The 206,672-nt window shown below is 28.4% G+C and overlaps 3 protein-coding genes across 5 annotated transcripts; 1 reads left to right on the top strand and 2 right to left on the bottom strand.

The window, feature by feature from the left end:
• Positions 1 to 11,276: 11,276 nt before the first annotated feature.
• Positions 11,277 to 11,888, bottom strand: LOC107451647 (uncharacterized). Its single transcript, XM_016067844.2, has one exon. It carries the CDS (start codon positions 11,886 to 11,888, stop codon positions 11,277 to 11,279), a length of 612 nt encoding a protein of 203 aa, XP_015923330.2.
• Positions 11,889 to 28,012: 16,124 nt separating this feature from the next.
• On the bottom strand, positions 28,013 to 196,707 carry LOC107451958 (chloride channel protein 2). Of its 3 annotated transcripts, XM_087154576.1 has the most exons (26): positions 147,954 to 148,080; positions 125,416 to 125,547; positions 108,289 to 108,439; positions 106,649 to 106,780; positions 103,809 to 103,937; positions 98,665 to 98,798; positions 92,139 to 92,216; positions 91,928 to 92,006; positions 82,158 to 82,283; positions 78,574 to 78,658; positions 72,979 to 73,080; positions 71,702 to 71,786; positions 70,980 to 71,129; positions 70,253 to 70,322; positions 59,569 to 59,679; positions 51,708 to 51,805; positions 48,528 to 48,643; positions 44,535 to 44,671; positions 43,482 to 43,675; positions 39,919 to 40,042; positions 38,889 to 38,965; positions 35,942 to 35,992; positions 33,948 to 33,983; positions 33,736 to 33,840; positions 33,552 to 33,638; positions 28,013 to 29,649 (listed from the first exon to the last, which is right to left on the bottom strand). In XM_087154576.1, exons 2-26 carry the CDS (start codon positions 125,473 to 125,475, stop codon positions 29,398 to 29,400), a joined length of 2,769 nt encoding a protein of 922 aa, XP_087010702.1. In that variant the 5' UTR covers positions 125,476 to 125,547; positions 147,954 to 148,080; the 3' UTR covers positions 28,013 to 29,397. The 3 variants fall into 3 exon arrangements, with proteins under 3 accessions (XP_087010702.1, XP_015923806.1, XP_087010701.1); XM_016068320.4 differs by lacking the exons at positions 125,416 to 125,547; positions 147,954 to 148,080 and adding an exon at positions 196,386 to 196,707; XM_087154575.1 differs by lacking the exon at positions 125,416 to 125,547 and having other exon boundaries at positions 147,954 to 148,202.
• Positions 156,081 to 157,330, top strand: LOC147801878 (THAP domain-containing protein 2-like). Its single transcript, XM_087154578.1, has 2 exons — positions 156,081 to 156,355; positions 157,117 to 157,330. The coding sequence occupies exons 1-2, from the start codon at positions 156,203 to 156,205 to the stop codon at positions 157,213 to 157,215; spliced, it is 252 nt and encodes an 83-aa protein (XP_087010704.1). The 5' UTR covers positions 156,081 to 156,202; the 3' UTR covers positions 157,216 to 157,330.
• Positions 196,708 to 206,672: the final 9,965 nt, after the last annotated feature.

Here is a 206,672-nt window from a genome sequence, read left to right as displayed (position 1 = left end):
GTCCTCTTTACAAATTCTTTTTTATGTAACATGTTTATTAATGGTTTATGGGATCACATAATTGCTTTGTGAAATTTTCAAGCAAAATGAAAGTAAAAGAATAAAATTAAAAAAATTCAGTTTTAATTTTTTCATTTTTTTAATACTTTTAAATGAGGAAAATCATTTACTTATTCGGATTCAAGGTTTATATTTTAATCAACGCATTAAATAAGCAGTCGGAAAAAAAAGAAAGACAAACAGTAACAAAATATTTGTAATTTATTTTAATTTTTTTGGCAGATTTAATTTATTATTTTTTTTTATCGTTTTCTTAGTAGTAAAAAGATTGTTGATTGATTCAGAGAAACAATTAAACTGTCCGTATTCAAAATCTTAAAATATATATTAATCAACATAATAGATTCTCATTGACTTATTTTATGTACAGTGTATGAAATGGAAAAAGGGAACACCTTGATTAACTTTTGATTTAATCGTATATTCACGTATAAAGAGTCAATACCATATTTTTACGAAAAAGAGCACTAAAGCGCATTTTGTTCAGGATAAACATGCAAGTTTGTCGAAAGTTCAGTTTTAGGTTTTTAATTTTCAAAATGCGGAAACAGCCGCAATCTCGAAGATGATAGTGTCCAAAGTTATGGCAAAAAGAGAGATGGAAAGTTTGGGTCCTTTAATTTTAACTTCATACTTCGATTATTGCGCATTATCTCGAGAACTTCTTGAGTGTATTGAAAAATGTATACATTAAATTACAAAAAAAAAAGAAGAAAAAATTATGCACAAATTTTTAAGCAAAAATAATTTTAAATAATTATTTGTTATTTTTTACTAGTTTATTAAATAATAATAAAATATATTGAATTGCATGTTCCACATATTTTTACATCCTTTTAATTTCAAAACACAAACTTTCAGAGCAATCGATCGATTAGTTTCTGAGTTCAAATTTTAAAAACGTCGGTTTGTTTAAATTTCATTTATCTTTAATTATTCAATCAATTGTATTCAAATTTTGTATTTTACAATTTAAAATTATCTTCCACAAAATAATATAAAAATTTGTATATCTTGCTATTTTATTTTATTTTATCCGTCGTTGAACAGCTGACCTAATTTTCGGGTTTACGACTACTAAAGTTTAACTCCGTAGCCATGTAATTTTGAACCAGAGCCATTTTTAAGGATGGGCTCATTGGTCCCTGGCCCAGGACCCCGAGTTCTGATGGGGCCCCCGAAAAGTCTAAAATCTCATTGCATTAATTGTTTTTTTTTTTCTTTTTTTCTTTTTTTTTTTAAATTCTGGAAAGATTCCAATATGGGAGAATCCTTTCTGTCAAAATACATTCGGGGATAACATTTTTACAAAATGTTATCCCCGAAAATATCCCCACTTTCGTAGCTACCACCCACAGAGTTGTTAAATAGCCTCCTCACTTTACACTGTGAGAATATGTTTTTAGCTTCTTGATATTGCCTAGGGGCTCTTTTCTCCTAACTTCGGAAATATCAGATATCCACAGAAACACCCTTTTGTTTGATTTCTGGTCATAAATTTCTAAGAAGAAAACATTTCTAGGGCTGTAGATAGGGGGGGGGGTCTTGTTAGAATCTGTCTTGAGATTTCCATACTGTCCTTAAATTGGGACTCGTTCAATTCGAATTTTTCTCTCTTACAAAATTTAGAAGATATTTTTTCTAATTTATTATAAAAGCTTTTCTTTCCTTTAATCATCCTAAATGTTTCAACTAGCATAATTGTTTACTTTATTTAATTATTGTAGTTGATTTAATTCTGTTATTTTTCAAATCAATCGTAAGAGAATGAAATAGGAATTTCTATATCAACTTTTTGTAGAATATTAAGAAGACATAAACCTTTCACATGGAGGTAAGCAAATGTTTCTATTAAATCAATTTTGGTAAATCAATCAAAACGTGAAAGATTTGAGCAGTTTTTTATATATACATTGAGATTTTTTTGTTTTGTTTATTTATTTAAATAGCGGGCCACTATTCAATTCCCTCTTTGACTGGCCTGTTTGCCAAAACTCTTGATTTGGTCTGTTCCTGATAAAATTGATATAACAAATGTAATTTAATTTTAATTTTACTTACTGCTAATAGACAGAAACAACATATGATTTTGTTTAATAGAGCATTGAAATCAAATGATCATCAGCTAAAAAAATGCTACAACATGAGAAAAAAATTTTCTAAAACTCCTGTATGATCAAATTTTCCATGTTTCCCCTAAATATGAAATTTGTTTAATTTGTAATATTATAGTTCGTACACGAAATTAATTAATTTAGTTAGCTTACGATTTTATTGTTTATTGATCATTCTATTTTTAACTCCTTTTTGTTGTTATTATGTGTTTAAAATTAATAAGGCTTCTCAATTTTTTCATTAATAAGGCTTTTAAATTTCCTAATCAAAGTCGAAGCAATTTCTTAAAGTTATAAATCGAAACTATATATAAAAATTTGACAGCTTTGTTTTTATTTTAACCATGTGCATTTAATTTAATGAAATAAAAATAAATAAAGAAGTGGAAAAAATGTAAATAAATGACTGAATAAAAAAAAAAACTTCGTTGTCATATCATCTTTTGAATAATTTGAGTATTAATAAGTTATATAAAAATAAGCAAATTTTTAGTTTAAAAGGTAAAAAAAAAAATTTGATTTGTTTAAAAGGTAATTATGTTCCATCATTCGATCATGAGACTATTTAATATCTGTTCCTCAGGATCAGAACTCTTTTTCATTTTACTTTATTGTAAAAATGATATATACTTAATATTTTCATGTGATATGCTGCAGTTTTAAATACCTAAGAGATTATTGAAATTGTCAATTCAAAAATCAATTAATATTTAAACAATTAATACGTAAAAAAATAATTGTCGCAAGCAAATTAATATTAAGAAAGAACGAAACAAAAATGATAACAATATATGCTGAATCACTAGTGAGACAGGTGGGACGAGCGACATCGAAACCAATTTGATTGAATAGTAAAACTAGAAGGTGTTTCTAAAATCCGGAAATCAATCAAGCTTCAATTTTTTTTTTTTTTTTTTTTTGTCACGAAATTTATCAGAGGCTATTCGTTAGATTTCAATATGTGTTATGTTTTTTCATAGATTAAATATTAACAAATATTTGTCTTTTAAAACCTTTCACTCTATAATAATTATTAATTCTATAATAATCTTATAATAATTATTCTATAATTGTAATTCTAAAACTAATTGCTAATTGATATAAAGCGTTAGTGTGTATATATTAAATGTCTTCCATCGGCGGAACCCCCACATTACGATTAAAGTTTATTAAGGTAATTACGAATATTATAACCTAAAAACAGACTATTTTTAAAATATTTAATTCGAGGAATGTAGATTTTTCCTCGTTTTACCATTTTCAATCTTAAATAAGGTTTTATATCCGACAGTTAAGTTTGCAGTCCTTGAGTTATGTCTAATCTAGTTTTGAATAATTTTTGGTGTATATACATAAGCTGAAAATGAATAAGATAAGCCGAATTATGGTTTACTTCTAAATGAACTGATCAATTTGGAAAGCATTTTTCAAGAATGTTAAGTATCCAAATGTCTTAATTTATTGAATTTAAAAAATTTTTTTAAAAAATATCCGCAAGGCAGGTTTGTATATTTGGGGCTGATGATTATGAAATCTAACACAAAACTGTAAGATCGGGGGCTCTATTCCAGCTGATGGCAGTTTTTAATTATTATTTCTTAATACTGAAAAATTTTTTTCGTATTTTTTTAAGTATGCATGTTAGTAACTAGTAATTTAACAATTATTTAAAGAACTGGAAGGCTCCGCTACCTGTTCATTTTGCTCACTAACCCTCGTGGTTGCTTCTGCATTCATTGCAGGTTTAGAGGAAAACCGGTTTATTTCCCTTTTTTTCTACTAAAATTACGATTGAATTACCATTTACATTTTGAAGGTGATTAAATTTAAGTAAATCAATAAAATTGGTACCAATCAATAAAATTAGAAAATTGGTACCTGCCGCAGAGTTATTACTCAATAAAGTTGGACTCAAGGGATAGAGCATTCTCCTCAGAATGAGGTGCACCGAGTTCGAATCCCAGTGATGGCTGAGTGATATGAATTCCACACCCGGCTTTTACCGACCACAGTGCTGACGTGAAATATTCTCAGTGGTAAGCGGATCATTTCTTAGAGTTCCCTTGGTATCAGACTAACCGTAGGAGGATTTCGTGGTTTTCCTCTCCATGTAACTCAAATGCGGGCTATGAAAACGTCCTCCACGAATGCAAAAATTTCTTCCACTACTTGATCCTGGAGTTCTCTTGTCTGCTGGATTAGGTTCAAAATTACAAGGCTACGGAATTAAACATTAGTAGTAGTAAGCTCGAATTTTTGGAATTTTATCTAGTTGTGCATAAATTTTTTATTGCTTGTGTTGCATTGTTTGAGTAGAATATTTAATTGAGAACCCTGTGGAATCTTATGATGGATGTGCAAATATTGTTTATTTATTCAGATATCACTTTTATATTTTTTCTTTGTTAATATTTGAATCATTATAAATTTTTTATCAGAACAAATATGTCTATGTCATATTAATTATTTTTCGTATATTTAAAATTATTGCTTATTTTCAAAATTATCTTAGCCCCCCTGTCGGGGCATTGCTGACCCCCTGTCGGGCTAAGTCTAGCGCCACTCTTGTTTGATTTTGCTACAAAATAGAAAGCCATAGCCTTTTGCTCGTTCACGTACATAAATAATGCAAATGGAGATTATTTAAAGTACTGCACAGGATCACAAATTAAAAGTGCGTGAGCGTGCGAGATTTTACGCGAAAGTGCTAAACCATTCTAATAACGAAATAACGTTTACTTTTGAACCAAATAACAATTTGTGTTTGGCACGGTTTAGCTGTTTCCGTACATGTTCTGTAAATTTTTACATTTAACTGACCAATTATAGAATGTGAAAAGGCAATAGCTTTCTTTTATCACTTTTATAGTAAAAAAATGTGATGCAAAAGAAAAACTAATTATAAATCACTACTAAATGGATATTCAATTATTTCAATAATTCTTTATAAAATTGAACAATGTTTTAAACTTTCTTTTTTTTTTTTTTAAGAATTGGGTGTCAATGTCGACTATGAATTTTTGTTTGCTTCTTCGAAATGAACTATTGTTACAATTAATAATTTTAGTTGAGATTCCTCAAATTTGTCAGGAAATCGCATGAACAATTGGAACTTAAATCGAGGATTTTCCATTTTAAGAAATCCAGAAAATTATTAGAAGAGAAATTTACACAGAATGTATTAATTATAAAATTGATGATGGCTCCTGTTTTTACTTTGCCCAGGGACTTCTTTTTTCTCTTTCATTCGAAATCTTAAAATGAATTATAATTTTTTTCTTCTTTGATGCATACTTCTATGTTCATTTTTGCTTATTTTTAGCTTTCCGAAATTACTTTTTAAGAAATAACTTGTTTTTTGTACATAAATTTTAAAAAAATTTACTAAAATTAATTTTTAATGGAATAAAATATTATATTTTTATTATTTCACGTAAACTAAACGAAAAATTATTTATAGAACTTCTGAAATTAGATTTTTCAGATTGCATTTGAAAACTGATGATAAAAAAAATCCATGCGACGTGCGCTATTTATGTTAATTTATGATAAAAACAACAATCTTAACTCCAAAAGAGTTCTATTGATATTGTCTATCAAAGAAATTTTTTTTAAAAAGGAGCTGTTAAAGATATAGACCATCAAATAAAACAAAAATATTTTGATTCAGTTTATTATTATTATCCGGTATACAGAAAGCCAGACATGATGGAATTAATAGATCAGACACTCAAAATTGTTCAAAGGTTTTATATCATCGAAAAATGGATTTAATGTAAAATTAAGACTTTGATGAAAGTATAGCTTTGTCTATATATAATATAGTTACCATATGACGTATGACATGAATTGATATAGCAAAATCAAAAAAGAATAATAACATTTGGAGCTGATTTAATTCATAAAGTTATTACTTATTATTTTTTAACTTAATTTTTCAGACAAATTTAATAAATATCTGTATTGTTATATTGATTTTAAATCTGCTCTTAGCTTATATTTATCTTGAATCTGGTTAATATATTGTTATAAAAAATGAAATCACTTATTGGTTTCAAATCGAAAATTTTTATCACGTGTTATAGAAATTGGATGAAATTTTAGGGTTTTTATGTATCACATATGCTCTCCTTTTAAAAGGTCACTATTAAAAAATATTCAGCAGTTATATCTTTAACGTCGAGGTAAAAATAAAGTTGCATTACTCCAGTGCGTACAGGGTCCTAAAAATATGGCCATATTTTAAAAAATATTCATTTTTGAATATTATGCCTATTGGAACTTCTGATCAGAATGACATGTAAAAATATATATATTCACGACGTCATGCAATTATATATGACTAAACAATCATGACACGGAACTATTTATTTATTTATTTATTATTACTATATATATATATATATATATTTTTTTTTTTTGAAATTCCAAATCAAATATACTAAAGAAAAACGCCATACAACTTTTTTCCTAAATAAAAAACTCTTTTTAATGGCTTAACAATGAATTTTATTTGTTTCAGATTTTTAAAGAGAAAAATAAAATAAAATGAAAAATGTGGAAAAATAAATACAATTTACACAGTTTTATGTGTAGTGTTTTTCTTATCTTGTTCCAGTTTAATTTATCTGGATTTAAATCGAAATTGTCATGTTTAAAACGGAAAATAAAAATACTCAATTGATAAAGAGAAATATTCACATTTTTAAGAAATGATAAATTACAATAGTGTTGATCGGATTAATTTTTATTCTCTATCAACAGCATTTTACTTTATTTTTATATCCGTCGTTGAACAGCCGACCCAATTTTGGGTTTACGACTGCTAATGTTCAACTCATTGTAATTTTGAAACAATCCAAAAGACAAGGAAACCCCTAGATCAGTACCCCCGGAGCATCCGGGGGTACTGATCTAGGGACAAATCATACCTCCGGGGAGGCATGATTTGTCATGGGAACATGGAGGGCTTTGGGACTCGACAATTTTAACTTGCATCTGTCAGAATTTACAGCCTGCGGGGATCGAACCCAAGAACTTTTGGAGATGGTCCAGTGCCCTACCAACCAGGCTGTCCCGGCCTATCAACAGCATTTATAATATCAGCGTTAAAATTTTCAAAAATTAATACTTTTAATTCAGGTAAATTATTCAGGAAAAAAGCTTTCACCAAGTTAATTGGCACAATGTTAATTAACGCAATTTGACCATCCTATAAAATTATAATTTTTAAAAAAATTACGCTAATTTTTTCCTTCCATTGTTACGGAAACAAATTGCTCCATTCTTAAAAATACGTTTTTCGTTTAATTAGAGTTTTATACAATACAATAAAATATTTACTAATATATAATGCTTTTTTTAAAAAAATAATTATTTTGACATTTTTATTGTTAAAAATGTAAATGGTAGTCAATTTTTTGTATTAAGATAAAAATTATCATTATTTATGCAAATTATTGTTGGTGTATAAAGGTTTTTTTTAATGTTTTATTTCACATAAGAGAGAGAGTAAATGTGTAACGGATTTGGTGATTTAGTTCTGCTCTACGTAATCATATAATATACATAATCATATATAATGGTTATCATATAAGACAAAAATAAAATGGTAAATTTAAAAAATTAGAAAAAGGAAAAAAAAAAAACCTTGCGGAGCTGATATAACGCCTTCTCAATCGTGGAATTTTCTTGTTTTTAGAATTAACAGTTTTCCGGTCATTTTTATTTATTTATTTTAAGTATATTAAACTGCAATCACTTTTGTGCAATGAAAGCAAAAGACTTGAAATTAATTTCAATAACATAAAGACAATGAAGTTCTTAAGAAACCAATATTAAAATGTACCTCCTAAAAGTCGAAAGAATGATCGAAAATACAAAAACAAATTTTGTATTTCAACGTACTTTATTTATTATTTTTTTATTGACTGGGATATTTTTAAAAAAAAGTAAAGGTTGAATTTCATTTTTGAATAAAAACAAAGTTGTTGAAAAGCAAAAAGAATTCAAAATATAATTTTACAATTAAAATAAATAAATTCGTAATATAAACTAATAACAATAAACGGTAAAATAATGACCTAATTTACTACATAAATGAATTTGATATACGAACATAATAAAAACATTTATTTCACGAACAACTATATAAAAAAATTCTAACAGTACATAAATACATAATTATTAAACCATCAAATAATTTAATGAAATGAAAACGTTTGCTTACCTCCTTCGAAATTTATTTTATGTTTTCTTGTTATTCAACGAGAAGCTTCATTAAGAATTGGTATTATTGATGAATGGCACGATTTATGTTTAAAAAAAAAACTGTTGCAAATAACTTATCAAACTGATGTAAAAAAAAAACAACAACAACCAAATAATTTAAAACAATTAAACAAAATATGCTTTAATTTAAAATCGATAACTTAAATGATGTAATTAAATGAACTAAAAGATAAAATTTTAACAGAGAGCGTTTATTAATGTTAGTCTGAGAAAAGTTCATCACAAAATGACCAGAGAAAATGTCAACAAGAGTCTTCCCCAGTTCAGATCCCTTAAAAGCTTAAAACATCTGTTTTCACAGAAAATCTAGATAATTGCTTGTTTGAGACAATTTATAAAGAAATATCCAAATAAGATATGGTTCTGTGGATATCTGACGTCTTAAAAAGAGGACAAAGAAGCAAAGGGCCATAAAAATAAAAATTAACGAAGCAAAAGTACTTTTTCCCATAGTGTAAAGTGAAGTGACTGTTTTTGAGGAGTCAAATAACTGTCTTTGTGGGGAGCTTGGCCACCAGAATTATATGCCAATGTGGGCCGAAAGGAAATTGTTGAAAGTCAAGAGATGCTTTGAAACCACTTTTTATCAGGATGCATTTTATTACTCTTTCCAGAGAAGGGTAAAAGAGATGAAATTATTTTAGATTGCTGAATCTTTGATATATTTTTCATACAATGCGTTTTTTAAGATGTATTTTGTTTTAAAAATTGTTTTTTTTTCCTTCGTTTAATTATATAGAAAGTTATAATAAAAAAGTGTTTGTCTTAAAAAAAACTAAGTTTTCCATTTTGAAAAACAGTTTTTTTTCCCCTAAAATTACAAATTTAACTTAATTTTATTTTCACGAATGTTTAAATTTCAGAAGGGACAAAGCACATTATTTGCCTTTCAATTAAATTTCGGAGGAAAATAAAATTTTTGATTTCGAAATAAGCTTTAAAGTTGAAAAAAATGGTGCTTTTTTTCTGAAGTTACCAATTTAACTTGAGTTCATTTTTACGGATGTCAAAATTTTAAAAGGGGCTAAGCACAATATTCGCCCCCTCAATTAAATTTCAGAAAAAAAGAATTTAAAAAAAAAAACCTTAAAGTTGAAATTTTCTTTCTAAAATTACCAATTTAACTTAATTTTCACGAATGGCTAAATTTCAGAAGGGGTGAAGCACGTTATTCACCCCCTCAACTTAAATTCACAGTAAAATGAAGTTTTTGATTTCGAAAATATTTTTTAAGTAGAAAAAGGAATGGTTCTTTTTTTCTAAAGTCATCAATTTAACTTGACATTATTTTCACGAATGGCTAAATTTCAGAAGGGACGAAACGCATAATTCGCCTTTTTATTAAATCTGAGAGGAAAATGAAATTTTTGATTTAGAAATTAGCTTAAAGTAGAAAAAAATGGTGCTTTTTTTTCTAAAGTTACCAATTTAACTAAACTTTATTCTTACGAATGTCTAAATTTACAGAAGAAAATGTTTTTTTTTCAAACAAAAACTTTAAAGTTGAAAGAAGTTCTTTTTTTCCTAAAATTACCAACTTATTTTATTTTCACTAATGGCTAAATTTCAGAATCAGTGAAGTACATTATTCGCCCCCCTCCCCCTAGTTAAATTCACAGTAAAATAAAGTTTTGATTTCGAAAATAGTTTTTAAGTAGAAAAAGGAATAGTTCTTTTTTTCTCAAGTTATCAATTTAACTTGACATTATTTTCACGAATGGCTAAATTTCAGAAGGGGCGAAGTACATTATTCACCCTTCAATTAAATTTAAGAAGTAAATAAAGTTTTTTAATTAGAAAATCACTTTAAAGTTGAAAAAAAAAGTTTTTTTTGCTCTCAGTTTACAAATTTAAATTGACCTTATTTTTGTGAATGTCTAAATTTCGGAAGGGGCGAAAAGCATTATTCGCCCTTTTATTAAATTTCAGAAGAAAATAAAGTTTTCTTTTTGAAAAATAGCTTAAAAATTGGAGAAAAAAAAGGAAGTATTTTTTTCCCTAAAATTACTAATTTTACTTCTTGCCTTCATAATTATTATGACCTCTTATTTTAATTTCAGAAGAAAATGAAGTTTTCTACTTGGAAAATAGCTTCAAAGTTCAATTAAAAAGTTGTTTTTTTTTATTTTATTTTTTTACTATTTTTTTAATCGGAATTTTGCTTGACTTTATTTTCTCGAATGTTTAAATTTCTGGAGGGGCGAAACATATTGTTTGCCCCCTCACTAAAATTTCAGAGGGGACAACTGCCCCCCCCCCAGCTGGCACGCCACTGCTATTGTCCTAGTGCGTGAAAATCCGATCATTAGATCAAAAGTGTGTTTCATATGGCTTAATTAGGAATTCAAACCAGAAAATTTGACAGCTCACTGCATCACAAAGGAGCAGAAAAATAACAAAGAAACAATTCAACAATTTAGATAAAGTGAACAAAAAGGAACAAACAATAAACATTTGAATCAATAAACATTTCAACAATATAAAATTTTAAACATTAACATGAAAAAGGTAAAGTTAATGACAATTCATGAGAGTTCTTGCGTCCCAATACAATTTAGTGACATTCCCACTTTTCCGGGAGCTCTTATCTAGTCCCTAGCGCAACAAGAGGTGATCAGAGTTTAATACACCTGTGTCACAAATTGGGCATGTTTTGCTGGAAAGAATTTTTATGTTATATAAATGTTCTGATAAGCAATCGTGGCCTGTTTTAAGCCTAAAATGGGTTACTGCTTCTTTACGGGGTTGGTAGCAGAGAAATTTCCAATTGTCTTGAATATTTTCCCTTTTGATTTTATAGTTAAATCATAATTATTTTTTAAGAGTATCAGATCTATCTTGTATCTGAGATCCATCGGTATATACATGTAGCCAGTCGCTTTCCGGGTATTTTTCGCAGATCATTTGCAACGCATTTGCCCTCAGCTCTGCCTCGACAGTGTCTTTTTTCCATAAGTTCCCTACAGTCAAGTTGTTTTCGATGTCTACATATTCAAGTGGGTTGATAATTTTATATGTGCTTTCAGTAGGAATGTTAGCATCGAGATCTTGAAGTGTGTTTTGACATATTTCTACTGGTGAAACTTGAGTTTTGAGAGTTCTGGGTTCCTGATTTAGAATCCACTCTGATCTGTGTGAGGTCAACATTTTGATGTAACTTCCGACTGCCTGCCTTTGAATTTCGATGTTGATGGGAGGGTTGGAAGTATACAGTTGCATTGCTGTGACTGGGGTAGTTTTTACTGCTCCAACAATAACCCTAAAGACTTTATTTTGCGCCTTTTCTAGTTCGTCAATATTACTCTTTGCTGCAGAAATCAAGGCCTCATTACCATATTTGATTATGGGTTTCACATATGTGTTATACGTTGTATTCAGGGTTGCTTGATTGCATCCCCATTTGGCTCCTGCAAGTCTTTTCATCTTCTGCCTTCCATTTTTTCTGCAGTGACTTTCACGTGATCGGTGAAGTTTAAGTTGTTATCTAGTGTTACGCCTAGATATTTTGTACAATCACTCCTATATTTAATGTAGCATTATCTATCTTCAATTCAAAATCTATCTTAATTTTTCGGAGGGAAAAGAAATGATACATAGTTTTGTTCTTATTTATAAGCATATTATTATCAATGCACCAAGTTTGAAGTATTTTCAATGTTTCATTCATGGTGCTCTCGAGGAAATGTTTCCGATCTTGATATTTTCTGAGTTAGTTGCCTCGATCCAAATGACTAGATCATCGGCAAACATGGAGACATTTACCCCGGGAATTTCTTTTAAAATTGTTATGAGATCATTGATATATATGTTGAAGAGAGAGAGCAACTGCTCCTTGAGGTAAGCCAATTTTACTTTGCCGGAATCGAGATTCCGTGTCATTCCATATGGTTCTTACCCATCTTTGGATTAAAAATCTTCTTACCCAGCTCCACATATTTCCTCTTATTCCGATTTTATCAAGCTTGCAAGGTAGCTTTTTTCTCCAGCGCCGTAAGCACCCTGAAAGTCAACAAAGACTGCAGCTTCCTTTAGAGTTGAACCCTGTTTTGATCTTATGAACTAACTTCATCATTGAATTATTTGTAGACATATTGCTTCTGAATCCTGCCTGTTCTTCGTGCATTAATTCTTTAGATTCAAGTAAAAATTTGAGTCTGGAGGATAACATTCTTTCGAATGTTTTGGCTAGAATAGATGTCGATGATATTGGTCTATAAGCTTCAGAATTTTCATTTGGTTCCCCATGTTTTAAAATTGGGATGAGGTTTGCTTTCACCCAGTCGGCTGGTACGCTAATATTTTTGCTCCAAAACGTGTTATAGAGAGTAGGAAAACCTTGGTTAGATCACAAGTTATTCAGTGTTTTTTTATCCCCCGCACTATTCTTTCATAAGGAAATAACAGTTTCTGAAGAGGATATTCTGAATTACCTGATCGAAAGATCTAGGAAAAAGGACATAAGATTAAGGTGAAAAAGGAATTTTTTTAATTGCGTAATAAATTTTTTTAATTTGTTACAATATTTTTTTCATAACATCCGTCGTTAAACAGCCGACCCAATTTTGGGTTTATGATTACTAATGTAATTTTGAACTCAATCCGGAAGACAAGGGAACTCCAGTATCGTGTGTTGGCAGAAATTTGCCTTCGTGGAGGACTTTTTGATGCAACTAACCCGCATTTGCGTTGCATGGAGAGGAAAAACCTCCCACGGTTAGCCTGGTGGTAAGGGGCTCTAACCCATGATCCGTCTACTACTGAAGACAGGGAGCGTAGCTATATCTTTCAACAAAAAATAAGCACCTTTTAAGTACTTTTCAAGCACTTAAAAAATATTTTTAAGCACTATATACATTAACAAAATGCAAAATAATTTTCAAATACTTTACATGATCATGATGAAAAACTAGTTCCTGACAAAGAACTTTTTTTTTGGATTAATTAGTCTTTATAAAATGATCTAAAGATTTTTCGATTCCATATAAGAGGGTGGAAATGAAGCCTTAAATCGAGAAATGCAGCTGAGTTGCATATGAGAGTGCAATAATCTCACCGAACTCAGCTGAGTAGACGCACAAGCGGACTCGCGTGTATTTTATCAAACAGGTAAAATGATTGGCGCTTTCTTACGCTACGGACAGAGAGTACACCGAAATTGATTGTGGTTGAATGAATTGTGCAAACGTTGAATAGAACAAATGAGAATATCATGCGAAAATCGACAAGATAAAGAAAAAAAAAATCTATTTTTTAAAAGGAAAAATTAAGCACTTCCTAAAAACACCCAATGAAAAAAAGCACTTTTAAGAGCTTTTAAAAAACAAAAATCGAAAATAAGCACCTTTAAGTACTTTTTAAAAACGCCACGAACCCTGTGAAGATTATTTACTTCAGCACTGTGGTCGGTGCGAGCCGGGGACGGATTTCGTATCGACCAGCCATTGCTGGGATTCGAGATACGTTCACCTCTTTGGAAGGCGAACGCTTTATCCCCTGATTCACCATGGCTCTTAAAATATCATTTAAAAAATAATTCAGTGCTCAACATTCCTGAAAAATAAAACTAAGATTATCAATTTTAACCCCCCCCCCCCAGAATGATTTTCTGAGTGCGCCACTTGTTAAATATGATTATCCCCAATACTCGGTAAAAATAAACTTCTTTTCGGATTTGTAGCAGCAACTGTTTTACTTGTAGAATTTCATCTTTTTCATTTATAAACAAAATTTTCAATCAAAGATCAATAGACTGAACCTAAAGCAGATGATGACGTCACCCAATTTTTTCTGATTTGACGTAATGTTAAGTGAAATTTACTATTTATTTATTTTGAACGAAAATATTTGGTTTTTACTAGCCTAAAATACAGTTTAAAAATATTGGGCGATTCTCTAGGCGCCACAGTACTAGAGATTTTATGAACTCTGCACCCAGATAATTATTTACAAAAAACTATTCAACCAAAAATATTTGGATTTTTTTTAAAAAAAGGAAAAATATTGCTTACATATATTTATAAAATAGTTTAATTTGATAAAAAATATTTTTAAAATGCTTGAAGTTGAAATTATTGTAACTTATTAAAATTACTTTAATTTCTAAAAATTAAAATATTGATAAGAGTTATCTTGAAGCCTTTTTTGATAAGAATACTTAGAATGATAAAGAAAATAAAAAAAATTTGCTAATGAAATTTCCAAACAAAAATAGCCATTGTATTTTTAATTTCTTAAAAATTTTTTGGAAAAATAAAATACACTTAAATTAGTTCGAATTTTTTCTATTCGAATTTGTTTAAGCTTTAAAATACATTTGTTCAAAGCCCTTTTCCCTCATCATCTTGAATTTTAAGTAAAAATTTGTTTCCTCAATGTTTGTAACAAAAGAATAATACTTTTAAAAAAGGTGTCACTTAATAATAACACTGTCCAGATTTTTTCCACAACATTTGAAGGTTTGAGATAAATAGTTCAATATTGTACATTTCTATATAAACAGTTTTTTTTTACTTTTATAAATGTTTAAGCTGACCAAAAAAAATAGGATCATGCTAAGGAAATTATTCAAAAATAAAGATACATTTCAAAAATCTAAAATCAAACTAAGTTTTAACACCTTTTTGAAAATATTGAATATTATTAATAAAATTTTTTGGAAAAAATTCTTTGAAATTTTAGAAAAATGAATATATATCTCGCATTTTATTGAATGTCATATATTACAGAACATACCTCGCTAAGTAGAATAAATGTTTATCGTTAATTTTTTTGTGAACGTATTTTTAAAGTTCTAAAATAATGATGTTTTACCATATTAATTTTAAATGCCAAAAAAGGTATCTTACTGTAAAAAGAAGGCAAAAAACATATCATAAACTATTTATTGTACAATGAAGGATGGAAGAAAAGATATCTTAGTGGAATGTTTTCTCCAATATATATATAAATAAAAATTGCAGACAAAACTTACAATTTCACGAAGAGGTTATAATGTAATACCTCAGTATTTGAGCCACATGTTCCTTTCATAAATATTTTAAAAACAAAAAATTTTTTTAATTAACATTTTACCACAATTACATCAAACGTGACCAAAAATCATTAATAATAAATACAGTTTATCTATTTTTTTCACATCAAGTAGGAGCTTTTTAAAAACAAAGAAAAACGATTACTATTATGAAAGAAATTACATTCCTAGTTCTTTAGAATTTTGATGTAAAGTATTTAAAACCATTTTCAAACTATATGCATTAAATACATTAAAAATTATACATGCACCAGAAATTTAAGATTTACTCAAAGTTTATATTAATACAACTGAACTTATTGATAATTGTTCAAATTAACATCAGCATTAAAAAAAATGAAATTGCATACAAATATTCCTTTTAAAGTCATGTAATGAGTATTTAAATCATAATTATGATATTACTAACTTTTGAAAACTTATAAGTAATTTTGGCTGGAAAAGGGGCCAATGAAAGGTTTATTTATTTTTAAACGATGAAATAGTTATTGACAACACTTTTAAGGTTTAGGATGTTTAAGAATTTATGTATGTTTAAATAATGTGTATTTTCATTTAGTGTAACAATAAGGTGTGAGGTATTTATTACGTTTTTGCAATTTAAATTGAATGGTGTAAATTGTACTAATGCATAATAAGAAGTAATAATATAGCAAGAATGTTTCATGATATAAAATGTGTTTAGTATAACCTTTTTGCATGATATGTATTTGCTTAGGTATAAGATCTCAGAATGTGAGTATTGGGTTATAATTGAAATTTGCTCGGAGCATCTTTAAAGCGAAATTAAGTTTAAGTATGCAATTTTATGTACGTGTAGCTACGGGTTTCCTACTAAAACCAAGAAAGGAATATTTTATAACTCTATCTTATAAGTTAGGGGTGACGGTTCTCGAAAATGTCAAAATTATAGGTTTAAACGCTTTAATCATGAAGAATTCAGGGTACGAAGAAGAATTAATTAAAGATAGGACAAGTGTGATAAAAGAGAACAGATTAGATCAGGAACAAAAAGAGAGAGAGGAATGAGAACGTGAGTGAAAAAAGTAAAGAGAAAATAGGGAACGTGAGCTACAAATATCAAGAGAAGATAGGGAATGCGAGAAGCATAAGTAAAAATTAAGAGAAGATAGAAAACGTGAGTTATACAAAACGGTATGTGAGCTAGAATGGTAAAAACGCGAGTGGGGACACGATCATGAGTGGGTAAGATGTATTACACTAGTAATAAACATTGTTTGATGAGGAGCGTAAACCCCAGAATTTGATGTCAATTCAAATAATTCGAGAGGATGTTAAAGCACCAACATTTGATTTTGGACTTCCCAAAATGGTATGGGAGATAGGACATTAAGAGAGGTCTGGAAATTAGGCAGGGTTGTAAAAGATGAAAGGGTGTACACTTAATTTTACACGCCAGTTACTATTCATTTAAGGTTGGGACAGAGCGGATACCTCAAAATGAAAGACAACAGTGAAAAGCGTTATCATCATCATATTGTAAGAGGGTAGAAAAGCTTGAACTAGAAGCGCTAGATTCGAATGTATTGCACCTAGTATTAAAGCATACTAGTTAATGCACGAGGGAAAATTCAAAGATGTTTGCTTTGGATCAAGTTATAAGAGTTTTGATGTTATGTATTAATAAGTCTTTGCTTACAAGTAAAGCTAAATAATGTGTAGTATGGTGAAGTCAATTTCTTAGCAAATGGAAATGTGAGCATGTTTTCTTTTTCTTTTTTTGTGTGTGCAGGGATAGACTTGGTATTGATTTTGAGGTTTCACTCTTACAACCAGGAAAGAAGGTTGAATTAGATGAAATCGAGGGGGGCGGGAGTTCTCATGACTGATTCCATGCTATTGCCAAGTGAATGGCCCCTGGCCCGAAAGTCAGTGGGTAAAGAACACAAGAATTGGGAGAGGAACTGTTTCAGAAAGAGATGGATGATTTGTCTCTAGAGACTTGAAAGGGGTGAAGGAGTTGAGGGGAAGAATAGTTGGGGGTTAGCTCCAAGTAATAAACGTTGAAGTTTTATTATTTTTAATTATGTATATTTTGTTAAGAGTATAGTTTTGTGTATTAATCTATATGCAATATTAAAATGATAATTAATAGTAGAGAAATCTTTGGACAGCCTATCAAATCAAACCGCAAAACATTTCACAGCTGAATAGTTGTCAAAAAGGCTAAGTGGCAGTATGAGTGGAAGATTTAAAAAGTGTTTTGTAACCGAAAATTGGTTTTACCATTGCTTCCTGCATTTATCTCTAACGAAACAGGTTTTGTTCCAGCATTATAGTATGAGCCATTTTATGTTCGAAGGTATTGCCAAAAGCAATTGTAAGCAATTTTGTTTGTCACTTAAAACATTAAAGATATATTTGGCATCTATACAAATATAAAATTCACTAGCAATGATATAAATGAGCAATGAAAACAAAACATCAAATATTTTGTAATGCACATTAGCATGATAAATCATTAATCATATTTAAGTTCATTTATAACACATAAAAGTAAAATAACAGTAGATTTGTTCATTAAAAAAATAATAAATAAATAACAAGGAGTTTTTCCTTAAAAAATAATTACAGGAATATTCAATAATAACTACATGAATAAATATATGTTAACAGATAATGTATAAAATAATATTTCTCCAGAAAATATTTCAAAAATAAATTAAATAAAAATTTTTAAAAGGAAAATGCAAAATTCTATTAAGCAATTAGTGGGATAGAATTTATTTTGGTAAAGAAAAAAAATTATATTTCAGTTTAATATCAGGTCACTAACAATGAAAAGCATGATAAACACCTTATCGAGTGAAAAGGTAGAAGCAAGAAAAATATAAATATTGAAAAAACAAAGCAGAAAAGTGTTTATTTATCTATTAATTCTTGTGATGAAATAAATCATTGTGGATTAATAAGCTAAAAGTCCTAATTAACTAGTTTACCCATAAACAAATAGTTTAAAGAAATAATTTTCAAAACTTACAGAATTTTAATAGGGGATTTGAACAAACTTCTACCAAACACCTAAAATCCCACTACTGCTTAAGTTTCAAAATATCATCATAGTAACTTATATAAATTACTACTTAAGGTAAAAAATTTAAATTACTACATGTAGTAAAACAAATAAGTAGACTTTTCAAAATAAAAGTCATTCATTATTTTTGATAAAGAGTTATATTTCTAGAGAAATATTTAAAAGAAAATCAAAAACATTATTAAAAAAAAGAATAAAATTAATCAGCGGGAAACATTATTAAAAAAATTCAAATTAATCAACAGGAAGGACTTAAACTTTATTTTTAGAATATTCAAAACATTTTAAAAATGCCAAGATGAGAGGACTGCAAAATCTCAAATACACTTCATAACAAAGCATACAAATAGACATTTATAGAATAGAATTAAACATTTTATAGCTTTATTCTTTACATTTGTTGCTAAAATAAAATAAAAAACATCAGTTTTATAGAACAAAAATTAAATAAATTTCAAAATAAATAGATGATATCTATGATTTTTGATTTAAGTAATATTCCATCATAAATTATAGTTGATTTTATAAACCAGAAAAATAAATAAAAACACAAATATTTGGCACAATTTCAATATTAATTTATCAACAAAGGCATCAGCACAAGCTTATGGAAATACATATTTACAATTTTTAGGGGTACTTCATTAGATGCCTTGAATGCTTCAGAAATAAGATTTAGTTTGAAATTGCGGAAAAATTTAAATAACGTGTCTGCATTTAACAATGAAACAGGTTTAAATCAAAACTTCCATATTTTGCCTAAAATAAAAGGTAATTATTGATTCAAATAATAATAATAAAGAAAAAAAAAGAAATTATAATAAATAATCTATTTTTGAACAAAACAAAAGATTAGACTAATTCTTTATTTAGTTAATATTACTATTTTATCCAGGAAATAAATTACAATTTTGTTTCATTATTATACATAAAATTTATTAATAAAATTGAAGTTTAGCAAAAATTTAAAAGAATTAATTGCTAAAGGAGATAGAATAAATATCACTTTTTGCTGTTCAGAAAAATTTTAAATTTAATAATGTTTAAATTTAAGTGAGCCATACTAACAAAATTTTCAAAATAATGTCATTTATGTACACAGTAAAATATTATACCCATAACATTTGAGAAAATGATCAGATTTTTATGAAATTAAATGCAATAATTCATTTTTTGAAGAGCTTATCCAAGTAACTTCAGCAAATGATAATTTGTTTTATAACAGATTTGAAATTCTGACCCCCTAAGATATAAGAGCAATCTGAAAGTTCCAATAGGAGGAGACCATCCCCCTTAATTACAATTTTACTTTCTGCATATTCAGCCATATTGCTAAAACTAACTGAACACATAAGAAATTATTTGCCTTCATTTATAAATTTTGTTTTCTTAAAAGTGATTTCATAAGAAAAATAAATTTTAAAAATTATTTACTTTTTTTTAATTTTATTTATTAATAGTCAAAAATAATTTGGATAATAAGGTATTAAAATTTTTCCATTTTCTGAAACTACTAAATTCTAAATGATAAAGTAACATTTGGACAAAATTGGTGGAATAATTTTTGATATATAAATAACAGAAAGCAATCTTATTTATGAAATTTAACTTCAACTATTCAGGAACTATTAAAGTCCAGATTTTATTATTTGCAGCTATATTGTTTTAATTTATGCAAACATTTGAACATCATGTGATTCCCAATTTTTCATTCATAATTAAAAAATAATTTGTATAAGAGTATTTTTGAGTAAACAAAAATATTAATAATTTTATGCATATAAATTTTATATTTGCTTAAAGTCTCAGAGATATGGCAAAATGTGCATAAGCTAAATTAATATTAAAAAGGTCATAAACTTACTTGTGCTCTCCTAACTAAACTAATGAGACCTAAAAACTGGTATGTCTATTGGAAAAGTATGTCTTCAATCCAATCCAATTCCAATTTCATAACTTTAAAATTTTCATGTGCACTTATTAAATACCATATCATAAGTGAATCTTTAAACCTTGCTATATCTTACCCTGATGCATTTAAAATTAATGCATCTCAGTACATATAAATTGGGATCATAAGGTATGTTTATTCAGAGAAAGTACGTTTTTGTGCCTTAATTATTAACTTAAAATATCGCATGCACTAATTAATTAGCATATTTAAGGTCAACCCTTTGAGCCATTAAGATTGAGTCATAGAATGTGAAAATCTGATCATTAGATCAAAAGTTATTCAGGGTGGTCCACTTTTTTTTTGTGCACTGAACATCACATTACAGGAATGAAACTCTTGTACATTTGGTGTTCAAGTTGCATTTTAAATCATATTTATTTCTGAGTTCGATTGTTTAGATTTAATTTTTATAGATTGGCATGGCATGGCAAAGGCAATTGCAGTAACTGCTTTGAATGATTCTCAATATAGCAAGTAAAGGAAGAAATAAAGAAGGGAAAAAAAGACATCCACTTCAACGAAACATTCAATACGATATTATTGGATACAGAAACAATTTTAGAATTGAAAATTTTATTTCTATTTATTTTTGTTTAATGAATTGCCAGTGAGTTGGAGAGCGTTTAACAGAGACCGGATTATGTATTAACAGCTTTTTTACGCCGAAATTGTAATAAAGCAATACTCATGTATGAGCCAGGATTATCCTTAGATCATTACAAAGCATAAAGAGTCACTTTGTCAAAATTTAATTTCGTCTACTGGGTAATTTTGTCAATTCGGGCAGATCATTTCATTTACAAAGTAATTTTGTCAATTTGGGCAGATAATTTTGTTTACAGGGTAATTTTGTCCATTCGGGCAGATCATTTCATCTGCAGGTCGTTTCATCGATAGGATTCAAGAAAAGAATTTTGTTCCTTTTGTCAGAGAAAGGAACAAAATAGGTTGGAAAATATGGCCGGAACATTGGGTCGGTGATAACTAAACAAGTGATTTAATTTACTAATAAATAAAAATAAAAGTTTGCAGAATCTTTAATTTGTTGCAGAACAACAGGTTATTATATTTATTTTACTGTTTAGTTTTTTTAATATAACAGCGATGGGTAGTTAATGCATAGATTGGAACCTGGGTACATTATTTTATTTATTATATTATTACATTATTTTTAGAATTTTCATTTCTTTGTGATCTCTTGGTTTATTTAAACTGTAAATATGAAAACCATACACATTGAAACCAGTGAGTTGAATGTTTTATATGTGTATGTAAATATGAAAACATACACATATAAAACATTCATGAAATCACTATCTTAAATTTTTTTTATGAGAGAATAATGCTTCTTATTTTTTAAATGTGTTATTAAATGTGATTTTTATCAGTAAGAAATTTCTTTGACGTAGTTGATATAGTGGAGAGGCATAATATAAAAACTTATAATAATTTTGGACAAAAGCAATAAAATTTTCATTATTGCGAGTACATGATATGAATATAATTTCAAGATATTAGGGTACTTCATATTCTATCTCTGTAGGACATGCTGAAGTGAGGACAGGGATATAAGTATTGCTATCTGGGAAAGGTTGGCGTTATTTTGATTTTTTCTAAACTGAATCAAATGAAATGAATAAAATTAATATTAGGTTGATAGAACTAACTGTTAAGCAGTAATGAGGGTTTTATGTACACTGTTAGAATTTTTATTCTAAAATTATGGTAAAATAACTGGCAGCAGTTTGTCCATCTAATTGCAATGTTTATGGTAAAGACCATTATGGTTTTGAAACCATTTACAACTAGTATGGTTAAAAAAACCATGAACACTAAACAATACAGCATTGTAACTGTTTACAACTTGCATGGTTTAAAAATTGTAAAAAAGAAATTTAACTGAACTTAGGAGCTAGGCTTCTCGTTAAGTAATGGGTATTGGCTAAGTTGTGATTTATCAAATGAACCATGGAATGTGGTTTCACCTATCGTAAGAAAAAGAAAATTCTAGATTTCTTTGTGTTAATCAGCTTCGTAGTGGTGCCATCTATGCGAGAATGAGAGTGTTGAATTATAATAGTCTAGGTTCCCAGTTCGGGGTGCACAGGACACTGGAAACTCTTCAAGTATATTGAAGAGAATTGAATAAATGTTGTGGTGTCAATACTGGGAGGGACCAGAATCAGTTTCCAGCAGGAAGAAAAATGATTTGTGGATGGAATGTGACATCACTCCATTTGGAATGCTCATTCCAAATTCGGTTGGATTTCAGAGGGTGGGAGGTAAAACCAAATATCGCAAGTTTATCGTAAAATGCAGAAAAGTTGATACCTCTGTAATTCATTCTGTTCTACCACTGTTTTTAAAATACATTCTTTGAATGAAAAGATAAAAGTTTTGAGTTTCTTACAATTAATTTTATTATTTTTTTACTAATATTTTGCTAATTGAAAACAAAAGCACAAAAGGGAGAAAAATTTCCTAACAATGCCATGTTTTTAGTTGAAATTGCACTTATTATCCCTGCTATTAAACTAACTTTTTTCTCCAACCTGAGTTTCCTCAGCTTTTTCCGATATTCCCTGGTGCTATGGGCCCTTCCATTCACATTAAACAAGCAACGGTACAAAGACTAATGAGTGGAGAGTCTTAACACACTGTTGTTGACCGACAACTGTACTGAGAATTCATCTCATGTCACTAACTGTTATTTTGAAAAAACAGTGTAACAATCATCTACAGATCATGGTATACAGCAGCTTTTACAAATTGCTGTTGAATAGCATACTCTACACGCTCTAGTCGGATTTTCTTTTTTGCAAGTGACTATTTTTTCTATGATGTGGTTTATTAGTTGCCTGAAGGGTAAATCATTATAAGGAGCTGCTTTATAAATTCAAAAAGTTTTAGGAGCAATACAGCATTCTTTGGAATCCACAGTTATTCACACTCTAGCTACTGCTAGTAGAAATTTCTTGTAACTTATTTTACTTTCTGGCAGATGAGTACAGTACATTTTACATGCATTGAACAAGGTGCAGTTATTAGAAAAAATGCTAATCTTTCAACCACTTTAAAGTCTTTTGTACAATACTGCTGTCAGCCAAATATTGATCGGCAAGATTTACCCTTTTTATGTGCTTATAGCAATGTAATATACACATAGGTTTAATTGTATTCTAACACATCTTATAGAGAGACACAGCTTGAGGTATGCTGACGAGCAATTGTATTGTATGATCTCCAACAGCGTACTGAGAAAACAACAGTGATGCAAAAAGTCCGCAACGTTTGGTCATGAAAACACAAGTTAACTGGTGAATGGTCAACAATGTGTTAAAAACTTCTTCTCTTAAAAAAATTTTCTACCAAGTAAAACTAAAAAATATTTGCATTTGTTATTGTTAAAATAATGACTTTTCTTAGCAAACAAAATACCATAGTTGCTTTGCGAACTGCTTCAATATAAATGAATTTTTATGCATGCATACAGATGGTACTATTTCAGAAGAATACAGTAAACTTTATAATAGTGATAATTCTCCATGTTGGATATCAGGACATTATTGTATTATTTATAAAAATATTGAAATTAATTAGTATTACCACACCAAAAATTTTAAAACAAAACAGGGTTCCCTATACTAAGTAACAGCACCAAATTAAAAAAATTTTTTTTACACTAAAGTGGAGTAGAAAGTTAAATAAACAGATTATTTCATTAAATGAAATCTAGATAAAAAAATAATAGAACAATAATAATAAATAAACAATAATAAATAATAATTTAGTATGTCTTTGTTATTCTATTATTTACAGAATAAGTAGAATATTTTCTAAAACATTATTATATCAACAATTTATAACATACATAAGTAGGAAAATATAGATAGTATATAGATCTGTTTAATCGTTTCATATTCTAAATATTGCAAAATTAGTGAAGCACATTATCTTTGTATGGATATATTGCTTTTCAACATAAACAAAGTAAAGGAAAATGGAATAAATAGGAAAATAGCATGACAAGTTCATTTGGTCCCATCATCTAAATTTCTAGATCCTCTACTGTTAACATATAAATATCAATACAATTTAAATAAAAGAGATTAATTGAAAATTCATATTTCGGTTTAAAAAAAATCTTTAATTTTTTCGTTTTCTTCAAAAAAGATTTAAAGAATTAAAGATTTTATGCAAAATACTATAAAGTAAACAATATTTTTAAAGATGGTATAAGATTAATAGTAAAATATTTCATAATTACACATATATATTTATATTTTTTGCATTTCATATCATGAAAGACATAATGGAGCAATTTCATAAAAAAATTTCACAAATTCATTTTCATATGCTTTTAAATTGTACAATACATAGTTAATTGAATTGAACACAAAAATCCAGTTAACAGGATTCATTAGATATTCTTAGAAAGTATATAACATATTCTAGTTACAAAGAGATAAACATTATATATATATATATATATATACTATATATATACGTATATATATATATATCTATTTATATATATATATATATATATATATATATATATATATAAAACAAAGCAATGAAATAAAAATAGGATTGAACAGGATAGGAAAACAGCAGCAAGAGAAATAAATTGGTACTATTATAATATAAACCTTACATAAAATGCAATGTATACAGATTCAGTGTTACAAACACTTGCAGGGAAAGTAAATTAGCTTTTATTCATTGTTGTATTCAGTAAACCTGATTTGACAATGAATCAAAGAGAGAAAATCTACATTAGTTTATTTTATAAATACTTATATATAAATACTTATTTTATAAGTACTGTATAAACCTCATATTAAATGCAATGTAAACAAATTCAGTGTTACAAACATTTGCAGGGGGAGCAAATCTGCTTTGATTCATCGTTGTAGTTGATCTGACAATTAATAAAAGAAAGAAAATTTTCACTAGTTTATTTTATGTTGATGTGAGACAGAGAAGCAAATTAGTTATAAACAAATATATGCACTCTCTGGTCCAAAGTATCTGGACATTCCTCAAAGCAACATGGTGTCAGGGTGATTTTTATAGTTTGGCCTCAGTCTCTTTGTTCCTGTGGTTCGAAACATGAACAATGAGATGTATGTGGATGTTTTTGACTTGATCACCCAAGTCTATAGCAATATTTTGAGGAAGGCCCATTTCTCTTTCAGTAAAATAACTTCTTCATTCAAACATTAAGACTTGCTTAGTCATGGTTTTAACAAATTGGGTGTTTAAGGACTGGTATATTTTAAAATTATTCATTTTATTCAATTACTTTTTTTTAAAAAGGTTGGATCATAACTACCACTCTTTGTCAAAACCTTTTCTGGGAATAAGAAATAATTTGAAATAAAGAATTATCCTGCATTTGATATTATAAGAAAATGGGGGAATGATTTTGAAAATAACTTAGCAATTAAAAAAAATTACTCAATGGGAGTTATCCCTAACAAAATCAGTTAAATGAATTTAATATATACCACACAGATTTGAAGTAACAAAGATAATCCTATTTTTTTCCAGAAAGATTCTTATTTATACAATCTTTCGGAAGAGAAACAACTTTTATATAACCCCAGAGTTGCTTAGAATTGAGATCATTTGAAATAGGATTTTTTTTACTATTGTAGGCTGCAACTGTCAATTATAACAGTTTGGTAAGCATATTCTTCTTTGTATTTATTCTTCAAATCAAACACAAAATTCTAAGGCATGAAGCAATGTCTAGCACATTCCATAATTTCATAAAAACGTAACTTTTTAGAAATTTACATATTTTCCATAACATTACTATTATGACAATTGAAGGAAGGAAAAGGCTGGAAAAAATGATTTAGAGAACGATTAAAGTACTACTTGAAATACTAAAAACAGATCTTATAAAAAATGTTTTGAATTCAAAAGCATTGAATTCAATAACAAATTAAATTAGTTATTGAGTAAAAAAATTTTGGAAAACATCATTCAAAATTTTAAAATTCTCATTAACATGGGATTTAAAGTCCACTTGAACCTACTTTTCCAAAATGAAAGATGTCATTATCCTTAGAGAGAAGAAAAGGATAAACCAGTTTAGCACTGTTTTTGGATTTCGAGTAATAATATTAATAATTGAAGAAATTTTGCTGAAAAAGTTTCCGCAAAGAGAGAATGAAATAATTTTTAAAAATATTGCATAATGACCGTTCTGCAAATAAAAAAAATGGTGAATGTTTGCAATAAATTTTGCTGAAATGAAAAGAGAACAAGCCTTACGAAGTTTTCAAGTTGCACACAGAAAACAAAGAGATTGACAGTAGATAATGTGATGGTAGTTTCTCTTAAAGACTGGAACCCAAAACCAATGGTTATAAAATAGCCAAAAAATAACCTCAGTGCAGATTTTTCTGCAGTGAGAACCAAAAAATTGATAACACCATTAAAAAATGAAAACACCTGAAAATGTTTTAAAAAATTTCTCTCCTGCTTTATAGAATTTGACTTCACATCACTTAAAATAGGTCAAACATAACTTTTCAAAATAATTTCTGAAAATGTTAAGATTTATAACTTTTAAGAATTAACAATATAAATCACATTCAAAAATATGAATATGTATAGCTAAAAATCAGATTTCTTAATACAAAAATATGCATTGAAATGAAGGAGGTTAGAATAATTTGTTTATTCCGTAAGTTATGATAATGCTTAAAATAAAAAATACCAATAAATAATTTTGAACATAAATAACATAAAATATTTACTGTAAGATGATTTGAATTGATTAAATATTCAATTCAAATCTATTTAACATAATAGTAGATTTGAGAAAAATCAATAAGTTATAAAAATATTTGCTTACATAACATTGTTCACATGCTGAACAGTTCATAAGCATATAATAAGTTAATGAGAAATTTAAAAGCATATGTAAGGTTACATAAACCAAGCCACTAAAACTGTAGTCATTCTTTCATATTTCAGTTAAATGAAATGAATAATATAAAACAAACTGCAAATGTGAAAAGGAATTGAAAAATAATTAATTTAGGTAGTGGATTGTAAAATTCAAATCATGTTTGAGCTTGATAAAGATGTTAGAATTGAAAATTACATAGAACAATCAAAAGGGGAGATATGTGTATCTAACATGAAATTACCTATGAGTATAAATGATTTTTATAATATTGTTGATATTATTGGCGTATAGATCATTTTTACTAAAAAGATAATGACTAATACAACATGAATAATTTTATTTTCTGTAATTTAATGTTGATAACTAGAGGTATATTTGACTTCCCATACTCCTTCAAGTTACTGAAGTTGCACAATGGAATTCGAATTAAATCTAGATAGTTATCTAAAAGACAATAAGTGCATAAATTAGCATGTTTATCTATGACTAAATATGAGGGTCATTATGATTACTAAGTAGTTTTTTTGGGGGAAGGGGAATTTTAGAAATTTTAGTTCAGTCCCCATCGTTCAAGTTCAACAAATAATAGATCCTATTGAACAAATCTGAATTTCATTGTTGATTTTCTGGACTGTTTCACATTAAAATTTTGCAATAGGCTTGCAATTTTTTTATAGTTTCAAATATTGAAGTTTTGTATCATATTTTAAATTACAGGTAAAAACGTTCCAAACTGCAAGAAAATAGTTACCTGGTTAGATTTTTACTTTTATTCTTAGCTGTAATTTGAATGTTAATCTCAATATTACACTAAAAATTAATAGATTACTCTAAAATTTATAAAACAAAATATTCTGTATATTGCTATTCCATATTCAAAACAAATTATTAATTTCTGCACATATTTTAATTAATTCATTAAATTATTTATTCAAATAACTCAAAAATCAGACCTATACTCATGCAAAAATTGTACACATATGACCCTCCTTAAGGATTGATATGCACCTTGAAATTCTTTGAAAAAATGATTTTTTTCATGCTGTATTTCCTTAAACAATAACATTAAAAAAAATATGATCCTAAAATAGCAATTTAATCACTAAATTGTTTTGAAAAATCGTGTAATTTAGAAATATTAACAAGCTAGACCATCTTCAAAACATTTTTTGTAGTGACCTTGATCTCTCAAAAGCTGTTGTTCCAAATTTCTGTAAAATAGGACTATGATTCCATATTTTATTGTTATTATTACAAAAAACTAGTTAAAAATTGGAAATATTTTTTGATTCAAAAGAGATCAGCATTTTTTACATAATTAATTAATTTGAAAATGGAAAAATTATACGGAGCATTTTCCAGTGTATAACTAAAATTCTTAAATATAATGTTATAGAGAGGAGTGTCATGATTGAGGCTCTATTCAAAAGCAGACTGTCTGATTTCATTTTATAAGAACTTTGTAAAATGATGCAGAAACAATTTTAGAATTTTTAATTTTAAAAACAATTCAAAAAAAGAAAATATTTTGAGTCTTGTAGGTGCATGTTATTCTCTTAACCTTATGCTTACATCTGGTACAAGAAGTAGGCCAGAAAAATAGGTATTTGCATGCTAAGCACTACATTCAAAAGATTAATTATAATTCCATAAATTTAGTAGAAAACAGATCCAGAGAATTAAAGCTAAACTCATATATAAACACCATTTATATCACTTTTTTTAAGTATAAAATTTCTTTATCTTAACATTCACCACAGTAAATTCATTAAAAATTGCACATAAGGCACCTATACAAAATGCACGCACAAAACTTACTTCATATTATTAACATCTTGTTTAGTGCAATGCGTGAAAGACTATTAAACATGATGTAAAGAATCATGTAAAAGAGTTTTTCTGTATTCAAAATGTAAAAAAAAGTATAATATGAACTAGCCCTAAGTGGAAAAATGATTTGACTCAAACTGGTGATGTCTGATTAGTTCTTTGGATGTTTTTAAAGTTAAAAATAAATCTATTTCTCTCCGTTATTTCCTCAGACTCTGAGGGCGTTTCTGCTTCAGAAGGAGCTTCAGATGGGGCTTCAGAAGGAGGCTCTGATGGGCAATCGGCTGCCATGTATGGATTATTCAAAATGCTTGTAGTTTCAAATGTAGTTGGTGGATTTCTGATATAATTACCTGATTGCATATTCTCAATAGCTTTTCTAAGCTAAAGGAAAGAAATGACAAATTAATTTTAAAGAATTATCATTAAGAACTTAAAGAATTGTCAACATTTTATCCCCTTCTCTGTCTGATTCCCCCCCCCCTGAATTTCTGACCAAAAATAAAATTTTTTTATTGCTGATAATTAATATATGTTCTATCCTAAATTTGAAAATGCCAAATATTTTTGTCAGCAAGCAGTTTTTTGCTAGACCTATTGGAGCAAAATATGTGATGCCCCATCCACTGATCTCAAATTTACCCTGCAATGCACCCTAGTTGTAACTTTGAACACTGTGATAACATGCTTATTACCTCCATTGTATTAAGGTGTTTAAGATAAATATTTGCATAAAATAACTATTAAAATTAGGTAAATATTTTAGAAAATAATTTTCTAACTTCAACGTTTAAAAAGCTTTACAATCAGTCTTAGGGCATCAGAGCATAAGAATCACATTTAGCACAAAACTATCTTAACTATTTTGACATGCAACAGTAACACTTGAAAGAGAAATTACAGAAAGAACAAAATGATTTTGATTTCAATTCCAGGTAAGAAATTGTGATGAAAGTGAGACTAGTTGCTCTGTCTCTTAGCAATATTCTGAAATACAAAAATAATTGCAGGATTTAAAGAGACATGTCAGTAGTGCCAAATTCAATTTCAATGATTCAACTTTTCTCCTCATCGCATGGTATGCAATGCCAACCATGCGAGCAATAAAATGCCGAACGTATACGGTGCGATGCCGACAGAGAAGGGGCTAAGTTAAGCAATAACTATTTGTATATTAACTACTTTACTTAAAAACATTGTTTTGTTAATAATTTTAATAAAACAAAACTTAAAAAATTAAAAAAAAAAAGCATCATGTACATAAAGCATAATAAATGTGCAAACAACTTACAGAATGTTCAATATAAAATGATTTACTGAAAATATGGCAAAATTCAATCTGGTTATAAGCCAAAATACTAAATCTGGGTATAAGCCCAAAGTATTTTTTCTTAGTATTCATTTTTTAGTTCATTTTTTTTCTTATTTATAGTGTTTAATGGTAAGTTTTTGGAATGCATTTTATTCTTCCATCATCCAGTGGCCAGGTATAAGATGGCCTTCAGAAAAAATTCCAAAATTAAAGGATTCATAAGAAAACTTGCTGTTCCATAATTTACATTAAAACTAAAATGAAATTATCTTGAAACATCATGTAGTGCCATTTTGTTCAAACATATTTCTGTAACCCACTGACGGTTCTGCACGTAAAAAGTCGCATTTTAACCTGCAGTCTTCTCTGCATGGCAAAACCGGTTTTCCCATGTTAACTGATAGGGAAACTGTGTGTAGGGGTGAAACATTCTCCCAATTTTGCCTATTTCCTTAAGCGCCAGTGGGTTAAAGTTCAAATAAGAGTGACCGGATTAGAGATACTTTTGGGTACAAATTAGATATTTTAGGTGCACAAATTTATAAGTAAGTTAGAAGTGACTTGAGCTTTTAATTGGTATTTCATTTTATTTAATCCATTAAGACAAATATCTCTAATAGTATAAGAAATGTTTCTAGTTTATTTTCAATAAATAATACAAATTATATATAATGCCTACAAGTAAAGTATGCACAATTTTTCTCATATTATTTAATAAAAATAATATTTTAAATTGGATAAAGAAAAAAAAACTAAAGCAATTTTATAGCACAGCATATTATCTTTTAGCACAGCAAAAGGAAAAGGGGGCCGAATGTTGGAAATAGAAACAAATAGATGGCAGTGTTTCCCTCCTTGCTGCGTTACTTCCTGAGGGAAGTTGAGTCACTTCCTGTTGTCTCTCAGCTAGAAGGAAGTGGGTGTTTTTGTATTTAGTTAGTTATGTTTTGCTTTGTATAGAGTACGTTTCTTCTCTTGAAGAGTTATGTTTTAGTTTTGTTGAGAGTAGCTTTCATTCTTTATATTTAAAGTTTTATCTTCTTCAATAAATATAGTTGTACAGTCTTTTGTGAATTGAATTCTTCATTTATAATAGATGTCTGCAATATCTGATACTTAATAAGCTGGCTCCTATTTTCAACAAAAAGTTATCATAAGAGTCGCAGAGATGCTACACTGCGCGTATCAGCATCCTTATAGAACAGACCTTTAAATTACCATTTAGAACATCGGTATAATAAAATAAAATATTTTACATTTCATAAAGTAAAGTTTTAATTTCTAAATTATAATTAAAATAAAATCCGTTAACAGGTCTGCTCACTTACGGCTGTAGACTGACTGTTTAGGCAAGGCTGAACTAGATAATCGTTGATACAGGTTAATTTGGAATAAGCGTGCATAATAAATAACCCTTTAAATGGTCTGAAAATAGTGTGAAGTAGAACAAAATATTTTTAAATACATCAAATAATGCAATATCTAAATTATTGGGGGGGGGGGAGAGAGAGAGAGAGAATGGTCTAAAATTCATTAACAAAGAGTTCATGTGAAAAAAGTTTTCTTTTTCAGCAAAAACGATATAAAATAAAGTTGTTCTTACCAGTTGGCACTGTGGAAAAAAATTAAGTTAAGTACAATAAATAATTCTGAAAATAATGTCAAGTACAACAAAATATTCTTAAATACATCAAATAACGTAATTTCTAATTTATTTGGGGGGTGGAGAGAATAGCCTAAAATGCGTTAACAAAAAGTTAATGTAAAAAAAGTTATCATTTTCAGCAACAAAACGATATAAAATAAAGTTATTCTTACCAGTTGTGGCACTGCACCAAAAAATAGAGCTGTCATGTTTTACATGAGACGAGCAAATAATTAACAGCAAAAAAATATTTATGCGCTCAGCGCGGCGCCGATTAAAACCTTACGTTGGGAGGGTGGGAGTTTGAGAGAAAAAGGTTAGAGAATCTCAAATTTTAGGAAAGTAAATTATTCTTCTATTAGAAAAAAAATAATTCAACCATATTTAATGGAAGAATTAAGGCTGCGACTGATTACATAAATCTGCAAAACAATGTAATAAGAAAAATAAAATGAAAAATTTTTAGCTAAAAATTTATTAAAAAAAAGATTTAAAAGTTTACTACAGTTAACAACTTGAGGAAAAACTAGTTATAATGAAACAACTAATAACAAAATAACTAATAATAAAAAAAATAAAAAAATAACTAAGCGTGCACCAAAAAAATTCTCAAGAATTAAAGAAGCGGAAACTAGTTTCACTTTCACAATCTTTGGGGGTGGAATTTTAGTGGGTAGAATGCCCTCTTGTTCAACGGAAATAACACAATATGACTCAGCTTAGAAAGTGAGAAGAAAATGCTAAAAGAAAGATATACCCCACCTCCTCTAATTGTCATTTCTACTTGGGCTGTTGAGGAGGAATTTAATCAGTTATTTTTAAAGGGGTTGGGGAAGAGAAAAGGGGATACTTCCTTATCTATTCGCTCCAATTACAATTACGCTAGGTGGATTTCTAGATTGCGATCTTTATTTAAGCTGGGGGTGGATGCAAGATGCATACCTTCTAAATTGGTCTCTTTATGCGATGTTTTTTTGAAATTATTATTTCGCTTAGTTATTTTCGGAAGTGTGATAAGAATTGGTGATTGTTCTGCAACAGAACGTGATATGGGTGAATATTTCGTCGACTTCGTTATCAATTTTTTTAAGTCCTTCTCTCAGAAAATTATTTTATCTTAAATAATTTTCTTTCATAAATGTTTTGCTACTAAAAATTATTTCGTCGGAAGCGCCGCATAGAGGAATAATACAACTTTTTTTTTTAGATGACGTTTTTGCCTAAAAATACGTTGATTGCAAAATTAGATCAAAGGATTATACAAAATAGTTAAAATCATAATTAAAAATAAATAAAATTATTATATTTTTTGAGGGAAAACATATATACCTCTTTCAATGCTACCACTCCTACTAATCTACCAATTGCAGTAACATAGGCATGGTTGAGGCCCAACATTGAAAACAAGGAATGTACCTATTATAAAATTAACACATAGAATATAATATTTAATAAATAATTATATAAAGTAATATAATCATTACCAGTTTTATAAAAAGAAAACTAATTTTACTTTAATAAGTGAAGTTCGTTCAACTAATTGAAAGGGTGCTGGATCAATGTGGCATTTACTGAAATCTACAGGTGAGTTTAGTTGATCTTCTTCCCATGCTAATTGCTACAATAAAAATGTAAATAAATTGAATGTAACACAAAAATTTTCTAGATTTAATAACTTAGAAAATTTAAGAACAAAGTAATTGCAGTACAAAAAATTGAACTTACTTCTTCTTGAGACATATCAATTACTCTCTCTTTAGGCTGAAACAAATATTAAATATAAGTAAAATTAATTATAAAAGTCTTAATCACAATCAACCATCCAACCCTATATGCCTATTTAATACAAAAGTAGCTGTAAGATTGCTATATTGTTTAAACAATTAGATTTAGGTTAATCTAGATGCAAACTGCATTCAAAATAATATGCAATTCAAGTTTGTTTTAAAGGATATTAATAGGAAAATTATTTTGTTAAAGTTTTATTAAGCACAGTGAGCAAAAGAAAAGCGAATCACCCTATATAACTTGTGATTTAATAACTGGATTTTCATCTACTACGAGTTTGAGATGACCTCAAATAGCCTAATTAATTAATGCAGACTATATTTCAAATTACAAAATCAGACACAAAAAACATACTTTCTTTAAATAAACATATATTTTTGAAACATTTGTAATTTTGGCCCTTAAATTTACTGGTAACTGCAATCTAGGAAATATGAACCCAATAGTTTGGTCAGAAAAGCGGTCCAAAGTTTGAACCCCTTAATGTTAAATTTACTTTTTGCCTGTTTTGCAACATCTTAAGAATTTTTAAGCAAATCAAAAAAAATTTTAAACACAATTATGAAACCTGTTAATCCAATTATCCAAACCTGTTTATCCATTAATTTTTATATTATTACATTTAATAGTAGTTGCAAAATTTTGAATTATACAGTATACAAGTTTTTACATTATTTTAAAGACTAATTTTATAAGGCAAAATACAAAATCAGTAGAATAGTTCCTGAGAAATTGAATTTTAAAGAAGTATATTTAACCTCTGATTTGCCAGGAATTATTTAACCTCTTTGATTATTAAAACTTTAATTATTCAGTTTATTTTCTCTTTTTTTTGCACACTGTACATAAATAACTTCAGTTTTTATAAGCGAAAATTAGTCGTAATGCTTTAACATGCTAAATATCATAATTAACACCATTTATAGGTTTTATTTGTGAAATATTAGTATTTCATCAGTACTACTAAAATGTATTTGAAGAAGTGAATACAAATGGGAAAATTACTGGAGTAAAGTTTTAATTAGCTAATGCCCGGAAAAAAATTTTGTTCTTAAATAGATGCAAATAAGTAGATTTAAACAAATTTATGCTAGGCAAAAACAATTCTCAAGCTATAGCAAAGAAATAGACTGCGCAATAGTTTTATATAGATTACACAATAGTTTTTGATGAATTACTTTTTAGTCCAGATGGTTTAAGTGAAGAGAAATATTTACCATTAAGAAGCATAATGCAGTCATACGAATTAAAATTTCAACTTTGCATACTCTTTTCCCTTTTTTATAACAAAACTAAAATAGTAAAGAAGATACAAATCATACAATTTTAATAGAACATCAAGAATTTTAGCTTCAAGTTACAAATAATCTGTGGCATTTCCATTTTAAATAAAAATAAAAAATATGTAAAAAAAATCTGGATAGCACTTATTATGATTTGCAAAAAGACGACTTGTATAGAGATTCCAAACCACATAATATACTTAAACAAGTACTGAAATATTTGAAATGTCAATAGGCAACTAAAAATGGATTGCAATTTGGATGTTCAATTTATTTAATCAATGATTTAGCAAAAGTAAATAAAAGTTAAACTAAAATATAATTTCCTAGCTATTTAATAAAAAGAAAGAAAAAGCATAGAAAAGCATACAGGTTTTGATGACAAAGATTATCGAAAAATAGATTGATAAAATAATTTACAAACAATACTATCAAATAAAACATAACTATAAGAAAACACAATATATGTTACTAGTTAGTGCGACATTTACAAAGACAATCCACTATATAATTTTAAAAGCAAAACAGAAAATTTTGAAAGAATTAAAATGTGGTCAGTCATAAAGGTTAAATTAGAAAATTTAAAATGACAGAGCAATAGAAAAATATTTAAAAAAAAAAAACATCTACAATGAAACAATAACATACCAATTGCACTCTTTTAGGAATATTGGGAGTGGGAGGGCCACTATTATCTGACTGAAAGAAAATGTTAAAGACAAATTGTAGAATAGGAAAAGTAAGAACAAATGGAAAACTTAATATGAGGAATGATTATTTAAACTTAGTTTTACAGTAAACTATTTCATATTAAAAAACTTTAAATGAACATATGCAAGTACAGGTAAGAAGTTACAGATTTTCTGAGTTTTGAGGCAAATGCGGATGTAAAAATTGCATAAAATTGTATGCATTTTGAAAAATAAACCCAATGCTTCCTTCTATGATGTGTTAACATACAATATATCTCCATCTGTAAACGTCTCATAATTTGAGTACTATTTCTTCTCGTTATGGTTATGCAAATGTGGTCAATTAAAAGAGTGCACATTGTAAAATATTTGACTCAAGAGTTTCTTTGTGCTGGGTTTAAAATCACAAGGATATTGGTGTGAGCAATTTTACTTAACCATCCAACCTTGCTAGGTTAAACTATCAACAGTGACCACATAAAACAGTCAAAATTGGTTTGTCTAATATCAAAGAAACTTAGATTTATTTGATATAAAATTTTCACTATTTTCAAAAATTAAATTAATATGCACGTTCTCTGTAGTTTACTTGTTAAGATTTAGTTCAGATAGTAAAGAAATAAAGACAAGCGATAATACCAGTAGGCTCTTAGGTGCATGATTATATATCTAATGATATAATTAGCTATGAATCTAGTTGCTATGGAATTCAGCTAGTATACACCGGTGGACATATATTGGTTTTGAAAGTTTCTGAATTTTAGTCTTAACAATTCTTAAAATTTCCCTAATTTTAACCTGGTTCTTAAAAACCTACTAATTATTTGAAAATTAAAACTTAAATTTAAAAATAGATTTTCTTCATATAAGAAAAAACTAGGTAGGGGAGAGGGAGGTAACATTGGGTAGTGGGGTAAAAGAACAGGGTTCCTACTCAATTTCGGAAAAAAAATCCCTCAACTTTTCCATTTATATAACATAAATTTCAATAAAAATCCATTCATATTTTATCTATACCATGCAATTTTTCATGAGAAAACTTTTTTTTCTCTTTGTAATGTCAAATATTAGATTTTGTGAGCAAAAATATACAATAGAATGGAGATGTGGAAAAGTTTCACTAAAAAGATTTTATAAGACAATTGTAATAGATGTTAGAACTATTTAACTCGAATTTCAAAAACTTATTACTGTTACTGATAATTCTGGAAATGGTTACTTTCTAGGTATGATATAGGAATTTTCTGAGGAAATTAAAAGAAATATTTTTAGCCTAGCTAATTATATGTTGCTAAGGATTTAGACTGGTAGAAGCATGGTTCTGTTTTGTTTGCATAACCACTGCTGTTTGGGTAAGACCGGATACAACCATCACCACATAAAGCTGAATTAGGATAACAATGTAAAAAAATAACATTTAAAGAAATGTGCTATGAAAAAAGGGAAATTTGTTTTCAGTAACAAAGAAAAGGAAAAACCCTGAAACACAATGACCTAAAAAAAGAGCCTATAAAAAACTGTTTAATAAAAAACAAATCCTTGATTGATGACCAATAAAGATGATAAAACCATCAGATGCTGCTTGTTTACATTGTACTGGTGTATTTTCTAAATCAAAAAAGGGGAATGGTGGATTCAATGAGGAAAGTGTTTTTGCTGGGTCCACGAAACCTGAAGTAAACTTGAGGAAGATAATTGCATCAAATGTAAATTTTGCATATAATAATTGTAAATTGTCTATATTCATACAATATACTCATAGTTGTAATACTTAGAATACATAGTTGGATTCTGTTATGCATTTTGGACTCTCAGTGAGACAAATGCTTATGAATCTATTGTTAAATAAAATGTTAGACACCAGTAAAAAAACTAAAGTCCACTAAAACCTATAGTAATCTTTCAGGCATTACAAGGGACAAATGATAAACATATATTCCAGAAAAGCATTCCTCAGTAATAATTTTTTAAAAGAAAAAAATAGAGTGCTCATTACATTAATTAACCCACTTCATATTATATACCTTAACCTGCATACCAATCATCATTTTGTGCCTTCAGCCCTTCCCTCTCCTCCTCTTTTCAGTTGCATAGGAATGTACTACGATATTTTCCCTTTTCCTAATATTTTTCCTTTTAATTTAATAAAAATAATCTTCAAAATTTGCGTGATACTTTTCTTTAGAACTATGTTTAATGTAGTTTGCAGTTCCATATAGTTTACCAAATTAAACGATTTTAATCTGTATGAAAATCAAGAGAGAAACTAACATATTCCTTCCTCTATGACTTTCCACATGCTAATGGGGAAAGCATGCGAAGTGTTGCCATAGGTAAAGAGTTCTGCTCTATGCCACCTGCAGCCCATATCGATCGCCAATGGAGAAATTAAAGTTACAAATTTTGATTAAATTCATATTGTTACAAAATGAATTTAGTCAATTAAACTAAAAAAAGGGAAAAAAACATAGATCAAATGGAAAAATCATGTAAAAAATATCCCTACAAGTAATCATTTCATATATGTATTTTTTTTAAGTTGGCCTAGTTGTTGTCTTTCCATTGATCACAAAAGAAATAAGAAAATGCTTACTTTGGTATTTTATATCAGGCATTTTATTTTTTCTCAATTAAAATCTTAAAACTTTTAAATAACTTTAAAATTAATAAACTAACAACCTAAACAAAAAAATTATTAAAAAGTGCATAAATATGTTTAATATATACTTCTATTTATTTGATGAATTGTACTACAACACTGATTGTACTACATTTGGAAATAGCTTGTTTATATCTGGCCAAGTGCAAAAACTCACTTAAGCAACTACAAAAATCTCAACTATAATACAAGCAAACATTTTATTATTAATTCTCAAAGCATTTAAACAAGATTATATGTTTACCTTTTCACTTGGATTGGCATCTTGTAGAGTAAGTGCTTTCCTAAATATGGCTTCGAAAGCAGCACGTAACCTAGAATCTAACATTAAAATATAATAGATAAATCAGATAAAATAGACATATATTTTAAAGGGTACCCGAGGGTACATAAAAATTGAATGCATAAAATATTGTCATTTTATTTTATAAAATGTTAAAATATTGTTACAAATATTAAATAGATATTTTTTTATTCTTCTATAAGTTACTAAAGCAATATGGCTAACATTAATGGAGTATATAATAAATGGAATAATCATTTTCTTAAAGAAGAACAAAAATACTGCTCACAAAAGCATAATTAAACAGTTTTAAAAGCAAAACATATTTAATGTATATTTTCTATACAAAATTTAGAACTTTCTTAACTAAATATAAAAGAATGAAAATTACAACATAGAAAACACAGACCCTTATAAATCTACATGAGAGAATGCAAAATAACCATTCATCACTTGTTATCTTGCATAAACAATGCAATTAATATAACTTTTTTCACATTAAAGACATTAACAATAATATTTTTTTATGCAGTAAAAATGATGAGTACACAAATGAAAGAGATATTTACAACAATATATCGTAGCCATCTCCTAAGTGATGTTATGTAACATTATGAAAAATGTTGAACAAAAAACCATCTTTAGTTTTAATTCATTCCAACTAAAAGTGAAAATAGGTCAAATGTACAGAAATCATTATACTATGAGACCATGTATGCAAAGCTAATAATGGAAGTTAAAAATACTTGAATGATAATAAATTCTAAAAAATTCATTATGAATTTACTCAAGTACATAAATTTATGTACCTATTTCCAATAGTTCTAATTCATTTGTCTGGTTAATTTTATTTGTATTTGACTGATTAGGTTGGAATAATCCTATTTTAATAGCACACAGCAAATATTAAAAAAAAACTACTTCAGATAACATGATTGCTTTTAAATAAATTGAGAATAAACTTATTAGAAATGAAAATAAATGCAATTACCATGAGCTATACTTGAAGTAATAGTAGAATATGGAGAATGCATAGGAGAATGTTTGAGGATTGACTTCTTAGGAGATGTTGGAGTCATAGGAGGAGATGGAGGGGGAGAGCCTCGAGATGAAGACTGCAATTGAAAAATTAATTAAATAAGAATGCATCAAACATAAGAAATTCAGATCACAAACAAACCCTGGATGCAGACTGTAAATGAACTATATCAAAATAAAAATAATGTGATGATAAAACAGCAATACAAGAGGGAGCAATATTTATTAAATAAACTTTTTATTAAATTTCTTATCTTACACTTTCTTGTAAATATACGAAACAATTATTCAGGTTAGTGCCAACATTAAGGGCAAGGAAAATTTGTGCATGGACTAACCTGATAATCTCTACAAGTATTTTAGAGGATGACCACATCGAATTTAATGATATCAATGATAATACTAATTTAATTTGAAACAAATCAAATAAGTTTAATTTCAAGATTGTAAAGCTCAAAAAGTAAATATACTTAACGATTAAAGCACTTAATAATTTTTATGATGCATTTAAATGGTTAGACTTTCGTGTATGTTTAAAAAAATGTCAGAATTTCGTGCATGTTAACCCTTTCGAGCCGACTGTCACATATATGTGCCAGCAAGAAACGCGCTCACTTCCCGGCCGGCACACCCGCGTGTCAGAGAGTTTTCTCGTTCACCCCCGACCGTCACTTATTTGTGCCAGTGTTTCGGAAAGTTTTAAAAAATGAAATTACTTCCAAAAGATGGCATTGTATGTCCATATGGTTTCAGATACATGTAGATTTGACCTTCTACTCAAGATGAAAGTACATTCACATGGTTTTTAGGGGAAGGAGTGGAGGGGGGGAATGTTTTATGAGGGCTCTTTAAATTAGCATGTGATATTTATTTACAGTAAGTAAGGGAGTTTTTTTTTTCTCTCGCTACTTTTGATTTTCGGATTAATTTTTAGTGGATAATTAGATCTTGTAGGCTTGAATTTTTTTCTTTTTACCGTTAGAATGTCGAAGCGTCGAAAATTTTTAACTGAGCTGGAAATAGAGGAAATTATGCAAAATATTTCAGATATTGATTCTGACGACGTTGCTTCGTTTGTGCACGTTCCTGGAAAAATCCTCCAAAACTGAAAATGAGTAATTATGAGTGCAAGGACTGTAACGTAGGACTGTGTATAGATCCCTGTTTTAAAATTTTTCATACGAAAAAAGAACTTTAAGTCATATATTTAGTTTTCAGATTTGTAATGTTAAATGTTTTAAAATAACAAGTACATAATGAAAATAAAATGTGTAAAATATACATTTAAACAAGAAATAACTTAAGTAAATAAAGTATCCATAGAAATATATATAAAGCATATGTCACTTAAATACTCTACAGAACAATATTAAACAACGCGCTGATATTTCGGTAATTTCATGGAATTAGGCTTAACATCAAAAAACCCTCTGGCCCTGGGGAGACAACCGCTAGAGAGACTGCCGGCCTCAGCGGTAAGCGCACTTTGCGTCGCGAAAGGGTTAAAGCTTATTTCAAGATTGTAAAGCTCAAAAAGTAAATATACTTAACAATTAAAGTACTTAATAATTTTTATGATGCTTTTAAATGGTTAGACTTTTGTGTATGTTTAAAAAAAAGTTACCAACAGTATTTTCACAACAGATATCAATATTTTTGTCAAAAAGCAAGACAGCTATTCAGTTTTAAGATGTTTTAAATAACGTGACGTAAAACAAAATAGAAAGAAACATGTAAATTAGGAACATTTATATACAAACAAGTATTTATAAGGAGTAACTCACATTCAGCCCCACTGAAGTAAGAAGAAAATTCGAAAAAAGGAGGGAAAAAATTACAATTATTAAAAAAGAAAGAAAATGTATCACTGAAATAAAGCTACTCCTATTAATAGCCAATACATACGTCATACTAATACATGATTTGAAATAAGCAATACTCTGAGCCATTTACTAATCCTTGGAGGACAGTAACACCATTATCCAAGCATTTAATAATGAGTGTCTTTAACTTGGTCCCAAACAGAAATGTTCAGCCATTGGCATATACAGCTCAACTGGGTTTCACCCTCATGTTTTTGCAGAGAATTGAGATCAGGAGAAAGGGTAGGCTATTCCAAGACTTGCAATTTATTGTCACTAAACCGTGAAGATTTTGCATTGAAATAAAGCTGTTTCAATGCTGGAAAATTCAACTTGGTCAACTAGTCACTTTGTAAATGACAGTAAATGGATTTTAAAAATTTTTTGATAATCAGTAGATTTTAGATGGTTGTTTACTCAGGCCATATGAAGTTTACCATTATAGCCATCATCGTGTCTCCCCTTGTTGTTTATTTAAGATTTCTTCTTTTCCCCCCCTTTATGGTTTTTAAAATCTGAAAAGCAAGCACCAATATAAAAGAATCAAACTTGATTCCGTATTGAAGTAATTCTCAAGAATATAAGAATAGAAAAGAATTTGGACAGCACAGAAAATTGAGATTTTATTGCATGGCATGATATAACAAAAAAAATTGCTTGTGAGAAAACTTTGGCTATAGAGGTAAACTTAACCCAGTTTTTTCTCAAGCCCCCGTGGAGACTTTAGATTGTAACAAAATGCTAGAAATCTATTTATTGCCAAAGTGCCATTTACACAGAAAACTGGTGGCCCAAGTTTGTTTTTCTAGCAGGACAATACCTCCTATTCATGTAGCAACATCTTCAAGGAGATGGCTTTTAAATATGAGGTTGCATGTTACAGAATAGCCTGCCTTTTCTTCTGATCTCTATCTGCAAGAAAGTGTGATAGGGTATCCTTACAAGGGCTGTTTGTGGAAAAAACCAATTTCAGTCTGTGGCAACAATGAAAGCTGTTATTATTGCAACTTGCGATAGTGTCCTCCGGTGATTAGTAAGTGATATGCATTATCCTATACCTCAAAGAGACAACGTGGTGGATATATTGGTTATTATTAGTAGTAGCTTTATTTTAGCAGGACACTTTTGCCTCTTTGCATAAAATTTTTTTCCTGCTGGGCAGAAAATGAGTTGTATATCTGTATTTATATATAGACTTTCTTAATAAGTTCTCATTGTTTTTCTTTGTGTTCAATTAGGAAACAAAGCTAAGGTGGTTGTTTTTCAGTAGAGCACATTTGATGAATTATGTATTTCTCTTAATCCTTTAAATGCTTAATTCCACAAAAGTAGAACAGTTGAAAATAAGAATGTTGCTTTTTGAAAGAATTTAATTATTACTATTTAATTTAAAATAGACATGTTATTAAAAGACCATTTTTAAATAAATTAAATAGCTAATTTTAGCTTTCGTTAAAAAAAATCAGATAAAAAACTACTAATGGGAGGAAATAGTCAGTTAAGTCATCTGTGAGTTTAACTCTTCCAAGAATTTATCATACAAGGGCATAAATTCCATTATTGAATGAATATCAAAAGTTAAAATTTATTGATGAAAAACAATACTATAGTAATTTGAATGGAGAGTTAGTTAATTTTCTTTTATTATAAGTACCCTAGAAAAACTTGCAACTGGAATGACTTCAAATCTTGACATTCTTCTCTGTTGTTCTTGAGCAGCTTTGTAAGTTCCTTCATCAACAGACTGCCGTCTTGCAACTTCTTGCAATCTGCGCTCACGTCCTAAATGACGTTCCAATAAACGCATAAGTTCCATCCTTTGAACAGATCCCAATAAAATCATTGATTCTGAAATCATAAATTAAAAGTAAAAAACTATTAAGAATTTTTTCATGAACTGCAAATATTTTTAGAAAGGTCACATTTGTACAAAATGAAACTGATTCAATCTTAAAAATAAATTCAGGTTTTTAAAAATTGCCTCATTTTACAGAATATATCAATTTTTATATTTTACTCCATTGTAATTTAAAATTAAACACAATGCATACATGATTTATTAAAGAAGTTCAATAGCATAGCAATATACAATCCAATAAATAAAATGCAAATTTCCTTCAAAATTGAGCTTGCTTTCAATATTTTTCTTTAATTTCTGTAAAGAAAAAATAAAATTTAAATGAAATTCAAATAAATTTTTGAAAAATCTCTGTCGAAAAAGACTGAAAAATTTAATTTTAGCACGAAGTAAAATTAATACAAAATTTCAAAGCTCTAGTTTGAAAAGTTGTTCTTTCAGCTGGTCATATTATTTACAGCAACATATAAAAATTTGGTTAAACAGTAGGAAAAAATATAGCCTGTAGTGAAATAGCAATACTTACTGAGCTTAAATATTTTTTTATGATCGTAACATCTCAAAGGAAATATTTTGGAAGCTTGGTGTGTTTCATGAATTTATAATGTAATGTATGACGAGAATTGGAATCCCATATATTCCACCAAATATAAGTAAGATTACATTCTCAAAGTAAAGAAAATAAGCAATGTTAAAAACTAATGGACATTTTTAACATGTTTTTAAACTTACACAATACATTTCAAGAGCCTACATTTTAGAAAAATATGAAGAAATTTGTTTTAAAGGTGTTCTTTAGAAGCATAATAAATTAAAAAAACATTTAAGTGAAGAAAAAAGATCAAATACCTGAAGACTCTACTAAAGGGAATGACTGGAGTCTCTTGTTTCCTTTCAAAATAGCTTTTATTTCTCTATAAGTAGCACCTTGCCAAACATAAATAATTTCACGCACCATGATGTCATCAACGTAAACATTATGTGCCCTACATAGATGAAAAATAAGGATAATAAAGAAATAATAAATTTACACCAGGTTTCATTTGAAATAAACTAAGTACGTCAAATACTAAATGTGTTTTATTTGGTCTAGAAATAATGTCATGAGTAGACACCAATTTTTGTGCATCAGATGGTATAAGAAAGTATTAAGACTCATGAACGATATAAACACACCACTATTGTGGGAACTCCTGTCAATCAACTTTGAGGTGACTTTCAAGGCTGACGCATGAACACTGATTTTTCGCACGACTTTAATTTTTATTGTGAATTGCAGATTTTGTATGTTATTTGGTTTCTCCACCTCAAGTAAAGAGATAGTTCAAAATCCAATATGGCCTTCTGAGCAACGAATCTTGTACCAATAATAAAAATTTTAAAGATGTTAAGATTTCTAAACTAGAAGACTATTTGATGTCAAACGAATGTATTTTATTTACCATTATATCTGTCTGTATATTTAAAGTATAATTTTACAAAGCTATAAAGATCTCATATTTGGTATGATTATGATGTCTCTGACTTGCTCTTTGAGACACAATCTCACAAGTTCCAAATTTATTTATTTCTTCTTTTTTTCATTAAATTAAATTTAACTTGCTTTTATCCAGTATATTCCGTTCAGCAAATTAACAAGTTTTTCTAATTCAGAGTAATATCCATAATCAAAGTCTATTTTAGAGTAATCAAAGAAGACAATTATTGATGATTTTACTGTTCTTTTAGAGGATAGTTTATATCCCTTACACATTTTTATTAAAAAATAGTAAATTTTTTTTTTCGTGGTTCGAATAATACTTAACTCACAATATTGATTAAAAGCAAGTGGTAATGAATTTTCTTCTCAATTAACAACAGAAATGTAAATAAGCCAAACAAGACAAAATAATTTGCTATACAGACAAGAATATTAATGAAAGGAACAATAATATAAGCAAAAAATAAATCTTTTTATTTACTGTGAATTATAAAAATAAAAGAAGCTCACAATAATAATATTCTCAATCACATTGAAATAACTAGCACTTTATTACTAATTTGAAATACAATAACAGTAAAAAATAGTCTAATAGGTAGCATGACTAACTTGAAATAAAGGGATAATGGGTTTCAAATCAGCAAGCGTAGATTTGGTTTTTACTTGCATGTCGACCAATTCCTTTTTTTTAAAAATATGTATAAAGAATTGCTAATCATGCTAAATTAAAAAAAAAAATGGTAGTAAAATAACATTTAAAAGGATAAAAACACTTGCAAGTTTAGACAAGGAAAACAAGTTTAAAAAATGCAAAATTCGGGGGGTGGGGGGACGATGAAAGGAAAATTTATTAATCAAAATAAAAACAACACTTAAAAAGTATTGAACTGAAACGATATTTAAAAAAGGCACTAACATAAAATTAATCCCTGGAACAAGGCAGGATATTATAGGATCAACGGAATGAAAAAAAATTATAATGATAAATTTCATTTTCAATTTCAATAAAAATCAATAAAAGAATTAATTTATTGAGTATGAAATTCATCTTAAAAAGAAATAGACTGAAACACAGCGGAATCAGAAAAACAGAATCAAAATAAAAAAAAGAAAACTGCTATTTGCTGCATAAAATAATCGTCTGCTTTTATTAACAAATAATTATATGCTTAAATTAATAAACAATCTTTCCCCTTTATTTTTTATAAAAAGACTATTTTTAATGAAAACAGATGTGATTCCACATCAAGAAAAACTTGCTAATGATACAGCATTTCTAAAAAATCAGAATTTATTCAAAAAAATATATACAGTGGAGCATCGTTTATACGACGATCACTTATACGACGTTTACATTTATACGACGTTTTAGTGTGGTCCCAAATCATTCCCATTCATTTTAATGTAAAAATATATCGTTTATACGACGCACAGAATCGGTTATACGTCGATTTTTAGATTTTGTTCTTTATTTAATTTTTTATTTTTTCTTGTGTATTTTAAAAAAGGGCGGAATTTGCCAACATGAATGATACAGAAAAGGGTGTCAACAAGAATGCTTGGATGACGACCGTAATTTTTACTAGATGACTGAAAAAACTAGACAATGTTATGAAGAGGAAAAAACAAAAAATTTTGCTATTCATCGACCAATGTCCAGCGGTCGACCAATGTCCATCGATACTAATTATTTTGGAAAATGTAAAAGCTCTCTTTTTTCCTGCAAATTGCACAAGTGCGCTTCAGCCATTAGATTTGGCCGTGATTAGAAATTTAAAATTGCATCATAGAAAGCAGTAACTTTAACTCGCTATTCAAAGCATTGTAGAGAATAATAGCAAGAAAATATAATTGAAGGTAACATACATTCAAATGGCTCACTGCAATTTTTCTCCTTTGGTTATTTGTTTGTTTTGCTTTGTCTTATTTAGAAATTTATGTAAATCAACACGTTAAACATTAAAATTAACTGAAAACAGAGTTAGTTTCAGTTTTAGAAGTAAAAATCGATTATACGACATTATCGTTTATACGACGTTTTTCGGTGGTCCCTTCGGCGTCGTATAAACGATGCTCCACTGTATATTGTTTTGTTAATCAATGTCAAATAGATTAATATAACTGGTGATTAAAAAATGTTTTGTTAGTAATAAATAATGCATTATCTGAAATAATAAAACAATTCATCATAATAAATCAAGGATAACAAAAACTGAGTAACTAAAGTGGATTTAAAATAAATCTCACATGTCAATACTCTTAGCCAGAAGTTCCAAGTTCCTTAACTCAGACATTCATTCATATGCATGTGCAACGCATTTTCCCCACCCCCTCGCAAATCAAAGAGAAAACAATATGAGCATGCCACTCTTTTAAGTTTGATTGGTACAGCTTATCAGAAACACAACTGACACACAGGAGAAAATAAAACATTTGTCCCTTCCCTGCCCCCTCTCGATCTAATTATCTTCAAGGTCAGGGGAAGAATTGAAGTTTCTCTGGGCAAATAAGGAGAATTCCTCCCCTTTCCCTTTACTCAACTTCAAGGACGAGTCAAATTTCCGCCTTTTTCTTACAATCGCTATACTTCAAAATAGCAGGAAAACCAAGGAAAATTCTTCCCGGTTTTCTGGATACCGGATAATATGTTCTCTACTGTAGTTCCCTTATTATGAAATTCTTACAAGCTCGAAAGTTCAAAGTTGGAAATATGCGATTTTAGATTTTAACTAACATTTATGTTATAAACAATTAAGGTTTATAACATATGTTAATTCATATGTTAATCAATTATTCTCAATAATTTTGTTTTTCATCAACAGAAGAATCTATCACTTAACAAATTTATATGCATAATATTTAGATTAATAACAATTAGTAACAATCTTTCATTCCAAATACTGTGTATTAAAGATTAAAATCATTTTAAAAGATGGTCAATCAATTGCAAATAAGAAACTAATGGCACTTCTAAAAATTGTCTGAAAATTCTTTGTCAAAGAAATTCTAGCATTTCGTGAAGTGGCTAATATCATTTGAAACAGAAAAGGTGAAAAGTTTGTAATGAGATTTTAAAACTTAATTTATAATAAGCTTAAACAAGAATTGCAAGAAATTAGTTATTTTATAAAAATTTTCAAGCTTCATTGAGAGCAAAGTTAATACTAAAAGCAGATTCAACAAAAAATGATAAAATTTATTTTTATAGTAAATAACAACAGTATATTTATTTGATTTCAAACTGAGTTGGAAATCAAACTAGTTTGTAATATGACAAAAATTTTAATAATTTTAAAATGCTTTATTTTAATATTCTTTTTCATTTACATTAAGTTTAGTTTAAATTGAAGAATATAACTTACTGAGAAGAAGTTGAAATAATTGAAGGCAAATATGGCAGTTTTTTTATTTGTATTATACTATCATATATTGAAGGCTGAAGTGATTGAGCAATGGCATTAGCAATTAAAACAGCAATCTGAAAAGTAACAAAATCTATCACTATTTGTTACAAAAAAGTTAGTTTCAATTTCAAAATGTAAAAATTTTATTCATAAATTATATTTTGAGCAAAAATAAAAGTTCAGAGAGAATAATAAAACTCATAAAAATATGCTATACATCATTTTCAGTATATGCAATTATTGTAAGAAAACTATCAATTCCCAATATATTAAACACATACTTCTGAATGATAAATATTGAAAAACAGATTAACTTACAATGAAACTATGATTAATTTAAAATCTATTAAGCCATAGGTATGAACTTGTTTGATTTTAAGAGGGTTGCTACTTAAAATAAAAGAATTGATAGTAGCATAAAATTCCCTGTTTTTAGCAGGCTTTCCAGATATAATTTTAAAATAATTCCTGTCTAATATTGCAATACGTACTGGCAATGCAGTGGTCAAAATATACAGCGAACCACAAAAATATTTTTAATTTGAACATAATATTGTATATTTAATTTAAAAAATATATAACACTACATCTATGTAGAAATTTGTCATCGAAAATTTTATTTCTTTGAAATATCTGGAAAAAGAAATTAGGTTTTCACAAAACAAAATTTTAATAGTGTATCAATAGAAATAATGTAGAAATTTATATAATGTAGAAATTTATATCTTCACAAAACAAAAGTATATGTATTCTGAAAATGTTTATTGTTAAAATTTTTTGTCTTTTTTATTGTTACAAATTAATAGAATAAATGTTATAATTAATAGTAATTAAGCCCAATTGAAAGTAAAATGATCAATGAAACAAAAAATAAGCTTGATCATCTTCAAATCTTGCTGGCAGGGAATATAGTAAAAAGTAAATTACACTAAAACAGAAAACTAGTACACTGTGTTAGAAAAAAAAGCGTGATTTATTTTACTCTCCATTATAAAATAAATTATAAATTAGAGATATAAACATAATTGAGAGTGAAAACAAGATGGTAAAATAGTACAGGGAAAAAAGCATAAATTATGTAACTATCTTCTATTATGTTTAAATATAATAACAAAAAATAAAAAAGGATTAAAAGAAGCTCGTAATATCTGTCCATTTATTATAAAAAAATTTCGGAACAGATATCAGGGGACGATCAAGGTGGAAATTGGGGCTATTTAGTCGCCTCTCTACAATGTTCAAATTTTTTTAAAAAAAAAGGCTCTTTGCAAAATTCAAATTTTAAAAACAGCCCATTTACAAAATTTTAATTTGTAAAAACAGCCTCTTCACAAAATTTCACTTTATTAAAATTATTGTACAAAATTATTTCATGGAGGATTCTCGGGAAAACAACCAAAAACTACGTTATTTTAAGACAGCATCATCACAAATTAAAGGACTCAAAACTTAATTTCAGAATATGGATACCAGTATCTATATTGGTTTTATATTCATCAATAACTTAGACACTGAAGTGCCCATGTCTAATTTTTCTAAGTACTTCCACTTTATTTTTAATTGATAAAGAAATACTTTTTTTCTGACTGACGTGAAGGCATCGTAGGAAAAACAGAAGCAAATCAGCAAAGATAACTTAATAAAAGAAATTTAACACAAATAATAATAACTCAATTAAAACTTTACAAAAATTATATAGTTAAAAACTTAAAAAAATAATATGTTTTAAATGATTTTTATTGTAAACCAATTATTTGTTTGCATAATTAATGACAATTTTTAACATTAAATTTTAACTGCAGAAGAAATATGTAGCAGCATTGAGTTTTTTCATAAATCATTAAGTTAAATGTCACTTTTCTGAGAAACTGCTAGATATTTTTTTTAAAAATATTTTTTATTTGAATTCTCTACTCCTCAAAAATACTTTAACAAAAAGTTATATTTTTAAAACCCAAAATTTATGTGTTTTTTTTTAAACAAAATATTGATTTTAAAATTAATTTTAAAAAAACTGACAATTAAAACATACTATGTCAACTTGTGTCCTACAATGAGAAACACAAAAAATTGTATTGAAAATTGCTATTTTTCCAGAAAAATCACCCAAGTTAACAATTTTGCGTATGAGCTAGAAATGAAAATTAATGTCTTATCTATCCACAAATATTTCATTAAAACAAATTAGTTTAATCAGAAAAACAGCTTAAGTGGTTAGCAACTAGTTTTAAAATTTTTTGGTTGTAAAATGAGTAAATAATTGGATAATTTAGATCTACAATGTGCATTTAAAAACTTAAAGAAACATTTAGTCTGGAAAATTAGTAAAAGCTAACGTTTTGATGAATAAAACAATTCAAAAGTCAGAGCTCATTCTAGGCAGGGTAAACAGGGCGCAGCACCCTGTTGCCCTTTTTGTCAAAAGAATTCACCCTGTTGCCCCTCAAGTAAAATAGTGCCCTGATGTAATAGACTCCATACCCTTTTTGCCCTTTCTTTCCTCAACCCTTCTTTATTTCCCTCCCAAACTCTACAATGGATTTCTTAAACTTTTGTTATTTTCAACTCTTTTTATTTAGTTTGTTGTTGATGCCAATACATAGATTAATATGGGAAAGGTAAAATAGCCATCACACCCCCTTGTTGAACTTGTCTTTGAAAGTTTGCAGTTACTTCCACTATCATTAAATCATAATTATTATTAATCATTTTAATTATTAAATCATAACTACAGACACTTAAAAACATACATTTATTATTTTAACAATATATGCATGCATTTTAAATAAACTACTAAGCTAATTAGTTCATTAACTCGGTATACATGTTAATTTATTAATAAAATTTAGTAATTAATATGATTGCTTTCCTTGCGACTTTTTTTAAAGTAAAAAAAAAAATCTTTTACTAATTGACAACGTTTTTTAATAGAATGTGTAAGACCCATCGAAAGAAATTATTGCCTTTTTAGAATAATAATGCCCTTTTTTTAAACTTTTGCACCCTGCCCTTTTTTCTGCCTAGAATGAGCTCTGCAAAAGTGTGTCACTCTACATTTTATGGGTTATTATAATGAAGGTCAATTTTAATAAAAATATAGCAACAAAATATTCTAAAATAGCTTAAAAATTATCTTACTATCACAGGCAAAATATGAGACATTTGGCCAGTCAACTCAAACACAATAACAGACGTTGATACAGTATGAGTGGCACTCCCAGATAAAGCTGCTGCTCCTAAAATATGTGAATTCATAGACAAATTCTTAAAATATATACATTTATAACATACATAATGGACACATAATGAAATAACTCAGTAGGTTAAATTTCAGTAGACATTTTGTTTAATATAGCATGTGGAGGAAAAAATTAGGTGTTCGGGAACCCTAAATCCGTTTTACCAAAATGCATGTATAATCTTAAAATTATCCAAAGTAGAGAAATATCACTCTTTCATTATTCAGAAAGTTAATTGCTTAATAAAAATAAAAAATAATTTTTTATTTGTATCCATTATTTATAAGTGATGTATTTTAAATAAGTTGTGTAAATTTTCATCATGACAACTTGCATCATAAAATTAAACTGTAGCAGACAAAAAAAATATTTTTATCAAATTGCATAAAAATCATTGTTTGTGGAAATAAACTGATCAGCGGTGCAAAAGTATCTCAGATTTGTTAAAAAAAATTGTTCTTCAGTTTTATTTGAGTTAAACTTATTAATGTTTAAATTGACTGCAAGGAAACACTTTGAGTACCATTGCAACTTTAATACCTAAAGCAAATAAAAATATCTGGTAAGTTTCTCTGACTGAAGTTTTCAAAACTTCATTTCCAAGGGAAAGATATAAAAAATTCTTTTTTGAAACAATTTTTGAAGATTTCTTTAAAATTGTATCAGCTATATTATTTTCGTACATATATTTTCTTTTTATGATTACTTCTGTTAATAATCATTCACTAAAATTTTAAAACAAGTTTAAATTTATATTTTATAATTAAATACCTACTCAAATTCTGTGTATACTCATTGTTTTAAAGGTTATCTGGAAATTTCTTTTCTAAAGCAGGCAGTACAGTGTAACGCCCCATATCCGGACGCCCCTTTCCCGGACACTTTTTAACAATCAAAATAAACAAACATCTCTCCATCTTCCCCTTTCCTTAAAAAAAAAAAGGTCTTTTGACACATTTTTTTTCTAGCTTGCACTGAACCTCTGATTTATGCATCAAACCCATAAATCACCAGAAAGGGGAAGTGAAGATCTACCAAGACCATTGAGTGACCATTAGTGACACTCCTCCGTTGGAATGTAGGAAAAAGACGGAGATTTGTTTTCAAAAGACCGCAACTGAGTCCCCTCCCCTCCTTTCTCATGCAGGTGGCTAGTAAAAGAGGCATTTCCTGGAACCTTTTTATTGAAAGAAGAAATACTGTGGAAAAGGGTAAACAGGGCAAGCGTTAAGGTGGAGTAAAAATGGAAAATTTGAATAAGTCTAAAAGGATACATGTCCTTGAGAAACAAAACATTCGTTCTTCCCCATAGGATGTAATATTTAGGATGCGGGGGGAAAAAGGGGGTAACATTCTTTCTTTAGCAGATTCTTTCAGTCATAGAAGAAAAAAAAAAGAGAACCAGATCATGGTGCCCCACCTTTATGCTTGATTGATAGCCAATGATTGGAGGAAAAACGATAATTTGTTACTTCCCCACCCTCAACTTAAATGATCTCCTCTTTACACTTATTTTCTTTCACAAATAAGGAGGAAATGAATTTCTCTCCTCCACCTACCCACCTTATTGAATGGCGGGAATTTCCCTTTCTTGCTTGAATCATTCTAGTTAAAAATGGTGGATCATTATTTTCATGTCAATTTTTTTTCGTTTTCTATATTTTAAGCAATAATATTTTTTTTCTAATATTTCATATTGTATTGATTAGATATTCTAATACTAAAACATTATTCCCCTTAAAAATAATGTTTATTTATTTTTTGCTTCTCAGATTCAGATCGTTTATTAAATCATTTTAAGCTTTGTTTACCTTGGGATTCTATTATACGGAAAAATCTATTATACGGACTTCTGGAAGTCCCACCGATTCCGGATACGCGACTTTACACTGTATATATATACATAATGCAATTTCGTGGAGAAACACTGCCCTGGTATATACACCCTGCCATCAAATATTGGCTAAAAAGGTTTTTTGCTGCACCATACACTGCGCCAAATTTTACTATACTAACGCAGATATTGATTACAGACTTAACACATGTTCTAAATACGCATAAATGTAATTTATAGTTAAATAAAAACCAATAAAAGGATATATAATATGCAAAAAATAGAAACAATCCTACTATATAAAATGGATTTCAATAACTTTTAAGTAAATATCAAGCATTTTCTCATTTTAATTAGAAGTAACCATTAAAATATGAATCAGATAATTAATATAACAAAAATCATAAAATAAGCATTAAAATTGCTAAAAATAAAACGATCTTACTTTTAAATCATCATTAAATGATAAATTAAAAAGAATATTTTTCAAAGAAAAACTCAAGAATAATTTATTTAGATATCACATATCATTATACATACATATCACTGAGCTTAAAAAAGCCTTCAAAATCAGAGCCCTCTGTATCAGAGCAAAATAAGTTTATCAGTTCATTGTTATATATCATATACCCTATCACAACACTTTCAGCATCATTTTGTCACGGGATGATTTTTGCTTTTTTGAAACTATTTATCACAGTTCCTTTTTTAACAGCTTTCCAAGCTTGGGACATCCATGCGGTGACCTCCTCATAACTTGTTCGGCGCATGCGTCTGGATTTAGTGTAGGAGTGGATTCCGAGCTTTGTTCAGTACTCCTACAGCCGCCTCACTTCTTGCTTGAAAACCCCATTGACAGTCAGGTCAAGAGGTTGAAGTATTTTCGTTAGGCTGCCGGGGATGACAGCAAGTTCCATGCATAATTTTTTTTCTCACAAATCTTTAATAGATTTAACTTTATGGGAGCACAATGAGTCGAGGATTAATAATGGTTGGAAAAAAGCACCTTCACACTTTTGATACATCAAATTCAGTCACTGCAGCATTGTATCCTGGTACATCCCCTTTCATTTTCACTACTTACTATATCTTTAGGAAAATCACCTTATGGTATAGTTTTCCACTTGAAGATTAGCAACGGGGTAAGCTTCTCCCTCATTACAGAACATCCTAATTCACAGCTAAAGGATATTTTTCATGACCTGTGGTCACTATGGCCAAGGATTTTCCCCCCGTTTCTTCTACAGTCCTGCTGGGAGGGCAGTCAAAGGAAAGCGAAACCTCATCCATGTTTATTAATTGAACGTGATTCAGTCCACGTTCTTCCATTTTTTAGTGACGAAAGTTTAAAAATAATCCTTTTTTTCTGTCCAATCAGTATGCAATTTTTGCCCTACTGTGGTTTTTGGCGCACAGACAAGTTCTTTCACTTCATAAATCTGAAACACACAACCTTTGAAATCCAGCATACCTATCTGGCTGGCAATCAATTTCGCTTGTATGCGAATTCGGACTGTAGAAAGGGACAACCCTTTGGCCCTCAGCTCTTTAATACAGGCTGCCAGGTTATCCTCCAGCACTGGCCTCTTAACAGTGCCATTACGCCGAGCGCGCTAAGTCCTGGGTTAGTTGAGACAATATTTCCTTTTTCTACTTTCACCTCCAGATGCACTGTTCATCAACATTGAATTTTTGAGTAGCACCCTGATTTCTTCAGCTCTTTTAATTGCTAAGAGCTTACGTATAACTTTTCCTCTTAAAGGGAGGCATTTGAAATTTATAATTTAAAAACAAGTTATATTGAAATTTAAATTTAAAAAAAAAAAAAAAAAAAAAACATAAATATTAACGAAAGAAGAATATTAAGGAAACAAAAATATTAACAAAACAACTCTTCACTGACCTTCAGTTGAAAGTTTGAAATTCTTCTTGAACATTTTAATTGTAAAAATATTCAAGGACATTTTAAGCTCAACAACACCCTTTATTCATCAAACATTCAAGTGTTTTTAACAACCAGCTGAAGAAGAAAAGGGAGTGGAGAGACATCCCATGCTTTCTGACAAAAACCATGACAAATGGAAGAGACATATTTCTCGGAAAAACAGGGGAGGGGGAGCATTTGTTTCACAGGGAACATCATAACTGATACCACCCTGATTTTCTTTATTCATTCCTTTCTGATTTATGCCTCTCCACTCTATACCCATTCCCTTTACACAACAGCTGTTCCTATGGCAGAAGGGGAAGAGACTTTTGTTCTCTTGCAGATAGTGGTCTCCAGAAAGTGATTTCAAGAAAGGATAGGAGAGTGTGGGGAAGGGAAAATTCCAGGTGCATTGACTATTTTTTGGGGTAATATTATGCATGAAAAAATAAAAAAGCTCTAGTAACAAGTGGAAAAAATAATGATGAAATTTTCAGTGGGGCTTCTAAAAAGCAAAATTAAAAAAAAAATTAATACTATACAGGCCGCCCTGTTAGATACATCTTCCTACAATATTTTCAAGTTTTAAATCAATAATGCAGCTGCCTATCTCTGAGAAATTAAGGTAATAATAAATAGATCTTTTAAAACTGTTATCAAATTTAATATTGCTTATTTTTCTCCCATTAAATGTAATATTTCTCAAAAATTGACTTGAGGTAGTTTTGAATAGAAAACAATTAGTGAAAAAATACCCTTGTTGTCTGGGTAACTTTGCCTATTAAGTTTTTGCATCTTTACTTAAAGAGAAAACAAAATATATTTAACACCTTAAATCAACTAAGTATACTCTCCCCTAAATCAGGAATTAATTAGCTCCTATTAGATGGTAGAAAAGTACACAAATTATTTAGAAAAAGAATATTGAAACAGGGCAAAGCAATCTTAGTTTAATCTAGTTGTTAGTATTTGAAGAAAATAAGTATTTATAGAACTGATGTTATTTGAAAAAGCTACAGGTTAAAAAATCTTCCTCTAAACATAGTTATCACAATTTCTAGCAAACACATCGCATCTGAAAAAAACATCACCAAAAATTTCAATTATCATCATATAGAGCACACCACTGTAGAGGCAGCACTCTCGTTTTCTTTCCACTAACATACAATGAAGTATGAAATGTCACAAGATTTACTCAATTATAGGTATAAGACTACATATAAATCCCATAACGATTTGCTTTCCTAATTACATAATTTAAGTTTGATATTAAATAAAAGTTATTCACAGTTAAAAGAAAGATATCTTTAAAAATGCAGAATTATGGGCACCACATCGATTCTTATCAAGTATCACATGTGTGAAAACACACATGAAAAATAATAATCTTTAAAACATAAAATCTATACTTAGAAAAGAGTTATTAGTTATAAATCTTTTTTTTATACAATTACTATAAAAAGAGAGAATAGAGAAGGATTCTTAATTACAGAAGAAACATATATAACTAATCAGAATCATAATTTGAGAATTTGTACACAATAAAAAATAAACTATAATAAAATGAGAATCAAGCACCAACTTTTTATTTATTTTTCAAATATTTCAAATCTTATATTTAATCAAATCCATTAAAATCAGATTCTTCACCTTCAAACAAAACAGACATTGTAGTTCATCATTGAATTTATTTTACACGTCATCTTTGCCAACCGACATCAAGTAAAGAACAATTAGAAGGAATTATCCCCCACATAATGTTAAGATAAAAGAAAAAAAAAGTGTATGAATGGAATTCTGTAGAATTAGTAGGGTAGATAAGTTAAAGAATTTGAAGAAAGCAGAGCAATATGTTGAAAGACATGCAGTCCCCCTTTTCACTCGCTAGGTCACTTTATTCCAGGTGCAACCAGGAAGAATAACTAGTTCATTCACTAGCTACAATAGTAACGGTCAAATGTAACCACAGCCTATAAAATGCAGATTCCTCAGTTACTTGCAACCTTCAGTAACGAAAATGAACGGCTAAAAAGAAAATGAATGACTATGGCAGTCATGAGAGAGGCGAAACTTGCAGAAGATGTTCTGCGACGTCACAAATACTTATGACATCGACAGCATAACTTAAATTTAGTGTCAGAAAATTCCCTCTCCTCTTTCTACAGAGAAAAATTTGAAAATCTGAAGGGAGAAATAAAATGTTTATTTATTTCTCCCATCAATCTTCCGTTTTTTTAATTCTTATTTCTAACATACTGTATACATTGGTTAGATAAAAAGGAGAAATTTTTAAATCAGCAATAAAAAAATAAATAAAAAAGAATTTCAACTAAAAATATCTGCAGAAATTGGATTGAAGCATAGAATAAAAAGATTTTATTTTCTAGTTTTGAGACAATTTGAAAACAAAATATTTATAAAGAATATATAGATGAAGAGAAGAGAGTAAATAATATAGCGTGCTAGTTTATTGTTAAGTTACAAATCGTAATTCATAACCCCATTTGTTGATGTCATACGGTTTTTGTCCATATAAAAAATTTCTAACTCCCCGGATTTTTTATAAAAAAAATATTATGAAATAGACTTGTTATTTCTGAAATTTTTTTTGAAAAATCTGTTTTTGAATAACTCTACTATGATTGCAAAATTATCATTCCTGGCTTGGGGAAATCGCATCGACTGCATTGGCACATAGCCTGCAAATTGCCACAGGCGAACTTTTAAACACAGATTGGTCATGGCCTATCTACTGAAAATTATTGTAGTAAAAATTTAATAAGAATTCAAACACAGTGACAGCCATTAATAAAATTCACTGATTTGTAACAACAGCCGATTTTTAAAATCAAATCTGCAAGAACAGAATCATTGCAATATCAAAACATGTTAAAAACATTCTTTAATAAAATTATTATCACCATTTTATATAATCAAGCTTTTGGAGTCTTTATGTCTTCTTTTGTGTGCGATTATTTAGAATTTTTTTATTTTCAAGATTTGAAAAAAGTGTGGCATGTAGATAAAATATTTCAGTCTGTCACCCACAAACAAAAAGAACAACGCTACAGGTGAGAATTACACTTCTTGGTTAATATTGAAGGGTCATTAAAAGATGAAGAATGAAACAGAAAGGGAAGTGTAAAAGGGTTCCAATGAAAACTGCTAATGAAATCAAGGGTATTGAAGTTATTTCCATCATTATTCAATTTCAATAATAATCAATTACTTGTTAACCCTCATTGTTTAAAAAGAATAAAGCTATCCTAGGAGGATTAACAAAGAATTTAAATGTAATTAAACTAAATTAATTGAATGCCTTATGTATTTAATGAGAAAAACATTAACTGCTCTGTTAGTTATTTAATCAAAAAAAAAGGGGGGGGGGGCAGAATATGCAAACCAGTTCATGGGCATATTATATTAATATTAAAATATGAATAAAGATTAAGTTTACATTTATTTCAAGTTCAATTTGTTAGTTAGTAATATGCCTAAATAGTAAAATTTGAGTATTAAGAATAAATTTGAAAAGTGTTAAAATTTACTTTTGATACTCGATGTAATATTAAAAAATTTTTCTTGAAAGTTTTTTTGTAGCTAAATATACACATTTTTATATTTGATTCGCATCATTAGTCATTTTAATTAATAGAATTGGAAGGACAATTAAAAATTTAGTGTACTTTTTTAGATTTTCAATGATGTTTGAAATGGAAATATAATTGTTCCAAAGTCTTATAATTTTAGAGCAACACGAGAATAGAATCATTAAAATTTATTAGAAATTAATATGACTGCATACAAATATAGCAGCAAAGCTCATTTGTTTATTCTGTCAAATCCAATAAGCTTTCATAGTTAAAAAATTGATTTACCATAATTATCTACAGAAGACGTAATGTGGGATATAATGTCACGGTAAAATATAGTTAGTTTTAATCTATGGCATACATACAATATTATATCAAACATCTGAGAAAAGTATAAGAAACTTACCAACTACAGCATAACCTCCAGGCAAAATTTTAAAAATATTATCTCCCATTCGTATGCCCTCAGGAAACCAAGCAGCCATGCACTCTCCTACTAGTCTTCCAAATGCTGCCCCTGAAAAAATTAGTAATTTGCATAGGCAAATTAATTTCAGAATTTTCTAAAAGAACATTAATTTAAATATTCTGATCCTATCACCAAAATAGTTCATATCAACAAATGTAAATCAAATCTATAACTATAAACGAACTGAAAAGAAAAAACTTTAATATATAAAAACAAAATCTTGAATATGATATTGAGGATTCCAGTAAATTTAAATGATTGTTAAAGATTCTAATTAAATAAAACATAAAATTCAATAATGAAATAAACTATAGATGTTCTATAATATGACAGAAGAAGCCAAGAAATAATTTTTAACAGTGTTGTACTAATTTTTTTTTATGGAAATAAATTACTGAATATAGACTGAGAATTTTTGGAAGTTTAAGTGGGGGAGAGGGTCAGTTTATAATCAGACACAATAATTTTCCAAAATTTTATACAATTGCAAAGGAAACTTATAAAAGAAAGTAGAGAAAATATCTTTTACTGCTTATTTTTCATCCTTAAGGGTGAATGTCAATACCCACTTATCACATGGTTTCAGGAAAATCTGACCAACTTTACTTCAAATTAAGAAATCATTTTAAAATTTTAGAATATCTGGAGGAGGTCGTTTAATGATTTATGTATTAAGCAAAATTGTTTCCATCTTTTAAAAATTTCGATTTTAAAATGTTTGAGAGCAAATGAGTCATAATTGCTCATGAATCTCGAAGATGGAACTGCTAGTCCTATTACGTTACAGCTTTCCAGTTTAGTCACATAAATATGGTTTTCAAAAACGTTTTTGAGGTTTTTAAAAAAATAATTATGCACACATAATTCTAGAATTTATACACACATAATTCTAGAATCTTTTCCGCATCTATTTTGTACTATACTTTTAATGATAGTTCTTGTTTTTAAAAGATGGCCTAATTTTTCCGAGAAGCTACAATAGCTCTAAGAGCAGAAGTTGCCAACTCTAAAGACATTTACTTTCTTTCACTGATCTCTATTTTCCATTATGTAGCATCATTTTTAGTGACAACCTAAAAAGTGGGAGAGCGTTATATAGTTTTTTTATAACTATGTTTATGATTAAAACTTCAATTGTATTACTTTGACAAAAAATTTAAAATTCTTCATTATTTTTAAAGTTAAAATACGTAAGAAAACATTATTTGGAATATAAGCAAAATTAGTTTAATATTAACAGAAAAAGGTTGCTCAAAGTTGGTTAGTTAGTTAAGCATGCTAATAATTTATCTACATTTCAATAATAATAACTTTATATTTTAATAATTTTACATTTTAATAACTTTTTCAAGTTCTTTAATAGTGATGCTTTCTGAATTCCTATGTTTTCTTTAAATATAAAGTGCAGGAAGCACATAAAAAATAGTTGTAATTTAGAATAGTGGAGTGCACTGTTAAAATAAAAATTGTTAATCACTTTCAAATAAATATATAGAACATTTTTCAATGAATGCATTAATTTAATGTATTTAAAATTTGTCTTTAAAATCATTATTGAAAATAATATAAAACTGTTCAAAATAATATTAGATTATTTATGCATTTAAAAAAAACTTGGAAAACAGTTAAAAAACATTAGTTAACTAGTAAAGTTATTTTAACTATTAATTAGTTTAAAAATTTATCTGTATTAATAGAACTGGTTGTTAACAGTTATTTTTAAAATGTAACATATTTAAAATCTTTTATTAGAGTGAGGAAAGAGAACTTTTCTAATTAAATACAAATAAATTTCCTTTTGCTTGCATGTAGTCTGTCACTTATTACAATCATTTTAAAATATTTACGTTTAAACTCTAACTGCACGGTGGTTAGACTAACTGGCAAACAGCAATCGTTCCAACAGATTATGTTAAAAAAATATAAATAAATAAAACTTATTGTTTTTTATTGTTAAACTGATTAACACATTTTTTTTGTTTATTCCGACACACTGTTTCCCCCCCATTCATAAAGATAGGAGGAAAAAATAGCACCAAAAAAAAAAGCAATGGGAAAATGCCCAGGAAAAAATCCCCAGTACTCATTTTCCATACTTTAAATAATTTCAATTAATGCTTGAACAATAGAAACTTTATAAGAAACTAATATTTTAACACATTTTAATAATAATAAATTAAAATAATAATTACTCGTTCTTTTATAGCATTAATACTATAATAGTAGTAATAATTACTATTTCCTTTATAGTATTTTGAAAATGAGTATTTCTGAAAAGAAATTGCTTCTCACCTGACACTTAATACAGTAGGGAACCGATTATCTGGAACGATCGGGAGCCGTTTTTTTTTATTGTTTAACCTAACTGAAAAAAAAAATAATACTTGGAAATAATCTTAAAACGAAAAAACGATGAAGTAATACACTAATGATTATTTCCAAAATGATTGTAAGGTAAACATCTTTCAAAAAAGAAAGAAAAATCTTAAAATCTTATGAAAAAAATGTTTTTTTTGTTGAAAAAATGGCGGGAAAATGTATCGAATTTCGTCCCGGTTTTTTGGTTTTCGATTTTTTGATTTCCAGATAACGAGTTCTGTACTGTATTAATTTACAAAGTCTAGTACATAAAAGAATATTGAAATTAGACTTAAATAATAAAAAAAAAATTTCTCTAAAAAATTATACTTAAAATATTTTGTCATTGAAATAGTTCTTTTTTTTTACTTAGTAGGAAATAAGTTCACATGTTAATTATAAATTAATACATATTAGACCTTAACATCAATTAAAAAAAAAATTTTAAGATTATTCACTTCAGACTGAATTTAAGTTAAAATCAATTCAATTTTGATTATACTTGCTCTTTTTAAAAGCAACAATAGTTTAAATAATGAATTTTATTATTTGTTAACTTTCAAACTTTTGCTTACTTTAAATCAAAAATCTAAAAATACAAATATATAACAAGTAAAGTAATACCACAATCATTAATTGGTCATTAAACTCATATGTAGGACTGGGCTATAAATCGATATATCGCGACATATCGATTTAACGCCTATATCGGCAAACCGATACAGCAACTTTCATTCCAAGCGATGCATCAGAAATCTGATTTAAGTCGTCGAGTGAAGAAGACGATATAACGATATAGCGATACACGCAAGGACTTTCTCTTACGTTCCGATGCCAACTCGCGCTGTGGAAGACGATATTGTTTCGTTATGTTGAGACGGCCTTGACTGATGAGCGGTAGAATCAGAATCACTTTTGAGACTTTATATCGTTATATCACATGTTCGTTTTCGCACCTTCGCGATTTGAAATCGTTTCTTGTAGATTATTTTCAATGGGATTAACTTCGCGATCGCCGTCGTAACCTTGTTCTGAACGCAATCTATTATTGAAAAGAATTTATAAAGAAAAGTTTCTTCATTAATTAGATAAGTTTTTTATTTATTTTCTGACAAAACTTTTTTTTATATTTTTAAATGTGAAAATTATCGGAAATCTAATTTAAGACACCCATGAGGAATTAAATTACAAAGTAAATAAGTTTGTTAGGTTATTTTTTTACTTTCTTTTAACTTATTAAAAACCTTTCGGATAAAACTTCTAATAATTTAATGGGCTTCTATTACTGATTTTAAATTTATAAATCTTGAGTTGTTTTTATTTTTAGAAATAAAGTTAAAACAAAACTTATTTTTTGGACATAAGTCAATAAACTTTATTTGTTCAAAAGAATTTGAAAAGTTTGCGAATTTTATTCATTTCTTTTTTTTTTTTTATCAATTACTACTTCGTTTTATTAGAGAGTAAAATCATAATTTTTTTTTAAATTTTCGTTTTATATTATTAGTTAATTAGCTAAATATATTACCGAACAAACCGCTAAATATATTATATCACAATTCTTTTGTTTTTATCTTTAAGAATTTAATTCAGAAACTTTGCCTTACTTTGTTTTTCGTTCGTTCATTATTTAATTTAATTTAATTATTTATATGAAATAATAATAAAAATAGTGTTTAAGATGCATTTTTTTTCTAAAATTTATTTAGCTCTTTGTTTTAAGCATACAAATAATTTTTTAACGAACTTATTTTTTAAAATTTGTTCCTATGCTGTTAGGTAAATATATTGATAAATTTCACTTTTATTTATTTTTTTATTTTTAAACTAAGAAATCTTTTGTTATTTGCGTGATCATTTTTAGAAAATATAACAAAACTTGTGTTTACTTCTTCATTAAGAATTTGAACATTACGATCGAACTTAATAATTCTATAATTATTTACGCATAATAGTACAAGCAAATATTGATTTGTTAAAAAAAGTTTCTTTTTTTAAAAAAAAAATATTTTTAACACTTTGTTTTAAGTGTATAATGAATTTCTTAACAAACTTTTTTTTAAATTTTCTCTCAATAATTTCAGCTAGATATCTTTATAAAATTCCCTTTTTATTTTTAAACTGAGAAATCTTTCAGAGAACGAAAATTTTAAGAAATTATTACAATTCTTATGTTTACTTTTTAGTTTAAAATTCGAACATTTTTAATTTTAAACTTCGGCTTTTAGTCAATCTAACTTTTATTTTAATTAAAATATATTTTGAAATTTTAAAATCAGCTTTTGTTTAATAACAATATTTTTTTTCATTAAGGGTGATTTAGGGGTTAACTTAAATTAAGACTGCTTATACCTTATAAACGATAAAGAAGTGCAAATATTTCATTCTGTATCTACACACAGTTTTTCAATAAATATTTTAAGTAAGATTTGTACATCTTAGTCAATTTATTTAGTATCTTTCTTTAGCAAAACATATATATTTTCAAATTTATAAATTGATTTAAATCAATATGCGTATGAAGTCTTGATAGAAATCTGACTTTCTGTGCCTTAAAGTAAATGAAATTCAAAAATACTATATCGCGATACATCGCTATATCGCGATGCAAAACTGACGATATATCACGATATATAATTTCTAATATCGCCCAGTCCTACTCATATGTCATTAACCAGTTATAAATTTTTTTTAAATTTTTCACATCAAAACATAATCATTCTTTTTTTTGTTATTACATGATTACTTTTCTGGTGCTTTTTTTCGTCGCTCATGACAATTCAGAACTTCTTTTCACAGATCTTTTTCCATTAATGCCTCCATCAATTATTCCAATTTCTTTTTCATTTAACATTCTTTTACTTTTCTTAGGCATTAATTAAGTTTAACAAATGCAACAAAATAAGTTGAGAATAAAAAATATAAATCAATAAGCCAAAATGGAAACTTAAATCAATTTAAATTTTTTCTGGTAGTAAATACATCTAAATTATCAAATTCAAGTTGGAGGAAAACTTTAATAACATATGTATGTTTAAAAATTCAAACTGAAAAATAACTCTTTGTAAAACAAAGGAAAAGAAATGATAGCTTGACGTTACACATAGGCAGGGAGGACAAGTACAGAGAGATGAATCAAAGGATTCTTGATATTAGATTATGTAAATATTGACATTGTCCCAATCCTTTTTTTATATATAAATGGATAAAGTATAGCTTAGGTTATGGATGGTGTTTTCAATATAAAGGTAAGCAACAACAATCTCTAGCTCTTGATCTGCTCTACTTCCGGTTGAAAGTATACATCTGCCTACTACAGCTTATCCTGAGAGGCGATAATTTCAAACACATAATTTTGTTAATAAAAAGAAATAAATTATATGATTTCAGAACTCAAATTTGCTGTATTTAATGAGATTTTTATAACATTAATTCTGAAGAGTTTGAAGTGAAAAAATTGTTTTCCTTATTTATAGATATTTTGTTAAAAAAGGTGACATGGTTGCCATATTTAGAAAGAACTTGCCTTTTTGGCAGTCCCAAATTGGCCTCTTTTTACTTGTTTATTACTGTTTGTTCTTGTTGCAAACCGAGCACCATAATACATTAGTGTTAGCATATTGTTGCAGCAGCGATATTGAGTTCATTTTACAAATGATTATTTAAGTTTAAATTTCGTAGTTGATATATTGTTGGCAAGGAAAGTAGTCTTTGTTTTAAAATGATTGTTTTTTTCAAATAACGAGTCTTACGTCTTGAAACGACAGACTTTCAAATGACTATTCTCATAATGATTCTTTTTTTAAACACAAGTAATAAATCAGGTGACAAATACACCTATACAAGAAATGCTTCTCAAAAGAGTCTCAAAACATGATCACGTTGTGATCCAAATGGCTTCAAAATAGATCGGAAACAGCAATCCGGAAGTATAGGCAGTAAAGAGTTTGATAAAAATAAAGTAAAAATAAAAATAAAGAATTTGTTCCTCTTTAAAAAGTTCAGATGTTTGCAACCTTTCATTATATAAATTTCAGATCTAAATTATTTTTTGTATAATTTGTATAGTTTTTATCCCATTATAAGATGAATAGTTATCAACAAAGAAATTTCACTTTAAACTGCAAAGAAAACGTGAGAAAATGAAAGCTGAGAAATATGTATCCTTTCTCTGAAAAGAGTTGGTATTAAAATTACAACTACAGTATTAAACAGTTGGTAAAAAATTATTATTTTGCTTTTAAATATTGCTAAGAGGAGATGAACTAAATTTTTGCTTTTCACATTAGTTTTTAAATGAGTTGAAAGTTTTCAATCAGCTTCATGCCCATAACAGATTGTTTCACTTTCTATCTCAATCAATAATCACGTAAAATAATCATATATCCAGTTGTGACAATGCTTAGGCTCACAAACTTATTCTAATTTTTGTGGTTTTTTCAGTGCCTTAGAAGCCTTATTGCCAATAAGAAAAAGTGTTTTGGGTTTTATTATTACCATCATGACTGAATCTATTATCATTGTCTTTAACTTCATAGAACATATTAAATTCCAAAGTCATTAAGAAATTAGTACTTTTATTATAAATATTGCACTGCATTTTTTTTTCTGCGGAGGTGAAGTTTAAGTAATGGATAAAATCTACAAATCATAAATTAAATAGTATTTTTCTTCATTTTTTCAAGTATTAATAATAAAGTATTTAATTAATCTCAGATTTAAACTAGAAAGAAAATGTTTTCAAACAAGAAATTGCGGAAGAAATCTCTTTTTGATGACACACTTACAAATCTACTAAATTTTGAATTCTGTCTAATAAAACTATTTAAAGGATTTAGAAATTTGCAAACACAATAATGAAAGGTTGAGAAAACACTGGTCTAATAAAAAACGTTTTGCTCAAATGAAATCAAAACCAATGAAACATAATCGAGTCCCTTCGGAAAAAAGTAATTTTTCCCAGAGAAAGAGATTCCAAGCAGGAAGTGACACTGCACTATTGAAGGTGGTAGCAGCGGAGAAAATTTTATTGCTTTTCTGATTCCTTTTCCAATCCTCTCAATCCAAAAAAGAGGCCAAATCAACATAGTTCTAAGAGCAGTATATTTAATTAATCGTGTTCTGAAAGTGACTGTATCTGATTCTTAAACAGCAAACAATTAAAACATTACACAAACAGGAAAAGCTAGTTTCAGAATTCAGATAGTTCTGGCAGTAAGGTTCTAATTTATTTTGGCTTTATGCCAGTTAAACAAGTCAAGTAATATTTAAATTCAAATCATTAAATATGGTAAAAAAAATTTCCAACATAATACCTTAAATTTTTTTTCAAGATTATGAAGAATATTTATTTTTTATTAGTGAACCTTAACTTCATCATTAAATAAGCCAACTTCCTTGTGATAAATTTCCATATTAAATAAGTTAGAAATACCATGAGATATTACTATAAAATATTTTGTTCTAGCCAGATATTACTGTAATTTATGGAAGAAACGCCGCGGCGTTTACGATTTTAAAAGTTTTAAAATTTTAATAGCGGCGTTTACGATATTTTAAAAATAAATTTAAAATTTTTCAAAAATAAAATACAAATTTTAATCACAATAGTTGCGAATTATGGCAAAAGATGGCGCCACTATTGCTAACCCACCACCCCTTAAAGAAAGTGGGTTGATCTCGATCTAGTTCCGGTCAAACCGCGTGGTTGATAGCTCTTTCAAATTTTTTCCAAAGAAATTTTTATTGATAAGAGGAAAAAAATCAGTCTTATTTTCTTTTTATTTGGAATTTTTTTTCTCTTGAAGTAAGTAACTATATTTTATCTCTTAAAAATAAAAACATGAAGAGAAATAATAATAAATCTGTTTCAAACAAAACATCTATTCCTAAAGCAGTTTAAATTGAAAAGTAAAAACATCTGCATTTCCAATGAACAAAATAAAGAAATGCAAGTTGGGAGAAACAGATCAATCACTCTTGACAGCTGTGCAAGTGCTTTACTGGTTTGTCCCTACATTTCTCCCTCCTGTTTGACCATAAATTAGCACACCCTTTTGACATTGAAACTTCTTTCTCACTTGGTGTACAAAATTAATACTATCCCTTTTGCTGCTTTTTTTTATTCGATTTATTTATCTTTTTATTAGTTATTAACTGTTACTCTTTTTTTGTTACTTGTTAACTTGTTTTTTTCTTATTGTTATTAGTTGTTTGCTTCTTTTTTATAGTTATTCATTGTTAGTTTCTTAGCATTAATTGTTACTTTTTTTGTAGTTCCTTGTTAGCTTTTTTTATTTTATTTATTTATTTTTTTTTTAAAGAGAGGTGAACGTCTCTTGTTAAAACAAAATGTTATGTAAAAGTAAAAATAAAATGAGAAAGATCTCGTGCCGAAGAAGAAACGATTATTTCTTTTTTGGAGGATTCGGATTATTTCATCTTGAATTATTTCTTCGGATTATTTCTTCTTGATTATATCATATAGATTATCATTTTAAATAATGAAATTTCTAAAGATGGGACAGTTTTAAATTCACCCCATCGTAATATACAATTGAAACTTAGCTAAATTTATTGGTTTTTCTGAAATTAACAGCGTAATTGAATTATTGTAATATATGGGCGCCATATTGGAATTTCCGGAAGAGATCCGAAATGCGACAAATTCCGAAATACGGAATTTTGTCGGTCCGTGAGTGCCGGATTTTGGATCCTATACTTTTTTTACTTTTGCCGCTAAATCGTTATTATGGGTGCGACGTTTACAACATGTGCGGCGTTTACCATGGTTTTTTTCTTTTTAGTCTCATTATTGCGAGTGCGGCGTATCTTCCATAAATTAGCTTTTATTACAAAAATTATGACAAAAAGTAAATTCTTATTAGTTTGATGGGGAAAAAATGAAACTTTGTTGGCTGAAACATGATTAACATAAAAAAAGTATTCTTCCACAGAGTGAATAGTAAAAAACTAAGAATTCTAAATGCTAGGACTGAGTAAAAATAATAAATAATGGAACATACAAGCAAAATTAACAAATAATGGTTAATAAAACACTTAAAAGTTGATTTCTATGCTTCATGAAATATTGAAGATTACTAATTAAAGATCGTAGTCCAGCTAGAAAGTATAAGATTATTGCATATTCATATACTTCTCTTTAAACAGAAAACCTAACACTTTGAAGAGGAAAAAATAACTTTTACATAAAACTAAGCTATATGACATCAATTATATTTCAAATCTAAAAATAACGAAACTGAAATGAACTAAAATTAAAGCTACTAAAAATTATGCAACTGCTAAATTTTTGACAGCACTGGCTATAAAATTTTTCAAAATTTTAATTAGAGCAAAATCGCTTAATCTATCTTGCAACATTAATAAATCTAGCTGAGATTTATCAATTTTTAGTTTAAAAAAAGGTCTTTAACAACTCACATTTGAAATATGATCTTCATTAAAACGATTTTTTATGATTATATCCTACAATTTTATGTATACATTATGTCACTTATGTGTCACACAATTTCAGTAAAAAAAACCTATTGTCTTGTAAATGTAGCCAAAACCATTGCTTTTTGATGGATGTAAACATTCTTACTGCTCTCTGTCTCATGTTGAAGTAAAAAACTGTAGGAAAGCTTTAATTCACATCACAGAAAGTGCTCATGTTATGAGGATTTTCTCTTTTGACAAAATTTGTTCACGTGAATGTTAAAGTCATGTCAAAATTGGTTAATGTAAAATTGCAACAACTCATTTTACCATTAGATACTGCTCTAACACAATTTTTTCTAAGAAAAAGAACTTTTTAGGAGGCTGGACACAGTTTTTCTGAAGAAAAAAATTCACTAATTCTGAAGACAGATTACTGATTTTAAGTTTCTGGTGGGTATCCTAGCTATACTCATCATTGTAGAGTATGCAAAATAATGAAGTAGATACCCTAAATAACTCATCGAATTTTCCCGCACTGGGTCTTAATCTTAATGGTTCAAAGGCCTAACCTCGATATGCTCATTAAATTTAATAGACCAAAGGGCAGTTAAAAGATGGCATGCTTAATTTTTTTACATCAGCTTATCTGTAGGTTTTCAGTTTTGCGTAAATTTTCAAAGAAAAATTATACTCTTGCACTCAGTTTATGCACAGATGGACTTATATTTTTCTGTGAGAGAGGACAAACTTGATAGTGAACATTACTAGAATATACTCAAGATGTTTTTTGCTTAATGACATTACATATAAATAAAATTACCAATTCGAAATATGGGAATAAAAACTCCAGCTGGAACAGGTAATGTGGCACAAATGGTAGTAGTTACAAACTATAAAAAGATTGAAAAAATTAATAAAAAAACAACAGTAAGATGTATAAATTAAAGATGTATAAATTAAAAGGGAACATTTTAGAAATCGAACCTGAATTAATTTGGTCACCTATACTTTAATTACATTGTCAATTCTAATATAATTTTCAAGGCAATCTAGAATATTATTAAGTAGATCTCTTTAATTTACTTGATGCACTTAAATGTAAACAATGAAGAAAGAAGCATCACATTATCATTTATTATTTTTTTGCTCTTTTTTAAAAAAAATATTATGTACTAAGATGAATACCAAAGAAAAATAATATTTTCTTTCTTCAATTTTTAATAACACTATTATGCTTGTTTTAAAAAATGTATAATTTCAAATCATTTATCATTATTTATGAATTTTTCTCCTTCAGAAATATTCCTGAAAGAAACTTTCATAGACTTACTTTAAAATGTATTCATTTATGGAAACATAAATGCTTCATTTTTGATTAATGAATTCTGAAATAAAAAATAAATACTATATCTGTCTTCCACCTAATTACATGTTCAGAACTCAAAAATATTTGTAATATTCGAGAGAATATAAGACAGGAACAACTTATAAAATTGTCCCAATTAAAAGATATTGCAATAGTTAGAAAAATAATAATGCATACATACATTCATCACAATGAAAACAGCAAGATTAACAAAAATATTTGTGTACGGAGTCTTCCAGTGACTGACAACTATAGAATCATCTACTTCTAAATTTGTTCCAGACCAAGTAATATTGCTGAACAACTCATTCATAATTTCATGATTAGTAAGCTAAAATAAACACAAATTTAAAAATCCAATTATTTACAGAAGTTTTTTTTTTTTATTTATAACAGATTTGAGTTAGAGTATACAATTTAATCATGCATTAATGTGCAGACATTTTTTTAAAAATTTATTCCTTGAAATCGAGCACATATCTCTTGTAATACTAGATCCAACAAAGCCAAGCAACAAAAACTTTTTTTAATTAAATAATTTCAATTTTAAACATAATCTTTTCTTATAAAGGGATTTAATCTTATGTGGCCAAGTGAAATGTATTGAAAGTCACACAACTGTGCATTACTCACCAAATTTTTATGATGCCAAAAAGGATAAGAGGATTTCATTAAAAGTTTTAAACGTTTCAACTCTTTAAAAATTAAAAAAAAGAAAAAAAAAACTGTTAGTAGAAACTGAGTCAGAATAGTTAAGTAAATTGCTGTTTAACTAAATGCTACATTTTGTAATTTTAATAAGATATGTCAAACAATTTACTATATACTATTTGGCGGAGAACAATTTGATTTAAGATTATTGATAAAAAGGACAAGATTATGAGTGAATGTATTAAAACATACCTCTGCAGCCATAAACTGGCCCAGTCCCAAAGGAAAGGTAAGACTAGAAATAACTATGGTGATAACAGCAGGATACATAAAACGACTAAAAAAAAGAGAGATTTTAGACAGTTGAACTTCAAAATTCTTATAACTTCTATTAATAAAATGTAGAGTCACAATTGCTCTTATGTGACTCCATATATTGCTATTAAAAATTATTATTGAATATAATGATTTCAGTTGAGTTAAAGCTCACTTTTAAAGGTTCTGGCCAGCCCAAAGACATTAAATATGAGCAATGACTGACAGGATTTACTTAAAACTGAGATAGAGATTTAACATGATAAATAGAGACCAAGATTTAGGAACACACATATATACAATGAATTAGTATATAGAAAATTACTTCTGTTTAAACCCTGTTCTTATACTAAAATAAGGTTAAAAGTAGTTGCCACTAATCACTACAAATTTAGTTTTTTGTAATGAACTACTACTCACTACAATACTTTTTTAAAAAGTAGCACGCTACACTACAAAAAAAGGAGAGAATACAAATTAACTATTTGTAGCTAGCTAGATACGACCACTGTATAGAATGTTACAGCTTTCTCTACCAACATACCGTTTCTTTCATCTTTTTAACACCAATCGTTTCAGAATTATTCATCTTGAAATGATGTATTATTTTTCTGGATAACTTTGATTTGAAGAATGGCGTACACAAGTTCAACTTAAATTTTACTTATCCAAAAAATAAATAAAAAAATAAAACTAATAGCATTGCATAATTTTCATCGATTCCTTTTCACAAATGCAATGTTTAATTCTGCAATCATAAATTTTTCGCAATGAATTATTTTTCTCATTGAATTTATTAATTGAATAGTTTATTATATATCTAATAAACTTTAACTTATTCAAAAAATTTTATCGACTTCAATCCAATGTTTAGGGTAGTTTAATTGTTTGAGAGTCACTTTTGCTTGATTACACTATGATCTGTTTTATTAAGACAATGATATCAACCTTATTGCAAAACACAATCTTGGATAGCTTTAAATCTCCAAATTTTAGTTGAGTGGTAGATCCACAGAATTCCATAATGTTATCAGAAAATATTTTTTTCAGGATCAATATTAAAAGTTATTATAAAACACATTAAAAGCAATTATAAAAGGCACTAGTAGCATTATCAAAAATTCTAAATTATTATCATCACATAATTAATAATCAAAACTCTGAAACTCTAAATGTAATTAAGAAGTAAATTTATACAGAAAATGATTACATACTATCTTTGCAAAAATGAATTCATAGTTTTATGTCTTCGGTTAAAATATACAATTTGACGATGCAGCCAGACAAATAAAGCCCCAGCAAAACCACAAAATGCCCTATAAAGAAAATAAAGAATATTTTTAAAGAAGTATAATCTTTGAATAATTTAAAAAAACAATATAATTAAAACATAATTTTACTTTAATTGAATTTTAAACATATTGATTATAAATATTAATTTATATATGCATTGAAAATTTAGAAAACTGGATAAAAAAGATATTCTAAAATGATTGCTTATAACACCTTATCATTGCAACTTAAAAGCAATTTGGAATGCTACTGTTTTAATAGATTTTCAAAAAAAGAAAATTTTTTTTGAAGTTAGACAGAATTAGCTCTTGAGATACCTATCAACAGTGTTTGTTTTGTTTAATCGATCAAAATTATAATTTAAAAAATCATCCAGATAAAAAAACTCATTAAGCATAAGATTAAAATATATATTTATAAGATTTGCAAAATATAAAGTTAAAAAAATTTTTATATGAAGAATTGTTAATTAATATTTTAATGAGAAATCTTTTGTTTCAGCAAACTGTGACTAATCATTATCAGGTTTGATAAGATCAGAAAAGGAATAAAATTTTCAAAAAATTGTTTATTTCAGGAAAAAGCTGAAAGGTGGCTCTTTAGAAAAGAACACTTATTAAACCAACAAGCTGGAATTTGATTATTTCAACATCTCCTTTGTTCTAGATTTTCATAATGATAGGTCAAGGTTTGCTAAAAACATTTTTTACACTTTGGTATTAATTTAATGTTAATGTGAAAAAATTTTCCTCTTCAATTCATACAAATTCAGAAATCTATGCTAAAACAGGTCATTAGGGTGACCTGGGGTAATTCCTGATCAAACAACGCAAACATCTATTTTATGAAAAAACTATTCGAAACAGAATTTTAATATTTACTGTAAGTTTGAGGCTATATGAGGTGAGTCCAACGCCACCTTCTTTTGTTTGAAAATCTAATTAGAATTCAAAAGATTTTAAATTTTTAGTGATCAAGAATTACCCCTGGTCTTGATCATTTCTGGGGTAATTCCTGATCACTTCTGGGGTAATTACTGATCACCAGTTTTTATTGTAAAGGGGCTGTTTAAAAATAATTATATAATATATGTTTAAAAATAAAAATAATAATATATGCTGTTTAAAAATAATTATATAATAGTAATTAACAAATAAGACATCAAGATCAAACAAATAAACCAAAAAGATATGTTTAAGCAGCTAATAAAATGATTTATTTAAAAGCACGAAAAATGACTAACACTTCAAATTTTCAAAAATCTTTGCATCGTGCCATACATTTTAGGCAATCATCATTCTCATGTTCTTCTGAAATATAAGAGAATTCCCACATGGGTTACTTTTGCTGGATTTTTTTAACTTCATTAAGGGAAAGTGAAAAGTTAAATGAGGTATGTCAACAGCTCAGGCAGCAGCTCTCACACTGAAATTTTCATTTTCAATCATTAAAAAAAATTCACTAATTTTGTTTTCTAGAAGCTTAGTATCCTTTTTAGGCTTATAATTTCTCACCCTATTTATACTAGGCTAATTTATAAACTTAAAAATTATTCTAATGATGTACACACATAAAATTAAGATAGAAGCAAGGTAAGACAAACCAGAAATGGTGCAAATCAGAATACAGTCTTGTACACAGTTAAAAACGAATTTTGTGATGGCTGTTAAAATATATTTTATAGTTGTTCCACTTAAGAAATATGAACTGTTATTTAAGAAAAGACAATTAGGTAATTATAAGCTATTTTATATACTATTTATAAGAAGAAATGACAATGATCAGGAATTACCCCAGTGATCAATAATTACCCCATCTGTAGGGGGCAACATTTGATATAGTTTCCTATAATCATTTATCATGTTTACAGTAGATGTGTAACAATGAAACAAAAGCTTACACTACTTTTATATCATAGAAAAAGAAAGTGACTCAAAATATTTATTGTTAAGAGAAGGAAGGGGATCTTTGCAGAAATGTGCACATTTTGAAACCCATCTTTGAAATGGAAAATACAGAAAGCAGTTTAAAAGATACTTATTTTGTTAGATTAAACAAAAAATTATTATTAAGTAAATGTAGTTATACTTTAGTAAAGTGTACAAGCATTCTTGTCCATGTCTTAAATTTAAAAAATAAAAATTTTTTTAAAATAAAAATTAGGTGATCATTATTTACCCCAGAAACAGAGTCATCGTGAATTACCCCGGGTCACCCTACATAATACTCTGTATAGTGCAGGTCTTCTTCTAGTCAGTCAGACAAATAAGTTGGTTTTTGATCATTATAATTCCTCTAGAGCTACCCCTTCCTGCCCCTTGATGTAAATATTTTTTCCTCATTGTTCATAATTTTGATGTTTAAGATTTTAAAACTACATATACATAGTCATTATGGAATCATACTGTAGGTCTATATACTACATTACCTGCCCTGTGGAATACGCAAAAATTTTGAGATTTTATGACCTAAATGCGTGGAGAGAGGAATTTAATTGGAGGGACTTCAAATTACCTTTGAAAAACATTGATGAAGTAGTTCTCTCTCCAAATTTGTTTATTTTTGAGAAAATACCTTTTAAAATTTGATAAGAATATGGGAACTTTGAAAGAAAACTAGCTCTTAGCTATCAATTAAGTAACCAGTCATATGGAGAGACATTAATAATTCATGTAATTTTGTACAACAAGTGGCTAAAAGTGCATGCTAGAGCAATAATTTATTTAAAACAGAACATAGTTTCAAATAATCTTAGTTAACTTTAAATATCTCATTTCTAAAATTCTCATTATAATACAGTAGAGAACCAATTATCGGCCAAAAAGTGTCGTTAATCAATGTTTTATCAAACCCAAATTACAAGGAAAAAGTGTAACACATTTCAAATTAAGGGGAAAAAAAAGCTTTCCTAAATTTAAAAAAAATAGTAGAAAAATAACATTTAAAAGAATAAAAACATTTGCAAGGATAGAAAAGAAAAACAAGTTTGAAAAATACAAAATTCACACATTTATTTATGAAAACAATTAAAATCACTAATTAACTGACATAAAACAAAACCAATGATTAAAAAATGCAATATATTTCATATCTAATTATACGAGAGTAAAAAAAGGCACTAATATAAATATTAAAACCCCAAACAAGGCAGGATATTATAAGATCAATGGAATTAAAAATAATAAAAAAAACAACTCAATCATAAAATTTATGAATAAAAAGATATGATTAAAAAGATGATTTTTTAAAAAATATTAATAATAATTTTCAATATTTATTATTAATATTTCAAATTATTAATAATAGCTAAAATTATTAATAATTAATATTATTAATTATTTTAATTATTCAAATAACAATTATAATTATATAATGATAAATATAAAAACATTCAAATAATAATTTTAAGTATTATTTTTAATACATTCTTAATAATAATATTTAAATTCATTACTAAGAATTTATTATTAATAATTTAAATTATTAATAATTATTAAAATTATTAGATAATAATTTTTAATAATTTTAAATTTTTAATAGAAATTAATAATAATAATTTTCGGAAAATCTAAATTTTTTTTGAAAATATAAATTTTTTATATACGTAATAGCCTTGAAATGATTTGTTTTTTAAATCCACTCATTTATTTCTGTTTACCCTGTATATAAAAACAATGCATTTACAAATTCCTGTTTGCAAAAACTTCGCATGCTTATTTATTACACAATTTACACGTGTCCTGAATTCCATAAATTAGGCCTGTAACACGTCTAAAAGCAGGTTCAACAGCAATTTTCTCATATTCAAATTATGTTTGAATGTTAATTTCAGCTGCTAAAAAACTTGCTGTTTTACCTCGTGTAACAAAAAGAAAGTCTCACCAACACGCATCTGACTTTGATTAAGGAAAAATTACAGCATGCAGGCATTTGTATTAAAAATATACATATTCAATAATTCCTTCAACCTCTATCTTCAATCAATAAATTCTCTAGGATAATCATAACTAACACAAACTATTCTATTCGGCACGATAGAGTCAGAATGCTTCTAAGCGAAGCGTGCTATATGGAATACTTTATGTATTCATTACGCTTGGCTGCTTGTATGTGATGTTTGAAATCACTTCACATGTTCGATGGAATTTATACTGTTTTTTCTCCCCGCATGATGACACTAGTTGGAAACTTACCAATCCTCAATCTTCATATAACCTATCGATTTATTCCTTATTGCTAAAATCTCGGAAGATTGATAGATTTTGATGTAGAATAGATATAATGAAATTAAAGTAACCTAAGAGCAAACATAATTCATACTTCAAAACTCTTTTGGTTCTATGCCAATGTTTCCAGATGGAACATGACAAAAATAATCAAATTTTTTAAAATAGCTTAGTAAAATTTTTAAATTGAACCGTTTTATCTACATCAGATTTTTCCTCTGACAATTCACTGACTTTTTTGTTTAATTTCGTTTTTCCTGACTAATCCTGGGGCTTATGAATCCGTCATTTTACTTTCAGAGGATATCGTTGTTCATTTCCGAATTTTCATTCTAGATTCTAAATTTAACAAGATCCGACTTTAGAAAAGTTTTTCATACTAATTTATTATTTTATTTCGTTTTTATTTTTTAAAACGTCATATTCTTATAAGGCGTGGCAAAACTTTGTTCCGTTTTTAATTAAAAGTTCCCATTTTTTTTCTTATTTCATCCATTTTTTTAAATAATGAGTTTAAAAAAAACTAACTACTCAATTTTGGATTCTAACGGATGTTTTATAAATCTCTTTGGAATCATTTAATGCTTGCTAGCTCAACGATTATTGTATTTTCCCCCTACTAGCACAGCCAATTATGTTAATAATTTACTAAATTATAATTACAAAATTCGGATTATTTTTTAAAGGATTAAATTCAGCTAAACTATATTCCTGCTTTATTATTTAATAAAAAAATAGCCGTATTTTAATCGTTTTCGAATTTTTATTTTACTTTTTTTTAGTAAAGTATGGGGATATATTTTTCTTTTTATTTCTCTTTCATCTTCCGTTCACTAATATGAGTGTGCAGTGTATTTTCCCCACCCCCTCGTAAATCAAAGAAAAAACGAAATCAGCATGCCACTCCTTTAAATTTGATTGACAGCAAAACAGTTGTTCCTTCCCTGCCCCCTTGTGATCTGAAGATTTTCAAGGTCATGGAAGAAATTAAGTTTCTCTGGACTAACGAGGAGAAAAATTCCCCCTTCCCCACATTTTCCTCTAATCGTTCTAGTTCAAAATAGCAGGAAAATTGAGTAAATTTTCCCCCGGTTTTCTACTGTAACATAACAACATTTACAATTGTTATAATTTGTTTTATTACAAAAATAGTAAATTTTTCAGCAAAAATTTACTAATTCATTAAAACCAGACCAGTTTAATAAGAATAATTTGACACAGTGCTAGTATAAATAGTATTTATATAATATGTAGTATCTACAGGAATTTTAAATTACAAATTATAATTACCCTATAAGAGCAAAGGCTAAAAGTTCTTGAGGGTCAAAGGGGAAATCAACAGAGAAATTTGTCTTGAACAAAGCTGTAATAGTTTCTGTAAAGAAAAATTCCAAAAATGTGGCTTAAATGGCATTTTATGACATGAAATGACACTTAAGAAAGCAACTTTTTCAGAATGTTACACATTTTATAATTGTGTTTAATATTAGAGGCAGAATGAATAGTAGAAAAATTTTTAAAACTATTTTACGAAAATAAAAAACATTTATTTTTTATGTATTTATGACATGTAAAGATTAAAGATATTTTTTTCACATATTAAGCCTTAATTTAAATTGAAAGTGAAACTAACTAAAAATGAATTTTTAACGATATGGATTTTTAACAAAATATTATTCTGAGGAGTTCATTATAATGAATTAATTAGAATGAATTTAATGATTAATTGAAATAGACTGATGATTTAATTTAAACACAGAGATGCCAACTGTTTTGTGTTCTGCAAAAAAAAAAATTATTTCTTGAAAAGTGGAAGAGAATTAAACACTAAAACTTGCTAAGTTTTGGTTAATTTTTTTAAACACATAAAATTTCTCACCACAAGATAACTAGGATACAGTGGCATTTAATATAAACTTTTAAACTATTAAGTAGTGGCGGGCAAAATAATTTAAAATAAAATTTTTTAAATCAAAAACTATAATTAAGGCATAGATTTAGCCATAACTAAAGAAACTTTGCTAAAAAAAAGCAGAGCAAGTTGGCATTTCTGCATATATAATTGAAAATTTTAAGATTCTGGTAGCCTATTGACAGATTAAAGTAAGAAACAAATTTAAGAAACAAACTTAAAAATGATACAACAACCATACAGCCACCAATATCCCAGGGATATCCAATTACATGTTATGTATTTCAATATCCAATGGACAAACAGTATTTTACAGACTTCTTACATCCAAGTCTATGAATATGGATAATTTGAATATCTATGAGACATCATTCACAGATATCTACAGAATACAGTTCTTTTAATATTACTGAAAAATCTAGATATAAATTATTAGTAATGGATATTTTGTATATATCTTGGAAATTTACTATTGAAATGTTTCAGAAATGATTATTTGGATTTTTTATCGAATGCTGCATGAGATGTTTCAAATTACCTATGCCTAATATCTGAGGCATATCTAGTTTTTGGATATCACTAACACAGTTAATTGACATTTATAAAGCTTGAATTATTTACAAATTCAAAATATATAAATTGTTAAATAATTTTTCATCATAAATAAAGAACTATTATTATTTTAAATTTTCCTTGATTATTATCAATCCAATAATATAATCCTAAAATATAACAAGCGTGAATCTATCTTAAAAGAGTAAAAGCACTATCCAGATATATTGTTAGATACTTGATTAAGATTGATCAACAAAGAGAATGCAGAAGAATCTGGAAGGCATTTGAGACATTCAGGTGACAAGATAGTAAGGCATCCATCGATAACACAATTTTATAAATCTATATAGTTAATCATCTGTGTTTAAAGCTTAATCTGTAACATGGTGATATCTTGCATAAAATATTCAAGCGTTTTTCATAAAGTTTTATTTCAGATTAAATTTTTAAAAAAAATTTACTGAATATTAGTTTTTTTTAACATTCATCATAAATTTGTAAGGAAAAGCAGAGTTTGAAATTAAAAAACCATTTCTTATATCAAGTTGCTTATAAACAGTTTCATTTATTATCATTATTTTCATATATGCTAAAATTTTTAAGTTAACATTTAGGTCATTATAAAAACAAACTAATATTCTCAATCCCCCTCCCCCCCCCCGGCAACAACAATATGACAAATGCTATTACAATATGAGCGATAGTTCACAATCTTAAATTTCAGTGGGTATATTTATTATTTGTTAACTATCATTTAAGTTTTTTTTGTAAAAAATGCTACTATTATATATTAAAAAATTTTATTTCTAAAATATCATGATAGATATACGTCTTTTGTTTGTCAAAGATAAAATAATTGTGCTGCCAATTTTTATGTTTTTTTTTCTGGATATAAGATCTGGCAAGTTTTTTTGCCAAGTGGCAGTAATGGGTTAAGTCTCATGGGTAATTCAAAATATGTATGTAAAACCATGTTTGAATAGTTGTTAAAGAGTTAAATATAATGATGCAGGGTTAAAACCTCCTAATAAAATTAAAATAGTGAGAAAAAGGTATGATACGTAAGGTAATGAAATATTTTACCACATTATGTTAACAATATGGGTAATAATATTTAGTTCTAAACATGATTGTAATGTTATTTCTAAATTAAGAAGAAAATTAAAAATTTTGTAAGCTTTAATTTAAATTAAAACTAATGTCTGATTTTTATTAAATTGGCTACTGTTCTGTTAAATTTTTATAGGAGGCTTTGATCCCAGTTAATGTAAAAATAGAATTTCTCTATTACAATTATTTAGACAAAAAAAAGAGTATTTGCAAATTAAAAAATCTATGCATACTTATATTCTGATAAAAAAATTTGTAAGCTTCTAATATAACTCAGTATTTAAGTGAACCTAGTGAACAATGAGGATTTTTTTTGCCCCTTCAGAACAATTCTAAGAAAAGATAATTCCCTTTTACTCCTTATCTCTTCCATTCAATTCTACTCCCATTCTATGTAGATTTTTTATACCCCTGTTAGGAGAGTGATGCCCTTTCTTTTCTTGTACCTTCAACTCTCCCACCACACCCTAAAATTTTCCCCATTCTTACCAGTAAGTGTACATACCATTTAAGGTCACCTTGGGCTGGGAAGAAATGTTGACCACTTGTGCAGAGGATTGCTTCCCCTTCTCTTCCCACCACACTTAACAAACACCTGCACTTTTATTAGCAATCTTCAATTCAGTTACGGTAATTGATTATCTACCTTTTTCCTCCACTCATTGTTCATTTACAGTCTAACATTAATCCTCTACCCTAAACATCAGGATAACTATTATTTAGAAATAAATTCATAAGCAAATGCTTAAAATAAGAACTTTTAAATTGTATCATAGAGAAGGGGGGGGGGCTTTTTTGGTACAGATTGACAATCAATATTTATGTGAAACTACAGGGGGCACTTTCACCAGTTGGGGCATTTTATCCCTATTTTAAGATATACTAGCATTGAAATAAAAAGCTATATTTATTGAGAAACAAAATAAGAATTAAAAATAAATTTGAGAAATAAATGAAATTAAAAGCTAGGAAATATGTAATGTTAATAATGGTATGACAAATGTTTTTAACTTTTACAAAGTTCAGGTAACAATTTTAATAATATATATCAGCCTCTTAAAAATGGATTTTAAGTGCATTAAACTAAGATAATACACACAGGAGTTTATTGTTTAAAAATTTTATTTTTCTACCTCCACAGACTATTTAAAAGAACACTTTCTAAAACACAACTGCTTTGTAATTTTGCCCACTACAACTTATTAATTTAAACTTAAATACTACTATTTAATTCAGACTTAAATACTACTATTTAATTTAGACTTAAATAGTAAATGAATTTCCCATAATAAAATACCTTCATCTTTAAACCATACAGCAAGAAGTCGCCAAACCATAGCACCACAACAAGCAGCAAAGAAGCCTCTCCAATAGTTTCTAACAGCAAAAAATACTGATGTTACTTCAATGCTAAACAACACACCTAAAATGGTTGATTAATAATTATACAACATACGAATTCTTTTTTGTTTTTGAAAAAAAAGTACAAGATGGAATTAATAACATGCACTTTTGAAATAATAAACACATGAGCTACAAGCAAAGTAATTAATTTAAAACCAAACATAATCCATTTGTCATAATATTTATTTCAATAAAGGAATAAATAAACTGTCAATGGTTGTTAAAGCTATTAATAAATATCATTAGATATAAGTCAAAAAAGTATTTTCTATTTAATTATTCAGAAAAGTAACGCATGTGTTTTTGTGCAAATTAACTCATTGGGTTTTATTTTGCATAAATAATCATTTAAGTTATATAATTCTGAAACTTTGTTATTTCATAGAAATATGCTAAAAATCAGTATATTGTATTTAATTGCATGTGATATTGTCCAGCATTCTGTTGTTTGTTAGACAATTATGTTAAAATATAGTGAAATAGCATGGCGATGCAAATTTGTTGGCATATTAAGATATTAATGAATTTGAATATAATCTTCTACTTAATGATCAGAGTTTCTTTATGTACAAAGATGCAAGTTTCATGGTTTAAGATACCCATCTAAGTGCAGACAATTTATTTCAGTTATGAATTGAAGAGCTTAGTGGAAGAACCGGCTAAGTGACATTTTTAAAAAATTGAGATTTCTCGGATAAGTTCTAATTTTAGCTTTATTTAAATAACACGGTGATGCAAACATTCATTCATATTGCCAAATCTATTCATTCCAAAGACATTCAGTGGAAGAATCGGCAAGTGACTTGGCGACAAATAGTCAATAAAAATCTTAGAAAATCTCTTGCTCAGCATCGATATTACAACGGCATAAACGAATCACGACATTGGATTTTAAACTCATGTGAATATGAATTGCTACAATGGGTTTTAAAAACTAGTAAATACAAATCGCGGTTTAAGATTTTTAAATCTCCTAAATAAGAATCGTACAATACTTAAATCACGTGAATAAGAATCGCAACATGCAACTTTTAAATCAGGTAAATACGAAAATCGATGTTTGACAATAAAATCGGGATTTTAAAAACTCGTAAATACAATCGCATATTTAAATCTTGTAAATAAGAATTGCAATGTACGATATTTAAATCACGTGAATGAGAATTGCAATGCGAAATTTTTAAAACAGATCAATACGAAAATCGATGCTTAATATTAAAATCGCGTGAATAAGAATCGAGATATTAGCAGATTCTGGGCTTGGGATTTCTAAAAGACTTGTTTGTATTATTTTTGTTTGGCCATAATAAATAAAAATTCTTAAGATTAACTCAATGAGCAAATAAATATTTTCACCGCAAATGTACAGCTATTTTTTTATTATTTCGTTTGCTTTCGCGCCAGCAAACAGAAGCAGCGAGGTCTGAATTTCAAAAATACAAGATATCTGGCGGGTGGGTAAGAATACGAAAAATCTTATTTTTTGCGCTCGTAAGAGTGGAGAAAATAGCTAAAATATGTAAAAATGGGGAAGGGTTAGCAGCTGCGGCATAGTTTGAATTTTCTGTTTATCTTTGAAAATCGGAAGTAAATATAATTATTTTATCTCCATGACTGCATTTTCAGAAAAAGTGGAATATTTATAGAAAAACCGAAACTTTTACAGAATCTAAGTTTTTGATAAAAAGGCAGAAATTCGAGAGACAAAAGTGAAAAAATGTCATCCCTGCATAATCAACAATTTTCTGTGGTACTTATCTGATTTAGTAGGCTATAAAAATCCCTGTACTCCTAGTAGGTATTGTGATACGTATATTAGTATGTATAGTACATATTTTAAAACAGCACCAATATCAATAATACCTATTATCAAAAGTTTTCTATTTTTTGGATTATTATTTTTAAATTGTAAATAAGAAGGGACTTATTAACAACCTAAAAGATGTGTGATCTCGCTCAGAATATTAAATGTTAAATCCAAAATGTATTTAGCGTACTTATATGTTTGACAAAATTAATGGCTACTTTTTCATAAAAATCGGCATGGCTCAGTCAGGACAAATTAAATCTACATATGAATGAAAGACAAAGATAGATAGCGAAACTTTATTTTGCTCCTTGTTAGCAGGGATTGCTGTGTTGATGCAAATTATACTTTGGTCGAAACAAATCAGAGCTCCACTGACATTGGGCTAACTTCAAGGTTTTCGTGACTCTTACCTCAACTTTGTGCAAATGCCAAATAGTGTCACTTAAAAAAACTCCTCTTAAAGGTGAAAGTGACTTAGTTTTTTAAACCTGTTCTCTTGTCTTCTAGACTCATGGTTAAGAAGTTGAAAATTAAAAAAAAACAGCTGTAATATTATTAATTATAGTGGATTGGTGTTCAGCGGCAGAAATTTGTGAAGTGGTAACCTAAATTATTAAAAAACGAGAATTGTGTAACTAATTATGAAGACATAGATTACCACAATAGAAAAAGAACTGTTTTATACACTTTTTTATAAATTAAAATTTGTCATTTCTGTATGAAACTGCATTATTTTTAATGAAAAATTTAAAATAATTTGTATTTCAACAACTATACCTAGATGTTTTTTGTATTAAAACTAATAAAAATACTTCTATTTAATTTCAGAAATATCTACAGGTGTGACGAAATGAATATTTTGATTACAATCAGCGCTATTTAAAAGAATGTTTTTTTTTAAATTAAAAGTTACCAAATTATCACCAATTAAAACTGTACTCACCGGTGAAACATCTACTTTGCAGAAGTAGAGCCCACACTGTTTCTAAATCGTTTTTGATAGGTTTTTGGACTAACAAGGCTATAGAAAATTTTTTACCAGTTTGTTTCACATTAAGTTTAGTTAAAATTTTATTCTATGAACATAAGAGTAAACAAATGTATATTTATTTTATCTTTTTAAAGCAAAATTATGATCGATAAAAAACATGAAAAATTGTCTATGAAAACAAGCAATTGTGCACGTAAATCATTAAAATATTCCTTTATAAAAGAGTAAGAATCAAATAAATAGACCCTGAAAAATTTTGCGAGTGATGAGTGTAACATGAATATGAAACTAGATATACGATTTTGAAAATGAGAAAATACAAACTCCGATATAGAATTCTTAAATCGCATAAATACAAATCACGATTCTTAATTTTCAGATTGCGTAAATACGAATCATGATGCGTCATTTTTAGCTTGCATAAATAAGAATCATGATGCATAATTTTTAGAACGCGAGAATGTGAATCCCAATGCCTTATTTTTAAATCACGTATAAATATGAAAATCGATATTATAACCGCATGAGCGAATCACGACATAGGTTTTTAATAAGGTGTGAATACAAATCACGATATCAGATTTTTAAATCCCGTAAATAAGATTCGCAATGTACCATACTTAAATCGCGTGAAAAAGAACTGCAAAACGCAACTTTTAAATCACCTAAATACAAAAAGCTATGTTTGATATTGAGAACGTGTGAATAGGAATCGTGATATTAGCAGATTCCAGGCTTGGGATTTCTAAAAGACTTGTCTGAAGCAGCGTCGTTTGAATTACGAAAATACGAGCTATCTGGTGGGCGAGTAAAAATGCAGAAAATCTTATCTTCTGCGTGTAAAAGCGGAGAAAGTTGATAAAATAAGTAAAAATACGGATGGGTTGGTAGCTATGTAGTTTGAATTTTCTGTTTACCTTTGAAAATCGGAAATAAATATAATTATTTTATTTCAATGGCTGATTTTTCTGAAAAAACGGAATATTTATGAAAAAAAATTTGAAATTTTTAGAGAATTAGAGTTTTTGATAGAAAGGCTGAAATTCAAGAGACAAAAGTGAAAAAAGCGGAAAAATCTCATCCCTGCAGGTCGTTTCAGCAACACCACTTCACCGACAGATTATTTCATAGACTGGGTCACTTCATCTACAGGTCATTTCATTGACAAGTCATTTCTCCAATAGGGTTATCTTGTCATCAGGGTTGTTTCGCCAACATGGTAATTTTGTCGACAAGGTAATTTAATTGACAGGTTCATTTTGTGGAGAGAGTCGTAGCGTTGACATGATAATTTTGCAGACAGGGTCGATTTGTAGACAAGATGTCAAGATTTGTAGACATTATCAAAATCATGCGTAATTCAGAAACTATTTTTAGGGTTTGGTATATTACTCGCACTTTTTCATAATTTAGTGTATTTGTTTTTGAATTTTTTAAATCTAGCTTAAAACAAAATTTTTATAGTATGTTGTAGCTGCCAGATAAGAGCTTTTTAAATCAAAAATTGCCTACTCACTTTGCTTCACATCATGTTGCAAAAACAAAACCTTTTCTGTCATTTGGTGTTCTAGTTGTATTTTATACATATTTATTACTATGATTAATTGTTTAATTTTGAAAACCCTTTATTATAAATTAGCATTGCAAAAGGAATCACAATAACTACTCTGAATGATTCTTGATATAGCAAGTGAATGAAGGGAGAAAATAACAGAGAAAAAAAGGACAGTGAATGAATGAGTCAGTGAAATATTGAAATCACTTTGTCAATAGATCATTTCATTGACTAGATTATTTCATCATTAGGCCATTTCACTGACAAAAAAATATTTGTTGAAATGAAGAATATTATACTACTATGTATAATGTTCTACTACAGTAAATAGTTCACATTAACGCAGTTTAAAATTTTGTAAGAAACGTTAAAAACTTTTACTATGATAACAATAATAATTACAAAGAATTTAATAAATAAAAAAACGCAATTCTTTTCGCTAGTTAGCAAGCAAAATTACTTCATATTTATAATGTATCCCACATTTTATATTCCCAAGTTTAAATATCTATTTTTCAAGTACAGTCGATTTTTTTTCATCTGCAAGTAATCACTTATTCTGTTATGATTTACATATTAACAAAATTTTCTTACTTAAAGTTTTAATAATTATATGCTTCATAACCAAGATAATCTTAAAGGGGAAAAAATGAACTTTTAAGGGAAAAACATGAATAAGAAGCCATTATGAGGGTAGGTGAGCAGAGTGAGCAAAGGTTCAAAACTTACTAAATCAAAAAACTTGAAAAAATGCATGATGGTGATAAAAAAATGAAAATCTAACTTGGAAAATGTATTGACAAGTATTAATTAAGAACAATTTTGTAACAACCCACTTTCTCATGTCTTAAACAGCTATTCTACTGAGGAAGGGGTGGGAAGTTCCGAGAAATTCTGTATGTACATTTTTGAAATTGAAATGAAATATTATTTCAAACAAATTTTAGTCTCTTCTTTTATTTCAGTTTATTTATTTAATTATTTATTTATTACCCTTTAGTAATTTATAGTTTATTTTTATCCTATGCGTTCATTAAACACTAATAAATTCCTTTACCTTTAAAATGAAGACATCAATTGCAAATGGTGATAGTTAGTTACTAAATTTTTCAAAATTTATTTTCTTGTTTAAGTCCACTGAACAAATATGGTTTTTAATATATATATATATATATATATATATATATATATATATATATTTTAAAAAAATATCCTCAAGGAACCTCCTATAGATATATATATATTCTTTAATTTCATAGTTTCTGAATTTTTTTTGTGCCTCCTGGTTTGTTTATGCCAGAAAATAGTCAAAATTTCGGTTGGTGATCAATCCTGCTTATTACAGTAGTCAGAAAATTGTATTGTCATCCTATACAGTAACAGTTAAAATTTAGAGCATTTTAACTAGTTGAAAAGTGGTTGAAGATTGGACTGCAAGATTTTCTTTCAATAGTAATAGCTACTTATTTTTACGTTGGAATTATAGATTGGATTTTCTGATAATTAAGAATATGAGTTGAGCATAAATTCTGCACATAAAAAGGAATTAATTCATTATTTATTTAACTATTTTTTGGAAAATTCATAACTTATGGAGAAAAAAGAAAATATTTTTCTATAGAGCTGGCGCAAACACGCTTGCAGCATTATAATGATTACATGCCAGTGTTTCTCAAAATTTTTGGTCCTATGACTAGCAATTTAAGTAATGTAGAAATATACAACCTCCAAGATGGATAATATGTAAATATTATATTTGGGTTCCTACAGTTCCCAGAATATTCTAATAGTGATAACTAAACTAAGTCGAAGTTTGATTATTTAATAAATTTGTGCCCACCATAACATGTCATTTTGTGATAAAAAATATATTTGTTTGAGTCTCTAAACGTTAAAATGGCATTTTATAAAAAGGAAATTCCTGCCCGAGTTAATGCAAATTTAATAACACTAAATGACTATTTTGATATTGACCTTTCCATAGTAGGCCCACACTTATGTGTACACACTCATTAGTAGTAATGAGTGTAACAGTTAATAGATCTTTTCAACTTATCATTGATTAATTGAAAAATGACAATTCAAATGTGACTATCAAAATACGAAATAAGCATATTGGTTCATACTAGTATATCTCCGAATGTTAAGACGATAAATAAAAAGTTTAAAATTGCAGCAATTAAAATAAAAAATTAGAAGTTACTTTTCCAACATAAAATCTTTTTTTCCATTTGCTACTTAATTTAGTGTTTTGTCTTATCATGTGAATGAAGTGAGACTTCGTGCCGGAATTTACAGAGTTTTTGATTAATAAATAACAGAAATATTCGATTTGTCTACTTTAGTCCCATGTTCACACTAAAACTTGTCTCTCTCTAAATTTACTTGCAAGATACCACACGTTTTGCACCAGTTTAGTAATGCGTATAAAATTATTTAAGGCCCATGATTATTCTTATTGCCATGGGAACATCACTGAATTTGCTAAAGTGTAATTAAAAAATTTTATAATTTTTAAAGAAAAAAAAATTTAAAATTGACATTTCTCCAGCCAAATTTTGGTGAAATTATTGTTTGAGTAACAGCTACTTTTTTGATGTTTTGACGACCGTCTTTTTCGCTCATAAGTTATGCAACAATTTAACTATCCTTATTCTCAATTTTCTCTCTCGTCAAGAAACAGAGAACAGAGTGCACGTTTTTAAAAAAATTGTTTTGGCAAAAATGATCACTTGGTATCATTTATAATAAAGTGTTTTTGGATACTTTAACTATGAAACTGGAATAATTAGGCTACAGTACAGGTGAAAATTAATAATTTATTTCTTAAGATAGGTATTTTTTTCCCAATATTATAAGGTTATTATATATTATACTTTTTAAGAATATTCTGAACAGCTTTGTTTCTGAGAGGATAATTAGCTTCAGTAAATTGGTTATCAAATTTATAAAACCAAAAAATTTATCTTTATCAATAAAAAATATTGTACAAAAATATGAGAAACAAAGTAAACTAATTTTTAAATGCTAATTGCTAGCTTCTAAATTAGTAGTACTTTTTATTATTTGTAATAAACTTACACTTTTTTTTATTACCTTTTACATTCCACACACCTTAACAAATTTCAGTCCTTATTATGTAATTTGCTATAAATTACGGGAGTGAAATGAAGAATAAAAAATTTATTACACAATTATAAAATTATCTGTAGTTTGATAAGTCAAAAGTTGATAAAAAAAATTTGATCAAAACTTGTTCAGAATACATTGCATTTTAATATTATAATTTTATTAATTATTCTAAAATGACCTTTTAACTTACAAAATAGGAAACACATAAAATGAATAGAAATCATTCAAAACTAAGAGTTTTTAATAAGTTTGCAAATCACCGGTTTAATTTTTGAATTGTTCTATGTCTGCCACACAGTTTTAAAAAAATACTGTTAAACATATTAATTTATCTATTTTTAAATTTTTTGAAAGGAAGCTAAGTCTTCCTTTTTTTATCCACTACAAGGGCAGTGCTGTAGTGTGTTTTTCTATCAATTATTTTTTTCAATCACTGAAATTTTTTTAATGAATAACAAATAAACCAAAATATGCAACTTGTTATAACTATATTAGAAATTGTAATAATCGGTTACTATTATTTGTATTGGGCTCTTCAGTTAATTTATTTATAGTGAGAGTTTTATTTTATTGAGTAGTTCAGAATACGAATTATCAGAAACTTACTCAATTTTTACTGTTTTGCTGTAATCCAAAAATAATTATTTTCAAATATAAGCTTGATAAATTTTTTTTAAAGAGAGTCATTTATTTCTAAACTGTGTTCAACTCTAAGCAAAATTATTTAACAATGTTGTGTTTGTAAATTTTTAAAACTTAATTTTACTTAGTTAATGTAGATGTCTTTACCTTTGCTTTGTCTGAAATAAACATAATAGTATCTGGTATATGTATATTTTACAAAGACTTTATATTTCGAATCAACAGCAATTTTGAACACACATATAAGCAATATTATTACACTTAGATAGTTCATTTGATATAATTTTATTGAAAATCTATTTTTGATTATATAAAATATGATCTTTTACATTATAATTAAGATGATTACATACTTCAAATAATGCATTTATTATCTTTAAAATAAAGCAATGTTTTGTGAAGGGTGCTAATTTAAGATTTACCATAGACGCTTTCCCTAGATACGCCTCTGATATATAAGTGGAAAAAAAGGGTCAAAAAAATAATAAGGAAGTAGCCGTCATTCAAACAATAGTGTTACTAAGATGTCTTTATTTCAGCATCATTTCTCATAGAAATTTTTAATTTTTAAGGAGTTTACAATTTAGGTGAACCTTTAGAATAGGTCATATAAGCATTTTAGAAACAAAATATATCACATTAGTGCTAATTTCATGTGAAATTTACCAATATACATTATTTGTTTTACACTATTTTAATACAGAGCCTTGTTTGTGAGAAATTTGGAAAAACCTGTAGAAACGCCCTCTTTCAGGACAAGTTTTTGATCTAGGAGCAGATGCTAGACTCCCTGAAGGGGGCAAAGCTTAAAATTGCCACATTGAGACAATACGTAAGCAATTAAAACAAAAATCCTTTGCCAGAAATTTATTACTTATTGAAATCCCTAACTACTGGCATAAAAAGGCAGAGATAGAAATAGTAAATCGATTTATACAAACAATGAAATCTATGTTTCAGGGATATGCTCGAATGGTGTAGTTTTTTATTTTAATTTAATGTTTATTATGAACATTTGACTATGGGAAAACTATCAAGAGGTTTTGTAAAAGAAGTTTGTATATACCTATATCAATACAAATTTTAAAATGAATAATGTTACATTTCCAAATTACATATATGTTTTTACAAACTGATATTTTAAGAAATTGACTATAATAAACATCTGACATATATCACAAGCAAATATGTATGTTTTCCAACTAATTGGTTTATTAAATTTATGTAGCTAATTATAATTGATTCTGATAATGAATCTTTCTTAAAATACATAGGCTATTTTTATGTAGAATTCAATGTCTGGTTGAGCTAACATATAAGAAATATACAAATAGCATAAAAACATGATATAAGAAATGATAATAAATAATGATTCAATCCTTTCTTTATGTTGACAACCAGCCAATCTTGGCCACTAAAGCGAAGTTAATGCATGCAGTCAACTTACACAGGCTTCACAAGACAATTTTTTATTTTGCAATTTATAAAAGTAAAAAGGTTCAATAATTGAAATAATATATAACAAAAAACTACCTCCAATTGGTGCAGCAAAACTGCAAGCAACTCCGACTGCACATGCAGCAGCAAGCATTTCACTTGTCCGAGATTCATTCTAAAAAAAATTAAAATTAAAAAATCATATCTGAATTCATAATAAGGCTTGTTCAAATTCGTAATTAGTATCAAAATAATTAACAAACATCAAAAACATTCGCATTTTTAAAACTAAAACTGAAATACATACTTCGTAAATGCCTTTAAATGATGTAACCAATTTACTAAGTAGTGTAGCGACAATGCTTGCAACATGAACAAAAGGGCCCTACAAAAATTTAAAACTAAGGTTAGTTGTTTTTCAATTAAAAATAAATAAATGTAATTTTATAATACTAAATACTGCAGTAATCCAGAAATTAGCATTAGAGAGAAAAACTAATGCAACTAAGTACATTGGATGAATAATTATTACCACCTAATAAAAAAAATTACAATTAAATAGAAATTTACATTTGAACTACCGTAATTTATGGAAGAAACACCGCACCTATCGTAAACGCCGCACTTGTGATAATGAGACTTAAAAGAAAAAAATCATGGTAAACGCCGCACCCATAATAACGATTTAGCGGCAAAAGTGAATATATAACATTAATTCCTTATAAATACTGCTAATGTTTTAAATTAAAATATAAATTAATATTTATAAATGTATAATTATAATAAAATCAAGAATGTAATTTGCTATTGTATATTTTGGAAAAACTGCTCAGAACAACATGTTACAATCGGCTGTTGGTGCCATCGTTAGGTAAAAAATTTAAATAACTATATTTATATTACTTTAATATAAATGATTTCTTTTACATTACAGTATAGGACCCAAAATTTGGCACTCACGGGACCGCCGAAATTCCGTATTTCGGAATTTGCAGAATTTCGGATCTCTTCCGGAAATTCCAATATGGCGCCCGTATATTACGATAATTCAATTACGCTGCTAATTTCAGAAAAACCAATAAATTTAGCTAAGTTTCAATTGAAGATTTTGATGGGGTGAATTTAAAACTGTCCCATCTTTAGAAATTTCATTAATTAAAATAATAATCTATAAGATATAACCACGAAGAAATAATCCGAAGGATAAATAATTCAAGATGAAATAATCCGAAAAAGAAATAATCGTTTCTTCTTCAGAGCGAGATCATTGTTCTCGTTTTTTCTTTTACATAACATTTTGTTTTAACATAAGATGCTCACCTCGGAAAAAAAAAGCTAACAAGGAAGTACAAAAAAAGTAACAATTAATGGCAAGAACCTATCAATGAATAACTACAAAAAGAAGCAAACAACTAATAACGATAAAAAAAAACAAGTTAACAAAAAAAAAGTAACAGTTAATAAGCAATAAAAAGATAAATAAATCGCATTTTTTTAAAAAAAAAAGCAGCAAAAGGGATAGAATTCATTTTGTACACCAAGTGAGAAAGATGTTTCAATGTCAAAAGGGTGTGGCTAATTTATAGTCAGACAGAAGAGGGAAATGTGGGGGGACAAACCAGTAAAGCACTTGCAGAGCTGTCAAGATTGATTCATCAGTTTCTCCCAACTTGCATTTCTTTATTTTGTTCATTGGAAATGCAGATGTTTTTACTTTTCAATTTCACTTTATTTTAAACTGCTTTAGGAACAGATGTTTTGTTTGCCACAGATTTATAATTTTTTCTCTTCATGTTTTTATTTTTAAAAGATAAAATATAGTTACTTCCTTCAAGAGAAAAAAATTCCAAATAAAAAGAAAATATGACTGATTTTTTTTTCTCTTATCATTAAAATTTCTTTAAAAAAAAAAAATTGGTCGGATTAAGTGCCGAATTTCGGGTTCCATACTGTACTACATATTTACATTTTATAAATATTTTTTTTAATTTAATTTATTTATTTTTTGGAAATATACCTCTTTTATTCCAATAAGAAGATATCAGTTTATAAGTCGCGTTCATAACAACGATGTATAAATATTAGCAAATACTAAAGAGAAAACTTTCCGCAATTTAATTTCTCCACAAAGCACGTTCTAACAAAGAAACAGAGTGAGGAAAAATGTGAAAGAGCTATCAATCAAGCGGTTTTGCGGGAACTAGATCGAGATCAACCCACTTTCTTTAAGGGGTGGTGGGTTATCAACAGTGGCGCCATCTTTTGCCATAATTCGAAACTATTTTGATTTAAAAAAAAAAATTTCTTTGAAAAACGTAAAATTTATTTTTAAAATATCGTAAACGCCGCAACCGGCATAAACGCTGCAATTAAAATTTTAAAACTTTTAAACTCGTAAACGCCGCGGCGTTTCTTCCATAAATTACGGTATATAGAATTATTCAAAAGCTGCTTGAATTAAAATTATTTAAAAACAATAGTTTAAAGTAAATATTTTCTGAGAATGCTATTTTAAATTGAAAAGTTAAAACAGAAAAATAATGATTTCATGATAACGAACAGTAGAAATGAATTCATGATTTACACGTTAGTTAATTATTTAACTAAAATTTTGCATAATTTTATTTCAGTAAAATTTTTTGTGTGAATTATAATTTATTTTGATTCAATTCTTTGCTTGCATCCAAAGCAATAGAAATATTACAATCTGATTTTGTTTTTCAGGAGTAAGTTTGATTACAGAGTTTAAATTTTCAGTTACTTAGCTTAAAATCCTATAATTTACTGATTAGTTTACCTCTGATCTGCTTATTTCATGATTTCTATAAACAAAATTCAAAGGACAGTGGAATGTAGGCGAGGGAAGGAAATGTGAAATTTGCCTTTTAATTGTATTCCTTTAATTTTCTTAAAAAACTGATGATGTATATTTATTGAACATGGCAGTATCTTTTAAAGTATAATATTCATAGTCATCTCCCATTCAGCATATGAAGTACATTCTGAATGGAATCTTCCTTAGAATTTCTACAGATTTTTATTATAAAATTAAACAAATACAATCCAGTTTTCAATGTGTTCAGATAGGTAGTTCAGTATTATACCTTTTTCTAATTTTAGATTTTTGAAAACTATTTAGGCTTTTGCACAATTAATCTTAAATGAATTTTTCAGCAGAAGGTTAATTTCACAGTAAAGTCAACCAGGTGACCAAAATTTTAAAATTAATACTTTCAAGCAAACAAGGTATCATTTTGAAGGTAAAAAACTGAAAATTTAGAAATAATACAGGGGTCTGTTTAGAAGAAATTTGGGTCCGTTAACGGACCCTTCACAAAATATCTTTTAATAAAAACGGACCCTTCACAAAATATTTTAACTTAAAAACGGACCCTTCACAAAATAATTTATCTTTTATTCGGACCCTTCACAAATTTGTTTATCTTCATTATTGTTTTGTTAATCAATAAACCTTTCCCAGGAAGGGGGGGGGAAGAAAGACAGATGTAAACGAACTAAATTTTGTCTTTGGTAGACACTTCTTCCTTTATTCGTCCGAAATTAATATTCTGCGTTCAGCAGTATAGGCTAAATACCAAATATTTTTAAGTTGCATCGCTAATTTAGAAGCTGCAATTGCTGTTTATTTTTTAAAATTTAATTTTTTTAATTATAATTTTACAGTGTTGAGCATAATCTTGTATGTCTTTACAATTTCAAAACTCCTTGAAAAAGTTTTTTTGCAATAACAAACCCCATTTTCACAAATTCACAAACAAAAACGGACCTTTCACAAAATGTCTCGACAGATCCCTGTAATAACTTTTAACTTATTAATATTAGTTTTAAATAAATTATAGGCAGTTAAATGAAAAGCTACATCATTTGAAATTTTTAATCAATGTAAAGAATCTCTAACAAGTACAGTTTTTTTGAAAAATTCACACTATTAATAGAAAATGAAATAAATAATAATTAAACAGTATCAAGACAGGTAGTCTAGCACAAATGGGTTGAAACATTTCACATTTTTATCTACAAAACGTGCACTTTTGCACGATGGGACTCTTGTTATTTACGTCCAACCGCCAAAATACATGATTTATAGTACCCTGCTACTAAGATTTAACAAAATAAAAGTATTTTCAGTTTTTGGCAAAATTCTATGTCACATTTGTATAATCTTTTGGTTTTATATATCGGTTTTATTATTAACTTAAAATAAAAATAATTTTATTGTAAATTGATAATTAATTATTTTTAGATCAGACACCATTGATTTTCTTTTCATTACATTTGTTTTTACCTATTTCCATCTCATATTTTGCTTTTTCTTTATAAAATGAAGTGAAATAAGAATCAAACCATCTAAACATTCTTTTAAGTTAATTTAGAATAATGTATTTCATCTCACTAACCTAATAAAGTTTGCTTAACTATGCTGCATTTAAAGTTATTTATATTATGAACTTAAAATAGATCAATAAATTTTTTTTCTTCATTTTTTTCAAGATAAGCAACTCAATTTAAATTTCTTGAGAAGGAACTTAACTACATTTAGAACATTTAAAATCAATTATTTTGCTTAGCTAGAAAGAAAAAATGCATGTATTTTGAGCCAAGCTTTTTTTTCAGAATATTCTGCAGTTACTTATTTTTTTGTATTTATTTGTTAAATAAAGCAACTTTGACCCGTATTCAGAAACAGTTCTTGAGTTTATGCATATGTTCAATTTTACTTTAGTTAGCATGAATGCTTGCTGAAGGGCTGCCATTTGCATTCAGATGAAAGTACCAGATCTTGCTACTACAAGATAGTGCACCAGGGACAAACTCAATTTTTGCGCCTTGACGCATACAATAAATATTGATGATATAATGTCAGACTTAAAGAATTTTTTTAGGTATCTTATAAGTTTAGATTCTATGAAACTAAATTCCTTAATTAAATCTTACATGGAAAAAGATTTCACAATTTCAAATTAACGAAACTCGATAATGTAAAAACGTTACTCTAATTTGATTTAAAATTGAACAGTATATGTTACCAATACAGTTCCTATTATACTTAGATGTTTGCTGTGTTTCATTGAATGATAAGCATTTATAGTTTCTTACTGTGATGCCAAGTTGCAAAAATAATTTAAAAAATAATAAATCTATATGCAAAGCAAACTACAATAATGATACATATCCTTTCAATTTTTAGGTAAGTCGGATAAAAATTTAAAGTAGTTATTGGGCCCATAATTGGCAAATGAAACTGGGGCAGGGATATTTAAAAGATAAAGAAAATTATTTTGAAATTCATTTTTAATTATTTCTTATAAATTTGATGCATCTCTTAATCTACTACCAGGCATATATGCTCTTTCTTGTCCCCCGCTAGCTATGCCACTTAATTCAAGTAAAAGGTATATCGATCAATATTGTCTGCTTTGATACAAATACAATAGATTGTAAAAACTGTATGAAATAATTTTATGCAGGCTACATGCAATAAATAAAGCAATAAAATCAATATTTCACCCATGTGAAAAGATTTCCTTTTTTAGTGACAGTTATTAATTCCTTTTTTACTTTTTTTAATTCCAGGATTTTTAAAATCATTAGTTATGTAAATATTGCTTAAATATGAGTTGTATTTACGTTATTGTTAAGTTACAGCACAGTTAAATTTTAAATTTTTTACTTTTCAACCAGCTATTAGAAGATGGAAAATGTTATAAAACATATTGATCCACCAATTCTAACAGGAAATTTAAATTTAAAGAAGCTATTTAATGAAAAAATGCTTTTAGTATTAACATAAAAGTTAAAGGAATTTCCAGTATAATTGTTATCTTTAACTCTAAATTTTATCCAACTTGAAGAATTTAAGTTAGATACCAAATTAGTTACACATCATATATTATAAGTTAAGAACTGCATAGAATTCTTTGTTCAAACCTCAGTTTTGAAATTCAGAAAATTAACATTTAAATTACAAACAAATTCATAGAGTTTAGACAATTTGTAAATGAGTAATCATTTCTTGCTTTCGTGTAATTTATGTCCGACACCAACAATTTAATTTGAACTTATTATAATCAGTTTTTATAAAACAAACTATTTTTTGATAGATCATGATATACCAAATATTTGATACAAGAAATTGATTTACTTATATTTCATGAGAGTTTCTTTAAGAAATTTAATGTTCATTTTTTACGTCCGACATCAAGGAATTGCCTGGAATCTTAATTCACTTTTGCCAAAAAAATTAAAACAAATAATGAAAAAAATGTGCAGAAGTTTTAAAAGTGTTTAAGCTCTATTTCCCAAATTTCGGGAGAGCTTTTTGATTACACTTTATTTTACAGATATGCTGTAGAGTGTTATTCCATCATTAACAGTTTTTTAAAAAAAATATGGCTAAAATAAAAATTTGAACCTAAAAATAATATATTGAAGAAAAGATGCTAGAGTTGAATTTCTTCATTTCTTTACTTAAAAGTTTATAATTTCAAACTTGAAGAAGCATATTTATATGATTCAGGCTTTAGATATTAAATTTAATTTTGATCAATGAGTGAAGTTAGTTGTCCACTAATTCTTCTATAAAATTTGTGAATCAGTGTTTTCAATGTCATGTGAGAAATATTTTATAAGATATACCTAAAAAATTTGAGTGGTCATAGGATGGGACTAATAAGAATAATAAACAAAAAATGTTAGAATCAAAAAATTTAAAATTTATTAAAAGAAAAGAAGGAAATGTTAATACTGAGATAAGAGTGTTTCCATCATTTTAATAAACACTTGCATTTGTCTTAAAAAAACAAGATTAACACCTCTTTTCCAATGGGCAAGCCACTTCCTAATGAACATGTTAATCCAACTACTTTAGAAACTAAGGTTCTAAATGTTAAATATTCCTTTAACACTACTCCACGTAATACAGTTTTCATTTCAGGAATGCCAGAACCTAAAGAAGATAGGCAGATTATTGCTAAATTTAGAATATGTAAACATATAAAAATGAATATTCATTAAAAGTATAGAGAATTTAAAACAAAACCAAAATGTATTGATTATGGCTAACAAAAGTTAAGTGAGTTTAGAAGTTGTCATTATGCTTGAGGCATTATTAATTAGCTAATATAACTGATAAAAAATTATGCATTTATAACAAAGTAAATCATTCACCATAATTTCTATAAAATTTTAAAAAAAGGATGTAATTTCCTTAATTTTAAGTCAACAGTTTCATATTGAAAAACAGAGCTAAATGAATATCTTTTAACTGATTTTTTACACTGCTCAATAACATTTCTACTTCCACATTTTAATGATAAACACTTGTAGCATTGTAACACTACAAGTAAACACTTGTAATACATTCTCGGTTACCTTTTTTTGACCCTCCTTGCACTGACATCACTACTAATAAAATCAACTTGTTACTATATCAATGATATCAAAACCTAATGCATACCCACCAACGTTTATGCGAAATTTTATTTTTACATTTAAAGTGGTCGTAAAATTTTTTCTTTTTATTATTTGCATTTATAAATTTAACTTAAAATAGTTTTGACCTCCACTTTATTTTAACAAAACAAACATATATATTTATCAATGTTAATCTCACGTTTGCATGCTTAAACTACTATGAAATTCAAAGTATGTTTCTGCCTGTAATTGTAATTAAATTTTGATTATACTACCACTTGGAAAAGCCATTCTCAAAATGATTAAAAGTTGGCAGGTATGCATTTTGTTTCCTTTTTTTTCTTGTATCTTTCAAATTTTATTATCATGTAGGTTAAGAGATTTTTACCCATTTTAACCAATAATAACATAGGTTAAAAAAAGATGATTGTTGAGTATCAATTTCAATTCTATTTCTTAATGCATTATTTAATGGCCTTTGTTCAGGAATAAAAATTTGTATTCTCTAAAAACAATTAGCTTCTTTTAATCAAAGAAGGTTTCTCTAATTCAGATTTAAAATCAAATTCATAAGAAAATTAATGACGAATACATCCTTAAAGTGGATGGCGTTTTCAATATCGATGTAAGCAATAACAATTTAGAGCTTTTTACCTGCTCTAGATCCAGTTAGAAAGTTTGCAATTGCTTACTACAGCTTATTCTGCAAGGTGATATTTTCAAACGGATAATTTTGTTTTCAATAAAATAAATAAATTAGATAATATCTGAGCTCAAATCTGCTGTTTTTCATAAGATATTAATGTTATTAAGTAATTCTGGTGAGTTTGAAGTAAAAATTTGTTTTAGTTATTTATAGATACATTGTTAAAAACGGTGACATGGTTGCTAGATTTTTTTGGCGGTCCTGATTTGGCTTTTTCCATTTGTTTATTACTGTTTGCTCTTGTTGCGAGCTGTGCACCATCTTACGTTAGTGTTAGCATATTGTTCGAGCAGCAAGATTAAGTTTATAAATTAAAATTCAGGTTCAAATTTGACATATATTATTGAATATATGAGTTGGCATAGATTATTGAAAAGGTAAGAAGTGTTTTATAACGATTCTTTTTTCAAAATGTTAGGTTTACATATTTATTATTGATCAAACCACGTGTTACTTCTACCTAACATTACTATTTCACAATTAATGCTAAAATTATATACCCTTTATAATTTTAACATTAATAAAATGATATAAGCGTACAGTCTTTTCACTATTTTTCTTATTATATAATGACATCTTTATCAGTTATTGGATGTGGTATTTAGACTTAGAATTCATTGTTAACACAAGTAATAATTAAACAAATAAATACAACGTTTGCAAGAACTATTATTCAAAAGAATCTCAAAACGCAATAATCATGTTTTGAGTCAAATGGCTTCAAAATACACCAGAAACAGTAACCCAGAAGTATAGGTGGTGAGGAGCCTGCAGCGCTCTCTAGTGCAGAAAACACCATCCATAGGACAAAAACTTTTTCATGGACTTAAACAATTAATCATTGGTTATTGGCAAATCATTGGTATTGTTTTTCAATGGAAAGATTCTGTGCTTATTGATTTTGTTTTTATTAAAAGATTTGAAACACAATAAAAGTTAAAGAAAAATAAAGCAAAATATACCAGATAACTTTTTTTCTTTAGCTGATATTGAAAAGCTGCATACAACTCACAAGTTCATTCTATTTTTAGAAATTATAAAATAAAAGCTTTAAAAACCACAATAATAACTTTCATTTAAGCTTGCAATTTGGGTAAGGGAGTCAAAAGAAATGGATCTGTAACAGAAGTTAATTTGCTGAATGATTTTTGATCCAATAATAACACTACATGAGAAGTGGGCAATTTGAGGAGAGAATTTTCTAATTTCCCTTGTTATTTCAATGGAAGGAAATCAATAGACGATTTTTAATTATAAAAAGTCTTAAAATATGTTCTTTTACTGTGTTGCACTTGGATCTATGAAGAATCTCATAAAAGGAGGAATTTGATAGGTAGTTTTATCAAATTTTGGCATTACAATTGCATTACTTACTTTATGAATGAAATTTCAGCATATGCTTTTTTTCCTTAAATGTGATTATTGCATTTCATTCATTCTAAAATCTAAATTTATACATTTAAAACTGTCTTACAAGTGAATATAAACATGTAAGAAAACTATTTAACCATAAAGTAATGATTACATATCATAGAATTATTTGAAATTTTTATTTCCTCCCTGTTTTGTTTCTTTACACTGTATTTTTTTTTTTCATATCCTGATTATAATCCAGGGACTATCTGTTAAAAAGTATTAAACTGGTTCCTGCAGATAATCTTGCAAAATTATTTTCTGCAAATTAGAAATCGTGAATTTTCCATATGCTTTCATCAGCTATAAAGGTGAGGGACTATTCACGTTGGATGTGAAACATTTGCTTATGTAAATTCAAAAATGCAATTTTTCTTTTAAAATAATTTTAAAATTATCATTACAAATTAATATTATCATTACAAAATTATTATTATACAGTCAAACCTTGCTATAGTGAACACAGTTTATAATGAATTCCTGGATATAGTGAAAGAAATGTTTGGTCCCATGCCTTGTTATACATGTATAATGTTATTTTTTGTGGATAAATTGAACAAAAAAAAAAGTGAGGAAGTTATGAACCTTTTTCTGTCTTCGACTGATTTTTTTCCTCATTTTTTTGTAATAATTTTGAAATTTCTGCTTCAAAATAAATACATATACTGAATTTTAAAACCATCTATAGAGTGGAATTTAGGGATAAGGATTTTTCTCGTTTGCTTCTTTTATCTCACTTTCCTATCTCTAAACAAAGGTTAACCCAGACAGATGTTGCACATTGTAAGGGGTCAGTGGGGTCAATATCCATTTTTTGTCAGAGGGAGTGCGTTGGAATGCGTACTTATTCATTATTAGTCAAAGTGATGGATCTGTGTTAATAAGGTCCTCCTCTCAACTCCTTTTTACTCTCAGTTTAGTTAAAGATGCCTGCAGATAAGTGTCCCAAATTAGACTATGGCTAGCGGTGAAAGTAAAAGGTTCTCCATTGAAGATGAAATAGGCATAATCAGAAAAATTGAAAATGGATGTAATCAAGCAGATATTTGCAAGGATTATAAATTATCCAAATCTACAATTTGTAACATATGGAAAAATGGCATTTAACAATTTCTGCTCATGAAAAAAATTTAGATGACAGAAAAAAGTTGAGAAAAACGGATCACAAGGATGCTGAAGAAGCATTACCAAAGTGGTTCAGCATTCAAAGAAGCCGCAATCTTCCAGTATCTGGACAAATGCTTTGAGTCAAAGCCAATGAATTTACTAAGCGATTTGATGAGACTACTTTTATGTGTTCGAATTGCTGGTTTGACAGGTTTAAAAAGTGGAATAACATAAATTCAGGAAAAATTATCGGAGAGTCAGGAAGTGTTTCTATATCTGATGCTACTGATGTTGTCTTGTACTGATTTTGAAGACTATATGAAGGTTTTTAAAAATGTTTTAAAAACTGTCCTTTCATGGGCATGGACAACCTTGGCCTTAAGGTTCTTTTCTGGAATGCCGGTGGCCTTACTATTGACAAGTTCATCTGCTCTTAGGGACTTAGCTGATGAAAAAGTGTGGGCTAGCCTTCTTGATGACCAGCAGCGCTCTCACCTTTCCCTCCTTCCCAGAGCCGAAGAAGTTGCTTGTCTTAGAATAATTACTTGACATGACCTTGCAGGCCCACCTATTTAAAATTAACCTCAGGGGTCTGTCTAGGTTTTTCTGAGAGGTACCTATTTTGTGAAAATTTAGACATAATTTGTGAAAAATTAAAAATTATATTAAAAAATCAACACAAAAATATGGATTTATCTTTTGTTAAGGGATGCAAAAATAAAATTTTAAGAAAAAGTATTTTGTGAAACTACCATTTTTCCTAAAGTTGAATTTGTGAAACTACCATTTTTCCTAAAGTCGAATTTGTGAAGGTACCGCTAAACGGTAGTAAATTCGGCCTGGACAGACCCCTGAACCTGGTCAATTCACCTCGTTGTGTGCTCTGTAACACTTCGCCTATGACTGGGGAGCATCTATTTGATTGCCCCTCTCTTCTTGACATTTGTTCCTGTGATGACTTTTGTGCCCTCTCACCTTCTGGGGCTACTTCAGTGTTGTATTGGACTGCAAGACGCCTTATGTCTGAGAAGCTGATGGCGGGCGTAATAAAAAAATTAAAAAAACATTCTGATGTTGATGATTGGAAAAGAAATTTTGGAATGGTATCTCTCAGAAATCAGGAAGACAGCAAGTAAATTCTTTAAAATTAGAAAAAATGCATTTTTTGTTAAATATAATGTTAGCATAATTAATTTAAAATAACAATTTATGACAAAATAACTAGAATATTAAAAATTTTACACAGAAAGTATGTCAGGCAAGTTAAGTTGTCACTCATCAATAATGTGATAAAGAAAAACTAAAAACTAGACTTACCAATTGCTTGAGGTGCAATGATATGTACAAAACCAGATGCAAATAAAATAAGAGTGAGAGGAAATGCAATCCAAGCTAAATACTGTAAAAGTGGATGCCTCGCTAAATCACGATATAACCAAATTCGAGCTATGAATAAATAAAACTTGTCATTAATAATAAAATTTATCTAATAAATTGATCATCAAATATTAAACATATTTGTATTGAAAAACAGGGAATATATTCTAAATTCATTTACTAAATCCTCAAAGTAATTAAAATAAAAATCTGACTCATGAATAAGGCAGTGTTATAGGCATCAGTAGACCCAATATTAATAGTTAGACTTTGAAGTTTTTGCACAATCTGTTTTTCTTCTTCTTTTTTTAATGGAAAAAGATTTTAAAGAAATTAATCTAGGTATGTTTTCTAGAAGTTAATTAAACCAAAAAAGTGAAACAAAAATACTATTCTTAGTTGTCTTTACTAAAATTTTAAATCTGAAATTGGTCTAATGACAGATAAGAAATGCAAAATTAGTACATTTCTCTTGAATTGAAAATTCATTATTGTGCCAAAATATCAGTAAAAAACATTTAGAGAGATTTGAAGGACTTAAGGTAGCACTCTCAATTGGACTCAAGCATTTCAAAGAATTTGACATCAACGAGACCAACTAAAAGTAAATTAATATTGATTGAGTTTATATACAAGAAAGTTAAACTCATTAAATGTTTACCACAAGAAGACTGCCTTGAGAATATCATCTAGTTTCTTTTGTCAATCAAAACTTTGTAATTATTTGTATTGCCTATTGCTTTTAAGCAAAATGTTTTCATAATTTACATACTTATAAATTGAAACATTGGGAAAGTTTTCTAATTCCTTGTAGGAAAAGCTAGGGAATGTTCAATGTTCTATAACTTTTACACACTTAGTAAAATTTTTTTGATAGAATGAGAAAAGATGATTAAAAATTACTGCAAGTATTTCAAAATCCAAAGAATTGATACATAAGTGCCATAAAGTGAAACTACTATACATTTTTCACCATTCTAAAATTATTTGAATTACATTTTATGAAAAATAAAAACAATTACTATTCCCTAATTATTAATTTATTTACATAGTTTAAAAAATAGTAAATAATAAGAAAATTTGAAATAATTAAAAACAATTTCTTCATTATGCTAAATACATATATTTGTTTGGGAAAATAAATATCTTGAGTACATTGTAAATTTACTCAGTTTGACACACTGCATGTTCCAGGCTTGCTAATTTTTGGAAATGGTTGCAATTTTATTAGCTGCTCCCTAAATGTGTTCTGAATTGTTTTAAATGTGACAAAAGAAAATGTATTGTTTGACTTTCAATATTCAGATTTTTTTAATTAAATTAATTCAGAACAACTTACTTCATTAGTGTAACAAACTTAGTTATAAATATGGAAAATTATGTTTAAAAAATTATTGCATTTGAATAAATTTATTGATAATTTGTAAGCAAAAGTAATGAAGTTTGAGTTATTATTGATGGTATAAAAGTGTTGTTGATAAAGAGGTTGCCTCAAAGACATATCAAGTTGTCTTGTTGGCGATTTGATCAAAAGATGCAAGCATATCTAGAGGTATGGATATGTTGCATTGCTACAGGTGTCAAAATTTCACTTTTCTTTTTCCAAGCTTGGCTTACCTTCTTTTGGTTATCCTATATGTTGTTAACTTTCTTTCATAATATGAGTTCTTCCTCCAAAATTTTTCAACGGCAAAATTGTACTTGGCATATCAAACCTCATACAAATTTGCACAGTAGCACAGTTGGTTAAAGAAGTAAAAGTTTTAAAAGCTAAATTTTGAAAATAGTTTTTTATTACTAACTTCATTTAATTGTTCATAAAAAATATTTTAGAAAATTTTTGTAAATTAAAAAATTTTTTAATTTAAAATTTAACAGTAAGGTACAATATAGTGTACCTAATTTTGTACACTTTTATCTCAGTATAAAAAAATAAAGCTCACTTGTGAGCAATGCAAAAACATGCACAAAAATATTTAGATATTTTATCACAAATTAACCAGCATTATCAACTTTATGTTATAGTTAAACTATATTTTTTCATGAAGAAAATGAATTATAGTTTTTTTAAAATAAAAAATGAACAGAAACTTTTTTTCTTTGAAAAAAGAAAGAAATTTTTAACATTTTTATAACTATTATTTAAAAAAGAAAGTTTAATAAAACAAGAAAGAAATAAAAAAATAAGAAAAATCTAAAAAACTAAATTAAGTGTAGGGATGAAAAACATTAGATAAGATAAATGGTAGGAGCTAAAAATGAATTGATTTGTGTTTGTAACCTAACGTTTCACTTAATAAATATTCTAACAATGAAAGTTCACAAGTAATTAAGAAATTTCATACTGTTTTCTTAAGTAGTAACTAATTATATTATGAATTGAAATTAAATGGGAGGACCCTTACTTTAAAGTGGTTGAAATGAAAATAATTTTTAAAAAAATTCAATTAGAAACAAAAGTAACACTTCCATGTGTTTTCTTTTTTATTTTAAATGTACATAAATGTTGAAATTTTTGGCTTCCTCCCACTTAACATTTGCAACTGCAACATAAATCACTTTCAGGTAGAAATCTCTACAGGGTGTAATGTAGTTTACATAAAATTCTAAACTTTGTACAGTCATAAAAAAAAATGTGTAACATCAAGACCATAATTTTACTTTGAGATATATTAATATATTTTATTATATATAATTAATTGCAAAAATGTTGTATATGGAACTTTAAAACATTAGAAATTAGATCAATATTTTTCTTAAGCACTAAAAATATAGAATACTTCTCAAACATATGGCAATTGCATAGTCCATTCCAAAACTTATTAATGATGTAAGAATTCCAAGAACTGCTAAAAAAACCCAATCTTCTCCCAGCTTTGCAAATGTGTGATGCCAAATTGATGTGAAATAGCCTGAAATAAAAACTCAACAATGTGTATCATATTAGAAAACACTAATATTAAATTCAAATGTAAAAAGCTTAACATATGAAGTCCTATTTGAAATTCATTTAATAAATTTCAAAGGGGTAAAATGAAAAGGTATTTTTATCTTGATTTTCTTAAAAAAAAAGTAAAATTACTTAATTTTGATTAACTTGAATAAAAGATAATTCAACAACTCCGTATCTAATTTTTATTTCAAAACAATAACTACTAACTAAAATAGTTTTTGATAAGTAACTAGTAACACATATCCAGGGGTGATTGTGAGTCCAAATCAAAATTCTGGAAAATTTCTTGAGTAAAAAAAAAAAAGGTTTAAATCGAAAAATTAGAAAAAAATTTAAACAAGGTTTTTTCTTTTTCTCAATTATTTAGTTTACTTAAAATATATATAAAATTTTACACATGCCTATGATGACCTGGAGAAGTAATTGAAATTTACAAAGATGTCTTTCTTTCTAGAGTTTATGATTATAATAACTATTTACTAATAAAAAATGAATATTAATCTTGAATATAAGCTTTTCAAGTATCTGGCTCTCCCTTACAAACAAATAAAATAAACTGTGTGTTTAAGTTCCACCTAAATAAAAATTTGATTTCCGGAAACTTTTGCAATCAATGATTTTTTGAAGCATCTGAACCTTCGATTTCCGGAAACTACCAGATCACGGTTAGCGAAAAATCCGGATTTTTTCCGGAGCACAAACAGCTCTGCATATCGTAAATCATTAAGATTCAATGTTGAAAGTAAAATTTTGATTAGAAAAGTTAGTCAATTGTATTACATTTACATGTGAAATATGTTAGTTAGAATGGTTCAACAACAATTTCGAATATGAATTAAATTTTTAAGGAAAATTTAGGCAAAGCAAAAAAGATCATGTGTTTTTATCAACAATTTATTCTCAAGATAAAATTTTATGCTGATAAATTATTATTGTAGTTGCCTTACTTTAAAAACAAGATTTTGAGAAAAACATGTTTAGATGTTAAAACATGCTCTGAAATATAGAATGCTTAAATAAGATTTTTTTTTTTACGTAATAAAGGATACAGATCTTTCTCTTTACTACAAACTTTTAGTCTTATCATCAGGCTGTAAGAAATAACAATTTCCTTTTTTTTTAATTTTAGAATTACCTCTACATTTGAAATAAAAAAATAAGTCTTTATTTTCCAAAAACTCTTAAATTTTTTATTTAAGATTTTATTTTAGACTCTGATGTAAGTATTACCATTCTTGAAATTGCAAAAGTTATCCATTAATTACATATTTTCATAAAGTTTGACAATTATATGAATAATAAACTACACTCTTTTTCTTAAAAAAAAAAGAAAAGAAAATTTACAATTCAACTTTTGAGTTTGTGTTCTCATTTGAAGTAATATTCCCTTTTATTGCTCTAAACTACATTAATGCATTAATTTTATTATTAAAAATATTGCTAACAACGTTAAGTTTAAAAACATACCTGCAACGCGTCGCTGCCAAGCACTTCGATAAGTTTTTAACTCTTTTTTTCGTATTGTCTCCTCCTTCTTTCGCAACTTTTGTAATGATTTAATTCTTTTTGCTTCTGCTTTTGCATATGCTTCGAGGTCCTCTTTATACTGGCCATACATCTGTAAAAAGTACACATAGTTGCAATGAATTAAAGCTTCTCTAGTAACACTTCAATGTTCTATTTTTACGATTAAAAGAATAAGATTTTAATTAAGTTGAAGAGGAAATAAAATAATAATAATCAAAAATTTTAGGGCACATTACCAAGCACTTTGAAGCCTGCCAAGACCTAAAGATTAGGCAATTTAAAGCTATTTCTCAAACTTTTATGCCATATGAAAAAACACATTTTAGAGAACAAGTTTTATTTCTATAAGTGCTGTAAATTTATAAAATTTATTCAAATAACTTTTAGGTTCAGGCTATTTCTAACTGGCCCCTTTAATGCTAAAAATGAAAGTCACACAAAATTTAAATATAAAAAAATTCTTAATTATTGTAAAAATTGCGAAATATTTTTTATATATTTACTCTTTCACTTGTGGCAGAATTTTTCCGAGCTATCTGTGACAAAACACTCGAGCACTGATATCTTTCTGTATGATACTTGCAATAATAATAAACATATATGTTACCAATTTAAAATAGCAAAAGCGCTGCAATTCATCACAATGAAGAAAATAATTAAAAATCATGAAATCCATAGTAGGAATTGTTGAAAAAAAGATCGACGACGAAATGACGCGAATCAGACTCTTTAAATGCGTATTTCCCTTCGAGATTAGGTTAGAATAAATATTATCGTATGAAAAATATCGGATTTAAAAACTAAGGAGAAATCAATAGCAATAAGTGCCAATAATTCGATAGAATTATAGCCTTAAAAAGTAAATATTAAAATGCACGATCCGAATTTTCCATATTGTTTGAAATATATCGGGATATTTGAAATTCACATGAAAAAGTGAAAATCAATAACAATAACTGCTGAAAAAATACAATCGAAACACTACATCGATTTACGATACTATGGAGTAAATTGAGCGTGTCAAAAAGTGATTATCTGTATGCATGATTCAAATATTACGTGTAAATTTCTGTAAAAAAGAAAAGTAAATTTTTTTTAAACTTTTCAAAAGAAAAAACTTTCAGCAAGAACTCTGTAACATTCGCGACAATGTCGCCGTGATTCTGCCACGGGGTTCACTACATTGTTCACAAACATAAAAAATCATAGCAAAAATATTTGAATACTAAGAAATATTAATTTATTTGAATTCATTTTTGTGAGGGTGAAAAATTTGATAAATTCACATTTTTTTATAAGTTAAACTTTTCAAAATGATCAGTTTTTTATAGAGTCAAACCTTTCAGCAAAATAGTTATAAATATTACAATAAAAGCTTTGTATCGAATTTAAAGTACTCAAATTCTGCGTTTTTTTTTCATTCTTTTCGGTGAAAGAGCTTTGACAAAGATCTTTAAATAAAAAATTAATTGACAACTTTTTCTAAGTTTTTGGTTAAAAACTAAAGCATATGTACTCTTATTTTAAAATGTGCTTCATATTTTAGTTAACTTACAGGCAAAATACAAAATTATCATAATGCCTAATCAGCAATTAATCTAAAAAATGTTAATACAGGAAATAGGTATAGTTATGAAGTTTGATTGTAAAATAAATTTCTAATCTGTCTCTAAAAACATGCATATTTTAAAAAAAAAATGATGAATTTAAATTTTACTGCCTTCAATGTACCAACCTCTGTTAACCTAAAATGAGAACAGAGCAGGAAATAATCAATGCTTCCAGAGTTTCATTTTTATTTATCATTATTATTTTACATTGTATCAATGGAATCAAATTTTTTCTTTAAAATCCCCACTTGATTAAGAAAATGAAAATAAAAAGATAATTACATGGATATGGTGGTTATTCTAAGAGAGCAATGATATATTGATCTAGGAATGATATGATTAACTATTGCATGAGTTATTGATAAAAATCATAAAAATAGGAATTTTTTTAATTTTTTTAAGGAAATAATCATGAATTCTTTTGATTTGGAATCATAATATTTTGTTTACGTGAAAAACTTCCCTGGTTCATTAAATTTTTTATTTTAATTTCATGAACTGACGTTACCCATCACAATTCCATATTCTTCATGATTTGTTTAATTTCTTTGAAGAAAAAAAAACCTTAAAATCATTTGAAACTATTCCTATAGTCCTGTATAAGTCTAGAAAAGTTTAAAGCAAAATGTTAGACTGGGTGGTAAAAATAAACTGAAATATAAATGTTAAACTGGGGAATAAAAAATAAATAACCAAGATCCAATGAAGTGACCATGTACAATTTTTTAAAAAGTTGAATTGCAAAATTATTGGTTCCATCACTGTCCTTATTGGTTAATTATTAATTGGTTATAGGTTATTGGAAATTATTGGTTATCACTGTCATACGGAAAACAGAAAATAACAACATGTAAAACAGTAAACAACTTGAAAACTACAAGTTGAAAATGAAGTCAAACAGAAAAAAACTATCCTTTTAAACTAAAAGCATTATGAGTATTATTGAATATGCCATTTTTGTAATTTTAACAATTACATTTTTGTCCAATAACTATAGTTTATTTAAAAATAATAATGCGCATAATATAATATTTACATATATATGCCAGCTGCTACTTATAAAAATTTGCATACAATTTATAAAATAATGCCAGTACATTTTTATAGGTTGAAATAATTATTATTACTTCTGCTAATCAAGATAATTAAAGTCAAAATAAATTCAGAGATTGCAAAATTTTCTATCCACTTAATAAATGACATTAAATTAACTTAGAAATGAAGAGTAATACAAAAGTGTAATTATTAATTCCAAATTTTCAATTTTCAGGTATTCAAGAGTTATTTTAAAACAGAAAAGCATAACCATTGTCTTTTTTTTCTGACACAATATGCACACACTTAAAACAAAATCTTTTAAAAAATACATACATGTAATTTACGAGGTCTGCTATAAAGCTGTAAATGAGTTTAAAAATTTTAAATACAATATTTTCTTAAATAGATTATATATTTTACTGCATACTCACAGATTTTAGAATATTCTATAAAATATTTTAACAACTCTAATATAGTAAAAAAAAAAAAAAAAAAACAGGTTTTGGAATAATACTTTATAAGTTGCACTTAATCAAAGAAGGGATTATTTTGATTTCTATGAAACTCGACTGTTAATTTTTTAACATGGGAATTTTCAACAGAATATTGTTGAATATAAAATTTATGAGTTCTCATGTTAAATGATGCAAACAGTTTGATACCCTATAATTCAAAAAATTTCTAATTTCTACTGAATAATGAGAAATAGTAAACAATAATTGAAAATCACTATTATTTGCAATAAATTATCTTGTCAAAAACACATTTTTTACTTCAACTCACCCAGATCACAAAAAGATCAGCCATTCAGAACACAAAAATGTTACCATAGTCCCTGTCAGTCATACTACACAAGGCAAACTAGATGTATTTCTAATAAGACGTATTTCTAATTTCTCTTCATTTCAAAGTTAATTTAATTTAGACTTGAGAAACATGACAGATATGTTCGTTTTCAAGAAATCATCAAATGCTGCACATTGTTGGAATCTTGGACATAAATTTAACTTCAACAATGTCAAAACTATTTCCACTCTACTCACATCAGCTTTGATACCCTGGAATCTTGTTTGATTCATATGAATGTTGATTCCCTAGTTAACAACATTAGTTCTTCATTACCTCTCCATTGCGTGTGGAAATGCATTTTACCCTGATTTGCCCCTCTGGTCAACTGCAGTTTCTTTTATTCTGTTTTTCATCTTTTTTTCTCTCAGGGTTACTGCAGTTTTTCTAGCTTTGCCTCTCACTTTTATTTTTCCATTTTTGTTGGCTACTTTACATTTATATTTCAAATCACTTTTTTTTCTTTTCATTCAAGTTCATGATGTCTTGAAAATTTAGTGTCTGTTTTTGAGAGAGATTGAAACATGTCAAGTGTTATCTCCTATTTATATATTTTGGAACCGAATTTTTAGAAGAGCTCTTTCTTAAAGTTTCAATTTTTAGGAAAGATCAAAGTTTAGATTTTCATGAAATCTTACACAGGCTAAATTTCTTTCTAGATAGTCCTATTACTTTTTATATTGTTGTTTTTTTAAGAAATTAGTATTTTTTTACTGTGAATTCTGGCAATCTTTTGTTAAAATTCATAGAAAACAAAATAATAAAAAAAGTATTTATGAAGAAATCTGCATACCAAAATCCATAATATATCGGTTGAACAATAAATTTTGTTTAAGTTAAACCCACACGTCTCAATTCAATGTTCAGTAAAAAAAAAATGGCTACAGAGAATCAATGTAATTGATCGGCGTTTGTTAATGATTGTGTTCTGTTTAGATAATAATAATTTTAAATTTTCATAAAGAAAATCGATTTTAAAACCGCCTCTGATGTTTTTTTAAAAATAGCCTCTCAAAAAGTAGAACTGACTTGTTAACGACATTACAGCTATTACTCTTTAATACGTTTTTTTTTTTTTTTTTTTTTTTGATTTTTTTAATTTCTTAACCCAGGGATACAACTATAAAACCAAAGCGATGTACAGAACGCTCCCCCCTAAATAACTTTTGATCTTAAAATCGAAATATTCTGTACTGAGAGGCAATATTTCTAATGTAATGAAAGATATTCTAATTTAAGTGTGAAGATGATAATTTAAGTTTCAAAACCACAAAAAAAAAAAAAACATAACTTGTACAGAACGCGAAATAAAAAACGTACCACCCTGAATAACTTTACGGTACTTTAAATTACGAAATCAGACACAAAAACTTACTTTCCATGAATAAACATACCAATTTTTCTACAGATTCGGAATTCTGACCCCCAAAATATAGTGGAGAGTCGCAACCCGGGAAATATGGTCAGGAGAGAGCTTCAAAGATTGGACCTTTAATGTTAATTTTACTTTTTGCGTATTTCGCTATATCTCGAGAGCTTTTTAAGCGAATAAAAAAATATTTGAACACAATTATGAAATTCGTTTGTTCAAAGATAATTAATTCCATGCAAAAAAATAACACCCCGAGGTCATCCCGTCAAACCATCGAGTCCAAAGCTCGTGAAAATCCGATCTTTAGATCAAAAGTTATTCAGGGGGAACCGTTTTTTATTTTGCGCACTGAACAATAAATTTGAAACAGTTTTTAACAATTTTAGTACTATTTTTTGACATGTTTTATCACGCTTTAGAATAAATGAATCAAAAGTTCCTTGCATCCATTAAAAAAAATTCATTCATTAAAATTACAAATCTTGCAACAAAAAAAAAATTAAATTTAATAACAATTTTTCCTTATTTAATTTAAAAAGAACAAAAATTATTATTATAAAGCATAAATTTGTTATGCAAACGTTTTTAAATTTAAAGATTAAAATCTTATATAGCTGCAGTGCCGTGCCAACCGGAGGGGGGGGGCAGAGAGGGTCGTCACCCCCTCTGAAATTTAAGTGAGGGGGCGAATATTATGTTTCGCCCTTCTTGAAATTTAAACATTCGCAAAAATAAAGTCAAGTAAATTCCTACTAAAATAACAGTAAAAGAGTAAAATTTTAGAGAAAAAAAAAATTTTTTTTTCTTCAACTTTGAAGCTATTTTTCAAATAGAAAACTTTATTTTACTCTGGAAATAATTGAGGGGCGAATAATGTGCTTCGATCCTTCTGAAATTTATGCATTCGTTGAAATTAAGTCAAGTTATTTTGTTAATTTCGGAAAATAAAATCTATTTTTCTTTTCAATTTTGAAGCTATTTTTCAAAAAGAAAACTTTATTTTCTCTGAAATTTAATTGAAAGGCAAATTATTTGTTTCGCTTCTTCTGAAATTTAGACATTCAGAAAAATAAGATCAAGTTAAATTAGTAAAATTAGAAATAGAGAAAAAAAAATTTTTTTTTCTAACTTTGAAACGATTTTCCAAGTTAAAAACTTAATTTTCCTCTGAAATTAAAGTAGAGGAGAGAACAATATGTTTCGCCCCTTCTGAAATTTAGACATTCATAAAAAATAAAGTTAATTGGTAATTTCAGAAAAAAAAAACTTTTTTCTTTTCAATTTTGAATTTATTTTCGAAATTGAAAACCTTGTTTTCCTCTGAAATTTAACAGGGTGGCCACTCAAATCCGATTTCAAATTTCCCTGATTTTTCCAGGTTTTCCAGATAAAAATCATAAAATTTCCAGGTTTTTGTTTCTTTTTTCATATAAAGTATAGGATGTGTACAAGAAAAGTGTCGATATTATAAAATATTTTATTCAAAATGTTATTTTTTTAACATATCATCTTGAAAAAAATAATTTATTTTGACAATTTTCAAGATTTTTTTAAATTTATTTTTTAATGTTTTGGTACAAAATATCGAATCAAAAATCATATTGACCAACAAAAGAGTAAAATTAAATATAAATATATAGTTGGTTCTTAAAAAAACATTTTTTTTAAAATTAAAATATGTTATAAAAGGTTAAAATGAAATAGAAAAAATTAGCATTAATGCAACAATTGTAACGATTTGTCGACAAACATTGCTGTTAGCGATTGTAAAAAAATGTGTGATTGGTTGGTTTGCTGAGAAAAATAATTCAGATTTCTTTGATTGGGAGTAGAAAAGCTTTCAGAAAAAGACTGCGATATAAAATCTATTATTAAATTATAACCAACTAATTTTTGGAGAATTTTATAAAGTTAAAAATACAAAAACATTTTGTCAAAATAGAAAAAAAAATTACCACCAAAGCATTGGAACAAAGTTGAGCCATAAATGGATTCAGCCCAAGGAGAGAATTTAAAAAAAAAAAAAAGAAGCTAATATCCTAATCCCTTTTTCCACCCCCACCAGAATCTTGCCTAAATTGCACAGTCCCATAGCAGTCAAAGGTTTCTACATTCGTTTAGCAACTGTGTGAGAATTTTATGTGGCATTCTAGTTTAACAGAGCTGTAATGGAGCAAATTTTGATGCAAGCAAAGTATAGCTAAGTTGATGATATTTCAACTGTTTGGCGATACATTTCCGTTTAAAAAAAGTGGGTATAATGGATGAAATAATTTAAATTAAGAAAATTAGTAAATAATTTAAATTAGTGAAATTAAAAAAATTATCAAAGAAAAATTTCCAGCTTTTCTTTAAAATTCCCTGATTTTTCCAGGTTTTTATCCAAATTTCCCTGATATTTCCAGGTTTTTTCCAGTATAAAAAAATTCCCTGATAATTCCAGGTTTTCAAGGTTTTCCAGGTGGGTGGCCACCCTGTTTAATTAGGGGTGGGCGAATAATGTGCTTCGCCCCTTCTGAAATTTAGACATTCGCGAAAATAAGTAAAGTTAAAACGAAGTTATTTCTGAAATTGAAAACCTTATTTTCTTTTGAAATTTAATTGAGGGAGCGAATAATGTGCCTCATCCTTTCTGAAATTTAGGCATTCGTTAAAATAAAGTCAAGTTAAAAAGAAAAAAGTTTTTTAGAAAAAAAAAGAACATTTTTTTTCAACTTTGAAGAAATTAAAAAGTTTATTTTCTTCTGAAATTTAATTGAAGTGGCGAATAATGCACTTCGTCCCTTCTGAATCTGAAATTTAGACATTCATTAAAATAAAGTGAAATTAAATTGGTAATTTTAGAAAAAAAAAAGCTACTTTTTTTCTACTTTGAAGTTATTTTCAAAATCGGAAACTTGATTCAACTCTTGAAATAATTAAGGGGCGAATAACGTGTTTCGTCCCTTCTAAAATGTAGGCATTCGTGAATATTAAGTCAAGTTAAAAAGGAAAAGTTATTTTATGAAGAATTTCGTTTTTTTTTTTACCTTTGAAGTTATTTTTGAAATTGAAATCTTCTGAAATTTAATTGAGGGGGTGAATAATGCGCTTCGCCAATTCTGAAATTTAGACATTCGTGAAAATAAAATCAAGTTAATTTAGTAAATTCAGAAAACAAAAATTATTTATTTTTTTGAAATTTAATTGAGAGGGCGAATAATGTGCTTCATCCTTTCTGAAATTTAGGCATTCGTGAATATAAAGTCAAGTTAAAAAGGAAAACTTATTTTTAAAATTGAAAACCTTATTTTCTTTTGAAATTTAATTGAGGGGGCGAATAACGTGCTTTGCCCTTTCTGAAATTTAAACATTCGTGAAAATAAAGTCAATTTAAAAAGAAAAAAAAAAAGAAGAATAAAAAAATAATAATAAAAAAAAAATTTAAAAAAAAAACAGTTTTTTAACTTTCAAATTGAAAAGCGTATTTTCTTTTTAAATTTCATTGAGGAGATGAATTATGTGCTTCGCTCCTTCCAAAATTTAGACATTCGTGTAAATAAAGTAAAGTTAAATTGGTAATTTCAGAAAAAAAGTCTGTTTTTTTTTTTTACTATTTTGAAGCTGTTTGTGAAATCGAAAGCTTTATTTTCCGCTGAAATTTAATTGAGGAGTGAATGTGCTCGTCCTTTCTGAAATTTAGGCATTCATAAAAATAAAGTCATGCTAAATTAATATTTTAGAAAAAAAAAACTTTTTTCCGACTTTAAAACATTATTTTCGCAACACGAACACTTTATTTTTTACATATAACTTTTTATATAATTAAATGAAAGAAATGTTTTTAAAAACACTATACACCCCCCCCCCCCCCCCAACAAAAAAAACGCACTGCATAAAAAATAAATCAAGTGTTTAGAAAACTAAAATAATTTCTTCTCTTTTACCCTTCCCTGGAAAAAATAATAAATGCACCCTTCACTGATAAAAATTTGTTCCAGAGCCACAATTCGAAAAATATGGTCCCAATAGTTTAGTCAGAAAAACGATCTAAAGCCCTTTATGTTATAATTTCCCTTTTTGCGTAATTCGCTAGATCTGGAGAACTTTTATCTTCATGACATACTTTCCTTTCTCTTTAAAGTTTATAAGATGAATGAGTGAAATTAAAATTAAAATGAACGATCTCCTGACTATTTGACCTGAAACTGAGAGCATATTTCCCGAATTACACCCCTTTTGGAGCTCTCTTCTGGCCAAACTGTTGGGACCATGTTTCCTAGATTGCGGCTACCGCCTATATTTTGAGGGTTAGAAATCTGAATCTGTCAAAAAAATGGTATGTTTATTCAGAGAAAGTACGTTTTATTGTCTGATTTCGTAACTCAAAATATCGTTTTAATGAGCCTATTTGAGGTCACCCTCTGGAGCCATTAAGACTGAGTCCTAGAACGAAAAGGACAGATCATTAGACCAAAAGTTAATCAGGGTGGTCCGTTTCTTTCTTCTTTTTTTTTGCACACTGTAAAACTACGGTGGTTAGAGCATCCTACTACAAGTCTGGGGTTCTTTAGTTCGAATCCTGCAAGCAGCCAATGAACAACTCCTTCACACATTTCTCTCTAAACATCACTTTCAGGGGTGCCACTCTAAAAAAATTTCAAGACTGAACTCATTTTTTGACCAAATACTGTCTAGCGTTGTTTACCAAACTTTCAGAAATTTATAGCACACTGACACCAAAATTTACCTTTCCTTGATATTAACATATTAAATCAATCATTTGATTATTTTTTCTAATTTTTTATTTTATGTTTTTTGAACAAACAAAACGAAAATAACAGCCAACCTTGTATATTTTTTAACAACTATTACTGAAACCATTCCTCTTCCTGTGTTTCACTTCACCATTACTTATTGTTTGCTCTAGCACTTTAATTTCTTTCTTTTTTAAAATAATAATCTTGATTTAACTTTGACCAGCATGACGATAGGTTATGGTGGAGGAAGCAAACTAGAGCAGACTTAGATTCATTAATAGTACAAAATTTTATTCTACAAATGGATAAAGTTCAGACAATCCCATTTGTCAAGACTTTAAAGAATGAGATTTAGTGAAGCTGACAAAAAGAAGATAAATTAAAGTCATGACATCAATACCATATCATATGTTTTCATTAAGATACAATATTTTTTTATTTCGACAAAAAAAAAATTACAAAATTTCTAATGAAAAAAAAAAAATGTATTTAATTGATAGAATTTATTAGTCTATTGATTTTTCTCAAGACTGATTTCAGTCCCTGAGAATGAAGAGTGGCACCCATGATCAATTTTGAGACTTTGCTTTTAGATCAATATTTGGTTCAAATTCAAATAATATTTTTTTCGGTGCTATTTTGACTAGTTTAGCTCAATTTTGAAAAACCCCTTTTTTACAGTTTATGCCTGAATCATAATGTAAATCACAAATATTGCCCGAATAAATTGTTTTTGAGGAGCGAAAAACCATTTTGTCAGTTATGATCAAAGTATATCAAAAAATATATTGTTCAGTATCAACAAATTTCGAGGAGTTAAGTTATAAAATACATTATTTAAAATTTTGTATTGTACCACGTTGGCAGATGCAAATGCTTTTGCAAAGTCAAGACTATTCACCCCTTTAAAAATCAAAGCCCACGATCAAATAACTAATCTTGACATCGATAGGAAGACAGCCACTACTCTCATCAGACTAAGAACAAAACATCACAAAAACATGAAAATTTCTACAGATGGGACTAGAAAATATCAAAACTGTGGCAACTGTCTTCATGTGGAACTGACACCATATCATGTTTTTAACTGCCCTGCAGTCGCTGCAGGCCTTCACCTCTTAAACCAGTGGTTCTTAACCATTTCAAGCCGCGACCCAAATTTGAGAAATATGTTCATGTCGCGACCCAAAAAAAAGTCGAAATTAGGCTGAGTAAGCCACAATGACTTCTTCTAGGAGGTGTTGGTATTACTTATTATTTGGTGTATTACTAACTTTTTTGGTTCGACTCAGCGCGAGAAATATGCTTCGCGACCCAATTTTGGGTCGTGACCCATAGGTTAAGAACCACTGTCTTAAACTACCCCACAGAAGAGGATTTGTATTCTTTAAATGCCATAGAAATAACAAAAACTATTCAAGCACACCATGAAATATGATTCAATAGAGGATACGACACCAACCAACCAATTAAAATTTTTCCTTTTTAATTTGTTTCCGATTCTTAAATCATTTCTGTTAACTATTTAGATCGTGTGAACGTAACAATTAAATCATGGTCGTCATAATCACCCGAAATAATTTATGCAACAACAACACGTATTAATGTGATAAAACAACTATTTTGAATTAAATAATAACTATTTTTAGTAATAATAAAACTAATTTTAAAATAGTAAAACGACCAAAGTTAATGATTCCAACAGTTTGAGTAAAAAAAAAGTTGGCACGCCACTGTGTAGCTGAGATATGAGTTAAATTATTTCAATAGTAGTGTTTGTCCTTTAAAAATAACACATTTTAATACATTCTAAAATGTATGCTATATAATGAAAAATTGTTCAAAAATACTTACATCATAAACTTATTATAGAGTAAATAGGTGCAAACAGTATTTGATTCCCGCTTTGGAGAAATCCATAAAATTGGAAAATAAGATTAAGAGAGGTTCAAATTTTTAATTTGTCTCGTGATTAAACAATTGGAACCATAACTGATCAGCTATTCCCACATAAAAGAGGATCTTAAAAATATAAATCCGCCAAATTCTGGTCCATTTAAACATACTTATTTAACAAATTAAACACACACAAAAAAAAATCATTTTAATTTATTTATTATATGTGCTAGAAAAAAAAAACTTTGATTCTAAATTATGAAAACAAATTTCTATCAATATCATGCTTATATAAGCAATAGACTAGCCAGATAAAATTGTAAAAAGAAAAAAAAAATTAAAAGAGATTAAGATTAAACACAAAAAGATTAAACATTAAAAAATCAATTAAAAATATTTAAATAAAAATATCATTTTATTTTTTGATAATTAATAAGAATGAAAACATGCTAATCAAATAAAAAAAATTATAAAAATTGAGAAAGAATATTTTTTGGCGAAAAATAGTCAATTTTGTAGTTCTTCACTTTTAAAATGGTCCTTTGAAAGTTACTTCATTTTCTTTTTTTTCCTCCCATGACGAATTTTGTAAAGGATAAGACTTCGATTATTTGAGTGGCTAACGAGGAGGATGGAATTTTCTGCCCAATTCAGGACGACCCGAATTTTTTCATTGGCGGAGAAAGAATATAGCACTCGTGACCTGCCGAAAGAGGTGAGTTTCTTCGGCGGACAACCCTTTTATTTCGATAGTGACCTGAAGTTGAATTAGGGAGTCTGAATTCAACTGTAACATTAAGTCACTATCGAATTAAAAGTTGTCGGCCGAAAAAACTTACCTCTTTCGGCAGGTCACGAGTGCTATATTCTTTCTCCGCCAATAAAAAAATTCGCACGCATTTTCTCAATTATGAGTTGGGAGAGAATTTTCAACTGTGACTTTCAAATTAGCGTCTGCTCGCTGAGTTTCGAACTTATCTGTCTGTAAACTTACTGTAATCATCCAAAATATTACTCTAACTTTTTAATTGCTTCCAAATTTTAACAACATTTTATCAAATGTTTCCTCCCCCCCTTTTAATTAGAATTAGTTAGTTTGATTTAGAATAATTAAAGAATTTGGAATAATTATACAATTTTGAATACAAAGATGATTTGTTTTTTATGATACTCTTTATTAGACGTTTTGAGCTACTATAAATGCATATTTTAAATTTTTTAACTATGATAAAATTATTCTTTACATTCGCTACAATTTCAAAATACTTTATACATAAAAAAAAAAAAACATATACATCTAACTAGATCGGAAAACGCAAGTCCGCATCAAAAACTGTAATGAGACAATATAATTCTAATTACCCAGTAAAAAATGATAATTAACCAAGCATTGGCAGTTTATTTAAAAGTAATAAACTACGAACAACAAACATGAATTAAAAGCGACTATTGATGAAGATCAAATCATAGTTCTAGATTTCAATCCCGAAATTACTTTATAAATGCAAATAGGTAATTTGAAATATTTGCAACGCTTAATTATAATTAGTATACCCTTGTTGAATTTTAGTGTATTATCTACATAAAATTGCCGCGGAGTTTTTGTAACATATATTCAAGTTTTTATCTTCCTAAGCCCATGATTTCTCCTACCACCACCATTAAACAGAGAATATCTGCTTTATGATTGGTCAGAAATAGTTCTGTCGGAATTGATCATGTGACAATAAACGTTTGTTTCGTTATAGTTGTGAATCGGGAAACGGACATTTTTTCGAATAAATCGAGCAGAAACCAGTAGTTCGATTGAATTTTGTTTCAGTTGCATAAGGGTTAGTCTGTGACTGCAATATTATTCTGATCTGCAAGACTCTGACGAGTTCATTGACCCGTCTTAGATTGTGAAGTCAGTTTTGTTTTTGCGTGCTGCACTGATATTTGTGCTGTAACTAAGTGCAGGAAATTGCTTTATTTTCTAGAAATTTCTAATAATAAATTTTTTGAGTCTCAAAGACTGCTTTATTCATCTCCAATCGAAACGAACCACTGTGCTCGGTACAGTAATATTAACGTTACCGTGTTCAATTTTTTAATTTTAAATTATTTGGTTGGAATTTGAGACAAAAATAATCATATTTATTTTATTTCCATCATGCTTAAAATAATAAAATAGTAAAATATTTCTATGACTTAATGTTTAAGATTCAGCCAAAGAACGTATACATAATAAATAAGAAGAATTTCAAATTAATGTAAAAAGAATCTTGTTAAAATTTTCAGTTGTATATTCTTATTTTTAATAAATAATAATAAATTTTCAGTCCTGTATATTCTTAGAAAAAACAAGTTTTTGAAATGCATAATATAGTTTTTATGGCTTATTCATGAATACCAAAAACTTGACTACGGCCTCTGCGCAATTTATTTATTTTATTATTGTTATTATTATTTTGTCGCCTTTTTTAAAAAAATAAATAAAAAAGCCTTGTTTAAAAGTTTGCCTGTAACACTTAGTTTTTTTTTTCTTTTTTCGGGACACTTTTTTTTTTCTGTTTACTCTTTTTATGGGAAACCCATTTATATGTACGTAATGCATTATCTCTATTTAGCGAAATAAAAGAAATGGAATTGTTTTGTTGTAAACAAAATTAAATTTTGCGATAGCAGCGTTCTCTAAATAATATAACTGATAGTAAGTTAAGTTCGATCATTAATACTGAAGGCAGCTTTTAAAAGGTAATGAAAAAAAATATTAGTGTGGGAGGGGGGAGTACAATTCAATTTAGATGAAACGCAAAATTTATTCCTTTTTTTTTAAATTTAAATCTTAGGTAAATTGTTTGGTAAAATTTAAATCTTATGTTGTCAAATAGCAGCTTTATATGATTATCGAACTGTTAAAAATTTCTAATGTGCCCACGTAAAACTATTTTTACAATATACAAAATTATTGACAATTCTTAAAATATTATACGCATTCCTGGTTTTACCCTCTGAAAATAATGTCTATAGGTACCTTTGGGTTTTGTTTCAGGGTTTTTAATTACTAAAATTTTAGATACTGATAAAATGAAGTTATGTAAGTATTTCTCTATCTAATTTCAGTGAAAGGAGAAATGGAAGAAAATTTATGGAAGTAAGTAATTGGTTATTTTTGAATTATATAATTAAATTAAACAAAATTATATCACCAAATTATTCTACTACCATCCAAATTTTTCCCTTGCTTATTCTGAAGTCAGAGAAGAAAAAAAACGCAAGACAATAAGAGAAAGTATAAAATCTAATATTATATAGCATCAAAACCAATGCAAAAATAATAGGGCGAATATTAGATAATATTAGTTTGCGTTATAATAATGCAGAGAAAAAAGCGACATTTCGTATCTTTTCAATATTCGAAAGTTATGCAATTAACGTTGAATTTTTCTGGTTTTCTAATGTTATCTAATATTATGTGTTATTTAGGATGTGATTTCAGAAATTAAATGGAACAATAGCATATCTAATGGAAATGTTTCGATTGTCAAATATTTTATTATGATATAGTATATTAAGGAATATTTTATTTAAAAGGTATTTTTACCTTAAACGTATTTAATCTTAAGAATAATAATTTAACGTTAAATAATAAAAGACATTTATCAGTAGTAAACTTAAATATGTTAGGACTTAATAAAAGCTGAAATATTAAACTCTTTTTACTAAATTGAAGATAACATTATTAAAAAGAGTTATGAAATAATGGCTTAATCACTTTAAATGAAATGTATAACTATAAAAACATTATGTGATATTGTGAATTACGTATAACATTTATTCCATAATTTCTAAAAAATTAACCTTACAATTAAAAAGCCGAAAAAAACAACAATGGGAACAAACAGCAAACCTGTAAAATTAGACCTGTAAAATTAGAATGGCTGCCACCACAATTTTTTTTTTCAACGATTCTTAAGTTTTAATTTTTTATACTGCTGATTTAATCAAAACATTTTAATCCAATACTACAGAAAATCAATTACTTTAAACGACAAAAATCGGCTTGTCTCAAATATTTCAAGTTAATTAATAATGAAGAGACGAAATGTGGGGACTCTTTTTGCGACATTTTCTTTATTCGCATTCATTATATTTCACGCGACATTTGGAAATTCAACAAAAATAATATTTACTTTCAAAAATGCAGTAAAATTGTTGATTATTCAAACTATCAAAATTTTTTTATTTCAGGAAATTGTCATGCACATGCATTACTGAAGCACTTTCTAAATTTTTAAACACACCGAAAATATCATTTAGCATTTTCTGGAAAACGTATAGGAAGAACGTTAAGAAAAACAAGGTTTTATTGAAGCAAGGTCCATTGAACTTGATACTTTAAAAATAAATAATTGAGAGTTGGTGTAGGTAACAATTATTTAAATAGTCAAAATTATACTTTCAATCAAAAATTCCTTTTTTAAATCCTAAAATATGTTAATTAATAATACAACTCAAGTATAATATAAAAATAAGTATAAAGCGTTAATCAATAATAAATTAATGAAATCATATATTTTTTGCACGTAGTAAAATTTATTTGTGCAATTTTCAGATAAAATCAAAAATGAACTTTGTTTTTCACATAAAATTATCCCATTATAGCATAAAAATACTTAGTTTTCATCAAAAATTTAATGTTTCACGTGTAATTCCGCTATTAGTTTTTAAAAGAGAGATACCAGTATAATTATTTCAATTAAAATAAATAAAATATAAGAAAAGAAGTCACTGTTTTTTTCAAAAATTATACCATGTACTTTTACTTGGTAAAATATTAATTAGTTAGAAAACAAATTATCGCATGAAAAATCAAGCCGACATAAAATCTGTATATATTATTATGTATATTTTTTACATATTCAATATTTTGATGAATTTTGTAAAAGCACAATATTTTTGTATAAATTAACATTAAATAATGGTTCAATTACGATAGCTTTGAAATTTTAGTTCATTTTTATGCTGTAATTAATGCGTGAGCATAAACTATATGAAAATGCTAGATTTTATTTATTTATTTGACTTATTTAAAAGCATACCTTTGTAAGAAATGAAAGCTCCTAAAAATTTTGTAACAAAAACTTAGTGTTCCTATCAAGCACATTTTGTGTACAAGATTAATAATTTCATTAAAAATTAAGACTTCAGTTTCAAATTCAAGAAAAACAAATACTTAAAATACAGATTATATTTGGAAAGACTAAATTATATAATGAATCGGATAGTATCAATTCTTTTAAAATAACCTTCCATAAATTTTTGTTCATGGATTTTTACTGACTAACAGCTTTGATTAATATTCCAATCATAGTTCGGCTTTATAGAATCTTTTTAGACAATCAACAATTCACGTAAGTGAATAATGTGGTTCAAAGTCAAGTTACTTTCACATTTTATTACATTAAACATGCAATTATAGGGATCCCAACAACAAGGAATGGATTGAAACACATAAAAGTCATGCAACATTAAATCTGAAGAGCTCTCATTAACATTGCATTCGATTAAAAATGTGTCATACTTGAACAGGACTGCCATCAGATTCATTAATCCAATCATGTCCTTTAAGGGCAGGAAGCATTCTTTAAAACAGGACAAATACTTGGGCAAATCTGTAATCCACCCATTGAATGGGATTTCACGGCTTTGGCAACTGCAGAAAAAGAATTCGAATACAGCCTTTCGAAGAATTCGAATACAGGCTTCGAATACAGCCTCTTTTTTTTTTCCTTTTTTTTTTAAGTCTTTTGCCTTAAATTATATTAATGCACAAATATTTATTTTTTAAATAGTTAACATTAAAAATAACTCATAGAAAAGCCATGAATCATAATTAGAAATTAATCTAGTTTTCTGAGAATTCAGTATTAACCACATCAAAAAAAATTGGTTAGGTCAATTTAATTTTCATAATTTTCTTATTTTACTATAAATAGATTAATAGAACTGCACAAAGTATGTTTTCATTTATATCAAACTATAATTCTGATTAGATTTCTCAATTAGATTCTTAAAATAAATGCTGTCGAAAATCAAAATCTTTCATATAAATTAATAAGTTTTATAAACTGCACATAAGCTACAAGTAATAAAAATACAAATAAAACATAGAAAGAAAGAAAAACGAAAAGCATTTTTTTAAAGCAGAAGAAAAACTACCAAAAATAATAAAATAATTTAAAAATTTTTTTAATAGTTTTTAAAAAAGAATTAAAACCAGACAACAAAATATCAAAAAGATATAATCTTGTCGTCAGCTCACGCGATTATATCTCCAAATTAGAGTGCTTTCTAATATTGTATCAATATAGCCAAAGCAAAATATATTAATACAATAGTGTGAGGAGCACCAAAAAAAAAATTTTTTTTTTAATAAAACATATCAAGCAAAAAACACAAAAAGTAACATATAAAGATGGTAGCGAGATCAGACATCCATTTACTTATTGACATCTTGCAAAAATTATTTTAAAATATTTTCGTAAGTAGTTTGTTAAATTAAAAATTATGAAATTAAAGAGTAAATACGTGGACATATTTTATGGTGCGTTCTTACTGAAGTACAGAACCGCATTCAATTTGTCTGTTACAAGTTATTGCAATTAGTTATAGTTATTTTTGGTAGTTTTTCGTCTTCTCCTTCAAAAAAATGTTTTTTCTTCTCATTTTTGTTTTTGTCTTGTGGGTGTGTGTGTATAAGCTCACCGGACAAAAAATTAGTCACCCTAGTGCGCAAGCACCGATGAATCGTTAGATGACGCAGTGGTCAAGTGACGTGCTCAACTGCGTGCCCACTACCTCAACGTGATCAAAGGCAAGTAGCCATCAGTAAGATATTTTTTGCTTCGAGCACAAATTGTGTAGATATGGGTAAGTGTAAGGATGTGACAGAGTGGCAAAAAGGGGTAATTATGTCTAGCCCTGCGCATAGTCATACGCTGAATGAAGTTGCTGGTTTTGTTGGTGTTTCGATGCGAACTGTACAATGTGTCTACAAGCAGTGGTGTATGACACGTGGTCACGAAAAACGACGTCAGAATTGGGGTCGGAATAAGATCCTGCATGAAAGGGGCCGGAGAAGTGTTTCACGACTTCTCAATCAAAATCACTTCCAAATCCGATAGAAATTGCTTCAGTTAGTGAATGAAGGTCTGTTCAAACCTGTTAGTGAGTCAACATTGCCATGAGAGTTGCATGTAATGAACATTTGGAGTCGAACACCTAGTAAGAGGCCATTGCTCACACAGGCACATAAAGCTGCGTGACTTCAGTGGGCTAGAAGTCACCGAACGTGGACAGTTGCTGACTGGCGGAATGTAATACGGTCTGACAAATCACGTTTTTGCCTTCATTCAAATGACGCACGTCGTCGAGTGCACCGAAGACCAGATAAAGCATCTCTTCCTGACTGTGTACAAGGTCAGATTCAAGTCGGAGGTGGGTCTGTTATGTTTTGGGGGTGTTTTTCTTATTATGGATTGGGCCTGAGGTGGGCACTAACATCAACCAACATGTTTATTTAAACATTCTGGGTGATCAGGTGTTGCCTTTCAGTCAACATCTTCATGAAGATCATGTTGTCGATACCCCTATTTTTCAAGATGACAACATCAAAATTCAACCGGCCGGAAGAATATGTAACTGGCTTTATGAACACTCACGACACTTAATTGCATCTCTCCTGGCCTGCAGAATCACCTGACATAGACTCCATTGAAAATTTGTGGGACACGTTGGAACAATGGGTAAAACGCCGAAATCAGTATCCTCGCAATTTGGTGGATTTGAGCGTTCAAATCCTCAGCAAGTGGCTTAAACTGGATTCGACATACCTGCAAAACTTTGTGGACTTAATTCCTAGCCGAATCCAGGTGGTTATCAAATCCAGGGCGGTCTTATACGTTATTAAATTATGTTCTTCATGATTTTTCTAAGGGTGACTAACTTTTTGTTCGGTGTGCTTTCATATATATATATATATACAGGGTGTCTCAGTTAAACGTTTCAGAACTCCTAAGAGTGGTAGAATGCATCCTGACGACTCGAAATCATATAGCAATGCGCGGTCGGAAATGCTTTCCAGACGCGGTAGATGGCGTTGTACGAAAGTTCCGAGCTTTCCAGTGCGTTGGCCTCCTCGGTCACCCCACCTAACATGTCTTGATTTTTATTTCTGGGGTCATATGAAAACACTGGTTTATGACACCCCTGTTGACAATGCTGAGGAGCTGGTTGCAAGAATCGCAGTAGCTGCCGGAGAAATTCGAGATATACCTGGAGTATTGCAGAATATTCGGATGTCCATGCGCCGGAGATGTGATGTGTGCATTGTAGCCGGTGGCAGAAACTTCGAAAACTTACTTTGACCCATGTACCTTATGCTTTTTTCAATGTATTATTAAAACGATTTTTCACTTACGGTCTCTTTTTCTTTATGGTGCTTCTGTGTACATCACCGCTTCTGGAAAGCATTTCCGACCCCACATTGCTATATGATTTCGAGTCGTCAGGATGCACCCTACCCCTCTTAGGAGTACTGAAACGTTTAACTGAGACACCCTGTATAATTAAATTTGGTTTTTCATAGCTGCCATCTAATACGGCCGTTGGGAAAAATTTTATAAAAAGGCAGTTGAACAAAACTTTAAGTATTACGAATTTTCTAAAACTTGAACTATTTTACTCTTTATCGAAATAGTTGTCTAATATATGTTAAACATACATATATGTTTGAGTTACTGATTTGTCATGGTATATTAAAACTTACTTTTAAAATTAAGTTAAAACATTAATGTTACTATCACTATTCTCAAAGACCGTACAACTTCGCACTATGCTCACCTGAATCAAAGGAAGAAAAAAAATTATGCAAATTTGAATATAAATGTTGATCCCCGAAACTTTTTAGGTGCACAGGAAATAATCATCTTACCATTACTTTGCCTTTTTCTTTAATATATATTCACACACTAATAACAATGCGATGGGAATTTTAAAAGGGTTTTACATACAGAAGTTTTTGCTTGAGTCTTACCAACCCAAAACAGCTTTAAAAATTAATAAAAAATGCAGATTATTGTTATTGTGAAATATTGATTTTTCTATTTACATATTCTCGAAACTGTTTAAAATCTATACTGTTTGATTGTAACGAAATATCAATATTAGAAAGCAAGAAAAAATATTTTCTGACATGTTATTTCCAAACATACATAAGACACAAGGGCTGTTCCGAGCTATAAAAATTGGTGGTCCTCAACAACTAAATAAACTGTTTTTATTTCTTTACGCCGCCGTGATAAAAAGTGCCATATTTTAAGTTTTATATTTAACGTCTATACTTTTGGCCAGTGACTTACTTACAATTTAATTTTTTTATACAAAGTTGTTAAGAATGCATCTTTTAGTCATTAATATTTCAAATTTAGATTTTTGACAACAATTTTAGAAGAATATTTACAGAATTATTTTTATTTTATTTTTTTATCAAGTTTTTCTTTTTTTATATTAAATAGAAAATTCATTTAAAAAAATGTTGAGGGCTATAGCGCCTATTGCCTTCAAGTGCTTGTCAAACACTGCAACCATGTATTGCAGTTCTTAGGACATTGTTTCGTGCATTCATATTTGCCTTAATCTTATTCAATACTCTCACTTTTAAACTGAATTTTTTTATCTTCATTTTATTTATTTATATTTATAACCGTCGTTTAACAGCCAACCCATTTTTTGGGTTTACGACTAGTAATGTACATTAATTAATTAATTACAAGCCGTAGCCTTGTAATTAACCCAATCCAGAAGACAAGGGAACTCCTGGATCAAGTATTGGGAGAAATTTGCCTTCGTTGGAATTTTTTGATGGAACAACCTGCATTTGTGTTATAAGGAGAGAAAAACCACGAACACGCTCCACAGTTTACCTGACGGCAAGGGGACTGTAACCCATGATTCGTCTACCACTAAGGTTACTTTACGTTAGCACAGAGGTCGGCGCGTGTCGGGTGCGGATTTTTTATCGACCAGCCATCGCTGGGATTCGAACCCGGTTCACCTCATTGGAAAGCGAACGCTCTATCCACTAAGCCACCGTGGTTCATACTTTATTTAAATATATTAGGCTACGCACCCCTGTTTACTATAGCTCGCCGACCCCGGGAACTCCTTGCACAGTGTTTTCTTTTAGAATGCATTAGTCGCTCATTCCATCTAACTGAATCTACTCCATCCAGAACGGATCAACGATATAAAACTAAGATTTTATTGTTGCCCCTTTCGCTTGGATTTAAAGCTTGCAAGGTGAAAATTCTAAAAAACATTTGCAACAAATTTTGATTTTTCGAATTTTATATTTAATACTGCTAAATTTCGCTGTTTTTCTCAAAATATGGGCATTTTTCCAAACACAGAAAATCATTTTAAAAGTACAACGAAAAGAAAATTTTTAAAAATTCTTATATTTATTTAAAGAAACATAAGCTTCAAGTTCCCTGATTAAAATAATCAACAAAAAATTTTTTTTAATAAATATATGTTACCTTCCAAAGCTCTCAGGGAAAAAAAAAGAAATTTTTTTTTGTTTTTTTGAAACTTAAGAAACTTAAAGACTAAAATATAAAATCGAAATTATTTTTTAAAAAGGTAAGGATATTTTTTTTATCCTTAAACATATGAGTAAGAGACTGAAACAAAACTATAATTATACTGCTATTAGTTTTCTCTTTACATCAAAAGAGCTGGGGGAAAAAATGAAAATGAACAGTTTAACAACTCAAAAGCTAATACGGAATTTAAACTAAGGCAGATGCGTTGCACCTCTTCAACCATAAGTGTAAACTGCGCACAAAAAAAGATATCCTGAATAACTTTCGTTCCAAATGATCGGATTTTCATGTGCTAAGTGTCAATCTTAATGGTTCCTGGGGGTGACCGCAAATAAGCTAATTATTTAGTGCTAACTATAAATTAAGTTACGAAATCAGCCACAAAAACGTACTTTCTCTGAATAACCATACATTTATTTTTACATATTACGATTCTTAACCTTCAAAATATAAGGGGTTGCCGCAATATGGGAAATATGGTCCCCATAGTTTGATCAGGAGAGCGATCCAAAGTTCAGACTCCCTAATGTCAATTTCTCTTTTTGCGTTTTTAGTCATATTTTTAAAACTAATTAAGCAATTCATACAAAAAAAATTGCCCTAAGATAAATTCATGTAAAAAAATAATTTTTTAATAATTATTTATTCTTTTTTAATTTAATTGAAGATGAAAAAATATTGAATAATGAGGTACAAATTTTTTATACCTTATTAATCTACATATTTTTCGATTGAAAAATTTAAAGTTTCAACTGTTTTTATTTAGTAGAAGCCGAGAAAAATTAAAAGTAATTATTTTTAAAAAAATAATTTGGCAACAATGAAGAAATATTTAAAAGGGGCAATAATATTTAAATGTAGTTAACTTAGAAGGAACTTGACTTTCCCGAGCGTAGCGTAAAATTTCATTAACATTTTTTTTTTTACTAACAACTGATTGCTAACTGATTGCTTTTTAATTATAAAATACGATGCGTTTTTTTTAGTCGTCTAAAATTTATTTGTAATTTAGTAAAGGAATTTGAAAAACATTTTATTGAATAAAAAACATTTTATTCAACGAATGTCGAGTGATTATATTTAATGTTTTATATTTTATTTTTTAGTTTGTTTTTTCAATAATTGATACAATTTCAATAATATACATACATATGCATAGATTGGGAATAATGTATTTATCAATTTCTTCAATATATATTTTATAATTATTAATACGAATACGTAGTCGCGTGTTTCGCAGAATTATTTTACCAACTATTTAATTAAATTTTAACATTTTTAAAAATCTTATTCTTTTCGCTACCAAGCATATTATTTTTTCATTAATATACTAATCAATTTTTAGTACTTTAATTTAGGTTTTCCTTTAAAGTAAAATTCCTTTTTAAATTATTGTCAAGTTTTTATTGAAAGAAAATTATTGCTTGCTAGCTGCGAATTAAATCTTGTCAAGAAATTAAAAACATTCTGCTGTTTAAAACTATTCGATGCAAATCAGCTGACTATTTACTAAGTATACTATTTTTTTCGATAAATTATTGATTGTCTTTTTTTATTGTTTCTTGTGACTTCAACATAGATTATCAAAAACAGTGTTGATAGTTATAAGTTTTTGTGCCACCATTTCAGTATCTTAAGGACCTTACGAACTCTGTTTAATAGGAGAGTATCGTATCAGATATATACATATAAGGAAACAAATAAATCATAGTAGCGGTATTTGATGATAAATGTAGCTTATCGTAATTGAAGAACATGTTGTGCTACATTTTATGGTGAATTTGCGAAAATAAGTTTCAGAATGTACGGAAACATCAGGATGATATTTGCAAATTATCTTTATCCAAAGAAAACAATGTAATCTAAATATTTAGCAGAATGAAACAATTTTTTAAACAATGAACCTCACAACAGGCAACATATTATTTCAACATGTCATTCGTAAACATAACATATTTATTTTGTTATTCGTATTTTAGCAACCAAATTCAGACAATAAAAAAAATTGAAATAATGTTCTGTGATCGTTCCGGTGAATTTATTAATAGTTAATAGAAAAGATCTCGAGTTTGGTAGGCAACAGACAATTTTTCAGCTGATTTTTAATCAAAAAGAAAAGATTTTTTCCTTCTTTTTTTAATGACCTTTGAAAAGAAAATTTGAAGTTATGATTTTCTAAGCTTTTAGAATTTGAATACATAAACTTTTTATCAGGCATTATTTGGGTTTTTTATGTTGTTTTTACTTCGTTTATACGAGGATTTCAAACTGAAATCAAATTTACATAACTTATTATAACTGTATACAAAATTTTAGGGACAATCATTTTTTACAGCTTTGATCGAGTCTTCCAGGCAAGAAAGTTTAAAGAAACAAACAAAATCTGAAGAAAAAAAATGTAAACTGTATAGTAATTCTAATGCACATTGACAAGTTTTTATAACTGAAGGAATTGCTGAATGTTAAATGGCATTTTAAAAACTAATTAAGCATCAAAGGAATCAATAAAAGTAAGGCAATTTTTACGGTTCCCCTGAAAAAGATAGTATATTTCCTCTATTATTTTTGTTTCCTAGAATAAAACTTATTTTTTCATCTCAATTAGTATTTATTGCCAAAATTTAATAAGGGTCATTGGCGCCAATAATAATATTGCAAATTATTACGTTTCTCCCAAAAGATTTAGTACCATTGATTTTGTTTTTTGGTACTAACATATTTTTTTAATTTCAATCACCTTTATATAAACAGATTTAAAAATATGAATCAAAGCAAAATAAGCACGTATGTTCAAAAAAAGTTTCAGAATGCTAATTTGGTGACGCAGTCCACCTATGCTACCACATTCATGTTGACATAATGAATGAAAAATAATTTAATAAAAAGTGTAATAAATATCTGATAAAGAAGAACCATGCTTCATATTTTAATTTTTATCCATGAACGATAGTCTACATACATATTTCTCCTATGTGGCACTATAAACTCTGGTATTTCTCTATCTATTGGCAACATAGTTACTATTCATTTTGTTAGTTTATTTTTGATCATTTCTAAAATGGCTGTAGCAATTTTAAACAAAAACGATGGCCCATAGCCTTCCTCAGAATAAAGTTCCAAGCTGCCCTCTTCTTAGATATTTTCTTCCAGTTTATAACTTTGAGAACTTTGAAATCTGTTTCTAGGCAATCGATCTACCGGATCCTTGGTCTTTTTCGGACTCCAGATGGTTTTGTGTCGAAAATCAATGTGATGGCTCGGTCATCATTCATTCCAATCAGGCGTCCATTTTAGTCTTTGAGCTGATATAAATTTTATTATGTCTGGCTCTTAGTAGATCCTATAAAAGTTCTTGTTTTCATTACACTTTACACCTCCCAAAATACTTGGCAGTATTTTTCTTTCAAAAACCGAAAAAACTTTCTTATCACTTTCAGCCATTGTCCACCATTCAGCAGCGTATGTAACTATGGCCTTGATCAAAGTTTAGTAGAGCAGTAATTTTGCTTTCCTGCTGATGAGATTAGATTTTAAACATTTGTGCACTCCATAAAAACATCTGTTACCAGCTGTTACTCTGTTTCGTCTTTCAGGCGTTACGTCATTAATGGTGCTCAATTCGGAGCTGTTAAAAAAAATATTTCAAAACTGTAGTCACCTATTTTGAGATCGGTGTTATTAAAACTGGTTTTGGTTTGGTTGATTGAAAGTTGCATTTTCTTTGCCTCTTTTTCAAAGAAAAGAAAGGCCGGGCGACTACAGCAGTGCCATCAGCAACTCCAAAAATTTGCACAGTTTCGTAGAAAATTGTTTCTCTGGTGTTAATTGCAGAACCATTGACAATCTTTTAGAGAGCAAAGGTTAAATCCAGTGCGTCTCCCTGACTGATGCCATTTGAAAAATCAACTTGTACCTTGACTCTAAGTTTAGCTTCACTTAAAGTGACCGGCTTAATGAGCTTCCCAGGTACATAATATTCTCTCATTACCTGTATGAGTAACTCTCTATTTACTGAGGCTGTTTTGGAGTCGATAAACAAGTAGTGAGTTTTAATATCAAATTCTCTAGTCTTTTCCATAATTTGTCTCAGGTTAAATATACGTACCGTTGTTGATCTTCCTTTCCTGGAGCCGTATTGATAGTCTGCGTCTTAATATACAGGGTGTTTATGAAGTCCCGGACCCATTTTGATGTTTAATGACTCATAAAATAATAAAGATAGATTAAAATTAATGACATAAATGGTTAGATAAACTCAAAAAGTTTCATGACCCTTGTCAATCAACTTCCACGTGTGCTCCCTTGGTCGCACGGAGAATATCAAGTCGATAGTCAATTTCACGCCAGGTAGTGGCAAGCATGTCGGCATCCACAGAGGCTATTGCGGTTGTAATTCTAGCTTTTAGGTCATCAATGTTCGACACGATCCTCCTGTAAACATTGTCCTTTATAAATCCCCAAAGAAAAAAGTCCAGCGGCGTAATATCAGGTGATCTGGGTGGCCAAGGAATTGGACCTCCTCGTCCAATCCATCTTCCTGGAAAATGGTCATTCAAAGAACTACGAACGATGATACCCCAATGAGGTGGTGCACCATCTTGTTGCAAAAAGACATGAGGCTGAAGCTCTTCTAGTTGTGGAAATACGAAGTTTTCCAACATGTCTAAGTATACGATTGATGAGACCGTCTTTTCTGTAGGCGAATTCAAAATATATCTAGAAGTTCTTTCTTTCATTTTATTTAAAGAACAAATTTTACATTGTAATAAACTATTACTGTAAGTGGGGATTTTGTTAGAAATTCAGATTTGTAGCAAATGAATTAATTAATCATTGCGGTACATTTCGCTTAGATATGTCTTCTTTTTTTTTTTTCTTTTTTTTTTTGTTCATGGAAATGAAATTGATTCATTATTTTCAATTTGCTATTGCGCACACGAAGTTTGAATCGCGCATTCAAGCAATCACTCTTAGACACGCTCGATTTGCGCTGATTTCATAGTTATTCCATGAGGTGGTTCAATCGTTTTTGCTATTCTTTATACAATTTTATTACTCGCGAAATTCAAATCGCGTATTAGATTAATTTACTTTGAATGTGACGATTTAATAGTTTTGTTTTTTTTTCCTTCGACTTTTCTGTAGTTTTTGCTTGTGCTATTGACTTTCACTTGGGTTTTAAAATTCCGGTATTTGTCAGTATCGACACGTAAATTTCGAATCACGCATTTAAATAATCACTTTCAGGCGCGATCAATTAGAGCCAATTATTATTGATATTGATTTTTATGCCGTTTTTAAATATTCCGATATATTTCAGACTATGTGGGAAATTCGAATCGCGCTTTTGAGTAATTATTTCTATCGTTTTTGTTTTTTTTCCCTTATAAGTTTTTTTTGGTTGTTATTGCTTTTGATTTCTACATAGTTTTAAAAATCCAATATTTTTAATACGATATTATTTATAATAACAACTGAATCTTGAAACGGAACAACGCATTTTTGAAAACCCCCTTAAGAATCCGATTCCATACCTGCCAACTTTTACGCATTTGGCGTAAAATTTTATTTTTACATTTAAAGTGGTAGTAAATATATACAGTAAGACCTCGATTATCCGAGCTAATTGGGACCGCTAGTACCTTGTATATTGAAAATCTCGGTTAATAGGAACCATGTATAAAAACCCTCCGTGCTTGCGAATTTAACTACTTTTAGAGTAAGAAACAATGGAACGTTTTTTAATTGATAAAAATAAACATATATGAACTTATGTTTCACAGCTAAAAAGACTTATAAAGGAAATCAACTCTAGTAGTAAATTTTAAAAAGTAAAATGGAATTTTTTTTAACTATATTTAGTTAAATATTGAAAGACGCATTTTCAAAAATAACACAAATCTCAAGAAAATATTGTATTTTTAAAATTTACATGATTAAACTTACAAGTCACATGACCACTGTTAGCAAAGCATTCATGGATGTTGTCTTCTCAGGGTGTAATATTTAATGGAAGTTGAGTGCTTTTGTGGGGAATAAGTGCCCGTAACACGGACAACGAACTAATATGTGTATAATTTCTTCCAAGCTCATTTTGGAGAGGAGAAAAAAAAATTTAGACTTCGTTATTGCCTCGGTTAACAGAAACCTCGGTTAATCGAAGCTCGGCTAATCGAGGTTCTACTGTACTATTTTTTCTTTTATAAACTTAATTTTTAAATGATTTTGATCACCACTATTTTTAAAAAGCTTACGTATATATATTATTATGCGTTTCTTTCAACTATTTAAGCTCAAGTTTTTTCTATTACAACGTATTTCGTTGCTTAAAATTGAAATTTTAATTCCGTTATAATACCACTGGGAAAAATCATAATTGAAGGAATTAAAAGTTGGCAGGTATGCGATTCGTGTGATTTCGTCGTCGATCTTTTTTTCTAAAGTTACTGTCAAAGTTTAATGATTATAATTATTTTTGTAATGTAATAATAATTTACAAAATTCGAAAAAGCGAAATAATTCGTGCGTTTTTCCGACTACAAAAGGCAAAAATACTAGAATTAAAAAACTTATGAGTAATAATATGACTAATGCACATGAATACTAGAATAAAAAACATATTACATTTACAATTAAAAATAAATTATACATAATTTATTCTATACGATGTACATTTCGTGTTCTTTTGCAAAAACGTTTCGATTTTTTTAAATTAGTAATTAATATTAAAAGTATCTTGATGAAAGATATTCGTTCTGGGGAAGTTAGTCGCAAAAAATGCCCCAAAAAAATCTGCCACAGGGTTTAAGTATAAATAGTCACATTTATTAATGATTGTTCTTTTTTTTTAAAAAAAAAATAAATTAATTAATGCTGCTATTCGGCCGAATATTCGGTATTCAGAAAAATCACTATTCGTTACATCAATAAGATACATCGCACATAATTCTTTTATCAATACATTATTGTCGATAGTCGTTTATTTTCTTAGTGGAGACGTTTCATTTTATAATAACTCATACTATAATAATTATAACTCATATTTTTTATTTCTAGGGAATTATTTTGCCGATTTTGCCACCAAAAATTACATTGTTTAAAATATATATATGTATAAATGTTTTATACAATTCAAATGTTTTTCGATTATTACAATAATGTTAGAGGATGTTAATGATTTGAATGAAACGATTAAAATAGACGTTTTGTATTACTTAATTTGTTTAAAAAATCCTCGATTCAAATTAGAGTTAAAAAAAAAAAGATGGAAAAAGAACAATAAGTACTCAGAACAAAAATATTTTTTTAAATAATTAAACAAGTTAATCTAAGCATTATTAAATATACTAATCAATAACTTTAATAAAAATAAAAATTCCGAAAGAGGAAAAAAAATTTTTATGGAAACAATGGAGGGAACAAATGTTAAGTGCCTTTCTAATATATTCAGTTTGCATTTACTGCCAGAAAATCATTCGTATAGAGATTTTTTCTTTTCTGTGCAATAAAATGTAATATTTCAGAAAGTAAAATTTATATTAGTGGTACCAGTTTAAAGAGAAATTCTTTAAACTTATGTTACTAAATAATATCTTATAGTGTGTAAAAAAATTTTTTAACCTTTCATTAAATTTTTCTAGCAAAAGAATAGAAGAGAATAAATTTTTCTTCCTTATTTATAAAAAATTTATAAATTACAACATTTAAACTTAACACTACCATAACCGGTCAAATGACCGCTTAAGAACTTTGGCATCAAAAATGTGCTTATCATCTTATCGTTTTTGCACATTTGACTTCATGACTTTTTCTAACAATTATGTACCGTTAATATTCTGTTATTATGTTTTTTTTTTTGTATTTTATTTGTTTCGAATAATATTTGTCGTATACCTATTTCTACCACAACCGGTCATTTGACCGGGAGAACAATTCATAGCTTTATAAGATTATCGGATCAGAAATTACGATGTAATGCGTGTTCACCATCTTGCATTCGATTAGTTGCACATTTCTGCAAAAACTGTTGCGTAGTTAGTTCAATCAGACTAACTGGGAATTTAAATTTCAAGAAAGTACCTAAAATTTTAGATTAGACTTTTTAGACATTTTTGTGTAAGAAAAAGTGTCAGAAACTAAATGTTTTGGTAAGCAGCTTATATTTTATTTTGATAGCTTTAATTCATTTCTAACTAACTGTTAAGTTTTTATCCAGAAAAATGTCGAAACTATCAAGACAGCACAAGTTCTTATAAGAAATTATATTAATTATAAGAATAATCATACGAATTATAATTCTTATATATTCTTATAATTATAAGAATAATTATATATATCATTTATTCTTATAATTATAAGAATAATCATAAGAATTATAGAAATAATAATAATTAGAAGAAATATGCTTGCGGAAAATGTACAAAGGAAACTCCCTGTATATGTAAAAAATGAGTTGAGCAATGAATTAAAAATTCTTATTCTTTGTGTTTGTAACACATATAAATTGGCAATATACAATTTTGTTTATTATTATAAAGTTTTTTCAGTTTATTTCCTTCCTAACATCCGTATTTCACACATTCAATCAAGAAACATAAAGTGCGGTCATTTGACCGGCTATGGTAGAAATAGGTATAGATTAAGTGTTGGTATGTTTAGTGTTATGTTACCTAAAATAATTTTGAGGTTAATTCCAGTGTTAGACAGGGACTTTCTCCAACAATCTTTTTAATTGCTAATGATAGGACTGACGAAAAGCACCGGTGTCTTTTTCTGCGTTAAAGGTAAAATTTGCCAAAGACGGCTCAGTTCCAAACAATAATTTTTGAACTTCGCACTTATTTGCCACTCCCAATGTTTATAATGTGATTTGTTAATCTAATAGCATTCATAAAAAATGATAATGATATTGTAACAGTTCTTTATGTAATTACATAATTAGGTTTTATCTTTATCTAAATTATTAAAAGAAATTATATTTGTTTTAATTTATAAACAATTTAAAATTTATTTATCTTTCCAATTGTTGCTTTTTAAGTTTTCGTTCATTTAAAAAATGTTGCATTAAATAGCTTAGTAATTAATACCATAATTTAAACTAATTACAATAACAAACTGTTTAAAAATTGTTTGAATATTTAGTTATCTTTGAATTCGTCTTCCATTTCTTCCTCTTAGTTTGAAAAAAAATTATTTCTTCAGAGACGACTTTTCTCTGATTATTTTCACTGTCGAAAAAACTTTCCATCTCTAATACAAATTATGATAAAAAGAAATAAGTCTCAATTTTATGCTGTTAAAAAATTAGTAATAGCCGCCTTAGATTAGTAAACATAATATTGCTTTTGATTATCTTCGGCGTTGGTTGTCGCAACTACCACACAACCACAGATAATCCGCGTAAACTTCATCAGCATTTGTTTAATAGTGTTTAAACACCTCTCCTTTATTAACAACGTTATCAACGTTTTTAACACCATTTTTGCAAGTGCTAAAAATTGATTTATTACAAATATATATAATAAAAAAATATTACGGCATATCTGGTCAAATAATCATGGTCCTAGTACAGAATCTCGCGAAAATAAATATAACCAGTCAACAAAATATCAGAGGAAATAATCTCATCCGGACAAAATATCGCGAGACAGAATGCTATGAGACAAAATTTTACCCGAACAAGATCGAGAGTAACTCTCTCGGACCGAATACTGTGAAATAGAATCGAAAGCGGAGACAGAATCTAATGCGAACGAAAATCGTGGGACAAAATCTCCCCCGGGAAAAATATCGCTCGATATAATCATTAATAAATTTAAAAAAAAACATCAGAATTTAAAAATAATAACTATCGCAACATTTTGCACACTCAATATCTTTTTGACCAAGCCACATACAAACCTTAAATCAGATAATTCACTTGCGGATGATTAGAAATTTAATTTGCAGTGAAAACATATCTTTAAATAAAACTACTTTCAACTGCACCTTAAATAAAACGCCAAAACACATAAATTGTAAACTTCTTGTCTTGTTTCGATGTCTCTACGTTGTACTTATTTATTTTAACCATTCGAAACAACAAACGATTAAATATTATGTTATTAATTACCAAATATATTAAATTTGGAATACAAATTCTATGAGTATTAAAATATTAAGACGATATATAATTTTAGCCAAGGGTATTTGGTCAGATATCCGTACGTCATCTAATCATCATCTATCATTTATGAGGATGAGGTACCTGTATTTAGGAATCGGACTTCATATGAAAATTACCACATTCACAACATATCAAACTTAGAGCGTTTACTTATAAAAATATTGTGCACGAACTATATTTACTAAAATATATCCAGATTATTAGGATGTGCAATTATGAAACAGCATAACCCCTCTGTTTTAGCTGGTAACTACAAGCATGAATATTAATTTTTAATAATATTTCGTTGAAATTTTATCTCTTTATAATCCATACAGGTATAGGACAAAATAATAGGAACACCTGTGAAAAAATGACAATATTTTATCAATAAGGAGTTGGGCCACCTTTGGCCTGAATGACAGCTTGCATTCGACTTGGGATTGACAGATAAAGGTCTTGAACAAAGTTCATCGGAATTTCCAGTCATTCCTCTTGCAGGACCGTCTCTAGTTCAGAGAGTGTGCGTGGAAGAGGAAACCGAGCACGGACTTGTTTCTCTAAAAAAAACCACAAAGGCTCAATGATATTGAGATCAGGAGACTGAGGACACCACGCTAGATGTTCCACTTCATCATTATGCTCCTTTAACCATGGTTGAACACAGTGAGACGTGTGAACAGGGGCGTTGTCATCTTGGTACACAGGGCGTTCTCCCAGAAAGAGAGTATGAAGCATAGGGTGAAGATGAGCTGCGAGAATGCTTCGGTAATGGTCGCCTTTGACAACCCCCCTCAAGACAACGAGAGGCCCCAATCCAAGGGCAGATATAGCTCCCCACACCATCACAGAACCACCTCCATGTTTCACGGTTGGAACCAGGCAGTCAACATGAAATGCTTCTGCCGGCGCCCATCACACGCACGAACACACGTCCGGTGGTCTGGAATAGTGTAAAAGAGGATTCATCAGACCAGATGACTTGTTCCCATTGCAGTTGTGTCCATTTTAGGTGGTCTCGGCACCACTGTAGTCTCTTCAAAGCATTCCGTGCTGAAACTAATGGTTTTGGAATAGCTACTCTGCCATTAATGTTAGCAGCATGGAACTCCCGTTGAATAGTTTTCATGGATACGGGGCTCTGAAGGTGGGTATTCATCTCGGACGTTATCACCGGCAGTGTAGTCTTGCGTTTTCGAGCGACTATCCTCTTCAACACCCGTCTATCACGATCCGACAACTTCGACTTCCTGCTGTCGTTGTGCTTCGCAGGAGAGACTTTACCCAACTTTGTGTATGCCGACAGAGTCCTTGATACAGTGGTCCTTGAAACACCCACAAAGTTCGCTGTTCTGGACACGGGCGCTCCAGCGAGGCGAGCTGCGGTTGTCATTGCCTCTTTTAAGGTCAGAGTGGTCGGACATAATCTCGCTTTCCTAGGAACAGATTTTTCTCATGCAACTCTCACACTGCCAAATGCTAGACTGATACCTTTCCTTTTATCACCACTAGGTGGCACACTCTTGAGACACGTACCCGCCGTTTATTGGATGGTCGAAGGACGACTCCCCTCTTTCACAGGTGTTCCAATTATTTTGTCCTATACCTGTATATATATATATATATATATATATATATATATATATATATATATATATATATATATATATATATATATATATATATGGGTGTGGGTGATTCTTTGGAAACATGATAATTCGGAAAAAAAAATTTCTTCAAATTTAAAGTCTTCAAAATAATCTAAATTTTTTTTGTACATTTAGTTACATTTATTAATATCTTACAGACAGCAGTGTAGTTTATTGACATTTGCTCAAGGAAAAAAAAATAGAAATTCACCAAATTTTGAATGTTAGGAAAATGACATATTAGCTTAGAAGTTAAGAAAACAGTAATTTTAAGCTCATACTAAGTAACTCAACTTAAGAAACTTAAAAAATATAAAGTTGAGAAGTCAATTTTAACTTTTTAGGTAAATAAATTCCAATAATAATTATTGTGAACAATTTTAACAAATTAGCTAAGTATAATGAAAGTGAGAGTTACACAGACAATGAGATTATTTTTTAATTTTACTACACTTTAATTTGCAAAGAAACAGTTAAAACAAAGAAAACAAAAAAATTTCGTCAAATTTCATTAATCTTGAAGTTTTCAGAGGAAACAAAATGCCAAGAAGTTATTGGGTAAGGAGCAGAAATTTTTGAATTTGTGATATTCTAAGAAATTTTGACACAGTCTTTTTTCCAGGGCCACAAGTGATTAGCAGTCTGTTAGCCAGCGCGAATAATAAAGTTAACTTTAATATCTTTAGGAACGACTTCAAAAACTTCTCCTACAATGAAAATGATTTTAGAAATTTTTTAATTAATTTTATAAAAATTTACATTTAAATTAATTTAATAATTATTTATATCGGAAATTTTTTTTATAATATTACTTAAATTTAAAATATTTCAAACCATTTTATTTTACAACTTTATTACATTCCTTAATTTATACACCCAAGCAGCGTTTAAAGACTATGACAGAATTAAATTGTACAGTGAAGTTCTTAGTTTACACTTCATATTTTTAACTATCTGTGTTTTGAAAAAAAAAATAAAAAATAACCAAACGCCTTTGCGTTAGATGGACCATCATTCGCTTAAATTAATTCTTTTATCCACTGTAGAAAGAATCAAAAATGCTTTTGTTGTTGATATGTACAGAATAAAATTGTGTATAATAATGAATCATTAAATAAATAAATAACTTTAATTACATACGAGCATATTACAATCTTTCATAAACTGGGTATTAGGTTAATAGTCGCTTTCTTTCCTTACATTATAGTGTTTAAAAAATTTTGTTATAACTGTGTTAATGTCCTGGAATTTATAAGTCAGGAAAATGACAGCCAGGATAATGGCAATTTTGCCATTTTACACCATTTAACATTACTTTAATTTAACATTTTGGCCTAAGACGTTTACGTTCTGCACAAAACATCAGGATTTCTTGAAATAACTAAGGTAAATGTAAATAGTTTATGTTATTAATGATTTCAAGAGGACAGGATACATAAAAACCTACTGACCTTGTAAAATTTTTTGAAAAACATTTTGACTCAAAAAGTTGGTTCTTTATTCCTGTAATTAGACATGTTCTGATAGGATGGTATTCTAATCAAACTTTTAAACTAAGATATTGATTGCTTTGAGCCATCTATTTTGGCTATAAATTACTAAAAAAGAGTGGCCAGGAAAATTACTCATTTTCATGAGACAAACAAATTATTGACAGAAAAAATTATTTTCAACGAAGTTTTTGGAAATAATATCCTCTGCATATATTCTAAAAATGCTTACAAAGGTTGAGATAAAAAAAAATTAGATATTGAAAAGTGTATGGGAAGTTTTGAAGCTAGTTATTAATGAAAATATTGTTTGTGACATACCAGGAGAATGACATTTTGATATTCAATTAAATTTTTTTAACTATGCAAAACAGTCAATGTTAGTGCAAAGTCATTTTATAATACTAATAGCAATGCTATTTATAAATTTTTTTTTAGTTCTTTTAGAAGCATAATATTAGATTTTGGAGCAAGAGACTGTGAACTGCCATATTTCGTGAGAATCATCCACACACACACACACACACACATATATATATATATATATATATATATATATATATATATATATATATATGTCACGTTTTGAAAGCATAAACATTATAAATTTGTAGTGTGGCAGGTGCTTATTTAAAAAGATACAGAAAATGCAGGAATCATATACTTTTATTAAAATAAGGGCCCGAGTCCCAAAAATGAGAACATTACATGCTGGGGGATGAATAGAGAAGAGCCCATCGGACCTTGGAAATAGGGTTTTTATATCTTTCTGGACAATATATTTAAATATTAATAGGTCTTAGAAACGTGGGACTGATCAATTTCCCAAGCTACTAAAGACACATCATCACATTTTCTGAGATAATTAGATCAATATTATTACTTTCTTTGTGGGAAAGGTTTCAAACGATTGCGGGTTAGATAAATGCTCTATTTATGGATTATATATATATATATATATATATATATATATATATATATATATATATATATATATATATATATATATCACAGGCAGATAGATATACATACTGCATCACAATAATAGAAGAGACACTTTCAGTTTTTGAACTTTTTCAAATTTCTCAAGAAATACTTACTTAAGAGGATTATTTTATAATTTTAGAGGTATTTAGTTCATGCGATTTTTTCTACTTAGCTAAAGGTTTACAGCTTTCATATGTTTGAGGGACAAACAATAAATTACGCAAGAAAACAAGAATTTTTGAACGCTATGTCAGAAAATGTCAAGCAATAAACTCGTAACTTGTATCAATTTTTTATTATTTGCAACAACTGCGTAAAATTTCGTAGACCTAGCAAGCATATACGGAGATGTGGACACTTAATAAAAAACTAAAATAATAAAATTAAATATAATGTCCAGAGTATCCCTATAGGCCTCTGCGTTTATAACTTACCAGAAACAACATGCAAAGACCATACCACGAAAAATATCCCCAAACAAATATACCACCACCAAACTTGGCTGTTGGAATGGTACACTCGGGTAAAAGATGTTCACCCGGCCATATCATACCTCGCCCATCAGACTGTAGCGAGACTCATACCTCCATTAAATAGTTTTCCAGTGGTCTACAGTCCAGTGACGACGTTGTCTGCACCAAGAAAGTCTGGCAGCTTTGCTGGACGGAATGACTTTGGTATTGCGTGCGGCAAAGCTTCCACGGATATTGAGGGAGTGCAGTTCTTTTCGCAAAGTATTGTGGCGCACAGTAATAACACCAATTGCTGTTGAAACTCACTGTTGACAACATAGAGTTGTTTCAAGCGTTTCTTAAGAACTTCTCGCTTCCGGACAAGCCGACCCAGTTCATTAAGTTTACAAGGACAACCAGCGTGCGCAGTTCAGATCTCAACTCCTGTGGTTATCCACCTTTTCGCGGTTTTACCAACAATCAATCGTAGATAACTCTATCTAAATCAGTCGCTATAGCACCAACAGACTTGCCATTAATGTGACAACCAACTATCACACCCCTTTTAAAGTCATTAAGTTCTTGTCACTGCGACACATTGTCACAACTACAAACAGAACTAACAACTACTTCTTTAATACAGATGAGATGCGAACACTGGATTTGCATAATATTAAAATACAGACAGGTTTTATGCAAATCCACTTATTGCTGGTGTCATTTTTAATAAATCTTGTATCATAATACTAAATGAAATTTATGGAAAACCCCTTATCTTTCGAGCTTTCTTTTAAAAAATTACAAAAACTACTTAAATTCGCTTAAAACTTTTAAAGATATTCAAATCAATTTTTTTTTCATTTGTTCAATTTTTTCCACGCATGAGCAGTATAAAAGAAGTACTTTAAATACTCATATCTTGTACAGTTTTTAACGAATTTTTTTTTTCAAATTTTAAAGCAATAATTTGGTAATTAATTTTAAACTGCTTTAAAAACTTCATTTAATTTTACTGAATATTTTCAAAGTAATAGCAATAAATAAAGACAAAAAAATTAGTTTATAAGAATGTCCATATTTTCATTAATATTTAAGCTAGGCAAACGAAATTTTATGCAGTTATTGCAAACAACAACCAAAATAATCGATACAAGTAAGAAGCTTATAGCTAGATTTTCTGGCATAGATTGTTCAAAAATACTTGTTTTCTTTCGTGATTTATTGTCAGTTCTTCAATCCTCTGTGAGCTTTAACCCTTATTGCTTTGCTAAGTATGAAAAATCACAAGCAAAGCATGAAAAATCACACAAACTAAACACCTCTAAAGTTACAAAATAATCTTCTAAGTATTTCTTGAGAAATTTAAGAAAATATCAAGTGTCTCTCCCATTTCTGAAGGGTAGAGTATATATATATATATATATATATATATATATATATATATATATATATATATATATATATATATATATATATATATATATATATATATATATATATATATATATATATATATATATACATACATAAAAATATTTTTATTAAAACAAAGCATGTTCACGTTTTCATAAAAAATTACTTGAAAAAAATCAACATCATGTATGCGATTTACTTAAGGACCATTTTATAAACCATTGATACCATTTTTGGTATTTTAACTTTTATAACAAATATGTATTGAATGTTGGGTAGTCGTCAGATTTTCGTAAGAAATTTTATCTCGAACTACAGATTTAATTGGGCAAGTAACTGAAATAGTATATGACATTACATTAGTTGAAATACTTATTAGAAGAATGGGGTAAAAACTTAGATGATTTCCTAGATGTTCGTTACAAGAAATAATTCTATTTTCTTTTAGTTAAGTAGGGGCAATAGTTAAATACTACGAAAGTAATATTTCTGAATTCCCATTTTAAAAAAAAAATAGTTTTTTGAATAAAATATTCATTATTTTTATAACTAATATAAATATATAAGTGTCTAAAACATAAGCTAATTTCTGCGCACTCGTTACATCAGCTTCTTTTACTCAACATAATTTAAATAATTTCCTTACTAATTATAAATTCATTATGGTTTATAAGGTCACATAATAAATAGTAGTACTAATTTTTTCAGCCACACAAGTTTTTTTTCTCTCTAATCTATAACTGTTAGTCTGTTACAGTGAAATCGCCCCCGAAATGCTAAAGATAAAGATTTCATTCGCTAAAGATAAAGATATGAATAGGATATTAAATTCACCAGTGCAATAAAGGTTGAAACAAACTACTCCAATATTCTTTCCTCTACGCGTAGGTACGTGGAATTTAGTAAATTTCAAAACTCCATTTGAACTATGCAATTAAAACTTAATTCGAAAATTAATAATATAGTATTTTAAAACCAAAAATATTGCACCTGGAAATAAATGCTTAGGAAAAAAGACGTTTTAATATTAATGTAAAGATAAAAAATTTTAAATAAAAATAGGTAAAAAAATCTTTAAAAAATTACATATTTTTGCAATATTCAGTTGATTTTTCTGCAATCCTGGCACAAATAAATACAATCAACAGGAAAAAAAGTATTGATCAATATTTGTAAGCTAAAAGTGCACAAATACCATATAAGTAGCGATTATTACAAATTTTCTGCGAGGATTCAAAAATATAGTTCATTGTAAAAAGGTGATCATTTTGTTTGCACATAGAATACAAAATAAAAAAACACTAAAAAGTGCATACTTACACTGTCTTCTAAAAACACATTTTCTTGCATTATTCCACTATCAAATCTGACAATGATTAACAATTTGCGCAAAAATAATACTGGCCAATTCGCACTGGCACTATCTACAAAAGCAGGCCAAGTTCCATTGTCTAACTTTAACAGCTTTAAACTGAGCATGAGTTACCTTCACCTTAGAAGCAACGTAGCAAAGCAAGGAACTAGCGTATACTTTTTTATTCTTCAAGGAGAGAATGAATATCCAACACAAAACTCGGTGCCAGAAAATGCCGAGCTAAAGTCGGAGTCCACTAATTATTGGCGGTTGACAATAGGAAAGATCCACCATTTAACTGCAACCCCTAACAAGTGATTATTGTTCCATACTTCAAAGAATCATTAGAGTACAAATATTATTCTTCAAAATTTTATTAAACTTTCCGATGTTATAGATTTAGTCATTGCATTAAATTTTTAAAAAAGATATAAGTTAGCTAGTGTTCATTTCTACTGCGTATAAGATAAAAATCTGATAAATCAAATAAATATTTCAAATGAATGATGGCTAAGACCAAAATATATAAATATTTTCATAAGAATAATGACAAACAAACGCACTTTAAGCGACTCCAAGCAATGTTTAGTTTACAATGCTTTTAGCATTCAGTGCTGGGGTTTAAAATTGACATTCATCCAAATGATAAAAATACATCAGAGATCTCGGAAGCCGGCAGAATGAGCAAAGAGTTCGAACATTCGGAGAACACAAGTATTTGTTTATATTTGAAATACAATTCGATAATTATGTCATTAGTGGTTGGAATGGCGTTAATAGTAGGAAACTACGATTCTTGGAACAAAAAGAAAAATGAAAAAATATATATATATTCTTTGAACAAAAAGATGAGAAAATTCTGTGAGTAAGAAGTTTTCATTATTGTTTAAGTCACATTAAATGTTTAACTATCATGATCATATAACCTAGAAAATTATTCAGTCTTTCATTGTTTTTTCTTTTTCTTTTTTTAATATGTGACTTTGAATATTGCAAAATTTTATGAAACTGAATTAAAATATTTATTATGTTTAAAGTTGAATAATATTTTAATAAAATATTTGAATTTTAAAACTTTAAATTTTAAGATATTCTTTGTATTTGAATTTTAATGTTTAAATTGTAATATTTTTAATGCTTGAATTCTTTTTAAAAAAAAATTAACCATTTTTGATTTTTTTTTTACTTAACGAAAAAATAAATATGTTTATTATTTGTCACAGGTATATCAATGTTTACTCTTGAATTGCACGTAAATAGCTTTTACGTTACACGTCGATGCAAACATTATATTTTTAAAATTGTCAAATAAAAATTGTTTATTTCCTAAACAAATAATTTTTATTTACATATTTAGGCGATTAATCACTCATTGTGTGTTAACACATTGCTTACCGGTCACGAGTTAACTCGTGTTTTCGTGGTCAAGCGTTGATGCTCGGTCACGGGTTAACTCGTGTTTTCGTGGCCAAGCGTTTTAAAATAATCTCGTGGTGACTATTTAAAAAAGAGGGCGTAATTTCCCTTACTTTTCAAGTTTTACTATTTAATTCTCCACCAATTTATTATAACTTTACGAAACCTGATATATTTGCAAAACTTGCGTTGTACCATTACACGTAAGTGATTGTTATACCTTTTATCACACAAAAAGGAAATATTAAGTGTTGAATAATAAATAAAAAAATTTAAAGTTTATTTATATTGTTTTACTTCCACATCCGCTTTCAAAAACAATAGCCGGGCACATGGGGAAATTTTCAGAAAAGTTGCCGGTCAGCTATGTCTTAACAATTTCTATAGCATTTAGTTTTAAACTCTCAAAGGAATGCAACATGTGCATTTAATTTCAACTTTATTATTATGTAGATCTGAATTCACAAGGAGACATTTGTTTTTTTAATTAAGTCCTTAATCATTTTAAAGTAATCCAGTCATTTCATTAAAAAAAACAATGCTTGCTTTTATGAATTTATCAAATCAAATCTATCCATTTATTTTTTTCAAAAATAAAAATCAATTTTATACTTTTTAAATGACGATCGATTCTTAGGGCCCTACAACTTGTTAGTCAAACAATTAACATCGAATAAGAACTATACTTGGTGACTTATTGAAAGTCAAATCAATCGAAACAAACAAATGTACAGCAGTCGAAACTCCAGAAATTAAATCGTTATATGTAAGAACTAATCATTAATGCCTTTTAGTCAACAAAAGTATGAAAAGTAATTCATTAGCCATTTTAATTATCATTCTCGAATGCATTATCCATACAAAATGGTTCAGAAAGTGATTTTTGATTTATTGTTATACATTTCTATCAAATGTTATTTCCGAAATAATTATACTTTCATTATTGTTATTGATTTTTTTTTATGTTTTTAGAAGCTTCAAAATAATTTTTTCTACTTTGACCCTATAAATAATTAGTAAACTACAATATCTTAAAGAAGTCTGGTTCATTTTCATCGACAATCACTTCATCGACAGGCCATTTCATCGACTAGGTCATTTCGTCGACATGCCGTTTCCTAGACAGGCCATTTCGCAGGGCAATTTCGTCGACAGGGTGATTTCGTCGACAGGGTCATTTCATCGACAGGGTCATTTCGTTGATAGTATCATACGTAATTCTGAAACTATTTTAGAGATATAATCTAAATATTTTTATTATTAATTTAAAAAATGCTATTATTTAATTTTTATACTAAAGTAAAATTCTTTATTGCTGTGCATTGTTCTAATTGCACTAAAAGAAGCTCACTTTTTAAATAAATTGATAGGCAGTTGAGAAGCGTTTAATCTTGAACGGTTGATGCATCAAAATCTACTTTTCTATATCTAAATCGTAATAGCTTGACACTTATTTTCAGGATAGGTAAGGATTGTCTTCAGAGCATTACCAAGCATGATATCCGGACCGTGGTCAAAAGTTGATATAGTGTGACGTTAGCAATCAAATTATTTTAAATATTAAATCAAATTAATAAAATAAGATATTCTTAGAATCAAAAGTAATAAAACTATACAATGAAAATTCAGACACCATTTCGGGAGGGGGGGGGGTGAAGCTAAATTTATTGCTGTAAAAATTTTCAACATTTTTACATACATTTTAACAAAAACATAGACTTCAGTTTAATTCTCACAGAAATGAAAATAATTATAGGCCTTAAATAATTATATCTGCATAAGTAAAAAAAAAAAAAAAAAAAACTTAGGTTTTTTTAAGGTGGAAAAGTAATTTCTTAATGCTTACTATAATTGCAATTTTAAACTTCTTGTTCAGCATCTTTAACATAAGGACAGGATGAATGAATGTGCTTATCGAACTAAATAATCGAAATCGAACTTTGTCCTAGTTTCGTTACCACTATTAGAGTTTTCTAAGAACTATAGGAACTATAGGTATTTATCGAGGCGGTTGTAGACTCCTACAAAATTCAAAGTGCTACTCACCGAACCAAAAATGTTTAGAAACACTGGCGTAACGTTGCAAGCGTGTTAGTGTTTGCTCTTCACAAAATATTTTTTTTCTATGGATAGTGAATTTAATAACAGTATTATTTATTAAATTCTAGTCTAATATTATTAGATTATACTATTACTATTCTAATTAAATAATAAAAGTATAATTTAATAAGAATAATAATAGTAGTAAATAAATGATGATTTAATTCCTTTTTATTTGCAGGATTTAAATTAGATACATTTTGTTTAAAAGAAAATTAACAAAAAAATCACACCTGGAATTTAAACGTAAGAATAGATAACTATTACTCTACAAAAAAGAAAAGAAAAATCTTGCGATTAAAATTTCGACCAATTTTTGACTAATTTAAGTGCTGAAATTTTTAACTGGTTTTCTGTACAGGATGAAAACACAGTTTTCAAACGCTTTCTGACCACAATTAGCAGAACTTATCGTCAATCAAAATTTTGATTATTTTCGGCCTAAACAAGCCAGGAGACTCAAAACTAAAATGTAAGAAAGAAAATAAAAATAAAAAATTTATATATATTTACAGTATCAAGTTTGTTCCGTAGAACAAAAACCACAACGGCAAACTTTCACAATACTATCAGCATTTAAAATTCCACTTTTTTCGTTTTGGTGACAAAAATTAACATTTATTTATTTTTTCTTTCAGTGCATTTATCAAACATGATGTTTAAAAATATTTCCATTTCCGATTACACTTTTCAAAGGACTTTCCCTCAGTGCTCGCCTTTAAAATATATACTCTCATTGCAAATTTTATAAATTTAAATAATTTTTTTTTCTCTGGCAAATCGAAACGAAAAACATTTTAATATTTGGGTAAAAAAATAAGTTTGCTAAACTTATTCAAAATTAAACATTAGTGAGAATAAAATTAGATGCATATAGACAACTCTACCCAATCATAAACTCATAAGTCAATTTATTTGTTATATCGTAATTAGTTGCGGTTTCTTTTTCTATGCTTTAAATCATAAAAACCAATTAGACAGGTTTCCTCCCCTCCTCTGATTTGGAACCATTTTTCATACGATCATTACGATTGCATCGCATACTGAGGATGTGGAGTAATTTTGAGTTTTTTTTCTTTTTTCGTTACATTAACGATGTCTATTTTATAAGATGAGAGTACTTATAAATGTTTGGGGAACACATAGGATAAAATACATATAAAACTATTAAACATTAAAGCGTTATAAATAATTAATTACTAAGAAAAAAAATAAACTGGAAATGCGAGAACAATTTTTTTCTCCCGAATAATATTTCATTTAAATTTCACAAGAATTTTCAGAAACTTCCCTCTTTAGCAGTATAGCTGACAAAGACACGAGGAAGAGGGTTAGAACAAATTTTTTTATCAACAATATTTCCCAATATGTTTTCCAAGTTGGATTTTCATTTGTTTTTTCCCCACATGCATTTTGTTCAAGATTTTTATAATACTAGGAAGTTCCGCCTCTTATTCACTTCGCTCACCAACCTTCGTAATAGCCACTCATACATCTTAGTTTGTTTTTCCCTATATCGATATTTTTTTAAGAGAAAATATATAAATATTGAAATTTTATGTAAGAAAATTTTGTTACTATGTCAATAGTAACTAAGTTAATGATTACTTGCATATGAAAACAAATCAACTGAGCTTGAAAAAATAAATACTATATAAACACAGGGAATATATAAATTTCTTACAAAACAAAAAGTAATTTTACTAGTTAATTATCTAAAAGATTTTTGTTCTTCTGATTAAATTTTTTGTAATCACCACCATTGTTATCATTGTAAAAGTTTGTTCCTTTTCTTTTTGACAAGATTTTAATCTGTATTAATGCGTATTACTCACTGTGGGGGAACATTATATAAGTATAATTTTCTTTAATAAGAGGCGGAGAATTTTTGCAGCTGAAATGGCCTGTTAACTAGAAGACCTTGTCAATGACATGACCTATCGACCACGAGGTTTCATTATCTCATAGATTCATTATATACGTCTTTTTTTCCTTGCTAATTTCACTCTTCATTCACTCCCTACATCAAGAATGATTCACAATAGTTATTGGAATTGCAATTGCTTTTGCGATGCTAATCTATAATAATGTACATTAAATTAATCTTAGAAATAAATGTGTTAAATATGATCAGAAAATTTTTTTGTAACATACAACTTAAATGTGTAAAATACAATTAGAACACTAAATGTAAAAAATGTTTCGTTTTTGCAACGTGATGTGAATAGAGGAGTAAGCAAATTTCAAATAAAATGCTTCTTCTCTGGCAACTTCAACATACTATTAAGATTTTGCATCAGGCTAGGTTTAAAAAATTTCAACACAAATATACTAAATTACAAAGAAGTGGTAAAAAATCATAAAACTTGTTACAAAATTACGCATGACTTTGCCTACGAAATAATCTTTTCTACAAATTGTTAACGAAATTACTCTGTCGACGAAATGATCCTGTCGACGAAATGATCCTGTCGACGAAATGACTTTGTCGACGAAATGACCCTGTCGACGAAATGACCCTGATTTGAAGTATTAGTTTTTCCGACCACTGGGCAATGAAAACAATTCAAATAATTAGGCGGACAGTGAAAATAGTGAAGATAATACAGCGGATATAAATTTCGATGCATTAAGGAAAGAGAATCTATGACCAAAATTTAATCAAAAAAATTTTTTTGGTGAGACTACGCTGAATAATAAATTAACTATTATATTTATTAACGAAAGGAACAGAGAATAAAATAAAGTTAAAAAGCTCTGAAATATGTGATGCTTATAATAGCATGTATATCGCACTTATTAGGGGTAACGGTCATAGTAAAATTATCTTATGCGAAAGATAACAAGTATTAATTAGCACAAAAGAGGCAATAATCCTTAAAAACGGCTAACACAGGGACAAAGATCAATTTTCAGTGTAAAAAATCAAAGTAAATTAAAACAAACTTAGTAAATGATGTTTTTACATTAAAGTATCTGTAGAACAAGATGGTGAATTTTATTTTGTGATTTATTCCACAAAAATAACTGTAAAATTTAAATGGAGTTCCAGAAAATTTGACATTTGTTTTCGCAGATTTCTTATAGCCCGTAAATGTTTTAAGCAATTACAATTATGAAAACATGAATTTTCGATAATTATACAATTTCAATACAGCTTTATAAATTAGCTTACATAAATATTATGAAAAGTATAGCTTTAAGCACATTCTTGCTCTTTGAAATAAGATCATATCTTTCGGTTAAAAAATAAAAGTTTTGCTAGCCTTTCATGCCCATATGCCTATCAAAATGACTTACATATATTTGAGATATGTATGAATAAAGAGCATAACTTGGAAAACTATAGAAGAATCAACCAAAAAAATTACTTTAATTTTTTATTTAAAATTATTTAATTTGCCGTTTTCATAATAACGCTTAAAATCTAAAATTTAAGCCACATAAGCGAAAATTGGCTGCTAAATTTTGAAGAATTTCCAATTTGCGAGCAAGTACAAATATCAATCCACTACAGTGTCTAAATTTAATGCAACTTTATCAATAATCTGCCCCACTGTGTGGCAGTATGACATTAATCGTATTGGTAAATATAGTATTGGTAAATATAGTTAGGAGTAATTAGAATCAGGAAGAAAAAAAATACAAGCAGGTCTATGTAATATATTTTAAAACTTTAAAAAGAACAATAAACGTTATAAAAGAATAAAACTGTAACTATGCAAAAGATTCTTTAAATTCTGCAGTATTCTAATTCTGAGAAATAATAATTAGTTCTCACCACGGTTCACAGATTTAAGGTGAAGCGAATACTGGGTAGTCATTCATAATTAAAGTACAATTGTTTAAAGCACAATATCTAGAAAATTGTGCTGCCTTAATTTTAGTAGACACTGCTTACAACATAGAAAATTAATTTTTAAAAGAAAATATACAGTTCATCACCAGGGGCAAAAATTTGTAATTTTGGAAGTAAAATAGGCATGCAAGTACAGAAATGTAACTTTTTTCATGTATTTTGATATTGACATTACTATTTACTTGCATTAAGTACAATTATATTTTCCTTTGCTCTTCTTATATTTACTTACATCTAACATTTATTTTTTATACTGTCATCACTTTAGCGATTCTATATACGTTCCAGAAAATGCATTCTCCACTGTAGATGATTTACTAAAAGCGTTATTCAGTCCTACCAAGTGCCCTTATGGTAAGTGAAGAAATACAGAGCATACTCTGACTGAAAAGATCTATGCCAGGGGCCGGGTCTCAACTTCATCAAAATTTTATTTAGAACTCTTTTGTGCCTTTAAGGACCTTTAAATTTTATTGTCAAACTTTTAACAAGTTATATAAAACCACACTACTTAGATATGAGCAAAATTTCGACGATGGGTTAGACCAATACCTCCTAGAATAAGGAAGGCCTCAGCACGGGTTAACATAAATGAAAAATCCGATCCGTTGGTAGTCCAACGAAGTAGACCTGAATGGCTGCCACATTCTTCCATTAGCATTGGCGTCATTCATAGCTTTGATTTTGGCGAAATGGAATTCCGGTGACCATAACAGTCATTCCCTTTGGCACCGATTCTTCCCCTTCCACGTGTTTTGTTATTTTTAATTCGTTTTCGTGAAGTTTTAAGTTATGATAGCTACTGTTGGATTACATATTTGCAATATATATTAATGTGTCATGCCTTACCATTGCTGTGCAGTAAACTGCAAAGGAAATTATGCTAACGGTCCAAAAGTTGCCGTATTTAATTTTCCCAAAGATGAAGCTCAACAAAGACGTTGGCTACAAGCACTCTCACGGAAGGATTTTATCATCACTAAGAATTCTCGAGTAAGTTTTCTCACTTATTGTTTATTTCTGTTGAAATCGGGGTTCGTTGATTTAAATCAACACTTTCTTTTTTAAAATAATGATTCAGGTAGTTAAATCAAATTATATTCATTTTTTTATTTTGGAGAAAAATATATATTAAATTTAGAAGGCATTTTAAATGAGATAGTACAAATTTTTCATGATTTTCATAGTTTTAAAATTTGTTTTAATTGCATTTTTGTGTGAGAAAGTCTGACAAAATGTGAAAACATAATGCAGGCTATAAAATTCAAACAATATGAAACCGAAAATTTAAATCATTAAAAAAAAAATCACAAACCTCTATTACAACAGTTCTATAAGTATTTTAATATTGTTTTTCCTAGAGTGATAATTTAAAATTTTACCAGAAATTAAAAGTTTTACTTAAATTTTAATTTGCGTCTCTTACTTCATTGGGTATTGTGCATTAGAAGTCTTGGTTTTGTGAAGAAAAAATAGAAATTGTAATTGAAAATTTAATTTGAATCTCATATTTCATTGAGTAAAATATGACTTTCAACAAATATTTTGATTTTTCTGAAATTTTTTTTTCGTTGAGTTTAAAAATATGAGAACATTTTAGGAGTGAGAACTAAATGTAAGAACATAATTTTTTTTTTACATCAAATATGTAAAAAAGTTTATGACATCAAAACTATAAAGTATTTAGTATAATATTTTTTGAAGAAATAGTTAAAAATAAAAACAAAATACTTAAAATGTATACTTGTTTTTAGGTGTGTGAGAAACATTTTTCGTCGGATGTCATAGTTAAAGGAACGGTGAAAACTGACCCAAAGACTGGTGAAATAAAACAAATATTGTTCATTTTGTGAGAAATCTATCACATTAACGGATATCGAAGAGAAATTTAATGTGATAGATGATGTTGAAAACTCATACATTCAAACATTAGACAGAGGTTGTTTGGTTTACCCTAAGCAAGAAATTGTTGACATAATCTTGCACGCATATGTGGTAGTTCAAAAATTAGTTTCTGAAGAGTTTGAAAGCTCATTTCTACAAATGCATAATCATAAAGTTTTGGCTATTGAAACTACTATTAATGTTTTGGAAAGAAAGGAAATATTCTTAAATGACAATCAATGCTCTGCTCATGATTCCAGTTTCATTGTTAAATTTTTGGTAACTCGAGCCATTAACACCTTTTTAAGCAATTATTGTAAAAAGCTAAATGATTCAATTTTAACTGAACGATTTAATAAAAAGAAAGCTAACTTAAACTTAAAAGTAACTCAATCTAAAATTGAACCAGAAACTAAGAAAAGAAAACTACAAACATTAAAATAAAGGAGCTGTTTGTTTTTTTCAACATTAAAATATAGAATCAATTTTTGATACAGCTTCTGTTTTTTATTTGTAACTTTTAAGACAAGTAGCATTATAATACTTTTTGAGTTTATTTGAAAAATATTTTGTATGACTAGACTAATAAATTAATGTTTAAGTGGTCATATTTTTAATAAGCTGAAGAGATTTAAAATGAAATCTTACATTGTTTCTATATTTGTATTTGAAATAAACAGTTTTGTTGCTTGTTTCATCACTTTTCATTTTTGAAAGCTGTGAAAAGCTAGTAACTTGTAAATAATTTTACTATACTACACTAATTTAAAATTGTGTTCAAATTTCAATAAAGTTAAGGATATAACTTTATATCAGCTGTCTTAATGAAAATTTGTTTTCATAAAAAATTTTACTCAATGATAAAATTATTTTTTATATATAGCTTGTTTTATGTATATATTTAAATGAAAGAATAATAATAAATGCTTACATAGATAAATTGTCAAATAATATTGTCTCATTCCTTTAAATAAATTACAAAAGGTATATTAGAGTACAGTTTTTTTTTTTTAATATCTTTATTTCAATTGATAATGCAATTAAAATAATTTTTCTCAGAATGTTAGTATATGTTCGATAAATTTCATTCTTTTCAGTAGAGACGAAAAGTGCTTAAAAAACTTTATTTTCAGAAAGGTAAGTTTCTAATTAAAAACAAACTCATATAAAGTATCCGATCGAAGCTTTTCTGAAAAGACGCGGTAAGGATTCTCGTTGGACTACTAAGGATTGAGAGGGGTGTGTCGTGCTGAGGCCTTCATTCTAGGAGGTGTTGGTTTAACAGATAAGATACCCTATTCAAAATTGTAGAAAGAATGTCTTTCTAGTAAAACAAAAATGAAAAGGTCACAAGGGGAAGAAAAGTGAACCATTGCACAAGATACCAGCAACATATTTCTTTCTCAAAAATTGCTTATTTGCTTTAATTTTAAATCAAAAAACTTTTTTTTTCTAAAGAAAAAAAAAAATAAAACAAAGATGAGCAATCTAAGTCATACCAAGATTTTCTCTTATCAAACAAACAAAAGAAATTGTTAGGAGAGTTGGAAAGGAGCAACTGGAAAATACTGATGGTGAAGTTAAGGATTAGTTAAGGAAGTTATGGGGCTATCTTTTTGAATGAATGCTTCAACGCGTTTGCAAATAAGCCATGAAAATAATCACTTTTAATTTATCTCACTTTTTCTACCACTTTAAAAAAAAATCAAGACCGTGGGAACTCTGTTAAACAACTGTTTGGATATTGAAAAAAAGAATGATATACGTTGGCATCAGGAATCAACGCCGAACAGCATTTCTTTGGCGTTGGTTTGGTGTTAAATATTTGGCAAGGGGCGATAAAGGATACTCCTCTAGGAACCCTAGCTAGGCTAATTTTATTCCCCACCCCAACTTCGATTTTGACAGGTAATGATTGATTGAGGATTATGCCTGGAGTTATTATGAGCCCCTACTCATGATGCCCCTACTCATAGATTTATGTTTTTACAAAGTTATGTGATGTTTAATTTATTTTATTTCTTGTTTAATATATATATATATATTTTTTTTGTAAATTCAAAGATAAGTTTTCAACTATGCTTGCTTGACTTTTTCCACTATGCACTAAACTTTTACAGTACATACTGCCCGCTTTCTTTGAACTCACACATTTCGTTGGCATGCACTACTTCTTCCCGAGCTGCAGATTTGGCTATTTGCTGAAGGTATACGCGCGGTACTCCGGAGTACAAGACGTTGCGCCTTTTGCAAAATTCGAACATCGTGTTGCCAATTCGAATACTCATGACAATCCCATGAAATCGTCATTGAAGATCGTAGCCAAATAATTGGCAATTCGATCATATCTTTACCACAATAAATGTGTTTAGGAGAAAACGTCCAAATAAGCGAATTTACCGATTAGTTATTTTTTTTACTGTTCCCACCAACACATTTTTTCCAATAAATTGTATTTGACAAGTCTTCGTATATTGGCCTGATTGCCACTTGCGCCATTTGTGAGCCCTCGAAGACGCGAAACGGCCAGTTCGATGATCGCGTTTTTCAACTATATCAAATATTTTTCAGGTAATACGGTTTCGCCCATCTATACCCATACCTGTCATCATGGAGAGGAAAAAAATCCAGCAGATTTTACGAAATAATATAAATTTCATGAAAATTGTTGCATAATGTACTAAGTATTTTACACATAAAGAATTTTAAGGATTTTTATAGTCAACAAAATAGAAAAACAGCAATATTTTGCGGTTATGATTTCACATCAAACATACTTGAAATGTTATGTTTACTCATAATTTCGAATAGTAATAGGTAATTAATTCATCAAAGATAGTTAAAAGATATTTTAAATTGATTTAAAAAGAGAGTTCTGAATAAAAATAAACTGAACATTTAAGAACAAAAAAAGTTTCGAACTGATTTCTTTCTAAATATGAGGAACGCTTCATTATGTATTAGAAATACTTATTTAAATATTCAAGCAAACAAGCAATAATCTGTACAAAAATTCTATTTCAAGAGGGATTTTTTTAAGGAAACTTAGTCAATTTTAGGGAATTTTCTAAAATGTACAAAAACCAGGAGTAGTTTAATTAAATCAGAAGACCAAGAGAAACTGGCAAAATTCATTAGATTTGGCAGCTATGCATACACCATAGGTATCAAAATATACAATAGAAAAATTCTAGACCAGAAAACTCTCAAAAACGCTTTTGTTCATACCAATAATCTTTGAGTCACAATAAATAAATAAATAATAATTTCTTGGCTTGTAGACATACAGAAACAATGAAAACATAATTTGAGAAATATTTTGCTGGTGAAACCATAATTGGCGAAACATTACAATAAACATTCACGCACTTAACGTTCAGGCGTCAGAAGAAATATTTTTTGAAAGATCATTCCAATAAATCAAGTGAATTCTAAGGACAACGATAGTAATAAATATCTGCACTTCCGCCTACAAATAATAAATTTAATTAATGAATGCAGGCTCTGACACATTAGTCATAAAAAACACAACATAATCATGAAATAAATTAATTGTAAGAAAGAGTAAGAATAACGCTCCTTTCTACACTAAATATTAAAATAAATTCAATCCCCAATAGAAAGGAACACTAGAGACCAGGGATATACAAATTATGACACGTGTGGCCCAGAAAGTTTTTTGACATGGCCTCTGTTGAACTGTTTTGAATATTAGAAAGAATGTGACAGTAATAAAAACAGATTATTATTATTATTTTTTTTAACTTCTGTGTTCTGTAACAAAAAAGTTTCTAATCTAGATCAGCCTTACCCGAAAAATCAGGTAATAACCAATTACAATTACAAGCATCACATTAATCTGATGCTGCGTAAGTACCAAATTTTGTTTCTGAATAATAGCAAAAGTTAACTTCTTAGGCTAGGTTGGAGGAAAGTTTTCGCCATAGGTGCAAAAAAATCGCAGTAGTAAAAGCCGGTTAAAACCGTCGCTGTAAAAGTAGGTTTTTGAGGCAAATGTATCAAAAACAGTTCGACAAACGGAAATGATAAAATAAAATAAAAATTATCTAAAAAAAAAAAAAAATAACTACGATTTTAATTTTGGATGACAACTAAATTCTAGACGTAGCAATTTCTAATTAATGTTCTTCGCATAATGTTTGATCATTCGAAAGCTTTGTTCTACCGGAATCTATGCTTTTCTTTTCTTAATTCGAGTTCATTTATATTAATTTTCAGATCATTATAATGAAATGTTAAAAAAAGAGCATTTTCAACACTTCCATCTTTTTGCTTTTAATCAATGTTCAAAGGTCGCAGAAGCTGCAAGTGATATTTGTGCTGTGTATGGAGAGGGTGCCATAGCTGAAAGAGCTACCCTTGATAGGTATACTAAGCTAAATAACGAAAATTTTGATCTCGAAGGCGAGTCTAGATCTGATTGCCCAGTTGAGTTCGATGAAGAGCGATAAAACGAAATTTTGCAAAAAAATTCGCGACAAAAGATAACGGAACTGGCAGAGAAAATAAATGTTCCCTAGCTTTAAACCTTTAAAAAACGGTGGGAATTAATGACTTATTCAAAAATTAAATACTTTGCAAAGTGCAAATTTATAAATTCAAGGATTTTGTTTATTTACTGATTTTTTTTTTCATATTTGGAATTATTAACACACTGCAAAATGTTTCTTGTTAACTATCATTTATTACTCTTTTTAATATTATATTAGTTACATTAATAGATTTTACTATATTAACTAGAATTTTTCTCTTTTATTTAAAAAAAAAGTTTATTCTCGTCTTAAACAATTAAACGTGAAAAGAAACGTTTTTGAATGCATTTATAAGCTAGTCAATACCTTAAGAAATCTATTGATAGTTCTAAACCCATAACGTAAGAAACTGATTTTCGAAGTATTTTTCCATAAATGTCAGGTCAATTCTCAACCAGAATTAAGCTGATAAGAACTGCAGTCTAATTTAAACCTAAAAAACTTATTTAGTTAAACAGAAAAAGAAATAATACTACTACGAATTCAGGATAATATAATGCTCCGTGAAATTATAACTTAACCCTAATTTTCTGTGATGTTAAATAAATAAAATACTTTATTTTCGTTTATAGAAATTTAAATTAAGCTGTTATGTACTATATTAAACACTAAATGTTTCTCAGTTAAGTATATTTTATGACAAAAATAATAAAAGTGTAAAAAAGTCGGAAATCTGCATCAAGATTATATATAACTTCATAGTAGATATTTTAATTTTATAAAAGGTAAAAAATTTAAAATATTTCTCAAATCATATTAGCCTAAGATTGACAGATTACAAAAATGTACAGGGACACAGAAATTACAAAATTAATTAATAATAACTTTGAAATTAATAATAATAATAATTAACAAAATTGCTAATTATTTCTGTAAGGTGTCTCAGGTTTTTAGAATGAATTTGTTGTGAGAATGTTTTTAACAATATTGCCAGAAATATTTTATTTTCCTTCTATAGCCTAAAGATTAGGCTACGGAGTAGAAAGGTCCGTCTCGATAGTTTAATCGGCATTTAATCATTTTTTCGGCACTGTTAATTTAATCTGCTGATATTTTCATTCATGAATATCAAAGGATTTTTAAGCGAACTCTATTAAGAAAATGCTTGAGAACTCTAATTTATTCAAAATATCCTAGAAAAGATCGACATGAATGAGCCACTCCTTCGTTTCTAAAAATATCCCCAACATGGACGAAATCTTTGTTTAATCATGTATTGAGGATCCTCTTGAAATTTATACTAATATGGGTCATAATTGTAATATCATCAACACTAAACTTCTTACTTTCGCTCCACATAGCACAAATGGAAAAATAAAGAACACTAAAATAAAAAATTTCAAAAATAAAAAAGGGAGAACTCATGAATACGATAGCACTAAAAAAATACTCTCGATACACTTCAGTTATTCAATTTCTCAAACTAAATTAACATTCTGGTGTGGAAATTTTTTTTTTTACTTTTAAAAACACATCAGAAAATAATTTTAGTAAAAAACATGAAGGATGCGATATTTTTTGAGTGGATAATTAACTCAATCCACAAGTTTTCTGGGGAGGAAGAAAAATTCTTATCAACAGGTCAAATATTATCTAAAGCAAACCATGCTTATTTATTTTCATTCTTACTACAGGATTATCTTATAGATCAAACTGATATCCTACAAATAGCATTAGAATCGGAAACTCAAAAACAACTCCCAACATATAGTTTTCATTACAAAAAGAAGAAGAAAAATGAATACATAGCTGCTAACATGAAAAAGAAGAAGAAAAGTCCAGAAGATTTTAAGATAAATATCTTTCTAACTACTGCGTAACATATGTGAAAATATTTTAAACACGAAAATGTTAGTGATTTATGTAGTGAATAAAATACAAAAACTATATAGCTAATGGCTAAAAATAAATAAAAATAACTACAATATTTTCTATTTATGATAAGCATTCAATTGGACTTGAATATAAAATGTTTTTTATTATATTATATATACTTTTTAATTTTGAATAGTAATAGATAGTTAATTCAATTTACAAACATAGTTACCCAGTGGCAGAATCGTGGCGACACGGCAACATTGTCGCAGAACGTTACAGAGTTCTTGTAGAAAGATTTTTCCTCTGGGAAGTAAAGTTAGTTTTTTTATTTTATCTAACTGTAACGAATCAAGATCAAGCTATATTATAATTGAATATTTATATAACGGGTTAGTAAACCTTAAATACAAACAAAATCTATTCTCAACAAAAATATAACTCTTCAAACTAATCAACTAATTCCAAAAATTATCTCGTTCTTTTATTTTTTCTTGATCTCGTTATACCTGTATGTTTTTTTTTTTTTTTTTTTTATTCATGCTTGTGTTAGCCAGATACTTTAGATATTTTCAAGACTTTATAACTCCTTCCCTCTTGGAAGCACTTTTAATGAGAAAACAAGGAAAAAGTTATTTAAGAACTCATCTGTGTAGATACTTTTTCCAAAATTTCAAGTTGAAACCAATGCATTATGTTGCGATCAAAATATTTCACTATTAAGACTAAATTTTTTAGTTATCAAGTTAAGCGCTACGTACAATTTTTAATTTAGAAATGGTGCAAAATATTTAACTTCAAAACTAAAAATTAAAATTACCAAAATATTTTTAGACTCTTAATATTATTTTTATATTATTTATACGATATTATTTATATTATCTCGTACTCTTAATATAGACATTAGTAAACAATTCACTTGTAACGCAATTTAGATATCAAACTAAAATATTTTAAATAAAATTAGAACTTAAATAAATACTATAATATAAATTCACATAAAATAAATACTAAGAAATATAACTATTTACATACATACAACAATATCCAAAGACTGAAGCTAACTAGATCTCTTTTATCAAAAGACTTATTAACGATACTTTTAAAACTAAAGAAATTATTTAACAACTTTTAAACTTCATATAATTAGATCGAAACCCAATCTTATTTATATTTATATATATGTAACTTACATAACATAACTTAGGAACACAGGCATTCTTCTCTGCAATAAAATTTGTTTAAGACGACTGTTTCATTTTCAAGTCGAATAATTTTAAACACTTTATCAAATTAAATTTCGCTGGTTCAATTTCAAACACTTTAATATTTTTTTAAAAAATTCTTTTATATTTCTAGCTTAGATTAAAACTTAAGTTCAAACTTTCATAGTTAACTAATTCCTTTACGAGATACTTTTTTTAAAAAATAAATCATACATAGGAGTAAGAAAATAAGACTTACAAACATCAATAAGAAAAAAAATATATTATTTACATACATCATCTTATTCAAATTTAAGAACTCAAAGATACTAAGACCATCTGCATTCTTGTTCTTAGGGTCTTTCTTGTTCTCTATGTACAATTTTAAAATTAACGGTTATAGTGCTAAAGATAAGTGCATAAGTCTGGTATTTGAACTATCATTTTGTAAGTTAAGCCAGGTTAGCGCGTGATGATCAGTCTGAATAATTAACTTTTGCCCATCTAAATAGTGTTGTAATTTTTTGATGGCAAAAATTATGCTGCCACATTCTTTTACCATAGTACAATATTTTTTCTCCACATTCATTAATATTACTCAGGTATACTATGGGATGTTCACAGCCTTCACTATCGAGTTGTGTTAATACTAAACCGATTTCCGAAACGTCTGTATGCAAGGTAATTTCTTGTTCACAGTTGGGAGTAAAGAGTATAGGCTGGCTTCTTAATTTTTCTTTCAATTTCTTTAAGACTTCTTCGCATTCAGTAGTTCAAGAAATCTCTCCCTTTTAAGTTTTACCTTTTAAGGTGTCAGTTAATGGCGCAACTAGAACAGAGAACAGTGATATATCGATTATAATAACCTGCTAGTCCCAAAAATGCTCTAATTTCAGCTTTCATCTTAGGAACAGGGAATTCGGCAAATACTCGTATTTTTATATCGGAGTGTTTTCTATAACCTCGTCCGACAATATGTCCTAGATAAAGAACAAGATTCTGAGTAAAAACAACATTTTGAAGGTTTCATGGTAAGTTCCGCTTCTTTAATCCGTTGCAATACACAATTCAGGTGTTTTAAATGAAGATCCCAGGTACCCGAGAAAATTGCTATATCATAAAGGTATGGCACTGCAAATTCTTCCAAACCCTTTAGTAGTCATGCCAATTATTTGCTAAAAAAAAAGAGGCATTCTTCAACCCAAATGGAAGTCGCAATGGCCTATAAGTTCCGAAACTGGTAACAAATGCAGCTAATCTTTGAACATTTGGACTAAGCTTAATTTGCCAATAACCAATCTAAAAGGCTGATATATTTTGCTTTGGCTACCTCTTCAGCCTTGTCTTCTATGTCCGGAAGTGGGAAATATTGTGTAAGTACTGTTATTTTACTTAGACATCGATAATCAATACAGGGCCTTAGATCCTTATTTGGTGCTTCATGACGATCATAGGGGAAGTATAATCACTCTCTCTCTCTCACCTAATTAAATAATTTTTCGCCCAGAAAAATTTCTGTTTGTCTGGGCGAAGTTCGGTAAGATTTAAACATAATTGGCTTATTTGTACTAAGTTGAGTGCAATGTTCAATTAAATTAGTTTTTCCTGGGTAATTAGAAAAACTTTTTGAATGTCTTTTTAACATATTCTTTAATTGGGTGAATTCGTGTTCGTTAAGGCGATCTTCCAGGCGATTGATCATTCAGATACATCAAATTCATCTGAATTAATATACACTTATGGAAAGTCAATATATTGTTCTAAAAATGAAGAATCGGTTTCTACACAGGATAGAAAACTAATTAGTATCTCGGGCCGTTTATAGTATAGTTTAAGAATATTTACATGAAAAATCTGCGAAATCTCTTTTTTCTGCATTAAATAATTGTGTTTCATATGGCTTTATTAGGAATTCAATCCAGAAAATTTGACAGCTCACTGCGTCACAAATCATTAAATAATTAGTATCAGACATTTTACTTTCTATCTTTCCCGGGCCAATCCATTGAGCAGACAATTTATTAGCTTTAGACGTTGCCAGAACAAGAACCAAATCTTCGGCACTGAACTCTCCACTAATACTGTTTTTATCATGATACGATTTCCGCATCGTGCATCCTGTTAACTGCAATTTCTTGGCAATTTTTTTAAAGGGTTTATTAGGAGAAAAACATATTCCGTCACAGGAGACTAATTTATTTTTTTCTTGGTTCATTGTTCATACGACAAAGTTTCAAGGGTACGCATGGTTTTTTTCGTGTACTAAGTATACTGGGGAAAATCCTGTACTTTCATGTATTACAGTTCGCCAAACTAAAAGAGCAAATGATAGAAACTTTCTCCCAATCAAAACCTGCCTCCAAACAAAGTACCCGTAAGATCCGTTTGATAGTTCTATGAAGCCTTTCGACTGGATTAGACTGTGGATTATGATCAGAACTATGCCGATACTTTATGCCATATCGATCAAAAAACTCAGTCGTTAGCAAGTTCCTTGATTACTGTGAACCTCTCGTGGGAACACAGTTTTACAAAAAATATTAAGTTAAGTATCAGTCACCGACACAGATCCTGTATCATTCACTGGGATTGCCTCTGAATATTTTGACGACTTACAAACGACTGTAATCAAGTATTTCTTTCCACTTGGCATGGTTGGCAGAGAAACAACAGCATCAACGTTAAGTTTTGAGAATATTTCCTGTATGACCGTAACAATTTTTAAAGGAGCCTTTTTTATCATTTGGTTTCCCCGCCCTTTGAAAACTATCGCAGGTTCGTACTAATTCTTCCATCTCTTTAAAACATTTTGGCCAAAAATAATAAATATCGTGTTTATCTTTGGATTTATCGTTTTGCTAGGCGCTCAAAAATTACTAAATACGGGCTGCTAATTTCATCTTCCTTAGGATCAAAAATTTGCATTAAATTAAGGATATCCAACATATTCCGTTGAGTAGTACCAATATTTCAATCTGAAGGACCACTTGGTTGGGCATTTAGTCTTAATCGCTCTAATTAAAATTGACGTTTTTTTTTCTTCTTTTCTTTCTCTTCTATTTTTTTTTTCCTTGTCTTTGTCGTTCACGTTTTTTTTTTTTTCTTCCATTCCGATACAATTTTCTTTTAATTACTTCTAACATTTCTTTAACCAGATCCACTTCGTAAATTTTAGAGGTTTTAATCATATTTATCAACTCACAAGCAGTAACATTGCCAATTACAGTTTCTCCAAAATCCTCACATAATTCGATTAAATCACATTTTTTTGCTCGAACCAAGAACGCCGAAAGCAATAATTAATAATACATAAAACTAGGACTGGGCGATAAATCGATGTATCGCGAAATATCGATTTAACGCATATCACCTCGCTGACGAAGACGATTTTGATTTGGTCTAGCTGCGGAGCATGGATGTTGAATGACGAATTTCGAATTGAATCAGCAGAACATGCGGTTTCGTGCGAGGATAAGCATTGAAATACAAGTATAGTGCACAGTTTCTTTATGCGCCATTTTTGTCTTTGGGATTTTACATTTCGTGAAGATTACTTTTAGCAGGACTTACATTATTTTGCGATCGCTGTGCATTTTATTTTGTCGGGATTTAACGTTTCTTGTAAATTATTTTCAGTGAGACTGTTGTTACTTAGCGATCGTTTTGTTGTGGATTATATCGTCACATTTTTTTCCTTTTTTGTTTTATTTATTTTTTTTTTGTCTGTGGGGATTTAACGATTCTTGTCAATTATTTTTAGACCTGTTACTTTGCGATCGCTACGCAATCACTGTTATCTTAAATTTTTGTTCTAAACTCAATCTATTAATAAAAAGAAAATATGAATAAGAATTCTCATTTTAAACAATACAATTTAATAGGGGCATTTGGTATTTAACTTTGTTATAAAAAGTTAGTTTTTTTTTTAAATTTATTTAATGCACGTAACTATAATTATGTAATAGAATTTGATTATTTTTAAACCAATAAATCTTCAGTCGTTCTTAATTATAAAAAAATTAATACAAAGCCTACATTTGTTTAATTTGCTTTTTTTGAGAAAATTGAAACAAAGTTTGCGTTATTTTTTTTTTTTTTTTAAATTTGGCTATTAGTTAAAACAAATAATTTTTACTAAATTAAATAAAAAGTTAAGCTATGTTTTGACTATTTTTTTTTTTTTTTTTTTTTTTAAATTTTTCTTCAAATTTTTTCAATATTTGCTTGTTTTATAATTTGTTTTAAATAGTCAGTATCATTTCTAAACAAATAAATACTTAGTCGATTTTATTTTCGAAACAGAAAATATTAATAAATATATAAAAAAATTAAATTTATTTTTACATTTATTAAGTACCTATAGAATTTGACCATTAGTTAATACGACTTTATTATTTTAAATAAATAAATAAACAGAAGGTCTAACGATGTTTCAAAAGCAAGATTTTTTTTAACAAATAATTTAAAAAATGTTCGACTAAAGTGAACATTTCTTTGGTTTGTTCTTTACTTTCGTTTTTTTTCTTTTAATTTTCAATTTATGCATGTAAAATATTATGTTACAGTTTTACTATTTTTAACCAGTAAATCTTAAGTCATTTTCAATTTTAAAAAAAATTTAAAATGAAGAAGCTGGTTTTGTTTATATTTTAAGACATCTTTATTATTTTAATTGAAAAAATTAAACAATGCTATTGATATTATAGAAGCATTTTTTAGAATTAATATTTTTTTGTAATAGATTTATTCCTTTAATTTGTTTTTGATTGATTTAAAGATTTTTGATAGATAATTTTTGAACATATGCTAACTCGCGATACATCGCTATATCGCGATGTCTAACAGACGATGTATCACGATATAAAATTTCTTACATCGCCCAGTGCTACATAAAACATAATTCCTTTAAACTGAATGGTAAGTTTATCTTAACAATACCACTAATTAAAAATATATATTAGCTATAACAAATCAAGATATATTGAAGAAACAGTTCTTTTTTATATTTTTTTATAAAAACACATTCATTTGACACCCACACATGAACAAAGCAAAAATAAATTGAAATATCCGTAAAGGTGAAATATCCGTAAATTGAAATATTAGTATAAACTTTGCAAAAATAAACTGAAATACTCTTAACGATATAATTATAAACCTTAAATACAAACAAAAACTATTCTCGACAAAAATATAACTCTCCGAACTAATCAACTAAGTCCAAAAATTGTCACGTTCTTTTATTTTTTTTCTCTATCTCGTTGTTGATATCGTTATATTAGGTGAACCGGAAAGTAATGTCGTTTCGGCGCATTAAATATTCGTTAGTCTTAAAAACGAATTATTTTTTTCGATCCATTTCTATTCATTTTCAGTTACGATCCGGCATTGAAAGGTTGTTGCTAACTAGGGTGAATACAATGATTGATTAAAAATAAAATCTTGATAAATATCAAATACACGGAAACGACATTACTTTCCGATCCACCTAATATATTTTTTTATTCATGCTTGGGTTATATTTTTAATATTTCCATACATTTTTATGACTGTATATAACTAAAAAAATATCGTCAAAAATGTATTAAGTGGAAGAAAAAATGCAATCACTATATGTCTTTCTTTCGTATTAAAAACATCACAAACGAAAGTTAAGTAAATTATTTTACTGAGTAACGAGAAACAAGTTTAAAGAAAAATTATAACTACCAAATAAAATTAAACCATAAACTTTAAAAAATTACAAAATAGATAGATGAACTGATAGTTCTCGAACTATGAAAACCAGCTTACATTTTAAACTCAACAATAGACATTTTCACCATTCTTCATTATGTAAACATGTTGACTTACTTGAGATTTTTTTAATATTCTAGAATGTTCAGAACTTTTTAATATTTAGAAAAATAAGGTGAACTTCAGTTCTTAAAAAAAATTTGCCGTTATATTTTTAATTGAAACGTGGGTCTACTTTTAACGATTGTCAAGTCCCGACATCAATAATACATAATGAAAACTGTCGATAAATCTGATAAAAAGAAAACTAGAATATTAATTAAATTTCATGCAAGGTTAAAATTTATTTATAGAGAAAGATGAGACACTGTTTACAAAAATATTTATTACATTATCTTATTACTACTGATACAATATTGTAAATCTCAGTATGATATCTTGAAACATTTTATCATACTCAGAGCTCGTGAAATACTGTCACCATTGGCGACCAATAAATTTTGAGTTGCGACGATATGCTCAGCTTTTCAATCATAACCTGACTTTTTTTTATATTTTAATACTTATAGTAAAAAAAATTGCCAGAGAATTTAGCTACAACGATATTTTTTTCCTTTTTCTCACCCGTGTTTTCAACAATCATCGATGACAAAATCCTATTTTTCCTTATCTTCTCACTATTGCGTATTCCTTAAATTTCTGATTCAGCGTTTTGTAATAATATCGTGTTAAAAAAATAGCAATTTAAAAAATCATGTAGAAATCCATAGAAAAAAGTGCGGAATAGCAATCGAAAACCTTGGATTAACTATGAAATCGGTGCAAAATCGGATATTCGAAAGGTAATTGATTACTAATATGGGCCATTCGAAATACACGAGTCGTTTGAATAGAGTATTCATTAGTCATAATAGAGTTAAACCTTTAACAATTATAAACGCAGTCTGTCAAAAGGTGATTCGAAATAAATAATACGCGATTCAAAATTTCTGGGACGCATTCATTTCCTATCGTAAAAAAAAAAAAAAAAAAAAAAAAAAAAAAAAAAAAAAAAAATGAAAAACTCGTTAGGTTTTCAATTTTATTTCTGCATAATATGTAATAAGAAAAAACATATGTTTTTATCCACAGCAATAGCGTAATTTTTTTGCACTGTTCGCGATTTCGGAATTTTCCTTCGAAATATTTCGGGTTCCGCGGAATGTGAAAGTTCACCGAAATTGCGTTTCAATTTACAAATTTGCGCTAAGAAAAAAAAGAAGAAAAAAAAGAAGAAAAGAAAACCGCTGTAGAAACCACTATAAACCTTATCACGTGCAATCGCAAATTCTCTGATAATATATTTTATTGTAAAAACAGAATACTTTGAAATTAAACATGGATGTTAATTATATACATTTTATAGATTTTTATTATTTTGGTATTTCTTAAAAAAAAAACTTTTATTACATTTTATGTTGTCATTAATTTTGTAAAATCTTTGGTTTTACGCATAAAGTATTCCACAAAATTTCAAAGATGGGAAGAAGAAGAAAAACCAGAAACGGGGAAGGTGCTAAAGCTTTTACTGACTACCAACATTTTTTAAATTCTTGGAGCCAGAAATTTTTGTTCACTACCAACATTTTTGAAATTCTTGGAGCCCTAATCATACATTAGTATGATTGACGATAAAAATTAATTTTATTATCCAAATAAAACAGAAAAAAAAAATATCTCATCTTTACTGCTAAATGGATATAAGATATATTTTTAAAAATTAAAATGCATACGTAATTTCCGAAATTATAAGAAATTTATTATAAATGATTTTAAAATTAATATGAAAAGGAATAAATTTTCAGCGTGTCACTAATGTGAGCAAAAAAAAAATTATCTTTCTCTGTCTAATGGATAAGAAACATTTTATAAATTAAAAGGCATGCGTATTTCGTAATTTTCAAAAATATTCTAGAAAAACAAAGACAATATGTCTCTTATATGTTTATAGTGTTTTAAATGTTACAAAAACTATAACAATCGTACTACTACTGGTACTACATTGTAGGTCTCAGAATAATATTTAAAATATATTATTGTACTTGAAAAATAAACTTAATGATAAATATTAATTTCAAAACAAAATTTATTTCCAGATGCATAAAAGATGAGTTAAATTCATACAAAATTTCTAAAAATACTTTGGAAAAACAAAGGCACTTACAGTGAGTGTGTTATGTCTTAATTAAAGTTCAAATAAACTTAAAAATTCAAAAGAAAGTGACTAATTCCATCACTCGAATATATTTTAACCATTTTTGCTGTTTAACATATTTTTTTATTCAATTACTTATAAATCAATAATTAAAAACTAAATTATATATTTTTTTTTAATGAAGAAAACATTGAAAGGCTTTTAGGTAAAAAACTTATTTTTAGGTTTAACTTAACTGCTGATTATTGTATTGGATCTTGAAAAAATGTAAAGTATTTATTTTAGTTAGCGTGATTAAAATCACTCGATTTTTTTTTTAAATAAATCATAGATTTAAATAACAAATTTTTTAAAAAAAATCATTGATATAAGTAAAAAAAAAAAATATGTAGTATAATTTATGAACATACTCTGAAGGTTAAGGTTTTATCCAGAGAAATAAAGAGGGTAATGTATTAAAATTATTATTATCCTTTCAAATAATAACCATCCAAAAATAACTCAAATTTTATTATTATTCAATGACTGCTTATTATCAAATGTATATAAAATACACAAGTAGTGAAATTATTGGACCAAGATTTAAGGAGTTCTTAAAATTATCATTCTTGGTTAAGCAATTTGTTTAGAAAAATTCAAATAGTTTCTTTCACTTTTTACTCCCTTTCAAGAGGTTTACCATTGCTATATATGTAAATTCATATACGTAGAGGTATACATTGCTTATTGTTAAAAATTATCATAATAATAAAATTAAAAAAATTCTAATCAGCGCATTTATAGAATCTTTTGAAACAATTTATAACCTTAAGAAAACTTTTATTAAAAAAAAAAAATTATAGTAAGTTTCACTTACAATTAAAGAAATCATCTGAATTGTGTTAACCAGTGTTTATAACGTGATGATACTTTAAAACATACACAATTTATAAATTCCAACACATAAGGTTGTATTAAGTCTTAATTCAATACAATAAATATTTACTTATCAAAAATATATAAGTTATTTTAATTATGAGAATTAAATTATTTAAGGTTTTAAATCTATATTGAGACAAACTTTGAAGCTGCCAATAAATTTAGGACCTCGAAGTTATAACAAAAGATTCGTTTCAGTGTTAATAGTAAAACTGCTTCATTTGTAGTGAAAAACTACGCAAGAAGTCACAGAATGCTGAAGTTAGGGAGACAAAAGAAAGATGTTTCTAAAATGGGACACAGGAAGTATTTAAAGATTAGAAGAGTTGTTATTTTATTTCTCTCAGAAATGTCAACCTCGGTCAGTGCATTATACAGGATGCCAACAATTTGAATCAAATGATTAAAATCAGCGATTTTAATCATTCATCGAACATTTAAATCCTCTTTAAAGTTTAAAAAAAAAAATTTATTAAGAAAATGTGTCATGTTTTTTAAGAGATTTGGAGTAGTGAGAAAAAAAATCGAAACTTTTTTAAATTAAAAAAATAATTCATAACTTTTTGAATAGGTTTACATATAAAATTCTTATACGTACAACCATATGAATAAATAAATAAAAAATTACAAACTTCTTTAAAGCGATAAAAATTTACTAACTACAGATATTAGATATAGGGTTAAGGTTTGGACGACCTAAACTGGTTTTAGATAGGACACAAGGGTTTTACAGTCTAAACTGACTAAAACTGTCCTAAACTGTCTTAAAGTGTCCAAAACCTTGAACATTAGTAAAAGGTAAAATTTCTATATGCGAAACAATTGCACATATAATAATTACATAGATTAATAAATATGATACTTTTTATACAATTTGCTTTAACTTATTAAAGGAAAATAGCATAATATAATAAGAAAAGATTTTTAACTTTCGAAGCTTCCCAATTCATTGAAAAACAAAAGTGAATACATTATCCTTAAAATATGAATGAATATGCTTTAAATATTGATAAATTATGTTTTTGCATAAGGATAAATAATGCAAAATTAAAAATAATAATAAGCTGTTTTAATAAAACAATAACCTGTCCTGAATATTGTTTAAAATTCAACCTTTATTTTTCACAATATTTTTTTTAAAATTGAGACATAATTTGAATAGAAGGTTTTTGGACAGTTTAAGACAACATTGTTTTGGACAAAGGGGTTTCGGATAGGACGGTTTAAACCATTCTGTCCTAAACCTTGCCAACTCTGACTAGATGTCATTTATATATGTTGTATTTACTATTAGAATACATAAAATAGTGGGGTTTTTTTTTTCTTTCCAGTTCAGTATACAAGATTTTCCATAAAGTTCCTTCTTAATATAAGCAGTAAATAAGATGGAGAATTCGGTATATTTTTAATGCAGTCATGATTAGCAGCATTTGTCCAATTAACTCTCAAGACTCTAGTATCAGGTACGATGATGAAAAAAGTATATAGTATAATTGTATTTTTTTTTTTTTTTTAATCTTCTGTTAGTAATATCTGGACTTCATAGAGCAAGAAATTACCTGATAATTTTTTTTCCTCCAAAAAATGCTCACATAGGGAATTAACAGGATATGTTTACAAGAATTTTTTTTCTGGAAATAGCATATTATTTTAGATTGTGGTAGTATTTCGGCATTTTCCATGAAATCTTCAAAATTTTATGAATTTTTCGGAAATCCCAAATAAAAAGTTTTTAGACTAGACTTCTTTAAACACCCCAAATATAATAAATATTTCAAATTTGAAAAAAAAATTCTTTGTTCACGGAGAAACACTTAAATCAATAAACAAAAACAAAAAAAAATTATAGCGGTGTCTAATGTGATACCCTTAGAGAGCTGCTTAACTTAGTCTATATTTCAGACCAACATAAAACAGCCTTTCAATTACAAAATTCTTCCAATTTTTATTGAATAAAATCCCATTAGAATAAATCACTAAAATTATTTAATTATTATTAAAGTAAATATTTTGAAGGTAGATAAATAAGTTCTGCTCCTGAGTATACTATAGAACGGGGGGGGGGGGCTCGCGAGTCACATTGCGGCTTTTGAAGGATTATTTGTGGCTCTCGATAAATGTACCCGAGTTCCCTTTCCTTCTTGTGCTATTTTTTTTTAAAAAATTATTATCGTTCCGCATGTGTTTCAAAATATCTTTTAAATTATTGACAACAAATATGAAAGACTAAGTGCAACGTTGTAACATAATTCAAGGTGAGTTTTCCATTTCCAATATAATTATGACCCGAAAAGAATCTGGAGAATTAGAATTAATATAGATGCAAGATCAAGCTCTACAATTAAAATATAAGTTGAAGTAAACATTTAACTTCAGATATTGGTTTAAAAAATATGATCGATAAATTTTGTAACGCTCATTGTTTGGACAAATATTGAGGAAAATATTTATAAATGTAAATAAATTATTAAATTTCAAAGCATAATTAAATTTTAAAATATATTGATGCGTTATCGTGAGGAATTAATTTCTCTTGCATAATAAAAATAAATAAAGCAATACTTGTCCAAGGTTTTTTGGGTCACTCTGTATTTGCTTTTTTCTACATTTAGAGCAAAAACTACTGGAAATATTAAAGGAAAACATTACGATAAAAACACTAAACAATCAATAAAATAATATTCTACAAGTTAAATATATGTTCTCCAAATTTATCTGAAGTTTTTAAAAATTAACGAGTACATTAAAATTTAAAAAAATAAAAAACATAACTTTGTTAAATTGTTAAAATAAATTATGTATCAAAATATTATGCTCAGCATGTTTTAGTTGAAGAAAATTTAAGACAATGAGTACTAAACAAATTAAAAATAAAAATCATCTACAAATGCAATAGATCTTATACAAATGCAATTTTTATTTATGTCAAAAGAAATTTCGAAATATTTATTTGTATGACAAATGAATATTATGCTTACTAAAAAAATGAAAGTGATATATTTTATAAAAAGAAAATAAAAATCGTTTTAATAAATAAGGGGGAAATATCCCCAGATTTTTAAAGGAAATCAGATTATTTTCAGTAGGGTAGCAATTCTCAAAAATTCAGGATCATTTAAAATTGTTAAATTTTTTTCATGATTATTTCTTTTTATAAAAGAAAAATCATTGCAGATGAGATATTATGCCCCCCTCCCCCAAGTTCAAAAGAAACTGGAACGAACTGGAACGCTAACAGACAGCTACTTTTGCTTTGATTGGCCTATTCATTTCCAAGTGAAGTAACAGTAACGCTTCTCTTAGGATATTCTTAGGCTAAATACCGAATTCGCGAAAACTAAATAGTTCCTCATTGTTTTGATCAATTAATGGACAGACATATTTCGAAGAAATTTATGAATTTATGTTTCTCAGCCAAGATTGTGTTTTACTTTGGAAGAATAAAATTGTCCCTCAAGTGTCGGGACGGAAATAAGTTTAGAGCTGCTTTTGAGACTTCGGCCCATGGACTACCCTTGCCTTCTCCCTTCCAGAGTCAACACCAATGGAAATCCCGTCAACTGAAGCAGGGCTTGTCAGAAAGGCCTAGGGCCCACACATGTCTGGGAGACTCCGAAATATTAAACATTTTATGCGTGTTTTTTCCTAAAGAATTGTCTATTAATTTGAGCTAACAAAAATTGAAATTAAAAAAAAGCACAAATTTACTATTTTATCATAATTTACTTATGTTAAAGTTAAAAAGCATTTTGTACACGAAAATTTTAGGTGCAATGGGAGCCCCAAAAGTACTGTGCCACTGGATTTCTAAATTAAGCCATGAGCTGAAACCGCTGCCGAACAGTCTTATTTTAAGCCAGCGAGAGAAAGAACTTGAAAGTCATCATCAAAGGACTACATACCGATTTCAAAACTAATGCCCTGGGAGACCTTTTAAAGAAAAACTTCAACTGCTTTTAAAATCGTACAATTCAGGAAGAGAACTAGCAAGCCCACAAGAGACTCCTACATACCTATAGTTTGTCTGAAATAAGAACTCCCCCAGCCATTCGTCTGGACCTGTGGAGGTGACTACGGTAACGAGGTATGACTATTTCAAGTAGGGGTGCGGGGGTCACTGTTTTGGAGTGGTTTCGGCTCGGGACTGCGAGAGAAAGGGAATCTCTTTCTTCGGTCTATTGTGTTAGTCCTAAAGTGAAGCTACCTTCTGTAAAATGCGCCACTCTTGTTTCCATAGCACCAGACGGCCTCAAACTTTGCGGAGGGAGGAGTTCTTAGCTTAGACAAACTATATTTCACTTATTATTTTGGAAAATACAGAACAACATCGCAAGATCTACAGCCTCAACAAAATGGAGAACTTCAAAATCATCGTGGAGGGATAAAAGGGTGGACGACGGTAGATCCAATGCTACCGATGCCAGTTGTACGACCATGTTCAAAGGAACTGCAACTGCCAATAACGTTGCCTGAAGTGCGTCGAGCTACACCCTCATACCTCTACGACAAGGACCAATCAAATCCAGAAGATAGCCTAAATTCCCCCAGGATAAGACTAAGAGACTCGCAAGGACTCATCAAGATCTTAAGATACTTTTTTCTGATCATAAGGGTTTTAGAGATCGTAAGAACTCTTCTGCCTTAATTTTATATTTCTGCAAATCAAGACTGGACTCAGTGGTCTAACCACTTCAGTTGTTTATATCCGATACTGGAATCTACATCATCAGTATTCTTCATCATATCAGTGCAAGCAACATCTTCAAGAACAGACACCATCATCATCTGAGAGAATACACCTTTCTGGCTAGGTACCTCATCGCACCACCATAATATTTCGACTGTTTGTTTCTGGAAACTATTGATACAATTGAAAAAGATATGGCCTACAGACGAAAATCTGTTAAATGACAATTTACAATTACTACCTCCGGCAAAGAAGCCAGATATGCGGCTCGAAAGGAAGCAGTGCACGCCAACGAAATGAACGAGTTCGAAGAAGGCGTACAGAATGAGCCAGACACCACCGATTGATCGATTTGGATGTCGTTTTAAGAAAATTGTAGAGAATTTATGTGGCTATGATTGAAACCAACAAAAAACGAACATTTTTCAAAATTTCGATTATTTATTTATTTATTTTATGTACGTTTAAGTGTCAAAAAAGTAGACTTTCGTAATGTTATTTTTAAAATAATAGACGCTACTTTGCGAGAGAAAAAAATGACATTGCTTCAGATACATTTGGTTCTAACAATAGCTACATTGGTCTCTCTAGTCTGTTTCAGATTATACACTATTCCTGTCCATCAATGCTCGACGGGCACTACCATCTTCGTCATTTTATATCTTAATTTATAACTATTTCGGGCTAGAAAAAATTCAGCTGAAAGGTGAGATTGTTATATAACTCATCCTTTCATCTCACTGATTTTTTTTCTTTTTAAATGAGGCTTAAATCGGACCTCTAGACCAGAAAACCAGCTTAACGGTTCGAAGGTTTACCTTAAATATACTTATTTACAAGTGCAAACGATAGTTTAAACTGGACAGATGAAGACAAAACCGGGGTAAGAAAATTAAAATAATTGTAAAAAAAAAAATCACTATTTCGCAATAATAGTTATTTATGGAGTTCAAGTAAAGATGCTACCAGTCCTTCAGATTTAAAATGTTCTTGTTACGCAATATTTAAAAAAGACCTAAACATTAAAAGAGTTGATTAAAAAATTCTTTGATGCCAAATAAAAAAAATTTATTAAAAATGAAACATTTTTCGAAAAAGATATTCGTAGTACTTAAGTCTCAATTTATCAAATTTTAATAAATTAATACTTTTGTTGCTATTTGTTCATTGACCGTCGCAGTAAAGTGTAAGGGAAAAGTTACAAAAATGACAAAAACCTTTTGACGGATTTTTATAAATATATTATTTTCAGTTGCTCTAATTACAAGCAAAAATTTATTTAGGCATTTTTTAACATAAAAAACAGACTTATAGTTACTAAAAAAAATCTGTTAGATTATCGGGAATTCATTTGTTCAAAAATTTTAAATAAAAAAAACCTAGTTTTGAAAGAATTTTTTTTTTTTTACATTCTTATTCAAAAATATATCAATAATTGATTTTGAAAACTTAAGAAATTTCAAGGATGAATAATTGGTTTTCTTAGTTTATAGTTCTAAATAACTGCAAATTTGAAAATTGTATGGAAAATTTTGCCATCAACGCAGAAAAAGACTCTTGTGTTCATGTTGTATTTTATAACCATAAATTATTAAAACGCTAAGTAAAATATTTTTTTTACCTATTTTGACCTAAATTAATTCAAAATAATGAAAAAAGTATATAAATTTGGGAGTTAACTATTTAAAATATTATAGTGTAAGATAAGTGAAAGATAAAAGTGAATCAGGGCATGAATAGAAAGTATTCAAAATTACTAAAACAAAAAATTTTCCTTTTACAAGAAGAGTACCTGTAAATCGGGTATGGGTTGATAAGGGGTTGAATTTCCGGTATTTTGTGTGAGAGATAACACCTCTATCTTTATCACTTTTTATGGTAGGCTGGCACACTTTCAAAAAATAAATAAAAAATAAATGGCGCACTTTGTACATAGAGTGGATACGAGGTGGTAAATTAATTTTATTTCAAGAGTATCTGCTTCGAAAAAAGTGAAACGTTATACAAAAAAGTATAAGTGTGTCTTTGATGATTGCAAAGGATCGTCAATAGTAGGAAACGAAGTCATAATACATCACGAAGCTGTTCGTGTCCTCAAGGGTAAAAAATTCTTTTTATGAGCTGAAAAAAAGTAGTCGGATAAAATTTTCAACATCAGTGCCTAGAATATATAGGCTTTTTTTTTTTTTTTTTTTGACTAAAAATTTAACTAGTTAATAAAATAATTATACCCGTAAAGCAAATAATTGAAGTTCGTGTAAACTGCAGAGCACCTGTAGGATATATGGAGATATATATATATTTAATAAAAGTTGTCACACTGGTTAACTGTTGTATGAAGATCATACTTTAAAATCAAATTTAACAAAAATTCTAAACTTAAGGGGGGGGGGGGAAACTATTAATCCTAAGCGCAATAGTAACCAGTTGTTACTTACTTATTCTTCAGATTATTAATTTCACAATTAAATTAGATAAAATTTTAAAAAAAAGAAGAAAAAATGTCAGAGTCTGCATCACGTATTCAAAACTATTTGTAAAATCTAACGCTTATTTCGTACATTAGAATTTCATCGTTGAAATTCCAATATACACATATGTTATACATTTATATATATTCAAGATTACTTTTATAATATGTTTCTCATTTATATGAATTTTTGCTTAAACTTTTAAGACAATGTTCGTACATGTATAAAGCGCATGGTATAAATTATATTACCTTGAAAAACTTTTGCTTTAATGATCGGATTTTCACGATTTAAGGACAATCATAATGGTTCAAAGAGGCAACAATCGTTAAATATGCTAACGACTCATTTCGTAACACACAGCCTTACAAAAAAATGTTCTTTCTCTGAATAAATAAACATTTCTTGACGAATTTAGTTTTCACATGTATTATATGAATCAGATATTAATTTTTAGAATTTTTCACTAATTTATCATTAATAGCTTGTAAATATCACAATATTTTAATTAATAATCTACTAAGTAATGTTGATTTATGTACAGTACTCAAAACAATGAACAATTTTGATGAAATGATTGGATTTTTACGTACTAGGACTTAATAGTTCGAGAAGGGAACTTTAAATATCGTAATTAGTTAGTGCGTAATTAGTTATATTTTCAATTACGAAAACTAACATAAAATTTCTCTGAATAAACATAGCTTTTTATTTTATTTTATTTTTTGACGGTTTATGGTTCTCGACCCCTAAAATATAGGGAGTAACAGCTCTGGGAAATATGGTCCCAATAGTTTGGTCAGGAGAATGGTCAAAAGTTACAACCATGCAATATTTATTTATTTATTATAATTATTATTTTGCTTATTTCGTCATATTTCGACAACTTTTCCGGCGAATCTAAAAATTTTTGAACACAATTTTAAAATTTGTTTATCTAAAGATAATTCTAAGCAAAACATAATTTTCAAAAAGTATTTATTACTTTATTTAAAACGGGGAAAAAAATTTCTATTGTAAGGCCACACATTTTTACATCATTTTGGCGAATGTAATTTTATATGGGAAAATACAAAATTAGAACAAAATCAATCGAATTATTCCTGAGAAATCGAATTTTAAAATATCTGACATGTCTGAATTTGATTTTTCAGAAACTATGCTTCGTGTGAATTTTGTATTTTGCTAAATAAAATTGCATTCTTAAATATGATTTAAAAATTTGTATACTTTGCAATTCAGAAATTTTTTTAACTATTATCCAATAAAATAAAAAATAATTATTAAAAATTACTTTTTACATGGAATTATCTTTGGATAAACGAATTTTAAATTTGTGAGCAAAAGTTTTTCAATTCGCTTAAAAAATTAGAGATATGGCGAAATGCGCAACAGGTAAAATTAATATTAAAGGAGTCTAACTTTTCAATGGTTGTCCTGACCAAACTATTGAGATCATATTTACCAAATAGCGGTCCTTACGCCGGGATAGCCTGATTGGTAGGGCACTGGGCCCATGCCCATGTGTTCGTGTGTTCGATCCCAGCAGTCAAATGGTGACTGATGCGCGTTAAATCTGTCGAGAGGCAAAGTCTTCCATGTTCCCATAACAAATCAATATCTCTGGGGGTACTGATCCAGGAGTCTTTGTCTTTTGGATTGGTTCAAAATTACAAGGCTATGGAGTTGAATATTAGTAGTCGTAAACCCAAAATTGGGACGGCTGTTCAACGACGGATATAAAAAATATTTTTAAAAAAATAGCTGCCCTTATATCTTAGAAGTTAGAAATCATAAGTCGTCGAAAAAAAGGTATGTTTGTTCATAAAAAGGACGTGTTTTTATGCATAATTTCGTAAATTAAAATATCGTTTGCACTAACTAATTAGCCTATTTGAAGTCAATCCCTAAAAACCATTAACACTGAGTCTTAAAGCGTAAAATTCTGATCATTAGATCAAAATTCAGGTTGTTTCTGTTATTTTGAGCCTTGTATAACATATTATAGTCCAAAGAAATAAAACTAAAAAATAAATATGAATCAAAAAATACTTTGAAGTGAATAAAGAAATAAACAGATACTGTACAGAGAATATACAAAGACTGCTTTAATCACTGTCGTTAATACATATCTTTAAAATCCTTGTCAAAAATTAAATCAAAATTACAAACTTACATAAGTTAAAAAGAAAAAAATTTTTGAAAATAAACAAATCACTATCGAGAAAGGCTGAATTGAAAACATCAAAATAAATATGAATTGACGGATGAAACTTCTAAGTGTTTCTCGTGAACACTATAGCTATAGGAGTCTTAATTTCTAATCTTTGGGTTAAGTTCTAAGTAGAGATCATATTATTTAAACTAAGTTATATTTTTATAAACATTTCTAAAATATTATTTCGCAGATGAAATGCTGTTACAGAGTAATGATCGAAATAACTTAAAAAAGCATAATTAAATCTGATTCTAAAATTTTTTTATGCTCAAACGGTACCTTTCATTGACTTTCTAAGGAAATTATACACTGAGTTAAAAAAAAGTCACGAGACAGCAATATGCAAACATACAGATGGCAGTAGTATCACGTACTAAATATATATATGGATAATGCACAAGCAGGAATTTTATTTGCGTTCAAGTTATTCTTCTGAGAATGTTTCTGATGTAATTAAGACTAAGATGGGAATTAACAGACTTTGGAATCAAACAAACGTGGAATGTTTAATAGACGTGGAATGTTAATTGGTGCTAGAAGGATGACTACATCCTGGATCAAGTACTGCAAGAAATTTGCTTTAGTTAAAAACTTTTTAAACTATGCCACATTTGCATTACATGGAGAGGAAAACTACGAAAACCTCCTACGGTTAGCCTGATGGCAAGATGACTAACCCATGATCCATCTACCACTGAGGATATTTTACGTCAGCACTGTGATCGATGCGAGCCGGGTGCGTAATTCGAATCAACCAGCCATTGCCGGGATTCGAATCCGGTTCACCTCATTTGAAAGCGAGCTCTCTATCCCTTGCGCCACCACGGCTCAAAATTATTTCTAGTAATTTTCCTGTTAATTTCACATCATTTAATATTAATATAGAGGCACCTTAAGCACTAATGGTATTCCATTGTGAGTTTCGCTTAAAATTTGCAATCTCAAATATGATTTTTAAAACGCTGCCAAATCTACATCATCCGATAGAAATTACTATTTCGATAGAAGATGAATGCTTATTTTATCTAATATCTTTCAAAAAGTGAATACATTTCTAACATTTTTCTGGTCATCATGCAAAAAAAGGAAGGAAAAAAAAAACACTTATAACACATTTTTATGAAATATATATCAAAATCAAAACCAGTGCTGTAGTTGGGTGGGGAATCACGTTACCCGAAATATTTGGTTTGCTGCAGTAAAAAAATTTTAAAATATTTGAAGATTTCAAACCAGTTTTTTTTTTTTTTTTTCCTTTTTAGATTCTTTTTATTTCTTTACTTATTTTTTTTACGAAATAAATCAATTTCTGCTCGATTCTGTAAATTAAAAAAAAAATACATTAACCGCAAATTGTACTAATCAGACTCGAAAAAGCAAGTGTACTTGGACTTGTGAATATTAAATGAGATTATATTTCATTATAACTTTGTCTTACATATTTTCTAATCTGGTAAGAGAAGGAACCAGCATAAGAGCAAACAATTATGTTCAAGCAATAAAAAAAGAGGGACTCATAGAGTTAACTTACTTTATATTTGAATAAAGACACTTTAAAATAGTAACATAAGCTATTACCTCTGTGGCAAAATTTTTTCGAGCTATCTGTGACAAAACTCTCTGTCACAAATATCTTTCTGCAAGATACTTTTAATAATAACAAACATATATGTTACTAATTTAAAGTAAAAAAAGCACTATGTTTACGAAAACTACATATAATGTTTTTTGAATTGTTTTAATAATTTTTTATTCCAATATTATGAGTGATATTCTTGCATTTTATTGGGGGGAGGGGGGCAACGCACAAATTATTTATATCCTCGCATTCCGTAAATAATCATCACAATGAAAAAAATTTAAAAATAATGAAATCCGTGGTAGTAATTGCCGAAAAGAAGATCGACGACTAAATCACACTAATCGGACTCCTCAAATGCGTGTTTCGTTTCGAGATTAGGTGGTTGCAATAAATAATATCCTATAAAAAATATCGAATTTAAAAACTGAAGAGAAATCAAAAGCAATAACTGCCAAAAATTCGATAGAATTATAGCCCTAAAAAGCAAATACTTAAATGCACGATTCAAATTTTCCATATTGTGTGAAATAAATCGGGATATTTAAAAACCAAGCGAAAATAAATAACTGTCGAAAATACAATCGAAACATTACATCGATTTACAATACTATCGGCGTAAATTCAGCGCGTCAATAAGTGATTATGTAAATTCACGATTCCAATATTACGTGTACATTTCTGTAGAAAAGAAAAGCAATATTTTTTTTTTTTTTTGCTTTCCAAAAGAAAAATCTTTCTGCAAGAACTCTGTAACGTAGCGACAATGTCGCTGCGATACTACCACGATTACAATTGTAAACTTCTCTTACTGTTAACTCTAAAAAAATAAATCTATCCTTTTCTTTTTTTTTTCTTTTTTTTTGCGTACATGAATAAATACATTTTTTACCTTCTTGTTATCAAAGCAGTGTGTTTAACAAATAAATAGTCATAGCACTTTTCAAGTGGTAATGAAGAATTGTGTACTCAATCAATAAAATTATTTTATCAAAAGCTTTTTTCATGAATGCATCTAATTAGCAGCAAATTCCCTTTTTAAAAAATAAATGTCTTTTCAGAATTAAAGCTGGTCGAGTAATTTTAACAGGTCGTTTTTTGACTAACAATAACATGACAACACTATAACATATACCCAGTAAAAATGTGAGTTCCTCCAAATATTTTTTTCTAACTACAGCACTGATCAAAACAGTAAGAAATTAATAAAATAGAGGATATTAAAGAGATACACTGAAAAAAGGAAAGGTATTTTTTTTTCATCACTAGGAAATTGAAATAAATACATCACTGTAATAAGATTTACTAAGTGCATTGTTCTGCCACCAATTTTATTGCGGTCAAATATGAAATGTTTTTCTTTTCTTCAAAGCATATCACAAAAAAAAAATTCTTGGAAAAATATCAAAAACAATAATGTTTGTGGTAAATTGAAAATCACTATATAAATAATCTTTTCCGCAACAAATCTAAAAACGTTATTTGGGAGTGCAAACAACTTAGAAAAATACACTGTTAAATGATTATGAGAATGGGAATCGAAAAAGTAGAACAAAAAAGTTTCTCATAGGTATAAAATTATATTAATTCAATAAAAAAACGCATAGAATAAAAAAAATGGTAGATTAAAAACAGAGTGAAACTAGCACACTCTGTTTCTTTCCTTCTTTTTTCTTTAATTTTTTTATATTGATAAATTACAACTAAAATGTCGATGTCTAAGAAATAAAAAGCACATAACAAAAAATTAAAACAATGTCTTATTATGCAAGTGAAAACAGAAATATAAATAAAGATAGATAAGTTCATTTAAACACTGCTTCTAAAACATAGGATGAATCACTTCCAAATCATTACTTCCTACTTCAAAACTAGGATTGATCAATTTGTAATGAAAAACAAATATTGAAAAAAAAAACTGAATCGTCAGGAGCAAGGGAAATCCATTTACTACCATAAGAAAGTTAAATACAAGACTTTATTTCTGGAAAACGAGTATTATGCTTGCCTTTCAGAAAAATCTTGAATGTTGATATAGTTAACATGTCAAGAAGAGTAATGCTTTAAAAAAAACGAAGGGAAAAAAAATCTGGATTTTGCTAACAATTTACATCCTAAAATATGTTTATATACAGGATGGTTAGGTTATAAAAAAGCATTAAGAATTCAGAAATTAATTATTAAAGAATCATGATCTCTATTATTATCCATTGAAATATATTAAAATCTAATAAAAACCACTAAATAATTTAAATGAATAAAAAATAATTGCTTTAAAGTAAAACAATATTTATTTTTAATAAATTTTAAGAAAATTGTATTAAATTATTTCAAAATTTTATTTTGTTTCTATTTTAAATTTCTTTGCTCCTTGTTTAATTTTTTTTTTTTTAAATTATAATTTTAAATAAAAATAATCTGTTTCTCATTCATAAATGTCTACAATATTTAGAGTAATACAATCTAATGGTAGTAATAAGATCAAGTCCAAAACTGTTGACATTATTTTATAACTTAGGCAAATTTTTAATTTGTCCACAGCATTAGAAGATTTAAAAATAAAAAAAATTTATTTTACAACAGTAGTAATATATCCTAGCACTTTGTTGCACATTTAACTTTATATAGAATTTAATATTTCATACATATTATTAGACAGCGGATAATATGCAATTGCATACGTGCATATGCAATGGCATATTTTAGCACTTTTTGCCATTTGTGCATATAAATGCATAAAATGGCATATTTGCTCTTATAAATTCATATTTTCAGCATTTCATGGCTTTTCCCCCCTAAAACCATATCACTATTCTTTTTATGTTAGCATAAGGAACGCTTTAAAATTTGTTTTGTCGTTCTTTATCACCTGAAAGGGTCAGCTGGATTGATGTTGCTGGGGGTGATTGCAATCACGTGAAAAAGATGTAGAAATGAGGTGTGTGTCGGGAAGGGGGGGACAAAGGGCCCACCCAAACAGACATTCGTCATAGAAACCTCAGAAAGGGATGGTCAGATATTCTATGAAGGGATGTCTTTTCCTGGAATAAATAATTGTCAATCTGTGTGGGGGAAAATAAGGCTTCCGTGGTAGGTAGAAAATGACCTCCCTTTCCTGTGATTGATTAGTTAAAAGGTGGAGTGAATACATTTTCGGAGAGAGCTGCTATTCTAACATATTTCGATAGTCCATCCGATAGATAGATAGTTTCGACATCCATCAGTTGAATACGTAGTTAGTGAAGCTTCGAATGTGATTTTTGACTGCTGAATTTTATAATATGCCAAAAATTAAGTCGACTAAATCAAATTTAATGAAGACATGGATTTCGGACTATGAGAAGGACTTTACGACCGATGGGGAAATAGTATTTTGTATGATTTGTGAAAAACACATTTCCTGTGAGAAAAAGTACCAAATCGATCAACATATAAAGACTAATGCTCACTCCGCGAAGAAAAAGCAGAATACAAAAGGATTTGTTCAAAGTTTATTAACTATTCCTGTTCAAGCAGCTAAAAAGGAAAGTGATTTGTGCAAACCCTTAGTAAGCAGCAATATTCCTTTAAAAAAGTTAAATAATCCAAACTTAAGACAGTTTTTAAAAAAATATTGTACCAATCAGATCATTCCCGATGAATCGACTTTAAGGAAGAACTACCTTCAACCGATATATAACGAAGTACTGGATGATATTCGACGAGATATTGGAGATGGCCCTATATGGATTGAAGTCGATGAGACGACAGAAAAGTGCGGTTGCTATATTGCTCATTTTATTCGTGGAAAAATGGACAATATTCCTACTCGACCACATCTTCTAGCCAGCAAAGCCCTTGAAAAAGTCAATCATTAAACCATAGCAAGGTTTGCCAATGATTCTATCAGATTATTATGGCCTGATAGAGATGGTTCTGAAGATGTTTTGATTTTTGTCAGTGATGCCGCTCCGTATATGGTCAAATCTGCAGCAGCACTGGAAATTTTTTATCCCAGAATGCTTCATATTACATGTTTGGCTCATGCTGTTCACAGACTGGCTGAGACTGTCCGAGAAGTATTCTCCTCTGTGAATGATTTAATTTCTAGTATCAAGAAAGTTTTTCTCAAAGCACCTGGGCGCATAAAACTGTATAAAGAAATGTATCCTGATTTGCCCTTACCTCCACAGCCTGTGATAACTAGGTGGGGTACATGGATTGAAGCTGTACGTTTTTACGCTAATAATTTCGATGCAATAAAGTCAGTTGTAGGTGCAATTGACAGTTCCTGTGCTTCTTCAGTTTATGTCACAAAAGAATTACTACAGGATATCTCTTTGCAGAAGGACTTGGCCATAATTGACACTCACTTTTCTTTCTTAAGTAAAAGAAAAATGGTGACTCGTTCAAAACAAAAATTCGGGTTTTGCAGCAGTGAAGAAGATAAATGATTTTCTTAATGGAAACGGAACTGAACTTCCAGAGAATGTAAAACCAATGAGTACGAAATTGTACAAGTTTTGTCCAATAACATCGGTTGAAGTGGAGAGGTCTTTTTCTGCTTTCAAAATAATCTTTGATGGCCGACGACATCAATTCACCCTTGAAAATTTGGAAAAACACTTAGTTGTGTATTGCAACAAAAATTATTCAGTTTAATAAAATCTTTCCGGAAAATGCGATGATTTTTCTTCTCTCATTTATCATACTTCAGTTTTAGGCTTTTTCTTCAGAAATGTGTAGATTCAAGTAAGAAATATTTTGATTTTCTTCCTTTTAACAAAAAAATGTTTTAGCTGTGTTTGTTGGAAAAAGTAAGTAGTAGTATTTAAATAAGTTGAACTTTTAATTTCTATTTTAAATGCATATTTCTAGTTTTAAGAGGATATATTCAAGTTTTTTAATGCATATTTGCATGTATATTTTGTCCGTTTTTTAGTGCATATAATCCGCTGTCTACATATTATATACATTTAAAGACATAAAATGAATTGAAATTTTTATTCATCAAATAATTTATGCTAAGATGCATTCAAAATGAAATTTTGAGTTTTATTCTGCCTATATGATCAAAATTAAGCCATGAACAAAAAAACATATTTTTCTTAAATTATCATGTTAAGAAGAAAGTGGCTCAAGACAGTAAGTAGCTGTTAATTGTGTAAGTTCCCAGAAGAAGAAAAAGAATTATTTAAATTGTAAAGGCTTGAAATAAAGTTAAAACATGATCCATCAGGAATATAACAAAAGTTTTTGACAGAGGCAAACGGGTTTAAGTCAAGCTATAGCCGATCATTTTATTTGGTGATTCTACATGTACTCATCTATTAATATAAAATATATATGAGGCAATTCCCAGGAAGGTCAGTTAGAATACCAACATTTTAAACTTAATATAAGCAAATAATATATCATTTTCAAGGTAAAAAAAAAAAACTCAAGACCTTTTAACTTCTTAATATCAGTTTTCAATAAGCTATAGGCTGTTAAATGAAGAACTATATCATTTGAAAATTTTAACCACAATAAGTGAATCTCTAACAAGAACATTTTTTTTTTTAAATTTACAAGCAGTACAGAAAATAGAATAAATAAATTAAAATAAACTGTATTAAAACAGGTTATCTAGCACAAATGTGTAGAAAAACAAAGGTGTAGTAAAGACTTACAGCCATAGGTGTAGAGAGAGGGTGGCATACTTTTTGTTTTTAGAAAACGATTAGTTTATTTTAAGTTTTATGTATAAATGCATATTTGTTTGTTATATGTATGTATATTTATACATAAATGTATGTATAAAACCTTCAACAGACAAACAGTTTTCTAAAAAAAAAAATTGTGCCCCTTTCAAACTACGCCTCTGCTTACAGCACGGAACAAATTCAGTTTCTGCAACCCTCACATATATAAAGAGGATATAATGCCATGCTTAAGGTAACATTTTGGAGCTGACATAAGTTTAGATTCCCTAAAAATTAATTCATAAATTAAATCTTACATTGTGATACAACTGTAAATCATCGTAACTTGACTACATAAAAACATTCATTTGCTTTGGTTTAAAATTGAACAGTATATACTACTAATGTAACTAGTTTCTATTAGACTTAGATGTTCAACATTTTTGATTGAAGGATAAGTGTTTATTGTTTCTTTTTGTCTCGCCAATTTGCAAAAAATAATAAACCAACATGCAAAGCATACTATAATAATACACATCCTATTCCATTTTTCGGTAAACGGAATAGAAATTCAAAAATTTGAAGTAGTTATTAGGCCGATAATTGGCAAATGAAACGGGGGGGGGGGTATTTAAAGGAGAGAGAAAATGTCTTCTGTAATTCATTTTTAATTATTTTTCATAAATTTGACGCATCTCTAAATCTACAACAAGGGCCATATATACTCTTTCTTGTCCCCCGCTAGCTATGCCACTAAACACAAAGCAAAAGGTATAAATTTTTTTTAGTGATAGTTATTAATTTTTTTTTTTTTTAATTTCAGGGTTTTTAAAATTATTAGAATCAAGGAAATATTGCTGAAACATGGGTTGTATTTACATTGTTGTTAATCTACACAGCACAGTTAAATTTGAAATTAGTTATTTTTCAACTAACTTTTACAAGATGAAAAATGTTATAAAACACATTGATCTACCAATAAAGGAATAAAGGACAATTTAAATTTAAAGAGGCTATTTAATGGGGGGGGGGGGAAACAAAGTTTATAGTATTAACTTAAAAGTTAAAGTAATTTTCAGTATTTATAATTGTTATCTTTAATTTATATCCAACCTGAAGAATTTACATCTGACACCAAAGTAAAAAACTACAAATTAATTATACATCATATTTAACAAGTTAAGAACTGCATAGAATTCTTTATTAAAATGCCAGTTTTGAAATTAAGTTTACATAACAAATTCAAAGAGTTTAGACAATTTGTAAATTAGTAATCATTTTTTGATTTTGTGTGATTTATGCCCTTAACAAGCAATTCAGTCCATTTAATTCGAACTTATTATAATCAGTTTTTATAAAACAAATTCTTTTTTGAAAGGTTATGATGTACTACATATTTGATATAAAAATTTTATGAATTTAAACTCAACATAAATTTTATGAGAGAGTTTTCTAAGAAATTTACGTTCATATTTTATGAGCAACACCATAGAATTGTATTATGAAAGAATAAGTTAAAATCTTATTACTGGCAAGACAACTTAGGATGTTTTCATAGTTTTTCTAGCTATGTATTGCAAAAACTGTTTAGCGATTGTTAGTTTCACTCAAATATACTTTTTGAAGGGTTGATGGATTAAACTTGTAAACTCCTGCATATCATTTGCTATCTATCCTCATCTATTTTCCATGTTACCGATGATCTCGAAATATACAGAGCTTAGCTCCTCCCTCATCTTATTTTTAATATGTCATTCAGCTCCATTGTTATTTACAATTTTTCACAGAAATGTACATGTAAATAAATGTAATAAAATGTTGTTGTAAGCCAGAAAAGCACAAAATTGGTCACTTTTTAAACCCAAATCCCTTGTGGATGAGAGTTCCCTTATTTTCAGAGTCAGGTTCAAAATTATGTGCTTTGGATTTAAACACTAAGAAACAGCTCATCCGTTATATGGATCAACTGTCAGTGAAAGCATTAGAATGAAACATTTGTCAAAATTATAACTCAACCAGAGAGTAAAAAATAATATAAATTTAATTTTTTTATAAAATAAAATCAATAGAAAAAATAAAATGTTTTAAAGCACTCAGTCAAAGGCTATTAGTTTATCAATCTTTTTAAGATTTTAGTTACAGATATTCAGAGAATTTTAAACAAACATTAGTCAATGCAATAGGTAGAAGGTGAAATTATAAATTTATTAGCTTCTTATTATTTAACAAAAGAAAATAAAATTATGATATAAAGTTGTGATCAAAAACTAAAAAACAATGAAACTTCATAGAATTTAGTAAATATATAGAGTTTATCCCAGCAATTCGTTTTAATGCGAACTTTAGAATATTTTTGATTAAACATCATGAAAATTTAGTAAATGTCCAATTATTTTTACTTACGTCACAATAACCTTAACTATTCAACACATCAGAAAAAAATATATAAAACACATCAAAAATAAATAAAGTATTAATATTTTTAAAGCATATTATATTCTATAAAATAAAATGCTCCTTTGGTTAAACAAAAATCTGTCACTTATCGTGGGGATAAGAATGAAAGATTTTATTGCTTGAAGCAAAAATCATGCCTTACCCTGAACAAAGTACACTAGATATAAATAATCAAATGATTAGAGTAATTCTAAAAATATGATAAGTGACAATTTCATAAAATATGTGTATATACTTTTAGTTCTTCAAAATTTGAGTTTTCTCCTCAAGTTAAATAAAATTAAAACTGTCCTTGACTTCTCATTATTGTCAACATTTAGTAATGGTTCAAAGTATAAAAAAAAAAAATTTAGCCATTCAGATATTTTCATGTTTATGGTTGCTGTAAAGTTTATTCAATTTTTACAGAAGTAGAGTTTGATTTTCCCTTGACACTGATTTAAAAATTCTTAATAAACAAAGGCTTTTGGGGAGAGAGCTTTTGCATATGTATGAAGAAAGATAAAGGATTTAAATATAAAATTTAATAAAATATTTAAAATTGGTTTGATAAATTTTCTAATGAAGTTTTTTTTTATTTAGTTTTAAGAGATCAAACTTAAAAGAATAATATTGAAAGAGAGCATTAATTTTATAAAAGAATTTATCTACCAAGAAGCTTCACTATAGTCAAAATTACGCTAAATGTAATTAACATTACCAGAATAAGCGAACAAGATTAATGAAACGAGTTACATTCTAGATTATACTTTACAACATGAAGATTAAATATTTATAGTTTATAAAAATAATGTAAGAATAACTAATATTAAAAAGACATAAAAATTATAATTTTTAAAGTAAACATTAAATAGAAGACATAATACGCTTGTGCTAAAAAAAATAATAATACGATAATTCAATATTTTATTAACTGTCTAACCATTTATAAGTATTTTATCAGTTTAAAACGATTAGTGTGTTATTAGTCTAACATTAAGCTATTTTTAAACAGTTGAAATTGTTTTGAAAAAATAAAATTAAAATTTTCATTGTGTTTTATTTATAAATAAAGTGCTATTTATAAATGTTTCATTTATAAATACAGTGAATTCGCGATAACTCGAATCTGATAGGACTGACGAGAAACGTCGACATATCGGAAGTTCGACTTACCGCTAGTTTCGCTTTTGGACTTTAAAAATATTGTCGGATTATTTAATTAATGCTTATTAATAATCTAACGAATAACTAATAATAACAAATCTTCTAAATGCTTACAATATTTAAGATCATTTTTCTGACAAGCCATTTACGATAAGACTGTTTGAAGCACTTTATGATACCCTGGTCCATCGGCTGCAACTTAACTGTTGTGTTTGGCGGAAGAAACTGCAAGTTTACGGCTTTCAAATTAGGTAGATCACTATGCGCTGTGCATTTATCCATAAAGAGTATCACTTTTCTTTTTTCAGCGAAGAATTTCCGATCCAATTTTCTTACATAGTCTTCAAATAAAACTGATGTCATCCAAAACTTTTAGTTAGACTTGTAATCCAAAGGATACGTTTTTACATTCTTGAAACATCGGGGATTTCGGTATTTTCCGATAACAAGTAAGGGCAATTTCTCTGTCCCTGACGCATTTCCTCCAACTAGGACAGTGAAAAGTTCCTTGCTCATTTTACCCCCTGAGCAGTTTTCATCCTTAAACATCATAGTCTTATTTGGAAAACATTTAAAAAATAAACCCATTTCATCAATATTGAAAACATCATTTTAACTGCATCCTTGAAGTAAATTTGGTAACGTTTCATTTAACCACTGTTCGCATACTTCAAGAGGGAGAGAGCCTTAGCTTCTCCATGAAGAGTGCGAAAGACATTGTGTGTTGCAAAGGAAGGTGCAAGATATCAGCTCCTAGGTTTTTTTTCTTGCTTAAAAAAAATTGAGTTAAAGAGAGTAAAATTCGAGTGATCGAGAATAATTAACATGAAAGTGAAGATAAAAGGGTCGGGACCTCATAAAAAAATTGAGTTATAGTAATATTCGAGTTATCGTACTTCGAGTTATGGCGAATTGACTGTAATACTTTATTTACAAAGAGCACAATGAAAACCCTTATTTTTCAGCATAAGGCAATTCTCAATCAATGATTTTTAAATGTTTCATTTATAAATCATTTACATAATTAATGTTTGAAGCTTATATATGATTCATATCATTCATTTATTGAAAAGATTTCTGAAATAAAATGTTACATTACCCTTGTTATTCAACTTCATCAAGAAATTGATAAAGGTATGCTAAAAAGGTAATGCTATTTCATAACCATAAACTGTAAAATTTCTTCTACATCTAAATAATGTTTCTTTTTTTGACAATATAGGACTACAATTTAAATCGCTGAGTAAGACAGTCTTGTTGATAGCCTCCTATTCTTTAGCTTAAATAAAGCCATCATTTAAATCATTCTAGCTATCATCCAATATAACATTTTACAAGACAATCAAAAATTTTATTTTCATATCAAAATTTAAAAACTTTTAACAGTGATATAATTTTATGTCTGAAGTATTTTATTATTTTTTTTACCCCACTTATATCGGCAACAAAACTTTTAATTTCTTACAGTCATTAATTTGCTTATTTTATGACTAAGATAAACAAATTACAAATACATTATACAAATTTGTGAATATAAAAAATAGTATCTAATTTTCTAACATTTTTATAACAAGTTAAAACAGTCCAACAATCACTCACTAAATATACTTATGAATATTGTTTGTTGTTTTAGACAAATGAAGTCAGTGAAATAATGCATAGAAAAATAATGATTTTCTATATATTTTTAGAGAATCTAATCAAAAACAATGCACAGAAATAATTGTAACCTATAAGAACACAAAACTATTCAAAATTAAATGTTTGCTTGACTTGATATTTTTCATTCTCTTTACCACTCCACCAATGAAAAAACGAACAATATCATTTTCACGATAATTTATTTAAATGCATCAAGATCTAAAAATCCTTTTATTTAACAAATTATAAAACATTGGTTTAACATTTTCCATATCAAAGTAAAGATTTTAGATTGTAGTTAAACTTGTAAAAAAAGAAAAATTAAATATATATTTTTTCATAGAGTAAGAAAAATGTAAAATGTATGACGCTTCTGCTAAAAAAATTAATATAATTTAGGACAGTAATAAAACAGACAAAGCATACATAAATAATCAAATAATTTAAAAATGAATTATAACTAGCAATTATGAAACTGCTTATAATTTTATGTCATTTCAGAAAAAAATAACTGTAGATGTTAGTAAAACAAAAAATAAGTTTATCAGGAACTTTATTTTGAAAGATGTAAAAAATTTATGGATCAATGTAAGAAAAAAAAAATATTATAGAAACTTATCTGACCAACAAATGTGTGACAACAATTGAAATCAACGATTTGCCTACAATAATTTATATAATTAATAAAAATTTAATCAAATATTAAATTTCTATATAAATTTTATAACCCAATATTGATATAAATATAGACATTGTTGAGAAGGGGATTATTAATACAGAAACAAAAATGTTAGCACAGTATAATTAGTTTTAGCCTACCAATTTAAATTTTAAAACTTAAAGTAGAAAAACTTACAAGAGTATGCTCATATCCGAGCGCGCTGACATTGTTTTCTCTTGTGTTTTGCGACATTACGATCGTAGACACCTGTTGCTAAAGGAATCTTGCCAGGAAACTCAAAATGCAGCTGATAGGAACTAACTCTTTCAGCGGAAACAAACTCTGAGTATAAGAGGATTGTCGCTCACATACTTATTGAATGCCATCAGACATTAATTCCAAACAATTGGCAATTGGATTGCGACATTACTTTCATTCATTGCTTGTAATGCAAATACAGAAAACAAAACTTGCCGAATAAATTTTCACGAAATTTTTTAAGTCAAAATCGTATCGTTTCTTATTTCTTATATCGTATCGTATTTTCTCTTTAATCGATTAACATAAATGAGAAGTAAAGTTATTGATAGTAGCAATGTTATCGTAATCAAAAGAAAACTTGCGTTATTGAAACTGTTTCACATGAGTGATTAAATTTCAAAGTGACCAAATCATGCTATTGGCGATCGAAATGGGCTGCAGGTGGCGTAGATCAGAACTCTCTACCTATGGCAATACTCGATATGGCAATACTCTACATTCAACATTGTTTTAAAACAGGGTTTCTTAACCTGTGGTTCATGGACCCCTTAGGGGTCCATGGGTCATATTTTGGGGGTCCACCGACTACTCCTAATTTTTAAAACGTTTGGATCAATAATATTTAAATAGCATTGATCTTTTCTTCTTTCTAAAAGGTGAAAATACATACATATTTGAAACTAGGTGATCGAGATATCCCAAATTCTTTACGGACTGCACACAGCCCTCTAATATCCCTGTCATATTTTTAACATCCTCCACTAACCGGCTTTCAGTTTGCACCATCAGGGGCAACCCCCAGATGACGTCCGCTGTACTATTTTTATTATCCCCTATGAAGCTACGTACATTTGACACCTTGTTCAGGTTACTAGATCTGGAATTTTTTACTAAGAAGAAAGCCTAGTTTTTGAAATCTGGAACATTAGACAAACTTGGATTTGGTATTCCGCAAAAACCTCTGGTTGAGGCATCTCTCAAAGTTGCATATCATATTGCTAAAAGCAAGAAACCGCATACTATTGGAGAGACGTTAATTAAGCCATGTGCGCTGGAGATGGTTGAATTAGTTTGTAGATTGGAACAGAGAAAAAAAACTTGAGGCAATTCCATTTTCAAATGATGTGACACATTCAAGAATAGTTGAAATTTCTTGCAATATCTTGAAAAAGATCATCAATGAGTTGAAAGTACCGCCATTTCCCTTTAGTATGCAACTGGGTGAAACTACAGATATCTCGAATTATAGTCAACCTCTTGTTTTTGTTCGTTACGTGCCTCTTGATACTATCATAGAAAAATTCTTATTTTGTGAGTCTCTTTTGCAAACTACAAAGACAGCTGATGTTTTAGCAATGTTAAATGTTTCCTTTACCAAACAAGACTTCGGCTGGAAGGAAAAACTTCATTCACTTCGTACAGATGGAGCACCTGTGATGCTTTGCAATAAATCTGGTTCTGCCCTGTTGGCAAAAAAAAAGTCTCCTAATGTTCTTGTTACTCATTGTTTTTCACATAAACATGAGCTGGCTACAAAAACTCTTCCTACCAGCTTAAAAGAAGCATTATCAAAAGTTATTAAAACTGTAAATTTTATTAGACGTAGAGCTCTTAATCATCGTCTCTTTAAAACGCTGTGTCAAGAAATGGACGTAGAGCATGAGGTACTTCTGCACCACACGGAATTGCGCTGGCTTTCACGAGGGCAGGTTTTGAAACAACTTTTCATGTTGAAGATCGAATTATCACTTGTTCTAGAAGAAAAAGATAACTCATTCTTCGAATATTTAATCAAAAAGGATTTTACCTATAAATTGGCTTACCTGGCAGATAATTTTAACCGCATGAATAATATAAGTCTTTTAATCCAAGGACCCGATATACCATTATGGATGCAACTGAGAAATTACAAGCATTCTAATTGAAGATGACACTTTGAAAAAAATAGAATTCAAAATGAGATATATGCAAACTTTTAAATGTTGGACGAAGTGCTTTCTGAAAATGGATCTTGGCAAGATAATTTGTTACTGAATAACTTAAAAAATTAAATCTGTGAGGTACTTCAAGTTTCATTGAAAAAAATATTTTAAATTGGATGAGATAAAGATAAAAGATGAGTTGTGGATTCGTCATCCTTTTCTTTGTGATATTGACTGTAACGATGATATGAACTTTGCCAAAGATGAGCTTATAGATCTTAGAACAAAGTCCTTGCTAAAAATGGATTTCGATTCAAAAGCACTCGGAGAGCCCTGGTCTTCTGTGAAAGAAGCCTACCCATTGCTTGTAAAAGCGAGCTATTTCAGCTATAATTCCGTTAGCTGCAGTGTATCTTAACGAAGCCGGACTTTCCATGGTTGTGACAATAAACACAAAGCATCGTTATCGATTGAATGTTGAACATGTTATGCGCGTTGCTTTGTCGAAAACCATCCCTCTATTCAATTTATTAATTAAGGGAAAGCAGCAACAACCTTCAGACTAAAAATTTTAATTTTAAATATTTTGTATACTATTGAAATAATAAAATTAAATGCTGAAATAAATTGAATACTAAAAATTGATGTTTTTTGCAATTTTTTTTCTCAGGGGGGTGGTTCGTGACTTCTTAAAAAATTTTAAAAGGGGTCCATTGTATCAAAAAGGTTAAGAAACGCTGTTCTAAAAGAAAGCATCATGGAAAATTTACCGTAAAGAAAAAAAAAATGAGAAAAAAATTCGCAAATAAAGCATTGGAGATCGCAACGCTCGAATACGCCATCTGGGGAGAGACCAGTTTCATGCCTTTGCCCTTCTCCCTTCCCTCTCCTCCTCTTTTCAGTTGTATAGGAATGTACTACGATATTTTCCCTTTTCTTAATATTTTACCTTTTTATTTAATAAAAATATTTTTTTAAAATTTCCGTGAAGCTTTTCTTTAGAACTATGTTTAATGTAGTTTTCAGTTCCATATAGTTTTCCAATTTAAAAGTTTTTAATCTATATGAAAATCAAGAGAGAAACTAACGTACTTCCTTCCTCTATGACTCTCCACACGCTATTGGGGAAAGCATGCGAAGTGCTGCCATAGGTAGAGAGTTCTGCTCTACGCCATCTGCAGCCCATTTCGAGCTCCAATTTAAAATTGCAAATAAAGTACCGATGACACTAGAAGTGGAGGCAACTAAGTTAAGAAACCGGTTTTTGGTTTCTCGTTTGTGATCACACGTTACAACCTTCGCTTGTTCAACCAACTCTGAATAGTTCAATACCAGAACGGCACTGGTATTGGACTATTATAGTATATAACAGTCCAATACCAGAACTTATATTTTTCAATAAAGTTTATTGCTGAAAGCTCTTTTAATTATCAGGGAAGCGATTACTGACGATGTACTTGAAGTAGGCGTTGAGCTGATAGCTGAGGTTCTGAAAGAAGAACTAGAACAGAAAAAAGGGGATTTAAAAGCAAAATAATTTCTTTCGTTTGCTTTCAAAATTTCATTAGTACTCGGAAATATCTGTCAAAGAGATATCTATCAAAATCTGTCAAAATGAGTTTAAAAAGCTTAGCGTTCAAGCTATATAATTTTGAATTTTCAAATATTTAAACATTTGTAATTAGTAATATGCTAGTTTCTTTTTCATTCACTTTTAAAATTCAATAATAATTTGTAACTTTTAATATCTCCACAGAGCAAATTAGTTTATAGGGAATTAGTTTATTCGCTTAATCTTTGTTATTTATGTCCCAGAGGCGGGGATACGTTTGAAAAATTTCTAAAAAAAAATACATATATCACTAGAATTCCATTTAAAACTAGTCATAGTTAGAAGATTAAACCAAGCTCAAATTTAAAAGATAAAAATTCACCCAGAAGGCATGTAACCTTACGACAACCTTGAGCTTTAACTTTCTTTTCATTGTCTCGAAAAGGTTTGTGGTTAAAACCTTTTTTCAATGACGTAAAAATATTGCAATTTCCAACCTTTCCTCCTTAAAGGAAAACTAAATGATTTTTTAATCTTTTTTTAAAAATATTGTTATTTAGGTTAAAAAACAAGCAAATTGTAAGCCTTATTTTTTGTATTTTTGTTTGCTGTCATGATTAGGTTAGCAGAAATATTAAGCGAAAACCTTTTTCAAAGGAAACGAAATAAAGCAAATATTAACCTTTTCAGCGAAAATATTAGTAAATAATAAGAAAATATTTTGCAAAGGGCCTCATTTAAAGGAAAGCAAATAAACGAGCATAAGACCATGATTTTGGATTGTTTTTTTAAAGTCTGCGAAAGTACAATACGAAAACTTTCTTTGAAAGGTTTCTCGACACAAGTATAAGTAATAGTTCTTTTTTAGAAACTTTTCATTCGAACAATCTCATTAAAATAATAAATAAAATTTGAATCTGGAGTTTAAAATTGACTCTTCAATATTATTTTACATATTTTTTTTTTATCTTCTCGAATTTGGCTTTAGGGGTCCTATGCGTTGCGGTTCCTTTAAAATGTGTGGCCTTCTCTCGTTCATTTTACCTTATTGCAAACCTAATTATGGAATAGCAATAAAATACTCGCGCAAAGAGAATTTTATTTAAAATATTTATATGCAGAAAAAATTCACCCAACAGTCTATTGTGAGCTAGAAGGTCATCGATATTAAGACTCCACGATTTATGACTAACGAGGAGTGATGGTGAAAGTAAAATCAGCATTGTGCACCTACCGCCGTTATTTCCCTGACAAGCTGGTACCCGCTCTACAGATGGGTGGATTCAAAACCTAGACCCACAGTTTTTTTCATCATATCTTTGGAGTGAATTTAAGAACATTTTGTTCACAGATGTATAGATTTATACTCGATGTATAGGGTACAAAAAAAAGACTGACCACCCAGAATAGATTTTGATCTAATGATAGAATTTTCACATTTTATAACTCAATCTTAATATACCAAACAATCGTACAAAAGGGAATTTTTATACACTACTTAGGGGGCACATAAAGGGCCAAAATAGATTTTGTTAATTAACCGGAAGGAAGTTTTTTAAGCTATATATTCGTGGAAGCAACGAGTGAGTCGTTGTGTGGTTGTTAGCGCCAGGGCTAAAGAATTGTGTAGACAGTGGTCAGGGGTTCGGTCCTGGTCACTGATTAATTTTTTTTTCTATTTACTTTATTTTATTTTTTGAAATTTATATTTCGATATTTCAACGTGAATAAAGTGTTATATATATAAAAATAATTATTTTTCTTTGAGAAAGAGGGAATAATAGCTGAAAAACGGATAAATTTCAACTCCGGAGCTACGTACACGACTCACTCCGTAACTCCCCTTAATATTAACTTATAATTTTCAAACTCTGCCAGAAATTAGAGTTTTATATACCAAACAATCGTACTAAAGGAAATTTTTATACACTACTTAGGGGGCACATAATGGGCCAAAATAGATTTTGTTAATTAACCGGAAGGAAGTTCTTCAAGCTATATATTCGTGGAAGCAACGTGAGAGTCGTGGTGTGGTTGTTAGCGCCAGGGCTAAAGAAGTTTCTAGACTCGGTGGTCAGGGGTTCGGTGTTGGTCACGGATTAATTTTTAATTTTTTTTCTATTTACCTTATTTTATTTTTTAAAATTTATTTTTCGATATTTCAACGTGAATAAAGTGCTATATATATAAAAATAATAATTTTTCTTTGGGAAGGAGGGAATAAAAGCTGAAAAACGGATAAATTTCGACTCCGGAGCTACACACACGACACACTCCGTAACTCCCTTTAATATTAACTTATAATTTTCAAACTCTGCCAGAAATTAGAGTTTCATATACTAAACAATCGTAAAAAAGGGAATTTTTATACACTATTTAGAGGGCACATAAAGGGCCAAAATAGATTTTGTTAATTAACCGGAGGGAAGTTCTTTAAGCTATATATTCGTGGAAGCAACGAGTGAGTCGTGGTGTGGTTGTTAGCGCCAGGGCTAAAGAAGTGTGTAGACAGTGGTCAGGGGTTCGGTCCTGGTCACTGATTAATTTTTTTTTTCTATTTACTTTATTTTATTTTTTGAAATTTATATTTCGATATTTCAACGTGAATAAAGTGTTATATATATAAAAATAATTATTTTTCTTTCGGAAAGAGGGAATAATAGCTGAAAAACGGATAAATTTCAACTCCGGAGCTACGTACACGACTCACTCCGTAACTCCCCTTAATATTAACTTATAATTTTCAAACTCTGCCAGAAATTAGAGTTTTATATACCAGACAATCGTACTAAAGGAAATTTTTATACACTAATTAGGGGGCACATAATGGGCCAAAATAGATTTTGTTAATTAACCGGAAGGAAGTTCTTCAAGCTATATATTCGTGGAAGCAACGTGAGAGTCGTGGTGTGGTTGTTAGCGCCAGGGCTAAAGAAGTTTCTAGACTCGGTGGTCAGGGGTTCGGTGTTGGTCACGGATTAATTTTTAATTTTTTTTTCTATTTACCTTATTTTATTTTTTAAAATTTATTTTTCGATATTTCAACGTGAATAAAGTGCTATATATATATAAAAATAATAATTTTTCTTTGGGAAGGAGGGAATAATAGCTGAAAAACGGATAAATTTCGATTCCGGAGCTACGTACACGACTCACTCCGTAACTCCCCTTAATATTAACTTATAATTTTACAACTCTGGCAGAAATTAGAGTTTTATACACCAAACAATCGTACGAAAGGAGATTTTTATACACTAATTAGGGGGCACATAATGGGCCAAAATAGATTTTGTTAATTAACCGGAAGGAAGTTCTTCAAGCTATATATTCGTGGAAGCAACGTGAGAGTCGTGGTGTGGTTGTTAGCGCCAGGGCTAAAGAAGTTTGTAGACTCGGTGGTCAGGGGTTCGGTCCTGGTCACGGATTAATTTTTAATTTTTTTTTCTATTTACCTTATTTTATTTTTTAAAATTTATTTTTCGATATTTCAAAGTGAATAAAGTGCTATATATATAAAAATAATTATTTTTCTTTGGGAAAGAGGGAATAATAGCTGAAAAACGGATACATTTCAACTCCGGAGCTACGTACACGACTCACTCCGTAACACCCCTTAATATTAACTTATAATTTTCAAACTCTGGCAGAAATTAGAGTTTTATATACCAAACAATCGTACGAAAGGAGATTTTTATACACTATTTAGAGGGCACATAAAGGGCCAAAATAGATTTTGTTAATTAACAGGAGGGAAGTTCTTTAAGCTATATATTCGTGGAAGCAACGAGTGAGTCGTGGTGTGGTTGTTAGCGCCAGGGCTAAAGAAGTGTGTAGACAGTGGTCAGGGGTTCGGTCCTGGACACGGATTAATTTTTTTTTCAATTTACTTTATTTTATTTTTTGAAATTTATTTTTCGATATTTCAACGTGAATAAAGTGTTATATATATAAAAATAATTATTTTTCTTTGGGAAAGAGGGAATAATAGCTGACAAACGGATACATTTCAACTCCGGAGCTACGTACACGACTCACTCCGTAACACCCCTTAATATTAACTTATAATTTTCAAACTCTGGCAGAAATTAGAGTTTTATATACCAAACAATCGTACGAAAGGAGATTTTTATACACTAATAAGGGGGCACATAATGGGCAAAAATAGATTTTGTTAATTAACCGGAAGGAAGCTCTTCAAGCTATATATTCGTGGAAGCAACGTGAGAGTCGTGGTGTGGTTGTTAGCTCCATGGGTAAAGAAGTTTGTAGACTCGGTGGTCAGGGGTTCGGTCCAGCTCACGGATAAATTTATAATTTTTTTTTCTATTTACTTTATTTTATTTTTTAAAATTTATTTTTTTATATTTCACCGTAAATAAAGTGTTATTTATATAAAAATAATTATTTTTCTTTGGGAAAGAGGGAATAAAAGCTGAAAAACGGATAAATTTCGACTCCGGAGCTACAGACACAACACACTCCGTAACTCCCTTTAATATTAACTTATAATTTTCAAACTCTGCCAGAAATTAGAGTTTCATATACTAAACAATCGTAAAAAAGGGAATTTTTATACACTATTTAGAGGGCACATAAAGGGCCAAAATAGATTTTGTTAATTAACCGGAGGGAAGTTCTTTAAGCTATATATTCGTGGAAGCAACGAGTGAGTCGTGGTGTGGTTGTTAGCGCCAGGGATAAAGAAGTGTGTAGACAGTGGTCAGGGGTTCGGTCCTAGTCACGGATTAGTTTTTTTTTCTATTTACTTAATTTTATTTTTTGAAATTTATTTTTCGATATTTCAACGTGAATAAAGTGTTATATATATAAAAATAATTATTTTTCTTTGGGAAAGAGGGAATAATAGCTGAAAAACGAATAAATTTCAACTCCGGAGCTACGTACACGACTCACTCCGTAACTCCCCTTAATATTAACTTATAATTTTCAAACTCTGCCAGAATTTAGAGTTTTATATTCCAAACAATCGTACTAAAGGAAATTTTTATACACTAATTAGGGGGCACATAATGGGCCAAAATAGATTTTGTTAATTAACCGGAAGGAAGTTCTTCAAGCTATATATTCGTGAAAGCAACGTGAGAGTCGTGGTGTGGTTGTTAGCGCCAGGGCTAAAGAAGTTTGTAGACTCGGAGGTCAGGGATTCGGTCCTGGTCATGGATTACTTTTTAAGTTTTTTTTCTATTTACCTTATTTTAATTTTTAAAATTTATTTTTCGATATTTCAACGTGAATAAAGTGCTATATATATAAAAATAATTATTTTTCTTTGGGAAAGAGGGAATAATAGCTGAAAAACGGATAAATTTCGACTCAGGAGCTACGCACACGGCACACTCCGTAACTCCCTTTAATATTATTTTATAATTTTCAAACTCTGCCAGAAATTAGAGTTTCATATACTAAACAATCGTACCAAAGGGAATTTTTATACACTATTTAGAGGGCACATAAAGGGTCAAAATATTTTTGTTAATTAACCGGAGGGAAGTTCTTTAAGCTATATATTCGTGGAAGCAACGAGTGAGTCGTGGTGTGGTTGTTAGCGCCAGGGCTAAAGAAGTTTTTAGACTCGGTGGTCAGGGGTTCTGTCCTGGTCATGGATTAATTTTTAATTATTTATTTATCCTTATTTTATTTTTTAAAATTTATTTTTCGATATTTCGACGTGAATAAAGTGCTATATATATAAAAATAATTATTTTTCTTTGGGAAAGAGGGAATAATAGCTGAAAAACGGATAAATTTCGACTCAGGAGCTACGCACACGGCACACTCCGTAACTCCCTTTAATATTAACTTATAATTTTCAAACTCTGCCAGAAATTAGAGTTTCATATACTAAACAATCGTACCAAAGGGAATTTTTATACACTATTTAGAGGGCACATAAAGGGTCAAAATATTTTTGTTAATTAACCGGAAGGAAGTTCTTCAAGCTATATATTCGTGAAAGCAACGTGAGAGTCGTGGTGTGGTTGTTAGCGCCAGGGCTAAAGTTTGTAGACTCGGAGGTCAGGGATTCGGTCCTGGTCATGGATTACTTTTTAAGTTTTTTTTTCTATTTACCTTATTTTAATTTTTAAAATTTATTTTTCGATATTTCAACGTGAATAAAGTGCTATATATATAAAAATAATTATTTTTCTTTAGGAAAGAGGGAATAATAGCGGAAAAACGGATAAATTTCGATTCCGGAGCAACGTACACAACACAACTTGTAACTCCCCTTAATATTAACTTATAATTTTCAAACTCTGCCAGAAATTAGAGTTTTATATACCAAACAATCGCACTAAAGGAAATTTTTATACACTAATTAGGGGGCACATAATGGGCCAAAATAGATTTTGTTAATTAACCGGAAGGAAGTTCTTCAAGCTATATATTCGTGAAAGCAGCGTGAGAGTCGTGGTGTGGTTGTTAGCGCCAGGGCTGAAGAAGTTTTTAGACTCGGTGGTCAGGGGTTCTGTCCTGGTCATGGATTAATTTTTAATTTTTTTTTTCTATTTACCTTATTTTATTTTTTAAAATTTATTTTTCGATATTTCAACGTGAATAAAGTGCTATATATATAAAAATAATTATTTTTCTTTGGGAAAGAGGGAATAATAGCTGAAAAACGGATAAATTTCGACTCAGGAGCTACGCACACGGCACACTCCGTAACTCCCTTTAATATTAACTTATAATTTTCAAACTCTGCCAGAAATTAGAGTTTCATAT

Source organism: Parasteatoda tepidariorum, chromosome 11 (assembly GCF_982258835.1).
Source record: "Parasteatoda tepidariorum strain Cologne lab strain chromosome 11, Ptep-v5.0, whole genome shotgun sequence".
In the NCBI taxonomy this organism is placed as follows: domain Eukaryota; kingdom Metazoa; phylum Arthropoda; class Arachnida; order Araneae; family Theridiidae; genus Parasteatoda; species Parasteatoda tepidariorum.
This window is presented reverse-complemented; position numbering and strand designations above follow the sequence as displayed.

Excerpts from the sequence above, each read along its gene's own strand:
- LOC147801878 (XM_087154578.1), top strand. The coding sequence starts at position 156,203 with ATGCCTTACCATTGCTGTGCAGTAAACTGCAAAGGAAATTATGCTAAC. Across the intron at positions 156,356-157,116 it reads TCATCACTAAGAATTCTCGA|GTGTGTGAGAAACATTTTTC; the intron begins GTAAGTTTTCTC and ends ACTTGTTTTTAG.
- LOC107451958 (XM_087154575.1), bottom strand. The coding sequence starts at position 148,112 with ATGCTCAGTTTAAAGCTGTTAAAGTTAGACAATGGAACTTGGCCTGCT. Across the intron at positions 59,680-70,252 it reads TATTCCCATATTTCGAATTG|GGGCAGCATTTGGAAGACTA; the intron begins GTAATTTTATTT and ends TAATTTTTTCAG. Across the intron at positions 40,043-43,481 it reads CAGTTGCAAGTTTTTCTAGG|TCTTCATCTCGAGGCTCTCC; the intron begins GTACTTATAATA and ends TTTCAATTGCAG.
- LOC107451647 (XM_016067844.2), bottom strand. The coding sequence starts at position 11,888 with ATGAAAAGACTTGCAGGAGCCAAATGGGGATGCAATCAAGCAACCCTG.